The 288358-nt window shown below is 37.5% G+C and overlaps 1 protein-coding gene and 1 non-coding gene across 10 annotated transcripts; one reads left to right on the top strand and one right to left on the bottom strand.

Annotated features, from left to right (window-relative positions):
* Positions 1-52537: 52537 nt before the first annotated feature.
* Positions 52538-277339, bottom strand: PRDM5 (PR/SET domain 5). 9 transcript variants are annotated; one of them, XM_050792631.1, is made up of 16 exons: positions 276997-277339; positions 260106-260189; positions 204694-204816; positions 172729-172903; positions 170038-170212; positions 168508-168600; positions 168126-168247; positions 163006-163085; positions 158160-158244; positions 156777-156934; positions 143641-143734; positions 139768-139928; positions 135731-135824; positions 112364-112449; positions 70945-71049; positions 52538-55903 (listed from the first exon to the last, which is right to left on the bottom strand). In XM_050792631.1, the coding sequence occupies exons 1-16, from the start codon at positions 277087-277089 to the stop codon at positions 55739-55741; spliced, it is 1893 nt and encodes a 630-aa protein (XP_050648588.1). In that variant the 5' UTR covers positions 277090-277339; the 3' UTR covers positions 52538-55738. The 9 variants fall into 9 exon arrangements, 6 of the variants coding, with proteins under 6 accessions (XP_050648588.1, XP_050648590.1, XP_050648589.1 ...); XR_007726059.1 differs by lacking the exons at positions 52538-55903; positions 70945-71049 and adding exons at positions 115910-116006; positions 118617-118693 and having other exon boundaries at positions 112366-112449; positions 276997-277333; XR_007726060.1 differs by lacking the exons at positions 52538-55903; positions 70945-71049 and adding exons at positions 115844-116006; positions 118617-118693 and having other exon boundaries at positions 112374-112449; positions 276997-277333.
* On the top strand, positions 162100-162204 carry LOC126955806 (U6 spliceosomal RNA). Its single transcript, XR_007726100.1, has one exon. It is a non-coding gene; the product is annotated as a U6 spliceosomal RNA (small nuclear RNA).
* Positions 277340-288358: the final 11019 nt, after the last annotated feature.

Raw genomic sequence — 288358 nt, 5'->3', positions numbered from 1 at the left:
AATATGATTATGTTGCTATTGTGCAGAATTGTTCTAGTAAATTCCTTCTGTCCATTTATCAGAGTGATATCAATCTTGTCAAGCAAGCTATATATTCAGTCAGCAGACTGTCTCCTAAATTTCTTATACCTAAACACCTACTGTTATGCTCAACCTTAATGTATTCAAAACTTAACTTGTTACTCTTTTTTCCCTTTTTTCTCACTTATGTCCTCTATCTTGGTGAATAACTTTACCACTAGTAGCACCTGAGTAAGAAAACTTAATGTTTATTATGTGTTTTTCTTCCCTTTTATCTTCCTTATCTTACAATTCATCATTTCTCATTCACTTAAACTTCAAAATGTCTTTTTAATATCCCATTACTCTCATTGCCACTACTATTACTTTAGTTCAGACTCCCATTATTTCTCACCTGACATTCCTAAAAAATACAACTAGTTGACTTATCTACCATCTTGCCTCCTTCTGGAGAACTTTCTAAAACACAAATCTGAATACATTACTTAATTAAGCCATTAAAAAGAAAGCCTTGAAATGGATTATTGCTTTTAGGATGAAAGCCTCTAAAAAATCAAGTTTAAACTCCCTAAATTCATTTTTGGCCCCTATGCCCATTAAACTCTTGATCCAACCTATAGAACTGCCTGTCATTCCTTGAATATAAGTCCTTACACAATTGGATGCCTTGGAAGTACTTTTCTATTCATTCAAATATTTTTTCTGCATAACAAATTCTTATCCATACTTCAAGACTCAACTCAAATTGCTTAATAAAATAAAAAACAAAATAGGAGAATTTTCCCTTTTCATGTGTTGGTAAATTAATTTCAATCTACTCTATATCCTTGCTCTTTACAATATGGTACTGCAGATACTGTCATCAAGGAGTAGATTCTATGTCCTTACCCTTTGAATCAGGGCTGGATTTGTGACTTGCTTTGTTAAGCAGAATGCAGTGAAAGTGACAGTGTGCCAGTCTGAGCCCAGAACTCAAGAGGCTTTGCATGTTTCCACTCTTTCTCGGAGATAAGCAGCTTCCCCATGAACAAGTTCAGGTTAGCTCGTAGGAGTCTGAGAATAAGTGTGTCACCTGAAGCCATTCAATACAACCTAATAGTAACTGACACCTAAACATTTGACAGACATCAACCAAACCAGCAAAACTGCCTGCTCAACCCACAGTAAAACCTCCTTTCTGATTTAGAGAATCATGGGAAACATAAATGCTTATTCTTTTAGCTCACTGCTTTTTAAATGTAATTTTTGCAATGGCTGATACAAATATAAAAATTTTAAATAAAGCTTCAGTAGCATTCAGTAAACTATGGCTTCAGGCCAATGCTGGCCCACAGCCTGTTTCAGTTTATAGTACAGCCCTTGTGCTAGGAGTGTTTTTTCATTTTTAAAGAGTTGTTAAAGAAAAAGAAGACAGAGGCTTTATTTGGCCTGTAAAGCCCGTCTGGCCTAGAACATTTACTATCTAGTCCTTTACAGAAAAATGTTTGCCAACTCATGAACTATAGTGATAAGTAATCTGTGGTATTTGTAAAGGAATAGAAAAATAAATCAACTGAGTAAATGGAGATCCCAGAAATCCACATGTATATAGGCTCTTGTTATACAATAGAGTTGGTATTGCAGATCTATGAGCAAAAGATATATTTTCCAATAAATGATACCCAATAATTGGTTATCTAGATGAAAATGGAAAACATAGGACCACTTATAGGTAATTTCAAGCAAAATTATAAAGATTCAGAAGATAACACAGGGGAATATCCTCCCAACCTAGAATAGAGAAAGATTTCTTAAAGAAGGCACTAAGAAGCACTAACCATAGAGAAAAACATGGATACAGTTAAGACATTAAAATTTAAATCTGCAAGTTATTGAAGTATATTATAAAGTGAATAAAAGGACTAACCACAGAGGGGGAGAATCTACTTGCAATAACTGTGTATAAAAAAGACTACTATTCAATATAAATAAGAAGTTCTTCCAAATGTTAAGGAAAAGACAGATAACACAATGGTAAACAGGAAAATAACTGAACAGGTGTCTTAGAAAATATAAATCTAAGTGACATATAAATATACTAAAATGTGCTTAACCTCATTAACAGAAAAAATTAAAACCACAATAAAATGCTATTACACACCCACCATATTAGCAAACATAAGAAAGCCGACAAATCAATCTTAGATGTATGCAATGGGATTTCACATTTTCTGCTAATGGAACAGACATTGATCTAACTGCTTTGGAAAATTGTTTGGGATTATTTCGTAAGACTGAAGATACTCTTACCTTCTGACCTAGAAGTTCCATGCTTTATTATGAACCCTGGATCAGAGATATTAGTGTGGCCCCCAGGACTATCAACATCACCTGTGAACTTAGAAATGCAGATCCCCAGGCTCCCCTCAGACCTACTGAACCAGAAAGTATGGGGGAAAGTACCCAGCAATTTGTAGGGAAATGAGCTCTCCAAGTGATTCTGATGCTGAAATTTGAAAGTGCTGACAAACACTTACACATATTCCCACAGATACATGCTCACAGCATTATTATTCAAAAGAGCCCAGATGGGAAACAACTCAAATTTCATCAACAGTCAAATGGGTAATAGAATACGACATAGTCCTATAATGGAATATAATTTAGCAATAAAAAAATGAACATTAGTTTCACGTAATAACATGGATCGATCTCACAAATACAATGTTGAGAGAAGAGTAGATGCAAAATAAAACCTGCAGTATGATTCCATTAGTATAAAGTTTAAAAGTGGGCAAAATAAGCATTTGGGGAAAATGTTATGCATAGATTTAAAAAAAAAGCTGGCCGGGAGCGGTGGCTCATGCCTGTAATCCCAGCACTTTGGGAGGCCGAGTCGGGCAGATCACGAGGTCAGGAGATCGATACCATCCTGGCTAACACAGTGAAACCCCATTTCTACTAAAAATACAAAAAATTGGCCGGGAGTGGTGGCGGGCGCCTGTAGTCCCAGCTACTCGGGAGGCTGAGCCAGGAGAATGGCGTGAACCCAGGAGGCGGAAATTGCAGTGAGCTGAGATCACACTACTGCACTCCAGCCTGGGCGACAGAGCGAGACTACGTCTCAAAAAAAAAAAAAGGCAAAGGATTTATCATTATTAAACTCTAGGTGGTGTTTATTAGTGAAGAAATATCAATAAGGCAATGGGAGAAGTAATGTTTTATTTGGGCAATAGAAATGTTCTCTTTTTTGTTCAGGATAGTAATTATTTAGGTGTTCGCTTCATAATTACTTTCAAAATGTAAACATATTTATGTACTCTTATAGATAATTGGTATATCTCCCAGTTAGAAAAAAAAAAAGACACACATACATATGCAAGGTCTGTTTATACACAGACTCTAAGGATGCAGCAATCTTCATCCACAGATAATACATGTACGTTCTCAATAACTTGATTATCCATATGAGGTGCTCTTTAAATTCTGTCTGTTATTATCATTATTCTATTACAAGCTTTAATTGAATGCATTGAAGTTTTACTGGATTGAATGTAAATTTTAAGGTATTTTCCTCTGCCCAGAAATATTTTTAAATTGCTCTTTATATTTAAAAAAAAAACCCCAAGAACTCACAGCAAAGAGGAAATTGAAGATGTCTGTGTTTACAAGATGGGTTTTTGCTGAACATCTTGCTAGCTTTCCCCTTTTTTTAACTAACTGTGAAAGCTGTTAAGAATGACTACAATATAGTTGCATGTCTCTAATAGGGAATGAGTTCAGTTTTTCACCTTAGCTCTGATACTGAGTGGTAGATGATAATGAATTCATAGGTGGAGTCCCATTGCAATGACTAGGAGTTAGACAAGTGGATAAAAGAGAGTAAAATTTTGATAGTGGATTGGAAACTTTGCTAACGAAGGCCTGGTATTAAAAAATAATGCCAGACTCTGGAAACCTCCCAGCAACTCACTGTATCTAGCATTCCATGTTTAATCACCTTGGTGGAGTAGATTCACTAGAATCTATAGATGAAGTCATGGAAACTTTGACAGACTTTTCCAACCACTCTGCCATTTCCTTCAGCAACAACATGACTCTAAAGGCTGGTGACTCATACACGGACCCAAAACTAACAAACAGGTTGTGTGTGAGTGTAGGGGGTTCTGGATGCCAGGACAGAGAGAGGCCAGATCTCAAGCTAACAAGTTTCCATTTTCAGTGGCATGTGAATAATTAGGTAATCATGCTTTCCTCTGCAGCCTCTGAAAACAATAGAAGTACAGTGCTAATCTCCACTGTAGAAAAAATTATGCAACCTTTGGTATTTGAAACTAGCCTGAAACCAGAAAACAAAAAATGACATAAAACACACTCCCACCACCTCTTTGTCATCAAGGGAATATGATAAAAATAACTTGCTTGCTATTTAACGAGGAATGGGCTCTCACCAGATCCTAACCATATACCCCACCCTGGGTTTGGACTTCCAGCCTCCAGAACTATGAGAATTAAACTTCTGTTCTTTAAACCACCCAGTTTGTGACATTTTGTTACATCAGCCTGAGCTAAGACAATAATATAAATTCATAATATATGCATTTGTGTGTATATATATGTATATTAAGAAACCTGATATCTAATACACTCTCTTCATAAATGCAAAGCCAGTTGACTATTATTAGCCACTAAAAATCTTTTAGTATATTATTTCTTAAAGACACATGCACATGTATGTTTATTGCGGCACTATTCACAATAGCAAAGACTTGGAATCAACCCAAATGTCCATCAGTGACAGACTGGATTAAGAAAATGTGGCACATATACACCATGGAATACTATGCAACCATAAAAAAGGATGAGTTCGTGTCCTTTGTAGGGACATGGATGCAGCTGGAAACCATCACTCTCAGCAAACTATCACAAGAACAGAAAACCAAATACTGCATGTTCTCACTCATAGGTGGGAATTGAACAATGAGACCACTTGGACACCGGAAGGGGAACATCACACACTGGGTCCTATTGTGGGGAGCGGGGAGAGGGGAGGGATAGCATTAGGAGATATACCTAATGTAAATGACGAGTTAATGGGTGCAGCACACCAACATGGCACATGTATACATATGTAACAAATCTGCACGTTGTGCACATGTACCCTAGAACTTAAAGTATAATAAAAAGTAAATAAATAAAAATAAAAAATAAAAATAAAAAATTTTAAAAAAGAATACATTTTTCTCTCATTATCTAAAAAGGAGGATTATATTTAGCCAAGAGAAAATTGTATTCAGAATGTTCAGACATTTTCTATCCACCCATCCGTTCTCCAGTATTGATGATCTCTCAGTACCTGCATTTTTTACAATGAAGACAACATTGGTTCATGTTTCTTCAGTGGTGGTTCATCTCTTTTCACAATTGATAAGAGTAAATTTTTGTAAAATATTACAGAAGTGTAATATGTCACAGTGGCTTAGGGATGATTTAAAAAACTATATATTTATGTACTTATAAAAATGCTGAAACAATGCTTGATTTCTTTGCTGACATATAATATTTTTTAACTTATTTCCTGACTTGGATTTTCTGTTACTCTTGCACCTATGTCCAATGTGGCTTTTAAACAAACAAAGAAAATTGTGAATAAAGCAATATTACACAAGAAATATAAGATCTGATTATCTTCATTAATATGAGGGAGCACATGGAAATGCATACATCTAGAATAATTAAATCACGAGAATAATAATGACAGCCTTAGCATATACTTTACAAATACATCCTTATTTTGTCCTATGATTTAATCCTGACAACATTCGTGTATTAAATACAATGTATTATTGTTATCACCATTTGTTTTTTTCCTGAGGCTGAGAGAAACTAATCACTGCAATAAATGGTATTATAAAATATAGCATTTTAATATATCAATGTTTCTGATATCAAATTAACGTTAATGTGTGTTGTTTATAGAAAGTTTATGCTAAGCTTTTTGGAAATGTTTAGAAGTGGCCTGAGGTACCCCAAAGAAGAAATCATCAAGAGTAGACCAATAGTTTCTTATTTTTCCCTTCCAAAGTTCGTAAGGAAACTTGGAAAAATTTCTTTCCACACCAACATGATACTAGGAGAAAAAAATTTTAGTATATGTGCCTCAAAAGAGAAAATAAAATTTTAACATTGACACTCTTCTATCTCTAACCATTTTTAATTTTTAAAAAAGTTCACTAGGGTGGTGATAAACAGCTGTTAGAGAAAAATGTGACTTTTGTCTGTGTGGAACATAATAAGGAAAGGGAAACAAATAAACTGTGTGTTCTCAATATGTTCAGATTGCCATAAATCTAGTTGATATCATTGTTTATGTACACATATAATGACCATAAAGTATTAACTACAAAGTATTTACCTAAACTTACAATTTTAACACTACTAACTGCAAAGTGTTTACCTATATCTACACTTTTTACAGCATCCAATATTTAATGCTGTAAGTATTCAATTCTACACCATTCAATGGGAAAAATGAATGAAGCATTGTATTTACACATGTCTTCAACAATATATTATTTCATTTCCCTGTGGTTTTGAATTATTCTCTTATGTGGATGGAAAAATAGTTGATTGAGAAAAAAATAATCTGGTTTGACTTTCTGAGTTTCTTTTCTTTTTTCTTTATTTTCTTTCTTTCTCTTTCTTTCTTTCTTTTTTTTTTTTTTAATGTAGTCTTGCTCTGTCACCCAGGCTGGAGTGCAGTGGTGCAATCTCGGCTCCCTGCAACCTCTACCTCCTGGGTTCAAGTTATTCTCCTGCCTCAGCCTCCCGAGTAGCTGGGATTACAGGCACCCACCACCACGCCCGGCTAATTTTTGTATTTTTAGTAGAGACAGGGTTTCACCATATTGGCCAGACTGGTCTTGAACTCCTGACCTTGTGATCCACCTGCCTCAGCCTCCCAAAGTGTTGAGATTACAGATGTGAGCCACCGTGCCTGGCCGCTGAGTTTATTTTCTATGTAATAATAACTATTGCTTTGTACAAAGAAACAAAAAAGACACAAAACAAACCACCCCAAACAGTGCAGTAAAATGACCACTTCATAGGTTACTAGATTCTGTGGGCAGCAGTTTACACAGGATATATCAAAGCTGGCTTCTCTCTGCTCCACAATATCTGGGGTACATTTGGCAAGATTCGAAAGGTGGGGGTGACTTGATGGCTGAAATCATGTGGAAGAGTCCCCTCCCGTTTCAGACTGATGCCACCTGTCAGGTGAGACTCCAGTTGGGCTGTCAACTAAAGTACTTACACATGATTTGTTTATGTGGTCTCTCCATGCAGGTTAGTCTGGGCTTCTTTGCACCATGGCGACAGAGGTCCGAGAGAGAGCATTGCAAGAAGGAATACTCCAAGAAGAGAACATTCCAATTATCAGGTTAGAACTTAGTTAATCAGACTGAGATTTCCAAAGGGGGAGTTAGGGCTGCCAGTGACACATGGAAGAGTCTGAGAAAATGCTGTCCTCTTACCTGAGATAAACATGTCTGTGACGTGTAATGGGATCCATCCTGATAATATGAAGGAGTATGGGCAGTTTAGTCTAGAAATCAAGGTCTGGGCTTCCCAAATAGAGTGGGCAGTATGGAAGCTTCTAGAGGACTGCTCCTTCCATCACCATAAAGCAGCATAAAAGTGAGCCCAGATGAGAAACACTAGAATCACTAGTTCCTTGTTCTTCCTTAGCTGTGTTCTTTCAGTTTCTAGTCTTTCTGAGACCCACTATCCTTTTCCTCTCATTTCTCCTTAGGCTCCAACTCCCATGGTCACACCCTAGGCCACGGCTTCAATGTAAAAATATTTCAGGCCAGGAGCAGTGGTTCATGCCTTAATCCCAGCACTTTGGGAGGCCGAGGTGGCTGGATCACTTGAGGACAGGAGATCGAGACCAGCCTGGTCAACATGGTCTGAGTAAAGACTGGTCAACCCTGTCTCTACTAAAAATATATATAAAAAAAATAGCCAGGCATGGTGGCACATGCCTGTAATCCCAGCTACTCAGAGGCTGAGGCAGGAAAATCTCTTGAACCCAGCAGGCAGAGGTTGCAGTGAGCCAAGATCGCACCGCTGCACTCCAGCCTGGGTGACAGAGTGTGACTCTGTCTCAGAAAAAAAAAAAAAAAAAAAAGCAATCCATTTTCCCATTATCTGGTCACAACCTGTTTCATGATTAGCTGTTCAGATAACCTGATTATAACCATTCTTTAAGGCAGTCTAACCTCTAGCCTATTGATCTCTTCATTTTTTTCCATTGTGCATCAACTGCCTCTTGTCTTCACTTCCATTCTCGTGAAGAATACTGTCTATGGTCACTTGCTATAATCAATCCATTGTAAACACCTACAGTTCTCCTGCCCATCTCTCCCTCCATAGTATTAGCTTGCCAATACACTCTCTCTGAAAATAGTCAACCATCAACCCTTTCTACGTCAGTAGCTAAATATAGCTATGAAAGGGCACAGTCAGTGAGACTCATTTTATTCCAAAGCCATGATCACAAACTTCAAGTTTATTTTTAGCAGTATTTGGCAAGCCTGCTATGTTTCCTGTCCTTTGAGGGAAACTAGTTAAAGTCTTTTTTGTCTCCTCTTATTTCCATAAAAAGGCTTATCCATCCTCCTCTTACCTGTAAACTCAAAGTATAATCTGAGAAAATGAAATACATCAGACCCACTTTTTTTCATCTCCAAAACTAGAGCCTATGTTTATAAATGCACGTATCCTCTTTGCTCCATTTGAGAATAGGCCCTTTCTTCTATAACACTCTTATAAGGTGTGCTCTAGAGCCCATCTCTACATTCATATACACATTGCCTTTTTGATCATCCTATATATTTCTTCCATCATCAATCTCTCCCTCTCTACTCAGTCGTCTCCATCAATATACAGACATTCACTAATATTTGAGTATAACATGATGATTAGAGGTTGATCTCTGGAGTCAGATTGCCCAGCTTCGAGTCCTGGATTCACCATTTGCTAGGCTAAGCTCCCTCACTTATAAGTGTGGATATTATTACAATACACCTTATAGCATCATTGCGGTGAATAAATGTTCTTATATGTAAAGTGTATACATGGTTATTAGCTATTATCAATGTAGTATTTCCACTTCTAAAAATTGCCTCACTTGACCACACAAATCATCTCAGTTACAGCCCTTTTCTTCTGCCCCTCTCCACAACTAAATTTCCCTACAGAGCTGTCAGCATGACGCCCACAGGCACACCCCCCACACACCCTTAAACCCACTCAAATCTCATTTCTGTCCCCACTGCTTCACTGGAATTTCTCTTTAAAGGCCATCAAAAATCTCTGTATTGCAAAAGTTAAGGCCTACTATTCTGTACTCATTAAAATTAATGTAACATGTGAACAGCATAACAGTGTTGAAAATATCCCTTTTGTCAACCAGTGTTTCTCACTTGGCTTGCATGACAACACATCCTTTTGGCTGTCTTCCTACCTCTCTGGCTGCTCTATCTCAGACTTTTTAAAAAATCTCCTCCTCTACCTAATTTCTAACTTTCACATAATGAAATTCCTCTGCTCTCTATACACTTTTTACAAGGAGATTGTTTCTACATAACAGTTATATTACAATGACTTCCAAACTTATTTCTCTAACCAAGGCATTTCTTCTAGAACTCTAGATCCATATATTAAGCTGCTCAACAATCCAAAGGTAGAGAAAACTTAACATGTTCCAAAACTAAGCTTTGACTTCTGTTCCATTCTGCATCTGTTCTTCTCCTAGTCTTTGTCAGAGTAATAAAGTAACCACACAGCTGCCCAAACCAGAGCTCTGGGTATCATGCTTGATTTTCTCTGTCTAACCCAGATACTAATTAAAGCTCCAGGTAAGTACTTGTGTACATATGATTTATTGAGATGATGCTCTCAAGCAAAAGGCAATGAGAGAAGCAGGATAAGGCAGGACAACAATCTAAATAATACATGTTCTCAGGTGGAATCTCCCTGCAGTCTGATCCCATGGGGCGCTCTGGAGCATACCTTGCTCTCATATTTGCCCCTACCTCAGTCAAGGTGGCTGACCTTAGTTACCACCATGTAAACTTCTTATTGGCTTCAGGCTTCCCTACAGCGGGGAGGAGGCATATAACTTCCCATGGAAATCTGCTGCCTTTCTGCAGAGGACAATTATCTGGCAAAGGAGACAACTGTGATCTTTACCTGCCAACAGTGAATGCAACTGAGGGTGCATATCTTGGCCCAATAAAGGGCGACGGACTGGGCAAGATAGCAAAAGTATGCAATGCAGCTTACCCTTGCACCACTCAGATACGCTTGTGTCTATCCATACAGGTGTAGCTTCTCCAGGATTCTGGTTCATCACAAGTTCAAACTACAGTTCCTGCTGCTGCAGCTGCATTTGGTGTGGAAGTTACAACTGTTACTCATCATCTCCTTATCCATCACCACCACTCACTCTTCTTTCCTCTCCCTTGTAACTAGCACCTCTTCTGGGTTAGGTGGTTTACCTAGTAGAGTAAACTGAAACCTCAACTGTGTGGGGTCTGAGGGTTAGGTCACGGTGTCCTTATTAGGCCATAGTTGCCCTACTTGTGCATTTTCAGTTTAAACTGCAAGGCAAAAGCAAAAGATGCCTCTGTAGAATACTTAAGTGCCAAATACTTTCCTCCCTGCCCTCATTATGCAGCAGCAGTCCTACCTAGCCATAATGAGGGGGCAAAACTCTCTTGCTAACATTGGTAACTCCTTTCTTTGCCTGTTGACCCCCTAGTGTGAAGACCCTCTTGTGATCAGATGACAACTGCAGCTTTGAGTTTAAAGGACTATCCCCATCATGTTCCCCATGTAAGCGTGCCCCTTTAGGAAGCCAGGGTTTTCAGTTGTGGCCATAAGAAGTACAAATCCCTCAAGTTAGTCACTGAGAGAGGTGGTGAGGGGTCCACTTCTACCTTCACTTCTTGGTTCCTGTACTACTGTGTTGTATCTGATGGAAATGTAAGATTATATACTGGTCACGGTTTAGGGAGTATACTGCATCCTAAAAAAGAGAACCTAATTCCTGAAGGCTGTCATCTCAAAGTTTCCCTCAGCTGTACCTTCAAACGGTTGTCCTTATGCTCTTTCAGGCTGATAGCTTTTGTTCAATGCAGTGTGTAGTGGACCCAGTTGCCTGTGTCCAGCGCCTCACCTCCTTTGATTGAAGACAATGTTATATGGGATGCCATGTTAGTAGGTCAGGCACTCTGTGAGCCCTTAATTGTTAGTTCCCGGCTGAGGTGTGGTGGCTAGAAAAGGCAAACCCCTATGTGGAATATGTATAAATCCAAGTTAGGGTGAATAATTGCCCATTCCAGAGTGGAAAGGGTCTTATATAATCAACTTGTCACCAAGTAGCTAATCTCCCTGAGCAATGACATTATATCAGAGGCACAATGTTGGTTTCTGTTTTTGGCAGGTTTTATGCTTAGCAGCAGCAGTAGCTAGATCAGCCATGATGAAAGGGAGCCTCAGGCTGTCTCTTTCACCCTGAATACTCTATTCATAAGTCCTTTATGCAAGCATGAGCGTGCAAGCACCACCTCTCTCAGTGTTGGCTGACATCTGGTGACAGAATAATCCTGTCTCATTGATTATTAGTAGCTCTTCTGCAGTGGACACAAATATACAAAATAAACATCATTACACTTTGTGCCACACTTCCATAGATCCATGGGTCCACATGCCTCTCCCTCAGACCTCCTTATCCCTAATATTCCAATGTTGCCTCTTCCAGGCCTTTGACCAAACAAACCAGCTAAGCCACTTGGAACTGTGTATGAGTTGGTATATATGTATATATCTAGCCACTTCTCTGACAAAACAAAGTGGTTTATCAGCCACACTGCCCAAAGTACTATCATTGAGGGGACCTCCCTTACCCCAGTCTTTTCTTGACTGGGGATATAAAGCAGTAGCACTGTATTTCTCACTTGCCTCCATATATCCAGCTGTCAACAAAGCTTGGGTTTTTCCCTCCTCCTTCAGCTGGTTATAGGGGGACTCCTGAGGTCACAGCAACGAGCCAAGGCAGAAAGCTTATATCTGTTTTCTGCACCTGATCCAGCTCAAATCTGGGTTTCCCACTCCCATTTCAAGTGGATCATGCTGGTCTAATCAGACCTTAAGAAATGTCCTCAATTCCTTGAATCCAATCAGTACTAGTAATACAATTGTAATGTACTTACACATATACATAAGGATGAATAATCTCTTGTATGCTAAAAAAAAAAAGCCTGAAATTCTGAAATTATTTCAGACATTCATAATTCAGCTATAGATTCTTCAGAAATATAAAAATATTTCATAAAATTGATGCTATGTTAATGTAGCAATGTATAACATTATCAATATTAAATATTATGGTAGGAATAAAATGATTAAAAAATTCATTAGAAATGGAAATGACATCTCCCTAAAAAAAAAAAACGTGCTATCTAGGATTGTGGTTATATCTTTTAATTTTTTTCAGGGTCCAAATATAATGTTTCCTTATTTTAGGCTTTAGTTTTGCAGTGGGCGTTTTGCTATATGAATGTGTACTTTCTCCTTGTTTTGATGCAAAGTGAATTTCATAGAATAATCTGGGACTATTATCTAGTGAACTTGGTTCACTTATACAGCATCATTCAAATGATGCTTTACATAATGAATGCAAAGTGCTGCCAACTTTGTAATCTGAAACTGCTAACTAGCCACTTTAAAGACACTGATCTTGATTTTCATGGCTTTTCAAAAATAAAGGAGAATCCTAGAGCTAACCTTGCTTAGTTCAATTCACTACTATATTCATATGAAGAAATACAAGTTCAGAGAGCAACTGACTTAAGCAAGACTATGGTCACAATTGGTGCCAGGATTTGCAGGGCTATGGGAAAAAATTAAAAAACATTGAGAATTGAGAGGTTAAATACAAAAATAAAGAAACTTTTCTACAGAGGAAAAAAGAAGTATTTTCCAAGTATATCAAGTTATAAAATTAATGTAGAATCATTACTATTACTACACTTATTTTGTAGTGGATAAACCCGACAAAGGTTAGCACTTTTAAAAAGTTCCCCCTCGTATAAAGGAGAAAATGTGTTTTTCAAAATTTGAAGCCCAGAAAGAAAAAATGAAACAGAGTAGGGCAGATTCAGCCCACATTTCTTAGCCAGGCAGATAGAAAGAAAGTGGCAAAGATTTTCAGGGTAATTTTCCATCCATTGATTTTTAGTGCCCAGCATTACTATCTGGATCGCATAGTGTTATCTCATCTTTGTTCAGCTTCCTTGTCCCTACCAGTCAATTAGTCAAGTGATTTTTTTACCTTCTGAAAATGACATGAAATATTTAAACACAGCCATTCAGATTTTTCATTATCTTGAATTTTGTTGTTGTACTTTCAGCAGATCAAATTGGAGAACACTTCTATCTACAAAAAGCCAAGCCATTATTTTCAAAATAACATTCAATGTGGATGGAATTTAGTTTGAGTTGAGAAATAATGTTCTGTAACTTTCAACAGTGGAACAGAAGAGTAGATCTGTTTTTCGCTCCTTGAGTTAAACATATTTCCACATTGCTCTTGCTGCTTGAGATGCCTGATGGCAACATGTCAGTCATTTTCTCAGGTAACTCCTTATACCGTTTAAGCCTCGTGAATCACACGGCTCCATCAGCTTACATCATGTCAAGTAGCATGTCAGCTGGAACTTTGTCTAAAAGTTTACAACAGTTTCTAAACTAGCCCCAGTCTATGCATCAGTAAACAAACTACAAGTGAGAAGAAAGATAATGGAAAATAGTTTGTTCTCAATATCGACACATTAATTAAAAATAAAATGTCTAACTTGTTAAGTTAGAATGTTTTCTTTTGCAAGACTTTTAACATTTTTGGTCTTTTTTTTTTTGTAATTACTTCAATAACTAAAATCACAATACATTTTGAGTGTTTATGGTGTGCCAGGTGCTGGTACTTCACATGTTATCTTATTTATTCCTCTGAGAAATCTCTTAGGAAGTGTGAACTGTCTAAGTGACCTGCAATGGTTCACGCAGCTGATTGGCAAAGCCTGTATCACATCCCCGGACTAACCTACTGCATAGCCTGAGCTATAAAGCACTAGGCTGTGTCCCCTGATGTCTCTGAATATAATTTCAAAAACATTTGAAGTAGCCTCTTATTATTATATGGAAGCTTAGGTGACTATAAGAAGAGTGTTTATGCCTTAGTTATTCATTTTGGCTTGAAGTCCTTAAAATAAGAGTAATAAACTGACAGGTCACAGGCCATATCCAACCCATATATGTACTTTGTTTGGCCCAAGAAATGCTGCAAAACTGGTAAATTTGTGATGACTATTTTAAAATATAAGAATATTTATAAAATCTTGATTTCTGGCTTCTCTTGAAAAATCAGACCACCTATCTTAAATACAGGAAATTATCACTTAAATGAATGTACCGATGTTTTACAACTACATTTACGAAAAGATGAGAAAATATGACAGGTACTTAATAATCTGTCTACTCTTTTGAGGTTAGAGGATACTGTTAGTTCTGCCACTCTGCATTCTTTTTTTTTCTAAATGTGCAGATCCAACATACATTGATCAGAAGGCTGGATATGTTATGAATTTTAGAAGTAACTTTGCATACTGGGATGTTAGGACTTCAGATGATTAGTAACATTTGCTTTTAATTAAAAAAAATTATTCATTTAATAGTTGGGCGATTAAAAAGTACCTCTGTAAAATGAAGTACTGTGGCTTCACTTTCTATAAGTAAAAACAGTTCCATTAGGTGGCTCTCTGTTATATCAGAAATCAATATGTTCTGTCTAATTTGTCTCTGTTATTTCCAGGGTCAGGTTCCTTCATCTTCAATTACTTAGTCCCACTGTGATATACAACAGAGTCAAGTGTTATAGCTATTACTCAGAACGTCTGTTTCTTAAGAAGTAATACAGGGTACATAATATCCTTAAATATGCCCAGCCTTCTCTAACTAAGACAAATTGTTTAAAGCTTCTATAATATCAAAGATTCAGAATACCAGATTTCAACCTCCTCCCAAAAACAATTCATTAAATCTTAGAATGCATAGGTTAGTGCCATATCATGGCAAATAATAAAATATTTCAAGAGCTTGATGGGAGAAGTAGGACTAAAATGGTAAATTTAAATATTTTAATGGATTGCAAACTACCATTCTCAACAATCACTATGCATGCACATACATAAACACATTCAACTGCTCACTACATTATGTATGCATATGTGACACATACACATAAATACACTCATACACAACTGGTTGTCTAAAACTCAGATTTACAAAGCTCAGAAAAGTACCTAGAAAAAAGAGAAGGCATGACAGGAGATATCTCTGAGTCCATAGAAGGGAAGATAGAAGATCAGGGTGCTAAAATTATATGCTCAATGAATATAAACTAAATGATTTGTATATCTTAATATATCCAATGGTATCATAACTAAATTCTACCTTATGCTCCAGCTCCCTCACATAAGCCTTCAGACCATAATGAAAACATATTGATTCATAGTTTATACTTAATTCCAATGATACTGGAAATTTAATTTCTCATATCATAGCAAATTGGAAGCAGTGCTCACAAGTCCATAGCTACCTTAAGTAGTCATACTGTCAACGGAAGATTGACCATGGGAAGAGATAGAATTATTTTATATAAGAATATAATAAAAATCTGACACTGGTTTTAGCACATAATGCATAAGAAATAAAGAAAAACAAACCAAAAGAGTTACATTTTTAATTGTATTACTTCAAAACATACACATACTCACCCTGAAAAATTTACTTGTGTGGTTTTCCCAAAAATGCTAAGTATATGAGACGTTGCTTCATTTAATTTTCTTTATTTTTCTATGTAGTATATTTTAGTATTCAGGTGTTACTTGATTACTGTTTTATGGTTACCAAATTATAAAGAGCTATTTGTAACCCATATTTTAAAGTATTCTCTTAAAGACTACATAGCCATCATGAATCTTTTAGAGTACAATGATTCACTAAGAAGTTGGTATTTTAACTTTCATGTTGCTCTATGGCAAATACTTACAGATATATTTGAGTATCTTATTGTCATTCTGCATAAAAATTCCAATTTTCAGTTAAATTATGCCACATCACTCAAAAGTAAAGATAAATTAGGAACATTATATCATTTTAAGAAATATTCTGTCAGCAATAACAGTATTATTAATTCAAGAAAGTAGTGAAAGTTCATGGTTAAAGAGGACACATACTTTGAACAACTAAAACCATTTGTGTTTTTTGCAAAGTCTTTCATGGTAAAATCAGAACAAATATTTGTTAGGGAAGACGACGTTAACGATGACTTATAGTGGTGTTCAGGAGCAATCAAAACTAGAAGATTCTAAGAAGTCAAAAGAAAAGAAAGGAAGTAAAGAAACTTTACTCCTCAAATTGGAAGTAAGAACTTATTTGCTGAATGCTTATCTTAACCCACTATCCTAAGACTTTTGTTTGCATAAATACAAACACAGTATAAAATGAATTGGTTTTGAACACCTGTTAGACCATAATTAGATTAAGCAATTAATACGATTCTTTTTTAAATGTGATGAGAATTAGTGAAAATAAATATGTGGAGGCAATTGGTAAGGAAATATAAAAGTTTTACTAAGCTATATATTTATTTTATAAAGTATTATAAAATATTCATCTTAACTTTTATTGTGGTATTTATGTACACTTTCACTTAACATATTTTGTTAAATCAATGAGTGAAGCAGAAAATCTCTTTTTTTCTCGATGTTTTTATACTAAACACATTGCCTGTGCTGATTATACGGTGCTATAGGCTGAATGTTTGTTCCCCTCCTGAATTCAGACATTGAAGTTTAATACTCAATGTGATGGCATTTGAAGGTGGAGTATCTGGGAGGTGATTAGATAATGAGGGTGGAGCCATAACTGTTATCTCATGTTGTATAACAAATTACCATACAATTTAGTGGCTTGGATAAGTACTTGTATTATCTCTCATGGTTTCTGTGGGTCAGAAATTTGAGAGCAATGTGGCTGTATGGTTTTGGCTTGAGAGCTCTCCTAAGTTTGCAATCAGGTAAAAGTCATTTGAAGGCTTGACTGGGTTGGGGGATGCCCTTTCAAAGTGTCTCAGTCACATGCCTATTGGTCTCAGTTCCTTTCCACCTAAGCCCCTCCACAGGTCTCCTTGAGTGTCCTGACGATATAGTGGCTGTCTTTCCCTTAGCCCAGGACATAAAGATAGAAGTGGCAGTGCCCCTTTCTCTGGACTCCCTTATTGGCGCTGTGTTGGCCTGGGTGCGATAGCTTCTCAGTTAGTCACTAGAGTTCTCAGAAAGGCAGTCTGGTCCATATAGTGTTGTTATCTCTGTGTCTTTGTGGGGGAATGCACACCTGAAATTTTGCCCACCATCTTGCTGCCTGTGTCACTTTTCTAACCTCTCTAGCTACAAAAATGTTTTTATAAGTATTTACTAATTTGAATTTAACTTTCTTGGAGGTCTCTTGCCTTAAGGACACTGATAACTATGTAAGAATAATTTATACCAGAATCAGAATATTGCCAACAAGTGAACTACATAAAGTTGTTTATAAAAGAAAATGTGAGGTCAGGCACAGTGGCTGACTCCTGTGATCCCAGCACTTTGGGAGGCCGATGCAGAGGATCTCCTGAGGTCAGGAGTTTGAGACCAGCCTGACCAACAAGGTGAAACCCCGTATCTACTAAAAATACAAAAATTAGCTGGGCGTGGTGGCACATACCTGTAATCCCAGCTACTCAGGAGGCTAAGGCAGAAGAGTCACTTGAACCCGGGAGGAAGAGATTGCAGTGAGCCGAGATCTTGCCACTGCACTCCAGCCTGGGCAACAGAGTGAAACTCCGTCTCAAAAAAAAAAAAAAAAAGAAAGAAAGAGGGGACAACTTATCATTCTTTATAGATGGTTCTAACTTGGTGTTAGTACTGCTGAATATTCTATCTCATGGACCTCAGGAATAAGGGGAAGAGACTAGAGATAATGTTTATGCTTTTATTCAATAAAGATAAAACTATATTGATATTATTACCTAAGCAAGTCTGTTTCCATGTTCAGGAAAAGGCATGTCAAGTTGTGTCTTCAATAGGGTAAACACAGATAGTGTTCAACCATCATGTTAAATAGTAAAATTTAGGCCCAAGGATATTCCTTCATGACTTTAGGCCTTGTAGAGGTTCATATTTGATTTCATATCAGTGAGATTTTATTATTTATCCGATTCTCTACTGTCACACAAAAATTAAAATGCTTAACTTTTTGACCTATTTTCTTTATTTGTCCTAAGCAAGATTTAAGTCTCTGTTTTGTTGAGGCAACTTTTTAATATTTAGGATAATGGGAATTAATAGACACATGGATAATATAAAACTACAGATGATCAATATTTGTAGTTTCTATCAGTAAAAAAATATGAGTTCTTTGACCCTCATCAACTATGTTTATTTGCCCTGGAAGAAGTCACGAAAAAGTAAAGAGGAGAGATGAAAGAGGGCAGAAATGAGGAATGAAGACAGAGAAGGAGGGAGAAAGAAGAAAGTGAGAGAGAGGGAGTGATGGGAGGAAAGAGAGAATGAACAAAGAATAAGTAACTAAGGAAATAGGAGGAAAAGAAGATGAGGCAGAATGCAGGGGTATCAAGAAGATTCGGTTATACTACCACCAACAAAAACTGCAAGAAGTTACAGAGAAATATCCCATACCATGATGTGTTATAGGTAGCATAGGACAGTAGATAGAGTAGATAGTAGTAGAACATCAACCATTATTCTGGGTGATCATTCATTGGTTCATCTTTTGAATGTAGACTTAGTGCAAGGCATTGTGACATGTATGGCTATAGAATTAAGAAAATACAAAAAACATTTCTTATTTCGATTCAGCTATATCAGTTTTAGGGGAAGAATGGGCTAATAATTTGACAACAAACATTTTGAATATATCTTTACAGATGATTATTGAAGAAAATCAGTATTATAAAATTGAAGAAATATCACTATTGTAAAATCATGATATTTATCAGACATTTCTTTAAGTATTTTACATTCATAATATGGCAAAAATGAATCAAATGTCAAAATATTCAGGATAAAATTATGGAATACATTTTCATGCCACACAACAAATGTAGGGCATTATACTTATGTCAATCGAAACCATGTTCCAACTAAGCCTTCACTGACACATTTGAATCACATTTGTCTTGTTAATGCATCTTTAGAAAACATGTCCAGTAAGTTGCATTTAAACACATTTTTTTCCCCACATGGGGATTTAAAATATAATGCAAAGAAGAGTAATTATGCAAACAAAGACTTTTTTTCTTTAAGTTGAAGGCTATATGGGACCATGTAAGAAGCGTCTACAAACTCTATTCACCCAGTGAAGACCCAGAACTGGCTGGGCTTGCAAAAAAAATAAGGGCTTGTGCTCATGAGATAAACTGCATTACCTAACACTGTACTGTAAATGTGGGCAGATAATGTGGGGTAGAAACATGATTTCATCCATGGGGCATATGGTAATTATATCCACATTAAAGCGCTTTGGCTAATCAGACACACGCACACATATTTGCTGCTAACGGGGTCCTTCTGACACCAAGAGATCCTTCACAGATCTGGGCTCATCAGTATATTTCTCTCTATGTGCATCTCCTACCTACGGGGCTGCTGTAGCTCTTCTTAAATGACTTCTCCTCCCCGCAACTCCGTGCACAGAAGGTTACAACATAAACACGGCACCAGAACAGAAGTTTATAGTTTCAGGAGAGGAAGTGAGTCTGGCAGTTTTTATCAACTATTGTTTCCCCTGAGCATAGTCTGAAGTGGCCACTTTTGAGTGTTTATCTGGTATGGTCCATGACATAAAATCCTAGAGTTCCACAGAATTAGTGGCCCAAATTCAAACAAAAGATAGACTTTGGGTGTTGAGCCACCCACAAGGTTATATTAAGTGCTTTCTAGGTGCTGTACTCTACGCTGAGTATATAAATGTGTTTTCTCTTTAAATCCTCACGACAGTCCTGCATGATATAAATAATTATCTGTACCAACAGATGAGAAAACTGAGGTTCAGAAAGGATAGGTAACTGGCCTAGAATCAGTATTCAAACCCTGGACAGTCAGAATTTATGCTCTTTCCACTGGACTCTGGGCCATATTCAGAGGTCATAAGAACTGCAAAAATAATTCTGCCCCCCACCAAAATATGTAATTCAAAACAAAATAGTGCTTTTTAAAACATCACAAAATTACCATGTAAGGTGAAATTTAAAATACCTCTATTGTAGATCTCTGTTTATAAAGTCCTGGATAAATTCATTGAAGGTGGGCTTTTAAAACTCTATTTCCATTTAGTTCCCCTGTTTGCTGGTGCCCTGAGTTGAATACATGGCAGCCTGATGGGAAGTCTGGCATCGAATTCTCCCATATTGCTGCCTTAGAGGAAGATATCTTAATATGCTGCTTATAAGACAAATAATCCTGATCCTCATATGCTCGCACTGGGGTTTTAGGCTTTTCCTGCCTAAAGAGTCAACTAAAGTCGCATTTGGTGTGCTTATTTTGATGCTCGCCCAGATCCCTGTGGGGCTTAAAGAGATTAAGCCCTCCTCATAGCCAGATTGTTGGTATTTAATGCTCCATTACTCAGCCTTCTGCAGGGGCGCAGAAGTCAGGTTGGCAGAACAGTTCCTAGGGAGCGAGTAACGTAGATACAAGTCTGGTCTCAATGCTCTCCAGAGCCAAATGTGTCAGGGTGACTCCTAAATAGGAAACATGTGCTTTCCAGGAAACGTGAGGTGGAAAAGTCCATACATCAGACACGTCTTCATGTTTTGTTTGGCCATTAGGGGATCAAAGGCCAGATGATTTTCACAAGCACTGTGCCATGTGCCCTTTTTCAAGCTAAATGCTGACAATCAATGTATTTGGTGGTGTCGGAAGACAAGGTTTTTGCATTTCTGCACATCTTACAGAGGCACTGACTCCCTTTGTTCTGGAGTATCATTTCAAGAATGTTGGTTGAGCAGTGTGGAAAGAAAGAAATAACGTCTCCCTCCAGAGTAATGGGCACGTTTGATTACTATCCAGTATAATAAAAACAATGTCTCCCTGCAGAGCTAAGGCAGGCAGACCTACTGCCCATTATAAAAGATTTTGGTTCTCTAGGGTCAGGATTCCTCTTTAATAAAACAACCTAGTTCTTGCATAGGTGCCACCTTGCTTTCTTCACAATGTCCCATATGACTTGGAGCTCAAGAATCAGTACAAAAATGATGATATTGGCTATTGTTATTGCTGTGAGTAATAAACTTTTGTCTTGGACACAGGAGTCTCAGGTCTTCTACTCACATTTATGAAACTCACAGGCTAACTTGGTACCTTGCAAGTAGGGTAAAATCTCAGACCTGTCAAAGTTTTTGACAGGTAGTTTTCAGCCCTTATCATTTTATAAGGGGGTATGTATATGTTATATGTTTGAATGTGTGTGTGTATGCACTGTTTTTTAATCTACCTGTGAGTCTATGTATTTATGTATAATATATCTATATTGTTATGTACAAATATATGTGAAAAATCTTGTTGAATAATTTGTAATGTGACAGTTGGATCTTCATCACTTGAAAAAAAGTGCCTACTTCTGCATAACCTACCTATAAAAACATAACTGAGAACTACATTTATTTCCTTTAAGGGTGTATTTATCTTTATAGGTGCAATTATTACCAATTATCATAACAATAACTACAATAACTAGCCCTTGGACTTCAAAGAAAATAAAACAATTGATGTTTTTGTAAAAATTACATAGCACGTAAATGCCCCTTCAAATTGTGCATTAGCAAATCTGTTATAATTTTAAGTCTTAGGTTTTTTTTGCTTGTCTTAAAAAACAATTTGATATAGTGCTATGAGTGGAAATAATAAACACAATCATGGTATTTTAGAATAAGGACAGTGAAAGATATCTATTTTCAATCCCTATCCAACACCTGAATCCCTCTCTATAATATCACCGAATAGTAATTTCCCAAATACTCAAGTACTATCTTCAGTATATTTGTTTCTCTGAATTTCACACCTGATTTTGCTTCCATTGGAATCAAATTTCTGATATAGATTCCAGTATCAGAACTGACATTTTTCAGCTTGGTGACTTGTGAAATCTACCTAACTCTTTCAACCTCAGTTTCCTCACCTGTATAATGGGCATAATGATGGTTGCTTCATTGTCTGATGTGGAAGTAAAATGAGCTTTCACACATAGAAAGTGCTAAGGAGATGGAGGGTACAGCCATTCCCCACCCTCATTTTATACCATATCTGCAGGTGACAGTATTGACATGTCCTAGTGTTAAGGTGATAGTTGGGTCCAATGTGCACCACTCTGCAATGTACCTTATTCCACCCAAGTTCAAATTACCACAGCCTTGGTCATAACACTCTGTGGTTGTAGTTTTTGGTTCAATTTTGATTTGAAGACAGTATGATACTTCTGCATGGAAAATGAGGTCTTTAATCTTCGACAAGTTATTAAGTTGATGTTAAGACCCTCTACCTGATTGCCTTTGTTCAATATGACAGTAACCTTACATGGCATCATAGGTTTCTAAGATTGAAAAAAAAAAAATCTCATAATTTATTAAAGTTAGGTTTAAATTGTTACTAAAAAAAATACCATTCACATTGTAGAGCTATTCACATTGGATACTTAGAATCTTACCAATGCTTTATACTTGACTATATTTTATGTATTTCAGATGTGAAAAAGTCTATATTTGAGTGCATCCTGAACCTCTTACATTTTTTGAATATGTATCCTCAATAAATATTCATGCATTCACTAGATACATATATACCCTACTATATTAATGTTACGTGTAGTATAAAATATATAAAACTAAATTTTGAAGAAAGGAGTTAAATTTGAAGTACAGTATTAAGGTTCTAATTTACTAACTATAGTTAATAATGCTGCCTATAAATCCTGATTTCAAGTTATCTTCTTGATCATTTCAAATTGCCGTGACCATTATCTCAAAAGATTTGATTATTGTTCTTATCTTGCAATGTCATTGACAAAGAGATGGCAGTAGGAATAAATTCAGCATTGCTCTTTTCTTTGTTGGTTGCTTTTGGTTGTATTACTGGTATTATCGTTAATCATGATTTCCCTATAGAGATTGATTTTTATTTTTTAACTTTTATTTTAAGTTCAGGGGTACATGTGCAGGATGAGCTGGTTTGTTACATAGGTAAATATGTGTCAAGGGGGTTTGTTGTACAAACTATTTCATTAGCCAGGTATTATGCCTAGTATCCATTAGGTATTTTTCCTCCTCCTCCCATCCTCTGCCCTGGTGTACATTGTTCCCCTCTCTGTGTCCATATGTTCTCATCATTTAGCTACACCTTGTAAGTGAGAACATGTACTATTTGGTTTTCTGTTCCTGTGTTAGTTTGCTAAGGATGATGGCATACAGCTCCATCCAAGTCCCTGCAAAGGACATGATCTCATTCTTTTTAATGGCTGCATAGTATTCTGTGGTGTATCTGTACCACATTTTTTTAATCCAGCCTATCATTGATGGACATTTAGGTTGTTTCCACATCTTTGCTATTGTGAATAGTGCTGCAATGAACATACACATGCATGTGTCTTTATAACAGAATGATTTACGTTCCTTTGGGTATATACCCAATAATGGGATTGCTGGGTCAAATGATATTTCTGTCTCTAGGTCTTTGAGGAATTGCCAAACTGTTTTCCACAATGGTTGAACTAACTTACATTCCCACCAACAGTGTAATGCATGTGTTTATTTTGTGAGGTATGGTAATCCAAACTAGATAATAATTCATCTATCAACTTATCTACAGTGCCTAGCAATATACTCAAACCAACAGAGTGAGGATGCCCCAGCCAAACTCTGCATGCTGTGGAACTCTCACCACAACTTAATGTGACACGTGACCTTATCATCGCTTAAGTAAGGGGATTTGTGTCAATCACTGTATTGAAAATTAACAAGGCTCATTCTCTTTCACAGTTCAAAATGAACTATTGATAGAAATTATATTTTCTTCTTGAAATCCCAGTGGGTGAATCCTGTTTCTTTGAGCTTGTTTCTGAAAATACGTGTGGTGTTGTATTACTCAGGGAGAGCTTCTTTAATCAGGTGTGGAACTTGGAACTGTGTTGTATATGTGGAGGATGACACCTTTTATAAGAAGAGAAATGGCTGAACAGTGGTTATATCATCTTTTGAGAGGGAGGACACTGAATACTAAGGTTACATGTGAAATAGTGGGAGCTGCATGTCCTGCAGTGCAGAGCCAGTAAAGGGCATACATACATCATTGCATTTCACCAAATCAGACAACTAGTTTGGACATTTCAAGCTAACAAATAAACCTCCTAGGAATCTAGTTGAATTATGGAGCCCATCTACATTGACAAAATGGACTGCAGATAAATTAGCACTCTCATCTTGTATCTAGGGGGACTGCACTTGTTACATTAGGTGACACAACACCGCATGGTGAGAAACCAGAAAATGAATGGTTTCTGGAGTGTTTCACGGTACATGATTTGTCCCAGAAACCCTTTATGAAGCACCCCTCTGAGAAGCAATTTATAACATGCATTAATTCAGTAGTAGCTGAGCAAAAATGAACAAGATTTCCCAGGGTGCTAAAGTTCCAGATTGTTTCTCAAAGAATCACATCAATTATTGTCACTTTTTTTGTCAGCTGTGAACCATGATTAATTGGAGACATCCAAATTTCGGCATGTCTTATGTCACAAACTTCTTTGCTTCCCATCTGTTTTGTCCAATGTTAACCAACAAGTTCCACCTATATCCTGTCAAAGCTAGGAAAAATGTCTTAAAATGGGTTGGAGGGAAACACTGAAGATGATGGAAATAAGGATACATAAATGAATGGCGAAAACAATGATTTAGCAGAAAGGCAGCTTTGAAGCATTCAAAAGAGAGACCTTATTGAGTTCTATTTTCTTCAGTAATGTATAAAATACAAAGACCTTCTGCTGGCTAATCAGTTTACATGGAGATGTTGAGTCCTGTACCCACTAGAATCAGAAGCATTCAGATTACTTTACCTCCAATAGAAATTGATAAATGATTGACCAAATGATTGACCATTAAAAACATTAATGGGAATGAAAAACTAATATGAAGCCTCTTAGCAGAATGAAACCTTATTTATTTATTTATTTATTTTTGAAACAAGAAAATAACCCTGCATTATCCAGCAGATGATACATGGAAAATACTTGTCCATCCCAGGCTTTTTGAGGTTTCTGGTCATTTAATACTCTTAACTAACCCCCATCAAACATGTTCACAAATAAAATCCTTTCTAAGCCACCTAAATCCTTTTTGGAAAATGGAAGGTTTATTTAAAAAAAATAATAATAAAGACGCCATGCTTTGCAGCCCTATATCAATGTTTACTCTTGCTAACGTGTATCCAGGGCACTTGGGTCCCAAGCCCTGAGCCTCCAGGTGGATGACCTGATGCTATGCAGAGGCTCTGAGTTTCGCTAGGTGCTTATGGTATTTCCAGAATTGGTGGTGCCCCCATAAGATGCAACAAATGGACTACCCAAGGACAAAACATATTTCCTAGGACTTTTGTGCATTTTGTTTGATGGAATTTGATATTTTTAGCAATACATAAAAGAAATAGTGAAATTAGCCCTCAAAGATTTCTCAGGTCCTGGAATAAAGTAATCAAAATAATCATTGTTAATATGTGAGTTGACACAGTTGATATTCAAGGGAGATTTTATTTGAAACACACTGAGGTTTTTAAATGATTCGGACTAACTTTCGGCCTTAGGGAGCTGAGCAAATTGCAACTGATCATGGGCTTAGAGCAGGAAGAGACTGAGGCCAAACTCTGCACAAGATGTGAGTAAGTTAGTTACAATAAAAGCTAATAAACAATATTTAATAAGGCTCTATCTCTTAGAATTATGAGTATTAAGAAGTTTCCTGTTATTTTTAAATGTGCTATATTTAAGTGGAAGGGAAAAATAGTGTCTCCCTCCAGGGTAAAGGGCAGGTTTCCCCGCAGGGATTGATCTACCCAGAGCTATGGCTCAGGATCAGCAATCACTTACCTTACCACTTATAAATTACAGAAAAAATAAGGCTGGAGAGCTCTTGATATTTCGTTGAATTTCCCAGACTAAACTATATCCCTGAATAAGTAAGTGAGATTTGAAACACTTTACTATTCCCTTTCATAGCCTTTGAAAAAGTTTTAAGTTAAAAGTAGAAAGCGTGGTAAGAGGCTAAAGTCAGAAAACAGTCCTTATTTAATTCATTCAAAAAAATCTTTACTGGATGTACATTATGTGCCAGCCACTATTCAATTATCCCAGCTTAGAACCTAATTTTATCTCATTTATAAACATCAATAATGTTTCAGAGTTTTAATATATACTGAATTTTTCAGAATGATAACTAGCATTTTGAGAAATGATTGCTCTTTGTTTCATTTTACTCTTGGTTTGGAAGTTTTCCAAGAGTTGCTCACTATTTCTCAAATCATTTTAAAGACGGCAATGCTGCTCATGGCCTGTCAGCTGCCAATACACATGCCTGGATCAGTCTGAATTTGAACTGTCCCATTCACATTATTCTACATGGATATCCAACCGTTCCAGCACAGTCTGGAGAAAAGACAGTCTTCTCTCCACTGAATTTCCTTTCCACCTTTATCAAAACTCAATTGTCCCTATATATAAGGATCTATTCCTGGACTTTGCATTTTGTTCTGTTTTGATTTGTCTAACATGTCCATACTACACAACCAGGTAGTGTTAGTCCTCCATTTATTCTTCCTCAATATTGTTTTGGCTATTCTCGATCATTTGTGTTTCTATATAAATTTTAGAATTGACTTGTCAATTTCTTTAAAAAAATGTTTAAAGCCTGCTGACATTTTTGTCTAGATTGCATTGAATCTATAGATTAATTTTTTGAGAAGAATGGACATTTTGGCAATACTGAGTTTTCCAACCCATGAACAAGGCGTATTTCTTTTTACTTAGGTCTTTTAAATTTTTTCTCAGCAATGTTTTGCAATTTTCAGTTCTTGCATATCTTTTATTAGGTTTATCCCAAAGTATATTTTATCCTTTTGATGTAGTTTTAAGTAATTTTGTTTTATTTTGATCTCTGATTATTTTTATTGTATGGAAATGTAATAGATTTTTGTATTATAATGTCATGTCCTACAACCTTACTAAACTCAGTTACTGGTAAGTTGTTTTTTGTAGATTCCATCAGATTTTTCACAGACAGTCATGCTGTCTGCATGACCAGACCCTCCAGTACGATGCTGAAGAAAGTGGTCAGAGCAAACATCATTTTATTTCTGATCTCAAGAAAAAAAGCATTCTGTTTTTCACTGTGAAGTATTATGTTAGTTATAGATTCTTGCCAACGGTCTTTATCAGGTAGAGAAAGTCCCCTCCTATTCCTAGATTGATGAAAATTTTATCAGAAATTGATGTTGTATTCATCAAATGCTTTTTTAATGTCTATTGAGATTATCATATACTTTTTGGGTTGTTTACATTGTTAGTATAGTGAGTTATATTATTTGATTTTTAAATTAAAACAATATTAAGTTTCTTGGCATCAGTCCTTCCTCCTGACTCTGAGGTTTGTGAGATATGAGAGACATTTAAGACATCTGTTAGCCAAGAGAAATGTAAAGCACAGACTCAGAAAAACGGGAAGTGGTATGAGAGCTTTCTGACTACAGAGAGGCCGATTCAGAAGGTGTAGGGGAAGAGTTATGCTAGTAGACTGGGAGGCCTGGTGTGGGCTGATGGTGAGTGACATAGGCTACACTAGGACAAGAAGGTTCAGAGCATCAAGAGATACAAATATGGCTGAGGATTAAGCCATTTGGAGAATTTACACTATGGACGTTGACTGAAAATTGAAAAATTAAAAAAAAATAGACAAAAAATGATGAGTAGCAGATATATGGCATGCTCTGAGAGTCCAGGCATTAAAAGCATTATCCCTGGAAGGTGTCAGTTGCAGCAACAGCAATATCCGCAGGATTTGACTGTGGCATGTTCTAAACAGCTCAGACCCTGTGGTCTCCATATGTGCAGGTTCTTGGGATAAAGCACATCCCAGAGACTGTGATATTTGTCATAGCCTAGGCCAGAGATGGTCACAGAGACTCAAGCCTGATTTTGACAGCTGTTGAATTTGAAGTACTAAACTCTTGGTCATGTGTTGTTTCAGCAGGATACCACCTGTATTATCTCCAATCAATCTTTGCCACCTTAGCTGCTGATATTTCATCCCTGAACTTTCATTCGGCATCTGGTCATAAGATCTTTGGCAGCACAGTTCCATGAAGTCAAAGGTCTTCCAGTTGCTTCTGGACTCCCATACTGACTTCTGTCTATCTGCAATGACATTAAAGCTACTTATGCTACTCCCAACCTGCCCTACAACACAGGTGGACTAAGCGTCTATCTGCAAACTCTCAGAATGGCATAGCCTACCTATTGGAAATGTTTTTGCACCATTCCTCTATCCTGCTGTCCCATTACTGGCCTCCCTGCTTTAGTCGGTTGATCCAACCCCATCCATTCCCACTGAAGTTAACTTTGCTATATCTAATTGCATCCAAAGATAGAAATCACAATGCAAAATGTCAAGGTCTTTTAAACTATTATATTTTGGACAATCTCTGATACTAATCTTTTCCATTGTTAACATAGGATAGCTATATGATCAATAATATTATACTTATGCTCATTCGCACCTGTATCTGAACAGATATGTTTAACTCACACTTGAATAATTAATATGGTAGCCCAAGTAAAATGAACTAGTTTGACTTCCATTTCAGTTCCATCCACTTTGTTGGCGTATAGAGAGGTAAACAGAGGAAGAGAACGATGACAAGCCATAAAGAGTGTGATCTATTTTTGCAATAAAATGCCATCTCCAAATGGGAAGCAATTGAAGCAGCACATGCCATAGTTTTACTGCAACAGGGAAAAATCTAGGGCTGACAGACTATTTAGGATTTCTTGACTTCTCACAGTGCAGAATATCCCCAAAACTTCCAATCATACTTGCAAATATCTTTTAGATTAGTCCACATTGACTGACTGTTATTTAAAGACAATAAAATGTATCAAATGAAATATCATAGAAGTTTGTAGTACGTATATATTCAAGTTAATGGGTCAGTAGGACATCTTGAAAATGTATATGCTGAAGACTGTCCTCTGAAAATGGGGTTACAAACAGCTATATTTGCTCAACTCACAGGCAAGATGAGTTCCAGTAATGCGAATTGCTCTAAAATTCAGTATATCATGTTTTCTTTGAAATCTCAGTATTAGAAGCCAATGACTCCAAAAGTAGCCCTTTCTCTTTACTAACTAAATGCCAAATTATCAGAAATTTTGAGTTTAGTAATTTGAACTTTCTTAGTGAGAAACAGTTAAGGACTTCTTTTTTTAAACTGTACATAGTAAATTCTCCTTACCCAAATTCTCAAAAGTTGTAAAATCTACTGTCATATGGCACATGGAAAGGACATTAAAAATAATTTGGGCCAATCTCTTCAGGCTGGATTTTCCAAGTTGTTTTAAAAGACACTTTTAAACTCTTGGTTCTCTGTTTAAAATACAGTGAGTGAAATTCATATTGAGACCATTATAAGTTTTCCAGGGATAAGAACCTAAGAAATGGTTAGAGTTACTTAAAACTCTCTTAGGACATTTCTGTATGAAGCCTGCATACATATACATGCTCACATGAACAACTAGATGATATACGGCCAGAAGGCAGGCAAACTGCAGATTCACCTTTGTAAATCTTAAATAGGATAAATGCTTAAATTGGTATTCATCTAACAATAAGCATTTTGGAAAATGCATGAGATTTTTTCTTATTTTATCTTTGTGTTTTTATCAACATTGTCAAGAGGATTATATTGGTTATCCATTGTTGTATAACACATTACCCAAAAACATAATGCTTGAAAATGTTATCAAAATAAGGATTTATTATTTCTCATAATTTTATGGTTACTGTGGAGTGGTTCTTCTGTAGAACGTGTGTGGACTCAACCATGTGACCACAATCAGCTGATGAGTTGGCTAGGGGTTGGACTCAGCTGGGAGAGCAGGGTCTCTCTCTGCATGTTGTCTTTAATCTTCAAGAAGGCTACCCTCCTTCATATGATGGAGGGAGTGTTCCAAGAAGGCAAGCCCTAACGCGCAACTGGTTATCAAATGTCTGTTACTAATCCACGGGCCAAAGCAAGTCACATGGCCCATCTCAAAGTCAATGTGGGTGTGATGGTCAGTTTTATGTGTCAACTTGGTGAGGCTATAGTTCTTAATTACTTAATTAAACACAAATCTAGGTGTTGCTATGAAGGCATTTTGTAGATGTGGGTAACTTCCACCATCAGTTGGCTTTAAGTAAAGGAGATTACTTTTGATAATGTGTATGTCCCTCGTCCAATCAGCTGAAGGTCTTAAGAGCAGAAACAGGTCTCACGGAGAAGAAATTCTGCCTCGAGACTGTAGTGTCAAATCCTGCCTGAGTTTCTAGCCTTGCCAGCATAAGCCAATTCAATTCCTTAAAATAAATTGCTTTATATATGTCCTGTTACTGTGTTTCCCTCAACAACCCTGATCGATGCAGAGGGGAACAACATAAGACAACATAATTAAGTAGTCAACATCAGTGACTACTGAGAGGCATAATACATTGGGGTCATTAATGTGGCAATCTACTACAGTTTGTCCTTGGACTCTGTACTTTTTTTTTTTTTGTCCTCCGATAAGGAGTTTCCAAGATGGGATCAGATAGGCTATAGGTGTATTAGGGGAAATGCTGTGAAAAATGGAGGGGAGTGAACCAGAGAAGGTATGGAGAGCCTTCAGATGTGATCCAGCTCTGACACCTTGGAGGAAGTGGGAAGAAGGAGGAATCTCAGATTGCAGGGCAGTCCTAACAAAGGTTCATCCAGGCCAATGGGAGGCTTTGAGCCAAAGTGCCCATCTTAGGCATCCCAAGACTCACTGGCATGGGACTCCATTAGTACTCCTGCAGTTGGCATGGGAAGCATGGACTCACATGAAAGTAGTAGTGGATCCAGACAGGCTAGTAGCTGCAGCCATCAGTCAATTGTGGTCTTCACAGCAGCTCTGAGTGGTGCATTTTCGTGGCTGCAACAGCCCTTAGTGATTCATGCTCCTTATATATTCAAAATACATTTATATTTTATAAAGAACTCCAAAGTCTCATCCAATAGTGGCATAAGGCTTAGAATCCATAACTTCATGATCTGCATCAGGTCCAGGTGCAATTGATGCTCCTCAAATTGAAGCTTCTCTTTTTTTTTTTTTTTTTTTTTGATGGAGTCCCACTCTGTAGCTAGGCTGGAGTGCAGTGGCACGATCTTGGCTCACTGCAACCTCTGCCTCCTGGGTTCAAGCAATTCTCCTGCCTCAGCCTCCTGAGTAGCTGGGACTACAGGTGTGCCCCACCATGCCCGGCTAATTTTTGGGTTTTTAGTAGAGACGGGGTTTCACCATGTTGGCCAGGATGGTCTCAATCGCTTGACTTCGTGATCCACCCACCTCGGCCTCCCTAAGTGCTGGGATTGGAAGCATAAACCACCACGCCTGGCCTGAAGTTCCTCTTTATCCAGAGATATGAATAAGAAGGCAAGTTATCTGCCCCCACTAACCTAATAGAAAATAGCGAGACAGAAACGTAACTGCAATAGACATTGCTCTCCAAGAAAAGGAAGAATGGGGTTCTGGTTCTGGGAAAAATTGAGTGGAAGTGTCTCTCCCACTGAATATAGCTCTCAAATGTGGCAGAATGGAATGGCTATTTTAGGAATCTGAAAAGTAACCAACAGCAGATAGATTAGAAAAGGAGGTCAGAATTCAAGTTCAAACAAATCAATGGTAAATATTCTACTTTTTCCCCCTTCTGATATTCCCAAGCAACCTAGAAGTGGGCACTAAAGGACAAATAAAGAGAAGCCCTCTAGTTTTCTGGTGCAAAAAGCAAGAAAAGGAATGTAATACATTTAGAGCATGAAAATCCCCTTCTTTTCTTTCTTCTTTTATTCTTGAACACTCTAACGCCTAAGGAATCCCATGGTGATGCAAAAGCAAGAAATGGAGGCCTGCAGGAGCCAAAATCCTGAGGGAGCTGAAATGTCCTCCCTGCTCAGTAGTGCTGCTTTGGCATCTGCTGCTTTTGTCTTCCATCCCACTTCCTGACTATGGATTCAGATGAAGTTGTGGAAGTACACAGAAGGGCAGGCTGACCAAAGCCCTGGATTTCTAGCTGGAGGACCAAAATAAGGACTCTTAAGGAACAAGAAAGTACTAGAAAGGTTGTTGAGAAAGAAAAACTGAGAAAAGCAGCCTTATAAAGTTACTAATAAATTCTTAAGCCTACCCCTATGCATACTTAGATGTGATACACCACCACCCAGATCCAAGACGACTGGTCAGCACATATGTAGTGCAGACTCAAACAAACTGCAAAGGATTTGAAAACTGAATTGGCACTGAAACCACAGCTTACAGAAGGCAGATTGGAACTTGTGACCTGAATCCCGTAGATTCAGCTGCCTGCTAAAACAAAAAATATCAACATTCCCCTCAGGATTTAAACAAAATTCAGAGAATCATAACATAATATTCCAAATTTCCAGGATATGATCCAAAATTACAAAGCAAAGAACGAGAAAAGTCTCAATTCATGTAGGAAAAGAAAATGAACCATTGCCATTGCTAACATGACACAGATATTGGAATTCTCTTACAGCAAGCAATCATGAACACCCTTGAAGCCGATGGAAAAACAAATTTTCTGAAAAAAAAAAAAAAAAAAAAAAAAAAAAAAACTAAAGAAAATTCAAGGAAAATTTTAGAACTGAAAACACAATCACAGATAAACAAAAAACAAACAAACAAAAAACTACTGAATGGTCTCAATAGCAGAATGGCAGAAAGATGATGAGGAAGAAAATCAGTGAGCTTAAAAATAGATCAATAAAAAGTACTCAATTTGAATATCAGAGAGAATAACGATTTACAAAAATATTAATAGAGGTTCAGGAATGTATAGGAAAACAACAATAGGACCAACATTTGTGTTAGTGGAGTCAGTCAAGGAAAGAAGAAAGATAAAATGCTAAAAAATATTTCAATAAATAATGGCTCTAATCCCCCAAATTTGATGAAAGACATAAAGCTACACATTAAAGAATCATGGCTTTTTTTTTTTTTCCAAGATGGCCAATAGGAGGCAGTGTTAGCATGTCTCTCCTACTTGGAAGGACAGAATTGTGGGTAGAGATTCACACTGTGAACTTTTTCTCCCAAGAACCGCCACAGGAATTTCCCAGGAAGACCAAAAAAATTAACAGATCCTTTGAAAGCAGCAGTGGCCTACTGTGTGAGACAGGCAAAAAAATTTAAGTTACCAGAGTGTGAGAGGGAGTGAGCCTGCCTCCAAACACACATCCCCACTAGGCAATCTGCAAATCTAGATCACGGAGAAGGCTTTAACTTTACCCAGAGTTGGAATGGGTTTAGGGGGTGGTGTGAAATATAAAAGTAAAAGCAGCAGCAGGAAGTGTCTTTGTAGGCATTTCCAGTTTCCAGCCTGAGCTCAGGAAAACCACCCTTGACTATATCTCACAGGGGTCCTTGGGGAAGGCAGCCAGCAAAATCAGGGAGTTGTGCAGGTTAAAATAAATTCCTGATTGAATTCTGTGAGATAATTTTGAGTGGGGATGAACTCCCTTGAATAGAATCTGGGGGCAAGCAGGAAGTGTGCTACAAACCGGAGTTGGGTGCCTGGCCTGTGTAGCTGTGCTAGATGCCTGGCCATACCAGCAGACAGGGAGGGACATGGCCTGAAAGCTGTGCTTGCTATCTCTGCAGGGAGGCTTATGGCCTGGGGAAGGTCTGAGTTTGGTCCATAGGCTTCCTGGATCTAAACCTGGTGTTGCTAGTGGGACACTGTGAGATCAAGACCAGCCTCACCAACTGCATAGGAACTGGGTGAAGTCTGCTGCTGCTGGCTACTCCCCACTCCCCTTGTGAACTCTTCTGCACACCAGAGACAGTTATACTCCCCTCTGGTACATTACCTCAGCAGCCTGAGAACTACCCCCATACCCCACATTGGCTGCAGCAGGCCCTACCCAAGGAGAGTCTGAGCCCAGACCTGCCTAACACAAAGGACGTAAATTCTTGGGACCTTTATGGCCCCACCCATTGACAGAGAAACCAGAATACTTCCTTTGGCCAATTTAAGGCAAGCTCAAATCCCACAGCTAACACCATAACTGGTGCCCTCTTGTAAGTGCCACCTCCTGGCTGGAGGCCAACCAACACAGGCCATTACAGCATCTCTTGGCAGAATAACACTGCTCCCAGGAAGGAGAAAACGGCTTCTAACATCACTGCCGGCAACATTCTGGCTAACTAGACACCCTGAATCTGTCCACATGACAAGTTCACTATTAGCATAACCAGCATTTGAGGAAGCCAGCACATTAAGCCTAACTAAAACCAAGGAATTTCATAAAGTCTACATCACTCCCCTGCCACTTCCATCAGACCAGGTGCTGTTATCTACTGTTGGGAGACTTGAAGACAGGTCATATCACTGGATCCTTTGCAGACATTCCCCAGCACCTGCCCAGAGCCTGGCAGCCCCACTGAGTGACTAGACCCAGATGGGCAATAACAATCACTGCAGTCTAGCTCTGCAGTCCTTCCCTATTCTTAGGGGAATGGGGAGAGCACCACATTAAAGGATCACTCCATGGGACAAAGGAATCTAAACAGCAAGCCTTGAGTCCCAGATCTTTCTGCTGGTGGGAAGCTTCTTATAGAAGAGACACAATTGCAGTGCTGGGAGCAGTAGAGAAAGTCTGCACCTCTACCCTAACAGGCAGGCAGCCTCTGTGATCATAAAAGCCTTGGAGAAGCAGTCCTCATTCCCTCTGGCACACCACTGCAGACGCAGCTGAGGCTTCTTCCATGGGAACACAGTGTGGAAGCAACCTACAGACAGCCTTCCTGGAACAATTCAGGGTGATTGCAGCCCACCATGAGGAGCACTCCTCAGATTCAGGCCTGCACAAGAGGCAGAGTCGTAAGTCCTCCCTACTTGGAACATCAACATTCCTACAGATGAAAAGAGGTGCCTGTCTCATCTGAATAGCCAGAACACTGGGACAAGAGTGAGGCTGTGAGATGGATAGCTTTCCTGCTGGCCTGGAAGAGGAGCTGAGGTATATCCCACTCTTTACCATGATAAAATCTCATCACATCTAATTGAGAGCTCCCCCAGCCACCTTCATCAAGGTGGGGACCTCTGCCCACCATTGGGTGTTATATTTACCTACCTGCCCTAACTACAACCAGTGCCTACCCAGGGATACCTTCCCGATTGGTCTGAGGCCTGAATCATCAACTCAGTAAATAAAATACTGGGGAAGAATTAAATAAATAAATAAGTGTACACCATGAGAGAATGAGACAACCTTCAAGAGATCCCTGCTATTCCAAACCCATAGGAGACAGTGAGCTTACCCACAGACCACATACATAACTACTATAACCAGCATAAGGGAAAGCCTCACTGCACAAAGACTGTCTGTAACTAAGGAACTCATACAGAGTCTTCACCCTAAAAGCTCTTCTGCACACCAGAGAATCAAGTTAGGCTGAAATAAACTATAAACATTAAAGTTAAATCGTTAAGAGAGAAAAAAGAAATTTAAAAGCAAAATCACAGCACAACCAAAAATAAATTCAAGAACAAGTTGAAGAAACAGTCTACCCAAATGAGAAGAAAACAGAAAAGTAATTCTGGTAATATGACAAAACAGGGTTCTATAACACCCCCCAAAAATCACACTAGCTCCCTAGCAATGGGTCCAAAACAAGAAGAAATCTCTGAAATGTCAGATAAATAATTCAGGAGGTTGATTATTAAGCTACTCAAGGAGATACCAGAGAAAGGTGAAAACCAAATTAAAGAAATTTTTTAAAAATCCAGGATATGAATGAAAATTTTTCCAGAGAAAGAAATATCACAAAGAAAAAATAATCAGAACTTCTGGAAATGAAAGACACACTTGGGGAAATACAAAATGCAGTGGAAAGTTTCAACAATAGACTAGAGCAAGTAAAAGAAAGAACTTCAGAGCTCAAAGACAAGGCTTTTGAATAACCCAATCGGACAAAGAAAAAAGATTTTAAAAAATGAACAAAGTCTCCAAGAAATATGGGATTATTTAAAATGGCCAAACCTAAGAATAATCGGTGTTCTTGAGGGAGAAGAGAAGTCTAAAAGTTTGGAAAATTTATTTGAGGAAAAAATTGAAGAAAACTTCCCTGGCCTTGCTCTAGATCTAGACATCCAAATACAAGAAGCTCAAAGAACTCCTGGAAAAGTTATCACAAAAAGATCATCACCAAAGCACATAGTCATCAGGCTTTTTAAAGTCAAGATGAAGGAAAGAGTCTTAAGAGCTATGATACAAAAGCATCAGGTAACCTATAAAGGAAATCCTATCAGATTAACAGCAGATTTCTCAGGAGAAACTGTATAAGCCAGGAGGGATTGGGGTCCTATGTTTAGCCTCCTTAAAAAAAATAATTATCAGCCCCAAATTTTGTATCCAGAAAAACTAAGCTTCATAAATGAATGAGAGATAGTCTTTTTCAAACAAATGCTGAGAGAATTCGCCACTACCAAGCCACAACTACAAGAACTGCTAAAAGGAGCTCTAAATCTTGAAACAAATCCTGTAAATAAATCAAAACAGAACCTCTTTAAAGCATAAATCACACAGGACCTATAAAACAAAAATACAAGTTATAAAACACAAACAAAAAACAAGGTACCCAGGCAACCATTAGCGCAATGAATGCAACAGTACCTCGCATCTCAATACTAACATTGAATGTAGATGGCCCAAATGCTCCACTTAAAAGATACAGAACTGCAGAATGGATAAGAACTCACTAACCAACTATCTGCTGCCTTCAGGAGACTTGCCTAACACATAAGGACTCACATACACTCAAAGCAAAGAGGTGGAAAAAGACATTTCATGCAAATGGACAACAAAAGAGAGCAGGAGTAGCTATTCTTTTATCAGATACAAAAAACTTTAAGACAACAGCAGTTAAAAGAGACAAAGAAGGAGATTACATAATGATAAAAGACCTTGTCCAACAGGAAAACATCACAATCCTAAACATATATGCACCTAACACTAGATCTCCCAAATTTATAAACCAATCACTAGTAGACCTAAGAAAAGAGATAGACAGCAACATAATAATAGTGGGGGACTTCAACACTCCACTGACAGCACTAGACAGGTCATCAAGGCAGAAAGTCAACAAAGAAACAATGGATTTAAACTACACCTTGGAACAAATGGACTTAACAGATATATACAGAACATTTCATCCAACAACCACAGAATACACATTCTGTTCAATAGTGCATGGAATTTTCTCCAAGATAGACCATATAATAGGCCATAAAATAAGCCTCAATAAATTTAAGAAAATTGAAATTATATCAAGCAGTCTCTCAGTGGAATAAAACTGGTCATCAACTCCAAAAGAAACCTTCAAAATCATACAAATACATGGAAATTAAATAACCTGCTCCTGAATGGTCATTGGGTCAAAAATGAAATCAATACGGAAATATTAAAATTCTTTGAACTGAATGACAATCATGACACAACCTATCAAAACCTCTGGGATACAGGAAAGGTGATGCTAAGAGGAAAGTTCATAGCCCTAAATGCCTACATGAAAAAGACTGAAAAAGCACAAACCAACATTCTAAGGTCACATCTCAAGGAACTAGAGAAACAAGAACAAACCAAAACCAAATCCAGCAGAAGAAAGGAAATAACCAAGATCAGAGTAGAGCTAAATGAAATTGAAACAATAATAAACAACAAAAAAAGATAAATGAAACAAAAAGCTGGTTCTTTGAAAAGATAAATAAAATTGATAAACCATTAGCAAGATTAAACAAGAAAAGAGGAGAGAAAATCCAAGAAAACCTCATTAAGAAATGAAACAGGAGATATTACAACCGACACCACTGAAATACAAAAGATCATTAGAGGCTACTATGAATACCTTTACACACATAAACTAGAAAACCTAGAAGAGAAGGATAAATTCCTGGAAAAATACAACCCTCCTAGCTTAAATCAGGAAGAATTAGATACCCTAAACAGACCAATAATAAACAGCAAGATTGAAATGGTAAGTTAAAAATTACCATAAAAGAAAAAAAGTCCAGGACCAGGCGGATTCACAGCAGTATTCTACCAGATGTTCAAAGAAGAATTGGTACCATCCTTCTGACACTATCTCACAAGACAGAGAAAGAAAGAGCACTCCCTAATTCATTCTATGAAGTCAGCATCACCCTAATACCAAAACCAGGAAGGGACATGACCAAAAAAGGAAAACTATAGACCAATATTCTTGATGAGCATAGATGCTGAAATCCTTAACAAAATACTAGCTAACTGAATCCAACGACATATCAAAAACATAATCCACCATGATCAAGTGGGTTTCATACCAGGAAAGCAGGATGGTTATGCATATGTGAGTAAATAAACAGAATTAAAAACAAAAATCATATGATTATCTCAATAGATGCAGAAAAAGCATTTGACAAAATTCAGCATCGTTTTATTGTTAAAACAAATTCTCAGCAAAATCAGCATACTAGGGACATACATCAATGTACTAAAACCCATCTATGACAAGCCCACAGTCAACATAATACTAAATGGGAAAAATTGAAAGCATTCCCTCTGAGAATTGGAGCAAAACAAGGATGCCCACTCTCACAACTCCTCTTCAACATAGTACTGGAAGTCCTAGCCAGAACAATCAGATGAGAGAAAGAAATAAAGGGCATTCGAATCGGTAAAGAGGAAGTCAAACTGTCACTGTTTGCTGATGATATGATGGTTTACCTTGAAACCCCTAAAGACTCTTCCAGAAAGCTACTAGAACTGATAAAAGAATTTAGTAAAGTTTCCAGATACAAGATTAATGTACACAAGTCAGTTGCTCTTCTATACACCAACAGCAACCAAGCAGAGAATCAAATCAAAACTCAATCTCTTTTCCAATAGCTACAAAAAAAAAACAAAAAACAAAAAACAAAAAACAAAAAACAAAAAAAACACTTAGGAATATACCAAACCGAGGAGGTGAAAGAACTCTGCAAGGAAAACTACAAAACACAGCTGAAAAGAAATCATAGATGACACAAACAAATGGAATCACATCCCATGCTCATGGATGGGTAGAATCAATATTGTGAAAATGACCATACTACTAAAAGCAATCTACAAATTCAATGCAATCTCCATCAAAATACCACCATCATTCTTCACAGAATTAGAAAAAAACAATTTTAAAATTCGTATGGAACCAAAAAGAAGCCCATGGATAGCCAAAGCAACTAAGCAAAAAGAGCAAATCTGTAGGCATCATACAACCTGATTTCATACTATACTATAAGGCCATAGTCACCAAAACAGCATGGTACTGGTATAAAAATAGGCACATAGACCATTGGAACAGAATAGAGAACCCAGAAATAAAGCCAAATACTTACAGCTATCTGATCTTCAACAAAGCAAACAAAAACATAAAGTGGGGAAAGGACACCCTTTTTAGGAAATGGTGCTGGAATAACTGGCTAGCCACATGTAGGAGAATGAAACGGGATCTTCATCTTTCACCTTACACAAAAATCAACTCAAGATGGATTAAAAACTTCAATCTAAGACCCGAAATTATAAAAATTCTAGAAGATAACACTGGAAAAACCCTTCTAGACACTGGCATAGGCAAGGATTTCATGACCAAGAATCCAAAATCAAATGCAATAAAAGATAAATAGTTGGGACTTAATTAAACTAAAGAGCTTTTGCATGGCAAAAGGAACAGTCAGCAGAGTAAACAGACAACCCACAAGGAGGGAAAAAATCTTCACAATCTATACATCTGACAAAGGACTAATATCTAGAATCTACAACAAACTCAAACAAATCAGTAAGAAAAAAAACCATTAAAAAGTGGGCTAAGGACATGAATAGACAATTCTCAAAAGAAGACATACAAATGGCCGATAAGCATATGAAAAAGAAATGCTCAACATCACTAATAATCAGGGAAATGCAAATCAAAACCACAATGCAACACCACCTTACTCCTGCAAGAATATCCATAATCAAAAAATCAAAAAACAGTAGACGGTGTGGATGCGGCAATCAGAGAACACTTCTACACTGCTGGTGGGAATGTAAACTAGTACAGCCACTATGGAAAACAATGTGGAGATTCCTTAAAGAACTAAAAGTAGAACTACCATTTGATCCAGCAATCCCACTACTGGGTATCTACCCAGAGAAAAGTAAGTCTTTACATGAAAAATATACTTGCACATGCATGTTTATAGCAGCACAATTCACAATTGCAAAATCACGGAACCAACACAAATGCCCATCAATCAAGGAGCTGATAAAGAAACTGTGGTATATACATATGATGGAATACTACTCAGCCATAAAAAGGAATGAATTAACTGCATTTGCAGAGACCTGGATGAAACTAGAGACTATTATACTAAGTGAAATAACAGGAATGAAAAACCAAGCATCGTATGTTCTCACTGATGTGTGGGAACTAAGCTATGAGAACGCAAAGACATAAGAATGATATGATGGACTTTAGGGACTTGGAGGGAGGGTGGGAGGGGAATGAGGGATAAAAGACTACAAACAGGGTGCAGTATATACTGCTTGGGTGATGGGTGCACCAAAATCTCACAAATGACTGTTAAAGAACTTACTCACGTAACCTAATACCACTTGTATCCCAATAACTTATGGGGTAAAAAAGGAAAAAGCACATGCACATGAATGTTTATAGCAGCACAATTTGCATTTGTAAAAATATGGAACCAGCCTAACTTTTCATCAGCCAATGAATGAATAAAGAAAATGTGGTCTATATAACACCATGGAATACTACTGAGCTATAAAAAGGAACAAAATAATGTCCTTTGCAGCAACTTGGATGGAACTGGAGGACATTATTCTAAGTCAAATAACTCAGGAATAAAAAACCAAATATGGCATGTTCTTACTTACATGTGGGAGCTAAGCTATGAAGATGCAAAGGCATAAGAACGATATAACTGACTTTGGGGACACAGTGGGGAAGGCTGGGAGGAGGAGGGATTAAAGACTACATATTGGGTACAGTGTACACTGCTTGGATGTCAGGTGCACCAAAATCTCAGAAAATACCACTAAAGAACTTATTCATGTAACCAAAAACCACCTGTACCCCACAAAAAACTATTGAAACTTTTTAAAAAAGAGGATCACGGCAAACCTCAAACTTAAAAAAATCCACACCCAGGCAAATAATCATCAAATTAATTATAACTAAAGACAAAGAAAAATCTAGAAATCAGTCAACAAGTAATAACATTACCTCTAAGGGGAAAAACGACACAAAATAGTACATATTTCCCATCGGAAACCACAGAGACCTGAACCAGTATTTTTAAAGTGATGAAAGGAAAGAACTGCCAATCTGGAATTCCACATGCATTAAAAACATCCTTCAGGAATGGTAAACACATTTGCAGATGAAGATACACTGAGAAAACTTGTTACCAGCAGATCTGCTCTGAAACTTTTGCTAAAGAAAGTTATTCAGAGAAGGGAAGTGACACCAGAAGGAAACCCAGAACTTTAGGAATGAAGGAAGAAAACAGAGTGGCAAAAATCTAGGTAAACATAACTCCCTATTCTTCTCCATTTGAGTTCTTTAACATATGTTTGACAGTTGAAAGCAAAAAATGTAACACCGCCTGATGGAGTTTTCAATGTAGGTAGATTTAATATGTCAAACAACTGTAACATAAAGAGGAAAGAGTAAAGGAACCAATATGGGGTAAGATCTCTACATTCCTTTTGAAGTAGTAAAATACTGATTTTAAGTTGATTGTGAAAAGATAAACAGGTATATAGGAATTTCAGAGCAACCACTAAAAAATTATACAAAGAGACATATTAAAATATACAATAGACAAGATAAAAAGGAATAAAAAATGTTCAAATAACCTGAAAGGTGGTAAGAAAGAGGAAACAAAGGAATGTAAAGTAGGGGTAACAAACATAAATGAAATGGTTAATTTAGTATCATATAAAGTAGATTTCAGAACAAAGGGAATTACCAGGAATAAAGAGGGATATTACATGATAATAAAAAGTGTAAATTCGCATAACAACATTTCTAAATGAGTATGCACTCTGAAGCAGAACTTTGAAATACATAAAGCAAAAATTGCCAGAACGAAAAGAAGAAAGACATATTCATCATAATAATCAGAAATGTCAATACTACTCTTTCAAACTAGGAGACAGGAAGATTGGCAAGGCCATGAAGAATTAAACAGCACCATCAACCAAAAGGTCTAGCTGATATTTATAGAACACTGCATCCATATTCTTCATCATATTATTTTCAACTGAACACAAACATTCTTCAAATTAGATCATACCCTGGGTCATAAAACAAATACTATAAATTTTTAAATATTTAAGTAATACAAAGTATATTATCTGGCCGTAATAGAGTCAAACAGAAAATTAACAACAGAAAGATACCAAGAACATCATCAAGTACTTGGAAATCAAGCAATACATTTCTACATATTCCATGAGTCAAAGAGTAAGTCTAAAAGAAAAGTAAGAAATATTTTGAACCGAATAAAATTACAACATATCAAGATTTGTTGGATGGTGTGATAGTAGTTCAGAGTGAAACTGACAACATTAAACGCTTATATAAGAAAAAAGTCTCAAATCAGTAATTTAAGCTCTTACCATAAGAAACCAGACAAAGAAGAGCAAAATTAGTTCTGAGCAAGTAGAAGAAAGAAAATAGTAAAGATAAGAACAGAAATTAATAAAATAAAATACGGAAAATCTATGGAGAAAATCGATAAAATCAGAAATTGTTTCTTTGAAAAATCAATAAAATTAATAACTCTCTAATCAGATCGACCAAGAAGAAAAGACACAATAAACCAGTATCAGGAATGAAGGAGCTATCATTACTAACTAATAACTGTATACACTAACTTGACAACTTAGACGAAATTGTTCAATTGACCAATGACTAGAAAACCACAAACTACTGAAACTCACCCAAGATAAAATAGCTAACTTGAAGAGTCCTACAGGCAAATAAAACTTTTCCTATATACAGATGACAAATAAAGGAGAAATGAGAGGCACATAACAGGCACATGGAAATTTTGAAATTCAGCTGGACATGTTTAAAACCACATTCCCATTCAAAGCCAAGGAATGAAAGCCCAGTCTCGTTCCACAGGAGTTGCTCCCTTCTTCATTGTTCTTCTTGGTTCCATCCTTAGAGAGGGTCTTCTTTTTTCATAGGAAATGGTCTATTTGAATAGCTTCAAATAGTTGGAGAGTTTTCCCAGTCTTCTTCCTGCTCACAGAATGTTGGGTGGGTCCAGCTGCTTTTTCATTCTTTACTGACTCAGTCCCTTTTAATCTGAGCTGATGCTCTTTGGGCACTTTTATGACTGAGGTTTATTCCACACCCCAAATACCATTTCTATAATTCTTTTACAACAGAGCGCTCTGGTTAGCATGAAATGTCAAGAACAACACTCTTAATATCATTAGAAATATTTTTGTCTATTTGAAGTGGGGGTCTACTAGGCATTGCCTTCAGTCTTCCTGACATCTTTAAAAAAGCTTTTATGATCAAAATCCCTGAATTGATTTTGCCCTGAGGCTTTTCCTACTTTGAGAATCTGTTGGCTAAAAAGACTGGAAATGTAAAACTATTCTATTTTCCTCAGCCCAGCATGACTTGGTTCATCTATATTTCTTCTAAATTCTGTTTGCAAATTGAACATTCCTTCCTTGGTTAATCTTTCTTTTCCTATACCTTATCATATACAGCTAAAAGAAGTCAATTGCAGTTTTATCATTCTCTGTGGGAGGCTCTTTAGCTAGGTCTACAAATTCATTAGGTACATATTTTCTAACTTTAATTTTACTACAGAGACAAATTGCTTCATAATGAAAAAACATGGGTTGCTGTTTTTCAAACCTCCAATAGCAGCCTCAGCACATTTTCAGCATTCACTAAAATGTATTTGCCATTCCTCCAACCTCTACCAGAAGCTCACTTGCTATTATTTTTCCAGCTTATACACATTGTCTGGTCCCAAAGACAATGGCATATATTATAGGTTTTTGTTAAAGTAGACACTCTTTTCTATATACTAATTTCTGTATTTGTCTATTACTTTGTAACAACCACCCCCGCATAACTTGGGTGTTTAAAACAACAGCAATGAATTTTTTTTCATGGTTCTGTAGGTTGAGTGAGAGGTTATTCTACTGTCTTGCTTATGCTTACTTATGTGCCAGGAGCCATGATTTATTGGGAGTTACTAATGTAATAATTTACCACAGGATGTTCTGTGGAGAAAGATCAGTTAATGTCAGACATTTTGGTCGAGACAATTCCTTTTGAAAACACATCACAACAATTATAAACAACAAAAGCTTGATATACAGTGAACCTCGACATTTAACATTCATACCCAAGCACATCCCCTTATATCAGGGACTACAAAGCATCCACATAATATGAGAACTATTTTAATTGATGAAACATACCCCGTCAGATAAGCACTTGTCAGCAAGGAAGAAGGTCATATTTGGACCAGTTCCATGAACATATCTAATTTGATTAAGAAAACAATTCCACTTCTCCTGGAGTCTCTAACGACAGCAAGACTAAAGAGAATATGAAAATCAGGCTTTTTTTCAGAGATGTTAACATATCCTACTATTCAGATCCCATGAAGGCCAAAAGACACTCAAGTCTTTAATATTTATGTTCTTTATCATTTCTGGCTGCTCAGGCTCCCTTTATCAACCACATTGGGGCACTTCTAATGAATTCTTTCCTTTTGTGGCTTATCTAATTTGCAACAGTACTCATGTCTGACCAACATGATCCTGTATTATAAAATGCCTTTAATTTTATAATATTTCACTACTGTTCTTTTGCTCAGAGAACCAGTACTCAAAAATTATCTCAAAGAATAATCACATGAATAAAAAAGTTTCTGCTTAACATTATTTTTCAAAGATATAAACTTGTTTTTCATCTCATAGTATGTCATTTTACCTTTTTCTCCCCCCAAAATACCAGCTGAAGTTAGCCATAATGCATACATGACAAATTTCGGTTTCTTAATCTTCTCAGAGTATTTCTTCCTTTTCTTTTAATGTGTCTAAAAAGGAAACATGTATTTACATTCATATGTACACACTTGAACTAAATCGTGGTTTTTGATGTAATTACATTATTTTTAACAGTCAGTTTTTATTACTTATGGCAAATTTCATTTTGATATGAGCTATATCACTTAAAATATTCCCTCTTTTGAATATTTGAATACTATTATTTAATTTTGTCGATGAGGAGGTAGGTAGCTGAAGGTTTATAAAAATGAAAGTTATTGATTATATTAAGCCTTAAGATAAGAGCTGGATATAGTTTAAGCATAATAAAAAATACCTGATAATCTAGGTACTAATATCTTCCTTTGACGTTTGAGTTAAAAGAATAGGTATCATTAATAAAGTATTATGTGTTAAATTGGTAAATACAGTGCTTAAGAACTTTCAAAAATATTCCCAAATGAAATGCTTCTACCACTATAGTTATGTCATGATATACAAATTAAAATGGTATCATTTTGGCTCATGGCAAGTTTGCTTCAGGATGTGAGCTGGAATGCTGGGGAGTGGTGGGAGGTTTCTAAGCAGCATACATAGGATGACAGGTGAAATATTTGGAGGAGCTAAGGCAATACCACTTATTGAACTTGAACTGTGTCAAGCATCCATTGCAGATAGTGTTATGCTTTTTCTCATTTATTTATCACAACAAACTCCACAAGTAGATACTATTAAATCTATTTTGTTTAAAAAAATCGACATCATTCAGTTAAATAAATGATGCTACGGATTTATCATTTTTTTCAAATTTATGGTCTTTCTTCCCTCTTTCTTTCTTTTTGTCCTTTATTGCTTTTCATATAGTTTGGATATGTATCCTCTCTAAATCTCCTGTTGGATTGTAATCCCCTATGTTGGAGGTGGGGTCTTGTGGGAGTTGATTGGATAATGGGGTGGAGTTCTCATGAATGGTTGAGCACCATCCCCTTAGTGTTCTCCTTGCAATAGTGAGTTCTTGTGAGATCTGGTTGTCTAGAAGCATGTAGTACGTCCCCACCCACCCCACTTCTCTCTCTTGCTCCCGCTCTGGCCATGTGACATGCATTCTCCCGCTTTGCCTTTGCCTTTGTCTTGAGAAATGGTCCCTGAGGCCTCCCCAGAAGCCCAACAGATGCTAATACCATGCTTCCTGTACAGCCTGCATAACTGTGAGCCAATTAAACATTTGTTTCTTTATAGGTAATACCTGAGACCCAGGCTCAGGTATGTATAACAATGCAAGAACGGCCTAATACTCTTTTCATTCTTCTTTTCTTAGTCTCTTCTAGGTAGAGAGAGAATTGTGGACTTATATAGCTTTCAGTATCAACTAAAATATATTTTGTAACTACATTTTCATTGCTGTGTTACATTATACCTTTGTTAAAGCATTTCCTCAGTTAAAGAAAAACGGTTCAGGATATTTTGTGCCTCTAACTGATAATCTTATATCTGATTTAAAACATGAAGTTTGTATACTATTCATTTCAATTTTGTATGTGTATTTTTAATTCTCATACATTTGTGCATTTGCAATAGACAATCCAGGAAACAAGCTAAAGGTATGATTTACAAAGAAGAAGGTAATATATAAGAAATGTGAAAATGTCATTAATTTGGTGTTTAAGCTTTTAAAGATTTTCTCTATTAAATATCTATATTAACACTCATCTCAAATTCAAAGTTGGTAATAATTGACCATTCCCTTCCCCTTCCCCAAAATATGTTTTACTTACTTTTCTGACTTAGCTAAACTTGGTCTAATTGAACATTAGTTTTAATTTAATCATCAGAAACAAAAATTTATATTATATACAATCATACGTTTCTATACATAAGTTACAAATCACTCCTTCAAAGGAGTACTGAATGTGTCAGATATTTAGAAGGTCACATATTTATCCATATAGAGATGAAATTCAAACTCAGAATTGAAATTGTATATTTGTATTATGACCTCCAGTAAGAAGAGAGACAAAACACAGGAGATGAAAGTTTAATCTCAACTCTACATATAACATATATTCCTTGGGAAGGATGTTTTTATTCTTAAGTTGCAGTATTTTTATCTGAAATTTTAATTTAGACATATCTACTTTTAGAAGAGTATTATTGTAACCCTATCTATAGGACATACATTTTCTGTTTTCACCTTAACAATTTTTAAGTGTATAGTATACAGCACAGCAGTAAACTATTGCACATTGCTGTGTAACAGATCTCCAGAACTTTTTCATCTCACACAACTGAAACCCTATACCCATTTAACAACTCTTATTTTCCCTTCCTTGCCTTCCCTGGTATCTACATTCTATTTTCTGGTTCTATCAGTTTGGCTACTTTAGATACCTCATTTAAGTGAAATGATGCAATATTTGTCTTTTTCTGACTGGTTTATTTCACTTAGCATAATGTCCTCAAGGTTCCATGTTGTAGCATATGAAATAATTTTTTTAATGCTAAATATTATTCCATTGTAGGTGTACATGAAATTTTCTTTATCCATTCATCCACTGATGGACATTTAGGCTACATCTACCTCTTGTTATTGTGAATAATGCTACAATGAATAACTGTTCAAATCTCTCTTTGAAATCCTGTTCTCAATTCTTTGGGACAATACTATGGTTTGAATCTTTGTCCCCTCTCAAATTCATGTTGAAATTTAGTTGCCATTGTGACAGTATTAAGAGGTGGGACCTTTAGAAGGTGATTAGGCCACAAGGGCTCTGACCTTATGAGTGAATTAATGCCACTATTGTGAGAATAGTTTCCTTATAAAAGGATGAGTTTAATCCCCTTTTCTCTTTTGCTCTTTCACCTTCCACTACAGAATGACACAGCAATAACATCCTCGCCAATGCTTGCACTTTGATCTTGGACTTCCTAGCATCCAGAACTGTGAGCAATACATTTTCATTCATTAAAAATTACCAAGTCTTAGGTATTATGATATAGCAGCACAAAATGGACTAAGATTAATAACAAAAGTGGGTTTGCTGGATCATATGGTAATTTTTTTTCAGAAATGTCCATATTGTTTCCCATAATGTGCCATGTTACATTCCCACCTACAGTGCACAGTATTTTCAATTTCTCTACATCAGCACCAATGGTTATGTTTTATTTTTTTGATGTGGCCATTCTAATAGGTGTGAGGTGAGACTTCATAGTGGTTTTGATTTGCAATTCGCTGGTGATTAGTAATGCTGAACATCTTTTTGTGTGCTTTTTTTTTTTTTGTCATTTATCTTCTTTGGATAAATGTCTACTCAAGTCCTTTGCCATTTTTCAATTTTTTTTTTTTTATTGTTGAGTTGTAGGAATTCCTAACATATTTTGGATATTAACTTGTTAACAGATATATGGTTTGCAAATGTTTTCTCCCATTGGATAGGTTGCTTCTCACTCTGATTATTTCATTTGCTGTGCAGAAGTTTTTAAGTTTGATGTAGTTCCATTTGTCTATTTTTGCTTTTGTTGTCTGTGCTTTTGGTGTCCTATCCAAGAAATCATTACCAGATACAATGTCATAAAGCATTTTCCCCCATATTTCTTTCTAGTTTTAAAGTTTTGGGTTTTAAATTTAGATCTTCAATCCATTTTGAATTAATTTTTGTATATGGTGTAAGGCTCCAACTTCTTTTTTTACATGTGGATATCTAGTTTTCCTAACACCATTTATTGAAGAGACTATCTTTTCCCACTGTGTAGTCTTAGCTCTCTTGTTGAAGATCATTTAGCCGTATACATGAAGGTTTACTTCTATGCTGTCTGTTCTGTTCCATTGGCCTATACATACCTGTTTTTATGCCAGTAACATACTGTTTTGATGGCAGTAATTTTGTAATATGTTTTGAAATCAGGAAGTGTGAAGCTGCCAGCTTTGTTCTTTCTCAGGATTGTTTGGCTTAGAGAACATATATTTTGTATTTCTTATTTCATTCTAGTGACTCTGTGCCATCCATACATTCCCTTTCTCTCTCTAGATCTGTGGTAAGCAACCAGTCGTATGCCCTTTATTGCACTGGGGTCCTTTAAGCAACTGGGGTCAGATCTGTAGCTTAGAAAACTGTGGAATAGTTTTTATCAGGAGAAAGTCAATTGGCTCAACTCACATACTTAGTCTAATAGTATCTTAAACAGTTAACTTTGTAGACCCCAATTTCATATTTTAGTCAGAGCAGAAAGGAAAAAACTTAATATCCTAAATATCGTAATTTGAGTCCAGGAACAAAATCAGCTTATCACTCTTAAGAGGGTAGAACTGGAGACTACACCAAAGTTATACTACAGCTGAAACAGCACAAGAGATGGATTTTATGCAAGAAGAGAGGGAAACAATGAAAGTGATAGAGTTGTATTTGACCCTGCTTTATATTATTTCTTTTTTTTTTTTTTTTGGAGAAAGCTATGTACTGTATTTGTCAGGTGGAAGATGAGAAGCAAACAGTTATTTTACTTATGTGGTAAGCCTTTTGATTAGAAGTACGGTCTGGAGATTTCCTACATTTCAGTAATAAAACCAGAGAAGTCAAAAGTAATGACTGGTTAATTTCCACACAGTTGGATTTTTCTAAATTCTTTTTTTTCCTCTGTTGCCCAGGCTGGAGTGTAGTGGCGCAATCTTGGCTCACTACTACTTCTGCCTCCGGGGTTCAAACAATCCTCCTGCCTCAACTGAGTAGCTGAGATTACAGGCAAGATTACAGGCATGCACCACCACGCCAAGCTAATTTTTGTATTTTTGGTAGAGATGGGGTTTCACCATGTTGCACAGGCTGTTGTCGAACTCCTGGGCTCAAGTGATCTGCCTACCTCAGCCTCCCAAAGTGCTGCGATTACAGGCATGAGCCACTGCGTCCAGCCTCAAAATTCTTAATTACTACATGTAGTAATCCACAAAAGGACTCATCAGTTTGCCAATTTAAATAGAAGTGTTGTAATCAATTAAATGTGGCATTGCTCCCCATCTCCATACTCTTTACATGCCTACACAGCATGGGAACTATATAGTTTGCTTCTATGTCATTAACATTTACTTTCCAACCTTTTTTTGTCCATTAAAGGCAATTTTGCTTCTTCAGATGCTAATAATTACTTTAGAAAATAAAAAATATAGAGTTGGGGTCAATGTACTTCATGTTTTTATGTTGCTTTATCAAATACTAAGGAATAAATAGATAATATAATTGTTAACAACTAATTCCAATAATGAATTCGTTCAGCTTTCAATGTTTTACTATACATGTGTCCAGATAAATTTCATATGTTAGGTATGAGGCACCAGAATTCTCTGAGTAGAGTCTCCAATACAAGCTCAGGCCACCATCCAAATGAGGCGAGATGAGACTGTGAGAAAGGCAGGACAAAGCCATCATCGCGGACTGAAAAGCACTCAACTCAGTGTTGTCAGACAGGATAAAAAATAAGAAATCTTAACATCAGTTTATTTTAAAAAATGTAAAATTTTCATATAATCACAGAAAAGCTTTCAGTAGAAAAATGAAAAAAGACATGCCAGTCAAACATTAAAGAAAAAGCTATCAGATAAAATTAAGGAAAAAAAGCATTATTAGATGGTCTGTAAGAAGACAAAATCAAAAAATAGTAATGGAGTGATTCACGTATCCACGGTGACCTGGGATTCTTTTCATTTTTATACTATTTTAAAGAGACAAACTGATATTTTTTGAATTTTTTTAAGTGTACCTAATTCCTAGTAGGTCTACAGTTTCTCTTGTCAGGAGCAGTGATATTTTGTTTGAACTGTTTTGCATTGATTTAGATGATCAAGCTTAAGTGGTCCTATATCCTTTCTTAATTGTAAACATATGCATTACTGACATAATTGAACATCTTAGTTTCCTCCTACCATGTAATATGCAAAGGTGGCATGGGTTCAAGGACTAAGACCTTATTCTAATTGGCTAAAAGTTTGCACGATTAGGAAACTAAACATGCTAATCAAATATTTAGGTAACTAAATATATTTTTTAATTTCAGGAAACTAAATATTATATATTTTCTAACTAAATATGAACGTTTGTTTCAGTATTGTGTTAAGAATTTTTTTCAAAGGAAGAAAAGGAATTTGGACACTGGATCAGCAGCATTATTTTAGTATATAAGATAGCTATTACATTCCAGACTATTTCCTGGGCCTAGAATATCTAGAATATTTTAACATGCCCACAATGAAGGTTTCAGAGTTAATTTTTTATTCTGTCATACAACAAATTAACAATGTGTAGGGTGATAATACAGTTTTAGGCCCAAGCTAGCTAAGGCTATGAGTCAGCTCCAAAGAACTAGTGCCTCAGCTGATTCTGAAAAATAAAAGTTAAATGAATGCATAATTTCTAAATCCATTATTCAAATGATTATTTTTTGTATCAAGAAAATCTCACAAGATTGGGGCAACATCAAAATGATAAACATAACTTTTAAAAAAAGGAATACCTGAAACATTTGCCATAACTTTTATTACCCATAAATTATATTTGGGAACATCAAGTTATTTTTACGTAAGATGCTACTATATCAGGTTTCACTCATTCTTAGTTATCAGGTTTCATTCATTCTTAGTGATGTTCCTTTTCACATTGTTCTCTGAATAACCAGGAATGAGAAGAGAGGCAAGGAAAATGCTGTCTCTTATAGCCCTGAGACCAACTTGGCTCAACTTCAGAGGTACTTTGCAGATTGAAAACACTTGGATGTATAAAGTATAAAAGCATGAGGTCTGGAGGTAATGGCAATTACAGTTCTTTCATTCATCAAAAACAACTTTAAAGCACTCATTTGGATTTTACCATAGAATGGTACTATAGTTCTATAGTAAAATAAAATGCTAACACCAAGTCTGGTAGTGACTTATATAGATTTATTATAGATTTATAATAAAATAAAAATGGTATTGGAATTTTATATTTACACATGCTCCATTTATATACACGCAAACAAATGTCAATATCAATGGTAAAATTTTAGGGTTTTAAAGAGGCACATTTCCTCCTACCTACCCACCTCCATATATTCATTACTCTAAGATGAGTTTTCATAAGCAACATTTAGATTTGTGAAGGAAAAAAAATGAATATTTCTAGTACCTATCCTCTTTCCTTTCAGACTTTTGTTTGAGAAAAGAAGCAGCACATAAAATCTAAAACAGAAACTAAGGCTGTAAGACCTTCTATAATACATATTCACACTCATGCATGAGTTGACTGCAATAGGTCAGAAGATATTTGAGCAAAGTAATGCACTTACATGTATATGCACTGCATATAAGTGATACTCTTCAGACAGACACACACACACAGACACACACACTCATGTTTCTTGAAAGCAACATGTTAACTATACTATGTAACCCCAAGAATGTATCGCCAAGAATACTTTTATGGTGCAACTGCTGATTATAATTAACCAATAAATACCTCTATATAGCCAACAACATACCATGAAAAGGAAAACAAAAGCCAGTTATTGTGAAACAAAGACAAATTAAAGATACATAAACATCTTGAGTGTTAATATACAAAGAAGACACTTATTATAAAAGGGTATCTGAACCCACCTACATTATTGAACATCTCTTAAATTTACTTAGCCAATTTCTAAGTCTCAATTACTTAGACTTTATAGGCACCCAAGAGTCTGGTCTTTTCGCAAGAAAATACCCCAGCCAAAATCTTTCACAGCAGGAAACAAAAGACATTTCAAAGTAGGTACCTGTACTTCAGCTTGTCTGTAAGACTTTTCCTCTATGATTATCTACGCTTTCAATTGATCAGTCATGCCTAGTCTCTTTTTTTGGTTATTACTAAGTAATTTAAAAGTTTTAGCAAGCAAATGCTAATATATCTGAAACTATCCATGAATACTTGTCTTTTGGATAAAAATTACAACAAAATTACAGCATACAAATAGTCTTCTAAGGCCTTATTTTGGTTTCAGTCCTCTGAAGAGACAGTGGTATACCACTCTCTGGCACAGGTCCTTCTACACCATTTTCTAAAGATTTCCTTGTCTATAAACCTTCAGCAGGATAAAGCCCAGCACCTTTTCCCTGTCCATTTACTCCACAGCATAGCGACACCACAGTTTTCAGGGTAATTTCCCCAGCAGCCATGTGAACTGTGACTCGCTGAGATTACACAAAATTGGTATTTGGACTCCTTTCAAGTTTTACATTCATCACATAATCGGGATATAAAGCATCCCATATAGAGAAAGCAGCATTCAAAGGAATATACAGGATGTGTTTAAATAATACACACTACCAAATTTTACAGCTTTTTTTTATATTCAAATGATATTAAACACACTATCATGTTAAAATGAAAACACTTTAGATCTAAAAATATATTGTTGAAACAAATGATATAGTGAGAAACAAGACCAAAATTTATTTTTATAAAATACAGTCTATAATTTCAGATACAAAATACTACATATAACTATACTTAAATATCTTCTAAATTATAATTTTAGGATTTATATTTTTAAAAGTTATCTCTTCTGAGTTTCAAATTTAGTATTTTACAACATTCAAATGTCTACATTGAATCTTTATGTTTCTTTTTAAAACTGGAATTGGGCATGAATACAATTCTAAAATGAGATTCCTGAAGTCAAAGAACTGTGTCTCAGAGAACCTTTCTCTTTAACTCATTAGAACCAAATAACTTCCTTAAAACTACACTTCCTTTCTTTTGACTGGGCTTCAGTTAGAGAGGTTCATGAGTTGGGCTTCATTTTAATGTTTTTCTGGTTTTTGGATATTCCTCTAGGTTATTTTGACATCACTATTACATTGTATCATATCATCTCTCCAAACAAGCTGTTCATTGTATGTTGTTGTCAAGTATTTTGCTGAAATATAACCTTCTAAAGGAAGAAATTATGCTTCTTGCTTCAATTTTCCTTAAGCATCAGTGACAATTTCAATCATAACAATTGCCAGGTTTGTACTTTGTATTCTGGATTCCTAATTATATGGGATGATTGAAGGTAATTCAAAAGTGTTTCAGAATTACCTACTGCCAAGATTCTGGAAAATGTCTTTTGCAAAATGGAATGTTAATGCTCTGAGGACTGTATCTGCACTAACACGTTCTGTGCACTTTTATGGAAGGAGAGCGGAAAGGGCTGTGTTCATCATAACTAATGTGGAAATGCCACTATGGTTCTGCCACTCTGTCAGCAAATACGGAGAATCTATTTGGTTTCTATTTTTAATTATATATATTGGTATACTGCTAATGTCTAAAGCTAAATGGTCTAAATTCAAGAGGGGTTGCCTGATGAATATTTAAATGTGATGGTCATTTTTGTGTAGAATTTATAAAAGTATTCCAGACCATGAATGTTTGCATCTGAATGATGAGAGTAAATAATGTTTCCTAAGAATTCTCTAAAATGAGCAATATTTTAATAGATGTTTTAGTTATCAAACATCTCTTTATTTTAAACTCATTTGTTGCACAGAGCTATTAGTTAAGCTCAACTCTTTTTGTCTTATAAAATAGCAAGTATTTATTTTCCTATCAAACTTGAGTCTTTGATAACTTTTTCTTACCCTAATCTGCAAAGAAATAGTTGGATATCTTGATTTATTTCTATTTAAATTGGTAAAACCAGCTGCAACAACTGGTATTTGCAACTGAGTGCGCACACACAGACACATACAGACACACAGACACACAAAGAATAATAATAAAATGAAAAGGCCTATTAGGGAAGTATATTAATAAACTTCATTAAAGAGGGATGGCCAAGAAAGAGGGCCATAACTCCTTTCTCCATTTTTATAAGACGGAGCACAAGTTGCATTTTGCAAGGCTATGGAGTTGTATTTTTTTTTCCATTTATACCATTTCTTGGTAAAAGTAAGACTTTTTTTGGTTGCATACACATCTACAGACTCTAAATGTAGGCAAATAAGAACTATGAGACCAGTAAGTCACTTTTGGCTACTTCTGTTATGCTGATCAGGTGAGAAAAATCTGGGATTCATATTAGGAGCCCTTCTGAATAGTTTAATTCCTTTACAGCCCCCATTAGCTGTCAGCTACACCATGGATATTGTCCATGTGCACTTTGAGGTAGTCATTCCTTGTAAACTTCTTATGGCAAAACTGGCATTCTGCCAGTGGACGATTGGGATTATGAGTCATCTTGTGTCGAATCAGCATTTTCTTCAGGCTAAAAGCCAAGTCACAAACCTAGAAAAGACCCAAAGACCAACCATATTATACTGAAAAACCTGAAGATACAAATTTATCATTTATACAATACACATTATGCAAATTCCTACTATCAAGTATGCAGTAACAGGCATAAAATCAAAAAGCACTCTTGGAATAAACAAAATTTAACACCCACACTATTGGGCAAAGAAAATTAATAAGAGTTACTGCATTTAGTCGGTGTCCTTTGTACCCCAATCACCCTTCCCTTTTCCCAGCTGCCGGATTTAAACATCTCCAGAGAAACCCCTGGCAACAATCCCTTTCTTATCCTAATGGAATGTATTTGCCATTTCATATTAAACTATTTAAGCAAAATGCTTTATGGTCTAGATGGCATCTCTCTCTATAACATAAATGGCATAAGACATTTCTCACCAGTGATCCCTTCAGTTTAGTACCACTTGTGAAATGAAAAGCTAATGCTGCTTTAAGTATCATAAGCAGAAATTTATTACTCACTGTTGCTTTTCTTTATTTCTTATTTTATACACTTTGTTTAACTAAGGAAGGTAACAAGTTTATTTCACATGAGCTCTGCCACATTCCCACCTGGTTCAACATGCATTAAACAGCCCCATAACTAAAAATATTAACACAAAAAAATGCAAGGCACAACTATCCAAGTTACAAAAAAAGATGGAATTTAAAGTTTGATATTATTCACAAAAATTCCACTGACATGAAACTCTTCAAAACCATATCCGTTGTGAAATAAGACATGTTAAATAACGTGAAAACACCATGAAAAATATAATGAGAGAGGAAATGGCTTGTAAAAATACTGTAAAGAAAGCTGGAGTTTTAAATGAGGTTAGGCTTGGGAAAATCTTACAGTAAAACAAAATGAAAGAAAACAAAAAACCCTTGCCCTTTTTCTTTATGGAGGAAAGAAGATTTACATTCACAGCAATAAGAAACCCAGAAAGGCTCAAGGCCTTAATTGGGTAAGGAGAGGGTAATCCAATAATAATGAATTTTGACACAGAAGTAGCAGCATAGTGTGGTATAAAGAAAATAGGCTTTAGAGTCTGATCACTTTCTAAGGAAGCCTGCTCTGACCTCCCAATTTAAAACTGAAGCCTGTTATCCTTTCTGGATTCCCTTTACTCTGTTCAAATTTACTTTTTACATAGTACCCATCACTTTCTGTCCCACTGTAATTTACCTACTCTCTTGTTTAGTGTCTCCCTCTGCTCACTAGAGTCTCAGCTCCATGAGAGCAGGGATCTTCCTGTATTTTATTCCCTTATGTACCCTAAAGGGTACAACAATTTTTGTAGAGTAAGCACTCAATAAGTATTTGTTGAAGAACCACCTCGAGTTTGAATACTGACTCTACTATTTACTAAGGAAATTAAATGGACCAAGTATGCCTTTTAACTTTAGTTCCCTCACCTGTAAAATGACAATGTACTTACCTCGCTGGATTATTAAGATTAAATAAAATACTCTGTGTAAATAAGGGCTATACTGCAGACACTCAATACATGTCAGTGTACATTTTTTTTTCTCTTTCATCTTCCTCAGCAGATTGGAAAGAATAGACAAATGTTAAGGAGAGGGAGGCAAGGCCAGCACCAGCGGAATACAAAGAAAACACCTCTGTTCCGAAGAGTGGCAGTTCCCTGGAATATGCAAGTGACTTTGCAAACAAACAATTTCTCAAAACAAACACAATGCAGCCAGTTCATCTCAGGAAATGACATTTTTCTTTTGGAATAGCTTGTAAGCATAAGGTTTGTAACTCAATACCTTTGAGGCAACTGTGAAACAAAGCCAAGCCCATGTCGCAAAAATCAGAGGAAAAGGGTAAAGACCCAGGAAACATGCAACAGCATAACATATGATGACAGACTGTAAAGTATGTAAATTATAATAATCAATATAAAAGTATTAAGTACCCTTATTAAAAGATACGTTTCAATTAGGGTAAAAAGCAAACTACAAACACACACATACTGTACTTAAGAAATACGTTTACAAAATAATAACACACACACAAACACTATTTTAAAAGAGGGATTAAAATGTGCATGAAACTACATAAAACGAGGCTGATAGAATGTAATGGATACTCAGTAGTACTTCCTCAAAAGAATCTTGGAGAGACAGAGAGACAGCAAACCTTTGAGGAACCAGGAGTATCACTTGTATGAATGTCTCCTAGTCAAAGATTTATATACAGGATGCTCATACAGACTCATATATAAAAGTGAAAATTACAAACAACTTACTTGGCCAATTAAAGTTAATAAGCATAATCATTTTGATATAATCAGACTCAGAAATATTTTTCAGCTGTTAAAAATATTAATTTTTTTTTTTTTTTTGAGTCAAGATGTCGCTCTGTTGCCCAGGCTGGAGTGCAGTGGCACAATTTTGGCTCACTGCAGCCTCGACCTCTCTGGACTCACATCTTAGCCTCTGGAGTAGCTGGGACTACAGGCAGATGCCACCATGCCCAGCTAATTTTGTTTTTTTTTTTGTATTTTTTAGCTATGAGATTTTACCATGTTGCTCAGGCTGATCTCAAACTCCTGGGCTCAAGTGATCCTCTTGCCTCAGTCTCCTAAACTGCTGGGAAAACAGATGTGAGCTATCACGTCCGGCCAAGATAGTAATTTCAAAAATACTTAAAGGCAAGAAGAAACATAAAGAAAGGAAAGCAGAATAATAAGATCAATGTAACTTAGTCTACAATATTGAAATAAAAATTATAACTGTATCTGTATTAATAAGTATATGAAGGAAATGTCAATAGATTAATATTAGCTGACATCGGTTGGAAAATTGGGGATTTTTTTTGTCTTCTTTTGTCTCCAAATTTCCTCATTCATCTCTAATTAAAAAGTACATTTTTATAATCAGGAAGTATTATTTTGGAATGAAAAAATGCAGTTAGTTGGGTGATGGTTCCATGTTCACTTAGCAGCAAGTCCACTCACATCAGACTTCTGCCTTGGACTTCTTAACTCTCCAAACAGCTCTCTGAAATGTTATGGATGATCTCTACATTGCTAAATCCTGGCACTTTTGAGCTCTCATTTAACATGAATTCTTAGCATCATTTGACATACATGACCACTTTCCCCTGTCATTCCTTTAGTTCCTATAATGACCTACTCTCCTTGTTTTCCTTCTAATTATCTGGCCTTTTATTCCCTTTTGTTTTCTGGAATAGGCCCTTCCTCCATCCTAAGTAAGTCAGTCAGGATTTCAGTGCCCAATCCTTGGCCTTCTTCTCCATTCACTAGGTATTTTCTCCTCTGGTGATCTCAATCATATTCATACCTTTTGTTACCACATATACGGAGATCACTAGCAAGTAATATTTTTAGTGCAGTCCCCCTTCTGATCTCAACAGTGGAGTACTTAACTGACCACTTGGATAGTTCACTGGTACTCCAAACTTCCTATGTCTAAAACTGAACTCAGAATTCTTGTCTCTCAAACCTAAGTCTCAAAAAATGGTCCGACCCTCCATCTGGTTTGACTGCAAATGTGGCAGTCAACCTTTACCCAATGTCTCACTCTCCTCATCTGATCCAATCAATTACAAAGTTCCACCAGCTCTTCTTTGCACATCTTTCTCAAAGACATGAAGGCATCTAATCGTCTCCATGTCCACTGCCACCACCTTAGTCAGAGACACTGATTACTCAGACCAGTGCTTCTCTCTCACTAAGAAAATGTTTCAGCATGCAAGTGTAGTATCTGTATTTTTAAATAAAACATACATATGCACTACTGTATTTATATATTATATTAAAGACAGACAAAATTTTGATGATAAAGACAAAATAAATATTTTAATGCTAATTTAATATTTATGGCTTTATATTTTCACTAGGCAAGATTTTAAGATGGGATTCATATTTAGGGCCGGAGTCATCCTTAACAAATGTAAAGGCAAGATGTCTCCTTAATAATTTCCATTTTTGGCATATTTCTCATCACATATGATAATGTCACTATATTTTATCTCAAATTGCTACTAGTAGTATTAACTCTGCTTTCTTTTCGTTACCTTCTGTTTGTATCATTAGTATTATTTTCAATCTGTATTTCTGTACAGGCTTCTTTTAGCCACTTGTTCATTTTGTAAGCATTACTTTATTTAAAAACAGATAATATAATCCATATCTCTGTTAACCCAAGAGACACAAATTGCAATCCTAAGAGTGCACTGAAAGCAAACAAGTGCCTCGGGACTGTCAGCCAACCAGCACCAACGTGGAATTGACCTTCTTCCCTTGGATCACACGTGATACTGCACCTTAGAAGAGACCAGCCAGCTGTGCCCAAGCCAGGGCGCCAAAGTTAAATCTTCTGTTTAATGATAATAAAGTTTAATTGTGTTCCTGTTTTTAAAATAGCCACATACAAAAAGTACTGAGGAATACATCTAACCAAGGAGGTGTTCTACTTTACAAGTAGAACTATAGAACACTGCTGAAAGAAATCACAGATGATACAAACAAATGGGAAAATATTCCATGCTCAGAGATTGGAAGAATCAATATCATCAAAATGGCCATACTGCTCAAAGCAATCTACAGATTCAATGCTGTTACTACCAAATATCAAACAACCAATACCATTTTCCACAGAACTAGAAAAAGTTATTCTAAAATTTATACAAACCAAAAAAAAAAAAAAAAAAAAAAAACCAACCAAACAAACAAACAAAAAAAAACGCCCTAATAGCCAAAGCAATCCTAAGCAAAAAGAACAAAGCTGGAGGTATCACATTACCCAATTTCAAACTATAAGGCTACAGTAACCAAAACAGCAGGATACTAGTACAGAATCAGACACATATACCAATGCAACAGAATAGAGAAGTCAAAAATAAAGTCACATACCTACAGCCATCTGATCTTTGACAAGGTTGACAAAAATAAGAAACAGGGAAAGGGCTCCCTATTCAATAAACACCTATTGAATAAGCACTGGGATACTGGCAAACCATATGCAGACAAATGACACTGGATCCCTACCTTTTAACATATACAAAAATTAACTTTAAGATGAATTAAAGATTTAAATGTAAGAGCTCAAACTATAAAAGTCCTAGAAGAAAACCTAGGAAACACCATTCTGGACAGAAGTCTTGGGAAATAATTTATGACTAAATTCTCAGAAGCAATTGCAACAAAACAAAAGATTCACAAGTGAAACCTAGTAAAACTAAAGAGCTTCTGCATAGCAAAACAATCAATAAAATAGACAACTGACAGAATGAGAGAAAAATATTCACAAACTGTGTATCCAACAGTTCTAACATCCAGAATCTGTAAGGAAATTAAACAGTTGAATAAGCAAGAAACAGCCCCATTAAAAAATGCAACTGTAGTATCTGTATTTTTAAATAAAACATATATATGCACTACTGTATTTATATATTATTGCAAGAGACATTCACAAACACTTCTCAAAAGAAGACATATAAGTGGACACAAACATGAAAAAATGCTCATCATCACTGATCATCAGATAAATGCATATCAAAACCACAATAAGATATCATCTCACACTAGTCAGAATGGCTATTGTTAAGAAGTCAGCCGGGAACAGTGGCTCACACCTGTAATCCCAGCACTTTGGGGGGCCAAGGAGGGCAGATCACCTAAGGTCAGGAGTTTGAGACCATCCTGACCAATATGGAGAAACCCTGTCTCTACTAAAAATGCAAAAATTACTGGGTGTGGTGGCGGGTGCCTGTAGTCCCAGCTATTGAGGAGGCTGAGACAGGAGAATTGCTTGAACCCGGGAGGCAGAGGTTGCAGTGAGCTGAGATCGTGCCACTGCATTCCAGCCTGGGCGACAGAGTGAGACTCTGTTTCAACAACAAAAAAACAAAAACAAAACAAAACAAAAAACAAAGAAGTAGAAAAAACAACAGATGTTGGTGAGGCTGCAGAGAAAAGGGAATGCTTATACACTGTTGAAGGGAATGTGAATTAGTTCAGCCACTGTGAAAAACAGTCTGGACATTTCTAAAAGAACTTAAAACAGAACTACCCTTCAACCTAGTAATCCCATTCATTACTGGGTATACATGCAAAAGAAAACAAATCATTCTACCAAGAAGACATACGCACTTGCGTGTTCATTGCAGCACTATTCACAATAGCAGAGACATGGAATCAACCTAGGTGCCATGAACAGTGGACTGAATAAAGAAAATGTGGTGCATATACACCATGGAATACTATGCAGCTATAAAAAAAGAATGAACTCATGTCCTTTGTAGCAACATGGATGCAGCTGGGGGCCACTATCCTAAGTGAATGAATGCAGGAACAGAAAACCAAACACTGCATATTCTCTCTTATAAGTGGGAGCTAAACATTGACATAAAGGTGATAACTAACAACAGAGACTGGGGACTAGCAGAGCAAGGAAGGAGGGGAGGAGGCAAGGGTAGAAAAACTACTGGGTACTATGCTCAGTACCTGGCTGATGGGATCATTCACACCTCAAACTTCAGCATCATGCAATATACCCATGTACAACAAACCTGCAGATGGACTCTCTGAATCTCAAATAGAAGTTGAAAAAAAAACTGGGAATCAAAGTGGTAATTTTTTCTTCCCATATTCCAATGGATGTCATGTATGCCTGCTTCAATGTACACCTCCTCACTCTGAAAACTAAAGCCTAGATTATTGGAACAGTCAGCTTCAATCATCCTCAGATAGAGGTGGTACAACTTCCCCTCTCTGCAGGAAATGTTTGGAATTGTGGGGGGTATCTCACTGTCTCCACAAATGGGGAATATTACTTGCATTTTGCATAGGGGCAAGCATGCAAGTAATGCCCTCTAATGTGCAGGACACGCTCATACAGGCCAAAAGTAACCCACTGCTAAATACTATCTGAATCTCCCTGCATTCCTCCTTCTCCCCTCCAGTCCATGCTCCACATAACAATTGAAATGATTTTTTGAAAACACAAATGTCACAATATTACCTAAAATTATTCCATGGTTTTTCGCTGCTTGTAGGGTAATCACGGAGCTGTCGCCAAACCAAACAGGCCTCCTGCCGGTTCTTGAAGATATCATTGGGCTTCCTGCCTCAGAACTTTCTCACTTCTCTTTACTCAGCTTACTCTTACTCATCCTTAGGAAGCCCACGTGACTCATCTGCCGGCTGATGGTCTCTGTTAAATGCTCTCATGGCAGCCTTTACTTTTCCTTCACAACACTTTCCGCAAGTGTCATTCATGATTTGTGTTATCTTTTTATGTCTGTCTCCTTGCTAAACTAAGGAACATGAGGGCAAGAGTAGCCACTACATAAATATTTCTTGAATTAAAGAAACAAATAATGGTTGATAGATTCACTGATTGATTGACTGATTGATTGAATCTCTATGGGCAATATAAGGATCCCCAAAGACTGCAGAATCATCCTGGAGAAACTGAAGACAGTATCTATGGAGAGTACTTTCAAGTGAAAGAAATGCTAAATTGTTTTTGTAAGTATATATTAAAATTCATAATCATAAGGAAAATCGATTTAACATTTATCCCCCGTGTTCTATTTCTCTCACCCCTTCTCCAAACCCAATGTCAACATAAAAAACTGATACCAAATTCTTCAATGGCTTCTTATTAGATTCACAATACCTTTCTTAACATGGCTGCAAAGCCTCCAATTCTCTTTTTTACTTCACCCTGCACCCCCCTCTTTCTCTCACTGTGCTCCAGTTTCACCAGCCGTCTCTTTCCCCCATGCCCATTCCCAGCCTCAATTCATGCTGTTCCTCTCCTGAGATGCTCTTTTCCCCATGGATGACTCTTCTCATCTTTTAGGTTACTTAGAGTTGCTTTCACAGAGAATTTTTCCCTAACTATTCATTTATAGCCTCATGGCTTTTTTCTTCCTTCTCTTTCCCAGTCTTTATCATGAATTGTAATTACATGTTAATTCATGTATTTGGTTTTTCGTTTTTGTTTTTCTCTGGAGACACGGTGTCTCTCTGTCACCCAGGCTGGAGTGCAGTGGTCTGATCATAGCTCACTGCAGCCTTGACTTCCTAGGCTCAAGCAATCCTCCCACCTCAGACTTCTGAGTAGCTGAGACTACAATTGTGTGCCACCATGCCGAGCTAATTTTTTATTTATGTTTTTTGTAAACATGAAGTCTTGCTATGTTGCCCAGATGGGTCTTGAACTGCTGGGCTTAAGCGATCCTCCTGCCTAGGCCTCCCAAAGTGCTGGGATTACAGGCATGAGTCACCATGCCTGGTGTCATGTATTTGTTTAATGTTATACTCCACAAGAATGTGAGTTCTATGAGGGTGGGACATGGCATCTTCCACTATTTCATCCCAGTGGCCAGCACAGGGCCTAGGCTTAACTATCTTACAACTTTCACCATGTGCCAGGAGCCACTCTTAACAATTTCTAAATATTAACTTGTTCAATCCTCACAGTCATACTTTTAAGTAGATACTAATGTTACCATTAAACCCATTTTACAGAAGAAAATGAAAACACAAAATGTTAACTAGGTTTCCCAGGTTCAAAGAACTAGGCAGTGTTTCCAGAATTTAAACCCAGACAGTCTGGGTTCAGAGTCTATCCTCCCTCCCAAAGGCCGACTATTAGTAAAATATCTCATTTCAAACAGAGATATGTGAACTCACCTACTTTTTCCATTTGCCTGGCTGACACCATTAACAAATATATAAAAAAAACCACTGTGAGAATGTAAGAAAGGTTCTCAGACAGTTCAGCTTGCCACTGTGGTGGGAGGGATACAAAGTGCAAGTCCATTTACACAGTTACCATGGGAAAATGAGAGCAATGGCAAGCTGGAAAAAATGGAAAGCAAGTTGAGCAAGATGCTGAAATCATTGATAATGGGTCTGAATTAAGGAAGTCCTAGAAGCTCCACACTGGAGATGAGATGGGAACAATCCAACAGCTTGCTGAATGAGAGCCAGAGTACAGGATTAAATATCAGGAGAGAGTACCTGATGTCACAGTTGTAAAACTGACTACTCAGACATTAAAAGCTGTTTTCATGAACTTGAATGCAGTCAGTAAAAGACTCCAAATGATGCTCTGTATAAATCAGCCAAATGCAAGAACATTCATTTTACAAAAAGGGGAGAGCAAAAACGAGTTCAAATAGTATAACACGGATGCTTCCTTTTCTTTCCACCTGTGATTCTTACCCAAACTTTCACCCTACTCCAACTTAGAAGTGTATTAGCAAAATATTTATTCTTACTCTAGACTGGAGGTAAACTGATTTTGTTTTAAAATAGAGTGAAATAAGATGTTTAACAGAAAGCACCTTGGGAAATTCTATACAAATATCTTCAGTTAACACATACTTATCACATACAATGTGCCTACCACTTCTTCTGGGAAGAAAATGACAAAGAACACACTGTCTAGCCTTTGTGGAGTCCACATTATAAGTAGAAACATTTGTAAAGTCACGAGCATAGTACAAAGAGAGGAACAGAAGAGTGCAGTCCATGGCTTGGAGAGAAGAGGGCAGGCTTTAAGGAAAAAGTGGCAGAAGGCCTGATCTGGAAAGATGCATGGGGGTTTATCATGTCCTAAGGGGGCGGGGATCATATGACAGGGAGATGGGAGAAGATAGGCACAGGTACTCTGAGTGCGAAGAACATGGCTCAGTTGGGGAAGTGAAAAGAATTCACAAAAGCTAAAGATTAGATGTCACTAGAGAAATAAATTGAAAATAAATTAGAGTTGAAAGCTGGAAACAAATCCTGGAAATCATGGTAATCATAACAAGAAAGTGGAAGTATATTTTGTAAGTGGTGGGAATTCACTAAAGGATTCTAAATAGAGACTGAAACTAAAGTATAATTCAGTTAGCAAGCAAGAGAGTATGAAACTGGATCCAGGGAGGCCAGTACTATTGTTCCACTCCAGGCCAGAAATGATTTCAACATGAACAAAAGCAGGAGTTATTAATTCACTTATTTATCCATTCAAAATATTGAATGCTTCCCACATGCCAGGCACTGTTCTAGGCTTGAGGATCCAACAATAAATAATAAAGACAAAACCTTGTTGTCATGGAGCTTACAATAAATGATAAATAAGTTTATTAAACAAACAAATTTTTGGTAGATATAAGTGCCATGATGACAAATAATATAGAATGAGAGCTAAGGAAGTAATGGAGATAAGAGAGAAAGTAATTTGAGCAGAGATCTGAAAGAAGCACATGAGCAGGCCATGAAGAAACCTGGAGAAAGGTGTTCTAGGCAGAAGCAACAGCAGATGCAAAGGCCAAGATGTAGATGCAGGGTAGGTTCGATGTGTCCAAAGAAGGGTAAAGACGCCATGTGACCAGAGTGAGGTGGAGGGTGCTGATGAAGTCAAAGAGAGCAGGGTGGGAGAGTGAGGGCTGCAGGTCACGTGAGGTCTTTCAGACCATGATAAAACTTGTTTTCACTCGAAATGAGATACACAGTCATGGGAAGGTTTGAGCAAATGAATACTATATTCATTTTACAAATATATAATCTGACTCAGGTTCTACAAAGATTACTCTACATGGCAAGTTTAGGAGAGACTGTTGGGAGCAAAGACAGAAAGAGAGAGCATGTAAAAAGATATTGCAATATTCCAGGAGACTGAGATAAAGCTATGGAGTTATGAGAATTATTCAGACCCTGAACTTATTTTAATGTAGAACCAATTGGTTATGCTATTGGATTGGATGTGAGAGGGTGTGAGAGAATTAGAGAAATGAAGGTGACAATGAGAATTTAGAGATGGTGGTATGTTTGAAAAACAGATAGAAGCAAAGGCAGGAATTACAGGGTCTGAGTGAAAGCTGCATGGTAAACTGCTTAGAAAGACCGGGTTTTGACCCTAGAATCTTTTTTTTTTTCTTTTTTGAGACAGAGTCTTGTTCCCTTGCCCAAGCTGAAGTGTAGCGGCACGATCTTGGCTCACTGCAACCTTGAACTCTAGAATCTTGACTTGCTGTGAACTGTAGGCAAGTCACTCAACCTCAGTGAACCTCGGCTGCTTCATATACATGCAAATAACACCTATATATTCCTGAGTTTTAGTGGAGATCAGAGAGAATATATGCAAACCGTGGATCTCTGTGCCTTTCCCGTAACAGGACCTTAACTAGAATAGTGGCTATCATTCATGGCTTAGGGAAAAAGAGGTGTCCAACATGAGGCTCAGATATGTGATTTGGGTTATTTGGGGATGGTACAGTACTCAGAGATATGGGAAATGGAAAGGATCATGTTGACAGATTAAGAAAGCTGGGAGATCATGATTTCAGTTTGAAATACAAGAGAGATGTACTATAGGCAGTTGAAAATATCTGCCTAGGGTTCAAAAGAGAGACTTGGGCAGGAGAAAGAAAGATTTCAAAGTTATCGCTATAGGCATGCTGGGCTATTTGCACAGCCTGGAATGACTGTGCCTAAGAGGTTAAAGTAGTATGAATGAGTGACGTGTCATTTGAGCAAAATTGTAAAAAAATGATTTCATATATATATATATATATCCATTTTATCATGGTTAATCAATTTGCCAACAAACTGGGTAACCACGATGAAATGAACAAATTTCTAGAAACACACAGCAATTACCAAAACTGACTCATGAAAAAATAGAAAAATTAAAAAGACCAATAAAGAGTTTGAATCAAATAAAAAACATACCAACAAGAAAAAGTCCAGGATCAGGTGGCTTCACTGATAAATTCTACCAAACATTTAAAGAAGAATTAACACCAATTCTGTAAGTCTTTCAAAAAGACAGAAGAGGAGGAAACATTCCCTAACTCATTGTGTAAGGCTAGCATTACCTTAACACCAAAGTCAGACAAAGATGTTATGAAAAAAGAAAAGTGCAGACCAAAATCTCTTATAAATCTAGATGCAAAAATCCTAAAACAAACAAACAAGCAAAATACTAATTGAATCTCAGAGCGTATTAAAAGGGTTCTAAACCATGACCAATGGGGATTTATCTCAGGACTCCAACAGTGGTTCAAATAAGAAAATCAAAGTAACAAATTATACTAACAGAACAAAGGGGAAAAAACATAGTCATCTCAATTGATGTAGAAAAGGCATCTGACAAACTCCAACATCCTCTCTTGATTTAAAAAAAAAAAAAACCTCAGGAAGCTAGGAGAAAAGGGAAATTTCTCAACAAAATAAAGGGCATTTATGAAAAACCCACCATATTCAATAGTGAAAGACTGAAAAAGAATGCAAAGAATAGACCCTTTCCTTATGCCACATATAAGAGCTAAAACTATAAGACTCTTAGAGAAAAACAAACAACAAAGAAAAACAGAAGGAAAAATCCCACAACCTTGGATTTGGCAATGAATTCTTAGATATAACACCAAAAGCATGATCAAATAGAGAAAAAAATGCATAACGGGCACTTCATCAACATTAAAAGGCCTTATGCATCTCAGGATATTTTCAACAAAGTGAAAAGAAAACCTATGGAATGAAAAAAATATTTGCATATCATATATCTGATAAGAGCCTAATATCCAAACTTTAAAACCTCTTAAAACTCAACAACAAAAAGACAATACTATTTTAAAATGGGCAAAGGACTTGAAGAAACATTTCTCCAGAGAAGATATAGAAATGGTCAGGAAGCATATGGAAAGATGCTCACCACCATTAGTTCTTTGGGGAATGTAAATCAAAACCATGGTCAGATACGTCACACCCACCAATATGGGTAATTAAATAAAAATAAGTATTGGCAAGAATGGGGAGAAATTGGAATCCTTGTGCATTGCCGATGGAAATATAAAATGGTGTTGCTCCTGAGGAAAACAGTATGTCAGTTCCCAAAAAAGTTAAACAGAATTACCAAATACCTCAGCAATTCAATCCTAGGTATATACCCCAAATAATTGAAAACAGGTACTCAAATACTTGTATGCACATGTTCACCACAGCACTATTCACAATAGTCATAAGATAGAAAGAAGTGTCCATCAACAGATGAATGGATAAACACATTGTGATATAAAAATATAATGGAACATCATCCAGCCATAAAAAGGAATGACCTACTGATACATGAGACAATGTGGATAAACCTTGAGAACATTATGCTCAATGAAAGAAGCCGGTCACAAAAGGTCACATATTGTATATTTCATTTATATGAAATATCTAGAATAGGTAAGTGTATAGAAACGAAAGCAGATTGGTAGCTGCTAAGGGATGAGGGAAGTGAGGTGTAAATGTTTGTTGGGTATGGAGTTTTATTTTGGGGTGATGAAAATATTTTGGGGTTAGAGAGGTGGTGCTTGTACAACACAGTCAATATACTAAATGTCACTGAACTGTTCACATTAGAATGGTTAATTTTATATCATGTGAATTTCACCTCAATTAAAAAAATGCATCACCTTGGTAGGGTGACAGTGTGGAGAACACACACACCAGAGACTGGATGTAGATGAAACAGTGAAGGTCTGAGCTATGTGTTACAAGTAGAAATGAAAACTAAGAGAAATTAATGAATCTGAGAGCTCTTTAAGAGGGAGAGAGACTGGAGTGGGGTGAGAAAGGGTGACTTCTATTCCCAGCGAGTAAGTTAAGAGGACAAAATTTTGCAGCAAAGGCAGACAATTCTCTACTGAGCAGTCTGCATTTCAGAAATGTTTAGGAGGCACTTAGAAATATGGATCTCTACTCAACAGATCAGTATGGGCTGCAAATGAAGATTTCAGAGTTTTAAAAACATCATAGAAATAAATGGGACAGAAGCAAATAGAAAAAAGTCAACTTGTAACATCATAGTTTTAAAAAACACAACATGACGTTTCAATTCACCTAAGGGAATATTCAACAAAAGCATTCAGCATAGATTAAAAGATGGGTTGAATGTGATGGTAGAAAGATGCAGTTAGTATTTAATTTCTCGGCTGTATCAGTTATTTGTGCAGCAGTACAATTAAACCATCTAAATAGGGTTTACCTTTATGAAAATGCTTCCAATAAAAGCAGCAATGACTTAAACTAATTGAAATCACTGAACTAGGGCTGTAGCTCTGTTCAGTAGAGCTTTATATGTGTGCGTTTTTTTTTCTCTACAGCTGTTTCTTTCCTCAAAAGAAGTGCACTGTTAATAAAAGTATTTTTATGAGTATGCCCACTGGGAGTACATTGTTGCCTTAACCTTACCACTGAAGTTTCATGAAAGGACAAGGAAAATATCTTGTGTTTGTGAGTTTCCTTTCATATGGACTGCTTACCCTATGCTGTATCCATTGGGACATGATGATGGATCTAAGTTCTAGAATTTCCCTCAACATTTAAGCAGAATTCTGCACTGTGCCATATCACACTGTACAGTTTTAATGTTTTTTCTTGCATTGATTCCCTAACATGTGTCGATTCTTTGTCAACTGCCAATCCCACACAAAAGAACAGTGTTTTTTTCCCCTAAATTGATCAATATTCAGATTAATTTTACTGTCAACAGTAGTGTTTTTTTCATTTCAGAAATAATGTATGCTATGTCAAATAATTCAATTTTAATTCAAATGTCATAAGCAGAAAACTTAGACAACACTTAGTAACAGCATTATTTAACACAAAGGAGTTTATATGCATTTTGGAATTTTGTACATGTTTGGCTTTACCCAAGTAAATAATATGTATGACCAGTCGAATCTCCGGTTTAACTGTCATTAATCAGTAAAGATTTGGCCAGATACATGAAAGCTGCCTCAAATCATCATGCATTTACACCTTGGAAGAACAACACAACGGTATTAAAACAGGGTACAATCATGTCTAAAAGAAAATCAGAATTTATTTGCTGCCAACAAACCGGATGAATAAAATGATTACAATGCAGTTACATGTATTATGCAAGAAAAAGCTATAAATACCACAAGACATTAACAGACATAGGTACATACCAGCAATGCAACACACACACCCACACCCACACACATATACACACACTATGGGGGAAAAAAAATCCAAACTCACATCACACTGAAAAGGCTTTTCTCCAGTGTGCGTCCTCTTGTGCTCATCCAGGCCTCGCTTCTGGCTGAAGGCCTTGCTGCACTCTGAGCACTTGTACGGCTTCTCCTGCAGTCAACAAAAAGAGACCACCAAAATTGCCAGTGAATGAATGAATGCAGAGCCCTCCATATTCAGGTGACTGTTACAGGATCTACGGGATACTGCAGCAAATTCACAGGTATGCTGATATGGTTTGGCTGTGTCCCCACCCAAATTTCATCTTGAATTGTAGTTCCCATAATCCCCATATGTCATGGGAAAGACCTGATGGGAGGTAATTGAATCATGCGGGTGGTTACCCCCATGCTGTTCTCACGATAGGGAGTGAATTCTCACAAGATCTGATGGTTTTATAAGGGGCTTTTCCCACTTTGCTCCATGCTTCTCTCTCCTGCCGCCATGTGAAGAGGGATGAGTGAGCTTCCACCATGACTGTAAGTTTCCTGAGCCCTCCCCAGCCATGCAGAACTGTAGTATCAATTAAACCTCTTTCCTGTATAAATTACCCAGTCTCAGGTATTTCTTCATAGTGGTGTGAGAACAAACTAATACAGGTACTATGAGCAATTTTACATTTTCAGGGGAAACAGGAATAACCCACATCTGTTGGACACTGAAAATGACTAGCTCAAGGCAGTTCAGTTTCAACACTGGACTGTGCTACATTTCTTCCAATGATGTCCTGTCTTTGCAATGGTGGACACTGGATGGTTGCTGTGATGTAACTGCTTACACTTCTAGGTTGTTTCTTTTGATTTATGGGTACCATAAAAATCTACGGAGATACTCAGGGCATCATGAATGAAGAAAGTTTGAGAACCCTTGATCTAGAGGGTACAAATTGTGTACTGTCTAAGAGGAATTCCTAGAAATAAAAACTTTAGAACTAAATTTTCTACAGATTTTGGGAGATAAGTTTAAAAATAAATCAATTGTGATTTATGTGTTTTCTTTTTGTTGTTGAGATGGGAGTCTCCCTCTGTCACCCAGGTTGGAGTGCAGTGGCATGATCTTGGCTCACTGCAACCTCTGCCTCCCTGGTTCAAGCGATTCTCTTGCCTCAGCCTCATGAGTGGCTGGGACTACTCATGAGTAGCTGGGTAGCTGGGACTACTCATGAGTAGCTGCTGCCATATTCAGCTATTTTTGTTGTTATTGTTGTATTTTTAGTAGAGATGGGGTTTCACCATGTTGACCAGGCTGGTCTCAACTCCTGACCTCAAATGATCCATCTGCTTTGGCCTCCCAAAGTGCTGGGATTACAGGTTTGAGCTACCGCGCCTGGCTGATTTATGTATTTTCATTTCTATTACCTCATATTTTTCCAGGAGGATATTCTTTTATAAAATCTAAATTACATTTCTTTTTTTTTTTTTTTTAATTTATTTATTATTATTATACTTTAAGTTGTAGGGTACATGTGCATAACGTGCAGGTTTGTTACATATGTATACTTGTGCCTTGTTGGTGTGCTGCACCCATCAACTCGTCATTTACATCAGGTATAACTCCCAATGCAATCCCTCCCCCCTCCCCCCCCTCCCCCCTCCCCATGATAGGCCCCAGTGTGTGATGTTCCCCTTCCTGAGTCCGAGTGATCTCATTGTTCAGTTCCCACCTATGAGTGAGAACATGCGGTGTTTGGTTTTCTGTTCTTGTGATAGTTTGCTAAGAATGATGGTTTCCAGCTGCATCCATGTCCCTACAAAGGACACAAACTCATCCTTTTTGATGGCTGCATAGTATTCCATGGTGTATATGTGCCACATTTTCTTAAATGAGGCATTTTTATTATAAAAACAATTAAGAAAACTCAAGGCAAAGAAGTATCTCAAAATGAAGAGAAAAATAATTTATAATTCCTTAGCCATCTTTGATACCAGGAACTTAGTCATATCACCATCTTTTTAGCCTGGATTAATTGTGAAATAAATAAATTAATATTATTCCATTCCAACAGCTTGCAAGTTACTACTTAGTGCATCATTAAAAAGTTTCGTTCAGATATAGGTGAACTTGCAGTGAGATTTTTTAAATCAAATATATCTTCAAAAATATTGCTATAAATGTTCTTGGGCTGGGCATGGTGGCTCATGCCCGTAATTCTAGCACTTTGGGAGGCCGAGGCAGATTAATTATCTGAGGTCAGCAGTTAGACCAGCCTGGCCAACATGGTGAAATCCCGTCTCTACTAAAAATACAAAAATTAGCTGGGCGTTGCGGTGGGCACCTGTAATCCCAAGTACTTGGGAGGCTGAGGCAGGAGAATCACTTGAAACCAGGAGGTGGAGGTTGCAGTGAGCTGAGATTGCTCCATTGCACTCCAGCCTGGGTGACAAGAGCACAACTCCCTCTCAAAAAGAAAACAAAAACATTTTTGAATTGAGGTAGTGTATGCATGTTTCTTGTTAACAAGTTGTATTTATATTTTCTCCCTAGTATCAAAAATCTATAACTTTTTTTGCAGACCCATAAAAAACAGTATGTAAATAACCAGACAGACATACATGTGCCCACCAACTAGCCTAAGAAATCCAACCTTCTCGATACAGGTGCTGCTCTCAATTGCCTCCTCCCCCACCACCTGCAGCACTGTCCCATCTCCTCAGGGATGACAGCTTCCTCAGATATGCTAAGTACCATTCCCTTGCCTTTCTCTATATTGTTACTACCTATGTATGGATGGAACCTTAAGATAGAATATTATTTTGCCATTTTAAAGTATGTAAATACTATCATACTGTATCCACTTTTTGTGCGTGTTCTGTTGAGATGTACTTTATCCTTGTTCAACATTATCCTCACAGGTTTCTAGGCCTCACTTTCATTTTTGTGAACACATGTAGCTCATATTTACTAATTTTCAATGTTGTGCCATATTACAAATTAAATACAGGTATAACAAAATTTATGTATATACGTTCTCCAATGATGGATAGCTATGTTATTCCCAGTTGTACACTCTTATAAATAATGTTGCCCTGAAAAATCTTGTACACTTGAATATAGGTGAAAGCAACTCTCTAAGGGATGTGTACCTAGAAGTGGGACTGACTCTTCAACTTTTCTACAAATGAATAAATAGCTCTGCAAAATTAATAAACCATTTTATACTCCAATATTCAGTGTATCCTTGTGATTCTATCACCTTGTTTTAGATGTTTTGAGACTTTTATTAGGTATGTAAGTATACATAAATTTTAAACTATTATATTATTGGAAATTAGAACCTTTTATCATTTTGACATGACCTTCTCTATCTGTAATAATTCTTCATTACCTTGAAATTAATATGACTGCAATATAGCTATAAAAGCATTTTAAAATTAGTACTTGCCTGCTATACCCATCTTTTTGCTTTCAAACAGCCTATATCCTTATGTATGCGGAGTAACTTTTATAAACAACATATGACTAGATTTTTTTCACCCAAACTTTTTTGTGATCCAAAGATTATTTCTATCTAAGATGGCAAGTTTTGTCTCTTTACAAATTTGTGATTACTGATATACTTGAATATATTTCCAATATTTATTTTGTGCACTACTATTATCCTATTTGTTTTACAAGTTTTTCCCATATATTTTATTACATGTTTTAGATTGATCCTTTCCCTGGTACTACTTTAAAAGTTATTATCTCTATTTCTATCCTTTTAATGGTTATCCTTAAAATATTTTACTTTGTATGTTTAAAACTAAAGTTTACCCATATGTTTTCTCTCCTATTGAATAATACAGGTTCCGTAGAATGATCCTCTTGCAAGTTAGTATGTAGCAGTATTTTATTTATATCTTGGTTTTTAATGCTTATCTTAGTCACTTTGAGCTGCCATAACAAAATACCATAGACTGGGTCGCTATAAACAACAGGCGTTTATTTCTCACCATTCTGGAGGCTGGAGGTCTAAGGTCAGGGTGTCACTGTAGTCAGGTTCACGTGAGGGCTCTCTTCCGGGTTGCAAATTCCCTGTCCTCACATGGTGGAGGGAAAGTACTCTGGTCTCTTCAGCTCCTTATAAGGGCACTAATCCCATTCATGACAGCTATACCCTCATGACCCCATCAGCTCCCAAAGATCCCATTCTCTAATACCATCATAGTGATGGTTAGGATTTTACAAATGAATTTGGGGAGAATGAAAATATTCAGTCCATTGCAGTGCCTAATATGAAATCATTATTACTTTATACAATCAATGTGATTTAGCTTTATACATGTTTAACAATTTCTTTACTTTTCAGGCTTTTTTATTTATCTGATTTTCCAAGGATCTGTTGATGGCAAATTGTTTTTGACTGAAAATGACTACTTTTCTCATTTGTTGTTGAATGAAAGTCTAAAAATCCAATGATATATATCATAGGCTCACTTTACTCTTTATATTTCTTAATATCTCTTTACCATTTCCATCTCTTTGTGTTGTACTCTAATTTCTTTTTTTTTTAATTAATTTATTATTATTATTATACTTTAAGTTCTAGGGTACGTGTGCATAACGTGCAGGTTTGTTACATATGTATACTTGTGCCATGTTGGTGTGCTGCACCCATCAACTCGTCAGCACCCATCAACTCGTCATTTACATCAGGTATAATTGGGAGTTATACTCTAATTTCTTAAAGTCAATTGATTTTAAAAATCAGTTGATCAATTCTCTTTTCAGCTTGCTGTTTAATGGGATCCTAGGGCTTTTAATTTCTGTTGTCATATTTTTAACTTTTAGAAGTTTTATTTGCTTATTTCCCAACTCCATTTAATTTTTGATACAATCTCATTTTTCTCATAAGCAATTCATGTTGTTTATGCCTATTTGAAAATATTCTAGACATTTATATAATTTACTTTATCTGATAAAGCATTATCTTAAGATGTTTGGAAGTCTAGTTCTGCTTTTTGTGGTTTCTCCTGTCTCCTGCTCGTGGCTTTTGTTTCCTTGGGTGTCTGGGATTTGAAATCATGAGCACACGTTTGGTGGTCTTTATCTGTTAAAATCCTGTGACCCCTAGGTTGAGGGTAAGTCCCTCCAGACAGCATTTGTGTTTGCTTCTGCCAGGCACTCTGGGATGCTATCAATCAAAGACTGTTTTAAGTTGATTTATTGCCTTAGGGTTTTCTGGTGAGGCAGATATTGTAAGTCTGAACTCCACACTTGAGGGAGGGATTGCGGTTATAAACTCTAAGAAGAAAGCTTTCCCTAGCCAGCAATTACTCCAAAACAGTTAAATGACTCAAGCACCAACCCCTTTATCAAAGGAAGATTATGTCTAGTTCCCAATTTTATTTTGAGCATAGCATTTCTAGAGTCCAAGAATAATAGTGGTATGGGATTCCATCTTTCCCTATAATCTGAACATACAGTTTGTCTCGTTTTCCCTGACACCATGAAAAACCAAGTCTTGACATCACCAATATTGGCAAACACCCTGCAGGTGCTGCATCCTCAACTTGAACTTATCACTCACTTTCAGCTCCATTTTTGCTCGTTGAATCCTGAGGGTTACCATTACTTTTTTACAAGTTCAGATGTTTGTTGTTTGCTTTGCATTAATAAGTACTCCTTACATGGCCTTTTTTCCAGGATATGGAGTGTCTACCATGTTGCCAGAAATGAAAGTAACTATGTGTATAATTTAAAGATGTAAAAAAAATGTTTAATGAGTCTTCACAGTCATCAGGAAAAACGTTGAATTTTCTTTGCAGTCCAAAAAATACAATGTGCTTTCCCCTCTAGTCTGAATAAACATAATCTATTTTCACATATCACAATACCTTTGGCAACTTCAAATATTTTTTCAAATATTCCACTGTTTTTCAAAAACTTGAAAATGAAAAGGTAGTTTTAAGTATTTGGATCAGAATTTGTTTGAAGTTGCTGGGATTTCTTATTAAGGCTTTCACTATATCCAAATATTCTACTTAAACTTTTATTTAAAAAAATACAAAGACATTATTATGAAGTTATGAGAAGAAAAAGAAGCTTAATCCCTACACTTTATTTGTAAGACCAGAAGTCGTGAAGACATGAGGGGCACAGCACCCATGGTAGCTGTCAACGACAGGTGAGGGTTTTGCAGAGAACATCCTGAGACAGAACTAACTGCCAAAATGCCATCCTAAGAGCAAGAAGAGGTATCAGGGAAGAAAAGGAAATGAAAATCAAGGCCTGAGCACCAGAGATTAAGAAAAACCTTTTCACTCCTTCCCAAATTTCCTCTTAGGAGACACTGTCTAGGTGAGTATCCTAGACATTGCTCATACAGATGCTTAAGAGACTGGTTCCCTGCTAGTATACTGAGATTCTGGTGAGGGAGGAGGGCTTTGTAGTTATCACAAGAGGTTTAAAAATGCAAACATGTATTAATCATTGGCTTAGCTGAATAAATAATGTCTTATACACTTACACAGACACACGTTATCCACTCACATACTGATACTTTTCACATGTTTATATATGCTATTGCTGATTAATTTAATATACTTCACTTACAAATGTCATTGAAATTATATTACCTTTCCTTATTTTCTCCTTCACAATATACTACAAGTACAACCACCATGTATTTATACATGCATGTTGGAAGAAAAGTAGAGGACAAAATGGATAAAAAAAAAGTAAAGGATAAAATTGGAAAGTTCTTCCAATTAAAGAAGTTTGAAGAGGAATCCATTTGATTAAGTAGTTTTCAACCTGCCTGGACTCCCTTTTCTCTACCTAGAACCATTTAAAGTCAGGGAGTCCTTGGGGTTTTGCCCTAAGAGAAGCTCATGAAGGTCCCACGATCATATTTCTATGTCAGTCTGGCAAGAAACGCTCTCTGTCATAACTAAGTATATTAACAGGCAGTTTGCCCTTTAAATGCCTCTCCTCTTCATCTCAGATCCTACACAGAGCCTGCACTATTCCTGAAGATATCACAAGAAGATATATAATTCATGGCAGATACTAGTCAGACTGTCTACAGTGCTCCTTGAAGGAACTTCTAATGCCTACCACGGAAAAGGATTCCAACGTATAGTGAATGTCTTCAAAGCAAGTGTTAGAGAATTTCAGCTCCAGTAAATGGCCCTTATACTGGAGGCAGAGCCAAGAGGTCATAGGTCACTCACCTCTAAAGTTAAGAGAACCAAATAAACCAAAATAGGAGAAAATAAATGCATTTTCTTTTTCAGAGAGCAAACCCTCACATACCCCTCCCCTTACTAATTTCTTTTCATTACCCCTAATAAGGCATGCCAAAGAAATACCAATCTGAACATGGTCAACACAGTTAGAACAAGCTCAGTGGTACAGGGGATATACTTGGAGAGGCACTGATTTCTGCTCCTGCTCCTTTCTCTGAAAACTGTGAAAAAAAAAAAAAAAATCTTTATTGCCTCTAGAGCCTTCCTGAGTAGAATATGTAGTATAAATTATACACTTTAACTCATTAGCTGAATTTAAGTAGAGAAAGAATGATTAGGTTCTTGATTAATTCTGTTTCTGGATGATTACACAGTTTAACTGACAAATAGCTTATCCTTTGTCATCATAACTTGGGAATCATTACTAAATGAAGGCAATGTATTTGTCAGTTAAACTGTAATCTATTAGAGGCAGAATTAATCAGGAGTCTCATCAGTCTAGCTTTAATCAAACAATACTTGGCAGAATTCATTCAAAAGATAGGATTTACACAGCTCTATGCCCTGCACCTTGTAATCTAGCTAATAAAAAGTCATATTTTGTGTAGTTAATACCCACCTATATAAAAGAACAGTATCTTCAAATGTTACTTTTTTTTGATAAGATGAATTAATAAATCTCAACATCATCTGAGAGGGTTCTACAGAAACAAAGTTAAATTTTAGATAAACTTTGGAGGACTCTGAACGTGAAGTCCTTAGAAATAGAAATTGATTAGAAGCTTTCTTTTAGTAGAGCTAAGAATTCCTGACCAAAAGGTTAGAGGTATGACTCCATCACACAGGCTACCAAAGATAAGGATGGGTCAACCTCGGATCCCTGGATGGATCAAGGGTGGTTGATCCACACACAGTAGGTACATAATCCAAAGATATCCTGTGGTTGCTCTCTATGGTTTACATTAGACCACAATCAAATAAAATGGAAAATAAGACCAATGAGCTCTTTCTCTTATAGTCAGAGGCCAAGGTAAAGGTGTCACAAAATCATAGACTGATGCTTAATATGTTCTCTTTCATGATATGTTCTCTTTCTCTAGCCTGACTCTATTGAAATTGAGAAAGGGAAACTTGTAAGCGATGAAAGAAAATAGGAAGACTAGTGAGCATGGTGAGGACTGTTAGAGCTTGTGGTCTTCTGAATATATATAATTACGGGTTTGCTTAGGAGAAGGTTCAACTTGAGAGTGAAACACTAGCTCCTCTGTGGTTGTATCTTTTTTTTTTTTTTTTTTTTTTTGAGACGGAGTCTCGCTCTGTAGCCCAGGCTGGAGTGCAGTGGCCGGATGTCAGCTCACTGCAAGCTCCACGTCCCGGGGTTCACGCCATTCTCCTGCCTCAGCCTCCCGAGTAGCTGGGACTACAGGCACCCGCCACCTCGCCCGGCTAGTTTTTTTGTATTTTTAAATAGAGACAGGGTTTCACCGTGTTAGCCAGGATGTGTGGTTGTATCTTCTGTGAATACACTATGGATACACCTTTTCTCTATCTGTCTCGATCAAAGCTGTAATAAAGCCACAGTGTACACACTTAATGAAACAATGTCCAAGTGACCAACCTGGATTTCAAATAAAATTTAGAGATGTTTACCAAAGAGGAATCAGATGTGGAAGACAGTCTTTGTCTCTCTCTCACACACACAAAAAGACATTTTAGGACTTAAAGGGTATGCATACGTTTTGTTCCAAAATAATTTTGTTTGGCTACTTTTTGTAGATTAGATTATGTTATAGCCATTAATGTTTACTCTATTAAAACTCACAAAATGACATATTTCACCAGATAATTATTTCCTATTTCTAAATTTAAAACAAAATCTAAAAAATTCATAAGGGACTCTCACTAAAGAGAGACCCTGAGAACACCACATCATCAATTTACACTTAGACTTTTCTGCAAAAATGGAACATTTTAATGTCTTTAATTTTATATCATTGATTTTAGAGAAGTTTGCCTTACCAAAAATGTTTAAAACAAAGGTTCAGCTGAAAGCAAAATAGTGTTTCATTTAAAAAAAAACCATGAGGCACAAATTTGGTGTCAATTTCTTAAATATGAAATTTCTAGATAAACTAAATTTTATAAATTTCTAGTTTCCCATTTTCTCTGTTGCTATGGTAGTGGCTGGCTGATCTGTCAGACACATTACAAACTGTGGCATAGATGAAATTGACAACTTGTAAACAAAAAAGGCTTGTGTTATATTTTTAAAAGACGTGGGGCAGGTTCACTTAATCCTCAAACTTTCTCTTCTGCAAAATGTCTCACTAATTTCCACTGTGGGATATGGAGACTCAACTGTGAGGCTGTCTGTGATCACAGACAGTCACTTGTTGACTTTCTAGCCTGTACTGTGGCAAGAAACTATTTGCCAACCTTTCCTTAGACAAGGCACAGAGCACTTAAACTCTCCACTGTGGTCCAGAGCAAGGTTTCTGGATCTCAGCAAAAGGGCCAGATAATTCCTTGGTGTGAGGACTGTCCTGTGCACCCACTAGATGTCAGTAGTACACCCTTCCCCACTCCATCCTCCACCCAGTTGTGACAACCCAAAATATCTCCCTACATTGCCAAATGTCCCCTGGGGGGCAAACCACAGAAACACTATAGACAGTGCTTCTCAAACCATCTGTAATGAAAGATTGTTTTTCCCAGTCTGTTGCAGAGTGATACTTTTATAAAATATACTTAAAATGAATTACTAGAAAAATTATCATGTACTTCAATGTCACAGCAATGCCAAAATGCTACAAGAGTTCTAAACACTTCCTCATGATTTCTTTAGTTATCACAGACCAGAAATAAAGAGTTTGTGGGCTGCCACTGGTCTGCGAGCCACACTTTTGAATAGCACTGGTCTAGAATGCAAGTATCTTTGATCTTAGGATGCCCATAATTCAATTTTATCATAATCTAGATGAACAAATTATACAATAGACCTTATATAAAGATGCCTACCATCATAATTACACTTACACCTTGAATTAGATATAATTTTAATTTTACATATAAAAATTCAAGTTTATGGCTAGGGTAGTGAGGAGGTTATAAATGGAAAAAGAATTAATACTTGTTGAACTTGACTGCAGATACTTGTGGATTCATTATCCTATTCTCTGCTTCTGTAGATTTCACATTTTTCTTCTAAAAAGTTAAATTTGTTTTTTTAAAAGCTGCTTTCATGCTATTCTAGAACTTAAAAATATCGCCATTATCCTTCTGCATCAGGAGTCTTGTCTTTCTCTATCTAGGGGAACTATTTTTGATATCAGGAAGATGGATCGTGTAAACATTCAGCCATCTCAGAAGTCAGAAACTGTGTTTTGCACGCCTGCTTCGAGACAACCCAGTGCTCCAGTGACTGGCCTCGCTGTGAGCCGCAAAAACGGACTGGTGAGGAGCAGATTCTCAAAACCTGGCCCGTCTCTCCCCAACCCCAGCATAGCCAGGCTGTTCACAGGGGTCTGCAGTAAGGGCCTTCTTGTACTCTTGTATGACAGGGTATGTGTATAACTGGGCCTACATCTGTACTTCATATGGCAATTCCCACAACAGATCCTCCAAGAATAAAAGAGAGCTACAGATAGGCACCTGCGGTGGCCCTGACCACTGATCAGACGTCAGACTGATGTGTGCTCCTTAACATGGCAGAGGCTGAGAAACCCATGCTGTGATTTTTCAGAGTCCTCCACTTTCCTAGGAGTCAGGTAAGATTAGTAATCTTCCCTTAGTATGATGGGCTTTGAGACGAAAAGATGACTACCTGCTTCTATATATCAAATTCGCAACAGAATTGCGGGTGAAATTTAGAGGAGGGTTTGCAAGTGTGGTCCCATGGGTTTCTATTACACACAGCTGAGGGAACAGAGCTACAGCCCACAGTACGGCATGCCATATATCTAACAGTTCCTCTTAATGGGCCCCTTTCTGAAAGTGCATGTGCCACCAGCTGCATACAATCAAAATGCATTGCGCTTCCCTCTAACAAGCAGCCTTGCTTAGAAAACTTCTTTTACAGATGTTTATAGCTTTTGTGACTTTTTATTCACCGTCTTATTTTTATAGCCAGTGTGATCTTTCAACATATGACAAAACATACCCATGGCCTAGTAAACAATGCACCTAAAAATTATAACTCTTAGGAAGCTAGGAGAATATTTAAAGCAGGTTTCTACATAACACATCCATAATTGGTTTTGCATTGTAGCTAATGAAAAACACACTTCTATAAATTAGGAAAATGAATTGCACAAGCAACACATAGAACACTAAAAACAAGCCCAGTAAATAGGATATAATTTTCATATTAAAGTGTCGCACACAGCGTTTAAATAGAAACAAGGAGGCACCTGGTCCCTTTTAATTAATCCACTCTGAGGCCCACAGAATAGTGCATGTAAATGAAATGGCTGGGCAGCCAGAAAGTCCTATCATTTGCATAGAGGTGATAAAAGAGCTTATCTGGCATAAAGCACGCAAAGAAGCATCCAAACTAGCTCAAAAGCCTTGTTTTCCTGGGGCTGCAGGGGTGACTCAAACTAGTCCACTTGGAATCGTGAGACAAAACATAAACTTTTCCCTAATGTTCTCCTAATTTCTAGTCCAGTGGACTTCAACCCTGCCTGCACATTTAAACCACCTAGGGATCTTTTTAAAAACATTGATGCCTAGGGCCCACCCTCACGCAGCCTGATTTAACTAGTTTGGGCAGGGCCAGGCACTAGCTTTTTAAAAGCTCCCAAGGTGCCTCGAATGTGCAGCCAGAAGTGAGAACTTCTGATCTAGTTCACCACCCTCTACCATAAGCATTGTAATGATAATAACAATGACAAAAACAGCATCAGTAACAACTCCTACTCTTTCTACTACTACTATTATACTCTGCCACCCCTGCACTGCTGCCTATGTTCACAAACTGCCTACTTTCCGCTGGCTGGCAAAGTGCTAAGAAATTTAGAGACTGTTTTCCCATTTAGCTGTTAAGCAATGCTGCAAATTTGCTATGGTTATTCTCGCTTTACAATGAAGAAACATTTGTTGAAAAACATGACCAAGGTTATTGTAAGGTAATGTTGTGCTTTGGTAAAGGATAAGTCGAGGTAAACATCCAGAGTGACTCAGTGAGTCTACAGTGCAGGCGTAGAACTCCACTTGTTATCATAGCCATGTAGTCATAACATGGGAAAGCCATCACTTGGCTCTAAGCCACTATTTTCTGTAAAAGGTATAATTGCCCTGTTGACACTGCGCAGGCTCAGCTCAACATGGCTTGACATGGTGGGCACGTGGGTGCCCAGAGAAAGAGAGAGAGAGAGAGAGAATCAGAGCTGTCTGTCTTTGCAGAGGGACAGAGGGGAGCCAGGACACAGCTCAGCTTGCTTGTAGCAAAAGAGAGAAAGAGTTAAGTCACTGACACTGAAGGCAAGGGAGAGCTGGCAGCACAGCTGTGTATGGGGGCTGCTGGACTAAGCAGCCAAGACAGGGTGGACAGTGTGAGAAAGCTGTTAATGAGAGTTGCCTACGATCCCCCGAGTGTTCTTTCTGCTCATCCACCCACTCCCTCGAACCTCAGTATGGATCAGAACCTGACCCTTGGCATGACATTTGGCGTAGTCGTGAACCTGACAGTTATACAATCAGAGAGAGCAGAACAAAAAATAAGGCACTTGTAATCCCAGGCCTGTGTCTTGGGTGACTCTGCTTCCTACCTGAGCCTCTTCCCTGGTCTATATCACTGCTGGCAGAACCCTGATTCTATTTGGGCATTGCCTTCTGCCTGGTTAAGCACCCTGGAGGAGGACCCTCCCCAGCCCAGACGAAAGAGTGACCCTTGATCAGGCTAAGCCTCGGCTCCACACTTTCTACACACTGGAATCACCTGAAGAGCTTCAAAAAATGCTGATGCACACCCCCAGAGATTGTGATTTCATGGTCTGAGGTATGGCCTGCGTTTTGGCAGTTTGGAAATATTCCCCGGTGATTCTAATTTGCAGATGCATTTGGGGACTGATGCGCTAACCCAATGACAGCAATTCCATTTCCCTTGCAGCGATGGATTTAGCTTAGAGCATGTGACCCGACTGTAATTGCTGAGAAGAGAAGGTAAGTCTACAGGAGATTCTGAAAAAGGCCTCTTCTGCCTGTTGATGCAGACCACATAAGGAGAGCCTGCTGGAGCTGCTGCAGCCATGTGCTGAACAGGTGAGGAGCTGGCTGAGGACAGCAAGAGACGTGAGAAAAGTCCGGGCCGCTAACGACCCTGTTGAGCTATTAACCAACCACTGATGGCCCTTCCTCTGAAATTCTTGTCATGTGACTTAATGCAAATCCTCATCTTTTAAGGCCCTTTCAGTTGGGCTTTTGGTTAGTTTGGGATAAAAATCATCCTACTGCCTACATCTTCCCAATCATTACACCATATGCTAATGGCCCTATCCCAGTGACACAGAATACTTCTAGCTTACATTGAAGCATAGCACTGACAATGAACAAAAAATTCAAAGTCAGTGGCTGGCTATTAAAAATGATAATACACAACACAGTCTAAGAATCCCGGCTCTAAAAATGGGAATGAGTGTTCTTTTACACAGCAACATTTTTCTTACACATGTAACGAGAGTTACAAAGGAAGCCGAAAAAAATTTGCTGATAAGAATTCTGAGAACAATGTACTTGTGCATTGTAAAGAATGTCCTTTGTAATCCTTGAAAGAAAAGGAATGCAGTTAAATGAAAGAGTGTTATTATTTAAATTATCTCATGGGAAATTACTTCATTCCCTGCATAATGACTAAGTGTTTAGATTTTTTATTTTAATCTTACAAAAGAAGAAGAATCATATGAACAGGAAAATTTTGTTACAAGAAAAAAGTTATGCTTACCATCTTAAAAAATTATGATACAAACTTTGAAAAATCAATGCAAATTGTAATGAAAATATAAGGAAGCATAAATGAAAGAGAAAGAAATATAAGGGAAGTAAATATGATAAAAATATAGAAGATATACAGAAAATATAAAAATATGTATATACACACACTTACGCCAACTGATATATAGTGTCCAAGACAAAAATGTTGACTTTCAAATAACATTGAGAATGGAAGTCAACTAAGGAAACAATAAATTGTCAGAGTTGGGAGAGCATGTTTCTGATGTAACTGTCTTTTTCTGTTGTCATGTATCATCCTCATTGCTTTGTGTTATCTTAAAAAATTGCTAATGAAAATCAAAGTCATAAATTTAAGATAGCTTGATTTTTATTTTTATTTTTATGTTTTGCATGTTGCTGGGAATTTCCTTTACCAATGGAACATTCCTGACAAGTGTATAGTCTCAGACCCAGTAATCCACCACCAAAGGTAAATTTAGGAAGAAAAATATTAAATACTTCCTTTAAAAAGGTCTTTTCCTATATTTGAACTAGTACTTTAAGCTTACATACCAATTAATTTAAGTGTTCCCAGCTCTACTTACAAAGGATCTGACAACAATCAAGATAATTCCCATGATTAGATGACGTAATTGAGAGTCATTTCATCAGCAAAAGTCTGCATGGAGTATTAGGTAAGACACTGTGTTAGAAACCAAGAGAAACACAAAACGGTTTCAAATGTGGTCCTTATTCTCAAGAAGAATACAACAGATTAGTAAAGAAAATCCTGGCCGGTGGAGTAGATGAAGTTGAGATGTCCATCATGAAGTTGAGTTGTCCATCACCTTCAGCTTTTGTTGCTACACAATTTGAAGTATGGTATGCAGCAAATAGAGTATCCTTGTCAATTTGGGGGGATAATATAGGAGTACAGAGAATGAAGTGAAATGAGAATTCAACATAGTCACAGACTCTTACATTTAAGAAGCAGATCCAGCCAGTCCACACAGAACTGAATTAATTCAACTCGGCCACTTCCAAAAATAACAAGCATGCTTTCTGACATATGTGATGGTGGCAAGTGTAATCCATCTTTGAATAAAACCATAAAGTTTATCCAGAGGTGTGTAGGAGAAAGGAATTATGTACATGTGAAGCCTTAGAAAAGGGATATCTAATTCTAAAAAAAACATACTTATCCCATTACACAATTTTGAAAATAATAAGAACACAGCAGAAAGGTGCTATCACACATGCAGCTAGTTCACCCATGACTAACGCAGCATTCATTTCAGCCAAGTTTATGTCAACAGGTGAAACAAAACCATCAAGGAGCGGACAGAATTCAGAGGAAATCATATCAATATAAATTACATCTCTGAGTCAACACTCTGCACAGATGCAAGGAGCTAGTAGCATAAACCTGCCCCAGGCAAACTTAAAAATGCTGAAGAAACAGCCTATTTGCACAGGTGAGGATTCCATAGTTGTCCTGGCAGAGATCTTGCTAGATTTTAATTTGCTCAAAACTCATAAAATATTTTGACAAAAAGTCAGTCAGCCTAAAAGATTAAAAACAAAGAAAAAGATGACAACAGTATTAGTGTAATAAATGAGAAATGTTTATTTTCTAAATTTGAATACCATTAACATTTTAAAATTCCAAAGGTAACTGTAGAAGTTGTTTTTTTTTTTACTTAGAAAATTAGCATCTTTACTATTTACCTTTTTTTTTAAATTATACTTTAAGTTCTAGGGTACATGTGGATAACGTGCAGGTTTGTTACATATATATACTTGTGCCATGTTGGCATGCTGCATCCATCAACTCGTCAGTACCCATCAACTCGTCATTTGCATCAGGTATAACTCCCAGTGCAATCCCTCCCCCCTCCCCCCTCCCCATGATAGGCCCCAGTGTGTGATGTTCCCCTTCCCAAGTCCAAGTGATCTCATTGTTCAGTTCCCACCTATGACTGAGAACATGCGGTCTTTGGTTTTCTCTTCTTGTGATAGTTTGCTGAGAATGATGGTTTCCAGCTGCATCCATGTCCCTACAAAGGACACAAACTCATCCTTTTTGATGGCTGCATAGTATTCCATGGTGTATATGTGCCACATTTTCTTAATCCAGTCTGTCACTGATGAACATTTGGGTTGATTCCAAGTCTTTGCTATTGTGAATAGTGCCGCAATAAACATACGTGTGCATGTGCCTTTAGAGCAGCATGATTTATAATCCTTTGGGTACATACCCAGTAATGGGATGGCTGGGTCATATGGTACTTCTAGTTCTAGATCCTTGAGGAATCGCCATACTGTTTTCCATAATGGTTGAACTAGTTTACAATCCCACCAACAGTGTAAAAGTGTTCCTATTTCTCCACATCCTCTCCAGCACCTGTTGTTTCCTGACTTTTTAATGATTGCCATTCTAACTGGTGTGAGATGGTATCTCATTGTGGTTTTGATTTGCATTTCTCTGATGGCCAGTGATGATGAGCATTTTTTCATGTGTCTGTTGGCTGTATGAATGTCTTCTTTTAAGAACTGTCTGTTCATATCCTTTGCCCACTTTTCGATGGGGATGTTTGTTTTTTTCTTGTAAATTTGTTTGAGTTTTTTGTAGGTTCTGGATATTAGCCCTTTGTCAGATGAGTAGATTGCAAAAATGTTCTCCCATTCTGTAGGTTGCCTGTTCATTCTGATGGTAGTTTATTTTGCTGTGCAGAAGCTCTTTAGTTTAATTAGATCCCATTTGTCAATTTTGGCTTTTGTTGCTGTTGCTTTTGGTGTTTTAGACATGAAGTCCTTGCCCATGCCTATGTCCTGAATGGTATTACCTAGGTTTTCTTCTAGGGTTTTTATGGTATTAGGTCTAACATTTAAGTCTCTAATCCATCTTGAATTAATTTTCGTATAAGGAGTAAGGAAAGGATCCAGTTTCAGCTTTCTACTTATGGCTAGCCAATTTTCCCAGCACCATTTATTAAATAGGGAATCCTTTCCCCATTTCTTGTTTTTCTGAGGTTTGTCAAAGATCAGATGGCTATAGATGTGTGGTATTATTTATGAGGACTCTGTTCTGTTCCATTGGTCTATATCTCTGTTTTGGTACCAGTACCATGCTGTTTCGGTTACTGTAGCCTTGTAGTATAGTTTGAAGTCAGGTAGCGTGATGCCTCCAGCTTTGTTCTTTTGACTTAGGATTGTCTTGGCAATGCGGGGTCTTTTTTGGTTCCATATGAACTTTAAAGCAGTTTTTTCCGATTCTGTGAAGAAAGTCATTGGTAGCTTGATGGGGATGGCATTGACTCTATAAATTACCTTGGGCAGTATGGCCATTTTCACGATATTGATTCTTCCTATCCATGAGCATGGTATGTTCTTCCATTTGTTTGTGTCCTCTTTTAGTTCACTGAGCAATGGTTTGTAGTTCTCCTTGAAGAGGTCCTTTACATCCCTAGTAAGTTGGATTCCTAGGTATTTCATTCTCCTTGATGCAATTGTGAATGGAAGTTCATTCATGATTTGGATCTCTGTCTGTTACTGGTGTATAAGAATGCTTGTGATTTTTGTACATTAATTTTGTATCCTGAGACTTTGCTGAAGTTGCTTATCAGCTTAAGGAGATTTTGGGCTGAGACAATGGGGTTTTCTAAATATACAATCATGTCATCTGCAAACAGGGACAATTTGACTTCTTCTTTTCCTATCTGAATACCCTTGATTTCTTTCTCTTGCCTGATTGCCCTAGCCAGAACTTCCAACACTATGTTGAATAGGAGTGGTGAGAGAGGGCATCCCTGTCTTGTGCCAGTTTTCAAAGGGAATTTTTCCAGTTTTTGCCCGTTCAGTATGATATTGGCTGTGGGTTTGTCATAAATAGCTCTTATTATTTTGAGATACGTTCCATCAATACTGAATTTATTGAGAGTTTTTAGCATGAAGGGCTGTTGAATTTTGTCAAAGGCCTTTTCTGCATCTATTGAGATAATCATGTGTCATCCAATAGTTTTTTTTTTTTCTGTAAGCAAATTTGAGTTTAATCTTCTTTCACAAATGGGTGTTTGTGAAAACTTCTGTAATCTCTGATGATGATGCTACACAGACTTCATTAGGCAGATATATACTTCACACCTCTGCAAAAGCCATTGCTACCTCCAAAATAAAATGACTCTACTGTCATCAGTAGTAACCAGAAACAGATCACATTTCACTTTTTTTCCTAATAGGCCTTGGTGACTTTTTACCTACTAGCTTTTGGTTGTTTTCAGTTCAGTGTGTTCCTTGAGAAAGAACACCTCATTAACTTATTTCGAAAACCATGAAAAGAGTGGCCAACCATCCCTGTTTGCCCAGGACTAGCCTGGTTTTAACTCTGAAAATCCTACATCCTGGGAAACCCCTCCATTTGGTGCAAACCAGAAAGCTCATGTTTAGAACAAGATAATGCCACCTCCGTTTCTGTATTAAACAGCATCATCTGAATTCAGGAATCACAGCCCATTGTAATGGCCCATTTAGATACTATCTAGGAGACAGACTGTCTGTGTCAGCCTGTAAATCCACCCAGCTGTCATAAGGCAATATACTAAATATAGAAGGATTCTGCTAACACAATCTCCCCTTCTTCCTATGCCCTGATTTCTCATCTCTTATCTAAATAGTCACAGTCTAGCATTCCACTGGCAGAATAAGCTCAGTTACCAAGGAAAAGTACTGACAAGACCTCTAGCTAGGCCCTTCCCATCACACGCTTCCCCACTGAGAAGAGTGGCGCAAGGTAGTGGGCTCATCCTAGTGGGCGCGAGGTAGAGTGTTACACGGACAGGGACAGAGGGTTGGGCCAGGGTGGGAGAAGGGCAGTGCTTTGGACCGAAGTGCCAAGTTTTGCCTCAGGCCAAACAAAATGCTTTCTCCCTCAAGATGATGATACTTTGTTATTTTAAGAAAAAATATTTTTACAGAGAGAGCTACTTATAAACTGTCTAGGTTACCAAGAAATCATCCAACCCATTCTCTTAGAATATATTAGGTAAAAGAAGACTGAATTGAGGCAATTTCCTTGTTTTAATTACATCCAAAGACATAGAGAGCCTCATGGACTCACGGATCTCAGTGTTGAATCATTCCTTTGCATGCTTAGATGATTTTGTTTTGCTGTAATTCTTTACATTGGATCTTTGGTTTACATACACTAGTGCCTTCAGAGTATGCTAACCTGTAAGAAAAGAACTGCCAGCACAACCTCCCAGTACTTTGTTCTCTCTCCTTTTATAATTGCAGTTGCAATTGTTTTTCTACTAGTAGCCAGTGATCCTCTATGTCAAGTCAACATAAATAACACACCTAGAAGAAGATTCAATTAACATAATTCTTATTTTGTACATAAAGAAACCAAGCCTGAATGCTCAGAGAGAATTCAGTGAGTACACATTTCTCTCCCCTCAAAGAATGTCCACAATCTCCAAAGGGCCTCTCTCTGGGAAAGAATAAAAGAAGATACACTGGGCACCTGAAGATACAAATGGGGGTGGGATGGAGAGTGATAGAAGCCTCTAGGGCTTTGAGCCACGTATTGCAAGAAAAGGAACAGACCACTTAGCATGCAGCAGCCGCAGCATTGGCAATGACTCTTAATGGGACAGACGTGGAAAACTCACTCATGCTCTGCCAGTGGGGAATAGAAACAGAATTTAGTATTTAAAAAATTTAAAATTCAGTCATTGAGTCATATATTACTTGGTTATAAACTGTCTCGCATGTTAAAGACTATATTCTAGGTAGAGTGTCATTATTTTTGGCAATGACATGGTAGACTGCTTACATGTCTGAAAACACATGTTAATTTTAGTCCCTCCACTCTGTTGCCTCTACAAAACCAAACATATGTAACAGATCCAAAGCAGTCAGGCACACCACATTCCAGTAAAATGTTAATTTTAACTTACACTGGCACAGTGAACATTTGACTGGAGTACATTCATTCACTGAATAGAAGGAGTAGCTGAAAGAGCAACCTACAGCAGCATCCAAGAAAGATGTATGTATATGTGTGTGTGTGTGTGTGTATGATATGTATACGTATAGATATGATTCATAAGGTGATGAAAAAGGTTAGACTTAAATGGAATTCAATGTAATGCAGATTGATGCTAGTCGTGGGAAAGCCTCTAGAACTGCCCAACTGATGTGCTGAGTTTTTGGATTGCAATCCAGTCTGTGTCTGGCAATGAAAACTCCAGAATATTTGAGATCAAGTCCAGTGCTACAGGCTGCAGGACTGGGTCACCAGGCACTCAGTGGGCCTCATGGGTGGTACTAAAGCTTAACTGGTGTCTCCAAATGTCTGTCACTTTTTGCTGAAGCAGAAAAGTATTTTGCATTTTGAAAGTACCAGTGAAGGGCCGGGTGTGGTGGCTCACGCCTGTAATCCCAACACTTTGGGAGGCTGAGGCAGGTGGATCACTTGAGTTCAGGAGTTTGAGACTAGCCTGGCCAACATGGTGAAACCCTGACTGTACTAAAAATACAAAAAAATTAGCTGGATGCGGTGGCTCACATCTGTAATCCCAGCTACTTAGGAGGCTGAGGCAGGAGAATCGCTTGAACCCGGGAGGTAGAGATTGCAGTGAGCCAAGATCGCAACTCCAACCTGGGTGACAGAGTGAGACTCCATCTCAGGAAGAAAAAAAAAGGAAGAAGAAAGAAAGTACCAGTGAAGAACATCAGACCACTGTCAGTTTTCTGTCATGATCATGGCTGGTCCTTAGATGAGTGGTTTATGTCACTCACAGCTTAGCCTAGCCCAACTGCTGACCCTGGGGTGAAAGGCTTCCAGTCTCATTGCCAGTCCCCAGACCCTCTTGCCCTGTCCTCCTGCTTCATGTTTTCTAGACAACAAATCTTAGATCAGTTATCTACCCTATTCATCTGTTAGAATCCAGTATCAAGGCCACAAGCAATCAGCACCATCATAATCACTGTAAATCTGAGATTTATAAAAGACAGGAAAAACCTTAATAATCCATCTGTCCAATATGTCATTACAGTATAAATAAATAGCATTTGGTGATGAAAATGTGTTTGGGAAATTGTTCCCATTTCTGGTTCCTATTATTTCCATTTATAATCTTGAACACATAATGACATAGGAAACTAAATGATGTATGTATGTGTGTGTGTGTGTGTGTGTATATAATTTCTGATTTGATTCTAGACAATTATTATTTCAGAGAACATTTACACTTAATAATATACAATATACATAAAAAGACTAATCAATTTTTTCTTTAGGTGAATGTTTGCTTTCATTTTGCAAGGATATGACATCATGGAACTTGGTGTACTAATTTGTTTTGTACCAATTCTTATCCTCCACTTTCCCACCAAGCAACATCTACCCTGCCCCCTGCCCCTTACATACTTTGCCTAGTGTTGCATTAGAAGCAAGGCCTTGGCCTTCTAATATTCATATTTTAAAATGTTCTAGAAACAACTGAGGTTACAAGAAAGGGTAACATCCACACTACGGAGCTTCCATAATGGAGAGGTACACCAAATAGAAAATACACACAAGAAATATGATTTGTCTGAAAAATACCCAAATGTGTGATAAAGAAATGTAATTTACAATTGAAAGCAGAACTAAAGGAAAGGCAAAAACTGAAGGTAAAGAATGTAATTTAACAAGTAGCACATTTAAATATTCCTCAGAAGCAAGGAAACTGAAGCCTGCCTAGAAAGATATGAATCTAGGACCCCAGAGGAGATGGCTTTCCCTCTAACGAATTATGGTTGACACAGCACATACAGATGAAGTCTCAAGCAGGAAGTGAAGAAAGAGATAGCCAGACCCTTGATGTTTCTCAGGATAAGCAGGTTTTTACTTCAGCATCAGTATGGTTTTGGTCAAACTGAAAATGATACCACGTTCTTAGAATATCTAACTGCCTCCATTAGAGTAAAAATAAAGAAATAAAAGAATAACAGCTTTTTTATGGAGCAAAAGGAAAAATCCATAAGTATATTTTAATGAATGACCTTTATCCTTAAGACTCTATTTCCTTCATGATTTTAAGAATATGGTTTATTACAATACCTAGGAATACTGAAAGCAAAGCATTTTTTTAAACCCCACAACATCCATGAGATGAAGGCAGCATGACTGAGAGGCCCCATAGGTCCTTCAAAGCAATAATTCACACAGCCTAAACACCAATCTTGATATAAACTTGCCATGTGATCTACTGTGAGTCGTCATTGGCCTAGGCGTATCTTCCTGAAAAATTACCATATCAAAAATAGCCATCTTCAAGGATATGAAAGACTCATATTGAAAATGCTGTTTTGATTTCTTATGAGCAAAGAAACTACTATACAAGGAATTTAAGTTAAAAATGTGGACAGTAAGTCTCTCTACATTGAAATTTCCCTTATTATAATGTATTACAAGGGACATGAAGTATCTCTTCCTGGTGGCTTTCACAATTTTAAAAATATTTCAAAGAAAATAGCTTCTAAGGTATAAGTGAAGGGAAAATGGTGTTGAAGTCCTAGTGGCACTACCACATGATTTCCTGCGAGGGGTGTCCCCATGCCAGTCATCTTGGTGTGGTCCCAGCAAGCAATATTAGAACAGGAATCCTGAGGACCATGTACTGAGGGAGTCTGGTAGACCCAAGAGATACTGGAGCAGCAACAAGTTGTTATTGAACTGAATGGGAAATTGACACCAGTTTTCTTACAATATTTCTGAAAGATTAGTTCATTCAATATGGAACATAATACTTTAGAACATCTTGATGGCTGCATATCTAGAATGAAGGATAAGGTCTTTAAAGATAAGCTGACTTCCAATCTTGGTGCTGCCTATTACTAGTCATTGTAGTAATGACGACCTGGGATTTGGACAAGCTACTTAAGCTCTCTAAGCCTCACTTCCCTCATTTGTAACACGGAATATTATACCTATGTCATAGCATTTTGCTTATCTTAATGGTTGGCACATAATATGAACACAGTAAGGATATTTTACATATTATATTAACCTGCTTTCTTCTCTTCAACACTGCAATATGAATATAAATATAATGTTATCCAAAATTGAAAAAGGCACATGAATCATGTAAATATAACTGGGTAACTTTATGTAGAAATAAAATTATGTAGGAACCTCAACATAGCATAGTTCTTGAAATCCATTAATGGGATCTTCATACAGATAAATCTTTATCCCAAGATACTTGTGATACTTTAAATTCTCCGAATAGAGAATAAGATGAACATAAAATTCTGTTCCAGAAAGAAAATAGTTTGGAAATAATGTATTCCTTTTCTAAGAATAATGGCCTCATTTCTTTTAAAAATTAATTGCATATTGCCTATCTTTAAAACAAAGAAAAACTATATATATGTATTTCAGAAAGCATGTACTTTCCTTTAAATCCTGAAGTATATTATTAAAGTCTAAAGATAATACAGTGGTGGTGAAGCAACAATCAGCTTAGATGCTAAATATTTATAGTTTTCTTTTAGCTAAATCTGCATCTGCTCTACACATACTCTTTGTGGATATACCAAGTTCATAAAGGAGTTTAGTGGACATCCCTGAAACAACTATACTGTATTATTGTTACAAACGGGGCTGTCCAAGCCAGAGAGATGAAGTTGTTCTCTGACACCACTCTGCCCAGGCTCTTACAAGAAGAGGTGCAGATAAGATACAAAAGCCCTTAGAGTTTCCCTTGCAGCAGCCGTGAGAAATAAAGAGACAGGCGGATGAAAACACTACTCACCTAAAGCCCTGCTATTTATACTTGAATATTGACTATGACACTTTATAGTCAGTTCAGCAAATGCCTAACAATTTCCCACTGTGTGCCAGGCAGTCAGCTAGACTCTGAAGTTCTGCCCACCCATGAGCAAGACATTTTCACAGGTGTTGTGTAATTTGAGGGAGAAAGTGACACCAACAGAGCTCAGTGCAGGGCAATGTACAACAAGTGATGATAGCACAGAGAAGGGGTCCCTCACCCGGCTATGACATGTGGGTCAGAACATGATGGAGGAGGTGATTTCACTTAAGCAGAGGTTTTTTTTTTTTTTAACAAAAATTTGCTTATGGGTAAGAGGCCAGGCAGTAAAGCAGAGAAGAAGATGTCAGTTAAAACAAGAATAAGAATGGTGAAATTTTGGGCTTGCGAATGAGACTGGAGAAAAATCTGCTTTATATTTATTCCCTTGTTTTTAGTAATAGAAACTAATTCTATTTAGTGTGGCAACGAGCTTAAGAAAAGACGATAACTCCAGAATTCCTCATAGCCAAGTGTGGTCATGTGGAAGCTGAGGGGTAGGACTTCCAGAAAGCTCTTTAGTGGAAGTGTAATCAGCAGGGGCATATCCTATTTCCTTCTCTTTCCTCCTCCTTCCTGTTGCCTGGAATGAGGATGCGATGGCTAACGTGGCAACATCCACCTTGAGTCACACTGGAACCTTGACAATGGAAGCCACACGCCTTGATGACTTTGTGGAAGTGCCAAACCATCCCTGGAATGCCTAGCCCTGGACACTTATGAATAAACCTGTTCGTGTTTAAGATACATGGCTGGGTCTCTGTGATTAGCAAGGCAAGCAATTTCTGATGCCAAGCTGGTTGAAAATATGAAGGGAAATTTTTTTTTTTTTTTTTTTTTTTTTGAGACGGAGTCTGGCTCTGTCGCCCAGGCTGGAGTGCAGTGGCCGGATCTCAGCTCACTGCAAGCTCCACCTCCCGGGTTTACGCCATTCTCCTGCCTCAGCCTCCCGAGTAGCTGGGGACTACAGGCGCCCGCCACCTCGCCTAGCTAGTTTTTCGTATTTTTTAATAGAGAGGGTAATTCTGTGAGTAGGTGACAGAAGTTGTAATGGTCCCTATAGCTAAAACAGTTAAGAAACTGTGTGTCTGATGAGGTGTTCAAATTAATGTTGAACCATCTCAGAATAAGGGTAGGCATTTGGGTGACTTAAGAGGAGCTCCTGCAGTCTTTACTATATGGAGATCATCTAAAACACTGGTAGCTGAACATAAAAAAGGGAGAATTTGCAGGATCTATTATCTATTGTTTTATTCTTAAGACTGAGTATATTATACATAGTTCATATGATTATTGGGAAGATTTCTTGATTAGAATACAAGTACTTAACTCAGTACATAGTATATAACGGTCAATAAATAGTTACTCATTCTAAAATGTGCTTCTTAACATCGAATATTAAGTAATCAGATTATAATATTTGTTTTATGCACTTTTAGAAACTTTGTCCTTTTCACATTAATAGTCACTTACAAGATCTCCAATTATTACAGAAAAGATAGACAAATTCCAATAGTAATAAAAATATAAATTCCTAATAAGTAAATTTTATATTCATTGTAACTTATCTCTTGAAATCAGATGTACTGCTGGAAAATAACTGATCTCTGAGGTAACAAAATGCAGGACAATACAACAGGTTACTTCACAATAAAATATTTTTAAACAGGTAATAATCTTATACAACATGTTACTAAAAATAAAAAACTATAAAAACCAAAAAATGGTATAATACTCCTGCTCTCTAACCTAACCTGTTATTCAGTTTCCCTTTAATTTCATGACCAAATGAATTTGAGGAGAGATAATGTCATCAAAGTGCTTGCAGAGAGAGAGCAATATCCCTGCTATAACTAGCTATACCCAGTCTTCAACATATTTTGACTTAAATTCCCTCATTTTTAAATAAAGGGGTTGGATTAACTGACCTCTTATGTGCTTTGCAGCTGGGATATTCTATGACTCTAGACTGCACTCAAAATAGGTCACAAATAATGAAGACATTTTAGAAATGTTGTGCATTGTATTTTGTTCTCACTTGTAATAGCAAATAACTACAGCCTCAGCAATTGTTATAGTTTTACTAGTCGCAACCTACAAGACCATTTGTGTAACATAAAAAAAAAAAAAGATACGAAAGAAAAATAGGTCAGTTCAAGGGGTAGACAGAGCTGCTTGGACTGAACGTTTTCTTTATTTCATAGGTTTGTGTTTCTAATAAGGAGGGAACACCTAGTATTATTGTTCATTTTATTACTCCATTCTCTCACTCGGAAACAAATGAAAGCCTGTGCTGATTTAGTGTTATCTACAGAATCAATCCTGTCTTCCTGTCCCAGCACCAAAAGCTCCTCACAGTCTTGTCACGCCTGCCTGACCCCCACCTCGTGCTCCAGTTCTCAACAACACACACCATGGGCTCGCCTACACTGCGCTTCTCACCCACCCACAAATCACAGCTTCGCATCCTTGCACACAGAACTCAGTTGGTTTGCAATGCCTTATCCCCAATCTTGTTCCTTTTCCTAGAAAACTCAGACTCATGCTTTCTGATCCAATTTACACTTCCTCAGTGGACCCTACCTGGTCTCCCTTGAGCAAAGCCAGATGCTTTGTTTTCCATGTTCCAATGTTCCCATCACACACGGTTCTCTTTTACTGTGAGAATATCTAATGCAACAATGCAAGCTTCCCACTCCCCTCCTGGGTATGCAGAGAACTCCGGGTGGCTGAGACCAGGTTTTAAACACTTTGTCCTTTCAATGTTAATAAAGATCTATTTAGAAAGTCTCCATTTTTACAGAAAAGATATATAAATACCAATGAGGATGATGATAAAATCATACAACATGCAGTTATATTATGGAATGACTGAATGAATACGTGAACTAAGCTCTAAGAAAAAAAGAAAGAGAAGAAAAACAATGACGTAAAAATTAAAAAAAAAAAAAAAAAAAACAAAACTGCGCTAATATAATTAATGTACCAGTAAAGTATGCCAATGGCAGAGGTGGCAGGGAAGACTGTATAAAAAGTGAGACCTGACTGGGAGACTGGGAGAGGGACTGTTTTATTTGTACCCTCAAAAAGTATTGAAGTGGACCTAGGCAAGCATGGTCATCCTTAGGAGAAGGACACATGGTCCAAACTGGCCAAGGCCCAGAGTGTCCAGGAGGAAGGGGGCACAGGAGGGGCAGACAGCAGGCAGCACAGCCAGGCTGGCACAGGGCACCCAGGCCAAGCCACCTGGGCTCCATTCTGCAGGCAGAGAAGAGCCACTGTAGGCGGGGGGGGGGGGGGGGGCTTTGTTTGTTTTGTCTTTAGTAACTGAGACACTTGATCAAAGCAAATCTTTATAAGTATTGATGCAGCCATACATGGGATGCATTAGACCAGTGATTCTTGAATTGTGTTTTGAAAAAGACTACCTCCAGTGAGATGTTAGTAGAACACACACACACACCCCCTTACTCGCTACACTCAAACTCTCCTGGCAAATGCTAGCCTAAACAAACTATAAGAAATGCCTTTATTGCTGGATTTCTTAGAATCTGGAATATGGTTATATATATCATAAAACTGCAAGATTCAGACATACCATGTGATTTTTTCCCAGAAATGCTGAAACGCTTCCCTTCCCTTGGCTTCAGTGCCATCTCCCTGTTTTCTCCTGGTTCTCCTTCAGCCTCTTTAGCTGCTCCTTCCCGGTTTCCTTTTGGACAATATTCTGGGGCTCAGCCGTTTTTTTTCCATTCCACATAGGTGTCTCCAGTGAATTTTCTACTCCTGCAGACTAAACGCTCCTCTGTTTCTTCCAGTACCTTTCCCTGACTGGCCCTCCTCTCATGCTGAGGTAGGTGGTCTTCCTATGTGCACACACAGCACCCTGGGATACTGTATGTGCATACTTTCAGCATGGTCTTTTCCATGTTCTATCTCGTTGTCTTCTCCCCCAGACTGTGCAAGGGCTGCAGTCTTTTCTTAACTGTTCCTTCAGTACATGGCACATAAGCTGACTCTGTAACATTTAGTTGGCCATCTGAGACCAAATACATGTTCTTAAAGAGTTACGATTAGAAACATACCACATTGGTCAAAGAAAGTCTCTTTAATCAGGAGTTCTCCATACATGCAACAACTGTTTGAAGTCATTGTTAAGCGAAGTTAAATAGAAACTGTCATGGAATTCCCTAAGATCAATTCTTTTGCTTTTAATTTTTGACATTATGTGAGATAATCAAGAAAGGCCCTGTGTCACCATGGTGTCATCCAACTTACACTACAGGGATCTGATTTTATTCCTATTGTGCAGAATAACAGTATATAAATCAATCCTTAAACTAAAAGTTCCAATAAATAATCCTTTCAAACGAAACTCTGTCTAAATTTTACATTATTCATATGTTCAAATGACAATGAGCTCATAAGCTTCTCTAATACCTCAGTTAAGACACTGATTCCAGCTGTAGTAAGTCCCTGAGAGTTATGTGACAGACAGAAAATGAGGCACTTACAGGACATTGGCCTTTGTGCTACTGTACCCTATTGGGGCAGAAAAAAGCTCTTCACTTAAAATGCTGAGATCTCTCCTGTCAGGTCTGGAGGGTGGATGGGAGATACAGTCTTTTGATTTTAACCACAGATGTTTTATGCCTTGCTCTGAAGCAGTGGGAGGAAGAGGCAGACCAAATGGAGACTAGGAAAAGGCCACTGAAAAGGGCTCTACTGATTCTCTAAGGATGGTGTGCCTGGGAGTATCTTCTTGAGACACTCCCTTATCTCTGCCCAAAATCACCTGGACAGGATAATAAAAAAATTGTTGGCAGGCTGAGGAGAACCCAGGCAGAGGCTCAAGAAAAGAGATGTCTAAGACTTTTTAAATATATAAATATATGGGGTACCAGTGCAATTCTGTTACAAGCATAGATTGTGTAGCAATTAAGTCAGAGCTTTTAGGTTATCCATCACCCAAATAATACACATTATACCCATGAAGTAATTTCTCCTCATCCTTACTCCTCCCACCCCTCACCCTCTGAGTCTCCGCTGTCTATCATTCCATTCTCTATGTCCATTTTTTTTTAGCACCCACTTATAAGTGAGAATGTGATGTTTGGCCTTCTGTGTCTGGCTAGTTCCACTTAAGATAATGGCCTCCAGTTCCATCCATTTTGTTGCAAAAATTATGATTTCATTCATTCTATGCTGGAATACTATTCCGTTTCGTGTATGTGTGTGTGTGTGTGTGTCACATTTTCTTTATCCAATCATCTGTTAATGGATACTCAGGTTGATTCCACATCTTTGCTATTGTGAATAGTGCTGCAACAAACACGAGTGCAGGTATCTTTTTGATATAATGATTTCTTTTCGCTTGGACAGATATCCAGTAGTGGGCTTGCTGGATCAAACAGAACTAATCAATGATTGATGATGCTGGTACTGGCCAGTAACTAGCAAGAGACAAAATAATTAGCAGGGCTGAAAATGCCAACACTCTGAGATCACTGACCTTCAAAAGCTCCTCAAGAGTCCTGAGCTTAGGTAAAGCCCAAACATGTTCATCCAGCATTCAGAGACGACCTTTTATCATCTGCCCTCTGTGCATCCCAAAAGCCTCTTTTTTAGTACACCTTCTACTCTACTCCATAACCCACCCATATGAAGTTTTCTGACACTCTCAGGCATCTTGTACTATATATTAGATAATGTATCCCTAATACCTAGCAGAGTACTGGCATATAGTTGGCTTACTAAACATTTGCAGAATTAGTGAATTTTCCTATATCCAGGTATCCAAGAAGCGCAGTCTAGATCAATAAGCACAATCTCAAAGCCCTGGCACAGTGACATATTAATGGCACACAGACAGCGACTAGTTGTAAAGTGATTTCTTATTAAAAATAAAGTACTATAATTGCAAATAGTCTACTTCCTTTTCACAAATGAGGTGGGTTTTAATCTTAACCCCTAATAACACCATTTTCATTCATTTCCATCCCAGTATGCTGTCCTACAATATCAATAAGCAGGAGAGTTAAGGCTTGAGTTTGAAGAATTGTACACGGTCCATGCTGTGGCCTGAGGTGTCTGCCCACCTGAGCTTCATCTGTCAGGTGTGTCAGGCAGATATATAGGGTGAGAGTGGCTTCATCAGAGGATAACAGATCTCTGGCTTCCTTCTGTGGCAAGTACATCTCTAAAAACAAACTCTTCAGAGCCAGATGACAAGAATGGCCCAGACAGGCAACCAGGGAAGGCTGGGCCCAGCATACATCAATGCAGAGCATCAAGTTCAGAGTAATAGGTGTACAGTTGCCTATTCCTGCCTAGACAGATAGAACTACCTCTCACATGGTAAAATGTGGAAATGCAGAGAAGCACATGCAACTGAAGAAGACGACCAGAGCAACAAGGAAGGGCAACTGAGAGCTAAGAGAGAGCCATGCCAAAGACTCCAGGACCTCGGAGTAGGCCCGGCACCAGTTATACACTTGGGACCCAGTACTTTCCCATGCCATCACATGGCATACTTGGGATTATGTGTTACTTAAAATAATGTCCTTAGGGTCCACCTTTCCTGACAGACACAAGCAGGGCCTGTGACACTACAGCTTCTGGCACACAGTTGGGCACGTCAGAAACATCTGATGAATGCACACACTCTTGCCTTCTCATACCTTCTTGTCAAGTCTTTAGTGAGAAGGAATTGCTGATTAAAAAAGAATTAAACTTATGAGTGACTCCCAGTTCCACTGAAGGTAGAGACAAGGTCTGATTTGTGTACTACTGTAGTCCAAGCTCATAGCACACTGTAGTCATTTAATCAATGTTTGTTGAATAAATAAATGAATGGATTCATGTATCTTATCTAGTTATATATTTGCTGAGTTAATTTGACAAATTTAATAATGTGCTTCTGACATAATTTCACTTCATTCTTTCAACAAACCTAATAACTCACTAGGTGCCAGGCACACGGCTGCTAAGGGAAAAGAGATGTGAGCTACAATTCCTGTCCACATGAGAGTCACAACCTAAAAAGGAGAAACATATAAACAAATTGTAACAACTTTTCTAAATTCAAAAGCAGAGGTTTGTGTATTTAAAACAGCTGTAGTCAGAGAGCATTAACAAAGAAAGTCCCAAATAGGGAACGTCCCAATCAACCTCCTAATCATAACCAGAGATCACCCACGCTTGAGTTTGCCAGACACCCAACCTCAACAGCAAGAATTACCTTCCTGATGCCCCCGAACAAGTATCATTCTGATTACAGCAGTACTGCTAGATAACCCAGTTTCAGACATTTTCGTTATCATTTAATATTCTAGAAAGTATTAAGGAGAAAACTGTATAATGCTGATGAGCCTATTCACTTTAGCCATCCTAATATCACACCAATTATAAGACCAATTACTTAAAATGAAAGCTCTTAATTTATTTATACAAATTTCAGTGTTACATAAGCAAATTTGCCATCAGATTTTTGGATCTACAGATTAAATAGTATGTAAGTATAATGAGAGCCTTTAAGTTCACACTTTCCTGTGAACTTAAAGAAAAATCTTTTTCAGAATATTACAAGCCTTTCTAAACAACTGTTAGTATACTTTTTAACACTGAGTTGTAAGGTGTGTATTTTCCAAAAACAAAACACAGCTCCCATTGGTAAACAGTGATATTGAGATACAACAGCTAACTTCTCTTTGGGAACATTTAGTAAGTGCTCACTTTAATGCTCTGTCCAGAAATGTCGATCATTTAAAATATAAAAGAATATTACACAATTAAAATTGTACTTAGCATTATGTAATATTTAGTACTTGTTCTAGTTATCTATTGCTACATAATAAACCATTCCAAAAAATACATTATTATTGTTTATGGTTTAATATTTGTTTATTGTAATTATTTTGTTTAATGATATAAAAATAAAATAATTTTTCATGGTTTTGTGGATTGACTGGGTTCTGCAACAGTTTTCACTTGGAGTCTTTCTTGCAGTTGCAGTCAGTTGGCTGTAGCTGAAGTTATCTGAAGGCTCAACTAAGCTAGAAAGCCAAAATGGCTTACTCAGATGACTGGCAGTACATGTTGGCTACTGTGTGGCATGCCTATCTGGCCTCTCCACATTCCTTGGGGTCCTCACAACATGGTGGTTGGTCCCAAGAGATAAAAGCAGAAGTTCAAAGCTTATTCTGTTCCAGCCTCAGAGGTCCTAGAACATCACTTCTGCTGCATTCTACTGTCCAAGCAAGTCATTTCATTGTTCTCAGCTCAGATTCGAGGAAAGGGAAACTGGACTGTACTTGTTAATGTAGAGAGCAGCATGTGCATACAGGGAGGAAAGAGATTACTGGCACCATCTTGGAGACTACCTTATTACACCATTATTCCAACTAATGCACATTATGTTCTAGATGGGTAGGTGGGTAGTACTAGCTTTCCCTCCCTGCAAAAACCTCAAGCTAAGCAAAGACATATTGAATGAGAATGCAAATACCATTTAAAAACTGTAGAAAAATCACAGCCAATGCCTCTAGTCAGTTCAATCCCTCACATTAATGTAACTCTACTCTTGTAACCTTAACTATAGTAAAACAGAATTTTGTTCCACAAAAGACTTTTGTCTATTTTCCTATGGGATAATTAACCAATCCAAAAAGTTTGCCAAGAGAATGAAATCCAGCTTATTTAAAAATTTCACCTTTTATTCTCAAAGCCTATCAAAATCCAGAGAATCATGATCTTGCATGCCTGGACCAGAAGTCCTTATTTCAAGAACATCATTTGGCATGCCAAAAAAGTATTCCTAACTGGGAAATTTAAAACTTTCTTTTCTGGTGATATTTAAGAGAGCTGACTGGCTCATGGGCAGAAGTTACACAGAGATTAAGAATAGAGGGCACTCTGCCAAGTGGGTTGATGACCATCAGAAAGAATTTTCACAAAGGAGAAATGAAGAAAAAGAAAGGTGGTAACGATGCTGTCGGTCCCTGAAAGGAAAGTGATTTTTCAAGTGGTCTGATTTCCCTTTTACAAAAGAAAATGCCTTACTGTGATAGAATAAGAATGCTCAACTTCATGCAGGTATATATTTGGAGCCAAATAAAATACAATGGTATTTTAAAGTCATTTATCTTAAATGATTCCTTGGCAAGGCATACAAAATTCCCCAAGAAATATATGGGTTGTAGAAACAATAAAAGATTCACTAATTCCAAAATTGAATTAAAGATATTTTCAAACAGTGACAATGAGGCATATTCTTTTGTTCCTATAGGACAAAAGCTGATGAAGTTTAGAAATTATAAAAATGTTAAATTTTCTCCAAAATCATAATAAACTATTTTTAAAAGTTATTAAATTTGTACATCTCTTTTTCTTATCCAGACATAAAGACAGACACAGCTATGAGTGCTCCTCAGGCACTTAACCAAGATAATTGTGAATCCAGTATCCGCTCCTCCCCCTCCTTCCTCTCTAAACCCACAAGCTGCTCTTCCTATCTCTAGGTGGAAAATCACAATACCCCAAAATGCCCCTTGTAGGCATCCTAGATTCGTCTGTGACTCCTCCCTATTCTTCACCACCTATACTGAGTATGTCTAAACTTTGTCCAAACTTTCTCAACACTTACCTCAAAGGTGTCCCTCATATACATGCCTGACTCTCAGATCCCATGGCCATCTCATGTGGGTCCCTACTCCTGCTCACCTGGCTCCATCATGTCTCCTGACTGGGCCTCCCTGACTCAAGTGCTGCTTTCTTCAATTCTTGCTGGAGAATGATTCAGAGCAACCTTTCAAAGAGATAGAACTTATAATTTCACTCCTCTACTCGAAACCAAACCAAACACACACGATAAAATGTTTTCACAATTCATACCAACTCCTCAATCTCAGCCTATCTCAACATAAGTCATCCTTCAACATGTATCCTCACATTCAGTTACAGTGGACAGGCCACCCTTACTGTATCCGTAGGTGTGCACTTTGTTTATGCAGTCACATTTTTTTCTGGCCTGCCCTCTACCATACTCCTTCAAACACAACTCAAATATCACCCTCTATCTCTAGTCCTGGAATCCACCAGCCCTCCCAATCTGATTCAACCAACTTGCTTTTGTATCTGTCTCCCAAGCTTTTTATGCATGCCTCCTAATGTGTCCATAAGGATTTCAAGCTGATTCTCCCCTTAAAAGACTCCTTTCTGTTCTCAACCAAGGCTGCATATACTCTATACAATGCTCCTGGAGCTAGGAAAGTTCTTCTTGCCTTTTCCTCCCTTTAGCATACAGCAGCCCTCACTCCTCCTACCTTAACATCTTAATTCACATAGAATGAGCTCTTTTCTTTTTCCTTCAACATCACGCTTACACTCATTCACATGGTTCATCAGCTTGATGTATTGGTCAAAAAGTTTTTGCGATAATTTCCAAATCCTACATCAATAGACCACCCAAAGCCTCTAGATAAATTCAAAGGTGTCTGATGCCTAGGAACTCTGAGATACCCACCCTCATTTGGACTCAGAGACTCACGGTCTCACAGTGTCAAGAGAAAGTGCAAAAGGCACATGTCTGTTAAACCCAGACCTACAATCTGAACAACCTGAGGATCAGGGATGAGAAAGCTCATGAAAGAAAATTAATAAAATATAAAACAATATAACAGACTTGCTGTTACTTGTAACCACTGGCAATTCCATTTTAATTTTGTAAGAACTAATTTGGCTATTTCTGCAAACAAGGCTGGAGAGAACTGCAATCTTAGAAACCTGAAACCTGTATAAGCTAATTGGGTTTTTGAAATGGTGTTCAAAAGACAGAGTTTCTGAAATAACTTTCTAATTGGTCCAGGTGCCTTCCATGTTGAAATCAAAAGTGGTTATACAAGACATGAAGTTTTCTGTGGTAAACAGTTACAAACAACAATTCCTTTTGAACCTAATGTTTATAAAATGGGTATTTATGAGGTTGTGTCCTAACTCACTGAGTGACTGTTTTGGCTCAATGTATCTAATGCAATAAAAACATATGCTCTATAATTTTCAGATGATCCATAGTTCCTAAGACTAAAGTGGACTTGAGGCACTGCATACAAAGAGTTCAGCAACTGGCATTTCTCTACCTCATGTAGTTTGGAGTGGTAAAGCAGACCTTTGAGACAAAGACAACAGAGAGAAGAAGGGAAAGGTCTGGCAGCATACCTGGGGTACCCCCAAGGCCAAAGGCCTTGGAAAAATTCAAATCTTTAAACCAAATCTCGGTTTAAAGCTACAGTGTGAAAACTAAGACAATCTTGGCCAGGCATGGTATTTCTCATTTATAATCCCAGTACTTTGGGAGGCTGAGGCCAAAAGATCACCTAAGCCTAGGAGCTCAAGACCAGGCTGGGCAACATAGCAAGATCCTGTCTCCACAAAAATTTAAAAACTTAGCCAGGCATGGTGGTGCATGCCTGTAGTCTCAGCTACTCAGAAGGCTGAGATTACAGGACCACTGAACCCAGGAGTTCAAGGTTGCAGTACACTATGATTGCACCACACACTCCAGCCTGGGCAGCAGAGCAAGACCCTCTCTCAAAAAAAAAAAAAAAAAAATCTTCCCCAAAAGAGGACCTGCTTCCTCCAAATAGCTCTCTCCTCCACCATGCAAGCAAAGAACAAAGACTATGAATGTGACAGGAAAAGGTAGATCTAGACAGGGATGAGAAATGACTCCAAGTGCCAGTGCCCCGAGGGCAAGCATGCTGAGGCTTGCCTGAGGCTGCCAGGGTCTGACTGCATCCTAGGAAACAGAGCCCCTTTAGAGAAACCATAGCAAAATGGCCTAAATTCACACAGGGCCTCTAAATAGGGGTGCTTCCCTGACTGAATGGAGGAGCTAACTGGACATGGAATGTAAGAAGTTCCGCTTTTATCAGCTCCTGGGCAGGAAATTAATCTAGAGCCATTAAGTGGGAAAAGTTATCCCCAAAAACCCTATATAGTTAAAAATAAATCACTACTCATAGGATGTGGAAAGCCACAAAGAACATCACCCCCAACTTAATAGTGACAAAAAACTGAAAAATTTAGTCATTCTTTCAAGCTTAAGGTCATGAAACATTTTGTGAGCTATAAGGTCACAAGACAATCAGATGAACTAAATGTCAAAAAAAAAAAAATGGAACACAGAATGGTCTCACCTTTGTCAGAGGAAGACAGAACTGTCACAAAATGGGTAGGAAGAAAACAAGTGATGGTTGATTCCTTAAGGATTGCGGACTAGCATTTAGGTTAGAATCCTGGGGACCCTGGCACATGGAAAGTCCACAGCCACTCATCTCTTTTCCACTGGCTCCATCAGCATTCGTAAGAACGATTAGACGCAGGGCAGGATACCTTAGAGAGCCCCCGGGTGGCACAGACAAGATCTGAGGGTGGAGTAGGAGTATCTGAAGGAACCCATCTGCTTTCTGTCTCTGTGCTGTGTGCGTACAAGGTGATGAGCAGCGGCTGCCAGGGAGCAGCACAAACCACCCAGGCCACAAACCTGCCTCACACAGGAAACAAAAGTCTTTGCCTCTGAGTGAGGAGGGAGACACCTGCCACATCCCAGATGTTACTGTGCTTTGACAGGAGGCAAAAGCTACCAGCTGCTGGGAACATGAAACTTTCAGGTGCTGTGGTCCCAGGCAATGACCCGTGGCCTCTGGAGAGAGACAGAACCTGCCTACATATCCTGCACTGACACCCAGGGGAGCCCAAGAACCCAAGGGATCCACAGGAGAGGTCTGCTGCTGTGGGAAGTGGGGCAGAAACCTCTTTCTCATGCCCCAAACCTTCTACTCCAAAGATACAAGGTGGAGCTCACCTGCCACAGCTGGTAGGGCCAGGAAACCATCCACCCTCTAGGCCTGTGCTGTCCAACAGAGCTTTCTGTGGTGACTGTAATGTCCTATATCTGTGCTGTGGCATACAGTCGTCACCAGACACATGTGCCTCTAGAGCACCTGAAAAGTGGCAAATGTGACTGAAAAAGTAAATTTTTAATTGCATTTAATTAGATTTAATTAAAATTTAAATTTCGATAGCGATAGGTAGCTAGTGGTTAGCACACTGCAGCTGACCCTGAGTGGAGTCAGAGGCAGGGGGCACCTAGCACCAGGGTAGAGGCAGAAATTCTGATAAAGTCACAACCCTGAGACTCAAGTGCAGAGCACCTACCCAACTAATGCTAGAGCAGGGGCCCCAGGAAAGCCCTTTGGCCTACTTAAGTCTCGTGCCTAGTAACAAGCACCAGCAGGCTACTGCCAGTGGAGGGACAAAGGCAGAGAGAGAGAAACATGTTCTGTGGCAAAGGTACACAGGATCTGCCAAAACCTGATGGTGAGGAAGGATCCTCAAGAAAAGCCTGCTGAGCCTCCAGGCCTCGCATGAAGAACACAGCAGCAGCAGTCCACCCACTGGAGAAGCTTATAGCCTGTGGTGACCACAGGAACAATAAACCCCAAACCTAGCTAAGCTCCTGACCAGACTGACTCAAGCCCTCACTCATATTAACAGCCTAGCAGAAGAAGAAGTATACCTATTTCCAGGCATAAGCAGTGTTTACTTTAGTCTCCAATTAGACTTAGAGACTTAGTTTCTTTTACACACACACACACACAAACAGACGTGCCAAAATTATGTTACACTTAAAAAGCAAACTCCTGCAATCTTCCCACTCATTATCAAGAGATAGAATAGTCAAAACAATGAGATCCACAGATGGCCCTGATGGTGGAAACACCAAAGAAAGAATTTAAAATGATTACAATTAATATGTCAAAGAATTCAGTGAAAAAGGTGGGTCACACAGATGAACAAATGGGCAATTTCAATAGAAATATAGAAACCATTTATTTTCTTATTTATTTATTTTATTTTTAAATGCAAATTTAAAACTGAAATGTGTTACGGCCTAAATGTAATAGTATTTTTTTTTAACTGAGTCTTACAGGGTCTTACTCTGTCATTTAGGCTGAAGTGCAGTGGCACGATCATAGCTCACTGCAGCCTCGAACTCCTGGCCTCAAGCAATCCTCCCACCTCAGCCTCCCAAAGTGCTGGAAATACAGGAATCAGCCACTGTGCCAGGCCTTATGGAAACAATTTTTTAAAATCCAAGTGAAAATGCTAGAGATGAAAAACATAATATCAAAGATGCACTCCTTCAATAGGCAGACAGCACAACAGAGGTAGAAAAATCAATGAAGTTGAAAATATCAATAGAAATTAGAAACACAGAGAAAAACACTGAGTTTTTTTTTTTTTTTTTAAATGCAAAGGAAACAAAAAGAGAATAGAGTATTCAAGAACTCTGGAACAATATCAAATAGTCTAACATGTGTAACTGGTGTCCCATAAGAAGACAGAAAGAAAGGGACAAAACAAATTTGAAAAAAAAAAAAAGGCCAAGAATTTTCTGAAATTTAACTAAAGATAGCAGACTACAGATTTAAGCTGCAAAAATACAATGAAAAACACAACTAGGTACAACATAGCCAGAAGCTGAAAACAACAAATATAAAGAGAATATACTGAAGGAAGTCAAATCACCAGACTTCACCTCAAACCCTGGTCTCTCCAAGAAAGGTCAATGATTAATTAGATTTTGGCAAAATTATCTCCCACATCTGGGGCTCTTACTGCATCCTATAGACAATAACCAGAGAGTAAATGGCTTTATGTTCCTTCTAGAAGGCATTCATGCAGTCACCACAGAATGCAAACTTGGGGGTACAGGCCTGACACAGCATCTTGGGTTGTCTCAGCAAAACTTCCTAAAGATGTACCTTACTGAATTAGATAGCTTATTTTTTTCCTGTTGTTGCTAAAATGGAATTAAAAACTTTTAAAATAGGACCAAAAATGTCTGGGAATTAGAGTTATTTAAATGCTTATGTAATGTGAATGCAAAATTGAAACTGAAATGTGTTATGGCCCAAATGTAACAGTATCTTTTTTGACTGGAGTCTTACAAAATGCAAATAATACTGGGAAAATATGATCTTGCAGAGGTTGTTCCTCTAGAATATTTTTTAAAATCTCTTTTGAGTTTTAATAATAGTTTGATTGTACTAGCTGATAACCTTAGTAGGCTTTTGAAAATTTGAACTAATATGCAAAGACTATCTGTATTTATTCAATGCTTAGGAAACAGTATTTTCAAAATAAAACTGCTTGGGTAAAATATTTTAAAAATGCACAAAAAAGGAAAATTAAAAAAGAGTTTGAGGTAAAACCCAAAAGGCTTACACATATTTACCCTGTTCCTTGGATCTTCTACTCATTGTGGGCGATCCTGCCTAAAATCCTGAGTGCTCCTGGTCTGTACATTCTCTTGAGTTCCCTTAGTCAAAGCCTAGAATTTGTTTTCTTTTTGTGCAGTTAATGTCAGAAAACTTCTGACAAGGGACCATCTGCAGCTGAATACTTTGGAGACAGTGTTGGAATCCTTATATCGAGGTTCAAAAATTCAAAAGGATACGGGACTTTTAAATTTGGGGTCATTACTGTAATTTGTTTAGTGTGGAAATATACCAGAAAATATATGAGCCGGTGGAATGAGAAAATATTCAGTTGAATAATAGGCAAAAAATTGCAAATGGTCTCTGTAGCCAATCTCCCTAGGTTCAAATCTCAACTCTGCCACTTATTTGTTTGTGCCTCAGTTTCTTGTTTTTCAAAAAGAAATCATAATAACAGCTACCTCATAGAGTTGTTGTGAAGCTTAAATAAATTAATAAATGCAAAGGTCTAAAAGAGTACTGGCATGTAATTAGTGATTGTGTGTTTATTTTTATTCATCTTAACTATCTGTATTATTCTCATTAATAACTTTATATTAAAATGAAGTAAAAACCAACTCAATTGAATCGGAAATGTCTCACCTTCCTGAAAAACCCCAAAAATATTTTTTCTTGCAGTGATTTAAACAGCTTCTTCCATGTTGTAATCATGTCTACCTTCAGTAATCAAGTAAAACAACATCATATGTAAATTTCTGTCAATATCACTGGTTTCTATTAAGAGGAACCAGGGCCCCTTTGCCTATGTCCGCATCTTTTAAATAAATACATTATTGATACATCTGTGACAACTGCTCACATGTAAAATAACCTCCTAATCTAAAGCTAATTTAAACCTCTTTCATAATACTCATTGTGAAATATTTTGGATATTGTATATTTAAATCATGCTATTATAAACAGGAATATCTTTCTAATGCTTTACGGTTTATGAAGTACTTTTATATCTAGGAAGTACTCCAATTCCTAATATTCACATAATAGGAATATGATACTACAAACTAGAATGAGAAACCTGCTATAGATTTGTTTTAATGAGTGGAGAAGCTCCCTCTCTTCACCACAAAGACAAATAAAGTATTTTCTTAAGGGGACCTCAGGGGATAGATTTTATGTGCTGCCGAACTGAAGTGGAGGGCTACAGTATTATTTTACCAGGAAGAATATTACCATTATGTGTTTTCTCTAAAGTTTTTCTTTTATAGCTAAGGTAAAAAGTAAAATCCAGGAGCGGTTTAAATTAGAATTGTTCTAAAGGGGATTAGATAAGTCTCTTAATATTTGAAAAAAAATATCATTTACATACAGACCATATGCACTTTAAAAGGCGAAACTGAAAAGAAACTGAAAGATAATGCAGTGAAAAGTTGAATAGAGCAAAATCAACAATAGCTATTTAAAACAACACAAAATTTCCATGTGGAAAGTTCATTTAAAGTGTCTAATTGTGCCTTAAATGGAATAGTTAGCTATGAAATGGTGGTGATGGTGAGTAAGCTGCCTACATTTTTTTAAAGGCATGTGAAACAGATGCTTGAGTCTGGAAAAGGCATAGATAACAGAACGACAATAGTTCAGTGAGAGTGTTGACAGCAAAGGAACAAAGGGTATCCTGGGAAGAATAAGCCACAGCACTAGGCATGCCCTGTGAAGCACTGAGTTACACTTCCTTATTTTCCACCTGTCCTGGTAATTTATCTGCAATGTCTTTCTTGCAAACATACTTGCTCATCAGTATTACTTAATGGTCAAATGCTGACAAATTTGCAGACTCTATTAAAAAATGTTCCTATTACTGGTGAATGTTCTGCAGGAAAAACCTTTAAATATTGTAGTATTAAAATGTTAAAAATCTATTTATCTTGCAGTTCATCATTTACAACTCCTGAAAATTGATTCCTGATTCAAAGAATAAAAACCTTTTTGGGGTTTCAATTCGTGTTTTTTTTCATCTTTTTTTTCATTGTTTTGTCTTTTAAAAAAATTATCCTTAAATGTCTATCATAAATATAGATATATAACTTCCAGTATATTGCCTTTATTTTGTAATATAAAGTTAAATATATTTCCTTTAAAAAAGTATGGTTTTCATGATCAATATTAATGAAATAGAATATAATCTTACCCTGGTGTGAGTACGAATGTGCATCTTCAGTCCATCATTTTTACTGAATCCTTTTTCACAGTAAGGACATTGATAGGGACGCTCACCTACAAATAAAGGAAGCCTGAATGTCAGGAAAACGTGAAGTAGCAGAACCAGTCCTGTGCTATCACTTCTCATACACTCAGATCCTGGCCACCACACATGCCCTGTGCTACTTCAAGTGGGCTCCAGGCACAGCAGGGCAGACCCAAGCATGGGCTGTGCAGGACAGCAGTGGACTGTGGCCTCCCCTCCTGTGGAGAGGGCACCGTGCCCAGGGCACTTCTGATACTCAAAAATAAACATTTGCCAGTAGCATATTTGCTGCATATTCCTTTTAATACTTGAGTCCGAATTAAATCTCGTAATTTTAAGAATTTGTTAAAAATATTTTATGTTAATCAATTTGCTCTGTCACTGTACTACTCTTTAAAGGGGAATTATTTACCTGATTTATTGACACTTTGTTTTGTTTCATATAAATGAATTTGACTCAGTTAAGGCTGTGAGTTTCAAAAGAATTTCATAAAATTGGTGTATGTTCAAAAGGACCATTGGTAGTTAAACTTAATAATAATTAAGCCACACTTTCTGATATAATCAACTACCTCTCACCTAGAGGCTATAATTTTGAAAATAGCCAAGATGTTTTTCAAGACAAGCACATGCATACACAGCACATTTTAAAAAAAAAATTCTACTGTGAAATGACAAAACTGTGACAAAATTTAATCTCCAAAAGGGATCTGAAGATGCCCTCTTATAAAAGCCAAATTATTTAGGATGGACAGTAGCTCAAAATCACTAATTGATTTATTATTTCATTTAACAATGTACTTACACAGCAGGATGCTAGACCCTGGCTGCAATCAAAGATCAATAAAATAAAATATTTTCCTTCAGCTAATGTAAAACTTCTGTCTTCCCTTCAGAGCCAGGCCTTCTGACTAGCAGTGTATGTTCTTCCTCTACTCTCTCATGTTCCATTTGGTTCTGATTTTAATTCAACCTGGATATCATGTGCATTATCCCAGTCAACTCCCTTATGGGGTCAACAATGCCCTTTGTTGCTTGATCCAGTGATTACTTTTCAACAAGGCCTTACTTGACCTCTCCCCTGTCCCTAACCCTGCTTCATGAAATGGACAGTTACACTCCTGGGTCTCAAGGCTGGCCCCATTGCACAATGGCCTTGCACTGTTCTCCCAAACTTTGTTTCCAGCAGTGACATCATATGGAAGCACCTGCAGCAGTGCCCCTGCCAGGCGGCATTTTCTAGCCTCTCCTCCTTGGGGAGGAGCACCCAGGATTCTCCCTTTGGACCAGGCACTGTAAATGGTGACAAACACCCAAACTAGCAAGAAACTAAAAACAACAATCACAACACAAACAGGAACAGGTCCTTAAATGAGCTATCCAGACTTGCCAACTTCTCTGAGACAAAATCAACCTTTGTACTAGGTAAGCTGACCTAGACTTATTGACCTTAGGATCATCATGACTCTGGGAAGGTGTGGCTTTTCAAAGTCAGTAGGACAAAGGCTTGGTAACATTTAGGAAAACATAATCTTATTTTAACACTGAGTTGATAATACATGCTTATCTAAATTCCAGATCTCTATTGAGCCCCAATCGCCAGGTATAGATATGTCTAACAGGTACCCTCCTTTGGGTATCTCACAAACAGCTTAAATCAGTGTGCATTGTTTTGAATTTGTGGTATTTATCCTTTGGTCTTGTGTGTGCTATATATCCTGTCCTGATTAGTTGTACAGTAAGCAAATAAAAAACTTGTTGTACCTAGTTAGCAAATAAAAAACTTGGGAGCCATTCAAGATAACCCCCCACTTTTTTACTCACTTCTCCCTCCATCCAGACTCTAAGTCACAATGATATCACTTCTCTGATGTATCTAGAATGTTTCTATTTCAGGATGATGATATAAAATGAACATCACAGTAATAGCAGTAACAGCATTGGCAGCAACAGTAGGAGTGCAGCAGGAGCTATCATTTATTGAGATCTTAATCATTTAACTTTGAACCACAAAGGAAAAGGACAGGAAGAAAACAAAGCAGAATGCGACTGCTAAATGGTGGTAGCTCCTGCATCACACAATTCCAGATAATTTTTTCATTTTATTCTTCATAAAGTACAAAAAGTCATTTTTTAGATTTTCAAAGTTTATTTTACTTTGGTGATAGATAATAAAGAAGGCTAAAATGTTTCCTTCTTATTTATGAACAATGAAATCATCAATAAATCAAATCTATATTAGGGATAAAGCACGATAAGAATAGCAACATGCTCTACACTTATGTAAAATTATTTTTCTAGCAAGCCTAAGATAATTTAATATTCATAGCTATTCTCTTTGTATCACATAGCTTTACATCTGGTTTTGTTCTCCAAATACCAATAGAGAGGCCAGCAAACAAAAACAAAAGACTTGCAGTCATCAGGTAAATAATTATGTTTATCCTAATATAGTATACCAGGTTACTATTTCCTTTCATAACAGCCAAAATCCATCAAGCAAAGAAAGAAATATATAGTTAAAGACTAGTAAGGAATTTTAAAGAAGGGAACATAACGAATCCATTTCCAACTTTACCTACTGTCATAATATAGGAATTCTGTCCATAGACTTAAAAAGGCTAACTTCTTTTAAGACATAGCTTTTTTAAATTATTTTTTTGGAATGTGATTGTCCTGGGTTTGAATACTGCTCATCCTCTGTCCAGTTGTAACTCTGAGAAAATCATCCAACGCCATTGAACCTTTGAAAAACTGGATAAATTATACCTATCCTATGGGTGCGGCGACCATATATCCAGATTTGTCTAAAGTAGTCTCAGTTTATGCCTGTTATCCTAGAACAATATAGTAATAGCTGGTTAATTTTACATGTCAACTTGACTAGGTTAAGGGATGTGGCCAGGTAGCTGGTAAAACATTATTTCTGGGTCTCTGAGGGTGTGTCCAGAAGAGATGAGCATTTGAATTAGTAGACTGTGTAAAGATCCACCCTCACCAACGTGGGCAGGCATCATTCAATCCATTGAGGACCAGGATAGAACAAAAAGATGGAGGAACAGTGAATTAATTAATTATCTCTCTTTCCCTCCTCCTCTTCCTCCTCCTCCTTTCCACTTCTTTCCTTTTTCTTTCTTTCTTTCTCTCTCTCTCTCTTTCTTTCTTTCTCTTTCTTTCTTTTCTTTTCTTTCTCTCTCTCTTTCTTTCTCTTTTTCTTTTCTTTCTCTCTCTCTCTTTCTTTTTCTTTCCTCCTTCTCCTTCTTCTTCTTCTTCTCCTCTTCCCCCTCCTCCTCCTCCCCTTCCTCTTCTACTTCTTCTCTCCCTCCCTCCCTCCATCTCTCTCCTTGATCTGAGATGACATCCATCTTCTGCCCTTGCGTAAGGAAGCTCCCAGTTCTCTGGCCTTCAGACTCCAGTACTTACATCAACAAACCCCTGCTGCTGGTTTTCAGGCCTTTGGTCTTGGACTGAGTTACACCTTTGGCTCACCTGGTTTGCAGAACTTCAAACTCAGGTTATATTACACCTCTGGCTTTCCCGGGTCTCTTGCAAAATGGCACATCGTGGAACTTCTTGGCCTCCATAACTGTGTAAACCAATTCCCATAATCAATCTCCTCATATATATCTATACATATGCTATTGGTTCTTTTTCTCTGGAGAACCCTAATACAATATTACTCCCTTTCACTCTCACCAGTGTCTCAATTGGGACAACAGATACAAGGTCACTTGTTATGAATGGAATTGTGCCCTCCCACACCAAATTCATATGTTTAAGTCCTAAACCCCAGTACCTCATAATATGGTCTTACTTGGCAACTGGGTTGTTGCAAACGTTACTGGAGTAGTGTGGGACCCTAATCAGATATGACTGATGTCCTCATAAAAAGATCGCCTTGTGAAGACAGAGACACACAGGGAGAATGCCATGTGAAGACTGGAATTATGCTGCCACAAACCAAGAACTATCAGAAGCCAGGAGAGAGGCCTGGAGCAGATCCTTCCCTAGTGCCTTCAGAGGGAGCATGGCCATGCAAGTGCCTTGATCTCAGACTTGCAGCCTCCAGAACTGAGAGGCGACACAGTTTTATTGTTTAAGCCACTCAGTTTGTGACATCTTGCTACAACAGCCCTAAAAATTAACACAGTCATCCTACTCTTTTTTTTTTAAGATGGAGTCTCGCTCTGTCATTCAGGCTGGAGTGCAGTGGCACAATCTCAGCTCACTGCAACCTCCGCCTCCCGGGTTCACGCCATTCTCCTTCCTCAGCCTCCCGAGTAGCTGGGACTACAGGTGTCCGCCACCACACCTGGCTAATTTTTGTATTTTTAGTAGAGACGGGGTTTCACCGTGTTAGCCAGGATGGTCTTGACCTCCTGACCTCGTGATCCACCCACCTCCACCTCCCAAAGTGCTGGGATTACAGGCCTGAGCCACTGCGCCCAGCCCAGTCATCCTACTCTTAACAGTGGCAATTACTCTTATCACTGATGTCTACACATCTGTTGCCCATGAGGTCTACATAAACCACTCAGAACACCTCTAGATGACTGGTATTTCTACCCCATGCCACTCCCCAACACTGAGCTGACATATCTGGGAAACTTGGGTAAGTTCAACTCTATTCCTTCATTCCATCCTAGAATGTACTCCAGCTTCAAAGAGCATGACCATGTAAATGGCTTTTATAAGCAATTTATTTGAAAACTATACTGTGTAGTTTGCAAATCAGCTCAGACTCTACATTAAACTTCTACCCTCTTGGTTGAAGGATGCTTAGGGCACTCCTGCGTCTCTTTCGGACTCCAAGGACAAAGCTATCTGCTATCTCCAAGAACAAAGCTATCACACAATTGGAACCTGAAGGTTACCTGTACAGTCAACATGTTAATAATTACTAAAGTCATTTTCCTAATTTTCATATTAAAGATAAATTGTTATTCTTAGGTTTTCAAACTCACATTATGCATATGATATTTGCTTTCATTATTTCAAATTACTGTGAAGAATGTTTCTAGGAAATATTTTCACCTACACATAAAATGATCCTGCAGAGAACAAAAACTTATCTTCAATTTTAGTCAACTCTAAGAACACAGGTCACTGTCAGTACCTGGGCTCTGATGTACAATGTGATCCAACTTCAAATAACTACTATGTTTTAATATCTCAGGTGTATTTAGACATTATCTCTATTTTGCTTAGGCTAGTCACAGTATTCAAATTCTGACTAACATGTAAATTAATTAATCTGAAAATTAGCCAAAAAAAGTAGCTAAGAACAAATCTAAATGGAAACAATAACAATAGCTAAAATGTATAGAGTCTATTAGGTTTTATTCTACAGTTCAGAATGCTTAACACAGATTAGCAATTTTAATTCTTGCAACAATATTATAATCTAAGTATTCATATCCCTAGTTTACAAATGAGGAAAGTAAGGCACAGAAAGGATAAGTAATTTGCTCAAGATGACATAGCTTCTTATGTAGTGGAGGCTGAGTTTGAACCCACTCTTAACCTCATGCCATCACATATATTAGTAATATGGCTAGCATTTTGCATAAATTGGGTTAGACTTTCTAAAGTTAATGACAAAAACTCTGCTTCTCACAATAACCGTTAACATTAACCAGATCTTTCTGGCTGGTAGATTCCAGCATTCTTTTGGTTATCAATGCTCATCAAGAAAAAGTAGGGGGCAGGTTAGGAATGTGTGTTATGTCTTGAAGCAGTTCCCAGGTGAATGCAAATACTAACATAATATTAAGCTGTGTCTTGAGAACTATACACAGGTAGTCACTTTCAGTGTTTAGAACGGAAATACAATATTGGTAAATATGACATACCACCCTATGAGATTTAGGTATTAGATTAATAAAATAGATTTAGTGAGCACAGCAGCATAAATAATAATATTTATGTGTACATAAGCACAAAACATTTTTCATTTAACTAAAGGAAAATAGATGAGTTCTTTGCATCTCTTTATTTAAATTATGTGCTGACACTGAATAACATTGAAAGCCACAGTGTTTTCTTTGAACAACACATCAAGGAACAAACAGAAGCATGATGGTAACTATAAAAAGTTGATTTTGGTTAATTTTTAAAGATGCCACAAAGTGGATACTCCATGAAGCTAATTTATTCATTTATTAAATAGATTTTTTTTTTTTTTTTTAGCACATACCATTTTCTAGTTACTGTCCTGGGCTTTGAGAATGCAGTTGCGAATAGTTTCACAAAATCACTGTCTCTTCAATTTTACTAGTGTAATGAGAAAGACAAGAAAAAGTTAAAGAAAATACATAAGATAATTTCAAATGCTGATAAATTATACAAAACAAGGACATAGGTTTAAGAAAGATCACTGGGCCGGGCGCGGTGGCTCAAGCCTGTAATCCCAGCACTTTGGGAGGCCGAGACGGGCGGATCACAAGGTCAGGAGATCGAGACCATCCTGGCTAACATGGTGAAACCCCGTCTCTACTAAAAATACAAAAAACTAGCCGGGCGAGGTGGCGGGCGCCTGTAGTCCCAGCTACTCCGGAGGCTGAGGCAGGAGAATGGCGTGAACCCGGGAGGCGGAGCTTGCAGTGAGCTGAGATCCCGCCACTGCACTCCAGCCTGGGCGACAGAGGGAGACTCCGTCTCAAAAAAAAAAAAAAAAAAAAAAAAAGAAAGAAAGATCACTGGGCTGGAGAAGTGGGCAGGTGAAGGACTTAGCTAAAGTCACTAGCAAAGGCAAAAGGATTGAATAAATGCAGTTCCTTAATGCCAATTTAACATTATTCAAGCAGACTTCTTATAGCTCTTCGTCTTTGAATTGGAGGTACTTTAACTTACTCAGCTTGAAGTAAGTGTATCCAAATTCTCACTGCTGGAACACCTGAGATGGAAGTAGCTTAAAACTACATTATTTGAAATGTTTGGGGGGGATATTCAGAAAACAGCTCTAGAAAATTGGAGCTAGCCTTCCAAAGGCAGCTAGTAGTAATGAAAGGGAACATCTGGACGCCACATGGAACACCTAACTCGACTTGAGCCCAGCCTGGCCCCAACAAGCTACCTTGAGCCTTTGACAAAGAAAATGTATTATGATGACAACCACCCACTAGCAAGTATGGCTAATAACAATACGAAAAAAATCAAATCCTAGTTTAATATATGCCTTTCAGATTAAAATTTATATATGTTACCATATAGATGTTCCATATAAATGGAATATAATTTTAATTAAAGACATCAGAAGAATTCTAGCCCTCACCAAAGGATTAACATACTGTTACTAAAATAGCATCTTAAGAAAATTTGTGAAGGCAGTTTAGGATATTAATCTTACTGATAAAATGATCCTAAAGTCACATCAGTGAATAGCCATCTACTGCAATGTAACCACCTCAATATCCAACATCTTGACACAAATCCTTTCAAAAAATCTATGTTTACAATACATGAAATTAATGAAGAAAAACCTTGCAAATCACTTCAATCTTGATATTCTTAAATTAGAACATGGATTTAATTTAAGCAGTGAACCTGACCACTCTAGCAGAGACACAGAAATCAAAGTTTTGTTGATGCTACTAAATACCCTGAATTAATATGTTAATAATGACCATAATCAAACTTGAAGATTAAAAAATGCAAAATTGTGAAGATGATAAATTATGTATCATGTATATTTTACCACAATTTTTTAAAAAGTGTACAGCCAATGTGCCCTATGCTTTGAAACATTCATAAACAAGCAGCAAAGCTTAATGTGTTTTAAATATATATGTATAATATATATATATAAAATTATCTGGATTAATATAAAAAGACCATTTTCAAAAAGCACTTCAATAACATTAACTTGTCATTTAACATATTTTGAAAACCAATGTAGATTTCAAAGAACTCATAATTCCTTGAAAATATGAAAAGATGTACATACAGAAAATGTAATTTAAAATGGAATAAAGTCAAACTTTATTATTTTCAATGAATCCAAATTAAATAATATTTAAAGATTTTGGAACCATAGCTTTACTTCTTACTTTGAGCTTTCTAACAAAAATCAGTTTTAGAGATGGCGACACTTTCAAGTGAAAAAGCAAACCTCAAAAGTGTATGTTTCATGAAAAATACTCTGAGATCATTCCACATGGTTGAACTTTAAAATATATGTATTATATGGGAATTCTTTAGAACTTTACCTTTTTTTCCATGAATATCAGGGGATATTTTGCTTTTGTAGACTAGGAAATAGTTACAAAACAGCAAACTGAATCATTCTAAATGAAAATTAAACCAAAAATGTAATTGTGAAAGCACCACCCAATTACTTTTCCAATCCCACCATTCCAATCCCTTCAGTTTATGGAGTATTTAATAAACTCGAAGTACACCATAGAGAGAAATGAAATGCTATACTGACAAATAGGAGTAGCTCAAGTTCATTCTTGGCATCTTTCTGTAATCGAAATACTTTTTTTTTCCCTGCAGCAAAAAGAGCCATGAAACCCCACCGACCTCACCGAACCCCACCTTGTTACTCTTGGAATGCTCCATTAATCAAATTCTGAGGAATCTCCCTTAACCTAAACAAGTTAAACCCAAGGACACCATCTTTGAAAGAAGGACAACAAAAACCTGAACTTGACAATTACTCCTTGAATATTTAGAGATCCTCAACTTTTAAGAGCTTAAAAGAGTTTACAGTTGTGAGAAAGTGGGCAATAAAATGTAAAAATCAACTAAGAGAACCTTTACTTCTCAGAACACTTTTTTCATCTGATTCAAAACAAATGGAGTCTGTTTTTCAAAATCTATTTCTTTCAAGGATGCATTATTTACCTTAAGAATCTTACAGTCACAGTATCCCTCCCTCATTTCTGAAGATATTCCAACTCAAAGGACATGAGGTTCATTGGGAAGAAGGAAAAAAAAAAAGGAGAGCCATGTGCTCACAAACTTTTCAGTTGGAAATCATAAAGCCAGATTGGGTGAATTTATTGAGGGCAAAACAAAATGCGAAATTTACTGATGCAAATTTTAAAAAGAAGAATAAGAGATGCAGAACAAAAAGAGGCAAGTTAACGAAGCGAAAGTAAAAGATTCCCTACTAAGGATGCTCTTGCTTAGCCAACAAGGTGTATGAATGACCCCCATTCCATGTGACTTGTCTAAGGGAGCAAGACGACAGACAAGAAAGGGTCTTGATGCGAGTGCGGCAAAAGCAAGGGGACTGTTCCACAAATGGCAGAAAGGTCTGAACAATCCAGACACTGGCCAAGTTTTCAAGGTTCTGACCCACAAACAGAAACTCTTCCCTGAGTGTCCCACACTGCGATGGCAGGGAGGAATTTCAGTCAAGGAAGGAGTGTTCTTCATCATCGATCTGGTTTTGTTGTTAGGGAGTCAGAATTTGGTGAGAAAATTATCAATCATTTCACCCAGTAGTCTTCTATTTTTAGGAATTTCTACCAAAGTTTTATTTAACCCAATATTTATGGGTAAAGTTGGTGAACCGTGGCCATGGAGTAACTAAGCAGTTAAACCTTTGGTGCCTGCACACAGAGCAGTTTCCTATAAATAGTGCCAGCAAGGAAGTATCAAGAGTATGTAACGTTGAGTAGCAAGAAACCCGTAAAATTATTCTCTCTCCCATAAAACTAGAGAAGACATAAAACCTTCCCCAGCCTAGAAGCACAGTGCTGATTTGCAGAAGAACAACACAGAGAGTTATTCTGGTGTGGAAAAATAGTAGCAACAGCAGAAGAAAGCACAAATTACAGGAAATCAAATCTTTTATTTTCCAAAAGAAAAATGTTGGTGATGCAAGTTTAATAGAGGTATGCTATTAATATTATCTAATAATTTACCAATAGATAAAGTTGTTCAAACAGTTGATGTAAACTGTGGCCTAGGCTATGCCCATTTTTGAGGACTCTAGTATACCAAAAAAATGAAGAAATGATAAAAATATGAACTACGTAAATGGTGGTATATTTTAAATGATCTATCTTATTAGTCTCAGTGATGATATTATTAATCCATTTGCTTATTGTTCATAGCATTATATTCCAGGACAAATGCCACTCCCTCACTTTTCACTCTGTGCCCCTTAATCCAACCTATAACAAACTTTGACATAGCGCTATAATTTTTACATTAAAAAATTAGGGCCCTTGATACATTTGAAGAAATAAAAAATAGATAATCATATTACTAATGAAAGCCAAAATGAATGTCTGTCTCTTAAGTTGTTAGACATACTTGTCATTAACCCAAAATCAATTGAGTAGGAGCTGAGTATAGAAAAAAAGAAAAAAAAAAAACAGTAGAAGAAAGGATACATTCCATCGATGTGATTGTGGATCAGAAATTATTTAAAGTGTCAATATAACATTGAGACATCAAAAAACATGCAGTTCAAGACTTTGCTTACAAGAAAATTCCATTCAAACATTTCTTGGGGAAAACCTGAAGCTTTTGAAGTATGATGCTAAGGAAATCATGTATTTCTATGTCAATTCTACTCAATGTTTCCGTTAACTCTTAGATTATCTGCAGGTAAGAGAATATTTGATTTGGTTTAATGTTAGTAATGAGACACTTAGAAAATAAATATAGCAAAATAAGTTCTCTCTCAACATATAGAGGTCATCTAATTCTTATTAAAAATGTGTTAAAATGTTGTTTTAAAATGTTTAAATTTTCATTTGTGTTTACAATTCAGTAATCATCTATTTTTTAATAATTTTATTATTGCTCTATAATTACTTATAATTATTTAAAGCTACTGTTTTTATAATGTTGGACAAATATTCTAAAAAGAATAAATTATCTCCTTTAAAAAAGCATTCAAGGCCGGGCGCGGTGGCTCAAGCCTGTAATCCCAGCACTTTGGGAGGCCGAGGCGGGTGGATCACGAGGTCAGGAGATGGAGACCATCCTGGCTAACATGGTGAAACCCCGTCTCTACTAAAAATACAAAAAAAAAAAACTAGCCGGGCGTGGTGGCTGGCGCCTGTAGTCCCAGCTACTCGGAGGCTGAGGCGGGAGAATGGCGTGAACCCGGGAGGTGGAGCTTGCAGTGAGCCGAGATCGCGCCACTGCACTCCAGCCTAGGCGACAGAGCGAGACTCCGTCTCAAAAAAAAAAAAAAAAAAAAAAAAAAAAAAAAAAAAAAAAAAAAAAAAAAAAGCATTCAAGACAAAAGAAAAACAGTGGCTAAAATCCAAATACGATAAAATAATAATATACTGATTCTTTATTGCTAAGTTGATCACAGGTATTTATCCAAAAAATTACGTATTTCCTAAGACAGTGATTTATTACTATATTGAAATAACAACGTGCAAGCAAGCCTGGAACAGAAGGGCCTACACAGCCGGTATCTATTAACACAGAAAGCTGGTTGGAACTGTAGGCAAGTAATTAACCTTCTGGCCCAGAGGTTTAAAAACCCAAAAGCAGTTCCTAGAATTTCTTCCATAATTTATGAACAACTGATGGAATTCATGTCACAGTCCGTGGATTCCCTTGCTGAATTAACCTCAGCTCTCACTGACCCTAAGAAGCTATAAACCAACAGGAGACTGTGCTCTACTATTTCAGCTGACCCACAGAGTGCCATCTCTGTTGTTCCAGCATAGGAAGCCAGATGATAAATTACAGAGCCGCCCTCCAGGCACAATCCTGAACATTCCCCTTCAATGAAGATGACAACAACACACTGTACATGCACATTCACTCACCCCAAACCAGCCCTGTTTGACAGCAAACCCTCATCTATACTCTATAGATGATCTATATTCTGCAGCTAAAGTTTATGAAAAGATAAGCATGATGACACTGGGAATAGAGGGTCAAACGGTGTATCAAGGGAGTATGAACACCTGTGACTAAATACAGAAACACATCAGCAACGCTAGCAGCAATAGCTCACAGTATCACATGCTTACATTGTGCAGGCACTATGCAAAGTTATTTATATCTTCATTTGTTCCTCAAAACAACACTATGCAATTGGGACTTTTTCTTTTTTCTTTGTGTTTTTTAAGACAGAGTTTCACTCTATTGCCCAGGTTGGAGTGCAACGGCATGATCTCAGCTCACTGCAACCTCCACCACCTGGGTTCAAGCGATTCTCCTGCCTCAGCCTCATGAGTAGCTGGGATTACAGGTGTGCACCACCATGCCCAGCTAATTTTTGTATTTTTAGTAGAGATAGGGTTTCACCACGTTGGCCAGACTGCTTTCGAACACCTGACCTCAGGTGATCCCCCACCTCGGCCTCCCAAAGTGCTGGGATTACAGGCATGAGCCACCGCACCCAGCTGGGACTACTATTATTCCGTTTATCAGAGATGAGGAAACTAAGCTTCAGGAAATTAACCAGCTCATTAATTTTCATTCAAGAAGGAAATAAACAGAATGGGGTTTGAAGCCCATAATCTGACTCCAGAATCAATACTCTGGATATAAAGGGGGCATTAAATAACAATGTATTACAAATACAAATTTTACGGTAGGAAAGTATCTCCATAGCTGGAGTTAAGTTCTCAGTTGACCATAGGTAACAAACTATAGTTTCTATGTTAAAGTTATCTTCAATTGGTTGATATATCAAAAACAAAATATTGTCAAACATGATGAAAGGAGTGTATGTAGTTCTGTGGTATGTTCAAGAGTAACGGGAGGGGTTAGGGGGCATGTCGAAGAATAAGAAATAAAAATATCAGCAATGTGATATATTGGAAAAAGTTTAAGCCTCGGTTTAGTTCTAGCTGAACCACATACAAGTTTTATGACCTTAGGCAAATCATTGCACTTTGCTGGGTATTAGTTCAAATAAGAGGCTTGAACTAGATTTCTGAAACTCCTTTCTATTCTAAAGTCAAGAATATTATTTTTTTATTCTAAAAAAGTGGATGCCTCGTGCACGCTTGCCACATTCTCATTCTAATTATCAAACTGTGCAGAATAAATGGACTTTAGAAGGTGGATACAAGATTTATGAAAAATAACATTTTCAAAGTTAATGGAAAAAACGAAGTCTTGTGAGACTACAAAATGGTGGTAATGGGAACAAGGCGGGAGAAGGAGTATGCAGAACGGAACGAAGGGGAAGCAAGGATACAACCAGTTGGTTATTTAAGGTAGTGAAGGATAAAATCAATCATAAAATGAAGAAATTGGAGGATGTTTTTAATTTTAGACACTATCAACAAAAAATAAAAACATAAATACTAAAATTCCTCCCACAACTAACAGGTAATAATCCAATAGCTAATTTGTCACTGTCTTGTAGAATGACCATTAGTCCCGAGCCAATTAGCAAAAACACTTGTTTTAAAAACATTAATATAGGCCGGGCGCGGTGGCTCAAGCCTGTAATCCCAGCACTTTGGGAGGCCGAGGCGGGTGGATCACGAGGTCAGGAGATCAAGACCATCCTGGCTAACACGGTGAAACCCCGTCTCTACTAAAAATACAAAAAACTAGCTGGGCGTGGTGGCGGGCGCCTGTAGTCTCAGCTACTCGGAGGCTGAGGCAGGAGAATGGCGTGAACCCGGGAGGCGGAGCTTGCAGTGAGCCGAGATCGCGCCACTGCACTCCAGCCTGGGCGACACAGCGAGACTCCGTCTCAAAAAACAAACAAACAAACAAACAAAAAAAAACATTAATATGTATGAAGGGGACTGCCTTTAATGTTCCATAAAAGAATACTGTCACTGTACTGGACAGGAAATGTTGAAAAACACCAACTGGCAAATTGGAAGGAAAAACCATAAACTAGAGTCCTATTTCCTCTTCATAAAACTAAGTGTTATTTGATATCATAAAAAAGAGATTTGATTTCCCAACTTATTGATGGACAGTTTGAATACTATAAAAACAAAATTAAACTGACACCTTCAGGCATACTTGGTATGGAATTAAAAGACTAACTCCATAAAAATCTCATCACACTGCAGTATATTCAAAGGTCCAACTGCCAATTAGCAACCATTTCCTAGAAATAAAAAAAGGGAAATTTAGTAAATATAATTTAATCATTATTTCCTCTGTATGTTACTGCCCACTATAAAGCTTGACTAGGAGAAAATGAACAAGTCAATGTGTGATATGGTTTGTCTGTGTCCCCATCCAAATCTCAAATTGTAGCTCCCACAATTCCCATGGGTCATGGGAGGGACCTGGTGGGAAATAATTGAATCACAGGGTGATCTTTGCTGTGCTGTTCTTGTGATAGTGAACAAGTGTCACAAAATCTGATGGCTTTATAAAGGGGAGTTCCCCTGCACATGCTCTGTTGCCTGCCACCACGTAAAATGTGACTTTGCTCCTCCTTTGCCTTTTGCCATGATAGTGAGGCCTCCCCAGCCATGTGGAACCGTGAGTCTATTAAACCTCTGTCCTCTATAAATTACCCAGTCTTGGGTATATCTTTAATAGCAGGGTGAGAACAGACTAAAACAATGAGAAAAGATCAATCAATAAATAAAAGCATCATTTGGCTGTAAGCATAAAACTTTCATAGTACTAAATGATATAAGACTTTTATTTCCTCATCTTTTATACTGGGGGGTTTATAGAATTTCTGTAATTCTTGTGGTAATTATAATAGCTATATAGAAAAAAAAAGAGATAACTTAAAACAGAATTTGAAGTCAGAAGACTTGTGTTTTATTACCAGGATAGTGGACAGGTCATTTGCTTCTCTGAAACTGAGCTTCCTCATGTAGAAAATGAGAATGGTCCTAGAAATGGCTGAATCCTTTCAATGGCTGTGAAAGGATTAATTTAGATACTATATTTGAGAGAACTTTCCTTTTTCAACAAATTTAAAGATTAAAGAGGTGAGTCTGATCTGCCCTGTTCTTCAGCTTAGAATCTATTCATGGGAAGCTGATAAGCAAAGTACAGTGTAAAATAGCTGAAAAGAGGTATTTATATATAATAAACAATGAGAGCCCCCAGATCTCTACTAGATGAGATTTGCTACACAACTGCAAAAGACTATAATGTACTACACAATTGTTTGTAATTATTCCCGCTCCAATAGCACAGACTTGCCCTTGTCAAACAAAACAGGGCATTTGTCAGGACCGATTTCCTCTATGTTCTTTCTAATGAGAAACTTTAAAAACTAGGAAACTCCAAGCTGAAATCAAACAGGAAGTTTGGTGCTGGTTAACCACATGTTGTTCTTTATTCCCTCATTTAAGCACTGTAACTTTATGGGCACTAGCGAGTTAGATCTTGAACCATGTTATTAATGATCATTTGTTACACGGTTTCCCAACAATTACATGACAAACAACAGGATAAAAAATGGAAAGGAAAGCAAATGTGGGTGGGCCCAGCTCATAGATTGGGAAGTGTAGCATTTTCTTCTTTAATGCCAACACCTCTCAAAGTGAATGCTACGGATTTTTGTAAGTAGTATATGAAAAAATGATTTTATGGTCAACTAAATTTGTATTCAAATCTGGAACTTCTCACTGTGAACCCATGCATCCTTTTTACTATCATACAGGTACTGCAACCCACTTGTAAGTTATTTTATCTATTGAACAAGCATTCACAAGTTCTCTTTCTAAGCCAGACAGTGCGCTGAATGGTAAAAAGTAAGGTATCAGTTATGGGCATGGCCCTAAGAAAACTGAGAACCCACAGACTACTGAAGATGACCACAGGTGCAGGCAATCAGAAGCAGGCTGTGCTGAGGAGAGTAAAGGAGCATGGATATGCCGACCTAACAAGGCAGGGGTAGCGGACAGGTCAGGGAACACATCAAGAAGAAAGTAACATGTAATTGGAGATTGGAGAAAAGTGATAGAAGGCCAGTAAGCAGTCTGGAATGTAAACAGTGAGGGGTCGGTAGTTGATAAGTCTCATGAGAAAAGTCTAGGGCATTCATTTTGTACAAGGCAAGGGGAAGTCACTGAAAGGGTTTAAGTAGGATAATAAAATGACCCAGTGAGCCTTTTTATCAATTCTTTAAAACTTCTTTTCTAAGGCTGACAAATACTTTCCAGTGCATTTCAAAGAAAATGTCTGAAAAACCCATGAGAAGAGGAAATTTTGTGGGATTCCTTTTTCAAGGAGATAAATCTAGCATCCTCAAGATGTATGAAGCATGAAATAATGACATTCAGCTTCTTCAGAAGACTGCTTCTCTAAGCAGTATAACTGTAAGAAAAACAAAACAAAACAACAAAATGTCTGCTTACATTTAGGGAATAGAAGTCTTCCTGTTGAAAGAATCAGGCTCTGGCGGAGATGTGCACAAGACTTAAGCTATGAAGCTAGATGTTGAGGGAACAATTCTCTGGTCCACCTAAGTGGTAGCTGCATCTACACGGTTGCTGTCATTGGAATAAAACATCCCTATTTATTTATTTATTTGTTTATTTTTTGAGGTCTAGTCTCATTCTGTAGCCCAGGCCGGAGTGCAGTGGCGTGATCTCGGTTCACTGCAACCTCCGCCTTCCAGGTCCAAGCGGTTCTCCCACCTCAGCCTACCAAGTAGCTGGGATTACAGGTACCCACCGCCACGGCTAATTTTTGTATTTTCAGTAGAGATGGGGTTTCCCCACATTGGCCAGGCTGGTCTCAAACTCCTGACCTCATGTGATCTGCCCACCTCGACCTCCCAAAGTGCTGAGATTACAGGCGTGAGTCACCGCACCTGACCCCTATTTATTTTTAAATATGAAAATTTCAAACATGAGGAAATGTTGAAAGAATAGTACAGTGAACACTGTATAAACTCACTTAGGTTTAATATTTATTAACATTTCACCAAATTTGCTTTCTCCTACTCATGTCTCTTTTTTTACATGTATTTTTATATGCCCTCCTTCTTCCTGGTCCATTTGAGAATAAGATGCAGAGAAGTTTCACACCTAAGTATTTTAGCACAAATCTTATAATAACAGTTACTTGCACAATCATGATATACACACTAAATATTTGTATTATACAAGAGAAATTATTATAAAAATTAGAAAACAGAAAATCATAAAGAAAATTAAAACTAACCATATTTATAACATAGAAATAAAAGTAGTTAATAATTTAGTAGATAACTTTTCAGTTTTTTAAATACAAATGCTTTATTCTTACAAAAATATATCCTTCTGTTTTTGTAACTTATCTTTCTCATTTCTTTTCATGTTAATTAGTATATATCCATATCACTTTTATTACCCATATAATAGTCCAGTTTACGGATATACCATAAATTATGAGTTCTTTCAATGTTAAATATGTAGGATCTTTTCCAATTTTTGCCATTATAAACAGTTTTTCAAGGAACATAACAATGTTCTTTTTATAAAACAAACATTGTTGCCCGTAACCTCTTTTCAGACTTAGGAATCAAGTATACTTTGGATTTATGCCTAATAAATAAAGCAGTACAAATATTAAAAGCCAAGGATAAGTTTTTATGTGGCAAGGCAAACAATTTATCAACTGTATTTTGGAGGTTAGTATGGTTTAATTTCAAGGAAAAAATTGGTGGGACATAAACAGTTCAGAATTTTAAATACCACCAAATAATATTTTTTCAATTGAGTTGTCATTTAAACATATATTAAAAAGAATGCTTAGCCTTTAAAAAGAAAACTCTTAGTTAATCAGCAACATAGCCATCTAAAATGCATTTTCCCCAAATTAATATATTAAGAAAATTCCATGATTAAAAGTATGCTAAACATCATGATATTAAGTTAATTCCTTATCAATAGTCAACCAAGATTATATCTACAAAACTAAGTTATGAAAATTTCAGCATGTTCAGCAATTTAAGATCTTGATAAAGTTGGAAGAAATAAAAAGGAAAGGTATTGAACATGAAAATTCTCAATATGATGTCCTGTAAATAAACCTAAGAAGAAATGTAGAAAATAATATAAGAGGTTATATCATTCAGTAAAGGCTTGCCACAGTATATTAATAAACACAATTCATTGAACTTTGGAAAAGTAGTCTTAACAAGGAGTGATATTATAGAAGAATTTTAGAAAGTATGCTTATGTCAATGAACTGACCATCTACTATGAACTAGCACTAAGTATTTTACATACATGATTTCATTTATTCTTCACAAAAATGTACAATGTAAAACAGGACTTAGAGACATGAAGAAATTTGCTCAAAAGTATATGACTAACTAGTGGCAGGGGCTAGGATTTGAACTCAAGCCAGCTGTCCCAAAGCCCCTGCTGTTTCCATTATGCAAGACTGACTCCCATGGCAGAGGAGGGTATAACAGGAAACACACTGAGACCTGTTTCTACTAATCACGGCAACTCCCTAGGCGGGAAAAGTTATTCAATCTCATGAGAACTCAGAGTCCCCTGAACCCTAACTACATAATTTCAAATATCAGCAAAAACATTACTGATAGGATGATCTTTTATCAAATTTCTATCTTTTGCTATCTGCAGGCAGGTTTTGGAGTTGAGTTCTAGAATATATCTATAAGTAAGCCCAAATTTAGAAAGTCTTAATGTTTTTCTATTTACAGTCATAAACACAATAATATCAGCCCAACAGTGAACAGTTCCTATGCAAAAGTAGAGTCAAAGTTGGCAAACCTACTCATCAACTGACTTCTGCAGCAAAGGCAATGCCAATGGACATTAACATGTTGCAGTGGCAGCAACAGCAGTGGCAAAAGCTTGAAAATTTATTATCAAGAATGCCGCAGCAACAGTTGGAAGCAATACCAGTCTGAGAAATCAAGTGAGAGAAATGGGCCCAGTTAAACAGAATAGCCTCTGTCAGCTGGGTTCTTATTCACAGGGGCCAACACATATTTCACACAAATTGCTTTTTCCTAGGTATTTATCATTGGCCAGGGGGCCCTTCAAGAGTATTTGTTCCCCAAATATGGCCTGAGTACTCCTGGGAATCACCAAGACTCTTTACAAGGTCTGCAAGGTCAAAATTACTTTCATAATATTACTATTATGTTATTTGTCTTTTTCACCATGTTGACATTTACTCTAATGGCATAAAAGTAATGGTGAGTAAAATTGGTAACTGCTAGTGACCTCAATTTGTAATACTAGTCACTGTAGTCTTCACAGTCACAACTCACAGTAGAAATGAATGCCAGTTTCACTTAAGAACATCTGTGATTAAGTAAAACATATTAATATGTTTAAATAAACGTATTTATTAAGTTCTAGCCTTTGTGTATCATCTTTTTAATATTTGGAAATTAAGCAGAAAGCACTTGTAACGCATGCTGATGTATGAAAGTTGTCTCAAGGAAAAGCACTTGAGTGATTGAGTTGCAAGCTGACCTGGCAGTTTTTTTCACGGAACACCATTTTTATATGAAACAAAATGACTGATAGACAAATTATGGTTATTAAACATTTTGTGCACATTTGTTCTTTGAATATAAAAGAAGTGAGCCTGTCATTGAAAAAAATAAAGAAAAAAGGAAATGATAGGAATTGTTAGGAAATATAGGAATTACAGCAGTCAAGCAAAATTTAGAATGCTCCCAAGTGCTTGAAGGCTTCTGAATATTTAGGCTATGTAATGAGATCAGCAATGATATTAACATATCATCCCCTGAATAAGATAAAACGTTCTTCCTCTAAGTAAAGTAAAACATAAAAGATCTGCATAATTTAGTGAGCCAATATTTTCCAAGTTATCTGTAACATGATGATGTTACAGAATCATGCATGGGTAAAAGATCATTCGAACTGCAACACAGACCAACTGATTCTACTGTCACAGAATAGGCAAAACTCACTGAGATAATTTTAGGTTCCACACAACAATAAGCCTTTAAAAACACTAGCCCTTTTTGAGTTTTAGTGCAGGAATAATATCCAAGGTAATATCATCCACTGTAATAACATCCAAAATTATTTGAGAACTATTAAAATACTTTCCCCTTCTAACTACATATCCATGAGGCCAGATTTTCTTCATATTCTGCATCCTGCTGCAATCAAAAGATACTGCAGCAGGATGAGTGAAGAAATAGATATGAGAATCCAGCTGTCTCCTCTTAAACCAGATAGACTTTCAGAAATGTAAAACAACTTCTCCTTTCACACTAAATGATTTCTAGTTTAGAAAATGCAGGTATTTTCTATAAAAATATGTATGCTAACATGTAATGGGTATAATATTGTTATTTTTAGTAAATTAACAAGTAAACATTTTTAAATTTTCTAATATGGTAAACAGCTTTAATTTCTAATATGGCAAATAGTTATAGATATAACCCACATAAACAAAAGCTTTCCAGAATCCTCGATTATTTTTAAGAGTGGTACAGAGTGATGAGGCCACAACATGAGCATCACTGATTCAAAGAACACTGCTCCACAGAGGCTGCATCAGCTGTCCTCTCCTGACTGTCCCCACCTTGCCTTCACTCGTGGTCCTTGCCACTTCATTGTGTCCTCTCTAAATAATGTATAACTAAATACTTCTTGAAGAATAGGTCGTGACCATCACCTTCATCATGTGATAGCACACCCATAAAGTGCTACACCTAGCACTGAAAAACAGCTGAATAAAACCAGGTGACTTCATAAGGAAAAGTAATGCAGGGAGAAGAAAACACCGTATTTACAGAATCAAAACATTTGGAGCTCTGCTTTCATACTAGTGAAATAACTGCATAAAACCATGTGATTACTGAACCAGACTGTAGCCTGGGAGGGCAAATGGATGCTTATCATTTGAGGGACAGGACAAAGCAAATAAAAGGGAAGCGAAAGCATCATTTGTCCATGCAGGAAAACAAATTTGTGCCAGGGCTGTTATGGAGGCCCAGATGCCAGCCACCAACCACTTCCAACCACTTCCAACACAACCTCAGCCACACTGCTAGGCAGTGGTCAATGAGGGCACAGGCTTGACATCAAAATAACCCAAAGAAGAACTGTAAAATGAGAAAGTATAATAAGTTTTATTTTAAACAGAAAAATCTGGTTATAAGTAAATAACTAGATAAACAATTAGAATTATAGTTTCTGTGTGGACCTACAAACACATACACCACTTTCTCCCTCTCTCTGTCTCTGTCTGTCTCTCTCTCTCTCTCTATATATATATACATATACACACAGAAACACACACACACACACACACACACACATATATAATTTATTTATCTATCAAGCAAATTGTATGTGTTGGTTCATTGTGCCTTACCACTGCTGTCTGAATTTAGATGACCAGTTCTCTTGATCAGAAGTCAAATTTAATAGGCCAGAATCTGTACAACATTTGGCCCAGACCCATGTACACAATAAATAACCAAATGATACATAAAGTGATCTGGAGTTTAGAATATACTTTATACATAATATAGAACATAAGATAACAAAAACCATGACATATATTTAATAATTTTTATCAGAGAGAATTCTTGGAACTCTAAAAATTTTCTTATTACTGTAATTTTATGGAGGATAATAATAATTAAAATTTTAGGAGCAATTACTAGTATAAGTGCTTTGTTCTTCTCCACTGCCTAGCCATACTATGAGTAAAATAAAATGTAGGCACACAATATCCTCAAGGATGGAATTATTTTGAATAATCAAGGGTTCTACTGGATTGGGTTTATCCTTTCTGTGCTGGTAGCTATGTCTTAACGCATTCTGAAAATCGTAAGTCCCTGCCTTTTAAAAACACACTATACCAAACATAACACAATTACATCCTGTCTTGGGGCATTATCATAAACTGACTGTTCTGATCTGTACATATAATATATGTTTCCTATTCCCTACTTGCCCTCTTATACACAAATTAAACGTACATGCACACTAACACAGCATGAAATCTGCTAAGCAAACTAAATCTAAGTATGGCACAAAGATATCTTCTAAGAATTACTGATATCAGAGTGAAGGGCTGTTGATTTCGCCCTTGCCCTTACTCCATCCTAACTCCATACAGTCACAAATACACATAAAAGAGCGCTGCCCAGTGACATCAAAGATTATACCACTAGACTGCCGTGCTGGCCAGGAACTTCAACACTCTCTCTGGTCCCTCTTCATTAGTTCCCTACTTCTGTACCATCAGTACCTGGTGCCACCGGCCATTGGCACAATTTTAAGTACATCTGCCCTCAACATGGTTCTCTGCTTCTCATTCCCATGTGCTGCCCTCTGCTTTTCATTTTGCAGTCTGCTTCTGCAACACTTGATCTCAAAAGCCTCACTTTCTCTAGATGACTTCTAATTAAGAAAAACCTTCCTTTTCTTCTTTAGAGCACCTGTTATTCCACAGCTATCTGTTCTTGGTTGTGTTTCATTTAAAAGTATTTAAGTACCTATTCTAAGATAATAAATTCTAAACTGACCTTATGTCTTTAAGCTTTAGTCAGAAAATTAAAAATTATGCTCCAAGGGTGTCCCTTCCTCCACCTATATCTAATATTCACTGTATTGATTCTTTGGCCTACTTTAACGTTTCTCCATTGACAATAGAGTTATTATGCTAGACACTGAGCTACGTACTGGGGATACAAAGGTAAAAAAAGTCAAATACTACAGCCCTTGAAGAGGAAACTTCAGCTGTATAATCCAGTCACATGGTGCTCCATGTAATTAGAGTCTAGCTACTGAAAAAAGTTTTCAGGCTGATGTAAAATCATCTAGTTATTAATATTAATAGTATTCTTTCAAGTCTTTTTCAAGGGCTTATCTATGTGATAGGTAGGATCCAGACAAGGTTCTTTCAAGTATATTCAGTTGTTCATTCAACCTCCACTAGGGCACAGCTTTCTTTCATTGGAGAAATTACACAGAAGTGGTAAGAAAAGAAGGGGATCTTTAGGAAGCAGTCCGTGACATAACAGATATTCACTCACAGCACCCACCCGGGTATCCAATAAATCCTACAGCATTCACGCAATATTCCAAGGTAAAAAGGCCACATTTGACATGAGTTACAGGAGGGATTATAAATCAAGTCGATGCCCTTAACTATCTATATAAAGTGAAACTGTTATTCTCTAATTCCATCCATTAGAATCACATAGAAGTTAATCACAGTTATATCACAACCAAACATTAAAAACATTATTTCCACTTTAGATGTTTTACTTAGTTTGAGAAAATATATTTATTTTAAATTCTTCTAGATGAAAAAACTGGATTTTACAATGCTTTAAGAGAGAGAAAACAGCCAAGATTAATTCTTAATCTGGAAGATATTTGTACTATTACAATATTTACTGTCTTGGAAGCATGTGATTGCTCTAAGTGGTTTTTATCACTAGTCTAATTACAGTCTCCATACCTGTGTGGCTCCGGATATGAACTCGGAGTGTACCACTGCTGGCAAATTTCTGGCCACAATATGGACAGATTTTCTCCTTTTCTCCTGTATGTGTCTAAATGGAAAGGGATAAAAAGGCTAAGGATAAATACAAAGAATTAGGTAAAGATGATTAAATGCCTCTGACAATAGTAAATCCTTATTTTCTAGGATTACATTTCATTAAAATGATTTAATTTCACAATGAGATTTTAAACAATTTATGATGGATATTCCCATTGGCTCAAAAAAATGCCTTAGAATCATGCATTAGCATTAATTTCAAAATCGTTCTGCAGTTTACTCTTTTAAGCCCTCATGGAGCCCCAACCAAAAATGATTAAATTATACAAAACCAGTATATTCTAGCAAAACCACATAATCAAAATAGGGCTATAGCTACCCTTCCCAGTTGCCAAGAAACACTTCATTTGAAGCATTTTTCACATTCTTTGTGTGTATTTAACTCTTGAGGACAGAATTAATCTTAATAAAGTCATCTGTTACTTGTGTTATGCTGTTTGACTAGACTGGTTTTACTGCAAAGCAAAAAGGAATATAAATCTGATTTGACCCTTAAAATCAGCAGGTGGTAACTGAGCAGTCAATTTGAAAGCATATTTCTGCCCTCAACATGCCTTTCATCTAGGTATAAACAATCACACGAGGAAAGGTAAGTAAGTTTTGGTTAAAAAGCAAGTTTCGATAAATGCTGGAGAGTTCAAAGAGTAAAGAGTGACCCCTCCCCAAAGGAGGAGGAAGATTGTGCATTTTAAACTGGCCCCACAGTCTCATCAGGAGACCAATTTTGCTCCCAACATAAAAACAGATAATTCCAATTAATGAAGGATCAGAGCTACTTCTCAAGTGCCAGTGTTTCTCAAACTTAAGAGATCGGGGAAGAAGGGAGGTGAATGCAATTCCTTCAGGTATGTACACATTCTTTCTAAGACTACTTTTAGAATTTTTTTTTCAATGTAACCAAAAAATTAATAAAAGTATTAATTTTATCGTCTAGGTTATAATCATCTAGGTTACAATCACAAAACAGAGCTTCCAGGGCCTATGTTTGCCTTTGTTCTTAAGAACAAATTCCTGACAAGTAGTCAAGTAGTATCTGAACTGCCATAAACTAATGAAAAAAGAATAGAAAAAGTTTTCTTTTAATGACGTTTCTCAGAAGAGAACACTGGCTGTCATAGAGAAAAAGGGGTGGGGCAATTACCTCATCACCTGACAACATCAAAGAACCATCACCATAGCAAAACATTTTCATCTTCCATATTAAATTGTTAACATTAATGTAACTGACTTTGCAGCCTTATTAATATTTAATTTGCAAATTTGCAATTTGTATTAAAATGTGTATTTGGATATGTACTATCACATTTACAATTTTTAAAGAGCTATAAACTAAAGACCTTAGTCAGTATCAGTGTCTTTTGCTTTTTTTACCTTGAAACAATTTATATTATACTCAAGTTTGAAAAACACAGCCGAATCAACTACCATGCTAGCCAACAACACTGTGTAAAACAAGCATCTCCTGGATTTTGTATTTGGCAAGCACTTAACTTTCCATTTTTACTACAAGCTGATATACAAAAGAGTTATATATCTTTACACTTCAGTAAGAGCCTTTACTCCCCTGGTCCACATATGGTTCAATCTAAAGTAAAATACATAATATTTTAACATATAACAGACCTCTCTTCTTTTTTATTTTATTTTATTTTATTTATTTATTTATTTTTGATCTCTCTTCTTTTCATTACCTGACAGAAGGGGCAAAGTATGCCAATTTGTCCTCCATTAGTGTAAGGTTGTTTAGAAATTATATATATACAGTTAGAGAATTGAATTATTCCAAACAGGTAATTACTAATCTATTTGTAATTCATTCATAAAATAACAGCATTTCTTTTGCTGCTATGTATTTCGTTGTTCATTTATATGACTGTCATTGGTTCCAAACTGAAGAAGTTCCAAATTGAAGGACATTAGGGTTATATTAATGAAAAAAATTAAAATATTCCTTTCATTTAACTCAAAAATATATCTATCATTAGGTTCCAATTTTGGTTAGCTAGTTTCAAAAGACATTAAAGGTATAATACTAAACTACCTTAAATATGAATAAGAAAGCATGGAAACAGCTCACTTTAAGAACAATACTGAATAAATTTATGAGATTAAAATGAGTAACAATACAAAATATACTGTGTGACTATTATTGCAGACAAGGTAAACTCTCTTGAAAGCTCACTATACTTTTCCTTTATTTATTGAAAGACAACCAAAAATGTGTTAAATTTATGCAAAAAGTAATTCAAGCAAAGAAAGTCGAAAGACTCTTTTATTCAGAGACCTAAAAAAAAAAAAAAAAAGATAATATCATTATTATTCAGCATTAAAAATACAGGAACCCATATACCCTAGATGTGATTATTATACACTGAATACCTGTATCAAAATATAATATCTCAGGCTGTGCACAGTGGCTCATGCCTATAATCCCAGCACTTTGGGAACCCAAGATGGGCACATCACTGGAGGTCAAGAGTTCTAGACCAGCCTGGCCAGCATGGTGAAACCCCATCTCTACTAAAAATACAAAAAAGTAGCCAGGCATGATAGTAGGCACTTATACTCCCAGCTACTTGGGAGGTTGAGGCTCAAGAATTGCTTGAACCCAGGAGGCAGGGGTTGCAGAGAGCCGAGATGGCACCACTGCACTCCAGCCTGGGTGACAGAGTGAGACTCTGACTCAAACAAACAAACAAACAAACAAACAAAAATATATATATATATAATATCTCCTGTATATAACTACATCTACTATGTACCCATAAAAATTAAATATTAAAAAAAATTCAGGAAAAGAAAGTTACTCAATTCAATCCTTTGAAACAGTTGTATTAAGGATAGATAAGATAGATAGATAAGATAGATACTGAAGCAGGAGTTATTTCTTCACATTCATTCAGTATCACATACTAATGGCAGAAAACTACCACACTTCATGGTTACTTCTAAAGTTAACACCGCCTGAGTGCAGTGGCTCACGCCTGTAATTCCAGCACTTTCAGAGGCTGAGATGGGAGAATAGCTTGAGCTCAGGAGTTCAAGACCATCCGGGGCAACATAGCAAGACCCTGTCTCTACAAAAATGTAAAAAAATTAGCTGGGCATGGTAAGACATGACTGTAGTCTCAGCTACTCGGGAGGTTTCAACAGGAGGATCACTTCAGCCCAGGTGTTCGAGGATACAGTAAGCTGTGATGACGCCACTGCACTACAGCCTGGGCAACAGAGCGAGACTCTGTCTCCAAAATAAGGAAGAAAGTCAGCATTAAAACCTTTAAGTGTATTTGTTACAAGTTTTACTATTTAAAATATATACTTAAAAATGCATTATTGGGCAAGTAAAAAATAAACTCGATTCCCTTGAGGTAATTACCCAAGTAGCACAATACAAAAAAATATAATCTCCAAATCATTACATGAACATTTTCTTTGAGTTAAGCAAAAATTTATCGAGTCCCTATTCCGTACCAGAAACGTCCCTATGCTCTAGAGACGTAAAGATCAAAGACCATCCCAATACCAAAAGGGCTCAGTCTATTAACTTGCCAATAAACATAAGAATTCACTTTGAAAAAATAAAATTATTAAAGTACTGCTCATATTTCTTTGAAAGAAACAGCCTACATTAACCAAAAATGAATAAAAATTGATAAGCTCCTGCTCACTGAGTACTTTTTAGAAACCACCTATCAGCAAAGCTATGGGTTATGAAGAGTCTCCATCTAACTCAGGTTCTCATTCATGGAAAAAAATAGGTCTATCCTGAAAGATGAAGAAAGCGAACATTGTTTGAAGAGCTGATAGAAATCACACATTTGTCATTCTGAGTAAATATTTTGATAGATTAATATATAATTATCACATGATAGTTAACATATATACCCATACTGCTTAAATATGTAATCCGTTCAAACTAACAGATTTCCACTTACTTTCTTATGACTTCTAAGCACTGAAGGTGTAACAAAGGCCTTATTACATAGCTCACACCTATACTTCTTGTGTCTTTCATGAACCACCTGGACATGAACGTTTAATGTATCCTTCCTCTTAAAGGTAGCATCGCAGTGATGGCACTTGAAAGTCCTCTCACCTTAGAAACAAAGAGAAACATTTAAGAAGCAATAGCAGGGTCCTATTGATTTCCTCCCATGTATGCCAGACTTAGTTGCTTTCTCCAAAACGTTGGCTTTGTAGCTCTAAGAATGTAACTTTTTTTTTTTTTTACAACAAATTTCAGTTCCATTATCTGCTAATTCACTGTGTGACCAGGCCGAGGTCCTTTCATCTTACATCTTCAGTCTTCTCAACTGGAAAATGTGGGGACTGAATTAGCAAAATTCTCAAAGTTACCATGAACATTTTTAAAAAGTACGCACTTCTGCAGCAGGGGCTGGGATTTGAGGTAAATAGATTCCAGTGACACAAGGCCTCTGTCAAGCAAGGTGAGTTGCCTTTGGGCCCCTCCCAAAGTCGCCTCAAATCCCACCACTGTCCCTATGACCTCCTGTGAATAGATAATAAGCAGAACTGGATCGTAGGTAGAGAGTTGAGGAGGAAAACTCCTGAGGGGAGAGGGTGTGCATCAGAGCTCAGGCCCTCCCATTCTGGGAGGGGGAAAGGGTTACAATGCCCCTGCTTCCTCAGTACTGACTCAGGAACCTGGACTGGAGGCTCCCTGATTCAGTCCTTGGGCAGTTGTAAAAAGTCTCCAAGGCTTTGAGGGATGGGGGTCTTTCAGAGAGGAATTAAATTGGGATAGGAAGATGAAGACTAGCAGCCACCCTGGGTATTTCACTTTCTTCTCATTATCCAGCCTGGGGCTGAGGGGAAAACAACCTCAGAAACTACATATAGAAATCTTATGGTACTTTCTTACTTTCATATAATGCTATTTTTATAGTTCTTCTTAACACATAGGCCTAAGTTTTAGTGGCCATTTTAAATACAATTACAGCCATGAATGTGCGCAATTAGAACACAATGTTTAATAACAATACAGTATAAAATGTATGTAGTATGTGACTGTATAAACAAGACAGACTAGTATTTGAATATAATTTCCTTTTTTTAGAAAACTGTCATATTAGCGTAGATTCCCATATTGTATTGATAACAAAGCAAAATTAATAATAATTAAATTTCTATATCTAAGTAAGAGATTATCTCAATTTTAGCCAAGCTCTTCTAAATTCCTTCCACCATAACCAGCACCAAATTTAGCAATGTAAAGACCCTATTATTTTTTTACATGAAAGGAAGGAAGAAAGGAAGGATGGAGGGAGGGGCAAAAAGAAGGAGAAAAGGAAAAGAAAAATTACCTTCTCTTTGTCTTTCTAAATAGAATTATCCCTCTCTAACTTAAAGTCTCTTAGAGTCCTGTTGACATTTAATGTCTGAAACAAAGTCACATCCATACAATGCATGAACTGTGTGGATTCTGAGAGCTTTGTTTATTTGTGTGTTTTTGTTGCAGAGTACTATTTTTGTAAACTATCTTTATTCTTTTTGTTTCATTTAAACATTGTTTGTACAAGATGTATAATCAGTGATAGCATAAGGAAATATCAATTGATATAAGACTGTAAACATTAACGTTAATATCAAATCTATTCAGGTACTGAAAGAGATGTTTTTATAAAACCTCTAAGATTGCTCCTATCAAAGCATTTTCATTAAACTACCAAGTGAACTAAAATGTTGGTCCCTGTACAAAATCTCGTCAAGCTATAGCAAGGAAGTCCTTACCTTCCTTCTTTCATACTTTAATTGCAGATTTCTTTGTGTTAAATTTATAAGAATTTTTCCCTATCTTAGTACGTACAAGCTAGCCAGCAACTTGCCTTTTGGTTTTCAGCATATTGGGAAATAGCAATAATTCCCAAAATTATTACAAGTTATTCTTCACATTTTGAGCCAGAAAGCTGATGTAAATTTCTAACAACAGCTTTCATATTTTAAAGTTAAATAAATGGGTTTTAATTTTCATATTGTATAAGACAAGGCCTAGTATTTTGTCCTATTTTAGCCATTTCTGGTGTTCCCATTCTTTTCACTAATGATGTCTAACTTTATTTCCCTTAAATAACTCATTTACTCACTCAATTATCAAAGTTGATTTTCCTGGCCAAATGTCATGATGCAGCTTCATAAAACCTGTGATTAATGTGCTGATCAACATCATATTAAATACATACTCCACAGCACAGTATACACATAGTCACTTTAATCCTATTTTCTCAAGTGAATGAGAACCAAAAAACTGAAAGCAAAGGTGGTAGATTACTTCTGTTAAGAATTCCTTGCTGTCATTAGAAATAAAATTGCATCATTCCCAAGCAAAATTTCCCGAGCATCAAGTCAAATTTAGCCGTATTTCAATAGCGTGAATGAGGTTTACTTGTCCAAATCTCTATTCTAACATTCATTCATCTCATAACAGTTATTTTTCTAAATCAAACTGGTAATGAAATAGAAATTCCTGCAATTGCACAACAAATTTTATTTTAAAACACATTCTTTTTAATAAGAAAAATGGTAAGTTGTGCTAATAACTTCTTTAGACCTATAAGCTGAATGTAGAACGGCCTGAGAGCATATCATTACCTTTTTTTTAACAGGAAGCAGATTGCATTTCATCAGCATCATTACCACTCAATACTTATTTTAAGAAAACTTAGTATCTTTATTATTTTGCATTTTGAACACTTGACCAGAGAAAATTTCTCCATGATACTGCCTCTGTATAACCAACTGTCAAAATTAATTATTTTTTCTTTCCTCAAGAATATTAAAAATTTAAGCTGCAGTAGGAACTTAATGTGTATAGAGGATTTTCTACTGATTAAGCTAATTAAATTAAAAGTAAGAAGAGTAAATATTATCCACGGTACACAATTTTTCCGTTAATTTTAGATATAGTACTGTAGTAAGTTTCTGGCTACTTCAGCGTCTAAACAGAGAATCCACTTTCAAACTCAGCTTGGCAATAACATGTTTTTTCAATAAAGTGATATCCTTTAGTGATATAACTGGACATTCTGTGGTGTTATAAAAAGAGCTCTGAGTGGAGGCGTTAGACTTTTATGGTGCGTATGTATGAAACTTAATCAGAAAGAAAAAGAATGCAACTTCAAAAAGAAGAAATCTGAGACAGTAGCAAGTAGGAAATGCACCTCAAGGTGTGTATGTATAAAATTACTGCAAAAGAAAAAAATTGCCATTGACAAAAGAAGAAATCTCAGGCAGCGGTAAGTAGGAAAAGCACCAATCAGGGACCTGTTTGCTACTCCTTGCGCTGTGAAATCTTGAGTATGTCATGGTGCTTCAGAGGTTCAATATTTTGTATCCCCCTCAAATTAAGGTGTCAGATTAGATGTGCACTCTGATCCTTTTCAACTTGAAAAGTTTGTGAACTCATAAAACGATGCCACATATCTCCATATTTTAAAGAGTCTGACATGTTTTCTTAATCATTATATTTGAAAGGAAACAAAATCATGTTTCAAAACAAAATTCAAAGATATCTTCCTGAATATGGAATATGCTTTTTATATACAAACTTTAAATAATGGGAAGAAATTATATAAAATAAAATATCTCATAAAATAATTAATATTACTGTGGAAAAATAAAGCAAATCTAAAGGGTAAAAAGGTGAAAGGCAGAATTTTCGTTCTTTCTTACATTTAAAGTCAGATTATATAAATACAGGCACACCTTTGGGATGTCTACATTCTCAAAGGTTATAAGAAGAAAGTATGAGATAATTCCTTATGTTCTTAACTGCCTGAATCATGACTTACTGTTATGTATTAGCAGATGTCTCTGCAAAGAAAATGGGGTCCGAAACAAAGCTTTACATTCTTCACATTGGAACGGTCTCTCCTCAGAGTGGGTCTGCAGAGGAAAGATACTGCGTCAGGAGGATCTAGAATCAACCAGTCATTACAATGGATGAGTGGAGGTTGGATTCATGATGCGAAAGACGAAAGAAGGGAAGGTGGATGGTATCTGTTTCTTCCAGTGCCATTCTTCCACCATAAAATTGTAAAGACAAATGTGCTGTGTTTGCAAAAGGAAAAATCACTTTCAAATGCTCACATTAATTATTAATTTGATAAACAGTAAAAACAATTATTCCTATTATCTCAAACTGCTAATCTGAATACACACTGAGATTTCTCAGGGCCGACTTTGCAGTGAAACTGTGTGTACTTTCTCTGAGAACTAAGCCTCCTCTATCACTGGCCAGGCTTTTACTCTGCTGGTACAGCATTTGCAATATACATAAAGGAAATTATTAAAAGAGAAATTGTTTTCACACTTTTCTCTCAGCTTCGCTGAATCAGTTCAAATAATTTTAGTCCTAGGTGCTGTTTTTCCCTAAATTACACTAGAGCACTTACGTTATAATTAACCCTAATTAACATTCATTAAATATTTAATTTGTGTCAAATGCTATTCTAAACACTTTACATAAATCATTTCTCTTAATTACAACAGTAACTGGATTAATAAAACACTATACTGACTCCAGTTTACAAGTGATAAAACTAAGGCTCAAAAAGTTGCAGTAACTTGTGAAGGTCAAACAGCTGAGATTCCCCAAACAATATTAAGCACCCAGGTACATAAGAAACAAAAATATACTGATAAACAAGAAACAATGAAAAGCCACTAACTAGATCTAAAATTCAAAAACAAAACCAAAACAAAACAGTAAACACTGCTCACTCCACCTCTTTTACATTACACATCAGTATAAACCCATTTGGTACAAATCAGCAAATAAAATCTTATTCTACTATAGATGGCATGATAGTAAGTCTCATAAATGCTAAAAAAAATTAAAAATTAAACTATTATCTCATATTACATAAAACAAATCATATAACTGATGGGTTTTTATAATACATATGACATAAAACCCAAAAAGGTAATTTTTAAAAAGTCACTTTATCACACCCTATTAATTTATACATTTTCTTAGTTTAGTGAACATAATATTAAAGATACAAAGATACCCTATTAGCATAATGTTGGTGAGAAAGATATTTTCATGTTTGGTTTTAGTTGTCAAAGATATAGAGAAAGCATGAAAGAACAGATATTTAAGATTAGTCAGGATAAATTACAGATAATCCAATGTGCTATTTAGCCAAAAAATTAAAATGACAGCACGGAAATACATAGATCAACAAAACAGAAAAACAAGTAGGTTTCTTGAATTACATAAAACACATGAACATTTAGTACAGGAAAAATATGGCATTTAAAATTGGTGGAAAATAGAGTAGAAAGTTTAGTAAATGGCTTTGAGGCAAATGTTCAGATATTCAGGAAAAAGTAATGTTGGATCTACTACTCACCTCTTACAATAAGATAAATTGCAAATCAATTCAGGTATTTTTCTTAAAATGAAGAATAACACTTTAAATGTACTAGAAGAAAACCTGAGTAAATTTTTAAATTACTTTTGAATCTGGAAAGGCTTTCCAAGCAAGGTAGAAAACCAGACATTAAAATGACAGAAATAAATAAACTTAAAGCTGCAAAGCAAAAATCTTTGATGACCAAACAAATATCTGAAACATAAAACAAAAGTGTAATGTTGCTAATGTAAGAAGTTATGGCATATAAATAAGAAAAGATGAAAGCGGACAAAAGGACTCCCTTCCAAATAACACTCCTAAAATTTCATTCATCATTTTATTTTGTGCGCTATGCATTTCATTCCTCTACTAGCAAGTCCTATTTTAGATGCTGAGCATATAGCCACGAACCAAAGACAACATCCCTGCTATCATGAAGCTTTTACACTAGCAGAGGAGAAGGACAATAAACAAATGAAAAAGTATGTACTATATTAGGAAGAGATAAATGTGATGGAGAAAAATTAAGCAAGAAAGAAGATAGCAAATGTTTCAGAGAATGGGGTAGCAATTTTAAATGTGTGGTCAAGAAAATTCTAGCTGAGAAGTGACCTATGAGATAAGATCTGATGGATATGAGGGAGCAAGGGTGGGTATTTGAGCGACCTAGGCAGGAAACATCATGGAAGCCAGCATGGTTGGAGCCATGTGAAAGAGGCAGAGAAGTGGGGAGATGCAGTCAGAAGAATGGGAGAAGTAGAGGAGGAGAAGCAAATGGTGTGTGGCCTGGCTGGCCCGTGCAGGAATTTTGTCTTTTATTCTGAGAGAGATGTAACTTTCTGCAGGATTTGGAGCAGATGAGGGACACAATTCACCTGACATTTAACAGGATGCCATGACGGCTGTGTTGACAACAAAATGTAGGGGAAAACAGAAAGCAGAGAAGCAACAGCAATGCAGCAGGAGAGAGATCATTCGAGCTTATCCAGGGTGGTAGCCACAGATGTGAAGAGAAGTAGTAGAGTTCTAAATATCTTCTGAAAGTGAACAGGTTTTGAGAAGGTACCTGGATACGAAGCATGAGACACAAAAAGAAGGAGGCAAGCATGACTCCAAGATTTGTGATCTGGGCAATGCAATGATGGATTAGCCATTAACAGATATTCAGAAGAGCAGCAAGAAACAAGTTTGAGTAAAACATCAGGGGTTCCATTTTGGACAAGTTCAAATAAATATTATGAGACGTCTAGCATTACAGGTACTGGAATATTTCAAATCTGGATTATAAGGTACAAGATGGAGATGTCAGATTACATATGGTATCAATATTTAAAGCCATGAATATGATAAAAGAATAAAAAATTAAAAATAAAGATACTATCTGTGATTAATCAGACTGCCAAAGATGAAGATGATGGATATCATTCAGTGTTGACTAAAGAGTAAAAACAGGCAATCTCACATACTGTAATTGGGAATAAAAATTTTCTGGGTAACAATGTGGTTCTATGTACCAAAATGACAAATGTGCACATCCCTTGACTAACCAATTCCCTTTATAGAACTATATCTGACAAATTCTTGCACAAAATACTTGTTTTTAAATAAAAGGAAAATTCCTAAATGCCCATAAAACGATATAAACTTGGTTAACTAAATTGTAGTAGATGTTATAATTATATATTTATTTTCTTAGATATGAAAAGTCATGCATATCATACTTTAGGTGTCAAAAGCAGAGTGCAAAACATAATATATAGAATACCATTTAAGCTGCTTACATATACGCACATAGAATGGAGTCTAGGAAGACATTCTACAAAACATTAAGGAGGGTTTTTTATAGGAAAGAGAGTGATATTTGACAGAATGTTTGCTTTCTTCTTTATACCTTTCTTTGATGCTTGGATTTTCCACACTAAGTAGATAGCATTATCATAAGAAGGTAGAAACTATTTTGTTTTTAGAGCATCCAGGCTGGAATACAGGGATTGCTCCCATCTTCTAAAAATACTATATTCCTCCCTAATTCATTTTTTCTATTTCCAAATCTAGGATATAACAACTTGTGAACCTGACTTAGTTGCTTGATTATGAAAGAACTTGGGACAGCATAATGCCTTTTAACTATGTTCAACCAAAGCCACAACATCTAGATATTGGCCTAAAGTCAATGACATATTTTAAGTAGTAAGATGTCTGTGCATAGCCAGGTGAATAAATATTTTTGACAAAAAGGATGCCAATGCCACCATCTGAGTTGGGATGGCAGAGAATCCATGTATTCAATCAACTGGAAGACACTGAGAAGCCACCTCATTTAAGTAAGGCATAGTAAGATGCTCAAATGTTGCAGATAGAGAGCTTCTGTCTCCAAGATATATTTCACAAGTATCAGATGAAATTAAGCTTTTTTAAAGGTGTCTTATCCTTCAATTTTTCACCTCTAAAGAATGCCAAACTTTTCACTGATTTATTGATCAAATGATCGTTAATAACCCCATGATGTTCTGTAGAACATCCCATTTGTATGCTAAGTCACTGATGACACCAACATCTGCCAGTATAACAAATGAATGAGGACTATGAAATATATCTTTTTATATACCAACTCTTTTGCAGACATAAAAAATACATAAAATGTGTTGCACTATTTACAACACCTACTAGAATGTCTCAGAAATGTTTCAGAAGGTTTCTAGCATAATGTACATTAATTACCAGATTAATACATTTCTAGCCACACAGATCAAATATTAATTCCATGAGAATAAAATGAAATTAAGGATCATTTACAATTAAAAACTATACTACTGACTATCAACAATATATATTACTCCATGGTAAAAGTATTTCTTGGTAATGGTATTTCTTCTTTTGGGTATGTGCAAACCAATAAAACTACCTTAAAATTAGAAGAAACAACTAAAGATCAAATAAATTTGGAGAAAATATTCTAGAGGTATGTTTGCTAGAATGATTACTTTTAAAGAGTTTTATTATTGAAGTCTCAGGCTTCATGTCATAGTACATTACCGTCCCAGTGGGCCACACAATAACGCTAAAGCTACATAAAATGTACGTCATCTGGATGTTTACAAGGTCTGTGGATTAAATTTTTTTTTTTTTTTTTTTTTTTTTTTTTTTTGAGACGGAGTCTCACGCTGTTGCCCAGGCTGGAGTGCAGTGGCACGATCTCGGCTCACTGCAAGCTCCGCCTCCTGGGTTCACGCCATTCTCCTGCCTCAGCTTCCTGAGTAGCTAGGACTACAGGCGCCGCCACCTCGCCCGGCTAATTTTTTTTTGTATTTTTAGTAGAGACGGGGTTTCACTGTGGTCTCGATCTCCTGACCTTGTGATCCACCCGCCTCGGCCTCCCAAAGTGCTGGGATTACAGGCTTGAGCCACCGCGCCCGGCCGGATTAAATTTTTACTGTCCAATTTATAACTGGCTTCTTGAAAAGTACTCCTCCTCACAAAAATAAATTGAAACTGGAGAGATATTGAAGAAGTCAGTGTCTTTAAGCTCAGTACAGAAATGAGGAGCTCACACCACATAGAGAAGTTAAGGGCATGAAATTTAGGTGATGTTCCTACATAACCATAGCCTTGCAGAGCCAAGTCCAACCTTCCCACTGCTTCAAAGAGACAATTCCATCAGTACAAAGCCACAATGCCAGGGAATCAACTACTGAGTCCCCACAACCCTGATTAGGGCAAAGGGAAGTTGCTAATAACCATAGACTTTCAGATGAAGTTATAGAAGGTAGTGACACAGATTCCAAGTCAGGAAACTTTCCCCTCGACAACACTGGTAAGAACCATATCTCATGTCTCTAATTAAGGATGCTTCTCACAAACACTGCTTTGAACAAACACATGACCTCCCAGGCTGACTGACTTGACCATTAATTGAAAAGTTAAGCCTTTTTACAAGTTAAGCCTTTTCACAACAGCTACCACTTATTACAGCTAACGTACAGCATGCAGAACAGGTGTATTCTCTCTTCTACAAGATAGCTCCTTAAACAGATGGAAGTAACAAACATGTGGCTTCACAGAACTATCCAGATAACATACACCTGTAGCTTCACTCATGAAGATATAGTTTTCACACTCATCACAGTTATTGTACAGGAGAATTTTCTGCATAAAAATAGGCAGCCTAATATTAACAACTCATGTGTAACAACTCATAGCACTTGGGAGGCTGAGATGAAAGACTGCTTAAGCCTGGGAGGCAGAGGCTGCAGTGAGTCGAGATCATGCCATGGCACTCCAGCCTGGGTCCCTGCCAAAAAAAAAAAAAAAAACAGAAAAACACACACACACAATTTTACTCATCACTGATAAAATGTAATGAGAATTGCTTTTTAACTCTCAGACTGAAAATAAAAGACTAACAAAATTAAATGTTGGTGAAGAGTAAAGGGGCACTTTTATATACTGTTAAGAGAAAGTAGAGCTTTTCAGAAGGCAATGGGTAGGAACATCTAAACATAAAGTAGACTTCCTATTTGACCCAGAAATTCCACATGAGATCTATGCACAGAAATACTCTCAGCATAGTTAAAAAGTTTTATGTAAGAAGATGTTCACTGCGCTATTGTTCAAAATAGCAGTGGTTACAAAAAAAATGAGTAGATTTATATGAACCAATATAAACATCCTTCCAAATCATATGTTAAGGCAAATAAGTAGGTTCCTGAATGATACGTATGTGTCATAGTACCAGTTACTTTTAAATATACTTATCTCCCTGATGGGCAGCTGGAACTCTGTTCTTCTCCAAACTCACCTAAAAGATCTTCCTCTTACACAAAAGGATTAGTGTGAAATGCAAACGTTACTAAAGATTTTACAAGAGATATGAAGGAGGTGCCTTCTATGGTGGAATACTTCGCTTGAAAACTTCCTGTCTGATCTAATTTGAAATCTGATTTTGAAATCTCTTCTCAGTCTCAGAACATTGAGTGACATCTCATTCTCTCTTTTCCATTCCAAAGCCCACCTTTTCCAATTCTGACCCTCACCCTCTGGCTCTACCACCCAACCACCACCAACTCTCACTGCTATGGACTCAATGGTTGTATCCCACCAAAATTCATATGTTGCGTCTTAACCCCCAATGTGATGGTATTAGGAGGTGAGGCCTCTAGGAAGTAATTAGGCTCTAAGGGTGGACCCTTTGTGAACCGGATTAGTGCCCTTAGAAGAGATAGGAGAGCTTGCATTCCGTCTTTCTCCCTCATGTGAGGATGCAAGAAGATAGTCATCTGCAAACCAGGAAGTGGGCCCTCACTAGATACTAGATTTGCCAGCACCTCGATTTTACATTATCCAGCCTCCAGAACTGTGAGAAATAAATGTTTGTTGTTTAAACCACCCAGTCCAAGGTATTTTGTTATAGCAGCTTAAACTGAAGACACTCACCATCTCACCTCTAATCTTCTATGTGCAAACCCATTACAAACTGTGACCTAAAGTATATCAAAGGCATTGTAATAAAGATAAAAATTGTGTTTTCCTCAGTCTACAAAATATCCTCCAGTTAGGATCATTGGCCTTCATATATATTGGTACATGTGGTAATAATTAACAAATACTTTGTACAAACAATGTGTACAGTTTTTACTATATTGAGGAAAGTCACTCCACTGGTGCGGGGACTGAAACCATGGCAGGCAGGAGAAGGTAGCTGTTGGGAAGGTTCGCAACATGAGTTCCAAAACTGATTACCAGACATGCATGTATGATTTTAAAGTTATTTTCATAAGATATCTACTACAAAAGCAAGAAATATTGGAACCCCTGTATACTGTGATTGAAATGTAAATTAGCATATCCATTATAGAAAACAGTATGGAAGTTTCTGAAAAAGTTAAAAATAGGACTACCATAGCAGTCCCACTTCTGGGTACATCTTCAAAGAAAGTGAAATAAGTTTGTCAAAGAGACGCCTACACTTTCATGTTCATAGCGTAACAGCCAGGATATAAAAACAACCTAAGAGTCCACTGACAGATGAATGGATACAGAAAATGTGGTATATAGACACAATGGAATATTATTCAGCCTTAAAAAAGAAAGAAATCTTGTCATTTTTGGCAACATTAATGAACATGGAGGACATTACGATAAGTGAAAGAAGCCAGACACAGAAAGACAAATACTGCATGATCTCACTTACATGTGGAATCTAAAAAGGCCAAACACACAGAAGCAGAGAGTAGAACGGTGGATGCCAGGAACTAGGGGTAGAGGTGAAGGGGCAGGGGAAGGGAGGAATGGGAAGATGTTGGTCAAGGGATACAAAGTTTCAGTTACACAGGATAAGTAAGTTCTAGAGATGTATACTACAGCAGGGGGTCCCCAACCCTGCTACAGCAGGGTTACCCAACCCCACAATAGCAGCCCATAGCCTGTTAGGAACCAGGCCACACAGCAGGAAGTGAGTGGCGGGCAAGTAAGTGAAGCTTCTTCTATATTTACAGCCACTCCTCATCACTCACATTATCGCCTGAGCTCCACCTCCTGTCAGATCAGTGGCAACATTAGATTCTCACAGGAGCGCGAATCCTATTGTGAACTGCGCACACAAGGGATCTAGGTTGCATGCTCCTTATGAGAATCTAATGCCTGATGATCTGTCACTGTCTCTCATCACCCCTAGATGGGATCATCTAGTTGCAGGAAAACAAGCTGAAGGATCCCACTGATTCTACATTATGGTGAGTTGTATAATTATTTCATTACATTTTACAGTGTAATAATAATATAAATAAAGTGCATAATAAATGTAATGCACTTGAATCATCCCGAAACCATCCCCCTGCCCAACACTGGTCCATGGAAAAACTGTCTTCCACGAAACTGGTCCCTGGCATCAAGAAAGTTGGGGACCGCTGTAGTATATCATTGTGGCTACATTTAGTAATTATGCATTGTATACTTGAAGACTGCTAAGAAAGTAGATCTTCATTTATTTATTTTAATTGACACATAAAAATTGTATCTATATGGTATATGACATGATGTTTAGTGAAATGGCTAAATCAAGCTAATTAATATATCCATTATTTCACATGCTTATCCTTTTTTTGTAGTGAGAACACTTAAAATTAACAGAGTAGATTTTGGATATTTTCACTACAAAAAAGATAACATGTGTGACTAATGAATATATTAATTGGGTGGTAATCATTTCACAATGTGTGTGTGTGTGTATATATATATAAACATTATATTGTATACCATAAACATATACAAATTTCACTCATTATGCTTCAATAAAGAAAAAATATAAGTAAAAAATATTGTTTTAAATTGTACATTGCTATCTCATCATCCACCTAAGAAAAAGAACAATTAAAATAGGGCAAGCAATTTGCCATTAGCTAAATAAACTTTGGATAATGATCTATATCTGTGGTTCCTTCTGTGAGAATCAAATCCTGCATGTCCCTCATAACGTGCACAGCTCATTGTGAATGTGCTTCTAGCATACAAAGATAGGTGATTTTGTACGATATAGCAACACCTTAAATGAATGGGTACTACCTGCAGCATCACTGAAGAGTAACCTGATGCAAAAGCTGAAGGAAAGAGTGGCTGGGCTCTAACTGTTGAGTGAATATCACTCAGTCTCCAAGATGTCATCTTTCCAGGAAATTTTCAACAACTTTTTTTTTTAACTATGTTAAACTTACACCATATGTTTTGGTTTTAGATTCTAATCCATGATATTTTTAGGGAGAAACTTGTTACTTTCTTTAAGGTCTAATAAAATCTATACCAGGCAAAGAGTGAACTGTATTGCCTTTTAAATAGTTTGACTATGACCAAATAAATAATTCTGACTCCAAAATCTAACACACATACACACATAAACACACAAACACATGTATTACTCTATATTTTCTATTCTATTTTTTTTTTGTTTTTTTAAGATGGAGTTTCACTCTGTCGCCAGGCTGGAGTAGCGCAATCTTGGCTCACTGCAACCTTCACCTCCCGGTTTCAAGTGATTCTCCTGCCTCAGCCTTCTAAGTAAGTAGCTGGGACTACAGGCGAGCACCACCACACCCGGCTAATTTTTTTGTATTTTTAGTAGAGATGGCATTTTGCCATGTTGGCCAGGCTTATCTAGAACTCCTGACCTCAGGGGATCTGCCCACCTCGTCCTCCCAAAGTGCTAGGATTACAGGCATAAGCCACTACACCCAGCCTTCTATTCTATTTTTTAACGGCCAGTCATCACTCAGTAAATCGATTTCAAGACCTACAGAGCAGTCATGGCCCAGAATTTGAAAAAGACTTGATGAGACATTAAGGCCCAATGGAATTATTCCAGGAGAAGTTGTGACTAGATTTCCTCATAAGCCTCTAAAGTTTCATCCCTGGAAGGCTATGTAAAGGGTCAGGAAAAAAGATCATTTATTTGAATAGACACACACCTGTCCCCCAGGAGCTTGTTTGTGACTTCATCAGGGCAAAACCCCTCCATACTCACTTCCGTCATCAAGCAAGTAGTGCCAGCTCTGGGATCCAAGATGGTTCAGTACGTCTAAACATGTATCCTACAGCAGGAGGCGGGAAGCACTATACAACTTACCCACATTTTGCTTTACATTATATTTGACAGGGAACACAATGGAGAGTGAAGACTAACTGAACGGTTTCTATCTCCTCTGGCTCTGAAACGCTGGTTCAATTGTGATTTAAAGAATCAAAGTATATTTGAATCAAGATCAATGAGTTTTTTTAGCCAGATCCTAAAATACAACTGTAATTCAGATCAAATGATTGTCAGAAAAAATGGAGAAGAAAAAGTAACCTATTAAACCCACATAACTGGCAAGATGATGAAATAAATGAGTAACTAAATTTTCAAAATAAAAACCACCCCTTTAAAATTTCTCTATATGCTGGCCAGGCGCTGTGGCTCTCGCCTATAATCCCAGCATTTTGGGAGGCCAAGGCAGGCAGACTGCTTGAGGTCTGGAGTTCTGGACCAGCCTCGCCAATATGGTGAAACCCTGTCTCTATTAAAAATAGAAAAATTAGCCAGGCATGGTGGCACACACCTGTAGTCCCAGCTACTTGGAAGGCTGAGACTCAAGAATCACTTGAACCTGGGAGGCAGAGATTGCAGTGAGCCAAGACTGCACCACCCCACTCCAGCCTGAGTGACAGAATGAGACTCTATTTCAAAGAATAAAAATAAATAAAATATATCTATATGCTATCATAATCACAATGAAAAATAATATTCCATTTTTCAAGCAAGTCTGAATGTTAAAAAAGAACCAACCCAAAATAACTCAAATAAGTATAATAAAATATATATAATATACTCAAAAAAGAAAAGAATAATTAATTAATTTAAAGTAATAACCCTCGAGCATACTAAAAGATAAAGATCACACTGACTCTTAAGGTTTTTTTCTGATTTCTGTGGCATATCCTTACTTTTATGTTTCCCAACTAGCCATTAATGATTATGATGGAAGAAAAGGTTGATCTTCTGTTTTTACATGATTCTTGGAGACTATTTCAGGTATTTTCATGTAACAATGCCAAATATACGCTAGGATCATAACACAGTAAGAAATATATTTGTCTAGTGCAGAAGGATTGAATGTGCTTTCCAGTTTGGAAATTATAGGCACCATTGTTTCTATGCTTCCCAAGACATCATTATTACTTTTACATGATTTATGGCTTAAAGCATGAGAGATGGTGCAAAGATCCTGTGCCAAATTCCCATATGGCATATAACATGAGCCAAACTGTGAAAAACTCATAAATGTGGATAGATCAGCTTCATCAAAGAAAGGAGTAAGAGAGTTCCAGAGACTAAACAGGAACTAGCCAGATAATTTTTTATAGTCATGTAATTCCAAAGCAGCAGTAATGAACACAGTCCTGCCCCGAATGTACAATGCTTGAGGTAAACATAAAGATGGTAAGGAAGAAATTAGGCAGAGATGACTTAAGACACTATAATCAACAGTTTATTCTTTGGTAAATCTGCCGTTTTCTTTCTCTTTTTGGACTAAAGTTGAAATTGATATCATAATTTTTAAATGATTTCAAAAGAGATAAAATGAAGTCTTCGGAAGTATCCCATAAATATTATAATAATTATAATCCTCACGGAGCATAATAACTGAAAAATATGAACAAATTATTTTTAAAAGATCATATACATGTTATTTAACAGCATGCTATAATACATCAACTAAAATCAATTAGCAAATATTTTGTATATCACAAAATGTTTTTATATGCATTTCCAAAATGTTGAGTATCTTTGGACAAATTTCCCGAATTCAATTCAAGCATGATGTATTATCTACATGATACATTCTGAAACAAGAACTTGAGCAAAGGTAAAGTATAAGAAATGTAAACCAAAATCAACAGAAGAAACTAGGACATTATATTAATAACTTGAAGAGAAAGAGAAAGGTAGAGAGATCACACAGAAGGAAGGCAAATAGTTAGTTGTTTTAGGCATGGTTAATGCAGATAAAAGGATAAAAAGCTGGAGAAGTAGGCTGAGGTCATGATGTAGAGAACTCTGAATGACAGGTGAAGGTGTACATACTATTACATATGTAGGCACTGGCAATCTACTTTTAATATTAGAGTATGAGAGTGATATACCAGAGTGATGCTTTGGGATGAGCTGCCTTGTAGGATGGATTGCAGCAGGAAGTGATAAGTCTAATTAGATGAATATTAAAGGAATCCAGAGGAGAAATAATCAGGATGTTGGAATGGTAAAGGAAGGGATGACTGTGAAAGTGATGAGATAATGTAAAGGGTAGAGTCTTTACATTTGGTTTCTAATTTTATAAAGGGACCAATGCTGAATAAAGAGACTAGGATAATGATATGCTTCTGTCATTAAGAGAAAGAGGAAACTCCAAAAGATAAGCTATCTCGGGCAAAGAGAAAGAAAAAACCATTCTGGGGCATGCTGAATTCATTATGTCGAAAAGATGCCCAGTTATAAATGTGAGTCTGAAACTTGGGATTAAAGAAAATAAATCATTTGGAATTCATCAGTATGGTGTTGATAGCAGAAGTCATGGATGTAGTTGACATTTCTTAAGGAGAGAGAACACAGAAGAGGTTCACAGGCAAAGGATCCAGCATAACCTCCTGAGGGGAAATGAGGTCAAAAACGTTCAGAGAAATTGGCAGAAGACCTAGCAGAGCATACAAGGATCCCAAGGATGAAGGGAATTTCAAAAAGCTAATGTAATAAAAAGCATCAAAGTTTATGGAAAGAAGGAAGAGAATAAAGACTTTGCAATTAGTAAATCCCATAAAATTAATCTAATAGCTTTGTTAAGAAAAACTAAGCACTCTGCTTATAAGGACAGTTTCAAAAGAGAATGAAAGACAGAAAGGAGGTTGTGAGGGTTTATGGCCCAGGTGAGTGATCTTCTCTAGTTGTTGCATTATATACAGTAGGCCCCAGATGTACAAAAGCTTCATCAAAACATAAAAATCACACCAGCAAATTCATAAAAATAATAATAATAAGCTTTTACCTTCTTATGATTCTTGTAAACATTTCTGTGGGCAAATCCCTTTCCACAAAGTTTGCATTTGTAAGGTTTGTCTTCACTGTGTATTACTTTGTGAGCACCCACTTGATCAAGCCTCTTGAAAGACTTATTACAAATCTCGCAATTATAGGGTCGTTTTTCTATTAAAAAAATGAGTGGAGACAATCTCATATCGATATAAAGGTAAAGCATAAAAGAGAAAACACCCTTACCTTATATTGCTTCTCATGGTAAGTAAACTAAAGCATGGTCAAACAACTAAAAAACATCTACCATCCACATAATAGACACATAAATGTGTCTATTCCCAAATGAAACATGAGCTTGTTCTCTTACAGATGTATTTTGAATTTTTAAAGTAGCATAGATATAAAGAAAAGGTTTAAATTCAAGGAAGGAATCCTATTTCCAGATGAAAACCATGCTGATATGTGAGAGTTTAAATCAGGGTCAGGGCCCCGAATGCAGAAAGTGACCTGACAGGGATGTAGGTAAAGAACAGAGCTGCCTCCCCCTGGGGCCACAGAGGCCTCATGGAGGCAGAGGTTCCAATGCTCAGCAGGAACCAGACATTTAGATTGGTATGTAAAATCCATATTTATGCAATATCCATATAACATTGATACCTAAATAAAAAATATACAATATGAATCAAGTAAAGCATACCTAAAAGATAATAGGTTTTGATCTGATTTTAATTTACTAAAATATTCATATGTATCAACAATGTGCATATTCAAAAACATTCTGACTTCAATCGCCTCAAATTATAGATATCTTAAACACTAGAGACTCCACAAAGTAAATATTATTTTCAGAGCTGAATTTTTAAATTTGCATTAGTAAAACAGACCTATTCCTAAGACTTGCTTAAATGAAACTACCGCTTTAAAAACTTACATACTCAAAATGTATTTATAGATTTCTTACTAACATTTATTAGTAACTTAGCTAGAATGTAAAAGTATCTAGAAATACAAGAATTAAAATTTTTGAATATCTACTAAATGTCAGACACTCTGCTAGCACAGTACCTAAATAATCTTCACAGCTAATATGAAAGGTAGGCATCAGTATCCCATTTCACAAACGAAGAATAAAGAAACTGAGGCTCAAGGAGGACTAAGAGACAAATTACATGGTGATTCTGAAGATCTTCAATATCATCTACTCTAAGCACCTTTGCTCTGTAAATAAACTGAGGTCTAGAGTATAAAGTAACCTGTTCAGAATCACATGACTAGTAAATGTCCAAAGTCGAATTTATAGCTAAGGCCCCTGATTACCACTCTTATAGTTTATAAAAGTGACAATGTAATTCTTTTGTAATGATATCACTATAAACAAAAAAAGTATATAGTTTACCTGAGTGGGTGATCATATGACGTTTTAGCTGATTAGCTGAAATAAATTTCTTCATACATTCTTGACAATCAAATATCTCATGAATCTGCAAAAGATTAAATAGACAGTTAAAAACTGTCAAAGCCTAGTAAATTACACAGCTCTCAAGCAAAAGTGTAAACATGTGAACAGCTGCTACTGCAATACCCAAACTATATATTATAGTTCAGCCCTAATTAGTTCACACTAACCTATATACACTGAAAATGCAATGGACATAAGTTAACTAATAAAAAATATCATTTGAGACATAATATTCATAGTCCTTAAAAGTATAATACAGCTATCCTATTTAGTACATATTAAATTTATACTCTGTAATAAAATTATACCTAATATATAATAACTCTTCTGTTAGACACAAATTTAGACTTGGAAATATGTAGCATGCAGTTAATAATATTCCCTTTACAGTAGCCAACAATATTTTAAACTTAAATGTACATAGTACAGAGCGCAACATTAATTACAGTAAAAGATCAGAAAATACAGGATTCAGAAAAGCATTTAGTACACAATAAAAGTTTCACATGAGCCAGATGCAGTGGCTCACATTTGTAATCCCAGCACTTTCGGAGGCCAAGGCAAGAGGATTGCTTGAGCCCAGGAGTTCGAGACCAGCCTGGACAACAAAGTGAGACCTCGTCCCTACAAAAAAACTTTTTTAAAATAGCCAGGTGTGGTGGCATATGTCTGTGGTCCCAGCTGCACAGGAGGCTGAAGCAGGATGATTGTCTGAACCTGGGAAGTTGAGGCTTCAGTGAGCTGGGTTCATACTATTGCATTTCAGTGTGAGTAACAGAGTGAGACTCTGTCTCAAAAAAAAAAAAAAAAAAAAAAGTCTCACATGATAGGAGGACCACAATTTTTAAAATGAGGAAATCTAGTCAAAGGATCCAAAGTAGCAGACATGCAGGATGAATAACTCTAAAGATCTAATGTTACAATTGATAATAGCGTATTATATTCTGGATTTTTGCTAAGTGAGTAGATTATAGTTGCTCTTGCCACAGGAGGTAAAATGGGTAACTATGTGAGATAATGCATGCATTAATTTATTTCACTAAAATAATCATTTTAACTATATGTGTATCTCATGACATTATGTTGTATAACTTAAATATACAGATAAAATATATTTTAAAACCACAATAAGGGGGGATATAACTTTTGTAAACAATTGGCTAATATAAATATTAAAATTGAATATTAAATTAGCTATTTCCCTCCCAGACACTAACATAGAGAAACTGGATAGGTGGTATGAAAAGTAGAAGTCTAGTTTTTCAGAAACAATGTATTCAATTCTAAAAGAAATATATTACATATCATATCAGATTAGAAATGTTGATCATCCCAGTGAACAGCAGCATCACACTATGTTGTTGAATACTCAGAAATGGTTGTGGTGAAGTCATGTTTTTGTCTGAACCTCATTAAAGGTCCAGCTCACAATACTAAACCCCAGAGAAGTAAAGGCCCTTGTGCAAGAAGCCAAGACAGTGTCTCTGCAGAATAACTAAGAACAACGGTGCAGAGTGAAAGATCTAGGCAAAAGTCCCTGAACTGGTACAGCACATGAGTAATGAGTGGAGGACTCGGCTGGCCCCTGATAAATGGTTCTCTTGATCTAAATGGCCATAGAAGGCCTCAAGGCAGGGAAACAGATGCTGGGGCAAGGCTGACAGATCCCAGGCCTGCAGCCCACGGCTTAATTCAATACCCAAGCACGTGGCAGGTCAAAGGCTGCCAACCGGCCTCTGTTTCTGTCAGGTCTGACTCTTGGTGAGTCATTAAATTCAGTTATGTAAAGCAGGGGAAAAGTAGAGAAACAAGGCAGAAGCCAAAATATGCCATTCCACAAGAGTCTGACTTATCTCTCCTACTTAGATCCAATGGCATCTATGAGGGGATATCTGGAATCCAAAGAGTCCCTTTAGAAAGCACGGGGGATCTGTATGACTGCCTGCACAAGCGTTTGCAATGCTAGTGCCCCACAGCACACAAGAAAAACTTCCAGCCTGAGGCATGTTAAAGGCAGCATCTTCTATCATCAAAGACTTTCACAGTGGCTTCAGTGAAACACCTATGTTTGAGGACCAATGATATGATTCGTAATGTTTATTTAAAGACAGTAAAAGCAGATTTATATTCTTAAACTCTATGTTTCTGTAATATATAATATATAATTTTATAATGACAAGATACTCTAAAGAGATGTCATACCTTCTGAGTCATATATAAATGAAAAGTTTTGTTTTCATTTTTAATGTTAAATTTCTATTGATATATAAAATTATAAAAATTATTCATCCATATATAAAATGGAAATTGTTAAATGAAACACTGTTCATTTGTTTCATTTTTAAGTGAAATATTGTTCACTTCTCAATTCTCATGGCTTCAACGTGAAACACTTTTCAAGGCTGAATTGAACTGATATTCCCAAAATTATAAAGGGAACATCTACTATACATTAAAGCATTTTTGCATTGACTATCTCATTTATAGTGAAAAATTCAAGCCAAAGCTATTTTCAAAATTCCTTAAAATGCTTAATAAAAAGATCATACTTAAAGTGAAAATGACAAGTAATACTATTTAATTATGCCAGATGCTAAATAAAGTATATTTTTATGAGATTTTATAAAATTTACAGTATACCAATTTGGAGGGTAATATTTTAAAATTTGAACTCTAAAATTATTTTCAAGAAGAATCATAATATACCTTATCATTATATGAAATAATATACAGTAATTTAAGATACAAGACCATACTATAATTTGGCATTGTCAGAAAGCATCATCTACTGGCAAGGTGAAATACTGTGACCAAACTCTATGAGACGTTAGACACTCTCAACTATAAGAAAAGTTGCGGCCCGGCGCGGTGGCTCAAGCCTGTAATCCCAGCACTTTGGGAGGCCGAGACGGGCGGATCACAAGGTCAGGAGATCAAGACCATCCTGGCGAACACAGTGAAATCCTGTCTCTACTAAAAAAATACAAAAAACTAGCCGGGCGAGGTGGCGGGCGCCTGTAGTCCCAGCTACTTGGGAGGCTGAGGCAGGAGAATGGCGTAAACCCAGGAGGCGGAGCTTGCAGTGAGCTGAGATCCAGCCACAGCACTCCAGCCTGGGTGACAGAGCAAGACTCCGTCTCAACAAAAAAATAAATAAATAAATAAATAAAAGTTGCAACTGGAGTCAATAAAAGTTGCCTATGGATTTGGAAAGGCTGAATAGTGAAGGACTATGGCTGAAATGCAGGAAGGGCTGCACTGAGCTAGCAACTTACTAACATTCTGCAAAGACCACTCAGGAGGCATGAGTTATAGTTTCTATATTCCATTACCATCACATAGGAGTTTCTGATGCCTGATGATCTGTCACCGTCTCCCATCACCCCCAAACCATCTAGTTACAAGAGAACAGGTTCAGGGCTCTCACTGATTCTATATTATGCTGAGTTGTATAATTATTTCATTAAACATTATAATATAATAATAATAGAAATAAAGTACACAATAAATGTAATGTGCTTGAATCATCCTAAAACCACCTCTCCCCATCCCCTGGTCCTTGGAAAACTTGCCTTCCAGGAAAGTGGTCCCTAGTACCAAGAAGGTTGGGAACGATTGCTCTATTTGGTAAAATAGCTTAAATTTCAACCTCTAAGATTTAAATGGGTCAGAAAAATAAATCATAGAATTATAAAAGAGGATGCTTAGAAGATATCTATTCCAGCAGACTTAATTGTTTTGTCTCTTCAAAAGATTAACTGCTTCAGTCATAAGGGTTCTGCTTCAGAAACCATAAGGTGATGGGGAAGGAGGAAAAAGGACCTATAAAAGGGTCCTCTGGATTGGCATTCTGTGCAAAACTTCTTTTAAAAGCAGTCTCAGTGCCCATTTTAGCAGCATTGAAATTGGAATGTAACAAAGAAGATTAGCATGGCCTCTGCACAAGGAGGACACACAAATTCATAAATCATTCCATATCTCTAAACAATCTAAAAAGACTGCCACTTGAAAACTGAAAACCAAAGAAAAGTAGTTTCATGGTACATAGAGAACAAACAAACAAGAGAATACTGATCAATTCAGTGTCCCGTTTCATAAATGAGAGAAGAAAGGCCTAATGTTACATGGAAGGTTGGTGACAGAAAAAGAAACCCATTACCCTGATTCCTGGTCTGGTGCTTGTCCTATTATTTCTCCTTAAGGATCAAAATCACTAAACATACAAGATATAACAGTCATACCAACACAATAATTTAGCTACCTCACATGTTATAAGTTAAATCCACAGCACATGGTTGGAGCTACTGGATTAAAAATCATATAAATTTTAAGTCCTGTCAAATTACTTTGTAATACTTTATATATAAACAGAGATAAAAATTCATTTTACAAACCATAACAAAAGTAAAATTTTATTTTCACGAATACCATCTCCTTCCCTTTTGTAAAAACTAAAAGAAAATATCTTATGCTCGTAGCTATGCTAAAAGAAACAATATGTGAAATTAAGAATGATCATTTACATCTTTGTTATAATAATAAAATATAGTATGCATATATTGGACCTTGTCATGGCAAGAGCAAAAATTAAAACTACATTTTAATTCTATTTTATTATATATTCTATTAAACAGTTGCTAATGTTGTTAGAGTTAACAATTGCCATTGATTTTTCAGATTATCTTTTCACATCAAAATAATGTTAACTTTTATACTTACTCTAAAACATATTAAAATTGTTAAAGATAGATATTAAACTGTGGTGAATCTTTATCTTACTGACCTTTCTATGTTCCTGTAGGCTTGATGCTGAAGAACACTTTTTATTGCACACTGAACATATAAGCTTTTTCTTAGGATCTCCTAAAATAGAAATAAAATACCATCACGATTTAAAAATGAGACTATTAAGAGGAACAACAAATAGTGTTTTGAGGTGATATGTAAGTTCATCTTCATAATTTAGAATTCTAAACTATTCAGTGTTCTAGATATATCCATTAAACTTAAAAGAGTAAGTTATATTTTAAATCTTCTTTTTAATTATTTTTTAAATAGAGAAAAGACATACAAATTTACTTAACATGTATATAGGGGAGCCTTCAGAATAAAGACCCAAGCTCCCAAGAAAATGCAGAAGCTTATATACCTTTTCAGAATTTTTGTTATTATGGGTACATAATAGTTGTATGTATTTTTAGGGTACATGTGATGTTTCAATATAGGCATGCAATGTGTAATAATCACATCAGGGTAATTGGGGTATCCATCATCTCAAGCATCTATCATTTCTTTGTGTTAGAAACATCCCTTCTGTTTTTTTTTTTTTTTTAGTTCTTTTATTTTTAAATATACAATATATTCTGTTGTTTTATTTTTAAATATACAATAAGTTATGTTGACTATAGTCACCCTGTTGTGCTATCGAATAATAGATTGTATTTATTCTAACTATGTTTTTACACCTATTAACTATCCCCATTTTATTCACCCCTTCCCTGCTACCCTTCCCAGCCTCCGGTAACCATCATTCCATTCTCTATCTTCATGAGTTTAATAGTTTTAATTTTAGCTTCCATATATAAATTAGCACATGTGAAATTTGTGCAGCTGTGCCTGGCTTACTTCACTTAAGAAAATTAGCTTTACCCATTCTCTCATTGATGGACACTTAGGTTGATTCCAAATCTTGGCTACTGTTAATAGTGCTGCAATAAACATGGGAGTGCAGACACCTCTTCGATATACCGATTTCCTTTCATTGGGGTATATATCTAGCAGTGGAATTGCTAGCTCTATCTTCAGTCTTTGGAGTAACCACCATACCATCGTCCACAGAGGCTGTACTAATTTGCATTCCCACCAACAGCATACAAGCATTCCCCTTTCTCCACATCCTCTCCAGCATTCGTTATTGCCTGTCTTTTGGATAAAAGCCATTTTAACTAGGGTGAGATGATATCTCACTATAGTTTTGATTTGCATTTTTTTCTGATGATTAATTTTGTTGAACATTTTTTCATATACCTGTAGGCCATCTGTATGTCTTCTTTTGAAAAATGTCTATTCAGATCTTTTGTCCATTTTTTAATTAGATTATTTGATTTTTTCCTATTGAGTTGTTTGAGCATCTTATATATTCTGTTTATTAATCACTTGTCAGATGGGTAGTTCGCAAATACGCTCTCCCATTCTATGTAAAAGCTTTCTTTTTAAATTTGAGACATCTTCACAGTTTCATATACCATTTTCTACATATATAAAACTGGCCTTTCACTTTTCCATGTACTAATACTATATATTAGTAAAAGAGAAAATGAAATATCCACAAGGAATTCAAATCAAAATTAAATTTAATCAAATGTTTGTAAAAGAAAAAACTAAATTAATTCATAAATTGATTGTGTTAATTCTTCTATATTTCAACTGAATATTTTATTTAATCAGCTGAGTTTTTTAAGATAGAATTTATAGACTATTCTTCCCAGCACTAGGGTCCTATAAAATATTTAAGTATATGCTTTTCAAATTAATGTTAAGAAATAAAGTACAATAAAACAATATATTGGCAATTCATACTATTACTCAAAGCCCAATTCTGTCTTCTTATGTAGTGATTATGTTTATAGTAGCTCATTTCATATTTAAAATTTCACAGTTGTTATAGAAATGAAGAGGCAATCAAACATTATTAAACATGATATAATAAGAGTATCAAATGCACCACAATGAATAACCATAAAATGTGTTTTCAACTTTTAATTGGTTGATTTCAAATATACAAAAAGTAAGCATATAGTATAATGAATCACCATCTATCCATCACCTGGTCCCAGCAATGACTCACCATGACTATTCCTGCCCCAATCTCAACCCCATTCACTCCCCCACTTCTCTGTATTTTGAAGCAAATCTAAAACAAGTAAAATCAATATTACAAAATGATTTCATTTTATTATAGGACTACATTTATGAAAGAGAAATACACTTTTAAATGGCAAATAGGAATTTTTGTCTTATTATTCAAGATGCCTATTCCATTTAATGTGCTGCTTTTAATAGGCTATGACAGCCAAGAAAATGCTTCTTAGTGATTGAAAAGTAACATGGCTACTAAAGGAGAAAATTCTCCCAGGCAAAATGAATATCTGATAGCATATATTTGGTCATCACTTTCCTAAACACCACTAGGAGAGTCACCATTCAGAAAGAATATTCCCTCTTTTCCAGCTCCTACTCGTTGGGATGGTCCATCTTCCATCGACAATCCTTTATTGCCCTGTCCTAGCCCTCATAGCAACTGTTCTTTGATAGTAGTCCCTACTCCTTCCCATTGGGTGGGTCCGAGAAGGAGAGAGGAGAGAACGAAACAGATTTCTCCACCCACCACTCTCACTTTACCCCTGCACTCCTGACACAGCTCTGCTGCCAGGTATCAAGGGGAATACATCAAACCCTCATCCCCACTCTTCAATCTTCTCTCTCCTTTTCATGGCTTCTCCTCTACTTCGCCCTAGAAGAATCCTAGCTCCTCTGAGAAGACACACAGGAAAAATGTATGACTATTCATCTGAGAATGTAAATAAATGTTATCTCCCATAAATGCAAAGTCTCTTTGTCAGCAACCATGGAATCTAAGCAAAAGAGAAAGATGGGAAGTGATGAGGAGCTTGGCCCCCTGACTCTCTGTTTCCTCTTAAGTAACTATGAGGAGCCTCATCACTCTACCAGCTCCCCTGGGCTCATGGATAACAGCACCTGCAAAGCTCTAATTAGATGTTATACTGTCTTAACTTCCCTGTTGAGGTAAATCTGATATTTGACTTTCAGATTTAAACTTTCAAAAACATTTAGGAACACATTACTTACATCAGTAGGCCATGTGAGGAAATTAATACAACTGTACTGAATACACAATCACTTAAATACTCAAGTTTCAACACACTGTGAAGCTAAGTATGCTTCTAGGAGCTGGTCTGAGAACCTAGCTACCACATGTTATGGTTGCTATGGAAAAATGTGATCCATATTAAAAAAATCAGCTTCTCTCTAATCATCATCCTCAATTCATATCACCTTAACAAAAAAAATTTGCCATCAAAGATCTCTTTCTTTGAGTGCCTTGTCTTTCTATAATAAAGGATTCTACAAGCATGTATATGAGAGCTTCTTTGTTTACTATCTCCAATAGGGAATATTCTTTCCTCAAATGCCTGTGTAGCCCAGAGAGGAAAGGGGAGAAGCAAGAGACATCCTATGAATGAGAGAATGACATCATGTACCAACCCCAGTGAAATACATGGCATAGTAACCGTTAGCTAAAATACAGCAAGATTTTACACTTTATATGGTCAACAAATAAAAAAAAATTATAAAACAAGATTTCCTTTTATGAATTATTTCCTACAAAATCACCATAAATTTCCAGAATTAGTAATATTACAATATGCAAGGTCAACTACAAGAAGCCTCAAAGAAATTGTGCTTATAGCACAGCCTGAAGACCACATGCCCAGTAAGAATGAAAGTTTCCAGAGTTTCGTATGCATCTGGTTTTTCACTTAGTTCAGCAAACCTAAACTTTAAAACTGACATGAAAGTTCTATTACAATTTATTGCAGACATAGATGAAGAAAATTAAGAATAGCATTTTAACTAGAACAGCATTGAAAATCAAAAAACTATGAAGGCAAGTCTATCAAAAAGTTATGCTTGCCTTTTGCAATCATAGGGAATATCCCGGTATACTGAATTCAGAAAAAATGTCATCTTCCCTAAGTCAGCCATGTATTCTTCAAAAGGAAAGAAAGAAACCAGAACACTGTAAAAGCCTAGTGAAGGGCACCAAGCTGGAGGTGCATTTCGCAAGGCCCTACTTCCACCACACAGAGCTTTCACCACAGGCTGCACTTAATATGCAGCCCAAACCAATGATGGAAAGTTGCAGCTAGCAGTTGTTCATACTAGCCTCCTAATACTTTTTGGACAATGAACAAATATAGGATACAGATGCTGGTTGCAGATTATCATCTTCTCCTGAATATAAAAATAAACAACTGAAGGGAGAAAAGAAATCCACTTTCCCCAACATCCAGAGACACATAGCTACCCACTTCCCAGAAGTCAAGGCAAAAATAAACACATGAACAAAGAATATGAATAGAAGAACATACAGGGTTTCATAAATCTCAACCTCCTTTAAGGAGGAAGTCTACGGAGGTAAAAAGACAAGAAGTAAAAAGTTAACTGGGACAATACAGCCATCTGTTCAACTCACTGCAATAGATTTAATCCCTAAGCCAAAATATATTTACTGACAGTATACCATGTGCTAAGCAGATAAACCTAAAAGACAGTCAAATTTTATATTTGTTTTACTGTTTAGCTAGCTATTAGATGAAATTCAAATAATATTTGTTTTCTTAATCCATACATATTCAATTCCAATGTCAAAATGTCTTAGCAATTTTCTCTAACTTAGGAGAACTGTAAGTATTTTCACAAGTTGGATTTTACTGTAAAAATAATAAGGCAGAAGGACATCACTTAATAATCATACATTTTAACAATTTATAAAAGAAATGTCATATGCTGAAACATTTAAAATTCTTACTTAGAAATATTAATTCTTAATGCACCTGACCACCCAAACATAACTAGACTCTAACTAAGGCTTACAGTTACAATTAATTCAGAAATGGGAAAAAGAATAAATGCTGCTAAATTCAACTTGAGAAAGAAATAGTGTTCAGTGAAAGAAAAAACTCCACTGCCAGCACTCCACATCTGTGTGAAACACAATGGAAAAGCCAGCTCTCTCCTCAAGAGTGAGAATTAAAAACAGATCGCTGTGGCCTGGGGAAAGGAAGCCCCTTCGGAAACGACCCTCCAATGACTCCTCACCAGTGTGGACATTTTCCTGGTGTCTTTTCAGGGCATCCTTGCTCTTCAGCCTCTTTCCACAGCTGTCAGCCTTGCACACAAACCTGGCATCCCCCCGGCAAGTCTCCTGGTGCTGCTCAAAACTACAAGACAACCAGCAAAGCGGAACAGGGAGAAGAAATGGTGAAGACATACCTACAAAACTCTAACATCAGCAAGATTTTGTAATACATGCTCCCTAGTAGAGTTTTGGGGTCATTCCATGCATTACCTATGCAGGTAAGAAGAAAAGCATTTAAATTCTGTAGGTATGTGAAACTGAATTACTAAGAAGCATGAAAGTGTGCATGCAAAAAAATGACCCACAATTATATAACAGCCATTCATAACTCAGACACAAAACCTCGATGCTGAACTGAAGGAAGAATTGCAAACAGAGCACTGAAAACTTCGCGAAGACTCCTTCAGACTGCTTTTCGCTGTGCACTGAAGAACACTAAAGGGAAATAGGAAAAAGAGAAAGAAAAAAAACAAAAACTGGAACTCTAAGACAAAAATGAAACTATGCTAACTCTGAATAAAGTCACGTTCGTGATCCTTTTTTTCATTCTGTCTTTTGCCTTTTTAAATTTTTAGTAGTACCTTATTTAACTCTAAGCTCCTGCTCAGCAGGGTGCCTTTTGTATAAATATATAATACAAAATGCAATAAAAGCAAACTAGAATGAAACTTAACATCTATTTATTTAAAAGCATATAGCCCTTGCTTGTTTTCTTAAGAATATACAATAGAACTTCTAAATATGTAGTATCCTGCTATTATAAAAGTTCTGAAACTCTGAACATTTAGTAAGTTTCAAGCACAATTTTTCATCTCAATTTTTATAAGCAAAAGTTGATGCGTATAATATTTATAGTCTTAGTATGAAATGTAGCATATTTCAGAATTTTAGTTCAATGAAACACAAAAATGTAACATTAAAGCCTATGTTAAAGATTTCCTGCTCATAAGTAAGGTGACATTCTGTTAAAATGAGAAGCTAAGGTTGGAGAAAGAAAGTAAATGGCAGGATGGCAGCACATAAGAGAAGAGAAAAAGACATATGTTGATGAGATGGGACAATTTATATTACTTTCATACTGGAAGTCATTGGCTTCAACAAAATGATAGTCTACAGTTGTATCCAACATGTAAATATGCTTTTAAATTACTTAAAGTCAATTATCTGATTAAAATTAAAAACTTTAATGAGTAAAAAAAAATAAAACTTTACAAATGCATGTATCTACTTTCTCACTTTTAATAATTTCTGATCCTGTAAAATATTTAAATAAAGATAATTTTATGTTGTTAATAGAAATTGTTAAAATAAAAAAGGGTACAGAGCTATGTGTGGGATCATCTAATTCATCATATTGTTATATCCGGGACCTATGCATCTTTAAATGATTCCTCCAAAGTTGTTCTCAAATAAACAGTGCTTCCCAAAATGTCCAGGAATTCTTTATACTTTGAACTCTCCCCATTTCTTAAACTTTTATTTTAACAGATTCCAGAAGCAATATAAAATGTAGACAACTAAAAGTCTGTTACCTCGAAGGAGTAACTAAATTAGGCATATCTGAATTTCAGATTAAACCAGTAAGTTTGATACATAATGGCAAATTATTAAATGGACAAAATCAATTACCATAAACAGTGTTTACGTGTTAAAATTCGTAATTTGAATATTTCAAATATCAACATACTATACTAAGAAAAGATGAGTTAATGACAATACCAATGTGAAATGCTTAATCTCTCACTCACACAAAAACATGCGCGTGCACGCGTGCACACAAACACACACACACAGGTTAAAAACTGTGAGTTAAGCCAAATGGAATAAACTGTGTTAGCTTATAATTTTAAAGATATTCTTTAATATACGCACTGTCTTTGCAAAGCCTGCTTAACTGGGAATTTCTTCCCACAGTTCTTGCACTTAAATTCTTTCTCCTCTGTGGGTTTCTGATGCAATGTCTGAAGATGCTCAGCAAGAATATCCTCACTGGTAAAACTCGATTCACATTGAGGACAAGCATAGTCCTCTTTACAGCCAAGGTGATCTGCACATTTACAAGGAAGCATATTCATGAGACAAAAATTCAGAGCCAAGAAATGCTAAGTTTTGCTCTCATTTTAAATTAATTAATCAATTGTGCTTAAAGATACCATATGAGTAAATTCTTATTATCACTACAAATATTAATAGTATTGGCCACAAAAAAAATAATAGCAAGTGTTACTAGAGAGAAATACATTATTTTCAAAATCACTTGTCTTTCAGCAAATTAATACAAAGTCAAATTCCTTATTTAATTCATCCTATAATGTTAACTTTTCATATCAAAATGTTAAATTAGAAAACAAAAACTATTCCTGAAATTGGTCATTTTTAGCTCATTTTTACCTTCGCAAGGAGAAAAATCCAACTAAGGCAAACTATATTGAATTACCAAGGGGAATCTCACATACGTGTAAAAAAAGACCAAGGTCATAAAAACAGTGCTGATTAAGCTAGTAGAGTGGGTTAGGCTACACGGTCCCATGTAGACCGGTGCAGGTCTGACCAAATTTCTCAGTGTGCTATTTAAGTAACACATTTGTTTCTGATTATGAAATAAAATTAGATTTAGAAAACGTAGAAAATAAAAAACACCAATAATCCCATCATGAAGAGACAACTGTCATAATATTACTGGCAAGCCTGACTTGCCGTTAGTGCATACATATTCTATGTGCAGTCTAAGAAGAGGTAAATTTAGGATCATACTTTATATACAATCTTATATGTTTCCCCACTTAACATCTTCTCAAGTCAAATGCTGGCGTTTTTTTAAACTTAAAGTACCACAATTTATTTAACCAAACTCTTCATTGTTAGACATTTGGCTGGCTTCTTTGTTTCTTTTGCTGAGTTTGAGTTTATTTTGTTTCTTTGCTTTTCTAAATAAAACTAAGAATTCTAGAATAAAAATAGCCACAATACAAGTGCTTGGTTCATACGATTCTGTTTAACTTTCTGTTGATTCTTTTTACAAAGATAATGAAAACTGGTACTTTAATAACTAAAGCAGAAATCAGGCAGTAATAGGTAAGTAGATGACTTATTTTTAAATTAAAATAATGGACAAAAAAACTTGCCCTGAGGACAACAGAGAAAAAATAAAATACAAAAATAAAGAAAATACAGAATAATATAGAAATAATTCCCATCACCCAAAATATGATATTCCAAATAGCATAATGCATATAAGCCTGTCCTTATCTTCCCCTTAAATAATTCAACTAAAATAAAGAAACAGAAGCATAAGCTGGCAATGGTGACAGAATGTTCACACTTTCTCAGCCAGTAACATGCAGTTAGCACAAAAAAAGTATAGGAAAAGCTTACTACCACTTTGACTAATGAAACCAGTATCACTTCTGAAGTGGCTTTGCTCCACAAAATGCAAAAGTACTGTATAGTAAGTATCAGCCTGCTATGGTCTGAATGTTCATGAATCCCCAAAATTCATATGTTGAAACTTAAACCTCAATGGAATTGTATTAAGAGGTGGGCCCTTCAGGAGGTGATTAGGTTATAAGCACCCTGTCCTCATGGATGGGCTTAATCCTTGTAAAAGAAGCCCAAGAGAGCTTGTTTGTCCCTTCTGTCACATGAGGACATAGCTAGAAGGCACTATCTAATTAGAAATGAGCCCCTCCCAGACACCAAATCTGCTGGCACCTTGACGGACTTCCTAGGCTCCAGAAATGTGAGCAATAAATGTCTGCTGCTTACCAAGTATCTAGTCTAAAGTATTTTGTTATAACAGCCTGAAAGGATTAAGATGAGGCCTATTACAAAATGTGAATACCTACAGCATCAGTCACATATCCCTTAAATTTCCCTTAGGAGTAAAACACAATAACATAGAAACAAGGCCAATAAGAATTGATTATTCCCTGGCAGTTAACAAGCAAGTGGCTGCAGTATAGACTGAGGAAGGTGTGACCTACGGTCACTGAAAGTTTTTGGGAATGACACTAGGGTGACCTAGCAATCCTCCAGGCTTCTGTGATCAGAACAGAAAGACATGCCAAGAAGCTGCAGGTTCCCAAAAGATCCCAAACAAGAGGAATCAATCCCCTTCGGATCCAGCAAGCTCTCGTGTAGCTCACTTCCACACTCACCTTTTCCCATATGCAGATGAGAAAGTAAAGTCTCAGAAAGTCAGCAACTTGCCCAACGTTACAAGACTGATTAGTGGCAGAGTTAGGGCAAGACTACAAAAATCCTCATTACTCATTATCCCAACGTGCCAGTGAGAGCAGTGAGAGCCAGGAGCTGCCCCAGCAATGCAGACCTGCCTACAGCCTAGGCAGTCCTATAGGGTACATCCATCACCCATCCCCAACATACTTTTCCCACTGTAAGAAAGATGAGCCCACCACAGGATACCCTCTGAGAATAATTTTGACAAAAACTAACTTTATTTGAGAATGCCATATTACAAGGCAACTATAATTCAACCACAGTTTAAACTACATTTTTTCTACAACTTTTCTTCTCCCAGATCACCAATTAAAGACGCAATACCTTTTCTGCCTGCTGTTGATTGTCTTCTAGAATTTTCAACTTCCCCTTCTTTGATGACTGTCATAATTTGCTGTTCTTCCTCATCAGCCTCCATGTCACTATCCAGGTAGCCAATCAGAAGCTCCGTGTCTGTTTCTATATCTTCAACTGCCAAATAGAAAATGTTTTCTCCTTCCTGAAACAAATTTTTTTTAAATGCTGAACCATTCATTTGTTTCTGATAGTAATTAAGAAATAATTTTAAGACACATTAATAGAGTACTATGTGTGCATGAAAAGTTATTACTACTTTTTTTAAATTTCTAGTTGATCTAGGCGCTGAAAAAGGCAGGTGGCAATATTCAGTTACCTGGCAAGTAAAATACAAATACATATGACAAAAGGGTAGTGACATTTATACATGTCAAATGAAATATGGATAATTATGTCCAGTTTTCAAAGTGAATTTTGCATCACTAACTGGCCTTATGCAAGCAATACTTTGTGGTGGCCTATAAATGCAGTTGTCATGAAACACTGTTATTTACACATGCAGACAGAGAGCAATGAGGTATCAATGATTTTGTTATTATTAACACTAACACAAAACTTAAAAAAAAAAAAAAAGCCTTTCAAGTTCTAATATAAACACAAACCAGAGGAAGTGTAAATAAGTTCGTTCCCTGAAAGAATTTACTGAAACCTGGTCCTGATTTAGAAAAAATAGTAGACATCTGGGAAGTTCAAGGTGTTGACGGAGCCATCATGTGTACCTCACCTCTTTGGTCTCTCTAAATCCCACTGAAATGACAGACACAAGAAGAAGAAGAAAAAAAAACAAAGTCCACCATCAACATATCAAGGTATTCTAGAAAGTCCTAGAAAACAGAAATCAGACATAGTCAAAATAATAGATAACTAATGCAGAGGAAACCTCGACCAATAACAGACAGAAGAGGAATGCTACAAAGGACCTTCTTTCCAAGGAAACTCCAGAGAAACTTCACACTTGGAATCAACTGATACAAAAACCACGCTGGGCCTTGGGCCAATCACCAGGGAAGCCAGAACTGAGGCTGTCCCCAGGAGAAAGCACCCAGAATTGCTCTCTTTTACATAGTTAAGGATTTGTTCTGGGAGGGTTCCTAGTGAGGCTGCTGAATATAAAGAAAAGCAAAACAGAGACTGAATTTATTGAACCTTCATAGTGGCAAAGGCAGGAAAGGACAAAGAAAATAAGCTCCACCAATGAATGAAATTCAATAAAGCACAGAGCACAGAACAAAGCCTTCTTTCCTTTCGCAATGTCACAGCACTTATGTTTAAAAGGAGGAGGAGGAAGACAAAGGAGAAGAAGTGAGAGGGGAAGGAAGAAGAGAGAGGGGAGGAAGGAGAGTGTATGCATGTATATATTTATGTATATATGTAAACACAATTAGAACCTTCATGAGAAATCGCAAAGACATGCATCAAATTGTTTACACAGCTATTTTGAGGATGGGAGAGGGGCCATATTCAACATTGTTTTAGTTTGGGAGGACTTTTTTGAATAACAAGCATAGACTACTTTATAGTTTTAAAACAATATATATCAGAAAATTTCATGGAAGAGACAGAAATTATGATCATATTCATCCAATACTACGGAAGGAAGACTTGATTCAAAATTTCAAAGCACTGAAGCAAATCTAATCATGAGCTATACTTAATTTATAGACATTCCTATAACATTTGAACACTCTTGGAAGTTTTTAAATTTTATATATCCAAAAACATTAAAAAGGTTATTTCTAGTTAAGATCACTGAATTAACTTCTATACAATTGGCACTCTTAGTGCAACAAAAACAAACAAGCAAAAAATATACAGACACCAAGAGGTCTCTTTAACTCAAAAGCAGCATTTTCCAGGTCTTTATTAGATGAGTTTTTAACTGTTCGGGTAACTCACTCACCTAATAAAGACTTCAGAATGCAATAATAAATCTTAGTGTTTATCTGATCAAAATTCACGAAAGTTAATTGAACCGTCATCCTAGGATATTAGTGATTAATTTTGTGATGGTTTTGATAGCACCAAGTAAAGATAATAATTTTTAATTTTAAAACACGATACGATTAACTTAAACTGTAATAATAGGATATGGCACGTCTGTTTAGAGGCTCTGTAATAAAAGAAAACGTTCATATACCAGCTAAAACTTTAATTTCATGAAAGTAATGGCAGCATTACAGGCTCCACAGGACCAGCTGCATGTTTTTTCTCTGTTTGCCAAAAAAATGTGATATAAAGAGGAATATAGTTACAGGTATTACTTCAATCTATTTATTTAATGGGGATGTCTGGATATCTCTGTACATATAATTCCAATCACTGTGCAGACCAACAGTCTCTGTCCTTTCATTTGCTACCCCAATACTATTAAGAAGTATCCTCTCAAATCACTTCCTTGCATACACTGCACTAATTTTTAATCATCCTACAAATCCTGCAACTCTTCGTGGTGTTGTTCGCCTCCCTGCACACCTCAGATTGACAAGTCCTGCCACATTCCTAATTTCTGGAGCCATTTTGTCCACCTGGAGGCTCATCCCAGGCCTAATCTCCTGCCCTTTGGCAGGAAGGATTTAGAGTTGCTTCCTGTTTTGGGTGTTTGTGCCCACAAACCTCATGTTGAAATATGATCCCCAATGTTAGAGGTGGGGCCTGATGGGAGGTGTTTGGGTCATGGGGACAAGCCTCTCATACATGGCTTGGTGCCATTCTCAGGGTAATGAATGAGTTCTTCCTCTATTACCTCCCCAGAGAGCTGATTATTAGAAAGAGTCTGGCACCCTCCTTATCCCCTCTTCGACTACAACACATGTTGGTTTCACTTTACCTTCCACCATGAGTGGAAGGAGCCTGAAGCCATCACCAGAAGCAGATGCTGGCACCATGCTTCAGTACAAGCCTACAGAACTGTGAGACGAATACTCATTTTTTTATACATTACCCAGTGTCAGCTATTCCTTTATAGCAACACAAATGAACTAAGGCAAGAGTGTTGCCCCAATGCTCTGGGACTCAGTATCAGCTTCTTGTTGTCACGTTATTGTTAGCCTAGCAGTAAACTTGTGGTTCAGATTTGATCATCACTGGTTTAATATTCTCATCCTGAGATTAATTCTCCTTACTACGTCTATCATTTCTGGTCTTAGGTTATTCCCTTGAGCACAGTCCCTCCTGGACTCCTTGTATATACACTTAAGATTAGCCACCTTCCTGTGACTCTGCCTAGGGGCCGAGATCCTGCTTGTGATTCAAGTCACTGGCTCCAGGTGATTTTATTAAAAACACTTAGAAACTTGTTCAACATCAAGGCCTGCTGAAAAGCAAGTAGTCCCCAGCCATCGACTTTCAGAGCATTATAATTTGAATACAACATATTTATAGAATGAATGGTTTTACAATTGTTATTCATCTCTTGTATTACTGCCTATTGTTTTGAATTTTTTGTCTTTTTTTAGTCTCATTTCATTTTGCTTTATTTTATTTGCACGTTGTTTTTCGGCTAATCACTTCTACTGCACACTGTAATATCAAAAAGTCACCACAGCCTAAAGGCCCAAAAATATAAGTTGAAAAAAAAAGCCAAATCTCTAACAATTGGTTTTAAAACATTTATCAAATGTCATTTTAATTTTTAAAAATGTATGTAAATCAATATGCCCCAAAAAGAAAAAAAATATGTAAACAAAGGTGTTAACAGGGCTGTTTCTAATGGAGGAAATTGTGAGGACTTTGTATAGTCATCTTCTGCTACTCTACATTTTATAATTTTTCTAGAATTAATTTATTTATTTTATTTATTACTTTTATAGTAAAAGATAACAATGGATAATTAATGAATCCTGTTCCTTGATACCAGGAAGCAGTACTACATGGTGACCAAAGAAAGCAGGGCTTTGGGCTGCTCAGGGTTCAAAATCTCACTCTAGATTGACTAGCTATGGGACTGAGCCAACAGCCTAATCTCCCAAATCACCAATTTCCTCATTTGTAAGACGGAGACAATAGTAGTGCCTATCTCATAGGATGGCTGTGAAGATTAAATTTGGTAATATTTGCAAAGTCTAGCCAGGTGCCCTACAAGCTGAAAGCATTCATGAATGACAGCTACTATCATTACTATTTAACAAAAACTTGAATGCCAGTGGTTAACATACTCATTTTGTTTCCAAAGTCTGTTTCAACCAAACTATCACACAAAGTTGCTTTTACCATGCTGCTTTTGATTACATTTCATTTGGCCAAAATGCTCTCAGTCAAAATATAATCCAGTTCCACTGCCTGCCTAGCAGAGCTCTGAAATGCTCTGCCCTGGATCTCCTGTTGTCATGCTCTCTTCCCCTGTTAACATGTTAAAGCGTTGCTCTGGTTTGGACCTCAGATACCAATCACTTGTCTGAACCATACCTAAGGTGTCCAACCATGAAGTCTGCCTGCAATTGAGGGGTTTCCAAGGACAGGGATTATTCAGTGCTAAAACTGAGACAGTCCTGGCCAAACTAGGATAGCTGGACACCCTAACTACATCCATCACGCTCTCCATAATCACATTCTTAACTCCACTTAAGATTTCCTAACAACAATATTGACTGGGTCTACCTCCTTCACCATCTCTAGGTCCAGATTAGGATTCTCAACATTTAGGGCCAGTCATATTCTCAGATACAACTCCAACACCTTACCAAGTGAACTCCCATCATCTGAATTTTCATGTCATTCTCTTATCCCCAAATCTTCTTCAAATGTACCTGCTTCTTTTCTTCCATCCAACCAGTACACTTCTCAGAAAACACAGAGCTAATTCCTACCTTAGTACAACTGCAAAAATGCCACTTGGCCCCCTTGCTATAACTCCTCCATGTCCTCTGAGGCACAGCTCACTTTCACCCTCCTTCGAGAAACTTTCTCTAATCTACTAAATTCATGTAGGAATTTTTAATTAGGAGTTCTCTATGTCAGTTGCCTTAACTTCAATTGGACACATCATTTACTTCTGTGTTTTTTGTCACTTAATTCATGTGATCAATGAATTTCTAATATGTGTTGCTCTTACCTCCCCAAAAGATGATTTTCTCAAGTGGACAAGAATTATCAAGTATAAGCTAATCTCATAATACTTGCTCAATATTTTTTAAATAATAGGTAGTAAAATAGTTGTGCCAGAAGAAAAACAACACATAAGCTTACGCAACTTTTCCTTTATTTATTTATAGCTGGGAGGCTATTAAAATAATCCAGGTCATAGATAGTGGTGACTCGAGAGGACTGTAGCAGTGAGTAGTGGAGGCAGTGGGAAGTAATCATTCTGAGCATGCTTTGAAGGGAAAGCAGATGCCATTTCCTGATAGATTGTATATGGAGTGTGAGAGAGGAAGGGTCAAGGATGAGTCCAAGGTAATGAAGTTTTCCCTGAAGCATTCACAGATGTTGCTGTATTTAATAATGATTCTTCTTACAGAATCGAAACAAAACACTAACTGAATTTTTGCTTTAAATCTATCTCTTCTCTGTATATATAAATATAATTTCATGTGGACCTTCACTAAGGCACCCTGGAATATTAGTCAATTCAATCATTTACTATCCTTCAACAAATCTACAAAGCAGTCATTCATAATCCCCAACCAAAAAAAATTATTTTAGATGAAAAATTGACTCACAAAGCCCTTCCTTCGGACAACGAATGCATTCTGATAAGAAAAGAAGAGAGTAGAATTTTGTTTCTTTGAACAAACCTGAAAAACAATACCAGTGGCTTAGATTGTTTCAGACTGGTCATTTTGGTAACATCATATAATATGGAATTCAGATTTGCTGGCAAACACACACACAAAAGCTTCTCCAAATATGGTAGTTGTCATGGTTTTCAAAAAAACTTTTGTAATAAAGATAAGCAAATCCAGAAAAAAAAGCAATAACCTGGCTAGGATGCTTCAGCAGAAAAGTCAGAGGTAGTGCCATGTGGTATGGCCATTACAGAGCATTCTCTGGAGGCAGGGGCACCACCAAACTTCTTCTGCATCAAATTAATCATTGCTAAATTCAGAAAGTTTAGAAGAGCAGTCATATAAATACAGTGATATTCAAATAACATTTCAACTGTCATGAATTTTGAATGGTTTACTTTATGTAAATTGTCTTAAACAACACTATAAGAAAAAAACTACTATCATCAGTATCTCATCTCACACTAGTAACCTAATTCTTAGATTCCCAAGGTATCTCAGCGCACTGGGTGGGAAGTTCCATCACAGAAAATCAATCCGTGGGTAAGAGAATCCAAGCTCCTATGCCAAGGGCTAATATCAAGGCCTGAGGGAAAGCACTGGAGAAGCCAGCCAGATGGTAGGCTTTGGAACCCGATTAGGAATCAGTACGGCCCTCAATGTCCTCATTGTAAAATAGAAAATACAACGCCCCTAGACTTATTAGTGCTTTGGAATGGATTCTACTGCAAATTTCTGCTAATTACATGGCTAAGAACACTTAGAAGGAATAATAGTATCCCTCATTTATATAGCACTTTGCAGTTTCTAGTTTTTCATGTACTTTATCTCATCTTACCTTCATGGAACCCTTGGAGATATGGATGGAAATGTCCAGTACACTGGATAGATACTGGCTTGGGAGTAAGAGAGACTTGAATTTGTATCCTAGTATATAACTTAGTAGATACAGATCTTTAGGCAAGGTTATCTTAACTTCCCTTAGTCTAGCTTTCCTCATTTATAAAGTGGGTTCAATAGTATCTACTTTAAAGAATTGTTTTGAGGATTAATTAACACAGAATATGTAAAGTACACCTGGCAGATAGGAAATGGTTAGCATCAAGGTCTGTCTCCAACAGGAACTTCTCCAAAGGAGACCCTCCAACACAACTGCATTTTACGTATGGGAAAACTGAGGCTCAGAGATGAAAAATAAAGTGTAAAGATCTCACAAACAGTAAATTCTAGAGCCAATCTAGAACCTGAGGCCAGGACTAGCATCATGAGAACTAGAATAATCAGGTCAGGAATTAAGTAGAATTAGTTATGAAATTATGCAACTATAATTTTAACTTCACTAGATAAAATATTTTCCAAATGAGTCTAAAATAAGCCAATGCATTTAAGTGCTGAAGGGAATTTGGCCTCATATAATTTTTTATTCTTTCTCTTTACTTCAGTGACTTACAAAATTATTCTTTTTTGGTCAAGCACTGGGCTCAAAACATAGTTTACTTTGTGGTCTCAGTCTCCAGTACGGGAGAAGCTTACATTCCACTACCTAGCTACATCTGATATTAATATATTCTTAGAGTAGTTCCTTACATGTGGCATATAACAGGAAGAACACTTAAGACTATCTTCTGGCTTTGGCTTGGCCACTCTGAGGCTCTGTCACCTTGGGGAAGCCTCTTATCATCAGAACTCTTATTTTATCTGTAAAACGATGGAGTTGGACTTTATAATCTCATCCTTTCTAGAGCTAGACTCAATCGCAAGTGAAATAAACTCATCTTTGGGGAGTCTAGTTAATGAATTTAAAAGGAAAAGTACATATACAGGTTGATCTGATTACTGCTTTCCCTCTCAGACCTCACCCTACTAAAACAAAACATGGTATGGAATTAAGAGAAATACCTAACTAGGATTCCTATGAAAAGCTGGAATACACAACCTTGTAAGGTTGAGAGGCCCATTCTCCAAAATTACATAGAGTAACATAAGCCATGCTTTGATAAGATTTTATCAATGTGACTACTTCTGTATTGTGGTAATGGTTAGGACCAAATGAACTCAAGATGCGTTCCAGTCTAATTATTTCTGCTTCTATCACTACACAGAAACATTTACTCCTAGATATCTAGGAGATAAATCTAATTTTCAAATTCCCTATGACCCTTCCACATCCGGCATTATGTGTATACCTCAACTTTCTCTGATAATTTGCCCTTTGTCTCTTCTCAAGTGCCATGCCTCACTAGCATAAATCTATCCTAATGAATTTATACATCTGAGGTTCAGTTCTGCTATTTCAAAACAGTAAAAGTCTCTTGTTTCACAAGGAAATACTAGTCCCCACTGTGTGCAAATAAATACAACTCCAGGAGAGGCCACGGGTAATTTGGTATTTCAGCTGTATCTGTATGTCGCTTAACTCAGTTTTTGTTTACTTGTTGGCAGGCTGCTATCTACACGTGGACACTGTAAGAAAAACCATGATTGTGAAATTGACAAAGGCACAATTCATCGTATTGAAAAGGTAGTAAATTGTGAAAATCCACACTATCCAGCTAACATGACTAATGGGTAATCCACAGAAAAGGGAATTATCTTCAAAACAATGCAAGGGCTTACAAATGAACAATTTATAGCAGTGTAGAGGGAAAAAAAAGTCTCTGAACTGCTATCCAATAATCAATAGAAGTAAAAGACAAGTGACGAAGGTGCAAAAAAAGAAAACAGAATGAAACAGTAAAGATTTCATATTTAATATCCTCTCACATAAAGCTTCTTTACTAAACTCCTGAATCAGCCTTAATCTGTGTATCAGTATGTCTATAGCGCTCAGCCTACAAAGCTGACAAACATCAAGAAAAAAAATCACTTCCACACTAAAATTCACAAAATGTACCTATAATCCAACAATAAAACCAAAAGTCTTTGAAATAAGACATAAATGTAATAGACCATAGGATTCCTGTTTATTCACTCTTCTCGCAGTAAGAGGACTTTCCCAACTTGCCATGTGACACAGAAAGTTACCTTTGGGGTGTGGGTATTATGAGTTTGGCCGGGTGACTTGCATTGACTGACGAAATGTGAACAGAAGCAAAGTGAACTGCGTCCAAGTGAAAGATTTAAAAATCATCACATTTTGGCCACTGCTGTCTTTCCCCTCTGCCAGGAAAACACATGTCCCTGATAAGGGTTGTATCTTCAGATGCCATGTGGAGCCAAGCTGTGGACAGAGTCATAGCCTCTGGCAGCCTATACTTTTATCAGCAAGAAATAAACCTCTGCAGCTATAAACCACTAAGAGTTTAGGGTTGTTCATTGGAGTAGTCTTCTGAGCAAAAATTGACTGAAGCAAAATAATATTCTTAAAAATTTTTTTATTTGAAAATAAGAAGCAAGTGACTTGAAATCAAGGAAAATAATGTGAGGCAGAAAATGACAGATGTATTTAAAACAAAGAACAGGGCAGGATATACTGATTTCATGTTCAGAGTTACATTAATCAGGTCCTATAAGAAAAATGAAGTTTCAAAGAACTGCAAATAAAATGTTGTTTGCTAGTCATAACTTATAATCAGTCATACAGTGAGGAAACAGTTTAATATGATTCCTAAAAACAGAATACTATGCTAAACAAAAAAAATCAAATCTATAAGCAAAGAATATCAATCACAAATTACTAACATAAGTGTGTATGTATACACATATTTTTCCCTGAGGGGCTCAAGCAGAGATAGCAATGTCTGAACCATCTCATGACACAAATCTGATATCATGGAGAAAAGAATCAACAGAAAAGAACATAAAATAAACAGAAGAAGTCGCTACTTTTTCTTGTGATGTGAGCTTGGGTAGCAGTGGCTTTTGAAAGAAAAATATATACACTCCACCTCTTTTATTTAAAAATAAGTTATCAATATTGACAAACCATGAAAGTGTTGAATCAGATAGTGCTGCGGAGGAGAGGGCAGCCATTTTATATACAAATGATTAGAGGGCAGACATGTTCTTATTGCAAATTTGCTTTATTTACATCAGAAGCGCTTTTAACTGACCTCCCCTTAATTGGGTCTTAAACTTAACTGACACTCTGCATATCACAAAATCTACTGAATGATGCCCCATGCGAAGTCTTGTCAATTAGTAAGCTGCTGTCTTCTTATTTGCCCACACATTCTGTTCCTACCACCTGACTGTCAGGCATGCTTCCAACAGTGCCACACCTGTTTCTACACCTATTCAAAACATTCATTCCTACACCTGTTCAAAACACTGAGGACAAGTTAAATATATGTAATCATATAATTTAACTACATTTTAAATAAAGACAGCTGAGTAAGAAAAATTCAATTGTTTCTAAGAAAATCAATTGAATGTGTTGAAAAGTCTTAAAGATAAGTCTATAAGAGAAATGGTCAAATTATATGAGTCAAAACAATTATAAAAGATAGGGGAAAATCACAACTCTAGAAGGACTCTGAACTTAGGTTGCTTTGCAAGAGTCTACTTATACTACTTTAAAAAGAGTAAAACTGGATATTGAGTGGTTATGAAAAAATATGACAGCAAATGCTAATGAGAGAACCTATACTTAGAACCAAGAAAGCTTTGATCATAAATCAGTACATTGGCAAATAAAGATAGATTTATAAAACTTAAGGTAAAATAAAATGTTTGAAGTATCAAGTCTATGATGCCATACTGGGGCCAACTTTCATTAACTTAATATGAATTGGTCCATATCACATCAGAAAAGAGAGTGCCAACTAAATTATTATATAAGCAGGTCTGAGGAACAGACCCCCCCATACATGCTTCCTAACCATCTGTGCTGGTCCTATCAGAGTCTTTTCCATGTTCATCTGTATTTATTTAGCTGAATCCCCAACTGGGTTGGAAGCTCCATGGAGAAGGGATTATACACCCAAATTCTATTAGTCCGTTCTCCCACTGCTATGAAGAAATACCTGAGACTAGGATATTTATAAAGGAAAGAGGTTTAATTAACTCACAGTTCTGCATGGCTGGGGAGGCCTCAGCAAACTTACAATCATGGCAGAAGGCACCTCTTCTGGGGGAAGGGGAGATAATCAGTGCCCAATAAATGAGGAAGCCCCTTATAAAACCATCAGATCACGTGAGAACTAAATCACTGTCATGAGAACAAGGTAGGGAAACTGTCCCCATGATTCAATTATCTCTACCTGATCCCTCCGATGACGCATGAGGATTATGAGAACTACGATTCAAGATGAGAGTTGGATGGGAACACAGCCAAACTTTATCACAAATTATATATAAATTATTCTCCAAATATTCATTTATGCTGTATTGCATGAGAATTAGCTAAACACAAACCTCTCTTCTCCCTGGCCTCCTCACTTCCCCATGAGCTTGTAAGCCTGCTGAGGGCAGGCACTATATCATATTGACCTTTGTGTCACCTCAGTACCTGATTTGACACTTTGCTCACTGAAGGTTATCAACAAAGTATCTGCTGAATTGAATCAAATATGAGAAAAAAAAATGTCATTTCCTTTTGAAGTAGTAACACAGTAAAGGCAAGAATGTCATTCAGAAAGTAGAATGAGCTACAATGGGGTTGTAGAATAAATTTCCTATTCTCAACAAATTCTTAAGAAGTCAAAAGTTGGTCAACAGTTGAGAGGGTGAGAGGGTTTCATCCAAATCTTAAAAAAAGATTAGACAAGCAACTATGCTCCCTGGAAAGAGAACCAGCATTATGCCAAGCATACCCCCATTTGACATACCAGAAACGTATTAGATAGCTGAAAGTTTATTCAACACATTTACTACATCATATAATGTGCAGAGAATTGAATACCCACACATATAAGGCTGGTCCTTCCCCCTGGACTTTATATGCCCTCAGGGGAAACAGAACAAACAGGTTAAGTAACAGTACAGTAGTCCCCTTCTTATCTGCACTTTCGCTTTCTGCTATTTCAGTTAACCTTGGTCAACAGTGGTCCAAAAATATTCAATGACAAATTCCAGAAATAAACAATTCATGAGTTTTAAACTGGGTGTCATTCTGAGCAGTGTGATAAAATCTAATGCTGCCCTGCTTCATCCCACCTGGGACAGGAGTCCTCCCTTTGTTCAGTGTATCCATGCTGTAGATGCTACCCATTCATTAGTCACTTGGGAGCCTTCTCAGTTATCAGACCAACTGCCACCTGTCACAGTGTTTGTGTTCATGTAACCCTTATTCTACTTCGTAATAGCCCCAAAATGCAGAGTAGTGATGCTAACAACTCGGATAGTCCCAAAAGAAGTTGTAAAATGCTTCCTTTAAGTGAAAAGGTGAAAGCTCTTGACCTAATGAGGAAAGAAAATAATAATAATAATAATATGCTGAGATTGACAACATCTATGCTAAAAATGAATCTTCTACCATAACACTTTGAGGAAGGAAAAAGAAATCTATACTAGTCTTGCTGTTGCACCTCAAACTGCAAAAATTATAGCCATGGTTCGTGACAAGCACTTAGTTAAGATGAAAAAGGCATTAAATTTGTGGATAGAAGACAGGAACAGAAATGTGTTCCCAGTAATTACAATCAGACTTGGTACTATCCAGTTTCAGGCATTCACTGGGGATCTTGGAACATATCCCCAAAGAGGGGTCTACAAAGTGTAAAAAGGGGCAAGATGGTTGTACAGAGAATGGTGGTTACAGAATTTTTCAAGGTAGTTTCACGCTGATGTTTGAAACTCACTCTGAATATGTGAAAACTAGATAAGTTCTAGACAATATAATATTAGTAGGGAATGGGCTCATTAAAATAGGGAAAACAACATTAGCAAGGTCAAAGCACTAAGAAAAGTAGATTTATGCTATAAAAAGCAACAAATCTAGCTTGGTTATTACAGGAAAGTTATAAACGATCAGACTAAAAAGTAGCTTCAACATGTGGAGGGACTGAAAAGTCAGGCATAGATTAAACATGGCCTATGGATTGCACATTTGAAAAAAACTAGTTGAAAGCAGCCTGTAAGAAATGTTCATTTGATCAATGTGATGGTTAATTTTATATGTGCTGAATATTTGTGTGCCCCCAAATTCATATGTTGAAATCTAATTTCCCATGTAATGGCATTTAGAAGTGGGGTCTTTGGGATGTGATTAGGTCATGAGGATGGATCAATCATGAATGGGATTAGTGCCCTAGAGAGCTCCCTTGTTCTCTTCCCCCACATGAGGTTACAGCAAAAAGACAGCTGCCTATGAAACAGGAAGCAGGCCCTCATCAGACAACTGAAACAGCGGACACCTTGATCTTGGATTTCCCAACCTCCAGAACTGTGAGGAATAAATTTCTGTAGTTTATAAGCTACCCAACATATTCTATTTTTGTTACAGCAGCCTGAACAGACTAAGACAATGTATCAACTGGACTAGGACATGGAGTGTCCAGATACTTGGTCAAATATTATTCTGCATGTTTCTGTGAAGTTGTTTTTAGATGAAATCAACATTTATATCAGTAGACTAAGTAAAGCAGATTACCCTAATAAGTGTAGGTGGGCCTTATCCAATCAGTAGAAGGCCTGAATAAAACAAAAAGGCTGACCCTCCTCCAAGCAAGAGAATTTCAACTATTATTAAGCAAGGAATTTGGCTTTTCATGCCCTCAGACTCAAATTCAGGTATTTCTGTGTCTCAAGTCTGCCTGCCTTTGGACTGAAACGACACCATCATTTCTCCTGGCTCTCATGCCTTTAAACATGAACCAGAATTACACATGTGCTCTCCCAGTTCTTCTTCCTGACTCACCTGCACATAATCCTTCAATGTCAACAATTTTTAATTCTATGATTGTTTTCACATAACTAATTTGAAAATAGTTCTGATAAAGATAAATCATATGAAAAATTGTTGAGCACTTATGAGCTCTTAGGACTTGAGCACATAAGGTGAAGCACTTAGGACTAAGTATAACATAATGAAATAAAATACAGTACCTATTCCTAAAGAGTTTACAGTATTCCTAAAGAGTGGAAATAGCCATTAATCAACCACCAAAGAAATAAAAATAACTTGATGAATGTGAAGACAAAGAGCAACACGGTGCTATTGAAGTATATAATAGAAAACTGACATAGTCTAGAGTTCAAATAGGAGAAACCTTGCAAAGGGAAAATATGTGTGTGTGTGTGTGTGTGTGCACGCGCGCCTGTGCGCATGCATGTACACACATATTTGAAAGTAGTAGAATAAAGGTGATATGGTTTGGTTGTGCCCCCACCCAAATCTCATCTTGAATTCCCACATATTGTGGGAGGTAACTCATAGGGACAGGTCTTTCCAGTGCTGTTCTTGTGATAGTGACTAAGTCTCACAAGATTTGATGGTTTGAAAAATGGGGGTTTCCCTGCACAAGCTCTCTCTTTGCCTGCCGCCATCCATGTAGGATGTGACTTGCTCCTCCTTGCCTTCCACCATGATTGTGAGGCCTCCCCAGCCATGTGGAACTGTAAGTCAACTAAACTTCTTTTTCTACCCAGTCTCTGGTACGTCTTTATCAGCAGCATGAAAACGGACTAATACAAAAGGAAAGGAACTCGTACGTTGAATAGCTGGGAAATAGAATATAAGCTATGAAGGTGAAAGAAAAAAAGTGGTTTCAGGGAAGCCAACAAAGGATGAGTTGAAAGATGGAGGTAGCTGTCCACAACACCTAATGTTGCCTTGGAGTCTAACAAAAGGAAGTCTGAAAAGCATCAAGTGGCTTCATGACAAGGACAGAACTAGCAACCTGAGAAAGAACAAACAGAAGGCCAGAGGGAAGCAGAAACCAGGTTAGTGTGGGTGGCAGAGTACGCTAGAGGTAAGAAAATTAAGACACAGCTTATAGACAATTGAAGGAAGGAGAGGATAAAGATCAAATGGAGAGAAGGGACAACCTACAAGGCAAGTGTTCATCAGAAAGAGAAACAGATTTGTTCTTAAGAAAGAGGAGGGCATATTTCTCTATTCTAGGAAAAAAAGAATGAGAAAGTGTGCATTTGTAAGGCAGTGTGAATGTTGATGTCAGAAGTTCAGGAATATATAAGTATTGTTTATTATCATCTTTCCTAATATTCCAAAAATGAGAAAAATATATGTTTTATAATATCTTTTTAATTTTAATATATTTCCAAATGTTAACAAAGACTATTACATCTCTTCTTGGTCTTTTTGCTAAGATCAAGTATAAAACAGGATACTTGTATTTTTCTATAGAAACATCCTCTTAAGCACTGAAAGTGCCCTCAATTCCAAATGACTTGTAACCCATGATTTCTCCTGTAAGTCTTACAGTTACTTTATTAGCTTTGGTGTTAGATCAATTGTAAACATCACCACAACTCATATATTTAAAATGTACTTAAAACATATATGTATCATTGTTGTAAAATGTACAAGTATTCATCTGAATCTTCTAGATAAAAACTGACTATTATGCTTATCATCTCTCTGTAACTGAGGGAATCTAGATACCAAAACTGCGTGTTTGACTGGCTAGGGTGAAAAGCTCTGTTCCACCACTTTCAAGCTCTATATACTTGGGTTCAGTTTTTTCATCAGCAAAATGGGAATATTACTACTACTTTAGGGGGGATTGTTAGAATTAAATAAGACAATATATCTAAAGTGTTAAGCATAGTGCTAATTACTATTAGTCACATTGACTATTTTTATCATTATTATTAATAAACCAAATATAAACAGCTATGTGCCACAAAATTTATGTAGAGTGAAAATCAGATGTTCTGAGGCTATTCTACCCACCTTCCTATCAAATTCACCATGCTCTGGAGGTAACTTCCAGCACCATCTCCACCAATCTACCACCAACATGCTCAGGAATTGCCATGCCTGACTTTCAATCCAACACGAAGTCAAAAGGGACTGGTTACTACAACTATCTGATTGTTATGAGGCTAATGATACTGTTATAAGGCTAGGTTTCCTGAAGGATATATTTAATCTCTGAGATGCCTGATGATGCAAAATTTCAATAATTTGATAAATTTGTATGATGCATCAAAATGACTCCATTTGAAATCTCATTTCATAAGCATGGATAATAAAGGTTTTTTTATGTTTGTTCTGTTTTGTTTTTACTTATTGACTGACTTTCTAGAAGTAAAACATTATCATAGCGTTTCCCTATGGGTTCTAGGTGATGTCAACAGAATTAAAAATCAACTTTATTCAATAGCAAAGTGCAAAGTATTTCAAAGGATTTGTGATATTAATATTTTACATACAACTTACACTTCTACATACAACATAACATTATTCCAACCAATGTCATGTTGCATGTGAAATATCTGAAACAAAGCAGGTTATACTTACAAAGTTTAATATAAAAATATAAATGTTTGATAATGAACATTTTACATTTGATAAAGTAAAACACAAGCCACCTTTGGGAGGCCGAGATGGGCGGATCACGAGGTCAGGAAATCGAGACCATCCTGGCTAACATGGTGAAACCCCCTCTCTACTAAAAAACACAAAAAAACTAGCTGGGAGAGGTGGTGGGCACCTGTACTCCCAGCTACTCAGGAGGCTGAGGCAGGAGAATGGCGTGAACCCCGGGAGGCGGAGCTTGCAGTGAGCCGAGATCCGGCCCCTGTACTCCAGCCTGGGCGACAGAGCAAGATTCTGTCTCAAAAAAAAAAAAAAAAAAAAGCAGGCCACATAGATGCATGCTATATTCCAAAGTACAGAAATGGGCATGGAATTAATTAAGTCACTGAGAGAAAGTTCTCAAAAGCCTAGTTGAGTTTACATTCTACTGCTTGGAGAAGTGTAGGGTTAATTCTCAGCAAGAATGACTATGCCCCTTTTTGTTCCTGTCTACTATCTGCAAAACTAATATGTGTAAACCACCATCTCAAAGGACTTAATTAACCACAGGAAAAGAAATCAGAAAATGACTCTGTTTTAATCTCTGTCCACTGAGGTGAATTAAATAATATGACCATTAAGTACCAGCTTAAGAAATCACAGACACACTTGTCAAATGATTACCCATTTAATTAAGTATAATAAGACAGTATGTATAGTTTTGACATAAACTAACCATGATAATGATTCATATAATTATTTTCTAGACTTCTGTTAAACAAAGCTCCACGTGAAAGGAAAGCCCATACTCAAACTTTACAACCCCTCTTCCACTCAGCCTCTGTGCCTTCCTCATGCAGTAAAGTACCATAGACAACAGCCTGCAACTCTGCTAGTAATCTTCCTTTTTCCTTCCCTCAAGCTGTCTTTTTTCAGGGAATAAGATTTATTATTTATTTATCCTGACACATAATTATACATATTCATGAGGTACATAGTGATGTTACAATACATATCATGTATAGTGATCAGATCAAGATAATTAGCATATCCATCATCTCAAACATGTATCATTTCTTTGTGTTGGGAACATTCAATATCTTCCTTCTAGCTATCTGAAACTATATATTATTGTTAACTATAGTCATCCTACAATGGTATAGAATAGCAGTCCCCAACCTTTTGGCACCAGGAACAGGTTTTGTAGAAGACTATTTTTCCATGGACAGGGATTGGGTGGGGGATGGTTTTGGGATAAAACTGTTCCACCTCAGATCATCAGGCATTAGTTAGATTCTGATAAGGAAAGCACAACCTAGATCCCTGGCATGTGCGGTTTACAACAGGTTTTGCATTCCTATTATTATGGGATCTTTGGGGTGTTGCTTTTCTGGCTGGAAACCTCTGTGGCCAATCGTGCCTTTGCCCACTGCTTCGGCCCACTGAGCTCATTCTGCCCACTCGACCTGGCAGGCTGTGTTCAGCTCACACTAATGGCCTGGATTCCACACCTGCCAAAGGAGACTGCATGGAGTGGCAAGGGGTGTGAGAGTGAGCGTGGGATTTGACTAGTTCACAGATATGCCAGCTGCCGCAGAAGGGTGGGCAGCAGAATGGTGGGCAGCTCCAGGTGCCAGCACAGGTGCCAGCTCTCTGCAAGGCTGCAGCTGGGCTAGGCACACTGCAAGCAGCTTCCACAGCTGACACCAGGGAACACAGTGGCATCGAGAAGCTTGGAGACACCAGGAACTGCAGCGCCCCAAAGAAGGAGTCACAGCCCTGGCTTGGGGCGCTCCCAGGTCTGGGCTCCCTGAAAGGCTGCAGCTCTTCTCTCCTTCTCTTCACTGGCAATGTGGCAAGCAAGGAGCAGGTCTCAGTCTTGTTTGTGATACAGCTCTTTTAGCCTCGCCATTCGGCGGCTCCTCAATTCTTGTCCTGTGACCAGGAAAAATGAGGTATACAAACAAGTAGAAGGTGAGCAAGATGAAGAGGAACTTCATTGAGCAACAGCACAGCTCAGAGGAAACCTGCAGGTTTTCTTTCCACAGGCAGGGTATACCAATGAGCATTCATTCAGCTGCTAGCAGAGAAAGTAACTCCTCTGTGCTAGGCAAGTCATCACAACAAGCATTCAGTTCTCAGCAGGGACAGTAGCTCCTCTGTGCATCTGCTCTGCTCTGGCTGAGTCTGAGGCTTTTATGGGCCTCGGAGGGGAGGAAGTGTGCACTCATTGGTCCACTGACAGTCATGGGCAGGCCCAGAAAAGGCACCACAAGTTCCCATTCTAGTCGACTGGACCGTCAGCCTGGCCCCCAGCCTTCAGGCACTCCCTAGCCTGAAGGTGGGGCCTCACCGAGGACCTGCCCCCTTTCGTCCAGGAGCCTATCTGCCTCCTGCCACCCTCCATGAAGCCCAGGTGCTTGTGCCAAGGGGCACCTGCAGGCCACACTGAGCTGCCTTCAGCTCCGCATCAGTTTCCAACCCCCCCACACTCATTGGTGCCCAAAGTCTGGAGGGAGGCCAAGGCAGCAGGCAACTTGTGTGTCAGCACTGCCCCAAGTGTATGCACCCCCAGCCGGGCTGTGACAGCACCTGGGCTCAGCCCCACATTGCTCTGGGATCAGAGCAGGTGCTCACAGCTGGGAGAAGCCAGGCAACAGGAGCGGGCACTTCAGAGCCTGCAAGCAGCATAGGGAGGCCTGGGTCCACAGCACCAACTTGGGTGTCTGCAGCTGCATCTGGGAGGGTGCGGCTGCTACCTGATCCTGGCTCCCACTGGCTCCATGGAGCATGCAATCCCAACTGTGCCCCCTCACACCTGGGGGCAGGGCTCCAGGTTCTCACTGGGCCAGGGCCAGCATTTGGGGTAGAAGTGACATTGCCACAAACTCCCCCCATTGTCCCTGTGCTCAGGGACAGCCTGGGGCTCCCCCTCATTTGGCTCAGGGCCCTGCCTGGGGAGGGGCTCCTCTGGGAGTGGATCACAGGCCCTAGGCCCACCCATTGGAAATGTCAGGCTTGGCAGTCACCCCAATGCGAGGTGGACTCCATGGACATGGCCCTGGACAGCCCCATGCAGAGCCTCCTCCCAAGGCATAGGAACCCAGCAACCTCGGCGGGGTGGGTGCAGTAGCTGCCTGGCTGGCCGGGTCCTCAAAGCAGGTACTGCTCCCATTTCCCACCTCAGGCCCAAAAAGTGTGGCCCCAGCTACGTGACCCAGGCCCAGCCCCGTCACCCCATGGGCAAGCATGGCACCACTCCAGGCCCAGCTTCGTCTCAGGGCCCCTCTCTGCCCAATCCAGGTCCACAACATGGGGCCCCTCTGTCCATCGTAGGTCACAACTCTGACCACAATGGGCCTGGCAGGCGACCCAGCCCGGCCACATCATGGTGGCCCCTAGGGCAGCAGGCTGTAGGGGACTGTGCCTCCTCCCTACACCCTCCCTGCAGTGGCTGGCATGATGGCAGTAGCCATTCCAGACAGCCCTCCACTGCCATCACTATGAGAATCTAATGCCACTGCTGCTCGGACAGGAGGCAGAACTCAGGAAGTAATTCTCGGTCACCCATGGCTCACCTCCAGCTGTGCAGCCAGGTATGGGTCTATGGCACAGGGGTTGGGGACCCCAGTGAAAAAGATAGAACTTATTCCTCCTATCTTGCTGTAATTTTGTATCCTTTAACAAATCTCTCCCTATTCTTGCCTTTTTTAAATCATGTGAGATTTCTATGGTGACTAAGACTCAATCAAGGATGATTAGATTAGGGTTTAAGGTAACATTTTCCTAGATTTTGTGACATAGTAGACTTCTCAAAATTATCAGAGTGAAATATCCTTGGCTTAATACAGTATAACTTTGTTACACAAATTACACTGAGTACAGTATATAAAGTACAAGATAATTTTTACACCTTCTTTTGAGTAGTGAATTCAGTGACAGAATGCAGAACTTCACATTTTACTTTGTATTGCTCAACAGTAGCTGAACCTTTTATGACAGTCTATTCAGGCACTGGATGTAGTACAGTTTTCTTTGAATAGAAATTTCCCTAGACTACTCAACTTCCATTGATAAAGACTTACATGTGGCTAATTCTACTGTTTTGTGTTGTATCCATTACATTTACTTCACTCTGTAATTTGTTTATTGACTTCCTTAATGCCAACCATTAAAAAATAATTCAAAACTTACCATAAAACATATATCCAATTTTGAAACACAGAAACAAAGTCATTTCCTTCTTTATGTTCATACACCAAAAATCTTGCCTGGCAAAAAGTAGTATATGTGCTTATTCTGAGTGTCTAGATTTTAGTTTTAACACTTCAAAAATACACACCACACACACCCACACACACACGTACACAGTTGTTAGTTTAATTTCCTCCTCTGATAAGTGAGCTTTTATGTTGCTTGGCTCCGTATATAACAAATGTTTCATTATATTTTCTAGTGACTAACATTCTTAAGATTCTTCTTTTTAATTTCTACCGTATCTCTTAAATTTTGTAATGATATAGCACAGTTTCAGTATATTTAGTGCAATATTGATTAATTCACAAATACTAATCTTTCGTTATTACATTTGTTAGGTATAGTTTGAAAGCACCCTACCACTTCATAGTAAATACTTCTTTTCTCAGTAGGCTTAGCTATTTCATTATTCTATATCCTAGTTTTCTGAGTGAGTCCAGACTGAACTCTCTGGTTGTTAATCAACAGAGTATCTGAATTAAAGGCTCTGCTTGTCTGTGGTTATATCTGTAAAAAGACTTTTGACATTAACGATGAGGTGCTGTTGGCTGCACAGCAGTCTGGCTAAGATAAAACTACTTAGCAGTAGACTGAAATGTGTACACACATACAAGTAGATACTCAGCACTCACAGAGTAAAAATGTGACACTTTGCCAGACCAAATACTCACAGGCACATATACTGCAGGCCAGAGTTCAAGTGGAAGCATTTGCTTTCCGTTGTTTTAAAGGAAACAGATGTAAGCCTTTTCCCAAGTGACAAGGTACATTCAACTAGGTGTACCACATCAGGAAAGAGGCAGAAGAGCTGCCAAAGGAGGCCAGTTCAACAAGCACTTACTGAACCCCCACTAGACGCAATGAACACTGGGAAATAAACATAACTGACACAAACGCCGTTCTTGAGAAATTCAGTCTAGTGATAGAGACGACAATGTAAATAAATAGTTTATCTAAGTGTCATCATAATATTAAGTATTTTGGATTTCAATTCTAGGAGTCTTGGGAATTTTTCAAATTAACTATTTTTAAAATGCTTTAAATTTTAAAATTTTTAAATGAAACACTATAATTTAATCTAAATATGAAATGTAAGATTTGCCACTTTTCCCCCAGGACAACTTCACGGAATTTCTATTTTCAATTCTACTTTGCACTTTCACTATCACCAATCCTGTTACAACCAAAAGCCCCAAATCAACGAGGGAATAAACATTCTTCAGCCCTCTAGCCTTCTTTTGGTTAATGTTACAGAGGTAGGCTTTGTTAGGTCACTAAAATACGGAAAGAATATGAGTCCTATAAGGCTATGATTTCTAGGGACACGACTTTCCAATATCCAGCATTACCCATTCTGCAAAAACATCTGAGAGCAGGCAGAATTCAGAGGATTTCTATAAGAAATAATCAGTCAGCTAGGCATGGTGGCTCACACCTATAATCCCAGCACTTTAGGAAGCTGAGGCAGGCAGATCACTTGAGATCAGGAGTTTGAGACCAGCCTGGTCAACGTAGCTGGTGAAATCCTGTCTCTACTAGAAATATAAAAATTAGCCAGGCATGATGGTGTACACCTGTAATTACAGGGATTACAGGTGTACACCTGTAATCGGGAGGCTGAGGCAGGAGAATAGCTTGAACCCAGGAGGCGGAGGTCGCAGTGAGCAGAGATTGTGCCATTGTATCACTCCAGCCTGGGCAACAGAGGGATACTCTGTCTCAAGATAATTAATTAATTTAATTTAATGCCAATGTCCTCCACAAGACCACTATAAATGAGCACATAAATGGTGCTCTATAGGCCAGGCATGGTGGCTCATGCCTGTAATCCCAGCACTTTGCGAGGCCAAGGCAGGGGGATCACTTAAGCACAGGAGTTCAAGGCCAGCCTGGGCAACAATGCAAGACCCCATCTCTACAATAAATTTTAAAAAGTAGACAGGCATGCTGGCACATGCCTGTGGTCCCATCTACTTGGGAGGATTCCTTGAACCCAGAGATGGAGGCTGCAATGAGCCATGATCAGGCCACTGCATGCTGGTCAACAGAATGAGATCCTGCCTTAAAAAAAAAAAAAAGAAGAAGAAGAAGAAAAGAAAAGAAAGAAAGAATCAACCTGCACAAAACTTTCTTCTTTAAAAAAGCTGAAAAGTGGTTTGGTACAAACATATAAGCATAATGATTTTAATCCTATCCCTAGGGTCACCAAGTTACTACATCTAATAAAGATCTCAGCACACAGTACAGTAACACTTCTTCCCCACAGGGCATTTCTTGTGTCTATAAAGTCCTTATCTTTCCAAAGAGGAGAGTGGCCACAGAACACAGTAAGCACAATGTCATCCACAGTAAATAGTACTCAAGTGGCCTAAGAGGATGCTTCCCATGCACCTGACCACGGAGGAGCTCAGGAGCAGGGTGCATAGGCCGCTGTGGCCACTGTGGGGCAGGCTCACTGGATTCAGTCACTCCACACAGCAGATTGTCTCTTGAGTGGTGAATAATTACTGAGAAGTCTTCTACATGCACAGAATTATACTAGATACTCTGGGAAAGCTTTATAAGAAATAAAACAGATTTTATTTTGTTCATATACAGATAATATTATAAAGACAAAAACTACAAACCTGGCAAGGGGTGGTGATAATGAAAATTTCAGCTTACTATATCAGCACTTACAGGCGTACTTTGTTTTACTGCACTTTGCTTTATCGTGCTTCATAGACATTGCAGATATTACAAATTAAAGGATTGTGGCAACCCTACATCGAGCTAGTTTCTTAGAGCCATTTCTCCAACACCATGTGATTACTTCATGTCTCTGTTACTTTTTGTCATATTTCTAACCTTATTATTATTATTGTGTCTGTTAGGATAACCTGTGATCTGGGGTCTTTGGTGTTACAATTGTAGTTGTTTAGGGGGCCACCATAAACCACACCTATATAGTGGCAAGCTTAACCGATAGTGTGTGTGTTCTGACTGCTCTACCAGTGCCCCTTCCCCCATCTCTCCCTCTCTCCTCAGGCCTCCCTATTCCCTGAGACACAACAATACTGAAATTAGGTCAATTAATAACCCTAAAATGGCCTCTAAGCATTCAAGTGAAAGAAACAGTCATGTCTCTCACTTTAAATCAAAAGTTAGAAATGACTAAGCTTATGAGGAAGGCATGTCAAAAGCTGAGACAGACTGAAAGCTAAGCCACTTGGGCCAAACAGCCAAGTTACAAATTCAGTGGAAAAGTTCTTGAAAGAAATCAAAAGTGCTACTCCAGTGAACACATAAATGATAAGGAAAGTGAAACAATCTTATTGCTGATATGGAGAAAGTTTGAGTGGTCTGGATAGAAGATCAAACCAACCACAACACTCTCTTAAGTCAAAGCCCAGACCAGAGCAACGCCCTAATTCTATTCAATTCTGTGAAGGCTGAGAGATAAGGAAGCTGCAGAAGAAAGGCTGGATGCTAGCAGAATTATGAGGTCTAAGGAAAGAAGCCATCTCTGTAACACAAAAGTTCAAGGTGAAGCAGCAAGAGCTGATGGAGAAGCTGCAGCAAGTTATCCAGAAGATCCAGCTAAGATATTGATAATTAAGAAAACTGGCTACACTAAACAACAGATTTTCAATGTACATGAAATAGTTCTATTGGAAGAAGATACCATCTAGAATTTTCATGGCGAGAGAGGAGAAGTTGACACCTGGCTTTAAAGCTTCAAAGGACAGCTTGACTGTCTCATTAGAGTCTAATGCTGCGGGTGACTTTATGTTGAAGGCAATGCTCACTTACCATTCAGAAAATCCTAAGGCCCTTAAGAATTGTGCTAAATCTACTCTGCCTGTGTTTTATCAAGGGAATAACCAAGTCGGGATGATGGCACTGTCATCTGTTTACTGCATGGTCTACTGAATACTTTAAGCCCACTGCTGAAAACTACTGCTCATTTGAGAAATTCCTTTCAAAATAACACTGCCATTGACAAGGCACCTGATCACCCAAGAGCTCTGATGGAGTGTTCAAGGAGATGAATGTTTTAATTCCTGCTAACACAACATCCATCCTGCAGCCCATAGATCAAGGATAAATTTCAACTTTCAAATATTATTTTTGAAACACACTTCATAATGCTATCGCTGTCATAGTGATTCCTCTGATAGATCTGAGCAAAGTAAATTGAAAAACTTCTGGAAAGGATCAACATTCTAAATGCCATTAAGAACATGTGTGATTCATTAGATAAGAGCAAAATGTCAATATGAACAGAAGTTTAGAAGTCGATTCCAACCCTCATGGATGACTTTGAGGTGTTCAAAACTTCAGGAGAGGTAACTGCAGATGTGATGGAAATACCAAGAGAACTAACTAGACTTAGATGTGGGGCCTGAAGATGTGACTAAATTGCTGTAATCTCAAGATAAAACTTATATATATATGAGGAGTTGCTCCTTACAGATGAACAAAGAACGTAGTTTCCTCAGATGGAATCTACTCCTGGTGAAGATGCTGTCAACATTGTTGAAACGACAGCAAAGAATTTCAAATATGACATAAACTTATCTGATAAAGCAAGAGCAGGGTTTGAGAAGACTGACTCCAATTTTTAAAGAAGTTCTACTGTGGATAAAATGCCATCAAAAAGCAAAGCATGCTACATAGAAACCTTTTGTGAAAGGAAGAGTCAATTGATGCCACAAACTTCATTGTTGTCTTATTTAAGAAATTACCACAGCCACCCCAGCCTTCAGCAACCACCACCCTGATCAATCAGCAGCCATCAACATCAGGGTAAGACACTTCACCAGCAAAAAGATTCTAACTCACTAAAGGCTCAGATAATCATTAACACATTTTAGCCACAAAGTATTCTGTAAAGGTATGTATATTTTTTAGACATAATGCTACTGCACACTTAATAGACAACGGTATAGTGTAAATATAAACTATACCCACGTGCCCTGTGAAACCAAAGATGGTATGCTGTAAATACACCTATAGTGTAAATATAACCTATACTCACGTGCCCTGTGAAACCAAAGATGGTATGCTGTTTTACTGAGATACTCACTTTCTTGGAGTGAACTGGAATGAAACCCAGAGCATCCCCAGGTGTGTAGAAGCTAAGTGTTTTGCATATGTTATCTCATTTAACGTAGACTTCACAAAAATCCAATGAAGTAAGCATTATTACAATCAACTCATGAAGAAGAGCAGTTTTAAAGGTTATTTTTACTGCTATGAAGGCAAGAGTTAGATCATCTCTTCAGTCATAGTATCTCCAGTGCTCGGCATTGGGCCTGGCACATAGCAGATGCTCCATAGCTACGGGTTGAATGAATGAGTTAAGTAACTTGCTCAGCCAGCAAAAGTCAGAGCCAGGGATCTACTTCAAGTCCTTTAGACAACAAAGTTCATGCTCTTTCTACTACTTGAAACTGCCTTTCTTAATATTATCCAAACCGGGTTGGGTTCTGCATTCCTTCTGATTCTGTATCAAGTGCTTGCCTTTTCCATTTACTCTAACCTTATTCCATCCATACATGAAGCAAATTCTCCCCACTGATCACTGTTGTAGCTTGAAGATGGATGTCTCAACCCCTAGGATGTCTCAACTCCTGGTATCCAGACCATCGTGTAGTCCTCTCCTGCACACTGTGCCAAGGTTGGCCTGTGTGACTAATAGTATTCAATAGAAGTGATGCTATGGAATGTTATTTCCAAGATTAGGTTATAAACAGTTGCAGCTCCCCCCTTTTCTCTCTTTCTCTCTCTCTCTCACTCACTTTTGCTCTCACTCTTTTCCATCACCCTTTCTGGGAGAAGCAGGCTGTCAAGTCCTGAGCAACCCCAGGAGAGCCCACGTGGTAAAGAACTGAAGCCTCCTGCCATGTGAGAGACCCTGGACACAGAATCTCCAGCCCTAATCAAGTCTTCAGAGACTTCAATCAAGTTTTCCCTGGCTGACCACTTGACGGCAACCTCATGAAAGTACTTGAACCAGAACCCCAGAACCGCTCAGTAAGTTGCTCCTAAATTCCTGATCCTTACAAATTGTATAAAATCATAATGCATGTTTGTTATTTTAAGTTGTTAAAATTTGGGATAAATTTGTTACATAGCAATGGATAACTACTACAATCATAAATACATACAGATAAGACAGACTAGATGAAAGTCATTCTGCTGGGTGGGACATGGATACTGGGAAGCAGGATTGGTCTTCAATAGAAGTAGAAAAGGAAACTTCTTCTATGGTTCCTAGGATGAGAGGCACAGAAAGTCCCACCTAATTAAAAATTTCCCCTACACCCAACCTGACAGACTCTGATTCTGAAATTTTACTACAGTGTATTATTATAATAATTTCAAGGGATCTAAATGTTACCTTTATCACATTTCTAGCACATTAGCTAGCAGCTAAAATGAAGCAAGGAAAAAGAGACAAGAATAGATGTTGCCTAGGCATGACCTGTATATGAAGAAGAAGCAGGTGCTTCATCATCATTTTAAGGATCAACACAGATTTCAACTTTACCACTACATATAACTTAAGAATATTTCTATAAATACATATTTGCCCTGTCAATAAACTACAAACTTAATGAAAATAATATTGATAAGTAATAAAATTCCCCCACATAAGACCAAAGTAGAGTAGGTATTTATTACCTCACAGGACCAATTGCTTGCATTTTTACTTTAGTTTAAAATTTTACGCTAATAAAATACAAATACATACCTTATTGGAAGATAACCTATTAAAAGATAGATCTGTAAGTTATTTAAGTGTTATTTTTATGCTATCATTGAAGAAAATCACTAAACAGTTATACTTCACCATTTTGTGACAGATTCAAAAAAAATTGTAAAAATGCCATCTGTATAAATCTGGTACGAAAAAACAGAAATAAGAAAGATAGAGAACTGGAAAAAAAACATAATTTTGCATATAAGTAGTAAATCCTTTGGGTATTTATTTTTGTTGGTTGCTTAGTTGGTACTGCTGCTATTTGAATTCTGTATCAACATTATTTGTTACTCCTATGGATCTTGGTAGTTTAGTGGCAATGGAGAATGTCTTATCTGTGCTTGAAAAACAAAATTGCTTCTCTTTAGAGATCCACATGTGATTTTCCAGTTCTGTCATATTTAAATTTCACATGTCACCAGAGAAGGCCCCAGGAAAAATTGCCTATGACTATTCATCCTCAGGCAAGGCAGAGAAAGGAGGTTCAATAATCTGTGACAAAACAACTGCTGGTAATGAGGATTCTAAACTGACAGCAGAATTGGGGCAGAGCTGTGAGAATATCTTGTCTCAATACCCAGTGCCTTCTCACCTCATTTAGACCATCCTTACATCCTGATACCCCTCATGAAGAGAACCAGGACCCAAATGTTTTTATCTTTTTATGTAAATTGATAATGTATGGCAAACAGTCCCAGGAAAGACATGCCTGAAAATATGTGCTTAAGAATATGAGATGTGGCCGGGTGCGGTGGCTCAAGCCTGTAATCCCAGCACTTTGGGAGGCCGAGACGGGCGGATCACGAGGTCAGGAGATCGAGACCATCCTGGCTAACACAATGAAACCCCGTCTCCACTAAAAATACAAAAAAATTAGCCGGGCGTGGTGGCGGCGCCTGTAGTCCCAGCTACTCGGGAGGCTGAGGCAGGAGAATGGTGGGAACCCGGGAGGCGGAGCTTGCAGTGAGCCGAGATGGCGCCACTGCACTCCAGCCTGGGCGACAGAGTGAGACTCCGCCTCAAAAAAAAAAAAAAAAAAAAAAAAAAGAATATGAGATGTAGCACTCCATCTCTGAAATGTTCAAATAATTAATAGTTTCAACTGTAAGTGGCATAAAATATTCATTTTCTATCAAAAGATCAGAAATTTTTAAAAGCCTGCAAAACACTAACTAGGTCAAAAACATTTTTAAGCTACATATACATTTTTTCCTTTAGTGCAACAAAATTAGCATTTAATAAGAATCGCCTGCTTCTTATGGAGCTTAAGGACATTTTAGTTCATTTTAAGCCACAACTTTCACATTTAGAATTTTCTAGCCATAGTTGGAAACCTTTCATACAGTTTAACTGAACATACAGTTAAATGATTATTCTGAAAAGTGTGCATGTGGGAAGAACTGTTTGCTTACTAGCTCCTTCTTTGATAATACAGATACTTAAGTCATCATTTCCAAAGCAAATTTTCCAAAATCAAATAAATTGCAAAACTAGAAATATAATCACATCTCCAAGAAGGAGTTCCAATCGTCTGCCAAAACAGACCTCAACTTTATAATCCCTTGTCCAGAAAAGTTGGACCAAGTATTGACATTTTCCACCAAGCAAGCCACATAGTCACAAATGTTTCTCATTTATTCCACTCCTGGGATACACAGCTCAAATAAAAAATTTCCTGAATACCCTAAATTTCAGATGCAATTTGCAATGCAAGTGATTCATAATGTCATGCAGGAAACATTGTGATCTCACCAACTCAATGTTTCTAGAATGCAATCTTTAGGAGATCATTCCAACCAATTAGAAGGCTGACATCCCTTAAAGCCATGTGACCCAACTATTATGCTCTCTGCCCTTAGCTCAGATGTGATTTTGAACCCTCAGCAATCCTCTACTCCAGCTACTGTTCAAAATAAAAACGATGTTACCTCAAGGGAGCTAACAAAGATCCCTATTGTAATCTATGACAAAAAACATGGTAGCAGTGCACTGCATCCCCATTGAGAAAGTGCAAAACAGTGTTAAAAGAAATGAAAGCCGCGGTCATTGCTCTGCACCAAAGCCTCTTAGAGTGGCCGCTGAACATACTTAGATTCTAATTCAAGAGAGAAATTTCAGAGAGTCTACAGTTACATGAGTCCTGTTCTAATCCCCCCTCACTCCCCTTGTTAAGTCATTAATAATTTCTTGGAGTACCTGTCATCTTCTGCGATTTATATTTTCTTTCAAGGAAAAAACACAGTTGATATAGAGGAAGGAAAGTGCTGCATTGAATGTACTAAATGAACATTAAAACTGTAAGTCTTACACAATGTGATTACTGAAAATGAGCAAAGTGCCTACAACATGATAACATACAGGTCATAGTAGAGTAGCAGAGTAAACGGTGAAAGATCAAGGTATAAACACTTACCGACATTGTTTTCTATTAACTAAAGGGATCATTACAAGTAAGATGTTCAGTTAAGGGGAACTCCTAAGCAAGTATTACCTAAGGGAATATAAGACGAAACTCACATAACACTTTGTAAGTTTAGGCAAAGAAAGAGACCTACTGATTCTATAGAAATAATAGGCAATAGGGAGATATTTCTCAAACTGAAGGAATTTGGAGAAGGCTTAAAATCATTATTTATACCTAAAAAGAAAAACAATCTAGCATAAATAATATTCTCCACAATCACAATGATGAAGAACCTACCAAAACAATGGGTTGGCTTAAGGTAAATTCCTGGTTCTATAGGCAATTTTGATAATAGTAACATTTACAAAGAAACAAACTGAGTCTGTAAATTAAAATATTGACATAAATGATGTTCTCATGAGTTTGCCTCAGAAAACCATGAAAAAATATAAAAATACTTGGAAAAAAATAATGTCTACATGTTAAAAAAGAAAAAAAAAACAGATCAGTTCAAACTTGTGGTTGGATCAATGGCCATCATGAATAATTGGAAAAGTAGCTTGAATATCTCTGGCTGCCAGAGATCCTATTTTTCCATCTTACCTCAGCTGTTTAGTAAGAGTCATCTCTCATGTATCCACGCAAAAAGGGACAGTTATCACATTGACTATCTAATACTTATTTGTACTGAAAAAAAAATTGGTTAGATGACATTAGGAAATTAAATAGTCTAGATGACTGCTAGTTACTTTAAAACTTAATTCTGTGCATTTTCCTTCTTGCTACTGTTGATTTTATACTGAAAATTAAATGAAATCAGTGTAATGTCAACCAATTGTCAAACTATCAGAATTTCTGTGAATAAATGACCACATGTATATGAAGCTTCTTGAACAGTGTACGTGGTAGATTCTCAAATACTGTTCATGTCTCATTCTTTTCCTTTCCCCTCTTACTTTTGCCAACCATAGCTTTACTTCCTCTTCCGAAGTTTAGGATCCAGAAAGACAGGCTTTCACATGTAATCAGTCAATTATCTGCCAGAATTTAATGTTTCCTTATAATTTTGGTCATCTGATCAATGTGTTTTAAATATAGGGCCCCTCTAAAAACTGCATCATTTTCTCTTCTTGCCTTAATTTCCACTGAGGGATCACCTAAGTTTAACTCATAGTTTGTATCAAAACCTTATGTTTTGTCCAGCAGTATGCTAGGATACAGGGAAATCGAATTCAATAAAACATGGTTCTCGTCAGTGATGGTTAATTTTATATGTTAACTTGACTAGGCTACAGGGTCCCAGATAGTTGATCAAACATTATTCTGGGTGTTTCTGTAAGGGTGTTTTCAGAAAATATTAACATTTAAATCAGGAGACTTGAATAAAGTATATTGCCCTCCATAATGTGGGTGGGCCTCATTTAATCATGCTAAGTCCTGAATCGAACAAAAGGCTGACCTACCCCAGAGTAAGAGAGAATTCTCCTAACAGCCTACAACGTGGAACACTGGCTCTTCTTGCCTGATGGGTTTCCAAGTGGGATATCAGCTCTTCCAGGTTCTACAGCAGCTTCTGGCCATTGGACTTAAACTGGAACATCAGCAATGCAGATTTTAAACTTACCAGCTCCTATAATCATGTGAGCTAATCCCCTATTTTATATATACATATATATACATACATATAAACACATATACATATATACACATATACACACATATACAAATACATATACACATACACAACCATATACATACATACGTGTGTGTGTGTATATGTGTATATATATCTTTTTATACTAAAAAAAAGGATATATAAGGATATATCCTTTTTTCTTGGAGCCATAGTCTTGCTCTGTTGCGCAGTTTGGAGTGGAATAGTATCTTCACTGCAGCTTTGACCTCCTGGGCTCTAGTGATCCTACCACCTTAGCCTCTCAAAATGCTGAGATCACAGACGTGAGCCACTGGACCTGTTTCTCTGGGAAAACCTGACTAACACACCACCTCCAACAAGCTCAAAACCTAGTCATGGGGAATATCCCAAAGTAAACCTTCTCCATAAAGCCTTTCCCAAACACTAACACAGGGTATAGTACTATGAACAAAATAAACTATCAAACAAATAATAATATCAATAAATATTCACTGAATGAAATAAAAGTACCTGAAAGCAAGATCTGCCAAGGACAATATCAGACTGTGTAATTCGTTCCCTCAGGAATTCTCATAAAGTAAGTGCCCTGGTGTTATTTTACAGCTAGGCTTGCCCTTTCGGGACATATGCTGACTAGATGAGATTTCTCTGCTTTTATGAGTTAGTTACTGTTATTTAAAGCAGGTCATTGGGAAATAAATTTAAAACAGGGAGTACAGTTATATATTCATCCATCCCCCCTCACCGTGCACAGTACAAATAAGAAGCAAATAAGCTCACTTGAATGGCAGCCAAGTTCTTCTGCTCCTGAGATGGTGCCTCATGAACGAAGCGAAGCCAGTTGGAGTGCCGTGGGTTGGTAGCATCCAAAATGTACAAAACTTCTCCCTTACTCCCACGAACCTGAAACATTAAAGGCTCCTGAGTTTACAATGGAAGTCAGAATATTAGCCTTTAAACACATCAAGGTTACGTTTTTTCATAAGTATATACCTTTTTCATTGATAGGTGATAAATAGAAGTTGGAATAACATGCATTCTTCTCTTAAACACATGTACAAATAGAGCCTACTATTTCATTTGGCAGATGTCTAGATGACTCACAATTGCAGTGGACTCTCAGAAACATCCTATGTTGATAGCTGTTTTCTGGTCAAAATTATTTCGTTTTGTAGGTACATTCCAGTATATGTATTGCAATCACAATTGTTCAGAGAATAATTATTATTGCAACTTCCCTCTTTTCTCCAAAGAGAAGGGTCATACTGCTAATTTCCCAATTGACAGGGGTTGGAACTGAAGCAATCATTTCAATTCCCCTCTGGACCTGTTTATTGAATCATCTCCATAAAAGGAGAACCTGCTCATCTAGCCAGTGGGAATCTGACATCTAGTAAGACAAAATGTCATGCTCTTTACTAGTGAATGAATGAAACAGTCCCATTTTATCCTTTCATGGCCCACTAATGGATTGCTGAGAAGGACGGTGGGCTCTCTGGTTTTTGTCTTAGACCGTACGCTCTCGCTGTTCAGGCCTTTTTCTACCTTCAGCTGGAGAGAGGAGGGGAGTAACTCCCAAAGCAGATAGCCCATTGGACATTCTTGAATCCAAGTTACTTGAAATCTAGCTTCTCCAAAACCCTTGCATTATCAGTTGCTAGGGACTTGCCCATTTTATAAAACTTATATACCAATCACCATTCAACTCTCATTTCATGTTTCTATTCCATTGGAATCCAGAAAAGAAAGGAGAGGAGTGAGTGATGAGCACTCCATATCTCCAACACCAAGTAACACAAACATGAAGGTTACAAATTCACCTTGGCAGACTTGATAAGAATTCTAGATTTCCAAAATTTTATTTTATAAAATAAAAGATAACCAGTCCCATAAGGTATGTATTTTCATGACACATCTGGACAATCATTTGTTCATTCAACAAATAATTATTAGGTCGTTAATGGCTGAAGGCATCAAGAATCTTTCAGTGAACAAGACAAAGCCCCAGACCACACAGCACTTCAAAGTAAACAAACATAGAATATAATTTCATGTAAAGATGAGCACTACGATGACAACTAAAACAGAGCAGGAGAAAATAGAGTACTAAGAGAAGGGCTCTTTTTGATGAGGCGATCAGGGAAAGCCCTTTGATGAGAGGACCTTAAGAGTTCTAAAGGGAGGAAACAGACCAGTAGAGGGCTAGGGGAAGACTGCTCCCAAGCAGAGGGTACAGCAAGTGAAAGGCAAGGAGAAAGGCCTTGGGTTTGGAAATGAATTAGGTGCTTTCAAAGAACAGTAAAAATGTTATGAGGCTGGAACAGAAGGAGCAACTGAGAAAGTGGTGGGCGTTGAGATCTAACAGACTGGCAGACACCAGATCATGTGGGGACCAACAGACCAGGAAGTCATCTAGACAGTTACTTTGGGTAGGTACAGTTATTTTTACCCAAAAAACATTTTAAATACATCTGTTACATGCACTGCAAAAACTGATATTTCAAGATTCTAATATATAAATACCCAGGAAAGAATACAGTTTGCCTGTTCCTATTATCTGACCTACTGCCATGTTTCTCAGACAATTCCTGTTTTCTTACGTGCCCAAGGATCCTCAATAATTAATGCCAGACCATCACTGGGAAGCAAGAATGTAATTTTTCATATTATAATTTCTAAAAGAGCAATTTAGGACTATAAATACCTCATATTTATACTTAAGATGCTTATATGTGAAGGTATGGGAATTTGTAATACTTCTTACTAAATAACAAACTCTCACTGAAAAGATCTGCTTTGGGAGGTGCCTCATAATTGTCCTGCCTCCCTACTTACCCTTTAGCTCAGAACACTCACTGCCCACTGGGAAATTCCAAAAATGTCCAGAACACTGATATGGTAAAGAGAATGTACACTCTACAATTCTGCCTCAATGGGCATGTCAGTTCACATTTTTTTGGCAGAGTAAACAAATAATTTTAAATATCTTGGATATAAAGTCCTTCCTTTCAGGTACCCTCACAGCAATAGCACCAAAACTGTTTATATTGACAAAAAGCTAAATTAAGGCAATGCCACCTGATACTTGAAAGAAAAATTTTCTCAGAAGAATTGAAATTGAAAATCTATAGCTGATACTGAAATCCACACAACCCAACTAACTTTATGTAGTGAAACACAAATGGGTTTGCCCAGGGCATATCTCAGTTTGAGAGGACAGCACTACTTACAGAAATTAGTTTATGGCCCTTCTTAATCACACATTTGTCACTCAGTAGTAAGCACAATATACACCAGATGTGTATAACATTTGGAATTCTTTCTTCAAAGATACAAAACAGAAGAAATATTTCTCTGTGACTTATTATAGTAAGAACATTTGAGTTTTTACCAGGGGCATTGTTTTTCCTTTGTGTACTTCAGCTTTTTCCCAGGCCCTTTGGCCCCAACTATGTTCAATTATTCAGTATTAGCAATTTATTTTCCTTTTCAGTCCATTAGACATATGTACCTTCCTGGCTATCACTTTCTCATGCAATATTCCATCTTAAAGGAAATACATAATTTGATTTTATACTAAAATTATTCTGAAATGTATCACTTTTAATACACACAAATTTATGTGCTGATTTACCTTTATTCTCAGAACAACACTATCACAACCAGCAATAGACTACATTACCTACATATTCACATTTGAAATAACTTTCTTTGTTCATTAACAGAATCACTGCCCATTTTATTCCAAATATGCTTACCCAAACAACTTTTAAGTTCTTAGAGAGTCTTTGCTCTCTGGGGCCCACCTGTTTTCTCCAGCTTTCAAGTGGCTGGCCATTTCCTCATTCCACCAGTCTAATCTTCAACACTCCACCAAGCTGGTAGATGACCTGTGCACACGCCTTTTATCTCACTACCCTAACCACAGCGTTCGCCTTGCTGACATATCATCTGAAAGAGACATCCAAAAGTAATCTAATCCATCTTTCCTCTTCCCAGAGACACCAAATCAAAACAACTCCAGACAACTGGCTATTATTAAAGTCTCCATTTATCTATTTTAATTTGATACTGAACCCTGAGGTAATAAATTGAACATTTTTTAAATCTAAGGAATAAAAAAGATAGAAAATTCCTCCTAGTACCATGTTCCAGCATCTCACTAACTTTTGCTGCCAAAGTATATTATGTTACTGTCAAAACTTAGTCTTCCAAATATCATCTTCTTTTACCTGAATTTTCTTGGAAATGAAGTGTGTTTGGTTACTATCCGACTTACGATCATTTTCTGCATACCTGGGGCCAATGATGAACTCGACAGTCTCACCATGTAGTAAAAACCATCTCAGTTCCAAAACCTGTTTGATTGGCACAGGCTTCCCACAATAGTTACACAAAAAGGTTAGTTAAAGTAGGAAACACGTCAGGTATCACACCTGCAATCCCAGCACTTCGGGAGGCTGAGGCGGGCAGATCACCTGAGGTCAGGAGTTTGAGACCAGCCTGGCCAATATATAGTGAAACCCCATCTCTACTAAAAAATACAAAAATTAGCTGGTGTGGTGGCACACGCCTATAGTCCCAGCTACTTGGGAAGCTGAGGCAGGAGAATCACTTGAACCCAGGGGGCAGAAGTTGCTGTGAGCTGAGATCGCGCCACTGCACTCCAGCCTGGAAGGCAGAGCAAGACTCCATCTCTCAAAATAAAATAAAGTAGGAAAGAGAAAGATACTCTCATGTGAAAATGAAAACTTTCATGCTTCAATGTAATTGTTCACATCTCTATGACTTTGCCACTTCACATTTAATGAAATTATTCCCTTATGGGAACTTGGCAGGGTTTAGCCTCTGTTAAATGCTACTGCCATCACTTTTCAAGTATCTGAGAGAAAGAATGTGCTGGTCATTGCTACCGTGTATCTGTACCCTTTTTCAGACTAAAAGTTCACAACATTGAATATGTCATACTTGATTTTGTCTTCCCACCCGGAAAAAGACAGAGGAAACCACAAAAAATCTCAGATCGATTAGAGAAAACCCTAATGTTTAAATGAAAGAAGAAAGTGGAAACAGAGAGTAGGGAGAGAGATACAAATCTTCTTTCCCTAAACTTAAATATTTTATTTGTTAAACTGGGTCAACTATAGACAGAGAAGCTCAATTATTATTTGGACGGTTAATTTTCAAAGAAGAGTCTACAGTGTTGCTTACTCTATTATTTCCTTCAACAATTTAAATGCCTGAGGAATTTTTCACTAACTATGTACATTCCATCAAGGCTCCAAGAGCAAAGCCAGTCAGCCAGATTTGCCCCCTAGAAGTGGCAAAATGTAACTGATAGATAAAATTTGATTTAACATATGGTAAAATTTAATGGCAGCAAATACAGTCAGTTCCAAAAAAGACAGCAATAATATCCTTAATGAGAAATTACAATACGCTATGCTACAGTATTTATTTATTTATTAAGTAAAACATATTTACCTTTCTGTCTTTCAACAAGGCTCTTCAAAGAAAGTAGTTTTAAGCACTAAAATTTAGAGTATGGATGTCTTTAGAGTTTAAAGTGCCATCACATTTTTGTATTTAAATTACAGACATTCTTTCTGCAATTGTTTTTACCTAAGTAAGGCCATATGCCTTGCCTTCAGTGTTTAATTATCCAGACTTCAGGATATCTTTAGGAGCACAAAAAAGCAAGTGTGCTCAAGTAATCAATTCTGATGGCACATTGTTGTCAGATTTAAACCGAAGGGAGACACACTTTCAGAAATCAGCAGCGATCATAGCTAGGAAACGGTAGTGATTTATAGTTTCCAAGAAAAGGGCGTGGGATCTCCCCCGCCAATTGTTCAAAGGATTCTCTCTGAAATTACTACTTGCTTGTGTGCTCATGAACACACGTGCACACACACACACACGCACACACACATCACTGTAGCTTATCTACTCATAACTCCCTTCTACCTTCCCTCCCTCTGCCTCCCACCTGCTCGTTGCTATCTGATAATCCTAACCCATGGATTCCCCTGCCTTCATATGCGAAAGCAGATGGAAAGGAAATACAGACTTTTACAGATCCCTGTTTCTTTAACATCCATCATATAACACATACGAAGTTAATATAAAAGGACTGATGAGAAAAATAGTCACTTTTTGTGACAAATATTTAGATTTCAAGTGGAAGAAAACCATTCTGGAGTGGTAAAGATGCTGAACTAGGAATCAGAAATCTAGATGTCATCCAAGGCTCTGACTACCTCACTTTGGGTGAGTGGTTTCCTCTGACTGAACTAAGCTATGATCACTTGACCTCTAAAATAGGGATAACAGTCTGTGCCCTGCGCATTCACAGAACCTGTGAGAGCATCAAATGAAATAAGATACTTGACAGTTCTTTATATCAATGTCTATTGTTGCAAACATAAGGTATTAGTAAAATGAGAAAACTGGGCCCACAGTGGCTATAGACACCTTAAATATAAACATTCTGCTTTCAATGACACAGCTGGGACATATATAACATGTCAACTTTTTTTTTTTTTTTTACAAACAGCATCTCTGTTGCCCAGGCTAGAGGGCAGTGGCACGGCGCCATCATGACTCACTGCAGCCTCAACCTCCCGGGCTCAAAAAATGGTTCTCCTATGTTAACCTCCCACATAGCTGCGACTGGGACTACAGGTGCATGTCACCTTGCCCAGCTAATATTTTATTTTATTTTTCATAAAGACAGGGTCTCCCTATATTGCCGAGGCTTGCCTCGAATTCTTGGGCTTAAGCAATCCTCCTGCCTTGACCTCCCAAAGTGCTGGGATTACAGGCATGAGTGACCACACCCAGTCATGTCAACTTTTTCAAGGAACAAACATGAAGGATATCATTTTTTTTTTTTTTTTTTTTTGAGACGGAGTCTCGCTCTGTCGCCCAGGCTGGAGTGCAGTGGCTGGATGCAAGCTCTGCCTCCCAGGTTTATGCCATTCTCCTGCCTCAGCCTCCCGAGTAGCTGGGACTACAGGCGCCCACCAACTCGCCCGGCTAGTTTTTTGTATGTTTTTTTTTTAGTAGAGACGGGGTTTCACCGTGTTAGCCAGGATGGTCTCGATCTCCTGACGTCGTGATCCGCCCGTCTCAGCCTCCCATGAAGGATATCTTAACACTACTCTTCAAATCCAAATACATATTCAAATAGCCTCTAATTGAATATTATAAGGTAGTAGCAAACCCAGATGTCATTTTAGCTGTACTGACACACTTACTTATGCCAAACTGAAACACCTTGCTCTGTGACCCACAGCCAGTAACTGCAGCTCTGCCCTCTCAAGGAGTTTTAATTTCTCTTCCATGTATAGCCCTTCAAATTTCTGAAGGTGAGAATCCCTCCTTCTCCATGTTTCTCTTCCACAAAACAAGTAACTCCTTCCTTATCGGACATGGTTTTCAGTTCCATCATTGTCCTGGCTATCCTCATGGGTGCACACAAACTTGTCAAAACCCTCCTAACACGGGACAGAATCCAGCCTGGAAAGGACGATTATGACCTCTGACCTGGCATTCTTTCTATTGAAGCAGCTTAAAAATCACAAAAGCAATTTTTGGTTGCCACACCTGACATTTAGCTGAGATTGCCTTTATAAACAGGAAGGTCTCATGATACTGTCAAAGACACAAAGACAAGTGTAACCGAAGAACTTGGTGAGGTTTCTGTAGCTAAGCAAATCCTATACCTGGACAGCTGACCACTCAAAGAAGGAAGCCTGTCATTTGATACAGTCTTAATAAATATTTTATTAACTAAAAGCTCACACAATGTGTCCTTTCTTTGACTCTCATTGCCTTTATTTCCTTTAAATGTTCAAAAATATTTTATGAGAGATTTAATGTAAAATATTTTAAAGCACTCCATGTCTTTGCCTTTCAAAGTACTTTTTAAATTGGGCTAATTTTTTTAAAAAACTAAATACGTGACATAAAATGAAAGACATAGTGAAAACCACATCATCTTTTCCACAGCAAATTTATGAAAGTGTCTTAACAGCATAGAAACTGTCCTTTTCTATAGTTTTATGAACTTGTTCAGCTCCTCAGATTTCAATGGCATTTTTGGACAGAAGCTTTTTTATCACATGAAGAATACAACAGTGACCACTTTCTCCCTTCTTGGGGAAAAAAAAAAAAAAAGAATAAAGTTGAGTTTAACTGACATTAGCTTATTGTACCCATTGTTTTAGGGGTTTTCTGTAAAACATGCAGGGTTTTATGCACGAATGTTACAGCATTTCTCTTAGCTACTTAGTGGCTTATTTGTTTACTTTTTATTTTGTCAATATTGTAAAGCAAATGACTTCCATAAGCAAAAAGTGTTATTTCACCAAGGTATTAGAAAACCATAATAAGGCCACCATGTCTTCTGAGAGTTTGGCAGTATCCATCAGATCCCTCAGCAATGACTCATAACACTTTAAATCCTGTTAAAGTTTTATGAAGCCTTAGTGTTGCCCAATTTTTAATATAGATTTCAGACCTGCATAGACTTCTAGCCTTATAGTCATCAGTTATGTTTTTGTTGTTGTTGTTCACATGGAATCTCGCTCTGTGGCCCAGGCTGGAGTACAGACGCATAACCTCGGCTCAGTGCAATATCTGCCTCCTGGATTCAAGCAATTCTCCAGCCTCAGCCTCCTGAGTAGCTGGGATTACAGATGTGACCACTTCACCTGGCTAATTTTTGTATTTTTAGCAAAGATGGGGTTTCGCCATTTTGGCCAGAATAGTCTTGAACTCCTGACCTCAAGTGATTTGCCAGCCTCAGCCTCCCAAAGTGCTGGGATTACAGGCATGAGCTATCATGACCAGACTGTAGTCATCTTTTGGAGAATTTTCCCTATAGCATATTAAAAGAGTTTACAAAATGTATTAAATAATAATAAGCTATTTTGGTAGCAAAATTCTAATCATAAAACATGAAATTATTTTAAAGAGTTGGTGATCACATATAAAGCAATGGCAATATCCAAGATCCAGAGATCACAGTCTTGATGGTGTTTTTATAAAAAGATGCTTTGGGCTGGGCGTGGTGGCTCACACCTCTAATCCCAGCACTTTGGGAGGCCAAGGCGGGCAGATCACTTGAGGTCAGGAGTTTGAGACCAGCTTGGCCAACATGGTGAAACCCCGTCTCTATTAAAAATATAAAGATTGGCCAGGCATGGTGGAACATGCCTGTAGTCCCAGCTACTTAGGAGGCTGAAGTAGGAGAATCACTTGAACCCAGGAGGCGAAAGTAGCAGCGAGCCAAGATCGTGCCACTGCACTCCAGCCTAGGCAACAGAGCAAGACTCCGTCTCAAAAAAAAAAGAAAAAAGAATAAAAGAAAAGAAAAAAAAGGAGAAGATGCTTTGTATCTGAAAACTTCTGTGCAAAGGTTACAGAAACTCTAAATAAGAAAAGAACATCATGTAGTCCACAGGGAGAAAAAAGTTTTTTTAATCGACTTTTCCTTTGATCTTGATCTTCTAACCCAAATTCCTCTCCTAACTGCATAGTTTTCTAAAGCTATTAAAATTGAATCCACCCAAACCATTTAAATCTAACAGTATTCTCCTCAAAATGTACATAACTTGACAGAGAAACCAATCAATGATCTTAGCATAAGAATGAACTTAAGGCAACCAAATACTTCCCAGTTACTAAGGTAATTCTCATAATCATCCAGCAATCATAGTTCTGTGCTGAAAAATTCTAAAAAGTAACATCCTTTGTCAGTAAACATTTACTGAACAACATTTACTATACATTTCTTTATTTGTTATTTTCAAATGTGCTATGAAAGGCCACAGATGACATTTTTGAACACAGTTCCTTTACTCAATTTATGCCTTCAGTATGAGGAAGCAGAAAACACAATGTTTACAAAGCTCACAAAGCAATGTACTGATTACCATAAGGGACATTCATATGAACTGCATTCATTTCCAAAATGAATTGGTACAGATGGGTGTAAAGTAACATACAGAGCCAGGTCCTGAGGATGGACCAAGATGAAAAGTAAGAGTTACAGCAGAGAAGAGGTGCATTATGAAAAGCTTCCAATAGAGAGGTATGCCTCTAGAACAAACCTAGCAGACCTGAGACTGCCAAAAAGTCCTGCCTGCAAGTTTGGCCTTTGGTGGGCATGGGGGAACTTGGCCCTTAGCGTGTTCCCTGTCAATACTTAACATATCAGGGTGTTTTACTGTGCCTAGACGACGTGTGTAAACAATATGGGTTATGTTGAACACCTGTCTTCCTTCTGGAAGCCTGGAATTTTGGTATATCCTAGGGAGAAGGTGCCTATGAGTTTCTAATAAAAATCTTGGGCATTGAACGTTGTACAGAAACATCACACACGTGTGGCTGCGTTTTTATTTTTGGGCAAAGAGTACGCTCTGGCCAAATGCGGTAGCTCACACCTGTAATCTCTGCACTTTGGAAGGCCAAGGAGGGTGAATCGCTTGAGCCCAGGAGTTAGAGACCAGCCTGCACAACATGGCAAAACCCTGTCTCTACTAAAATTACAAAAATTAGCTGTTTATAAGTAGAACACACCTATAAACTGGCTACTTGGGAGGCTGAGGCATGAGAATTGCTTGAACCCAGGAAGTGGAGACTGCAGTGAGCCGAGATTAGGCCATTACACTCCAGCCTGGGTGACAGAGCAAGACTCTGTCTAAAAAAATAAATAAATAATTACATATACACACACACACACACACACATATATATATGTATATATATATTTGGTCTGTGTGATCCTTCACGGGGGGGAGAGAGCATAAGGAAAACTGCACACAGGTTCTTCCAGACTCTGCCTGTGCCTTTTCCCTTATGATAGGGCTATACACACCTACTATGTACTAGAAGAAACCTTAGTCACAAGTACAACAATGGGCTGAGTCCTGTGAGTCCTTCTAGAAAATCAAATGTTGGGGCTGTGTTGGGAACCTTCAACATACAAGGTGAACTTAGTTCCATGTGCTGAAAATGGGATACAAATTTGCAAACAGGAGAGGCGGAGGGTCATTTCAAGATTAACAAAGTTTTATCATACAAATATTTAACTTACAGAAATTAAACTATACCAATTCAACCAAAGCATTAAAAAAATGAGAAAAAGCAAAGAAAGAAAATAAATTGAAATAATAAAGACCTTTCCCTTTCATGGCCAAAAACAAACCAACTCCATCTAGTGATCAGATAAGGAAGAATAATCAGGAGTAATTGTAAGAAATTATTGCCTTATAAATTGGCTTCAGAATCTAAGTTTTGCAAACAGGTGAATCCACTGTAGAGAAAATTGTAACAATGAAAGAATGGTAAAGTAACTTAATCATTTAGTGTGGAGGAGACATAATGAACGATAGAAGTAAATCTGGCTAGGAAGATGCAGTTAGTCAGGATGACAGGACTCAAATTTTGTGGCTGGAGCAGCAAAATCAAAGCAATAACGGGAAATAAATGGTGACTATATGAATTAGGATATTCTGTCCTCCAGCTAACAGAAATTTCAACGGCTACGGCTAATCTGGGGCCACCCCTGTAGGGCGTTAGCTTCTCAGTAATAATACACTGCTGCATGGAGGAAGGGTGGAAACTCTGCCAATATCTCGACTTAACTGCGAAAGATGAAGGGGAATAGACGATGGGTGACCAACAACCCTAATGTGCAGGATGAATTGTGTGTGGAGAGAAAGTTCTGTGAAAGGTGAAAGAACTAAATACATTATGACAATAAATGTATTAATTTTTTAATTTACATCTTAGGAGATAAGGAGAGAAGGGTAAGGATAGGAAGTACTGATTTACAGGCCTTGAACATAAAGTTAATATCTGATACCTAAAAAGCACAGTATCAAAGATTAATAATCAGACAGACCGATATTCTAGACAATTTTAATCCAAGGCAGGTGAAATCAGGACAGGCAAACTTAACATAACTAAAGAAAAGAATAAAAACACAAAATTAAGAAATATTGATGTTACATGCAATCAAAGAGGAACACAGAAAATCCTTTCCAAATCCTCTTTCCACACTTCCAGCCATCAGATAGGTTGGCAGAGGATTCCCAACTCTCCATCTCCTAGCAGTGTCATCCTACAGTGGATCAGTATCAGAAAGGGTGATTTACAGAAAATCCTTTAAGTTAAGGAGCGTTCAGAAAAAATATTCTCTAAAAGTAAAAATTTTATTCATAAAAATAAGAAATTGATCTCTACTTGTTCCTAAAAGATTTTGTTTCCTCACTCAGAACCTGACTAAAGCTCTTATGTCCTAACAATCAAATGGGAACAGAAGGACCAACTCAGAAGAGCCCGTACACCCATGTTGTACACACTTCTCTTGCTATAGGTCATTTTTGAGAATTTTGCCAAAAGGCTCATGCTGCCAGAAGGTAGGATCACTGACATAGCAATATCTCCCTGCTACAGACCCAGCTGTGTCTCACATCAATAACTGCTCTGGCAACAAAAGATCTGGCAAGGAATGCCATCCAAATCTAGAACACAAATATTGCAGCAGCAGATGTTTTCTACAAAGAAAACTAGGGCTTCTTCCCTTGACGTGATTTTCTTACAGCATTAAGTGCCTGGATCAAAGGAACTGAAAATGAGAGCTGCACGGGAACCTTTCAAGAAAGGAATCTGGGAAACTCCAAGTGGGGAGGAATTCTTCAGGAATGTTGTCTTTTCCAGAGATATGGGGCTTAATGGTCTGTCTGGGTCCAAGGACTCCACCACTCAGGGCATTTAATAATCACTCTCAAATCTCCTCACTCTGAGAAAAACACAAGGCCTGTTTAAGAAGAACACAGACAGACACTGAGATTATTCAGTCCTTGCCATTGCTGAGTCAGCCTTGATATCAATCCTGCTCCAACTCTAGCATCACAAAATCCTAAAACTGCATTTGTGATTTGTTCTCCTGTAGGACAATCTGATATCTCATTCCCAACCAAGCTTTTAAGTGACTGGGTTACCACCAGCTGCTCTACACACCGTGGAGTCACTCTACTCATCAAACGCTTTCTTCAATCCCAACATTTTGGTGACAGGGTCATAGTCATGCACGGTTGGATTTGCTCGAGGTCAGATGACTGCTAGCCCAGATCCTTGCCAGCTGGCACTCCCTGGTCCTCAACATATCCACAGTTCCACTCCTCTGAGACGGGTAACCCGAATGGTGAATTATGGTTCCTGGTCATCACTTACACTGTCCTCATACACTGATCTCCTGGATTCTCATCTACTCTAGAAATTGAATCTCACTCAAACCTGGACTTGCTTCTAATTCTCTGTCTCTTCCTGACCAAGAGTATCCACCAGGACTTCTCCAGCCTGACTCAGCCCCCACTCCCATCAGAGCTTCCTCAACTTTTCTTGTTAAGATGTCAAGAAAAACTTTTAGATTTGGGGCATGTTATGACAATCAATGACCCACTATTTGAATATCAATAGCATTTTTATAATTGACTCTTTTTCTATATCAACTCAAAATCTATCTTCAAATGCATCTTTCACAATATTGCCGAGTACTCTTTGCAGTTCATCCTTCTCCTCATACTAATGCTGCTTGCCAGAACTCCAAACTCCTTTGCATGACAAAAGAGGCCCTTCACATGCTGACTTGTCTGTCTCAGCTAAGATCACTGTACCTCCTCCCACTTCACTGCACACTTCATTGCACACACACCTGGCCCTGGCCATCTAAGAACGCACATCCACTGCCTGGAGCAGGGGAACAGTGCTTCACACTTTCATCTGAGAGATTCTCACATAAGTCAGATTCCATAAGGATGAAAGATTCCTATGTGGGTCAACATCATGTTACTTTTACAAACATGTGCTTTGCATTTTATACTCGTTTATTCTATGAAAAGCGAAGCATGAAAGAAAAGAAATCTGCTTTAAAAAACAAATAATAATAGTATAACTGCTAATAGTTATTGAGTGTTTATTATGTGCCAGGCACTTTGTTAAACACCTTTATATTATTATATAATTTACTCCTCAAAACAACTCTATGAGGTAAGTGCTACATATTAACCACCACGTTTAACAGATGAGGGAACTGAGGCAGAAACAGAATGAGTAACTTCCCAAAGATTTCACAGCTGATACTGGGACTGAACCAAGACAGTCTGATTCCAGAGCCCACCGTGTTATACTACCTTAACACACTCACTACCTTGGTCACTAGTTTGCCAACTGGTAAGCAGAATTCTAAGACTGACTCCCCATAACTCACACCTTTGTACAATGCCTTCCCATTTGAGTATGAAAGGAACCCAAGAGTATGATGAGGTATCACTCCTATGATCATGTTATATAGGGATTATCTTTAGGGAGCCCAACCTAATCACATGAGCTCTCTAAAAGCAGAGAATTTTCTCTGGCTGGTAAGTATAGAAGTTAAAGAGATTAAAGCGTGAGAAGGATTTGACATATTGCTGAGATTGAGGGGCTCACGGGGTGGCCTGAGAGGGGCCACTTGCAGACCTAGGGACTCAAAACAGTCTCTAGCCAAAGGCCAGCAATACAATAAGAACCTAAGTCCTACAATTCAGCCAGCAATCTGAATGAGCTTGGAAGCATATTGATCCTCAAAGCCTCCTAGTAAGAACCCAACCCTGCCACTACCTTGACCTGACCTTGTAAGACCCTTAAGCAGAGAACCTATCTGGACTTCTCACCCACACAACTGTGAGATTAAAAAAGAAAAAAAAGTTGTATAGGGAATATTAAATAATCTTCATAAATTTTAATCCTAACTCTTGTGTTACAAATAGAGAAAATCAGTTCCTCTTATAAAATAAAATTTAAAAAACCAAAACATATGTTTCTACATTTCCCATTTCGTCGGTTTTCTCCAAATCTTAAGACTTAAATTATATATATTTTTCATTTATTACTGAATGGTCTGAGTACACTTTCACCAGTGTATATAGAGATATCAAACTTGTATCAATAATTTAACACATAAGGAAACTATTGACCATAAATATTTTTTCTATTGCTTTTTTCACCTCATAAAGACATAATAAACCATTAAATATACAGATGTAGAACACAATAAAGAGAAGAAGTTGGGAAAACCGATGCTCAAAAGGTATTATGTAACTTTAGTTAGAGTTTTTTAAAGTACGCTTACAAATCCGGGGCTTTCCCCAAGGGAGTGTTTTTAATTTTGCAACAAACTACCCTTTAAAATAAGCCATCTAAAATTACAAAGTGACAAAGACACCTTCTTTGTCCAGAGATATCTCACTTCATTGGCAGCTGTTAGCACAAAAGTGAGAAAAACTTGGCCTGAGCACATACAAAAACCCTAATATTAAACTCTAATGACAAGCAAACTGGACCCAACTTCACCTTCCAAATGCGTTCACTGAGTGAAATGGGAACAACATTGGGCTGCTGCCAATGAACTCCTTCAAGACGGATTTTAAATATGGGTATTATCCTGTTCTGTATCATGAATATGCATAATATTTTACTTTCGTTAACAGTTTCTTACTGACTCTAACATCTACTGCTTTATTCTCACATTGTAACCCTATTATACTTTCCTCTAATGGTTCTCCCCTATGGAAATATCTATAGCTCTTGGGATTTTTACCTAAACAAGAAGTGGAAATGTTCCTACATAGCATCAGAATTCCTTAATCAGAGGTTTTGGATAGCTGATTTTTAAAAAATTTATTGTAAAAGAAAACATGATATATATACTGTGTTTATATAACATTTTCCGCAGGGTTTGGGACACCATTCAATAATCAAGCACATTCACATTCCTGCAACGAAATGTATAAATAGTAATGCTAGCCAGGTAGGATAAAAACAAAAAGCTACAAACAGCTTCACATAATTACAAGTCAGGATTTGCTTCTAAACGAGTTATTTTTTTCTAAATGTGGTTTTCAGAGCCTTTTGGATTTCAGATTTCTAGATTAAGGACCTATGAACCTAGAGGTCAGAAGGAGTGATTAGATACGACTTTAAAGTCCTTTTCCTCCAGGGAGGATATAACTTAGTAGAATGATGACAGGATATAACTCAGTAGATATAAGCTTAGTAGAATGATGACAGGTCCTCTTGCAATGGTAACAAGGAAAAGTGCAATGCCAAGAGTTAAAGAAAAATCTGTTAATTTATTTGGGACCAAAGCTTATGTGTTCTGTCTGTAAAAGGTGGCATGGATAGTAGGTAACACAAAGGAGTATTAGATGATTAAATGTCCTGACACTGCTGTTCAGGACGCTCCTAAGAAAACAGATTTCGTTTCTGGAGAACTAATTCTACACTCTCTTTGACCTATAAATGAAGCCCATAGATAAAAATAAGGCATTTACAGTCTCTTCCATACTTATAAATATTATATTCTTTTCCATGTCACCTGCAATTTACTTATTAATATGCAAATTGGAAACAACTTGCAAGTCCTGGGCAATATATCAACATGTCCCTCCTTTAGGATTTGAAATGCCTGAGATTTATAAAACACAAAATTACTACCTTAAATGCAGACAAAAGAATATATATATATATGTTTCCATCAATCTCTATGGCCTGACAGATTTTTTTTAAAAAACATGATTGTTAAATCAGAAGTTAAAATGTAGCAAATATACACATCAAAACATTAATCATCTAAGCTGCACAAAAAATTCTTCAAAGTACTTCTGAGTAATCATTTATCATAAGGTAAGGAAATTATAGGCCAAATCATTAAATGGAATTTATTCAAGTCCATGAACATTAATCTTCTTTATATAAAAAGAAAACAAAACTTCTCAGGTAGAATATTATGCATACTTTTTCAGCGGTGTTTGGAGAGCCTCCATTGTTCAATGTAGTTACATTCATTCAAGTGGTTTTCACTTGTAGAAAATACCATACCTAGGACGGGCGCAGTGGCTCACACCCGTAATCCCAGCACTTTGGGAGGCCAAGGCGGGCGGATCACGAGGTCAGGAGATCGAGGCCATCCTGACTAACACAGTGAAACCCCGTCTCTACTAAAAATACAAAAGAAAATTAGCCAGGCATGGTGGCCGGTGCCAGTAGTCCCAGCTACTCAGGAGGCTGAGGCAGGAGAATGGTGTGAACCCAGAAGGCGGAGCTTGCAGTGAGCCGAGATCGGTTGCACTCCAGCCTGGATGACAGAGTGAGACTCCGTCCCAACAAAAAAAAAAAAAAAAGAAAGAAAGAAAGAAAGAAAGAAAGAAAATACCATACCTAACTTTTAAAAATTTCATTGAATTCACTTTTTTATGTTAAACATAAATTAGACCTACAATTGGTTGCTAAAACAGACCAAAAGGTAACCTCCTGACAGCTTATATAATCTGATACAAATAAATCAAGCTGCTCATAAAGACACTCATAGCCTGCCTGTTGTTCTCACATTTAATTTGGTACATAAAAACAACAAAAGGTCTTGGCAAACATAAAAATGTAAACTACCCTGAATACAAACAGAGCCTGTGTTGCTATAATATTAAAGAATCAACAGATGGTTGGCATCAGGAGACTGGCACAGATACAGAAAAACTAGAAAGACAAGTAAATAAAAAGGCAAATGTGTAGAAATTGAACAAGGTGTCTTTGATCCTCCTTTGCCATGTCGAAAAAAAAAACCCACATCAACACACAGAGGTCTGGAATCTCTGTTAGCATTTATGCATCTGAGATCTTGTGAAATACTCAGCCTCAATTAACCCATGCATGAACTGCAGAATTTTTAAAGCCTGCCAAAGTCTACATGAGAGCACTGTGTAAGGAGACTGCACAGTTCACAAAAGTAAAAAGAAAAAAAAAAGGAGGAAGTAAAGGAGAGAGGAAGAAGAGGAGAGGAGGACATGGAGGGAAGAAGCAGAGAGGAGGACTAGGAGAAGAAGGGAGGAGGAACAGCAAGTGAAAGGAGGAGGAGGGAAAAGAAGAAAGCAAGGGAAGATGGAGGAGGAAGAGCACAGGGAGAGGCAGGAAAGAGGAGGAAAGTAGAGGCCTGCTGGTCTCAAAGTCTGATTCACCAGGCACATCCCAACCACATTAAGGTTTCTGAGAGCCCTATGACTATTTTATGATCTCAACTGAAAGAAACACTTAAGAAATATTTAAGTCTTCTATTACTCCAAAAATCATTAAGCAACTACATGTTAAGGACTGTACTAGGCACTAGGACACACAAACAAAAGAACTCTGCCCCATTTTCTTCCATTTGATAAATATCGTTTGCACCAACAAATCAAAGATCAACATCTAGGACCTGCTTGGAAAGAGCTCACAGTCTAGTGGGAGGTGGGGGAACAGCCACCTAGTGGGAGGTGGGGGAAAAACCTCACCTGCCTGACCTTCCTCGGGTATTCAGAGAATAGCAGGGAGAGGCTCCTAAGCCAGCCCAGGAAAAACAATGAGTGAGTACGGATGAGAAAAGAGCTGACAGTTCAAGTAAAGGGACAAGCAAGAGGAAAGGCACATGTGTGGGTGTGAATTAAACGTGAAGCTATAAAGAGTCAAGTGTGAGGCAGGAAATTCTGAAGAACAAGGATCAGAGAGGTCCGCAGTGGGTCAGATCTTGGGCTCCATGTGACATTTGGTGGCAGTGTGGAGCAGAGAGTAGCTCAGCATCATCCCTGAGTGGATTCTCGGCAGTCAGGACAGAGTTTCAGATTCTTCCTAAGAAGGAGATTTATTCAGAGTCTAGGTAGGGTTGAGCCTGGGCAGGCAAGAATGACCACCTACTATATATTAGGGGTTTTGCCTCCGGAACTATGTTTTGTCTATCTTCTCCTACTCTCTTGTGCACAGAAGAAGGTGTCACAGAATGGGTCGTGTATAGATTCATCTTGCCAGATTTCCCCTCCAGTAGAGGACTATCCTTTACAGCCATGCCCCCACCATCATCCAGCCTTTCCTTGAACACCTCCCTCTCCATGTGGGAACAGGGAACTCTCTACACTGTGAATCAGCAGGTTTCACAGTTGTACCCTTCTGCCTGCCAGAAAGATTTTCCTCATGTTGATTAGAAACACACTTCTCTCTAGTTCCACATAATGTTTTGTTGTTGTTGTTGTTGTTGTTGTTCTGTCATTGAACAGGAAAGCTAAGCCTTCACCATCTTCCACATGACACCACTTTAAATCATATGAAGGCAACTATCTGCTTCTGTTCTTCCTCGGGTTGGGCCCCAGTTCCCTCACTGACTGACAGGTCACAGCTTCCAGACCCTTTCTGGCTATGGCTCCCTGTAGTACGTCACATGTTTATCAACTTCCAGGTCTGTGTCTAACAGGCAGACGTTGACACGACCCTCCTGATATGGTCTGACCAGTGCACAGTACCATAGCACTATTCTCTCCTCTAATCTGACCACTCTCTACTTCTTTTATTGCATTCTGAGTTTTTGTTTTTGCTGCCAAATAATATTGTTAACCAAAATGTCCATATAAATCAAGTAAGACATTTGCATATGGGTCAATATTAAGTCTAGTATCCTCCATTGCAAACTTAAAAAATTACACTGATCTACACTGAATTTCATCATATATGCATTTAATCCATCACTCTAGTTACTGAAAGTTTTTTGAATGCTAAGTATCTTAAAATATTATCTATCCCTCAAATACATTAGGGTAGCTACTATTTAAAAAAAAAAAAGAAAGAGTTGGTGAGAATATGGAGAAGTTGGAACCTTTGTGTTGTGTTGATGGGATTGTAAATAAGTGCAACTGCTGTTGAAACAGTACAGAGCCAAGCGTGGTGGCTCACGCCTGTAATCCCAGCACTTTGGGAGGCCGAGGTGGGCAGATCATGAGGTCAGGAGTTCAAGACCAGCCTAACCAACATGGTGAAACCATGTCCCTACTAAAAATACAAAAATTAGCTGGGTGTGGTCACACATGCCTGTAATTCCAGCTACTCAGGAGGCTGAGGAAGGAGAATCGCTTGAACCCGGGAGGCGGAGGTTGCAGTGAGCTGAGAACATGCCATTGCACTCCAGCCTGGGTGACAGAGCAAGACTTTGTCTCAAAAACAAAACAAAACAAAACAAAAAATAAAACAGTACACAAGTATGATCCAGCAATTCCAATTCTGGGTATAAATCCAAAATAATTCAAAGTGGGATCTCACAGAGACATTTTCACACCCATATTCACAATAACCAAGAGGAAGAAGCAACTCGAATTTCCACTGAGGAATGAATGGACATTAATTCCTCCCTCTCCATGTGGGAACAGGGAGCTCCTGCTCCCTGTACACATGAATGAACAACAGGTGGTGTATACACTCGAAGGATTATTATTCAGCCTTAAAAAGGAAGGAAATCCTATTGCACACTACAGCACAGAAGAATCTTTAAAACATTATGCTAAATGGAATAAGCCAGTCATAAAAAAGGATAAATACTGTATGATTACACTTATATGAGGCAACTAAAGTCACCAAATCCTTGGAGGCCGAGGCACAAGGATGACTTGAGGCCAAGAAATTGAGACCAGTCGGGGCAACATATCAAGACCCTAATCTCTACAAAAAAATAACAGACAAAAAGTTAGCCAGTGATGGTGGTGCACACTTGTAGTCCTAGCTACTTGGGAGACTGAGCTGGGAGGATGGCTTGAGCACAGGAATTTAAGCCTGCAGTGAACTATGATCACACCACTGTACTCCATCCTGGGTAACACAGTGAGACCCTATCTCTAAAAAAATAAATAACTAAAGTAGTCAAATTCCTGGAATTTGAAAGTAGAATGGTGATTACCAGGGGCAGGGGATAGTGGGGAGGTAAGATGTTTAAAGGATATAGAGTTTCAGATTTGCAAGATAGAAAAGTTCTGGAGATATGCTTCATAACAATGTAAATATACTTAACCCTACTGAAGTGTACACTTAATGTGGTAAGTGTACAGTTAAGATGGTAAATTTTATGTTGTGTGTTTCTACCATATTTTTTATTTTTATTTTTTTAAGACAGAGTCTTACTCTATCACCCAGGCTGGAGTACAGCGGTGCAATCTCTGCTTGCTGCAACCTCTGTATCACAGGTTCAAGCAATTCTCATGACTCAGCCTCCCAAGTAGTTAGGACTACAGACGTGACACCACACTTGGCTAATTTTTGTATTTTTTTGGTAGAGACAGGGTTTCACCATGTTGGCCAAGCTGGTCTCGAACTCCTGACCTGAAGTCATCTATCCATCTCAGCCTCCCAAAGTGCTGGCATTACAGGCGTGAGCCACCACGCCCAGCCCACAATTTTTAAGAAGAGAAAAAACAGTATCCCCTACCTTCACCCTAATTGTACAGACAGTGGGCTCAAGGTATGTGCTCAATTTTCATGAGTCTTTGATAGAAATAATGGAACAGGAAGAGCCCAGACAGAGCCTGCTTTTCAATTAAAATTCAACACTCCAGCTCTAAGTGGTCAACTATCCATCAATACTTTGAAGTTTACTATCACCCAATCCACATTTCTTCATCGCCCACAAAACATTACAATAGTCATTGTCGAAACATTTCACTCAAATCAAAATTCATTATGTCTATTGGACTCTCCTGGGTTCACATGACCATTAAAAACATCCTACAGATTTCTAGATTTGCCACTGTTCTGAATACTCTCCAACAATATGTCGGTTACTTCATTCCAAAATTTTGTAACTGAAGGACTTCATAATTTCCAAAATCTACTTTTTCCCCATTAGGGGATTCATTTGCCTTTATTTGCCATGATTTCTCAAAAAATAATAGAAAGTTTCCGCAAGAACAGGTACTTATTTTTTCAGCACCCAAGTATATAATTTTTCTGGGATAGTACATAGAAACTATTAAATAGGTGGTTTTAATGGAACAGAACAGAGTCCTCAGAAATAATACCACACATCTACAACCATCTGATCTTTGAAAAACCTGACAAAAACAAGAAATGGGGAAAGGATTCCCTATTTAATAAATGGTGCTGGAAAAACTGGCTAGCCATAAGTAGAAAGCTGAAACTGGATCCCTTCCTTACATCTTATACAAAAATTAATTCAAGATGGATTAGAGACTTAAATGTTAGACCTAAAACCATAAAAACCCTAGAAGAAAACATAGGCAATACCATTCAGGACACAGGCATGGGCAAGGACTTCATGTCTAAAACACCAAAATCAATGGCAACAAAAGCCAAAATTGACAAATGGGATCTAATTAAACTAAAGAGCTTCTGCACAGCAAAAGAAACTACCATCAAAGTGAACAGGCAACCTACAGAATGGGAGAAAATTTTTGCAATCTACTCATCTGACAAAGGGCTAATATCCAGAACCTACAAAGAACTCAAACAAATTTACAAGAAAAAAACAAACAACCCCATCAAAAAGTGGGCAAAGGATATGAACAGACACCTCTCAAAAGAAGACATTTATGCAGTCAACAGACACATGAAAAAATGCTCATCATCACTGGCCATCAGAGAAATGCAAATCAAAACCACAATGAGATACCATCTCACACCAGTTAGAATGGCGATCATTAAAAAGTCAGGAAACAACAGGTGCTGGAGAGGATGTAGAGAAATAGGATCACTTTTACACTGTTGGTGGGATTGTAAACTAGTTCAACCATTATGGAAAACCGTATGGTGATTCCTCAAGGATCTAGAACTAGAAGTACCATATGACCCAGCCATCTCATTACTGGGTATATACCCAAAGGATTATAAATCGTGCTGCTATAAAGACACATGCACACGTATGTTTATTGTGGCACTATTCACAATAGCAAAGACTTGGAATCAACCCAAATGTCCATCAATGACAGACTGGATGAAAAAAATGTGGCACATATACACCATGTAATACTATGTAGCCATAAAAAGGATGAGTTCATGTCCTTTGTAGGGACATGGATGCAGCTGGAAACCATCATTCTCAGCAAACTATTACAAGAACAGGGAATTGAATAATGAGATCACTTGGACACAGGAAGGGGAACATCACACACACTAGGGCCTATTGTAGGGTGTGGGGAGGGGGAAGGGATAGCATTAGGAGATATACCTAATGTAAATGATGAGTTAATGGGTGCAGCACACCAACATGGCACATGTATACATATGTAACAAACCTGCACATTGTGCACATGTACCCTAGAACATAAAGTATAAAAAAAAAAAAAAAAAAGTGGGTTTTTTTTATTAGCTCCTCATGCATTTTGGGCTAATATGTACACTTTATTAAATGTTTATCTAGTTTTTTAATTTAATTGACACATAATTGTATGTATTTATGGGGTATAGTGTGCTATTTTCATACACATACATTAATCTATAATGATCAAATCAGGGTAATTAGCATATACATCACCTCAAATATGTATCTGATATTTGTGTTTAGAATATTCAAAATGCGCCCTTCTAGCTATTTGAAAGCATACAATACACTGTTGTTTATTATAGTCCCCCTATAGTGCTACAGAACACTAGAACTTATTCTTCCTATCATTAATGAAGTTTTCACAGTCAATTGTCCAAGTAATCAAAATCAGGAACTCCAAAGTCCAACAGCTTCTATTATTGAAGTAGAAGATGAATATGTAAAGTTAATAATAATGACTTTAATCACACATTAACAAAGCATGCAAAGTGGCAGTAGAAAGCAGTGGAGGTGAAATGTTTTCTTTTCTTTCTGTCTTTATTAGATAAAATAGAGATTAAAGTGAAATATGTGGAATTTAAAATAGATTTCTGCTTCAGAATCACAAGAGAAGATTAAAGCAAATGAAACATCCAGCTTAACTCCATGTGATTGGTTTCGATTTTCACAAGATTCCTGATAAAAACTCTTAGTTCACTAAGGAAAAAAAAAAATCATTTTAAAATGCAAATAATAGCCAATTTAAATCAAAGCCAATAAGCTTTGTGGTGAAACACATAAATACTGACACTGAAATCAAGATTAGGACAAGATTGCTTATTATTAGCTTTATTCTTTAACACTATTGTGAAAAAAATCTAGCCAAAGAGGGGGAAGAAGAAGTTGAGTTTCTTTTTCCTGTCCAGTACTGATCCTGTGGGTATACTGAGGAAACTGGCCCCAGGTTGCAGGTTTTGTCTATGTCTCTGAAGCATCTGAGCTTCTGGCCCTGAGGGGAAGTATATGTGTGTCCTATGGCCTGGGACTACAGCCACTGCTCAGGAAGCAATTGTAGCACCTTGTAGGGAAGAAGTGATGGGAGGCTCCTGTTCTAAGGATGGTCTGTGTGCCAGGTGCATAATCACCTGGCCTGGCTCTCAGCAGCAGATCACAACACTGAGCTAAGAACAAGCTCACTTTTCTGATGGGCGGTGGATGGACAGTGTCCCCCACCTGTGGTGATGTCAAGAGGGCCTGGCCTGGCCCTCCCTCATGAACTGGCTAGAATATTTAAAGAAAGTTTCCTGGCCAGATTTGGGGACCTAAAGCATGTGGCTAATCGTTTCCATTTATTTGTTAGCCAGCCCAGGGCCCTGACTCAGGCCACCCTAGAAGCCAGGGCGTAGACCACACAAATACAGATTAAAACAAAGACAGGAAAACAATTTCAACTTGAGTGCCAATTCCAATTGATCAGCGGTGTCTGCCTGGAGCACTGCGCTGAGGATGACTCTGAGACTGCCAAGGAGACAGCAGCCTCTGTCTGCACCAGCTGTTGAATTAGTGTACAGGAGAGGAGTTTATCTTCAAACCAGCGTCAGACGGTCATGGCACTTGAAATACTTCACAGGGACAACCCTAAAACCATCAGTTCATTTATGCCCTGGAGGCAGAGCAGTTAGGAAAGCTGACTCTGGTCTCTGGGGACCAGGTCATCTAGAAAAAACAAGCCAAAGCTAGATTTCTGAGGAAACTATGAGAATATGATTAACCCAAGGGCATGGGGAAAGCATGATGTGAAAGAAAGCAGTGCAGTTAGTGACAGATTTCACAAAAAAAGTAGTAGAGTAGTAAACAAGGGGCAAGATACAAATGAGTGGGCATTTTGGTAGCTATTCCTTAAGTAAGAAACTGCTTCCAAAAATTTCTTTTTCACAGAGAATAGCTGCTTACAGGATAGGTGCCATGTTCAAGTGGGTAAGTAATTGAAGCCAAGTTGTCTCTAAACACTATTTTATAAAGCTATAAAATAATCATATTTCAAAAGTGTATAGAGTTCGTTCTGCTAGAATGCTTGTTTGTAAAATGACAATTGGCTCCAATGCTATTGATATATTAGGGAACAATCTGAGCATAGTAAAAATTCTGATTTTTCTCATGCACAATTTCATCTCCCAGAAACACTAGGTGAATGAAGAAAACTGCATCCAGCTAAGCCACACAGAAATACACATGAGCCACAGAGAAATGCACAAAACACTCACACCTCAAATATCTACCACCTTCCTTGGTTCACTACACGTATTATGAGACACACACATCCACATCAGGAGTTATGACCCTTCCATCTGTTCTCAGATTACCCTCCTTCCACCACTGCAAAAGAATCACAACCTGCAGCTCTTCTTGCTGGAGACTTCCACAAGTAAACTTTAGGTCTTTTTTAAAGTAAACTGAAATATTTATTGTACTATTTATCATTCTTAATCATTTAACTCAGGTAAAACTGTGCTATCATTTTTATTAGATGCCTATCTTTTATTTTGTGTGTCAATTAGAAAGATTTTGTGTATTATGTCCCTAACCCCATTTTTCCCATAAGACTTGTGATTTTTATTGTTTGATTTGGCATAGTACAGTGATTTTTAAGAACATAAATTGCATTATAACAGAACCAACTGTATAACCAAACAATTAAAGAGAAACAAGGTCTAAAAATATAAAGATTTTACAAAGTAAAAAAGTTGAAAGCACTTCAGACCATGAAATGAATCCCACTTTGGATATATTCCAGGGTGAAATTAAAATTTTACAAGCTTTATTTACCAGAGATACATTTGATGAAAAAATATAAGGATTCTATTTACTACAAATCTCAGGAATTCCCAGGACATAAAGGAATGCATGCAAAATTTTAGAAAAATAAAAACCACCTTTATTCTCCATTGCTATAGGAACTAGGATGTACTAGGTTTTATATAACTTTAGTAAAATACTGACAAAAATTTACAGTGTGGGCCATGGGAGAGCAGTCAAATCCAGAGGAATCCTTAAAAACAAAATAAACTCTTATAGGACATTCTCTTTTAAAACTCTAAATAGTTGTGTTATCAAAACCTATCCAGAAAAATCTTATCTGAGAAACAGCACATATTATATTTTTTATTATAAATAAAAAATAACTTTTTCTCATTAGAAGGATAAAGATTAACTTGCTGAAAAATAACTCCAGTGCCAACTCTGAGACAAGGTAAGTTCAATCAGCCAGAGTTCAGAATCATAATCTTAACAAGTAAGAGAGCATGAGGTAAGTTCAGCTATATTTTTACGGCCTTGAATAAACAGAAGACTTTGTTTCTGAAACACAAGTGACCTTTACGAGTAGCAAATAGTTTCCTCCTAAAATACCCATATTTCTGACCATGGCTATTTTCATGTACCACATTACTTAAGCTGGAATTTTAACTGAATAATCAAAGTAACACTTACTTAGCCTAGCAGTTATTTATTTGGCCAGCTCCTGTGAAAACCACATTATGTTCCTGGGATAACTTTGCAATTTAACAATTCAGTTGCTTTTCCATTCCTGGTCTCAATTTTTAACTCCAGGCTGCTCGAGGAACGATTTATATTAAAATAAACAGGGCCGGGCATGGTGGCTCACTCCTGTAATCCCAGCACTTTGGGATGCTGAGGTGGGTGGATCACCTGAGGCCAGGAGTTCAAGACCAGTCTGGCCAAAAATGGTGAAACCTCATCTCTACAGGCCTGTGATCCCAGCTACTTGGGAAGCTGAGGCAGAAGAATCGCTTGAATCCAGGAGGGGGAGGTTGCAGTGAGCCGAGATTGCACCACTGTACTCCAGCCTGGGTGACAAAGCAAGACTCCGTCTCAAAAATAAATAAATTAATAAACAAACAAACAAACTTATCTTTCAGCCAAGTTCGTGTTTACTGCCCAGGAACTCATAAAATGTGGCAGGTAAGAATCTCTGTTTACTGTCCACACAACAAAGATAAAAGAAGAATAAAATAATAAACAACTAGTTTTGGATTATTAACCAAAAAACTAACCACCTTGTTTTCAGAATGGAAGTCAGTGAAATCATTCAGATATACCCAAAATCTCAAACAGGTATTATACATCCATATGGTAACTAAACATTTAAAGAGAATAACACAATATTTGAGCAGAAACTAACTGCTACAGAGGTCTGCAGGACTACAGAAGATCTAATTTCCGTAGACTTTCATTCCTGTATTCTTATACCTATGACCCTTCTCCCTAAGAAACAAACTTATTGAAGTTACCTCCTGATTAAAAAGTACTCTGTAGAAATTTTCATCAAAATAAATAAATAAATAAGCTGATTGAGAAAGAAGGAAAAGCAATTCAATGGGAAAAGGATTGTCTTTTCAACAAGTGGTATTGGAACTACTGAATGTTCACATACAAAATACATATCCAGACACAGACTTTATACTTCTAACAAAAATTAACTTTTCAAAATGAATCATAGATCTAAATGTAAAATTTTTTAAAATGTATAAAATTCTTAGAAAATAACACAGGAAAATATCTAGGTAAGCTTGTGCTTGGTGATGACTTTTTAGATACAACACCAAAAGCACAGACCCATGAAAGAAAAACTGGTAAGTGTGACTTTATTAAAATTAAAAACTTCTGCTCTGTGAAAGACAGTGTAAAGAACATGAAAAGATGAGCTACACAGTGATATAAAAATCTTTGCTGGTATACAAAAGATACAAAGAACTCTTAAAACTCAAAATAGGAGAACAACTCAATTCTTTTAAATAGGCAAAAAAAAAAAATCTAAACAAACCCTTGGCCAAAAGATGAACAAATAACAAATAAGTATAGGAAAAACATGTTCAATATCATATGTCATTAGGGAATTGCAAATTAAAACAACAAAGAGATACCACTACATATCCATTAGAATGGCCAAAATCTAAAACACTGACAACACCAAATGCTGGCAAGGACATGGGGCAACAGGAACTCTCATTCACTGCTGAATGGAATGCAAAATGGTACAGCCTCTTTGGAAGATACTTTGACAGTTTCTAACAAAACTAAACATACTCTTACCACGTGATCCAGCAATCATGCAATTTGGCATTTACTCAAGTGAGTGGAAAATTTATGTCCACACCACACAAAAATCTGCCCACAAATAATTATTGCAGCTTTGTTAATAATTACTGAAATTAAGAAGCAACCAAAATGTCTTTCAATAAGTGAATGGATAAAGAAACTGTAGTACATCCATACAATGGAATATTATTCAATAATAAAAATAAGTGAGCTATCAAGCCTCAAAAAGACATAGAGGGGAATCTTTAATGCATATTTCTAAGTGAAAGAAGACAATCTGAAAGGGCTACACTCTGTGTGATTGCAACTATGGTTGACCCTTGAACAATACACATTTTTGAACTGTGCAGGTCCACTTATAGGTGGATTTTTTCAAAGTTACATCAAATATGACTGCCTCCCCTTCCACCTCCTCCACCTCTGAAATCCCTGAGTTAACAAGACCAGCCACTCCTCTTACTCTTCCCCCTCAGGCTACTCAATGTGAAGTGACAAGAATGAAGACCTTTATGATGATCCACTTGCACTTAATAGGTACAAAATATATTTTCTCTTTCTTAAGATTTTCTTAGTGACATTTTCTTTTGTCTATCTTACTTTATTGTAAGAATACTGTGCATAATACACATAACATACAAAATATGCATTAATCAAGTATTTACATTAAGCTTCTGGTCAACAGTAGGGTATTAGTGGTTACGTTTTTGGGGGAGTCAGAAGTTATACATCAATTTTCAACAGCACAGGATTCAGTGCCCCTCCTCTGTGTTGTTCAAGGATCAATTGACTATGAGATTCTGGAAAAGGCAAAACTATGGAAACAGTTTTAAAAAAAATCAATGACTACTGGGCACTGGGGTGAAGGAGAGAGGAATGAATAGGGCACAGGAAATTTGGGGGCAGTTAAACTAGTCTATATGACACTGTAACTGTGGACACATGTCATTATGCATCTGTCAGAACCCACTGAATGAACAATGCAAAGAGTGAATTCTGATGTGAACTATAGACCTCAATAATAATGTATCAGTATTAGTTCATCAAATGTAAAAATGTACTGCACTAATGTAAGATGTTAATAATAGGGGAAAATGGGGGTAACACGAAGGTAGACATGGGAACTCTCTGTAATTTATGCTTAATTTTTCTGTTAATATACTTCAAAAAACAAAGTCTATTAAATTAAGACAGACACACAAAGAATTAAACTGAAGCTAAAATCAACTGCCAAATGTCACAATTAAATACAAGTAAAGAATATACAAACTAAAATATTAAAGTTCACTTTCTCCATAAATATGACCTATACTTCTCTCTAAATTTGCCATGAGCTAATTCCTGAGGAGTTCAGGGTACTCTTGACACTGTCTATGCCAGCACTGTCCAACAGACATATAATGTAAGCCACATATGTAATTTTAATAGTAGTAACATTAAACGGAGCAAAGGGAAATATACAAAATTAATCTTAATACCTATATTTAAACCAATATACTCACAATATTATCATTTCAACATGTAACCAATACAAAAATTATTAATGAGACATTTTACCTTCTTCAAAATCTTTGAAATCTGGTTGTATTTTATACCTACAGCACATGTCAATTCATATACTACATTTTCATCATTAATACTTAATCTCAGTTTAGGTTTTATAAAATTCATAATTTAAAAAAATAGATTCACAAAAGCAAGTTGTTCCAAAGACACTTAAAATATTCCAATATCTAAATACAGTACCAAAAAATCATTGTCCTTTAATACATTTACATCTACATTGACAAAGCTGGTTTTTCCTTTTTTATAATTGATTTGACTTTGATGAAAACATTTATCAATTTCAAAACTACATCAATCCAAAACAAGTAAATTTATTAACTCTGGGTGTCAATGATGTATTAATGGAATTAAGTTCAAGCAATATTGTATAAATTGAAAAACAACACTAAACTTACCATCATCAATATAGCATTCATCAAATTGTTCTTGTGGTTTTTCACATCAAGTTTACATAACACTGTACTATAATTATAATCAACTGCATATGTTTTTTATGTGTAAAAACATAATTATTATTTGTATTGAAAGTTTCAACAACCAGCTAGGTTATAAAATGTTTTTCCCCTCCCAATGTGATATTGGTGAGAAAACACAAATCACACCAAGATTTTTCTTTTGTCTTTGATTATTTGTCAGGTATTTATTTCTCAAGAAAATCTTAAGAGTCAGCAGTATGATAAATCCTTGTAAAACTCTTCTGCAACTCAACCACAGAGTACTGGCAAAGAGCACAAATCCATAAAATTCATTGTCTTCTATTCCTTCTAATAGTTCCACAAATTGGCAATAATTAAAATCATTGGCAAATAAATGAATGAATTTAACAATTAAATCCATGACATTTTTCATAGAGTCTACTTCAAAAAACTAAATGCAAATATTTTCATTACGTGTCATGAAGTAGAATTAACCAGTATGGAAAACATTAGTCTCACACTTTAAAAATGTCATGTCTGGATTTTTTGACTTACCATAGCTAGAGCACCATTCTCTATGAGAAAACTAACCATATAAACAATTTTTTAAAAATCTACACCACAAGTTCATTTATTTAGGCCATGAATTGACATTTATTTGTGCATCTTGAAAACCTCTGAAAATAACTGTATGGTAAGTATTAACTGGTTGGTATCTCATGTAATATGACTCACCTAAAGCCAAAAAGTAAAAACCTACTTGCAATTTTTTAAACTTCGACTCAGTTGATCTTCCTTATTGTTGGAAAGGCCATGTATTCTACAGACAATTGTCTAACCTTTCACTTTTAGGCTTTTCCTCATACTTTTGCAATAAAATTTCGGTAACTGAAATAATTTCTTTTGCAATCCCTCTGACCAAAACAGTCTCTCTCTTGAGGCAGGAACCAAGGTGATCAAATCTACAGATCCTGTTGAAATCATATGAAAAATATTTATTGTGGGCCCCTTGACCATATGCACAGCCCCAGAGGGCAATCTCTCAGGTTCCTTGCCTCCTTCCTTCTCCCCCTTGCTCAGCGGAGTCCTGAGCAAGCCAGTCCCTGCAACAAGCTGCTAACAAAGTTGCATTGCAGAAAAGCGCAATAACGGTGCCAGGAGAGTGTGTCCAGCAAGCCACTGAGACTTGAACCAATGAAGGAAGCGTAAGGCTTCACTGCAACCTCCGCCACCCGGGTTCAAGCGATTCTCCTGTCTCAGCTTCCCGAGTAGCTGGGATTACAGGGACCTGCCACCACGCCCAGCTAATTTTTGTATTTTCAGTAGAGACAGCGTTTCACCATGTTGGCCAGGCTGGTTTCGAACTCCTGACCTCAGGTGATGCACATGCCTAGGCCTCCCAAAGTGCTGGGATTACAGACGTGAACCACCGCACCTGGCCACCTTCTTCCATTTTCATTTTGTCCTTTATTGTTCTGGTACTAGCTTCTGTATCTCCACTTAATTCTGCATCAGTAGTATATTTTCTTTATATAAATTTTTGCCATATTTGCATGTTTATATTAGAAAGCTATGCAATAATACAGTAATTGAAATAACCATTTTATAATACATAAATACCATGTATGTAATGCATGTATAACAAATATCTATATTATTACTAATCTACAATCTACAAAGGTATTATTGGAAATCATGTTGTCTGTATGAAATATTCAATGAACACATTACAAAGTTACATTCGTGTGTAGAAAAATTTATTTTCAAAAAATCATTTGAATTATTCCATTGACAATTAAATCAGTGATATATTTCTGTATAATTTTCAAAACAATGTACATGCCTCATACACACACCCTACAATACAGTGATATCTCACACAATGCAATAGTAAACTAAAATGTAGTCCTACCAAAGAATAAAGCTGTTTGATAAAAACATATTTTACATTGCCTCAGTTTTTAAAATTAATTAAGGTTAAAATAAAGTTAAAAATTCAGTCCCCTATAGTATTAGCTGGATCTCAAGTGCTCAATAGCCATATGTAACCAGTTGCTACCATACTGGACAGTGGCCATTTGTATGCTTAAGGTTAAATTAATGTCTTTTAAAGTCATATATTTCCTACAAGTTTAAATGCAAGCAAATTACTTACATACTTCATTTTTTTCTCTCAATGTAAAGCAAACAGAATTATTAAGTATTACAGTGTTAGAAGTTACAATAAAGATCAATAAATCTAATCATCCCTACATTGCACTTTCTTAAAGTTGATTTTCATTTATTTTGCTAAATGTTTTCTTTTTCTAGTATACAATTAGAAATCTAAAAACATAGGAAACCTGACTACCACTAGTTTAATGCAATTCATATTTTTATTTATGCAATAAATACTAAAAACTGATATCAATCCGCACGAAAATTTTCTGCACTGCTAATGGTTTTACTTCTAAAAGTACACACATTCATCTCTTGGAGATCCTTCTAAGAATCCAAAATACTTCTCTGAAACTGGTTCTAAGAAGTTAACTGAATTTTTAATATAAGGACTTAATGTGTATAGATTACTTAAGAGAATCATAGCTCTTCAAATGAAATTTTGCAGAAGATATTAATGAAATATATAAAAAATTCAAAAACAATTGCTAAAGGGTACAGGGCTTCATTTTGGAGTGATGAAAATATTCTAAAATGAGACAGTGGGGGTAATCGCACACTATAAATACACTGAAAACTAATGAATTATACATTTAAAAGGGTAAATTTTGTGGTGTATAAATCGTAATAAAACTGCTATGAAAAATTCACAAATGCCTCCTGCATTTATGCTCAATCTATTAGTGAAAAATCAAATCTCTCCATGACCACATATCAGATAAGCAATATTACTAATGCATATATTGAAATAAGAGTTACTTTAAAATATTTATATACATCCTATTGGTCTCATATATACATAGAAATGCACACAAAAATATCAGCAAGAGTGAATAGACAAAAAAATAATGTGGAACATTAACTTTGTATGTATTGCTATAATTTTTTACATCATGTGTGATGATATGTAATGAAAAATAAGAATTTTTGAAAACATAACCTGGTTGATATTTGCATCTCCCTTAATTTACACTTTCTCTACCTTCATTTACACTTTCTCTCTACTTGAAACACTTGCTTTAACCCCTAAAAATACATAAATGTTCTTGTAATAGTTCCTACAACCAAAAACACTTTCATTAAATATGCTTTCTATGCTCCCCAATCAAAACATTTGTATCACATGGAAATAATGAAAGATACAAATATTGGACTCCTTACCAGGCTTTAAGCTTTACCTTCTCTGTCCAATACTTTTTATCTTTCTAAGTAAATCCAGCAGCCAGTACAAAATATCTAAGAAAGAGTAAACATCCGAGACATATTTGTTGAATGAAAAATAACAAATGTGTTCATTCTCATGGGGGACACTACTTCTGAGTGTACACCCTGACCATCCTCCTTCTTCAAACAACATTACATTTATTCATATACCTACTCTTTCCTACGAAGTCTGATAAAAAGCTGACCTATCCCAGCTCTAGGTTATGCCTGACTGGAATAAAAGCAATCTTTTTGCCTTTCCTAGTTCAAGAAAAGACATATCGGCCGGGCGCGGTGGTTCACACCTGTAATCCCAGCAAGGCAGGCGGATCACGAGGTCAGGAGATCGAGACCACCCTGGCTAACACTGTGAAACCCTGTCTCTACTAAAAATACAAAAAATTAGCCAGGCATGGTGGTGAGCTACTCGGGAGGCTGAGGCAGGAGAATGGCCTGAACCTGGGAGGCGGAGCTTGCAGTGAGCAGAGATCACGCCACTGCACTCCAGCCTCGGCAACAGAGCGAGACTCTGTCTAAAAACAAAAAAAAAAGTAAAAAAGAAAAGACATATTGCCCATCTCTGGCATATTAGAGGAGATCTACTAGGAGAAGATTCTTCAAAAGGTACCCCTGTTCCTTACAGACACTATCTTGTCTGCAACCTACCTGATACCTGCCACTAGCTTGAGGATTAAGCCTCTACCAAGGTAGAAAGGTGAAGAGGTAGAAAAAACTTGGGTAACATAAAGTTATTAATCCACCAGCCCTGAAGCCTGCTTGACTACTGAACTTACTCTTATTTGACATAAAGTCCTTCCCTCATTATTTAACAAGTTGGATTTGGAGTTGCAACCCCAACTACATCTATTTGATAAAATTCCTCTAGTTCTACCTGGCCGGGCATGGTGGCTCATGCCTGTAATGCCAGCACTTGGGAGGCCGAGGTGGGCAGATCATTTGAGGCCAGGAATTCGAGACCAGCCTGTCCAACATGGTGAAACCCCATCTCTACTAAAAGTACAAAACTTAGCCAGGCATGGTGGTGCACGCCTGTGATCCCAGCTACTCAGGAGGCTGAGGCAGGAGAATTGCTTGAACCCGGGAAGCAGAGGCTGCAGCGAGCTGAGATCATACCACTGAACTCCAGTCTGGGTGACAGAGCAAGACCCTGTCACCGAAAGACAAAAAAAAAAAAAAAAAAAAAAAAAAAAAAAAAAAATTCCTCTAGTTCTATAAGTTGTGATCAGAACCACAAAGATAGTGGAAGTACTCCAACAACACAAAAGTTACGTGTTATTTTTTCTTTTAGTCAAACTACTTGGCCTCTAATTCCAAGCATTCTTTAATCACACCTCAGGTTTCACTGAATGACCAGAAATTGGTTGACATATTTAGGTAGGACCCATCTTATGAATGGCAGGTAAAGGACAACCGCAAAACACAGAACTTCCAGAAGACATGAAACATTCGATTGCTCTGCGTTTTCCCTAACTAGAGGACTAGTGTCAGGAAGAACGCACTATGACATTTGTTTTAGGAGTTCCAGCATTCTATAAGGCTTCATAGGTGGTATTTTTCCACCAAGGTCTACACTAAGTGGTTCCATTTGGACCCCATAACAACATGTTATCATCTGCAAAAGAAAAACATTTGGTAAAAAGAATTCTTTGTTCCAAACACCTAAAAGGACTTCCATAAACAATAAAGAAAATAAAAGATTTTAAACAATTGAAAACATTTTTTCCCAAAACTAAAACACATTGGAAACCTGGTACTGAATCAAGTTCCCAACAGCAGAACAGCTGTAATCACAAAATAACTGCAAAGAATGAGAAAAACATGTAAACAAAATGTTCAGTTTAATATCCAACCAATCTGCTCCTTTAAAAACTGTATTTCAGTCAAATCACCATCATCATGAAAAAGAAAAGAAAAATGTCTATAAAGTAGGCAAGACCCAACAATTAAAATACTAAGGAAGTTAATCAGTTTTTCCTTTTTGTAACCTTTAAGTAACTTATTTTCTAAGAATGTCAATGGTAAAAACAGCCATACAATTAACACAATGCATTTATTCAATATGAAAGATTTGTTGAATAATGAATATGAAATGAACTTTTATTCAATTATATTTATGTTCTAGATACTCTGCAAAGACCTGGGAAGTAAAGTTAATAATAAGGTAATAAAAGATAATGCCCTCCCTTCAAAAGTCTACAACATAGTCCACCCCACCCTGTCATCCCTGTCACTCTTATATAACTGCCCTAACTCAGATATGTCATCACCTTCCACCCATATAGCTTAAGCCAAATATTTAAAAGTCATTCTTGACTCTTCTCTTTCTTTTTTTTTTTTTTTTTTTTTTTTTTGAGATGAAGTCTCACTCCGTTGCCCAAGCTGGAGTGCAGTGGCGCTATCTCAGCTCACTGCAACCTCCACTCCCCGCATTCAAGCGATTTTCCTGCCTCAGCCTCCCAAGCAGCTAGGACTACAGGTATGTGCCACCAGGCCCGGCTAATTTTCAAATCTCATCAGTCTCCTGCTCAAATCCCTTCAATGACTTCCTTCTACCACCAGAATAAACCTTGTTATCTAATCTAGAACTACCTCTCTAATCCTACACACCACTACTGGCCTCTCATCCACTAACCATCAGCCTAACTGGCTTTGTTTCTGTCCTTTGAACAATCTGACTTCATTGTCATCCCTGCTACAATCTGGTTTCTTCACCTAGATCTTCTTCAGGTAGCTGCTACTCTTATTTAGGTCCTACCATAACTGGACAGCCCAGCTAAAGCAGAAACCCACAGCCTAGGCATTTTAGCCTGTTGTTGTTCTGTTTTATTATTTTAACTAAACTTTTTATTGAAGTGTCACACAACTACTGAAAGGTGCAGAAACTTTGTGCATACATCTCAATGAATTCTCACAAAGTAAACACAGCCATATAGCTATCACACAGATCAAGAGTCTCCCCAGATCTCTACTTCTAATCACTACCCTCACAGTGAGGTAACCACAATCCTGATTTATAATTTCATAGATTAGCTTCACCGGCTGTCAAACTTTAGCTACAGTGAATCAAACAGATGTACTTCATTTTCTCTAGCTTATTTCACTCAAGGCTTTGTTACTGAGATTCACCCATGTTGCTAAGCATAATAGAAATATACTCATTATCATAAAATCTTTATAATATTCCATTTTATGATATACCAGAATGTATTTGTCCATTTACTAGTTTAAGGACATTTGTGTTACTTCTAGTTTGAGACAATTCCTGATACTGCTGCTATGTAAGTTCTTGTACAAATCTTTCAGTAATGTGTTCTACTTAATATCTGTCTAGTGGAACTGCTGAATCATACTATATGCATATATTCAGCTCTAGTAGATACCACTAGATAGATTTCCAAAGTGATATGACCAATTAAAAAAACCCAGAAGCAGTATATGAGAGTTTCAGATAATGTTTGCAAACATTTGGCATTGTCTCCTTTTTAATTTTAGTCATTTTGGTGAACATATCGTGGTATGTTGTGCTTTTGATTTGCATTTCCCAGATAACAAATAAAGTTAAGTATCTTTTCATGTTCATTGGCCATCTGGACATCTTCTTGTATGACATCCTTTTTCAAGTATTTTGCCCATTTTTCTTTTTTTTAAATTGATTTTTATAGTTCTTACTATATTCTGGATACAAATCCTTTTTTCAGAAATGTATTACAAATATCTTATCATCCTCTGTGACTTAATTTTTCATTCTCTTTGTAGTATCTTCTGATAAAGAGTTCTTAATTTTAGTGTTCACCAATTTATCATTTTTCCACTTAAGGTTAGTGTTTATTGTGCTTATTTAAGAAACCTCTGTCTTTAAGTTCATAACTCTTACAAAATTTCTTCAAAAGGTTTATTGCTTTCATCTGATATGTTTAATTTACAATCATATTAAGTCGATTTTTCATATATGATGTGAATTAGGGGTCAAAATACTATTTTCCATGAGGATATAATTTTGATCTAATACAATCCTTGAAAATGACATCCTTTTCCACTATATCATTAATGTTACTTTTGCGGAAAACCGTTTCTATTTGTCTATTCTCATGACAATTTCAAAGTCCCTTTATAAATCTGGTTGTGTAAGTCCTCCAGTTTTGTGTTTTTACTTCAAAGCTGCCTTGATGGCCCCTTAGCTTTTTACATAAATTATAAAATCAATTTCCATACCATCACCCTCCCTGCAAAAAAAAATTAATAAAAATAAATTTTCCAGGATTTCTATTGAGATTGCATCTTTTTCTTATTTTAGGTTCAGGGACATATGCACAAGTTTCTTATATAGGTAAACTGTGTGTTACAGGGTTTGATATACAGATTATTTTGTGGCTTGCGTAAAAAGCATAGTATACAATAGGTAGTTTCTCAATCCTCTCCCTCCTCAAGTAGGCCCTGATGTCTGTTGTTCCCTTCTTTGTCTCCATGTCTACTCAGTGTTTATCTCACTTAGAAGTGACACATGTGGCATTTGATTTTCTGTTCCTGCATTAGTTCACTTAGGATTATGGACTTCCAGCTCCATCCATGTTGCTGCAAAGGCATGATCTAGTTCTTTTTCATGGCTGCATAGTATTCCATAGTGTACATTTCCTTTATCTAGTCTACCATTCATGGGCATGTAGGCTGGATTCCATTACTTTGCTATTGTGAATAGTGCTGTGATGAACATCTGTGTGCATGCATCCTTAAGGCAGAATTATTTAAATTCCTATATTAGTCCATTCTAACATTGCAATACAGAAATATCTGAGCCTGGATAATTTATAAAGAAAAGAGATTTAATTGGCTCATGGTTCCACAGGCTGTACAGAAAGCATGGTGCTGGCATCTGCTTAGCTTCTGGGGAGGCCTCAGGAAATGTACAATCATGACTGAAGGTGAAAAAGGAGCAGGTAACTCACATGGCCACAGCTGGAGAAAGAGAGAGTAGGGGGAGTTGCTACACACTTTTAAATGACCAGATCTCACAAGAACTCACTCATGAGAACAGTACTAAGAGGATGGTGCTAAACCATTCATGAGAAACTCACCCCCATGATCCAATCACCTCCCACTAGGCCCTATCTCCAATTGGGAAATCACAAATTGACATGATTTGGGTAGGAACATATCTCTAAACTATATCAATTTCTTTGGGTATATACCCAATAATGGGAATGCTGGGTCAAATGGTACATCTGTTTTTAGTTCATTAAGAAATCACCACACTGGTTTCCACAATGACTGAACTTATTTACATTTCAACCAGCAGTGTATAAGAATTCCCTTTTTCCACAACCTCACCCCACGTTTTGTTTGTTTTGTTTTTGTTTTTGTTTACTTTTTAGTAATAGCCATTCTGACTGGTGTGGGATGGCATCTCATTGTGGTTTTGATTTGCATTTCTCTAATGACTAGTGATGTTGAGCATTTTTTCATATGCTAGTTGGCTATGTGTATGTCCTCTTTTGAAAAGTGTCTGTTCATATCATTGGTCCACCTTTTAATGGGGTTGTTTGGTTTTTGCTTGTTAATTTGTTTAAGTACCTTATACATTCTGGATGTTTACAGATGTATAGTTAGTAAATATTTTCTCCCCTTCTGTAGGCTGTCTGTTTACATTGTTCATAGTTTCTTTTGTGGTGCAGAAGCTCTTTAGTTTAACTAGGCCTCATTTGTCAATTTTTGTTTTTGATGCAATTGGTTATCACATCTTCGTCATAAAATCTGTGACAGGGCCTATGTCCAGAATGAAATTTCCTAACATATTTTGTAATAGTTTCAGTAGGAATGGCACCAGCTCTTCTGTATATATCTGGCAGAATTTGATTGTGAATCCATCTGGTCCCGGGCTTTTTCTGGTTGTTAGGCTTTTTATTAGTGATTCAGTTTCTGAACTCATTATTGGTCTGTTCAAAGATTCCATTTCTTCCTGGTTCAATCTTGGGAGATTATATGTCTCCAGCAATTTATCCATTTCTTCTAGGCTTTCTAATTTGTGTGCATAGAGGTTTTCATAATTGTCTCTGAGGGTGTTTTGTGTTTCTGTGGGGTTGGTGGTAATGTCTCCTTTGTCGTTTCTGATTGTGCTAATTTAAATCTCCTTTTTTCCTTACTAGTCTAACTAGTGGTCCATTGATCTCATTTATGCTTTCAGAGAACCAGCTTCTGGACCCTTTGATCTTCTGTATGGTTTTTCACATCTGTTTCCTTCCATTCAAATCTGATTTTTGGTTATTTCTTGTACTCTACTAGCTTTGGGGTTGGTTCGCTCTTGTTTCTCTAGTTTCCTAGATGTGATGTTAGGTTGTTCATTTGAGAGCTTTCTAACTTTTTTTTTGAGACGGAGTCTCACTCCGTCACCCAGGCTGGAGTGCAGTGGCATGTTCTCGGCTCACCACAACTGCCGCCTCCTGGGTTCAAGCAATTCTCTTGCCTCAGCCTCCCAAATAGCTAGGATTACAGGCACCCACCACCACGTCCAGCTAATGTTTGTATTTTTAGTAGACACACGGTTTCGCTGTGTTGGCCAGACTGTTCTCAAACTCCTGACCTCAAGCGATCCACCTGCCTCGGCCTCCCAAAGTGCTAGAAATACAGGCGTGAGCCACTTTCTAACTTTTTTATTTGAATGTTTAGCACCATAAAGTTCCCTCTTAACACTCCTTTAGCTGTGTGCCCAAGATTCTAGTATATTGTATCTGTGTTCGTATTCGTTTCAAAGAATTTCTTGATTTTGGCCTTAATTTCATTGTTTACACAAAAGTCATTCAGAAGCAAGTTTTTTAATTTCCATATAGTCATGTGGCTTTGAGTGATTTTCTTAGTGTTAATTTCTACTTGCATTGCACTGCGATCTGAAAGTGTGTTTACTATGATTTTAGGGTTATTTTTTTTTCTTTTTTAATTTGTTGAGGATTGTTTTATGCCTATGTGATCAATTTTAGAGTATGTACCACCTGCAGATGAGAAAAATGTATATTCTGTTGTTTCTGGGTGGAGAGTTCTATAGATGTCTTTTGGGCCTATTTGGTCAAGTGTTGAGTTCAGGTCCCAAACATCACTGATAGTTTTGTCTCAATGATCTATCTAATACTGTCAAGTGGGGCGCTGAAGTCTCCCACTATTATTGTGTGGTTATCTAAGTCTCTTTGTAGATCTGTAAGAACTCATTTTATGAATGTGGATATTCCTGGTGTTGAGTGTTCTGGTCCACAGGGCTCTCTCAGGTAAGAACCACACTCGGCAGACAGGCCATATACTTGCCAGGTCAGCCCTACTCTGTTGTCTGAGTGCTTCACAGGGGTGCACCTGCCCACAGAGTTTAGGCAGAAGCAGGACCACTGGGCCAGAAGTTCTAATGGGTGTGGCTCATCTGGCTATGAGAGGTAGAGGAGGGTGAAGTCACCTACCTGCTGTCTGGTTGTTTCTCAGGAAAACAGAAGGTTGTGCCTGCGAGCTAAGTTCACACAGAAGTGGGACCACTGACTGGCTGGCAGCTCTATCACATATTGCCTGACTGGCTACCAGTGGCAGTGGTGGGTAGGGGCTCCCACCCCGCCATCTGGGTACTTCCGAGGACAGCAGAAAATTGCTGCTGCACCAAGTTCAGGCAGAAGCAGGACCACTGGGTCAGAAGTTGGCACTAAGCCCCATCCAGTGAAGGGGGAGTACAGCAATCTTACTGCTCCTAGGTCCCATGACTGAAGCCTCTGTTAGGGCTACAGTGCCAGTGGTGGTCTGCTCCAGGACCCAAGGCTTATTAAGTCCCCTTGGACTCAAAAGAGTTGCCCCTGAAAAACATTCTGACGGCTCTCTGCCTCAGTCCAGCAGCACAATGGCAGGATGCTGGGGGTCCAGGGGGATTCTCCCGTTCCCAGTCTTGCAGAGGTCCCTATGGGAAGTATGAATACCTCAGGAGGCTCTCATTCACTCACCCTTTCCCATGTCTGAGAGGTTCTCCTGCACTGAACCTCGACAGACTGGTGTCCAGCTTTATTCCTCTCTGCTCTGTCTCCCTGCTGCCTTGATAGATGCCCACGTGACTTCTCAGATGACTAGCCTGCAGGGTCAGGATTCACTAGCCCTTTTGCTTCCTTTCTGTCAACGGTGCACATGTGCTGTCTCTAGTCCACCATTTTGGCCCCTCCCCCAAGACTGCATCTTTTGAAATTGGTTGACTTGCACTCTATGACTCAGCATATAGTTAATTTGGTAAGTGTTCCATGTGCGTTACGTGACCAACTGTCACTGGACACAGTATTCTATACCTGTCAATTAGGTATTTAGTATTAATTGTATTGATTGAATTGTCTATATGTCCTTTCCAGGTTATTTTTTCCTGCTTATTCTATCAGCAATTGAGAAAGTTGTGCTAAAGTCTCCCATTAAGATTATTCATTCGCCTATTTCTACTGCTAATTATTTTAGTTTTTGCGTTAACATTTGGAACATATCTATCTTCGAATGTATTGACCCTCTTTATTTCTAGTAATGTTTCTTCCTTAAAGTGCATTTTATCAAATATTAGTAAGGTTAAACCGAATTTCATTCGTATTTGCATAATATATTTGTTTCATTCTTTTATTTTCAGGCTTTCTGAGCCTTTAAATTTTAAAATTGTCTCTAAAGAGGCATCAGGTTTGTTCGTTGGTCCAATTCATTAACAGTATAAGTCTTTAAATTGAAATACTTAGTCCATTTAAATTTAGCACAACTATTGATCTAATTGGGTTTATACTTACCATCTTACTATTTTCTATATGACACAGTTGTCTCTTTCTCCTCATTCCTTGTCTTCTTTTTGGATTAATAAAATGATTTTATCATCCTATTTTTTCCCTTGTATTAACTTTTTAGTTAAAATCACATTTTAGTATCATTTTAGTTAGATAATCTAGTTAGATAAATTTACTTACTAGAAATTTGGAATGCTTTAATTACAGTTACTTCCCTCCAGCCATTCAAACTGTTCTTATTATATAAATTGCATATATTTTTAAACCAACATTATTATTGTTCAATACCAACAATGTTTATGTTTATTCACCAATATGGTTACCCTTTATTGCTCTTCACTCCTTTCTGCATTTCCATGTTTCCATCAGGACTCCTTTTCCTTCTCTGTGAAGAGCTCCCTTTAGTTTAATATTTATTCTGGTGCAAGTTAGCTGGTGATAAAGTCTCAGTTTTTGCTTGTTTGAAAACATCTTTATTTGCCCTTAAATTTTGACAACATTACTTATAAATGAAATTTGGAAGATCTCAAGTTTATCTGTTCTGAGGAAAACAGCATCAAATCTTTTGTGTATACATTTAGTTTTATTGTAAAAACAAAAGAAACATATATGTATTTTTAGGGTTTAAAACTGAGACTCTCCTTTCTCAGGAAAGAAAAGTAGAATTTACAAATGAAAAGGGACAAAATTAAAACAAAGAATGTCAATTCCAAGGATCTTACATATTCTGGATGATTTTGCAATCAGTAGAGCTCAAGTCATCACTAGAATTCTGTTTTAAAAATATAAGTTCAACTTCAATTACCCATGCACAAAGAGAAGCCATGTTATCAAAATACCCACTTAAAGCCATTATCATTTCTGCTTCTGCTCCAGTCTTTCTCTCCTCTTCTTGTAACACTAAATACCAACACATTGGAAATCCATCCTTTCCTGACTTAATTCCATTTTATAAGATTTTTCTTTTTTATTTAACAAGAGAAAGTGCATGTACATGATAATGTTAAATGTCCATAATCACACAAAGACATAGTGTAATCTCTGAATCCTTTAGAGAAAGTAAAATCAAGAATTTTGTGCACTAATGCAAAGGGGATAAGCACCCTACAGCTTCCAGCAAAGCAAAGGGAGAAAATTTTCTTCTTTCCCACAGTGCATGTTGCTGTGTTAGGTCCACATCACTAAATTCACATTTTTTTAAGACAAGAAACTTGGAACAGAAATGGGAAGAGATGTTTTTTCCACTGTATTTTGCTCAAGAGTCTCCCACAAAGTAAGTGAAGAACCAGATCAGGGAGAGAGAGAGAAAGAGACCTTATTAGAACAAGGCAACTGAGCACAAAAGGGAGAAAAATAGGAGATGGCAACTGGCTCCCAAAGAATGCAAAATTTCTAAAAGTAAAAAGAGGGTCAGAATCTATCAGTATTCCATTAGTCATCTTCTTCTTCAACCTTCCTCCCTCTTCCACATCATCACCATCTTCATCTTCTTCCCCTCTGCCTTCATCTTCTTCATCAAAATATGTTCCAAGTCTTCTTCATCATCATCATGAACATCAGCTTCTTCTCCTTCCCCTTCTTTATCTATCATATAAGAAGCCAAGCTGTGCTTTAATAGCAGGTTTTTGTTTTGTTTCATTTTGAGACAGGGTCTCATTCTGTAGCCCAGGCTGGCACCATCATAGCTCACTGACACCTCAACCTCCTTGACTCAAACAATCCTCTCACGTCAACCTCATGAGTAGCTAGGACAACAGGCATGTACCACCATGCCCGGCTAATTTCTTTAATTTTTGTAGAGACAGGGTCTTGCTTTGTTGCAATCTCTTTCCTGAGTCCCATTTAACTTCAGTCAACATTAAAGATGGGCCACCACTCTACTTGAGATGAAATCTGTGGTGAGAATTTTATTTTAAAATAAGGTTTTTCAGCAAAATAAAAATCTTGCTTTGTGACAAGACACTGTCTCTACAAAAAATAAAGAAATTATGGCTTCAAGCTGTCCCCCCGCCTCAGCCTCTCAAACTGCTGCAATTATTTGCATGAGCGACCATGTCTAGTCCCAAACAGCATCTTTGATGAGCTCTCTTAATTCACCTGCACCTGCATCAGAATCAATGGTGAATCAGGTGAAGAAGGCCTGAGATTTTTCATGCTTCCTCTTTCAGACAGCTTTATTTTACTTCTGACACGATCATTTAATCAAGTCCTTCTCAGATTCCCATTTAACTTTAGTCAACACTGAAGATGGGCCGCCACTCTACTCGAGATGAAATTTGTTGCAAGGACATGGATGCAGCTGGAAACCATCATTCTCAGCAAACTATCACAAGAACAGAAAACCAAACACCGCATGTTCTCACTCATAGCTGGGAACTGAACAATGAGATCACTTGGACTCGGGAAGGGGAACATCACACACCGGGGCCTATCATGGGGAGGGGGGAGGGGGGAGGGATTGCACTGGGAGTTATACCTGATGTAAACGACGAGTTGATGGGTGCTGACGAGTTGATGGGTGCAGCACACCAACATGGCACAAGTATACATATGTAACAAACCTGCACGTTATGCACATGTACCCTAGAACTTAAAGTATAATAATAATAATAAAATAAAAAATAATAAAATAAAATAAAATAAGGTTTCTCAGCAAAATAAAAATCTATAATATTATTTAATATCTTTAAATTCTGTCACTTTCATTCTAAAGAGATAGTGCAGCATCTCTTCATTCATATCTCAAGCAGGGAAGTCACTTGCACATAGTTGATTAACATTACCTCTAAATTTGAAATTCAGGAGATCAATTATGACCTCTTTTAAATAGTTTGAAGTTTGTTACGTTTTTGTTCTACTTTGGAAATTTCCTCACTGGCTTGTTTGTAAAGTCTGTCTATTTCAATTTGTGCAACATCCCTGTGCTTAAATATTTCATTCATATATATATATATATATAATTTTTTTTTTTTTTTTGAGATGGAGTCTCGCTCTGTCACCCAGGCTGGAGTGCAGTGGCGCGATCTCGGCTCACCGCAACCTCCGCCTCCCGGGTTCACGCCATTCTCCTGCCTCAGCCTCCCGTGTAGCTGGGACTACAGGCGCCCGCCACTGCGCCCGGCTAATTTTTGTATTTTTAGTAGAGACGGGGTTTCACCGTGTTAGCCAGGATGGTCTCGATCTCCTGACCTCGTGATCCACCCGTCTCAGCCTCCCAAAGTTCTGGGATTACAGGCCTGAGCCACCGTAGTTATTTTTGTTTTGTTTTTTTTTCCTCCTTTCAGTAAATCCAAAGTAGCAAAGTTTACCTCTGGGTAAGATCTGGAGGTAGTCTGAGTACTCTCATTTGAAGAATGAATGAACACTTACATTTAAAGCTAAGCTGTCAGCCTTGGCCTTAAACTAAAGCTAATTCTTTGACAAATCCAAAGAACCAGTCACAGAGTCACATAGAAGTGACTGAAAGAACTAGGTCACATTTGGAAGAGATGGGAAGAACTAGGTCATTTTATTAATGATATTTTTGCTGGGTAAAGCATTCTAGATTGGCAGCTATTTTCTTTTTGCACCTTAAAAATATTATTCAGTTGTCCACTATCTTTTAATTTTTCTGTTAAAAATCAACTATCACTCTTACTGTTACTTTTTTAATGTCTCCTTTTTTTCTAGCTGCTTTTAGGATTGTCTTGGTTTTAAGTCGTTTTACTAAGATATCTGTAGGTGTAACCATCTTTCTACTGACACTGCTTGAGGCTCATACAGCTTCCTCAATTCATCAGATAACCTTTTTTAAAAGTCCTGGAAAATTCTTAGCCATTACCTCATCAAAATTGCTTCTGTCCCATTTTCTACCTCCTCTCCTGCTAAGCTAAAAGGTCCTAACATTACAGATATATTAGTTATTTTCACTGTCTCATATATCGATTTAGTCTCTGTAACTCATTTTTAATATTTTCTACTGACTTCTTTTCCTCTTCATTCATTCTGTCTTTTGTTTTGTCATACCTACTATGTAATTCACACACTGAGTTCTCTGCTCTAAAATATGAATATGCTCTACATGTATAAATTTGACATTTATACATTTCAATTTTTTAGTAAAATTCTCCATCTCTTCCTCTTTTTGTCTCATCTTTTCTTCCATATGCTAGAGTGTAACAGTCATGGTTATTACAAAGTCCTCATCTGCCAACTCCAATCAATATTTGAATCATCCTTAAGTCAGTTTCCATTGTCCAGCTTTTATCATTTCTAGTGATACGGTCCTATCTCTTCATGTCTAGTCATTTTTTATAAAATGCTGGATATTATATATTTGAAAGTTTAGAGGATCCAGGTATTATATTTCTCTGGAGTAGATTTACCCTGTTTTCTATCAGGCAGAGCAGAAACTGTTCACCTTAAACGAATCAGGGAGTGAGGTGATTCACAGCGGGGCTTCAGTTGCAGCAAGGCTCAGTCTGTTTCAGTGTGCTATATTCCTACCCACAGCCCTACGGTGCTTCCAATTCAAAATATGGCATGCACTGAAAGCCTCTCCTCAGCAAGATGAGACCACAGAACACCTTGCTTTTCAGAAGCATGTGGCTTAACTTTATAGTATTCTGCCATGCAGCTTCATAATTCTGCAAATGTCTTAAGAAGGAGACAGCAATATTTTTTAGTCCCTTTGGGTCTCCAATATTGTTGCTTAACAGGACAAGATTTCCAGAAGCTCTACCTATTTCTGTGTCCTCAAAGAGTAACCCTCTACACAGGCTGAGCTCAGATTTTCAGCCTCTTGCCTACACCCAGAATCAGCAAAGTCTGACCACTTCCCCAAGAGAAAAGAAACTGCAGATTATCAGTTTATCTCTCCAAAATTATCACCTCGCTGGAGCGTTAGTCACTCTAGGACTCCTTGCTTTAACACCCTTGAAGGCATTAAACAAATTATATTTAACCTGTCTTTTGGAGTTGTTATCAGCAGTAATATTGATGTGTTCAAGTTCATATCAGACAGAAGTTTTTTGCCCTATTTTATTTTCTTTATACCATATATCACTACCTTTCACTATATTACTTATTAGGGGTGTTTTAATTCTATCTTTGCTACTAAAACATAGGCCCCAGAAGAACAAGGGCTCTACTGCATCCTAGGGGTAGCAATCATACTAAAGACTGTCTGACTATCTGAGAGCCCTCCTCTTTCCATCCCGCTTCACTTACCATGCCTATTTTTGTTTTGTGAAGAATTCCAAATGAGCACATCATTTTTTCTATATGAGAAATGAGAAGAACATAAGAACATTCTGTATGTTCTCATAAAGAATCCTTATTCCCCTTTTTCATATTTCCTTATTTCCTCCTCCATGGGAGAAATAAATTGGAATAAATATACTTTAGGTTTCCTTCATGGTTCCCTCTCTTCAGCTGATTACTGAGACCCTGATAGTCATTGGGTCTGATACTTACTTTGGTTACCATACCTCAGAAAAAAAGCGGGGTCCAGAATTTCCTGTGCCCAGCCGCCTGCTCCGTAGTAAGCAGACGTACCAGCTGACTCAGGGTGTGCCTTCTACACAGGCTGGAGACCTGTCTCTCTCCTATGCTCTCTGTTATCTTCCATTCCAATTATGCTGCAAAGTGAGTCTGAAGCCACAATTCTTCACACAGCTGATTGGTAATAGATTCAGAATCTACTTTGCTGACTCAATTTCTGCCACAGTTGGTACACACTTCAAGATTTAAGAAGCCAGGCATGAAGTCCCCATTCTGGCCTAGGCTCCTAGTCACCAATCCAGCTTTTCTGGATCTAGGTACTTAGAACATTATTGCATGCTGTAGGGGTATGAAAACTACAAACTTAGTATCTCCTACTTGATTCTCACAACACAATCAACTCAGAACACTTCTACTACCAAATGTGGCGGGGTTTCCCCCATCACACACCAAGCAAGCAATTCTTTGGTGGATTATTCAGATTATTCAGTATCACACCAGCTGAGTGTCCTCTAATTTAATTCAATCCTGATATTATCTATCTGGAGATAATGTCACATCCCACAGGTTGAAGACTCAGTCCCATAAGACTGTCCTGCACTAGGCAGTGGCAAGTACAGGCCTCTGAAACTTTTAACCAACTTGCTATAGACTGGAGTTCCCATGACACTCTCCGCAGGTTCAATTAATTTGCTAGAGAGGCTAAAAGTATTCAGGAGAACACTTCATTTATGTTTACAGGTATATTAATAAAGGATATTCCAAAGGATACAGGTGAACAGCCAGATGGGAGAGATGCATAGATAGAGAAAAAGGCATAGGTATAGAAGAGATACATAGCTATAAAAGAAGGGACGCAAAGCTTCCATGCCCTCTCCAGGTGCACCATCCTCCAGAAATCTCCATGTGTTCAGTTATCTGGAAACCCTCAGAACACAGTTCTTTTGGGTTTTTATGGAAGCTTCATTACTAGGTATGACTGATATTAGTCACTTATATATCAACCCAACCTTCAGCTACTCTCCTCTTCCTAGAGGTGAGGGGGACCCAGGGGGCTGAAAGTTCCAACCCTCTAATCACCTGGTTGTTTCCCCTGGCAAACGGTCCCATCCTGGAGGGTATCGAGGGGACTCCAGCCTCCAGTCATCTCATTAGCATACAAAAAACACTCTTATACTCTAGGGATTCCAAAGATGTTAGGAGTTAAAAGTCAAGGAAGTAGATGAGGACCAAATATAAATTTCATAATATCACACATGCTTATTAATAAAGTAGATATTTTATCTTCATCTGGCTCCTATCTGTTCTTCATTGGTTCAAATTAATAACCAAGGACAAAGAGAGGTTATTAACTAAGAATCATCAACATGTATAAGTGAAGAGGGGAGTCAAGGGTTGGAAAAGAAGTTTCCAAAAACAATCCATATATATTTTAACTGATAAATGGATGTCTTAAACCCCATCAATAACAGAAGGAGCCCCAACTCATCTGGTATGTACACTTATTTTGAAATAATAATTTGCTATAACTGTAAGAGATTCACAATCATACAAAAACAGCTGCAAATCTTCTGATGATGTCTTTTAATGGCTATATTTTGTGGAGTTTGGGGGGGTTTATTGCTTAAAAAAAGTTTAACACAACAGGTAATGCCCATACACAATAAAAATTTAAAGGTAAAAAGATTACATAGTAATAAAAAAGTCTCCCTCTCTCCTCTATTTCTTGTCACCCATTCCTTTTCCTTAGAGACAGCTATTGTTACCCCTTCACTTATATTTGAGGTACATCAAGCATTTTTACATATGTCCTCATGTATTTAAATAAATGAGTGATAGATTATGTACAAGCCTCCATCCTTTTTTAAATGTTTAAGTTTTTTGTTTTTATTTCAGTAGCTTTGGGGGTACAAGTGGTTTTTGGTTACATGGATGAATTCTACAGTGGTGAATTCTGAGATGTTAGCGTACCTGCCAACCAAGCGGTATAGACTGTACCCAATACACAGTCTTTTATCCCTCACCCTCTTCCCACCATGATGGCTATATTTTGAAAACACGTTATTTACCCAGGCCACAAAATCAGAAACTGCCCACAAAAATAAATAAAATCATCATAATTTGATACTCTGGATTTTGTAATATGCAATTTTCTCGTAGGTTGTGATGACTAATTACCCTGGTAATACACTAACGTCAGATGTAAAACATAAGAGTTTTCTCATGAATGATCCAGGAGATAGATGTAGGAAAATAAATACACACAAAACTTTTTAAAATGACATTAAGTCAGGCTGGTGCAGGTGAAGTACATGGCTCTCACGGTGCTCTGTGTATCCCAATTGTGTTACATCTGGATCCCTTACGAGGCCACAGGCCTTTTTAAAAAGCAAAGTTTCACCTCTATTTGTTTTGGTTTTGTCCTAATGTTCCTTGTGTTGAGATAAATGCCTTTTTAGCATAAGTTATGGATGACATAATGTATTTAAGTAAAAGAGGCTTAACTTTTTCCCATGAAAATGCCACCCAGAATTAAGATATTTTACTTGAAATTGTAGTTTGTGTCTGGTTCTTTAGGATTCTGCACACAGTAAGAGCTGTCTTTCCAGAGGGCCCACCCAGTATACTGAACTGTGGCATGGCATATGACTCCACCTGCATCAGATCACACCACTGAACATCCACTGCATCCACAGAAATGTTCAAAGAGTAAGAGGCAAATGCAGACTCAGCATGAGTGAGAGAAAAAGAGAATGAGGTAGAGACCTTGTGATCTCGGAGCAGATATACAGTTCAAGAATGAATGACTTCACTGGAAATACAGGACAACACCAAGTTTCTGAGAACTTATCAGGCCAGTTTCCACACAAAACCTATTGCAAGCAATCCCAGAGAATCACTTTGCAAATGGAAAGAAAGACCCAGAGCCAACAGAGCAGAGCTGTTTGGAGGATTCCAGCATCTACTGGATTCACCAGTAGTCACTTTAGAACAACTAAATAATAGTCAGAACAGGTAGCAAGGAAAATGCACAAACTGTCCTGCATTCCACAGGTGCCAAAACTTAAAGTTATATGCCGGACGCACAGAGCCAGTGCCTGGAGAAAACATATTTGAATTGTGATTTGAAACATCTAAGAACATATTACAGAAAGAGGATGTCTTGGAGATGTAAAAACAAAGAATTATTGAGAGTTTAGCAAGTAGAACATAGGTCATAGGTCACAGAGTGAGTGTGAATTAGTAGAGAATTGAAGGAAATGCATCTCAAGCTCCAAACCACCTGACAAAAAGTCGACAGAAAGACTTCTAATTAAGATAAGAATGGAATACAATGCAGAAAACTGGGTACATTCCACCAAATTGTCAAATGGAAGCATTTACAGTCAAACACTGGTTCCTATCCTCAAGCTTTGTAATATGCCTGAGGCCCGAGAAATCCAGAGTTCTTCTGCTTAAGCACTTAATTTTAAAAGAAAAGTAAAAATCAGAGGTGATCAAGAAAGATTAAAGACCCAAAATACTCAGTCTATTCAGAGACCAAGCTCAAATCCTGATGGCCAATACAGAAAGTAACTGAGGTACTAGTGAGCACTCTGAAGCAGTGGGCATCAGTAAGCTCTAAGCTACACCTTTGGACAAAGAAGGAGAGGTGGCAGCGGACACTATCAGTGCTCCCCATGATCCTAAGGTCCCTTCATATACTGTCCCAAGCTCACAGAGGCTCACACCTACCAGGAGGCTCAATCCTGACTGGTACCTCCAAGTTCTTTGATATGAAATGGCTCCCCAGGGGCTCCTGGCCTTGTCCACCAGAACCATTGGCATCTTAAGCAGAATACAGGTATAAACCGAGAAAGAGTTAGGCCACATGGTCTCTCACATGACATCATTTTCCAGACACTACCACCAGGTTCTGGTTCATGTTCCATAACCACAATATACGTAACTATTGGCTTGAGAAGGATTATTCATTTGAGAGCTTCATTGTGGTTAGCAACGTAGCTATGGGGCCTAGCAGAAATGACTCCCATAACCAATTTAAATTTACTCACCAGAGGAGGGAAGGCTCATTATCTCCCTTTGAAAAGACTCAAACAGTTCCACAAGGGACAGACATAGGACCAGTAATAGAACCAGTTATTCTCCTGTATCTTGCTCTTTCTGAATCCTAGCACCTCCAAAGCTAAAATGATAATAATAATTATTAAAAAGGACCTTCAATAGTATAACTCAGGGTTTGGAAGCAGCTTGCTCACTCAACATAATAAGAGATAAGATTAAAGACAGCAAGCAATAACTCCGCAATTCCAAAGGTGTTGTTCTTTAAATGTTCCCTCTAGAAGACCCACCATAGAATCTGTCCCTTCCCCTGCCCAGCTGCACAACTGGGCAGAGCAGGGAACAGCTGATATGGTTTTCCTCTGTGTCCCCACCCAAATCTCACCATGAATTGTAATAATCCCCGCATGTAAATGGCAGGGCCAGGTGGAGATAATAAAATCATTGGGGCCTTTTGCCCAATACTGTTACCGTGGTAGTGAATAAGTCTTATAAGATGTGATGGTTTTATAAACGGGAGTCTCCTGCACAAACTCTCTTGACTACCACCACGTAAAACATGCCTCTGCTTCTCCTTTGCCTTCCACCATGATTGTGAGGCCGTCCCAGCCATATGGAACTGTAAGACCATTAAACCTCTTTCCTGGCTGGGCATGGTGACTCACACCTGAAATCCTAGAACTTTGGGAGGCCGAGGCCAGCAGATCACTTCAGGTCTGGAATTCAAGACCAGCCTGGCCAACATGGTGGAACCCTGTCTCTACTAAAAATACAAAAATTAGCTGGGTGTGGTGGCATGCACCTGCAATCCCAGCTACTTGGGAGGCTGAGGCAGGAGAACCTCTTGAACCCAGGAGATGGAGGTTGCAGTGAGCCAAGATCGCACCACTGCACTCCAGCCTGGGTGACAGAGGGAGACTCCTTCTCCAAAAAAAAGAAAAAACAAAACAAAAAAAACCCAACTCTTTCCTTTATAAATTACTCAGTCTCGGGTATGTCTTTATTAGCAGCATGAGAACAGACTAATACAATGGCTGACAATCCAAAATGAAGATGAGACCAAGAGGAAAAAGAACCAGAAGGGGAGGGGGAAGGTATATAAACTAAGGGATTAAATGTATCAAAAGGTCTCAGGTGAAAAAACCAGGCTGGAAGGGAACAGAGACTTTTCATCAATACCCTTTTCTACCTTCTGAATTGTATAACAAGTACAAATATTACTTGTTCAAAACAAAGACATAAAGGGTGAAGTAAAATGAAATAGAGAATGGCAATCACGTGAGTGTACCATTACCTGAGCATAAAAATGTATAAAATCAATAGCTCCTTGGGTAGCAGAGTGAGAGAGCTGGAGACAACTAGTGTGAAAACAAAATAATAATGCAAAGACATTAAAGAACACAGGAATAGATAACGCAAAACTAGATGATGTACTGCGGAACTATCAACTATATAATAGTACAAAAATGATTCTGTTTTACATGCAAGTCTTCCTTTTAAAATAAAAATTATCGGTTTAATGATACCTCATAGCTACACAAAACATTAATGTGATCATCACACTAAAATTTTCAGATAACAAGTATCAAAAACCATTAATAACACGTTAAAAATTGAATTTGTACCCCTTAAATGTATACAAATAAAATTTTTTAAAAAGAAAAAAAACAGTTAAAAATGTATTATTTTTATCATTTTATGACTTACTAAGTTGTCAGGTTTTTTTGGTCACATAAATGTTTGGTTTCTGAAAAACCTTCATAGTAAAAGAATTAACTGCTGAGAAAATTAAGACCTTATAGAAAAATAGTGAAAGCCATTAAGATGTTTAAGTTCATAACAGTAAACAAAACAGCAGGCTAAATTCAGGCAATATCAATAACATTTCCCACTTAAATTATAGTGAGGACTATATTATTAATTTCCATTTTCTATCACTTGCACTGAAGAAACCTTTTAGAATCCTTTCTCAGTCACCTCCACTCCCCACCCCCAGCAGTTTCAACAATACGGGTGATGCTTAAAAATGCATTTTGCTTACAGATAACACACTGATAGTTTTATGTGTCAACTTGGATAGGCTATAGTACCCAATTATTTAATCAAACGCTGATATAGGAGTAAAGGTATTTTGTAGATGCGGTTAACATCTAACAATCAAACACTGATATAGGAGTAAAGGTATTCTGATTTAATCAAACGCTGATATAGGAGTAAAGGTATTTTGTAGATATAGTTAACACCTACAAGCAGTTTACTGTAAGTAAAGGAGATCACGCTCCATAATGTGTGTGGCCCTCATCCATTTAGTCACACCCCTTAAGAGCAAAAATGAAGGTATCCTGGAGAAGAAATTCTGCCTCAAGACCGCAGCATCATCTTTCTGCCTGAAGTTCCAGCCTGAGGACCTGCCCTACAGATTTCAGACTTGCTACCACCACAATAACGTAAGATAACACCTTATAATAAACAAACATATACACAATCTCCTTGGTTCTATTTCTCTGAAGACCCTTACTGATACAAGCACAGAGAGACTCTCTAAGTGTAGTTCCTTACTCTAGTTTTCCAACCTTTTCTTACTGTGTAATCTCTACCTCCTACATGTATCTCAGGTCTTACCCTCCTCATAGAAACTATCAAATAGCCTTGTGCCACAATGCAATGTTTCGGTCAACAGCGGACTGTATATACAATGGTGGTCTCATATGATTATAATACATTATTTTTATTGTACTTTTTCTGTATTTAGATCTTTTTCAATTTCATTTGTTAGAGAAGGGGTCTCCTTCTGTTGCCTAGACTGGAGTGCAATGACATGATCATAGTTCATTGCAGCCTTGAACTCCTGGGCTCAGGCAATCCTCCCACCTCAACCTCCTGAGTAGCTGGGACTATAGGCATGTACCAAAAGGCCCAGATAATTTTTTATATTTTTTTTAGAGATTCGGTTGCTATGTCACTCAGGCTGGGCTCCAACCCCTGGCCTCAAGCAATCCTCCTGCCTCAGCCTCCTGAGTAGCTGGAATTAGGCACAAGCCACTGTGCCTGGCTTGCTTAGATATGTTGGATCCATAAATGCTTGTCACTGTCTTCCAACTGCCTCCATTATTCAGTACAGTAACATGCTGTATAGGCTTATAGTCCAGGAGCAATAGGCTATACCATATAGCTTAGGAATACAGTAGGCTATACCATCTAGGCTTGTACAAATATGTTCTACGATGTTCACTTGATGATGCATTTCTTATAATGAATCCCTGTCATTAAGTAATACATGAATATATAATTCCTAGGGCTGCATTTTCCAAATTTTTATTTCAACAGTCTACACCGCTGCTTTCCTATTTTGATACCTTGGGTCCTTTTTCTAATACCTAGAAAAGAATAGCAACGAATATAATTGGCATAAACTAAGATGAAAATTCTCATAACATGCAGATATATACTGGTATATACAGATCTCTGCCTAAGCGAAACTTTAGATTGCAAAAGACTGTCTCTAGTGTTACAGCTCCTTAACTATGTATTTTTAAAGGTAAGGTACATTTTAAGGCGGGCCTTTATTACAACATGAAACTGAGATTTGTTTCTATACAATTAGAACTTCAACTACTAAATTAAAAAAAATTAAGTATAATCTTATTTACAGAAGTCAAGTTCTAAATTCAGGGTACGTTTATTTTGAAATTCAAACATCACACTTATTTTTCGATGAGGAACTTCAGATCTCTAAAACAAATGTCTAGTAAGATATTTCAACAGTCCACTTTCTCTTAAAAAAAAAAAAGAAAAGAAAAAAAGCTAAACTTTCTTTAAAAACTAAAACATTTCAGCTGGGCACAGTGGCTCACGCCTGTAATCGTAGCACTTTGGGAGGCCAAGGCAGGTAGATCACCTGAGGTCAGAAGTTCAAGACCAGCCTGGCCAATGTGGCAAAACCCTGTCTCAACTAAAAATACAAAATTAGCCAGACGTGTTTGCATGTGCCTGTAATCCCAGCTACTCAGGAGACTGAGGCAGGAGAATCACTTGAACCTCAGGGGCGGAGGTTGCAGTGAGCCAAGATCGCACCATTGCACTCCAGCCTAGGCAACAAGAGCAAATCTCCATCTCAAAAAAAAAAAAAAAAAACTAAAACATTTCAATACTTAAATACTTAACTGGAATCAATATCAATTAACGTAGCCTTAAAAATGCATTAAATGGTACAAAAGAAATATATTTTTAACATTAAAATAACAGTCATATCCTCACCTCCCACATTAACCTGTAATCCATATTTTCATCCAAGTCTTCAGGCATTCTCTTCTCTCCAGCAAAGGGTCCAAACTTTTCACCCTGAGTAGCAATGATTATATTGAACAAGGATTAGTACAATAAATCAACATACTAAAATAAACTATTTTTTTCTTCTGGAATGTTTTTCTGCAAATCTTCATGCCCAAAGAAGAGACACTTTTAAAATATTAACTAATTTACCCAACACAAAATGTTTATTTACAATCCAACTTAATCTGTTTTTAGCCTAAAACGCTAAATCCACAACATAGGAGCCAACATAAAAGGGTTACATCATTTACTTTCAAATTCTGAGGAGGTATTGGACATTGTATTTCATATGTTTCAATCCTCTTCATAGCCTCTGGCAAGCGATGCTGAAAAAAGCACTGAGTTTTGTCTGACTTGAGAGACAAGCCCACCAGGCAGAAAATCACCTGGTTTCCATAAACATCATAAATTCATCCATATTCTGGACAAGAAAGAAGTGGGCTTGCCATTCTCAGAGGAAGAGTGTTCATAAATAAACTTTAAATTTGCCTGCCAATCTTTCAAACAGGCAAATGGGCACACTTTAAACCAGGCTTTCTCGAAGCGTGTGCTTTGAAGCCCATCTGCACGAGAAACACCAGTGTTATTAGTTTGAGATACAGAATTGTGGTCTCTGTTACAATCAGAATCTGGAAATGGGCTGTCCTTCAATCTACCCTAAAGGGACTGTTAAAGACATGTTCAATGAGCAAGTAACACTCTTTTCTCTTTAAAGTGACCAAAGCAGGGACTGCAGAGACATTGGGAATGAGTTGAATTTGTCCAACCAGATGTTTTGTTGAAATGTGTGCAGAGGAGACACAGAGCCACTCGTGCTTCTAAACCTGCCTATGACTATTTTTCAGCAGAATCCTACCCTTCACATGGAGGTGATGAAAGAAAAAAACCAACAAAATCTCTTTTGATGAACATTGTAAGGAGAAAAGATAACCACCAAGGCAATGTTTCAAAGATATAAATTACTTAATGAACAACAGAACACCCAACTCCTGAGAATAGTAAAATTTTAACGCTTAAAGGAATTACAAATATTAATAGTTAACCCAGCCCCCTCCTTTTACAGATGAAGAAAGAGGTCCTGAGAAGCCATAAATACTGGCAGAGCCAGGAAGACCATTTCTTTAATGTTAACTTAGGGGCAGAAAATACCCACAGAGATTCCTCAAATCAAGACTATAATTGCAAGTAATTTGAATACAGGCATAGCAAAGAAACAGAGAGACTGCTGACTATTCATAACATTAGAGATATTAACAGAAAGGTTAGATAGCCAATTTTAGAGAAGCTAGAAGCCTGCTCTGCAATCCTCTCATGCCTCACTAGTCCCCTCATGCTGAAATGGGTATTCAACATCACACTCAAACACCACAGCCCCAAAGAGGCTTTCTTTACAAAGTAATCACTTCTCTCCTCCAGACGGGACCTAACCAGGATTTGATGGCAGGTAGGAAAAGCTCCACAAGAACAGGGGAGAAAAGTTAACACTTACCATGTGCCACACTCCAAATAATCCTATGTGGGAGCTTCCCCGTTTAACAACTAAGAAAACTGAGCCTCGGAGTTGAAATAGTTTGCTTGATTAAGATCAATCAGGTGGCAATGATTAGACATAGTATCAGGAACCAATGGTTTATTCTGAGTGGAGTGCTCAGGCACCATCTACTTCACCAAGCCAACACTCAAAACCCTGACAGACAGCTGCATGACCCACTGCTGAGGCTGCCTGATGCCACCTCCTCAGCTTTCCATTGACTACAATTTAGCAATGACCTGGGCCATGCAATTGCCCAATGTACACACTCAATACATTGAGTACTGAATTGAAGAAACTGTGAGCTTATGTTAAAGCCAATCTAGAAAACAGACCAAAAAATAAGGTGTGTTTTTTGTAATAAATGTGAGGGTTAAATATGAATGAATGTGGTTCAATTTTCAGTCCACTCTGTCATGTATTTAGCCTTTATCAACTATTACAGAAAGTAATAATAATCTAAGTACACACTTTCCAAAGTAACTGATCTATCCAAACCAATCAATTCCTCTTTGCAGTACAAATTTGGAGGGGAGAAAAATGTGAATCTATCAATTCAGTAGTGTTCAGAGGACTAAAGAGGAAAGAATAGAAACTGAAATAAATGCAATGGGATCGGGGGGTTGGGGGGTTGGGGGGAAGCCTGCTTGGATGCAGGCCTAGGAAGATTATTAAAGGACTTAAAGCTTGATCCAATCTGTCACTGATGAACATTTGGGTTGATTCCAAGTCTTTGCTATTGTGAATAGTGCCACAATAAACATACGCGTGCATGTATCTTTATAGCAACATGATTTATAATCCTTTGGGTATATCCCCAGTAATGGGATGGCTGGGTCATATAGTATTTCCAGTTCTGGATCCTTGAGGAATTGTCATACTGTTTTCCACAGTGGTTGAACTAGTTTACAATCCCGCCAACAGTGTAAAAGTGTTCTTATTTCTCTACATCCTCTCCGGCACCTGTTGTTTCCTGACTTTTTAATGATTGCCATTCTAACTGGTGTGAGATGGTATCTCATTGTAGTTTTCATTTGCATTTCTCTGATGGCCAGTGATAATGAGCATTTGTTCATGTGTCTGTTGGCTATATGAATGTCTTCTTTTGAGAAATGTCTGTTCATATCCTTTGCCCACTTTTTGATGGGGTTGTGTTTTTTTTGTAAATTTGTTTGAGTTCTTCGTAGGTTCTAGATATTAGCCCTTTGTCAGATGAGTAGATGTGCAAAAATTTTCTCCCATTCTGTAGGTTGCCTGTTCACTCTGATAGTAGGTTCTTTTGCTGTGCAGAAGCTCTTTCATTTAATTAGATCCCATTTGTCAATTTTGGCTTTTGTTGCTGTTGCTTTTAGTGTTTTAGACATGAAGTCCTTGCCCGTGCCTATGTCCTGAATGGTATTACCTAGGTTTTCTTCTAGGGTTTTTATGGTTTTAAGTCTAACATTTAAGTCTCTAATCCATCTTGAATTAATTTTTGTATAAGAAGTAAGGAAAGGATTCAGTTTCAGCTTTCTACTTAGGGCTAGCCAATTTTCCCAGCACCATTTATTAAATAGGGAATCCTTTCCCCATTTCTTGTTTTTGTCAGGTTTGTCAAAGATCAGATGGCTGTAGATGTGTGGTATTATTTCTGAGGACTCTGTTCTGTTCCATTGGTCTATATCTCTGTTTTGGTACCAGTACCATGCTGTTTTGGTTACTGTAGCCTTGTAGTATAGTTTGAAGTCAGGTAGCATGATGCCTCCAGCTTTGTTCTTTTGACTTAGGATTGTCTTGGCAATGCGAGCTCTTTTTTGGTTCCATATGAACTTTAAAGCAGTTTTTTCCAATTCTGTGAAGAAATTCATTGGTAGCTTGATGGGGATGGCATTGACTCTATAAATTACCTTGGGTAGTATGGCCATTTTCACAATATTGATTCTTCCTATCCATGAGCATGGTATGTTCTTCCATTTGTTTTTGTCCTCTTTATTTCACTGAACAGTGGTTTGTAGTTCTCCTTGAAGAGGTCCTTTACATCCCTTGTAAGTTGGATTCCTAGGTATTCTATTCTCTTTGAAGCTATTGTGACACATTCATTCATGATTTGGCTCTCTGTTTGTCGGTTACTGGTGTATAAGAATGCTTGTGATTTTTGCACATTGATTTTGTATCCTGAGACTTTGCTGAAGTTTCTTATCAGCTTAAGGAGATTTTGGACTGAGATGATGGGATTTTCTAAATATGCAATCATGTCATCTGCAAACAGGGACAATTTGACTTCTTCTTTTCCTAACTGAATACCCTTGATTTCTTTCTCTTGCCTGATTGCCCTAGCCAGAACTTCCAACACTATGTTGAATAGGAGTGGTGAGAGAGGGCATCCTTGTCTTGTGCCAGTTTTCAAAGGGAATGCTTCCAGTTTTTGCCCATTCAGTATGATATTGGCTATGGGTTTGTCATAAATAGCTCTTATTATTTTGAGATACATTCCATCAATACAGAATTTATTGAGAGTTTTTAGCATGAAGGGTTGTTGAATTTTGTCAAAGGCCTTTTCTGCATCTATTGAGATAATCATGTGGATTTTGTCTTTGGTTCCGTTTATATGCTGGATTACGTTTATTGATTTGCGTATGTTGAACCAGCCTTGCATACCAGGGATGAAGCCCACTTGATCATGGTGAATAAGCTTTTTGATGTGCTGCTGGATTCAGTTTGCCAGTATTTTATTGAGGATTTTTGCATCGATGTTCAGCAGGGATATTGGTCTAAAATTCTCTTTTGTTTGTTGTGTCTCTGCCAGGCTTTGGTATCAGGATGATGTTGGCCTCATAAAATGAGTTAGGGAGGATTCCCTCTTTTTCTATTGATTGGCATAGTTTCAGAAGGAATGGTACCAGCTCTCTTTATACCTCTGGTAGAATTTGGCTGTGAATCCGTCTGGTCCTGGACTTTTTTTGGTTGATAGGCTATTAATTATTGCCTCAATTTCAGAGCCTGCTATTGGTCTATTCAGGGATTCAACTTCTTCCTGGTTTAGTCTTGGGACAGTGTAAGTGTCCAAGGAAATTATCCATTTCTCCTAGGTTTTCTAGTTTATTTGCGTCGAGGTGTTTATAGTATTCTCTGATAGTAGTTTGTATTGCTGTGGGGTCGGTGGTGATATCCCCTTTATCATTTTTTATTGTGTCTATTTGATTCTTCTCTCTTTTCTTCTTTATTAGTCTTGCTAGCACTCTATCAATTTTGTTGATCTTTTCAAAAAACCAGCTCCTGGATTCATTGATTTTTTGGAGGGTTTTTTGTGTCTCTATCTCCTTCAGTTCTGCTCTGATCTTAGTTATTTCTTGCCTTCTGCTAGCTTTTGAATGTGTTTGTTCTTGCTTCTCTAGTTCTTTTAATTGTGATGTTAGAGTGTCAATTTTAGATCTTTCCAGCTTTCTCTTGTGGGCATTTAGTGCTATAAATTTCCCTCTACACATTCCTTTAAAAGTGTCCCAAAGATTTTGATATGTTGTATCTTTGTTCTCATTGGTTTCAAAGAACATCTTTGAAAATTCAGTGTTTCAAACACTCTTCTTGAAAACTTCAAAAATTTCTGGCTGATTTCCCGATATCATTGGTTTTACTTTTTGTAATAAATCTGCTGAAAATTTCACACTAGCAGATAGGAAAACTCTCTGCTCTTCCATTTTCTTGCTGTCCATTTGTCCCTGCATTAGTGGTATTACCTTTGATCTGTGATTTCTTTGCAAGAACTTTCCTAGGCTTCTTAGCTTCTATCTCAAGAGTCACCACCTCAAACACTTACAAGTTAGGCAGTAAGGCAACACAACACCAGATACCCAACAATAAACATGTAAATGATACGTTAGAGAGTAGCCAGGAGGTAAGGTGGAAAGGGCATGCCACCCAAAAACTTTTTCCACTCCAGTTGAATGTTGCTATATCACCATGTGGACCCAATGTTGCCGGATATATACATTATTTTTAGAGAAGTTACTAACTCAAATTTGTGTGTGAAATCACTGAATTTTTTACATTGGCAATGAATTCCAAGAATTCAACACTGTGCAGGTCAAATAAAATGTGACTTCAAGATAAATTCAGCCTGTACACACCAAACTGTCTGAGTCAAACTTACTTCTCAGACTGATCCAATGTCCAGTCCATAATGGAGCATCTTTGTTTTTATTCAAACTGTTTCTGAATAAAGCAGATAATTAATTCATTCAATCTGCTATTCACTGGACTAGACAGTAACTTTTAATAAAAACTGTATGATTGCAAAAATGTGAGCCATTTTCTCTCATTTTGCTGAATGCTATTAGTAAGTTAAAAACATGATTCACTGAAGATCTCTCTCTCAGAATTGTGGGGAAAAGCACTATCTTCTAAGCCTCAGTTTCCTTATCTACAAAACTTAGGGATTTAGATTAGTTGATTCCAAGATTCCTTCCAGTTTTTAAATCCCAATAGAAAGAGCTTCCACAGACCAAATTTAGAACAATTCGAGACTCAAAGGGGACAAAAGGATAACTGATCGAAACACATTAACAAATTTGTAAGTCCATACCATCAGTGAGAGAAAAAAGGAAATTTTTTAAAAATCTCATTTGCTATCATTAGAGGATAAGTTATTATTAAAATTAGTAAAGAAAAGGAATTAAGCATTTGGTCCTGCCTTTTCAATAGTAACCATAGTTCAGGATAACCAGACAGCCGAAATTAATGATGAAAAGCTCTTCTTTACAAAAGAATGCTAACTTATAAATAAAGGGGGAATATCTGAGTTAGCAAATCACCATTTTGAAATCCCTAATAATATTACTGATTTGTCAAGAATTCTCCACGGATACTAAAACCATTAGGCGAAAGGTTGATGGTGAAAACAAATATCCATATAGTAGTAACAGCTCACTGATTACTTGCTAAGAACAAAGGGGAAACAGTACATTTACAATAGAAAAATTACCTTAACCCAATGTTGGCATCAGTAACAGTGGGAAGCCAGACACATTATATGCCCCCTACTATTACGCAGCACAAATAAACCAGCATCACTCCATAACGTATTTTTGCCAGAAATATTTATATCTAACTTCCAGACTGCAGGAATTATAGGAGATAGAGAAACAAGTTAAATAAAGCCCTGGGAATGTAATCAGGTAAATCCAGATGTGAGATACTCTACAACGGGCATGATCTCTTCAGAGAGTCACTGTTGTTAAAAAGTGGGGGGGAGGAATTAAAGAGATAGTTAATAGACATAACTAAATGTAATATGTAGTCTTTGATCAGATCCTTGTTCAAAAATATCTATAAAAACATTTTGTAGGCAATTGGAGTAATTTAAATATGGGCTAGCATTAGAAGACATTAGGAAATTACTGTTATTTTTGTTAGATTTGCTGAAACGGCATCATGGCTATTTAGGAGAATGTTCTTATGCTAAAGTATTGAGGGGTGAATTGTCACAATGTCTGTAATTTACTTTGAAATAGTTCGGAAATAAAAAATATACATACAGATGACATAAATACATTAAAGTGAATCAATCTGCAATTGAGTCATTTATATTTGAAATAATGATGTTTTTCACAGAAGGAGACTGGAGTCCCCACTTAGAACATAATTATGTTTCAATGTTGAACTACTGTGCATGTATGTGCCCTTGCAATACAATTAGACCTTCAATAGTATATTAATGTGCTTTTTAAAAGTTCAATGTGAAAAATAACCAATCTTCCTTCCAAACTGTAGGAAGTCTGAGGCAGACTAGTTGCCTCCCTATATCCATTCCCCTTTGTACTAGAACACTGATCTTGTTCAGGGTACTAATGTATCCAGGTAAAAATACTACATTTATCTTGAAGAGAGTGGAGCAAACAACCTGAGAGCAGAAATCATTGTATGGAACTATCACACAAGTTCTTAAATGAAGCTGAGTCAAATGGAAAGTATACCCAATCCTGTTTCTCCCCACCTGGAATATCAGCATGATAGCTGAGGCTGAAGCAGCCATCTTGAGTCCAAGAGAATTGCAAAGACTTCTGCCCTGACATTTTGAGCCACTGAACTAATGGCCACAAACATCTTGTTCCATTTGCCAACTTTCTGTTAGAGGGAGAACAAAAACTCCAAGTTTAATTACTGCAGTTGTCTCTCTTACTCCAGTTGATATAGCAGAGCTCAGGGGAAAGAAATGTAGTGGTGCCTATAATAAAACAGAATTCTTCTTTACGAAATGCATCACTTATGAAATAACACAAAATGGAAATGCAGAGATGTGAAAAAAATAATAATTGTGGGTATATGGTGACCTGAAGGCAGCACCTTTCCCCTTCACCCTCAAACCTAAGTTACTTTCTTCTCTTGAGCAAAACAACTACTACTAGCATCTGTGGGCAGATAGGTGCAAATGAAGCCTTAGGTTCTGACAGACAACTGGTGCGAGGTGTTCTCTCCAGTGGACTTGGTAATAAAGTAGAAAACAGCAGAGTAACCAGGGACAAGGGCTGAAAACCAGGGAATCCCAAAAATAATTTGAAAGTCAGAGATGGAGGGGGCCACAACCCACAATTTTTCCTGCTCTTGACGCCCAGGAAAGTACAAGGAGACCAGAAAGCTGACTGACAGGGAACTGACAGCCTATCTGCCAGTGCAGGCCCACTGAAGAGAGACCCATTTGCCTTCTACCACCTGCAGGACTGAAGCCACAGAGGACTATTCAATAACCAGTCTTGAGCTCCAGTGAGGTAACCAAGGGATACAGCCCATACAAAGGAGCAAAGCTGCTAGAAAGAGGAAGATAAGGCAGGAAAATGAGACCCACGCTCTGTGTTCTACAGCAGACAGAATACCTCAACTAAAGGGAATACCTGAATTACCTAAGAAAATTTAAGGAGATTCAAATACAGCACTAGGAAAAAAAAAAAAAAAAAAACTTTTAAGAGTTAAAAACCATTAACTTAAAGATATTTATCTTTAGAGAATGAATTGAAAGAAAGTGACAAGAATCAAATTCAAAAAAAAATTCTCAAGTGAAAACTATGGACAGATAAAAATATGATATTTATAATCAAATTCAAAATCAAAACCTCAAGTGAAAACCATGGACAGATAAAAATATGATATTTAGAGAATAGATCCAGGAAACCTTGCATATAAAAACTAACTCCAGAGTACTTTTTTAAAGGGATGAGAAGTGTATTAGTCTATTCTCACACTGCTATAAAGAACTTCCCTAAGTCTGGGTAATTTATAAAGGAAAGAGGTTTAATTGGCTCACAGTTCCACATTGCTGAGGGAGGCCTCAGGAAACTCAGAATCATGGTGGAAGGCAAAGGAGAAGCAGGCACCTTCTTCACAGGGCTGCAGGACAGAGTGAGTGCAAGCAGGGGAAATGCTTTGTATCAACTGCATTGTATCAAAAAGACACCTGCACATGTAGTTTATCACAGCCCAATTCACAATTATAAAGATACAGAATCAACCTAAGTGCCCATCAGCCTATGAGTTGATATAAGAAAATGTGGTGTATATACACAATGGAATACTACTCAGCCATAAAATATAACAAAATAATGTCTCTGGCAGCAGCTTGGATCTAGCTGGAGGGCATTATTCTAAGTGAAGTAACTCAGGAATGGAAAATCAAATACCGTATGTTCTCACTTCCAAATGAGAGCTAAGCTGTGGGTACACAAAGGCATACAGAGTGGTATAATGAACACTGGACATTCAGAAGAGATAGGCTAGGAGGGGTATCCAAACTCCATATTGGATATAATATACATTACTCAGTGAGGGGTACACCAAAATCTCAAACTTCACCACTATACAATTCATCCATGTAACCAAAAACCACTTGTACCCCTAAAGCTATTGAAATAAAAAATACATAAAAGTTCAGTTTCCACCAAGAAGGTTAGTAGGAGTATCACTACTAACCTAACAATGAGAATGATAAACTGTAAAATCATAACTTTTCTTAAGGAGAGCACTAGCTTACCTGTGGCCAGTGTCCTCCTCTATCCACCATCCAAACACGTAAAAAATCAACTAGCATTTTAACCGCTTGCTAAAGGAGGAATGTGAGACAGCATGAAGGTATAGAACTATGGCAAGCCCCAGACCCAAGGGATGCTCACAGGCATGCTCACATTCTTTTCCAAGGACCTCCCCATGTGAGAGAGGTTTGGGAACAGATGGGAAAACAAAGAGAGACTTCCTCAGTGGTGCTGGCATGCAAGAGCGGAACAGCAGCTGCTGCAAGAATGGCATGACAGTGTACACCTCCTGTCCTGACCCTTTTCTCATATCAGAAGAAAGCCTTTAGCTACTGCAAGAAAAGCAGCAAACTATGTCATCCCCAGGATGACCCCAGTAAAGATCCACCGCTGTGGGCAGAAGGGCAGGAAACAGTACAGGCTCAAGCACTTAGACCACAACCATCAAAGGACCCCTACCACTGGGGAAGGGACAAGAAATATTCACCCACAAAAGACCAACCACTGACACAAGGCAAAAGATGAGCTCTCCTGGGGAAGAGGAACAGGCATATTGAGAAAGCCCAACTCCCAGGGCCCAGGCAGAGAAAGCCTACATAAGAGGCAGAATGGAACAAGACAACAGAAACCCTTCTCCCATACCCCTCACCATCAGCTCACCCCACACCAAAAAATAACACAGTGAAGTCCATTGTGGGAAGAACAACAACAGCAGGGCAGAAGGGCAGATAAAGGCTGAGAAAAATTCATTGCCAGAAGACAAGTGATATAAGAAATGTTAAATGAAGTTCTTCAGCATTCAGAATATGATACCAGACAGAAACTTAGTTCAAAATAAATAAATGGGCCAGGCATGGTGGTTCACCCCTGTAATCCCAGCACTTTGGGAGGCCGAGGTGGGCAAATCACTTGAGGTCAGGAGTTCGAGATCAGCCTGGCCAACATGGTAAAACCCTACTAAAAATACAAAAATTAGCCAGGTTTGGTGGTAGCTACTCAGGAGGCTGAGGCAGGAGAATAGCTTGAACCTGGGAGACAAAGGTTGCAGTGAGCTGAGATCGCCCCTCTGCACTTTAGCCTGGACAACAGAGCAAGACTCTGTCAAATAAATAAATAAATAAATAAATGTAATGGTAAAAAGTAAAGGTACATAACAAAGACAATTTGTCTTCATTTTAATTGCTCTAAAAGATCACTGATGATCTAAAGAAACAAGAGTAAAAATGTACTGTAAGATTTATAACATGTAACATAAAATGTGTGACATTTTAAAGAATGGGAAGGAGGAACTGCATTATATAATTGTATCTCACTTTCACATATCCCTTTGCTGTCTAACAGACATCTCAAAAACAACATGCCTTAAACTGAACCCCTGATCTGCCCTCTTCAAACCTGCTCTGCCCACAACCTTCCCCATCTCAGTTGCTGGCCGACAATCCAATCCTTCCAATTCCTCAGGCTAAAATCCTTGGAATCATCCTGAATCCTTCCCATTCTTTCACACTTCACATCCAATCCTGTCAGCATATTCTATTACCCCTACACTACCAAAGTAGCCACTATCTTGGTCGAAACTGTCATCACCTCTCACATGGATTACTGCAGTAGAATCCTAACTCTCCCAGTTCACACACTTGTCCTGTGGCAAACTATTCTCAACAGAACAGCTAGAGTCATGTTTGATAAACGGGCAAACTATTCTCAACAGAACAGCCAGAGGCATGCTTGATAAACCTATGTCACTCCTTTGCTCAAAACTCAGCAGTGCCTTCTCCTTTCACTCAAAGTAAAAGCCAAAGGCTTTGCAGTGGCCTAAAGGGCTCTAAGCAGTGGATCTTCCCCTAATACTCATCCCTTCACTAGCCCTCTGACCTCCTCAACTACTTGCTTGCTTGTTCACTTCATTCCAGCCACACTGACCACGTTGTTCTTGGACAGCAACAAGCAAACTCCCGTCTTAGGTCCTTTACTGTAGCTGCCCCTTCTGCACTTAGAATGCTCTTCCCGCAGATATGTTTGGCTAATTTCCTACCACCCTTCAAATAATTGCCCAAATCTCTCCTGTTTAGTGAGGATTAACTGACCCATCTAACACGTATAACATCCCACACACACACCCACACACCTTTTCTGCCAAGTCAACCATACCTAGCTCTTTTTCTTTTTTCTATAATGCTTATCATATTTAACATAGTATAAAAGTTAGGTCTGATAGGTCTGTTATTTTGTGTCTTCCCTTATTGGAATGCAAGCTCCCCAAGAGCCAGAATACCGATTTTCTTCACTATTGTACCCCAAAGTGAATAGTATAGGTCTTGGCATATACAGTGATAAAGATTTGTTAAATGAATGTGTAAAACAAGACCTAAATAAATACAAATTACAGCATATCCACAGCCTAGACTATATTCAGACATTAAAAAAAGCAGAGCCAAGGTAGGTAACTTAAAGGAATTTCCACAAGATACCATCGAATGAAAAATGTGAGATGATGAAGTGAGTTTACTCTTTTCTTATTTTTGTAAACTCATGTTTTTTTAAAAGTGTGCATGTGTTTGTATATTTGTGAATATAGCATTTCATCACAATAGAGAAAAAAACATTTTTAAGGAAAAGGGTATATGGAATGATCTGAGTTCAAATTTTCATTAATCCACTTATGATTGAAATAACCTTCCTCAACATCAGCTCTCTCATCTATAAAACAGGGATACTAACAGCCCCTTTGCAGGCTTACTGCAAGACTTCACTAAAAACTGTGTAAAGCATCTAGTGACCGTTGTCTCTGTCACTCACTCTTCTGCCACTAGTAACTAAAACAGTGCCTAAAAACTGCCATAGTTCAATAAATATTTGTTGAATTAATTGTAGCTGCCATTATCACACACACACACACACACAAAAAAAAATATATATATATATACAGTTTTGGAGAAAATGTTAGAGTAGTTACATAATTTAAAAAAATGTTTAACAACACCAGGAAATACAAAGCTGCCTTGAGTCACTATGGAGAAGTGTGAATGTGTGAAAACAGGGAAGAGACAGCATATATGGCAGGCTTCATGATTACATTTCTTCAATAATGTTTCCAGATAAGTTATCATCAGCCACCAGGAAACGTAAGCAAACATTGGCTGGCAGATTTTTAGCCCTAGGCTACAAATCCATGTTTCTTCAGACAAGTCACCTTCTACGCTGATCAACACAACACCTCATCCCACAAAGTCTGGTCTTCCTGTATTAACATTTATGCATGGTGATTTTTCCTCTACAGGCTTTTATTTAGTTATCTGTTTCAGCTTTTTTCTCTCTTTGATATTTTTTTAAACTTTGTAAAATTTGACTTTTGTTTTGAAATCTTACTATATTTTTACAAACTCACCTTTAAGCCTTTACTTCAGGTATTGATTGATTGATTGATTGATTTTTACTTAGGATTTTACCTCACCAAATGATCTTAGTACAAATCCCTCAGTGAGAATCAAGGTGTGTGTCTTTGTTTGGAAAGGAGGGAGTTGGAACTGTGAGAGGCATAGGAATCTGAGAGGTAACTGTGAGCTCTAAGACTCCCTACAACTCTCTGGGCTTCAGTGTTCTCACCTGTAAAAGGAGGATGTGCCAATTAGATGACGTCTGTTAACTTAGCAAAAAATTACAAGATATAATTTTAGAAAAGGAGAGGTGGAGACAATACTTTATTTCTCCTAAAAGGTTACAGCCTGCCAAGTGGCCATCCCACAGTCTGGGAAGCATGCCTCTGGCCAAAGCCCAGAGACAGGCACTTTGAAGGAGGAAGAGCTTTACACTGAACAGGTTGGCTCTCTGCACTTGTCTTCCCAGAGAATCTCCTGGCTGGCTCAGCGACTTCAGCTCTCTGCTCAGATGTCATTTCCTCTGAGAAGCCTTCCCTGCTGGCCCTCCTAAAGTAGACCCACCCCTCATTTACTCTTTAATGCCTCATCCTGTTTATTTCCTGCAATTAATTTAACACATGCCTCAATCATTTTGGTAATTTTCCATTTTCTACTTGTTTACTGCCTATCTCCCCACACAAGAAAGCAAGCTCCTTGAAGAAAAAGACCTTGTCTGTCTTGCTCACCTGTGTATCCCCAGGGCCTTGTACAGTACCTGCCACATATGAATGATTAAATGACGGAAAGTCAGAGAAGAAAAACCTACATCCTAAAATATCTAAAGGGAAAGAAAGCTGCAAGTAGTATATTTCCACCTTAATCTTTCCCTTAAAATTACATAATCTGAGAGCTTGAAATAACCTTTCCACTTTGCAGTTTCAGGCACAATGTCAAAAAGACCACCCACTGGTGGTCAATCATATAAGCAAGCTAGGAAAAAAATGGTCGTGAGACAAAAAATGTAATGTAGTAAGGTGTTTGCTTAACTTTAAATTTTTATTGGATGTATACTTAATTTATGAGTTTTGAGTAACTAATATTAATTTTAATCTGCATAATACTTTGCAACCTAAAATGCCACATTTTCACTGAAGCGTTCAACTGTGCTCCTGAGAAAACACAGCAAGCATTAGACAGGGTCTGGCACACAGCATGCAAAAAGTTTCAATTTTATTATTTTTCCTTATTCTGATTATTAGCAAATCACAATGTGTAAAAGTGTGAATGAACTCAGGTCTCCTTTTTCTTCTCAAAAGCTTTCTAACTGACTCTTTTCCTTTTCTTGAATTGTCACTGTACAGATTTTTATACTGGGAAAAAAAAATTAGAGGCAACAGACCAGCAAAAAAGGATAATTGCCAAGGAAAAATCTAGTAGGACTAAGGTAAAGCCAGGGAATTAGGTGATTCTGCTGCAAAGACACCACCACTCTAGGAAGCACTGCACGAAAAGGGGTAGGACTAGAGAAGGATTAAGGGGTCCTATCAGCAAGAAAATCCCATCTCAATCTGGTGAATGTAATGTGGGTGGGGTTTCTAGCAAGATTTCCCAACCTCAGTCTGGATTAGATTCTTTGAATTTGAAATCAACAGATGGCTTGAATTGCAATCACTTTCTAAAACAGGAGTGTTATACAAGTAGATGTGTTATAAAAGTGTGGCAAAACATCTGTAATTTCCAACACATGTATTAAAAGTGGTATCTTCTAAAGTTTGTTTAGAATAGAGAGCATGAAAACTTTTAAGTAAGGTCCTTAATGTAGCTGCTGATAAATCTGTCTTCTCAGGTCCCTTGATTTATGGCCAGAATTAGGTCTAGTACAAGGTAACTTGGAAAATACCTAAGAATTGAGGGACCATTTGCCTTTCACAAGCATGTAAGGGATGCATTGATACTCAGCTGCAGCCTTACAATTCAGCTAAAGTCTGCTATTTGGCTTTAGCCTTGTCTTTGTCCTCAGATTTTGGAAGGAAAAGGAACTGAAGCTTCCTTTAGGGTCAGTTCTGAGATCAACAAACCTGTCCATGACCTTGTGACTGAATATTTTGGGATCATAACTAAAAGTCAATAATAGTTTGGATTCATAGCAAACATCTGCATATTCACTTTGAAATATAGAGAAGTATTCTAAATGTGATCTGGATGAAAATCTCTATGTGTTTTATATATTAAAGTTAAACTGGCCAAGAAAAGATAAGTATCATTGCAATAGTAAAGTGATGCAATAATATATGATGATTTTGGAAGCTGTTCATTTCATTGCATGCCCAAAAACAAAATACTTACAAAGAATCAAATATATGAAAAAATAAGCTGAAATTAATAAAAATCTCAAAAGAAAGGAGGTTGGCCAGCTGTTTCTAAAAACCTATATGGTAATATAAGGAAACAACAAGGACTATGTAATAATTCTAATCTTTGTAGAGTTGTTTGGTATAGTACTATTCATAACATTAAATAAAATGATTTTTAAGAACTGTGTTTAATTTTTAAAGTAATTACATTTAAGCCAGAAACCTTTAAGGAAGGTCTGAGAATTTTTCACATCTTTTAAGAATGAATTAAAAGCAGAATTTGAACTCTGTACAGAAGTCATTTGGTGATGGTTGTATTTGGCCTTCAAAAAATGTTGATTTTAACATTTGGCCATTTGGCAACTATTCAATACATCTCTAATTCAGATAAAGTATTTATTCCTGTTTTTAACATTTGAACATTCTCCCCAACTCCCATTTGAAAAAATAAATAAGTGGTTTATTTTTTCCAATTTCACCCTGAAGGATGACTGGAGATCATGTTGTCAATGGAGCCCTTTTTTGGAGATTAGTAGCACTTTCTACTACTCTTCACCAGCTCTTTAGGTCAGAGGCTAAGGGGAGGGGGTTAAATGCAGTTGAAAGAGACCCTAGTGTCTCTGACTGCATCCTCTGAACCTCTTGTGAACATACCTTACCTGAACAAGCCTGTTGTTGCCCAAACCTCCATCTTACAAAATATCTACTAAGAAAAGGGGACGAGGGAGGCCAGGACGACTGTAACAAGTTATACTATTATAAGATCAAATCCAAAGAGCTGGACTGTTCCTGTGGCCTCTCTTCCTAGGCCTTTGCTTTCAACATCCAACACTTCCAGGCCCTTCCTGTACGAACGGAGCAATGTGCTTCCTCTCACCACATGCCTGTAACTTTCTGGCTGGAGAGATCGAACCGATGTTGGAGACAAATCCAAAAAAAAAAATCAGAGAAAAAAGGTACAGACATTCAAAGATTATCTGGTTGGCACCTCCCTGAAGGCACATATAACACATTCCAGGAGGGAAGGAAATGCTGGGTGTATGAATGAGATTCTACGGCCTGTGTGGAGCGGCGCTCTGGGCTGTTCTTCCCATCCCCGCATGGAAAGTTAGGAGTTTCTAGCCACATTAATTCATCCTAAAGGAAAAGAGGCGGCGGCGGAGCACCGTGCGCGCGGGGGAAGACTCCCGCCCACGCGTGCCTTTGCCAACGCAAAGACGCAGCTCACTCCCGTAACCGAGGAAGAGGGAGGCTCCCGCCGCGCTCACTTCCTGCGGGAGAGAGGAAAGACATCTTGCAGCAGGGAGGCCGGTGGCAGTTCCGCCCCTGGACCGGCCGGCAGCGGAGCGCGCCCCGCCGCCACCTACGTGGCGCTGCCTGCTCGGGTGGCGCAGCGAGTAAAGGCCACCCCCGCCGCGCCCCGCGGTCCCCGGCCGTCCAGCGGAACGCCTGGCCCGGCCGGGGCGAGGGGCGACCGGGGTGAAGCCCGCCGCGCCCCGGGCCCTGCGGCAGGGCGACTCCGGGAGGCGCAGGGCGCGCGAGGTGCAGGGGCGCGCAGGCCGCCGCCGGGTCACCCACCTTTCGCACTCTGCGGGCCGTGTAGAGCCCCATCCCGTCCTGAACCCGGGAGGACTTCAGGGAGAACCTGTCCGGCACGTACATGCCCAGCATTTTCCCGGCCGCGGCGGCCACCGCCTCTCTCAACACCGGCGCTCAGCGCCCGGCAGGCGACACATCGAAATTTGGGGTGCCAGGGTAGAGGGGAGAAGCCGGCAGGGAAGGAGGAAATGGAGTTTTCCTCCCAGAATCCCCACCTCCCTGCCGATTCCAGGATCCCCCGCGGCTCAGCCCCTCCTCGTCCCGGGTCGGGCTCGGCCCGGATCCGTTGCTGCCATTCCTGCTGCGGGGGCGCTGGGGGCGCGGGCCTGGGCGCTGCGGGCGCCGGGACGCCGCTCGCTGATTGGCCCGAAGTTGGCTGCTCGGACCCGCGCCCGGGCGCGAAGCCCGTAGCAGGGCTGACCCCGGGGCCTCAAACCCGGAGGCCCACGAGCTACGCGGGCCGTCAGCACCCCTAGCCCCGGCACGGCGGCGTGCGTTCCCGCCTTTGTCCAGCTCTGGGTGTTCGAACCTTGCCCCGCTGAATCTTTACTCCCGGTAGGGAAGTCTCGCTTGCTTCTCTTCAGATGCAAAACGAAATGGACCTTCGCACAGCTGGGGCATCCTCCAAAACAACTTTATCAAGTTCCTGACTCTGAAAACCAGCTTATTGCCGACTACTGAGAACAAACCCTGCGGTCTAGGAAATTTCCGTGCTTCTCACATTTGAGTTATGCATCTTTGCTGTTTTTCACGTTTGTTGCAGAAGCTAGAACTTAATAAGGGATCGCAAAGTATGTTGATTAACGTACGGAGAAATATGTTGCAAACAATTTAATGTTTAAAGCGCTAGAAACTAGATATGTTATGGTAACATAACCTCTGGGAAGTTCTTATATTTCTCAAGGTACAGTATTCCTGAGACTTCCCTTGCTTGATAATCATTAGACCTATTACGGATTTTCAGACATACGGAAGTGGATTTGTGGGAGACAGGAGGGGACACCCAAACAATAGAATCTGGTGCCACAACAATGAAATAAAGTCACAAGTGTTGTTCTAGTGTTTTTAATAAGCTGTTAGGCTGTGCAGTGTGCCCAGGACCTTTAAAAGCCTGTTTCATCCTTCAAGGTGAGCCTGGGGTCATCTACTCATTTCTCTTGATATGGTAATTATCTACTCTAGGGTCTTGTCTTGGAAACCATTTGATGTTGTTAATTGAAGTTCTCATAAACCATTAAAAGCACACACAAAAGTCTGACAAAATTATAGACTACACGCACACCACGGAAACGATTCCTGTCCCGGCAAGAAACCCTTGGAACATAGACAGTTCCCAAGTAGTTTTTTTTTTTTTGTTTTTTTTTTTTTTTTAATAGACAGGGCCTAGCTATGTCTCCCAGGCTGATCTTGATCTTGAACTCCTGGGCTCAAGGGATCCTCCAGCGTTGGCCTCCTGAAGTGCTGGGATTACACACTTGAGCTACCAAACCCAGCCCCTATGTAGATTTTGATTCAAGTTTGGAAAAAGGTTTAAAAAGCAAGAACAAAAGGCATTATGGAAAAAAAAATCATGTAATGTCAATATTCGGAGACTTTAAGGAACATAGTAAATGATTACATGATCCTCTTTCTAAGAAATACAAGTTTAGCTTTCACGGTAGGGAGAGGAACACTTAGCCACTCTGTGAGTTTTTATACCTTTGACTTGCCATAGAAGATCTCTAACTTCTCTAGGGGAAAATAAATCAATAAAAACAAAAACTCTCTTTTGGGGGAATTTGGAGTTCCATGGCCTTGAAACGTAGTAGGTGTTCAGTAAATATGTCTTGAATGAAAGTCACTTCTGAGGGTGACCTGAGATGTTCAAAAATTATATGGTGAGCCTAGAATTTACTTGGCTTTTTGTTGTGCCTCACAAGGAACTAACTGGACTAAGTAGGTTTTCCAGGGGTCGTTTGAACCAGGGCTGAAACCAAGCCAGACCAGATCCACTGGGCCCAGCTGGAACCAGACCACAGTCCAGAAGGTGGCCCTGGCATTTTCCTGGAGCATCCAGCTCTTTGTCAAACACAGGCTTCCAGCCACCCTCAAGCCATACAGGGCTCTCAGTCAAATGCTATGCCACTGTCTCTTTGGGCGTGAGAATTTCCACAGCTTTTGATCACTTGGAGAGGAAAACGTGTTTTTTGGTTTTAGTCTGAATCAATCCTTATTTAGGGATCCTTATTTAGTCATATCTCTCAAATATTGGTATGCATGCTGTCTTTCTGGGGAGTAAGGCTGCAGCCTTGAGAATGCCCCTCTCTGAATGTAGGCATCTTTACTAATTAGAAAATGGTAAAAGTATATAAATAAAATTTTAAAGATAAATCTGAAATCAATAAGATGAGAAACTTTCCAGATATTTTATGAAGCTTGATCAGATAGTTTTGTTACAATTGACACACTCAGTATATTTTATTAAAGCATGCAGTGTTCTTTTTTATTTATTTAATGGAGTGTTCTGAAGATCTACTAACTAAAACATGGACACTAGCAATAAAAAGTTCTTAAAATAATAAGTTCCATTACAGCACATAAAAAGGATACATGTTTGCCAAATCAAAATGCACAATATTGACCGGATATTTGATTTTGAAGCCTATAAGACAGTGGTAGTACAATGAGTCATTTCTCGAAACTTTAAAAGCTAGTAAGTGACCTTTCAATATTATCTTTGAAAAACGGGAAATTAAAAGTCTGCTTTATATCAAGAGTTTAAATCCAGTCTTTAAAAAAATAAATAAGAAAATCAAAAAAATTGGTATTAAAGTACTACCATGCACCTGATTTACTTATTCTAGAAAATATTGCACTGTCTTGACACACAAGAAATTATTCAAAATACATAGTTCCTTACTTTCAAATTTGCTTGTGGGGGAATTTTCTTCATTGATAAAGCAAGCTCTAGTTATTGCATTTAAACGTATGTACTTGAGTGGGCCTTGTTTTAGGGAAGGCTTGAATTATGACTGTATATTAATTAATTATTTTACCATAGTGTCAGTATTTACACATACTGTCGAACTCTTTTAATTGTGTCTTGGTTATTGATGACTGATTCCAAGCACCATGGTAGACTAAAAGCCTGATTGATAGAAATAATAATAATAATAATAACCTGAAACATACTTGTCTTCAGTTACCAGAGAACTGGAGGGCTTTTGTAATAATTGAATATAAAACCAAGTTTCCAGAGCAGAAAAGAATAAAGATTTAGTTGGTGTGATTAAAAACAAGTTTGTTAAAATAAAATGCAGGGTAAGGGTGTCAGATTCTTGCTCTTAAAACATCTATCCTCAGCATTGATTCTACAATAGCAACGGCACCATGAAAAGATGTCCCCGAAACCTGAAAAAGTGTGAACATTAAATTTTTCTTAATGTCTTGATTTTTAGAAAGGTACCATACACTTGTATGTAGTACAAAAAAAAAAAATCATAACATTTTTTAACTGGAAGAAAACTGAAGATTAATGTGACTAAATTGAGTAACATTATGCTACAGTTTGGATGCGTCCCTCAAAAGTTAACGTATAGGAAATTTAATTCCCAAAGAAGCAGTGTTGGGAGGCAAGGCCTAACAAGAGGTGATTGGTCATGAAGGCAGAGCCATCATGAATGAATTAATGTCATTATCACAGGAGAGGGTTAGTTCTCTAGAAAGTGGGTTGTTATAAAAGCAAGCTCAACCCCATTTCCTCTCTATGTCTCTAGAGCTTGCTTCTGTCTTCTGTCCTTCTGCCAAGAAATAACCCTTGTCAGATGCCAGTGGTAGGCTCTTGAACTTCCCAGACACCAGAACCGTGAGCCAAATACTTTTTGTCTTTTTTTCAAGACTAGAAACTAGATCTTGCTGGGTCTCCAGGCCGGAGTGCAGTGGTATAATCATAGCTCTCTGCAGCCTCCACCTCCTGGCTTTCCAGTCCTCCAGCTTCAGTCTCCCAAGTAGCTAGGACTATAGGTGCATATCACGGTGCTCAGCTATTTATTTTATTTTATTTTGTTTTGTTTTGTTTTGTTTTACTGGTATAGATGGAGTCTCATTTTGTTTCCCAGGCTGGTCTCAAACCCCTGGCTTCGAGTGATCCTCCAGTCTCGGCCTTCCAAAGTTCTGGGATTATAAGCATGAGTCACCATGCCTGGCCTCAAATTTCTTTTCTTTATAATTTAACCAATCTGTGGTATTCTGTTATAGGAGAAGAGAACAGACTAAGACAGAAAATTGGTACCAAGAAGTGGAGTTATTGCTGTTACAAATACTTGAAATTGTGCAAGCAGCTTTGGAATTGGGTAATGAGTAGAGGCTGCAAGAATTTGGAGTAGCAAACAAGAAAAGGTACATACTGCCATGAACAAAGCATGAAGGACAATTCTGATGAAGGGAAAAAGATCCCAGAATTAGGGAAAATCTTCCTAAAAATTAATTAGGGATTATCACCAGAATGTTGAGAAAAATATGGACAGTAACAGCCATTCTGACAAGTTCCAGAAAAAAATGGGGAACAAGGTATTGGAAACTGGAATAAAGACCATTTTTGTTATAAGATAGCAAAGACCTTGGCTGAAGTATGCCCATATCCTAAGACTTTATGGAATGCAGAACTTAAAAGTGATGAACTAGGATATATGGTGGAAGAAATATCGAAGCAGTGACCCAATCAGACTTCTGTGTGGCTACTTTTAACTAGATACAGTGAGATATGAGAGCAAAGGTTTTAACTAATTAAAAGGGAAGCAGAGTGAAAAGATTTGGAAAATTTGCATCTTGGCCAGATAAAGACTGAAAAAGCCTGTTCAGAAGAGAATACTAAGGGTGTGGCCAGTGACCATTTGTTAAAGAGGTTAATATGAATAAAGAGAGCCAGGTGCTACTCATCAAGATACTGGGAAAAGATCCTGAAAGTATTTCAGAGTTCTTCCAGGCTAACCTTCCCAACACAGATCCAATGCTATAGGAGGGCAGAATGGTTTTGAGCAATGGGCCCTGGGTGCCCTCCATGGGTTTGCTGTCCAGAGCCACCTCAGGTCTCTGCTCCACCCATTTCATTACAGTGTTCCTCAGACACCCTAGATGTGACTTGACCTGTCACTCCAGAAGATTCAAGTGGCAAATCTTAGTGGCTTCCACATGATGTTAAGTCTGCAGGTGTCCAGAATGCAAGAGCTATTGGGGCATGGTTTTCTCCATCTATATTTCAAAGGATGTTGCAGACAGCCTTTGGTGGCCCAGACAGAGACTTGTCACAGGGCAGAGCTGCCAAAGAGAGCCCCCACCAGGGCAATGCCTAATGAAGCTGTGGAAGTGAGACTGCCACCAAGACCCCAGAACTATAGAGCTGACATCATCGACCCAAGAGAGCTGAGTCATGGGCTGAGCCCAGCAAAGCTGTGGGGCTGTGGCTAACCAAGGTCATGGTGGCCCAATCCCTACATCAGTGTGCTCAGGACGTGGGACATGGAATCAAAGGAGGTTGTTCCCTGGCTTTATGACATAATGCTCTCTGTTGGGTTTTGGGCTTACTTGGGACCTCTTATTTCTTCTTGCCTATTTATCCCTTTTGGAATGAGAATTTCTATCTAATGCCTGTCTCACCATTGTATTTTGGAAATAGATTTTACAGGCCCACATCTGGAAGGAATTTGCCTCAAGGTGAATCATGCTGTGAGTCTCATCCATATCTGATTTAGATGAGACTTTGGACTTTAGATTTTTGAGTAGATGCTGGAATTAGTTCAGGCTTTGGGGGCTACTGGGATGGAGTGAATGTATTTTGCACTGTGAAAATTATATAAATTTGGGGGGCCATGGGTGGGATGCTATGGTTTGAATATTTCATGTGTTGGAAAGTTAATTTTCAATGCAATGATGTTGGCAGGTGGGGCCTAATAAGAGGTGAATTGGGCCATGAGGGCAGATCCCTCATGAATGGATTAATGTCATTATCCTGATAAGTGGGTTACTTTTTCTGAGGGTGAATTATTATAAAAGTGAGTTTGGTCAATTTGCTGTCTGTCTCACATGCTTGCTTTTACCTTCTACCCTTCTACCATGGGATAACCCTCAGCAGATGTCAGTGCCATGCTTAGACTTCCCAGCCTCCAGAATTATGAGCCAAATGAAATTATTTTCATTATAAATTACCCAGGTTACAGCAACAAAACATGAACTAAGACACATTATTTAAAAAAAGCTGAAGGATAAATTAGTATCTCACCCAACAGGCAGTACTATTCATGGAGCAGAGTACGGAAAATTAACAGAAATCCAAAGAAATGTGAAAGAAACCAAGGTTAAGGTTCCAGGTACTGAGTGTCTAGTACATGCCAGAAAGCAGACTAGGTTCTTTGTATCTATTATCTTAAAGCCCTAGCAGCCTTACCAAAGTTCCAACAAGAAGAAAGTGGAAGCTTCCTTTGATGGAGCCTATAGGACAGCTTTGGTGAAGCATATACTCAGCAGGGATTCTAGAAGAAGGTTTTGGTCAGCTGAGAAGTTCCCATGAGATAAGTGCTATCCAATAGAACAAAAACGCCTTAAATATATTTACAGTGGACCCTTGAACAACACAGGAGTTACAGATGCTAACGCCCATGCAGTGAAAAATCTGAGTATAACTTTTGACACTTCAAAACATAATTACTGATAGCCTACTGTTGACCAGAAGCCTTATTAAAAACAATTAACACATATTTTCCATGTTATACATGTTATACATTGAATTATTACAATAAAGTAAGATAGTTAAAAGAAAATGTTAATAAGGAACAGGAAGAGAAAACATATTTCCATTGGAAGTGGATCATCATAAAGCTCATTTTCATTGCCTTCACGTTCAGCAGGCTGAGGAGAAGGAAGAGAAGGGGTTGGTCTTGCTGTCTCAGGGGTGGTAGGAGTGGAAGAAATTCCATGTATATGGACCTATGCAATTCAAACTCATGTCTTTCAAGGATCAACCATGTGTCTGTGTGTGTGTGTGTGTGTGTGTGTGTGAGAGAGAGAGAGAAAGAGAGAGAGGGAGAGAGAGAGAGAGAGGGAGAGGGAGAGGGAGTGCCTTTAATATCAGCTTCCAATTAAGACAACTTCTGACCATAGAGCCCTAAAAAATACATTCTTTCAAAACTTATTGTCAGATTTCAGCTGGGACAAATAGCAAATATTTCTAGAAGTATTGAACTCCTTTTTTTGTCTTTTTTTTTTTTTTTTTTTTTAATAAACCAAAGGTATCTCTCAGGTGACTCAGAACTGAAACTAATAAGCCTTTTATGACTTAATCATGGCTGCCAAAGATGTCCTCAAAATCAGGTGCAAAAAGATATAACCCTCCCATGATCCAGAACCACTCTCAAAGATAGCCAAAAGAAACAGAGACACATATAACACCCCCACACCCAAGAGCTAGCAATAGTCAGTGTATTAGCCAAAAAGGGATGCAATCCACATTTCTGCCTGGCCATATTCTTGGGGCCTCCATCCTGAAGTTGGCTGCCTGCAATGCAAACCCAATAACTCATGCACCTCTGACAGGCAGAAAGTCAAGCCAAGTTTTCAGAGGAAAAAAACAAGACAAATAGGAAAGCAATAGCTGTTTCTGAGAGAGAAAAGACCAGTAACTAATGGGTACCCCAAACCAAATTTAACCAGAGTCACTATCTCACTATCCAAACAAGCAATTCATCTGTTAATCTAAATTTGGAAAGGAAGGAACAAGGGGAAATTTCTACCTTCATCTCTCAACTAGGCATTTCAGATAGAGATCTGAGAGAGGTGACCTTGGTAAGAATTCGTACCTCTCTCCAGCACTTGTCATTTTTCCCAGGATCTCATCTTCAGGTTCCAGAACCAGTGGTGTCTTGGCCATCTCCTTCTGGCCACCAGAAACTGGGGAATGAAAAATTATGTGTTCCTTGCTCATCCCTGAGGCCCCTATAACAAAAGACCAATTATTAAGAAAGACAGACAAGTTTATTTAATAACTTTTATGTGACACAGGAGACTTCATCAGGAAATGACTCAAATAAACAGGTAAACTTGCATGTTTTTTATGCTAGATTTCATGAAGAAGTGGAGAGTTGTGAAGAAATATAATTGGACAAAGGGGGTATGAGCTAACGGTGATAAACTTGGGGACTTAGCAAGGCCTGTGTGTTCAGATTCTTTGTGTCCATGTGTCTTCAGGGATAAGGATGTTCTTTTCCTCCAGATATAGGGAGTGTACCTCTGAAATGAGGATCTTATAACCTTTTCCCAGGGAAGATTAGAGAACCCCTCCTAAGTTTCATGACCTGCTTCAAGAGAGAAGGGTGAGGGAAGATCAAATAATGACCTTTTTGTTTGTGCAGTTTCCTCAAATACCCAAGTGCCATATTTTGGGGTTGTATGTCCTGTACTTCATCACCTGTAAAGTAATTTTATTAGCCTCATTTTACATACAAGGAAACTAAATCTTAGAGAGATTATTAATCTTGTTAGTCAATTTCATATATTCATGAAATGATAGGGATGATTCAAGCCCAGGAGTGGCTGGTTTCAACATCCTGAGCCCTTGATTCTATATCCTGCCTACTCTGTCCTGACCACTTTCCGGTTCTACTTCCCATGGAGCTTAGCAGTGGCTCTAGGACAGGTAGAACTTTCCATTTCTCTCTCTCTCCCCACTTCCCTCCAACTCCCCCTCCCATTTTTCCTCTACACCTTGGCAGAAAATTTGATTGGCCAAGCTCTTTGTTTTTGTCAATACAAACAATAAACAGTAAAAAAGAATAAAATGGTTGATCTGTGGTCAGTTCAACTTTGGTCTAGTCAACTGTGTCTAAGAGAAGACAGTTTCTCCAGGGACATATTTCATCCGGGAGGGGCTCTAAGGTAGGACCATGCCTTTCCAGGAAGTTTCTCTTACTCTAGCAGCTATTTTGAGGCTTGACCAATTTATAACCACAGCCTAGCTCATCCACAAATTTTTACTTCCCAGAAATGATAACATTAAAAAACATCAGTAATTAATCAAAAAGCAATACCAAATATTTGTCAGAACCTCGCAATTTGTTCCATTTGTTTTTCTTTGCCCTTGTTAAAACAAAATGGCAACTTCAAAGCTAAAGTATTTTAAAAACAAAGAGCAGAGTAAGAAGGACTCTTATTAGTTTAACTGATCATTTTCTATAAACTCTCTGAAATTATGTAGAAAAAGTAACAATAATGATATAATACTAATTATTTAGCATAACAGTAAAAACCATCTTTTCCTTGGAAAATGATATTTCAAATAAACATTACAGTTAAGTGCTGATGGATTGGTGACCTCTCAATAAAAGGGGGCATTTACACCACAAATGACCGATTATCCCCTACTGAATTAGGATCACATAAGGCCTTCTCTCTACCAACTGTTTATTTCTTCTTTTGCTTGGCAACTTGAAGTTTCAGGTAGTATTTTATCATCAGAAAGGTAACTCCATCCTGTTATGCTGATTGTGAAATCATAGAAAATTAACCTTGTTTGAAGATCACTAATTTTAGAATTCCTCCCTGTTGTTTCCAATTGTAACTGGACACCATATTAATATGTCTTTACATATGATTCAATAATTTTTTTAACTTCTTCAAGAAGTTCAAGACAATATTTATTGACATTGGTGTTCTGTGTTTTTTAAAAGGTTTTTTTTTTTTAAATTGGGCAACAGTAGAGTAATGTCACTTATTTCTAACACAGCAGCAAAATTTTCTATTGCTGAAACAGGTCTGTAGATTTCAAGTTCTTATATCCAACCCTAATTATGAAGTAAAGTATTTAAATTGTATATGTGACTGAAATAAGAAGCAATATATAATTTTGAAAGTGACTAGTACTGTTGGCCCTGAAGGTAATTTAAATCCTTTATTATAAGAAACTTGTCAACATATGGAAAACCAAATTGGAAGACTTCTGGCTGTGTGACAGGTGTATTCCCTGGAGAAAAGATACAAAATAATAATAATCATCAAATACATAAAAATAACAGATTCTCTTACATGACTGAGTCAAATGTTTTCTCCATGAGTTAGAATCTAGCCAGCCTTCGCATTGTTGTTCTCTGTGTAAGGAGTTCAGTTATTATACGTCTGTTTTTATTAAAGACAACTATGCAACTGTAATGAAAAAAATTGGCATCGGGCTGATCTCTGAAATCACAAGTTCTGAACTTTCCTGCAAAATTTTACCATCAGGAACCTTAGACCAGAAGGAAGCAAAAAGACTTTTTTAAAACAAATTGCATAGGCCATACCAGAGTCTGTGCTAAATTATATACGCTACCCACAAAAATGGTTTCTTGAAACTTCTTCCTCCAAATACAACTACTAAAATAGACTCTACTGCTCCTAAGGGGAATTCCCATATATTGAGTGCTTCCCAGTCTCAGTTGGAGTGATGAGGAGCCATGGAAACAGTGGAGATTTTGGAATCAGGGAGTATGAGTTTTAAATCACAGATCTGAGATGTATTAACATGAGATGGCGGGAAAGGCTAATAGCCATTCTGAGGTGCTATTTCCCTACCTAGGCAATGAGGATGATAATGCCTGTTTTGCAGAGCCCCAGACACAAAACCCATTCAGACTAAATGGATGTTATTGTTATTATTACCATGGATTAGAACTATGTTTCATAGCTGTACTTCAATGTTCTTCACCAAGTCATCTGAGTTTTGCTATAATTACACAGAAGTGAATCTATTACTTAGTATTGTGGCACATGGCAGCCTCCAATCATCCCTCCAGGGCAAGAATGATGTCATTAATATCTACATGAAGCTGACTATGAGCCAGTGATACTTTCAGAGAAATAACCAGTTTCCCAAAAATTTCTAGCAAGAGCTTGTAAGAAATGGTTTTTGTTTTTCTGTTTTTTGTTTTCTGGGCTTATAGATCACTTGTGTCTCCAAAGGATGTATAAGTTTAATAGTAGTTAAATTGTGTTAAACATATTTTGTCATTTTGAAGTTCCTGATTATACTCCAAATTTACTTAAAACTGTGTAAGAAGTTCCTTAATTTTTTAATTCAAATTATGTGGTATCTGGCCAGACATGGTGGCTCATGCCTGTAATCCCGGTCCTTTGGGAGGCTAAGGTGGAAGGATCACCTGAGGAAAGGAGTTTGAGACCAGTCTGGGCAATACATTGAGATCCTGTCTCTACAGTTTTCTTTTTTTTTAAAAAAAAAAAAAACAGCCAAGTATGATAGTGCACTGTAGTCCCAGTTAGTTGGGAAACTAAGGCAAGGAGCTCACTTGAGCCCAGAAGTTCAAGGCTGTAGTGAGCCATA

This window comes from Macaca thibetana, chromosome 5, assembly GCF_024542745.1.
Source record: "Macaca thibetana thibetana isolate TM-01 chromosome 5, ASM2454274v1, whole genome shotgun sequence".
NCBI lineage: Eukaryota > Metazoa > Chordata > Mammalia > Primates > Cercopithecidae > Macaca > Macaca thibetana.
This window is presented reverse-complemented; position numbering and strand designations above follow the sequence as displayed.

Excerpts from the sequence above, each read along its gene's own strand:
- PRDM5 (XM_050792631.1), bottom strand. The coding sequence starts at position 277,089 with ATGCTGGGCATGTACGTGCCGGACAGGTTCTCCCTGAAGTCCTCCCGG. Across the intron at positions 204,817-260,105 it reads ATTACAGGTTAATGTGGGAG|GTTCGTGGGAGTAAGGGAGA; the intron begins GTGAGGATATGA and ends TTAATGTTTCAG. Across the intron at positions 170,213-172,728 it reads ATCAACAGCAGGCAGAAAAG|ATCACCTTGGCTGTAAAGAG; the intron begins GTATTGCGTCTT and ends GTAAATGTGCAG.